The sequence below is a fragment of the Pongo pygmaeus genome, chromosome 5, assembly GCF_028885625.2.
Source record: "Pongo pygmaeus isolate AG05252 chromosome 5, NHGRI_mPonPyg2-v2.0_pri, whole genome shotgun sequence".
Classification (NCBI taxonomy): Eukaryota; Metazoa; Chordata; class Mammalia; order Primates; family Hominidae; genus Pongo; species Pongo pygmaeus.
Window position 1 is genome coordinate 18,510,123 of NC_072378.2, and position 288,358 is coordinate 18,798,480.

Consider the following 288,358-nt stretch of genomic DNA (forward strand, 5'->3'; position numbering starts at 1 on the left):
GCAAAACCTTTTCTTTTTTTATATGGACTTTTTTCTTTTGACTATAATGTAGCACATGTTGTAAAACTTTGGATCATCCAGAGAAACACAAAGGAGAAAATAAACATCACCCAGTTCTGTCACCACAGAGAGCCTTTTAAAATATTTTGAATCTTATACCTCTGGCCTTTTAGAGATGCACATGATACATATTATTTTATATTATCCTGCAGGGATTGTGCCTTTTATTTCTAACGATATCTCAGTGGAGCACTTTCTATGTCATTAAATACTCTTAGTCTTTTAAAACATTAATTTAACGATTTCATATGACATGTAGAATGTATCATACTATATTTAACCATCCTTAGGTTTATTTGCAGTCTCTATTTTAAATGGTGCCACGATGAACATTCTTAGGGAGTAGGTTGGAGGTTTTTTCTCCTTTTCACTCCTTATTTTTCTTCTTTCTCCATCGTTTTTGGAAAGAGGTATTTTGGTAAACTGGAGAACAGTGATAGCTTTGATATGCTAAACGCATCAGACTTATCCCAAGGAAACCTGTTGATATGGTTTGGCTGTGTCTGCACCCAAATCTCATCTTGAATTGTAACTCCAACAATTCCCACGTGTCGTGGGAGGAACCTGATGGGAGGTAATTAAAACACGGGGGTGGGTCTTTCCCGTGCTGTTCTCCTGCTAGTGAATAAGTCTCACGAGATCTGACGGTTTTAAACACGGGAGTTTCCCTACCCAAACCCTTTCTTTGCCTGCCGCCATCCACGTAAAATGCGACTTGCTCCTCTTTGCCTTCTACCATGATTCTGAGGCCTTCCAGCCACGTCGAACTGTAAGTCCATTAAACCTTTTTCTTGTATAAATTATCCAGAGTTCGGTATGTCTTTATCAGCAGCATGAAAATGGACGAATACAGCTCTTAAGAGTAGCAAGGAATGATGCCATGAGTAAAAGATGGAATCAGGCGGGGCGCAGTGGCTCAGCCTGTAATTTCAGCACTTAGGGAGGCCGAGGCGGGCGAATCACCTGAGGTCGGGAGTTCAAGACCAGCCTGACCAACATGCAGAAAGCCCGTCTCTACTAAAAATACAAAATTAGCCGGACGTGGGGGCGCATGCCTGTAATCCCAGCTACTCAGGAGGCTGAGGCAGGAGAATTGCTTGCATCTGGGAGGCAGAGGTTGCAGTGAACCTAGATTGTGCCACAGCATTCCAGCCTGAGCAACAAGAGTGAAACTCCGTCTAAAAAAAAAAATGTGGACTCAGCCGCCGAATGTGGTGGCTCACGCCTGTAATCTGTAATCCCAGGCCTTTGGGAGGCGGAGGTGGGTGGATCACAAGTTCAGGAGTTCAAGACCAGCCTGACCAATATGATGAAACCCTGTCTCTACTAAAAATACAAATATTAGCCAGTGATCAGAAGTTAAAGCATTCATTCCTTAATCTATTCATCAAATGGCTAAGAAGTTTCTAAAATGCTGTCTTCTATGGAATATGAAGATAAATGAGATTTGACCCCTAACTTCAAAGAACCCGTGATCAAAATTTTTGTCTATGTGTGCATGTGTGTGTGTGTGAATTAGAGAGATATACAACAGGTAATTATGATATAACACAATAACTGATATACAGAAACATGAACATTTTGCTTGATCCATAATTAATCAAATCCCTAATCTCAGTCTCTTGTTTTTACCCACTATTCCATTTTCCTAATAAAAATAACATTTGAAAATATCAACAGGGATATCTAAATAGATACACATTCATGTCCTATGTTTTACAGTATGGTGTGCATCCTACATGTACAGGGTTGATTTTTCTACCTCCCTGAGATAAGCTCCCACATTAATCTGCTATGGTGCTAGTTTCCTCCCCTTTTCAATGATTCAAAGGATAACAAGCCAGACATCCTTGGCAACTCGAGTCGTTTCAACGTATTAAAATCAAAAGATGTACTGGTTAGCTATGGACTGCTGTCTCTTAACCCATTCAGAAAGATGAGGGTAGCCGGGTGCGGTGGCTCAGGCCGGTAATCCCAGCACTTTGGGAGGCCAAGGCGGGCAGATCACGAGGTCAGGAGATCGAGACCATCCTGGTTAACACGGTGAAACCCCGTCTCTACTAAAAATACAAAAAATTAGCCGGGCGCCTAAAGTCCCAGCTACTCGGGAGGCTGAGCCAGGAGAATGGCGTGAACCCGGGAGGAGGAGCTTGCGGTGAGCCGAGATAGCGCCACTGCACTCCGGCCTGGGTGAAAGAGCGAGACTCTGTCTCAAAAAAAAAAAAAAAAAAAAAAAAGATGAGGGTCAGCAGCAAAATTTCTTTCATTTTACATTGTTGATATCTCTGTTTTAATCCGTAGTCCTTGTGGAAGGTGGCTGTTGCCTGTTATACCTTGTGAGGGAGCTTAGCTAATCAACCCTTATTAATTAGTCACTAATATGGGCTATGTACCAACAACTGTTTTCACTAAGTGGTGGCAACACTAATTGATGGGGCATAATGAGCCCCTCCCGAATTACAAAGAAACATTGCTCCTTACCCTCTGTAGATGATCCCTTATAGATGAAGGGCTACCAAGGGAAGGCTGGAACAGGCATGGAATGACAGGGTCTAATTTGTTTTTAACCTGCTTTTAAGAAGTTGCTTAATTAATACGGGATTAGCACATTTGAAGGCTTGAACAGGTGCAAACACACACTTGTAACCAGCTGTGTAATTGACCACAGTGCAACAAGCCAGGTCTGAGCATGTAGACCTCACTAATCACCTGCTGACCTCTAAAAAGACCTGTTCTTTTTAGTGCAGGATTCCCTGAATCTATCTGGAAGGCCATGTATGTTGGGATGAATTGAAATTTTTGGTTTTTGAGCAAATCTTTGTAAATGGGTTCATCTCCACATATGATACCCCAGAAACATTGCTGCTCCCCTTTTCTTGGTTTGTTTTTGTGGCCTTACTAACAATCTGGGGAATCTTGTGGATGTTGTACAGATGTTCCTTGCCTTGGAGGGGTTACATCTCAATAAACCCATTGCAAATAGAAAATATTATAAGGAAAAAATGCATTTAATACACCTATAGATTTATCAAATGTCATAGCTTAGCCTAGCTGACTTTCAACATACTCAGAAAACTTACGTTAGCCTGCAGCCGGGCCAAATCATCTAACACAAAGCCGACTTTACAACAAAGTGTTGAACATCTCATGTAATTTATTAAATAACATACTGAAAGTGAAAAACAGAATGGCTGTATGAGTACTCAAAGTATGGTTTTTACTGAATGTGTATTGCTTTTGCACCATTAAAAATGAAAAAAAATTGTAAGCCAAACCATTGTAGTTGGGGATCATCTGTATATGCTGTGATAAATAGGTCTCCAGGCTTAGATCTCAAAGAATTCCAGAGTTCTAGGAGCCTTTAGGAATAGCTACCTAGTCCAGGGGTTGGCAAACTGCAACGTGGAGCCAATTCAGTCTGCGACTTGTGTTTATAAACCAAATTTTATTGGAAAACAGCCATGCTTATCTATTTATTTATCCATGCCGCTTTTGTGTTACAATGGCAGAGGTGAGTAGTTGTGTCATTGAGCATATGATGTGCAAAGCTGAAATTATTGGCTATCTGGCTCTATACAGAAAAACTTTCCTGACCCTTGAGATCAAGGGTCCAATCCATACTATATTTTTCAGCTTTTGTGGTAAAATTAAGTAAATTGCCCTTTATAAAAAGTGTTTTCAAGGAGCTCACTGTCTAGCAGAGGAGATGAAATACCCAAAATATGTGTAAATTCCTTCCAAATTGCTATTTCTTCTTACGTGAAATCTGATTTTTAAAAACTTTACTTCTCATTATTTTTTATTTTCCTGCACAGTAGATTGGGATCTAGGCTTAAATCTAGTTCCTATTCAGTCTGTGTCACCATATCTGGCATCAGTGTATCACATATTTGTTAATTTGTTTATTTGTCTTCCTCTATCACAATGCAAGCTTCACAAAAGAAAAACTTTACATTTCTTATTCACATATCCCTAGGGCCTAAAATAGCAACCTGAAATATACTGGATACACAAAAAAAATGTGTTTTATGGAATCTAAGAAGCCATCAGTTGTAAGCTGTACCATTATTTTATATACCACTAAGAAAGAAAAAGCACTGGCAATTAATCTGTAACACATGCTGAGTCTCCTTGATTGAAAAATACATCCTTGTTCTAGAGTTGTTAAAATGTGAAACAATATGCACCTTAAAACCAATGAAGAAGAATTGTCAAGTAGGTGGGAGAAGTGGCAATCTTATAATGATTTTCAAGGCTTAGCTAACATTTCATCTCAAACCAAATCACAAACATTTATTGAGTAATTGCTTTGTGCAATATTCTGGCCTGGTGCTTCCTCCAAATCATCCCTTACCATAGCACCTTGGGGAACTCCTTAGCTTGCATCCCCCAAGCTATAGAGACTCAGAGTCTGATGAGCCAATTTAGGACTTAATTATGTACTCCTTTTATTGATCACCATTGTTTCTAATGACATAGTCTTTTCTCTACAACTAATTTATAAGCCCCTTGAGCGCAGGAACTGGTTTTTAAAAAAATGATGTATTCTTCACAGTGCTTTCCCTTTTTATTACCCAGGGAGCACATGGCAATATAAGGGCTCGTGGGATTGAATCTTAAGTACAGAGAAAACGTAAGAATGCTTTTAGATAGACAGATAAGACACCAGTAGAGAAGAGCAGATTGAAAGTATGTGTGAGAAACGTTATGTAATGAAAAGATAATTCATGACATACACTTCCAGAGGGTGCTGGTGAGATTGATTCAAAAGCACATGGCTAGGGCACTGAGTAAGGAGAAAGAAGTTGCAGATGAAGGATAAATGGACAGGAATAAGAAAGGCCTTCATCATTTAAGAATCTGAAAGAGACAAAAAGGTAAGGAAGGGACTAAATGGGAAGAAAGGGAGAAAACAAACCTTTTCTAATCTCATTAGCTTCACTCTTCCAATGTCCTCCCCACCTCTTCTCAAGGCTCCAGAGAATTTGTCTCCAAATGAAGCCCATTCTCTCTTTCTTGTTAATACTGCCTCCTCTTCTCCCTGTCTTCTTACTACTTTCCCTCCTTAGGCCTACTTGCATCTTCTTTCCTCATTAATTGGTCTTTCTTAGTAAGACATCTCTTTCTAGATTTAGACATATTTTAGGAATTTTGAGGACAGAAAAGCAATGCAGGGGAATATGAGGAAGAAGAAGCCTGTAATTTATGAATCACTTTTTTTTTTTTTTTTTTTTTACATCTCCTAGGATCTTTACCTAGACCTTTCATTTAATCACAGACACCTTACTTTAAAATTGTGAATACCCATCCAAGGGCTCACTAACAAGACTATCGCATGAATTCCAGTCTCTCTGGTTTCAGAACCCATATACTATGCTGACTTTTTTATTTTTATAACATCATGTTGCCTTTCTATAGAGGTAGTTCCTTCTTCTAATTATGAAAGGTTTGTGCTTATGTGTATTCTTATGTTTAATACCTAGTTTTCATTACTTGAAGAGATTTTGGCAAGATTTAGTACTTTTTAAACATACTTAATTGCACAAGTAATACAGGTCCACAGGAAAAACAATTAAACAATCGTGATAGGCAAAATGAAGAAAATGAAAAATTATCCAGCATCCTTTGTGCCATGGCTTTCAAAATCAGTAAGATGAAAACCAATCCTCCTTCATTACAAAGTATGTTGAATAAGAATATAAGCTTAAGTGCTCATTCAGCAGCAGACAGACATGGACTAATAGCTCAATGGCCTAACATTTCATCCCTGGACCAAAGCATTAGTTTTAGGCCGTCTTGTGTGGGATCTGTGGATTGTTTTATTTTCTTTGCTAATGAGCAATTGGACTAAAGGATCAGGTTTAATTATAACTAGAGTCCCTTTCTGTTTGTACATCACTGCAGACCTAATTGTAGGCTGGCATCCCTGCTGCGGCCTGAGTGGTCATTAGCTTGCTGATAATGAACTATGCTTGTCAACATGGCCTCATTAACCATTGTTTTTTTCCAGCAACATGGTTGTAAGGGTTTGAACTTGTGATTGAGGATGTGCTGGACTCAACGTGCTGAGAGAAACTTGTCCAGTTACGTGGTTAGAACCAAAGACTTTTGGCTCAGACAAGTGATGCCATCCAAGGATAACTGGATCTATGCTGCAGCCTCAGGAATGTGACATGTCAGGAAGAACCCTGACCTGAGAGTTAGAGAGTGAGATTCTTATCCCAGCTCTGTAGCTGTGTAGCCCTGTGACTTTGGGCTAATTGTATCACTTTCTGTCCTCCGGTTTTCTCACCTGAAAATAAGAAGGTTCTACTCAATGATTGGCGAGATAACTTTTTGTCAATAAAAATAATTTTGCATGATGCTTGTGCAAACATTTTTTCCTTTTTTTTTTTATCAGTGATTTTATCTTCTTAGGTTATACACTAGAGGGCAGTGGTACATTAATATTATAAACTATGAATGCACTTGGTACTGCACTCAGCTGAAAGTCATAGACATTTGAATTAGGAAGGGACCTTATCTATTTCTCATTCAAAATATAGGAAGCTGTTCTGTAGTGTCCCCAACAGATATTCTTCATGACCCTGTTGAACACTCCTAGTGGTGGGAACTTTGCTACTTCGCAAGGCAGCTTTTTTTTCTTGTTAGTTCTAGTTATTAGAAAGTTATTTCTTCAATTAGTGAAAAACCTGCTTTCCTATAACTTCTATCGCTGGTCTTGCAACATGGCAGAAAACTGTATCGCCTTGTAATGGCATTTCACATCTTTTATAGAGTCGTATTACTGAATAACTATATTTACCATTTATTGGTAATTAGTAATTGTAAATTGTAATTTATTGAGTATCAACTATGTATCAGCCATCTTATTTACATTATTTTATTTAATTCTAACAATAAGCTCTGAGGGAATTTTCATCTTTATTTATCTGTATTTTACAAAGGCTCAGATCAAAACCACATAACTGGTAAGCCATGTAGGTGGGATTTGAACCTAAGTCTGATGAAAACCCCCTGCCGTTGCTCACAAAACAATACCTCCTTTTATAGAGGTGAAGACATAAGACCCAGAGAAGGGAAGCAACCTGCTTGAGATCACGCAGTAAATAGGAATAGAGTAGGAACCAGATTCTAGATCTTTGGAGAACACATCCAGTTTTTCTTTGCCGTACAGCAAAGACCATTGTCATTTACTTCCCAAATCCTCTTTTCTATATGTTAAATGTTCCTGTTTCCCCTCATTGTTATTCCAGTGGTTTCTTTGCTGTCCTGTCATGTCCTCTGAGTGTGCTCTTAATTTGCTGCATCCTTTCTTTTTTTTTGAGACAGGGTCTCACTCTGTCACCCAAGATGGAGTGCAGTGGTGCGATCTTGGCTTATTGCAGCCTTGACCTCCCAGACTAAGGTGCTTTTCCCACCTCAGCCTCTCAAGTAGCTGGGACCACAGGTGCACTCCACCACGCCTGACTAATTTTTTGTTGTTGTTTGAGACAGAGTCTCGTTCTGTTACCAGGCTGGAGTGCAGTGCCACAATCTTGGCTCACTGCAATCTCTGCCTCCAGAGTTCAAGTGATTCTCCTACCTCAGCCTCCCAAGTAGCTGGGACTACAGGCGTGCCACCATGCCCAGCTAATTTTCGTATTTTTTGTAGAGATGGGGTTTTGCCATGTTGCCCAGGCTGGTTTCGAACTCTTGAGCTCAAGCGATCCACCTACCTCAGCCTCCCAAAGTGCTGGGATTAAAGGCATGAGCCCATTCTTTCTAAATTATAAAACTCAGAATTCAAAACAGTGCTCTGTTTGAGTAGGAGAGAAGTCACTGAGACTGTATTTCCTGTCATTTGGACTTAATTTTCTATTAACATTGTCTAAGGTTGCATTAATATTTTAATATAATGTTGGCTTATTTCAAGTATAAGGTCAAACATACCTTTTGTTCCTTTTAGTTTTATTTTTATGAAATATAAGAACAAGACAGAGTGGTCCTGTTATGTTCCTATTGATAGGAAAAAAATCCTCCCTATCTGATGAAGAGTCTTTCTGAATTGATAGTAACCTAGAATAAATTTCTGGGTTCTTAAGATATTCAAGGCATATGAACATGAAAATACTTGCATTTCTGGGATGATGATTGGATTCATTTTATATGTCAACATCCATGGTTGTTTTTGCTTTCCTATCAGAAATGCATGCTTGCTGTGTGTTGTAGATATTCATTGCTGTTTCCTTCCTGCCTATTATCTTTTGTCATAGCATGACTTTGACATCCTTTTAAAAAAGGCTATGTGCAGCCCAAGAGGAACGGTTGATCAAAGGGGTCCTGCCTTGTCTAGCCAAGAGTTGGGCATACGAAGCAACGCTCTTTGCCCCAGGACTAGAAATCCTGATTCTAGTGGTATGGAATGGAGAATTAGCAGTGACTGATTCATCGTGGTAACACCAATGCCTGTCTTTTCAATATTTCCTTTGATCTGTGAGCCAATAATTTTTAAATATATATATGCATATATTATATATATATATAATTTTAAAAGTTAGAATCAGTTTCTGATGATTGCAGCCGAAGCAATCCTCACTCATACATCAATCTTTGGGATATATTTACTTTTTTTGAAATAGCCTTATCAGAAAGTTCTACCTTTTCATGACAGAGCAGAATAGCTCATCTATCCAACAGAGTTTTGTTAATCTAATATATCTATTATAGAAACTTTTCAAACAATTTTTGGGATGACAGTTTTTAAACTATGTTTTCCACATCTAATACAATAGATGTGTTGTGAAAAACTAGTGAGAAGTGAAATTTCATAAACTGACTTTCCTAAGGGCAATTGCTGGTCAAAAAAAAAATCAATGTTGACATCCAATGTTGAATCATTTTGAATGCTAATCATCCATCTGTTTTATAAATTTAAAATTTGATAAATTTAGCTTTTTTTTTTCCAAGAGGGAAGCAGTCTCATGTTTTTAGTTAAATGCTAATTCATGTTTAAAACCTATTAATATGTAGTTTTGGTGGCAATATTATATCTTTATTTAGGCTGTGTATCATAGGCATTAAACCATCATAGCAATGGGACCTTTTCAATTCTGTTTTTCTTACTGTGTTCTTATCTGCACACTGGGCATCTCTTTCATGTGGGAAAATTCCAAATTCATTTGTAGTTTTATTCCTGACTTTCTGAGCTTCAGACTAACATTCTCAACTTTTTGCAGGAAATATTCATTGGATTTTTATAAAGGCATATACAGTTCCATGTGACATCCTCAAACCAACTTCTTTATCTCAAAGGTCAGTATTGAGAATATCATTTGCTACATTATAAATCACCTCTTTGATGGTCCAAGGTGGAATTTTCTCCCTGTTTTCAGTACAGAGAAGAAATGAGCTTTTCCTAAGTCACTGACTTGCTCTGTTCTCACGGACCCTGTGGCTCTTCCAGAGTTGTGACTATTAATACAAAGACTCTTCGAGCCTCTCTGGCCCACTTGTGGCTTCCACTTACTTTTCTATCCCTGTTTTTCTCTGGCTTCATTGTTTTCTTTCTTTTAAAAATTTTTATCTTGTTATTTTACCTTACTGTATAGTATACATTTTTGGAAGCTTCTGTAAATCTTTCTTTTTCCCCACTGGATAGTAAAAACTAACCACATGGATTGGTGCCTTTTTTCCACCTGTCTTTTTCTGTTGTTTAAAATTCATCTCTTTGTTAAAGGCATCTTTAAGCTGCCTACCTCTGAGGCTTAAAACTTGGAGTCATTTAAAGTGCTCTCTATCCTTAATTCTCTGTGTCTGGTTGTCCTTCTCAGAAGTTGTTCAGTTGTGCTTCCATAATATCTCTTACAAACTGAAGAAAAAATGGAAAGGTGGTCATCTGTCTGGAAAATTAGGGGACAGAATTTGAAGAGATGTAATGATCTCCATCCCTCAGATCACTGATCTTTTGGTAAAATCAGCTGCTTTTCCCCCAGTCTGTTCTATCTTTTACCTTTTTACTATGATTATTCTACCTGGATTAATTAATTCTTCATTACCAGTCATCTGGATGACTAAAATTATTATATAATTGATTTTTTTTTGTCTTTAAACCAGTGATTCTCAAACTGGAGCATGCATCCACATTCCCTGAAGGACTTGTTAAAACACAGATTTCTGGGCCACACTTCCAGAGTTTCTGATTCAGGACATCTGGGGTGGGGCCCAAGGATGCGCATTTCTGGCATGTTCCTCGGTGCTGCTGCTGTCCTGGGGACCACATTTTGAGAACCACTGCTCTAGACTGTCCCCTTCTCCATGCTACACACTGCTCCCAGGGTATAGTTCTTGGAGGAGTGCTACTTTTCTCAAAAGTTTTCATTGCCCCTGCATTGTTTATTGAATTTATTTTCACATGTCAAATCTCCTGCCTTGTATTCAAGACCCTGAATGATCCTAATGCAACTTGTCACTTTCATTTCCTGGTGTTTCTCCCTAGTCTTGTAATACTTTTTCTCTTCCTTTCCTAATCTCTGCTTATTGATGATCCACTCATTCTCTAGGGCTCTACTCAAATCACATCTACTTCATGAAGCCTTGCCTGTTATTGCCAGTTGCCCACTGAAGGTCAGCCTTCTTTTATTCTCTTACAGTGTTTTCAGCATTATGCCTTTAATTATTAGTGTAGTTGTCTTCTCTCTTCTACTGAATTTAACAGACTCCAAAACAAGAAGCAAGGAGCTCATGCCTTATACATGGAAGGTCTTTAATAAATTCACTTGAAAACTACTGTATAGAGGTTTTAAGGTAGGGACATAGAGGATGAATGTTACTATTAAACAGTTGTAGAGTTTTCCTGAGATCACATTTTTGTGCTAAAAATCATATCATTGCCCACTGTCAGTAATACAAATGAAATATTTCACAAAACGTACAATAAGCAATTAAGACTTAAAGACCCCAAATTATCTCATCATACCGTGAGATTTCAACTGAATAGTAATTTTTGTCTCATCTTGATTATTGCCAAAGTTTATTAATTAAATATTATGACCAGTTTATGGACCAAATTATATAGATGAAGGTCTGTCATAGGAGTACACCCTACACTTGCCAATTTGTAAATAATAAAATGTTCTCTTTATATGCAGAAAAGTAAATATATTAAAATAGCCTGGCCACAAAACACTGTTTCTGGTGTATTAATAGGTGCTGTGTGTATAAGGGGGTTTTCTATTATATCAAATACTTTTAGAAAATTCTAGATTAAACTATGTTAAATCTTATTGAAGACTCCTCAGAATCCATATGTGCTATACATTGTAGGAATCTTTAGAAGGGGGCATATAATATTTACCACTTTTTAAAGTTCTTTTTTTTTGGTTCTCATTATTTTATTGTACATGGTTTTTTTTTTTTTTTCTTTTTGAGAGATGAGGTCTTGCTATATTGCCCAGATTGGTCTCAAACTCCTGGCCTCAAGTGATCCTCTCACCTTGGCTTCCCAAAGTGCTGGAATTACAGGTGTGAACCACTGCAACCAGCCTATTTTATTTTATTTTAATTTGCAGAAAAGCTTATCATGATAACTTTCCTTACATCACATTTTGGGAAGTTAAGTACAAAACTGTGTTTGTTTGGAAAAGAGGCAATTGCCATTGCAATGACCTGAAACAGGTAGCACTGAGCCTTAGATGTGTACATGCCTTCACCCATGATGAAAATGAATCTCATGGTAACAACCCTGGGTGCACAGTCAGTAGATTTCTTTACTTTTTTTTTTTTGAGACGTAGTCTCACTCTGTCACCCAGTTTGGAGTGCAGTGGCGTAATCTCGGCTCACTGCAAGTGTGTTGTTCCTGATGTCATTCCCTGCATTCCTTTGGGGGGTGGGGTTGTAGGAAGGTGGGTATGTGGATTGGTGTTAATACAGTAATGCATGTCTTTAGCCATTTCCTACTGGTTTTCTGGATTATCTGCTCTACACCTAGATTCTCTACACCTCATCTCCTTCTATCTCTTTTCTGACTGTCAAAGAGAAGAAAAATGCTTTTGCATACTGTGTAAATCTTTGATTAAGAGGGCAGCAGCAAATTCTAATCTCTTTGATCTCTTTACCTTTAACCAGTCTTTTTGGCAGCATTTTCTGCATCTCGTAGCATCTTCTCCCTTTTAAATCTACAGGTTGAGTATCCCTTATCCAAAATGCTTGGGACCAGAAGTATTTCAGACTTCTGTTTTTTTCAGAGTCTGAATTCTTGCATATGTATAATGTGATAGCTTGCGGATGGAATCCATGTCTAAATACAAAATGTTTCCTGTACACCTTATACACATAGCCTGACAGTAATGTTGTACAACATGTTAAATAATTTTGTGCATGAAACAAAGTTTTGACTGCATTTTGACTGCAACCTATCACATGAGGTGAGGTGTGGAATTAGCCCCTGTGACATCAATGTTGGTGCTCAAAAAGCTTCAGGTTTTGGAGCATTTCGGACTTTCTTTTTCTTTTTCTTTTCTTTTTTTTTTTTTTTTTTGAGATGGAGTCTTGCTCTGTCACCCAGGCTGGGGTGCAGTGGTACGATCTCAGCTCACTGTAACCTCCGCCTCTCGGGTTCAAGCCAGTCTCCTGTCTCAGCCTCCCGAACAGCTGGGATTACAGGTGTGCACCACCACACTTAGCTGATTTTTGTATTTTTAGTAGAGACAGGCTTCACCATGCTGGCCAGGCTGGTCTCGAACTCCTGACCTCAAGTGATCTACCCACTTCGGCCTTTCAAAGTGCTAGGATTACAGGTGTGAGCCACCATGCCTGGCCTGGAGTTTGGATTTTCAAATTAGGGACACTCAACTTGTACCAATGTCTTCTTTGATGTTGACTTGCTTCCAGTTTGGATCTGGAATTTACTTTACCATTGTCTTAAAATAAAATGTAGTGTGGTGAAATATTTTTGAACTATTTGTTGTCTGAGTACCCAGAAATGATACTATATCTCTTTCCAGGAATATTGTCTCACAATTTTGCTAATTTATTATCCTATATCCCCTTGCCATTGCTGTACTTGACTCAGAGATCTTTTTTCTGAATCCTACAATTAATGTCCAGATGACCACTACGATGTATCTGTTTCCCTTAATCACGGGGCTAAGGAGCATTTACGAAAGTCTTATAATTATTTCTTCTGACGTAGACATGAGGTCCTCTTTCATCCATGTTCCAACTGCTTTTATCTCTTGTTGGAGGCACACACACTTGTATTGCTGATTGATATTTGAAGCCCTAGGCATTAAATGTCCATAGTGAACACTTTCTTCCAGTTTGATGAAAAATGACCAAACATTCTTGAGCTCTGCTTGTAAATCCATATCCTAGCCATAGTCTGAGTTTTAAAATTGCTCAACTGGGGATTAAAAACTCCACCAGATTCTCATTTTCCTTTCAGATTTTTGTAAGCTTCAAATGATCTAGTAAATGTGAAGCTACCTTGAGATCTCATATACTTTTCCCCAATATTCTGGGTCTCACTTAGCCTTTATTCTTTGGTCCTTACCTTGGGGTGCCTAACTTTGCAGCCTGACAAACTAACTTCAAAGTAGATCTGCCTCTTGCTCCGTTTCTTAACAATGATAAAATGGTGGATGGGCCTCAAAATGATGGAAGATTTTTCTATTCGAAACTGGAAACAACAGTGAACTTGTCAAAGTGTGGCTAACGTGTCATTGTCTTCATGACATACAGACGGAAGAAGGAGATGCCAGTGACAAGCAAAGTAACTCCCCCCATGGCATGGGAAGAGCCAGCATCTGCTGCTGTCCAGGAACACAGTCCCACCGCTGCAGTCAAGGAAGGCCAAGGAAGCCACCGGGAAAAACCAATCCATCCCAGGGACACTGGAGGCTCACTCCTTCCTTGCTGCATTCTGAGGCTGCTGCTTTGGAGTGAGAGGTAGAGAAACTCTCCTTCTGTCTATAGCTCTTCTAAGAACAACAAAACATGATGCTCCAGGAAAGCTACTTTTGCATCTTGCCTAAGAAAGCCTCCTTGCTCTGTTTTCTCCTAGATTATCCTCTGCTTCTCCTGAAGGAGAAGGTGATAAGCCCAGAACCCTTCCTGAGTAAGATGTGTTCCTCAGAGGTTAAAAAAGAAAAAAAAGCCCCAAACCCCTGAAACCAAGAAATCAAGACAGCTCTGGTGGAGAAGCTTTTGGGAACTTGCTGGGGCAGGTGAGGTCTTTCAAAGCTTAAATCAGCCAAGAGGTGAGACACTTGCTCTCTAGAAACTCGGGTCATAGCCACCCCTCTGAGATATTCTTCCCGCCGCTGATGTCATGTGGTGTGGAAACCCTCTTCTCGTGGCTGAAAACAATCCTAAAGAAAGTCAGCCTCATCTGGGGAGGGGGTGCAGCGGGGGAGAATGGGGGAATGTCCCTGGCCAGGAGGCCGGAGGTGCCCCAGGAAGCTGTTTCCTCTGAATAGTTAAATGGCTGCCTCTCAACTTGCACAATGTCACATTGAATTTGAAACAGGGAACTTTTTATATTTTTCCCCTGATTGTGCTGGCACCTGGCAGATGCCTATTTACCACAGGCATCAATACACATAGTAATCAAAGGAAATCAGAGGCACAGATTAGCAACAGCTGCAAGTCATTAGTGACAGACACGGGAAAGCACAATTCTGCACCCAACTTTGAAATAACCAATATGAGTATTTCAGAGCACGAGGGTTACCGCAGGGCACTCGCTAACATGAGAGCAGCCAAACAATAGCTGGGCTTGTCTCTCCAGAGAGCACTCTTCTCAAAGGCAGCACCACACACTCCGTATTGTAAACCAATCAATCACATGATATTGGTCCATTGAACGTTAGCCCTTTGCAGAGTCCATGTGCTGATCTGATCTTCTGACCAAAGGTTGTTGAACTGAAAAATAACCTCTGGCTGGTGGAAAACTTTGTTATCGCCTGTCATAATTTTAGTGATGGGAGTTTGAGTGTATTTCTGATGACTTAATTATATGATTGACCTAGTTGGAAAGGGGCATATAGAGGGGAAAACAAGACATTCCCCTTTTGCATTTAATCTCATTTTTCCCCAAATTTCTATTTGAAAATCAGCTATGATTGATAGCCCTTCTCTTGGTAGTTACATATTTTCATTGGCAACACTAACCTTAGCCTACTCCAAAAAATACTATTCAATTTTTAGCTTTTCCCCAATCAATTCATTCAGTGCCTCAGTGGAATACAAGTTGGTCATTTAAAAATTTTTAGCTGTTGCCTGATATGTCCCAAAACAAATTTAGCCAGCATGGGTTTCTATTTTAGACCATCTCTGGAAATGCAGATTTACTGTACAACTGGGTAATGGCTTAGAGATAAACAGACACAGTGAGCTGCTGTGTGATTAGCAGGACTGGGCGAAATTTAGCATTATATATATACTGCAATAATTGGACCATTGCACCATAGGATGTAAAGTAAATTGTTCTCAATGCCATACGTGGGCTCTTCTTCTTTTACTTGATACTAAGGTTGGATTATTTCATTCTGTTTTAGAAATTTCTCCTTTTCCCCTGCTCTCCCTACTCAAAAATTATCTTCTGAAGGTTTTTCTAAAAATTATTCTAAGTAAGTTGTTTTGGAGATTAGGATAAGAAGGGAGAAAATGCTGCCTTTTATCTGGTGCGGAGCCAGCCATTAGATATCAGCTCTTTAACAACAAGCAAAAAGCTATTATTTTAGAAGAAAGCTGCCAGAGAACATGGATCCCATAGGGCATCTGCCACATCACAGGCATTCAGATGCATGTTGTAATAGTCATATATGTTGTTTCTTTCCACTTTCAGAGTCGACAGATTATTTTATACTTGACTAAATACCATAATCTCTTAGTTTAGGGAGATCTGATTTCTTCATGTCATTTTGTAAGAAAGAAAAGGTATGATATTCATTCATAATTTTATTTACTAAAGCCAGCATATATTTTCGGGATGTCTACTATGTCTCAGGGAATGTTTTAGGCACTGTGGATAAGGTAGCAATTTTTTTTTTTTTTTAAGACAGTGTCTTGCTTTGTTGCCCAGGCTGGAGTGCAGTGGCTTAACCTTGGCTCATGGCAACATCTGCCTCCTGGGTTCAAGCGATTCTTGTGCCTCAGCCTCCCGAGTAGCTGGGACTATAGGTGTGTGCCACCATGCTCAGCTAATTTTTTGTATTTTTTTTTAGTAGAGATGGGGTTTCGCCGTGTTGGCCAGGCTGGTCTGTAACTCCTGACCTCAAATGATTCACCCACCTCGGCCTCCCAAAGTGCTATAGCAGCACAATTAATGAATAACTTGGTTATAATGTGCTCAACTGATGCTGAGGATATAGGCAACTTACATATGAGGTGATAGTTTGACTATAATTGTTCATTGCTTAAATGTTCTTTCCCTCTCTCCCTCCCTTCCTTCCTTCCTCCCCCCCTCCCTTTTTCCCTCCCTTCCCTCCCTCCCTTTCTTTGCCTTGCCTCTCTCTTTCCTTCCTTTTTTTTTTCCTCCTCCTACTCTCTTTCTTCTCCTTTATTGGTACTTTGTGATTTAGACCTCAGAGGGACAAGGACAACCATTGTTGATTACACAGGATTATTTAATTAAATAAAATATGCAGTTTTGAGAATTAATCTGTATAGTTAGGATAAAGCTTCTGTAACAAATAAAGCCCCAGATTTCGGTGATAACACAGTAGAAGTTTATTCCTTGCTCATATAACTGTCTAATGAGGGTGTCTCCTGCTGAAGGAGGCTTTTGTCCGTGCAGTAACTCAAGGTCTTCGACTCCTTCTGCCTTGTGGCTTTTCCAGGACCTGGAATCCTCTACTTCCCGTTGGTGCAAAGGGAAACCGAGTGTGGAAAAGGAGCCATTCTTAACCAACTTGGCCTGAAAGAGGGAAGCATCACTTCTGTTCTTATTCCATGGGAGAGCTGCCTAGATGGCCCTACCTAGATGATAGAGGGTTTGGGAAATTCTTAGTCTTATGCTGAACAGACACTTTAAGGTGTCTATGCCATGGAAGCAAAGGACAGGTTTGAATGGACACAATTATGAGTCAGACACCATGCTAATTTCTGGAGAAAAAAAAAAGTAGGCAAATCATCATCCTTTAGTGGGGGTGAGAACCACATAACATAGGTACTCAACTAACCAAACATGATATTCAAGTACTAAATTAAGCCATATGTAAGCACAGATGTAGGAGCAAATAATTCACTCAGAAATGAACTCAGGGCAGAAGCTGTTGAAGGAAAGCAAAGAGGAGGAAGGAGAGAGTGTCCTACCTGAGCAAAGGCATGAAGCTCAGAAGATGTCTGATATGTCCAGAGACTGGTGAGCTTCTCGATGTGTCAGATGACCAAAAACCTGGGGATAGATGGGACTAGAATAGAGAGGGCCTTGTGGGCTATGCCTTGTGTGGCAAGAACTAGAATTGAAATGATAATGTGTATTGTGAGCTTGAGGCTGCAAACACAGGTCTCCTGACCCCAGTCCTTTTTTTGGATATTTCATTCCATATGTGGAAGGATACTGATTTGTAAAACTCAAAGTCATATGTGACTTTTTATGATCAAAGGTGTTTGGTCTGTCACTGCATGTTCTCATAAGTAGGAGCTGAACAATGAGAACACATGGACACAGGGAAGGGAACAACACACACTGGAGCCTATCCAGAGGGTAATGGAGGGAAGGGAGAGCATCAGGAAAAATAGCTAATGCATGCTGGGCTTAATACCTAGGTGATGGGTTGATAGGTGCAGCAAACCACCATGGCACACATTTACCTATGTAACAAACCTTCACATCCCACCCTTGTATCCCGGAACTTAAAAAAAAAAAAAGGTATTTGGTTTCTAAGAACAAAAATATATTCCTGGCAGCCATGTTATTTACCGGGTAAGAATGTGTCATCTTATAAAAGAGGCACATTAAAATGTATTAATTCCCTCATCTGATTTCAAGGTTAATATTTCATCACATATTTAAGTTTCCTTTCCTTTCACCCCAATACTTGTAGTAGTGAGTGTGCTTTCTTATCATGTCAGAGAGTTTGAAGTTCCAGGTAGCAAAAGAGGCTGAGATTGTCTCAGTTGTTGCAGATGGAGATCATCTTGCACCATTCTGAGTAAGCCTGGCCTGGGAGATGGACCAAAAACTGTGTCATTAGAGGATGAAGGTGGGTGACCAGTGGCAGGACATACACATTACCTTCCCCCAAAGTTTTAGTAACCAGAATCAGGGGCCTGGTTACAAGGTGTTGATGTTCCTGTATCCATGGCTTATGCTGATCTATAGCATCATTAATTTTGTAATAAATATTTGATATCCTTTTTCTTTAGGTGGTCTCAAGCTAGTTAGCCAATATGATCACTCTTTCCTATAATAATTTATTTATTATAGGAAATAAATAATAATTTATTTATTATTAGAGATAATAATATCTCTAATATTATTATTATTAGAGACGGAGTCTTGCTCTGTCATTCAGGCTGGAGTGCAGGGGTGCGAATGTAGCTCACTGCAGCCTTACCCTCCTGGGCTCAAGCAATCCTCCTGTCTCAGCCTCCCGAGTAGCTGGGACTGTGGCCATGTGCCTTCATGGCCAGCTAAATTTGAATTTCTGGCCTCAAGTGATCCTCCTGCCTCGGACTCCCAAAGTATTGGGATTATGGGCATGAGCCACCACACTGGCCTCTAGTCACTTTATATAAAGAGAGACCAGCATAGTGAAGTAAATTTATATGCTTTATTTGTTAACCTAAGAAATATTTAATGAACATCTATTAAAAATTGAGACTGTATCTGGACCTTGGGGTGGAGATGAGAGAGAGATAGAAATATGAGTAAACTGAGGTTTTTGTGTACATCTGGTAGAGAAGAATACAGCTGTATATAAATCATTCCTAATACCACAAAGAGTGTGAATGTTTCATAAGAAGGAGTGAATAGAAGGGAAAAATTGTAGCTGGAGAAAATCAGGAAAAGCTTAATGGAGTAGGTGCCCTGGGAACTGGGTCTGAACTTCTGGTGGAAGGATGTTAATCTAGAAAGAGAGGCTGGAACTGGGGCACAGAGATGCATACGTACAGGAGGGAATGTTTGTGGATCAGGAGTCAGGGCTGCATTACACGGGGCAGGAGGAGGAGGGAGGAGAGGACAAGGGCTGTCCAGGATGTTGACATTGGGACCAGGCTGTGTAGGGTCTTGAAAACATGGTTAGGAAGCTTGGATCTAAAATGGGAAAGGTCTGCCTCCAAGCTTTCAAGCAGAGAAGGCATTACCCAGATTTTATTGGCAAGGGTTCTGAAGCTTAGAGAAGTTATCAGAGATAGGTCCAAGGTTACCTGGCCAGTTACAGCATAAGGAAGAAGTGGTTCAGAAGAAGTGGCTCATTATGAAATGAATGGGGTTTGTGACACTGGTCATAGAGAAGGTTTGAGGACAAAGGCCAGAGGACATGAGCCCTTGGCTTTGTACAAGGACAGCACATTTTTCCCAGTGTAAGTCAGCCAAGTGTGAGCACATTTAGGGCTCTTTGAAAAAAGAGATGCCCCCACCCCCTCCAGACCCCCAACACAAAGCTTTGGCTTCTGATTTTTGTTTGTTGTGTTTTTCTTCTGTAAATGCAGGTCCAATTATCCTTACTACTTTGAGCATCAGAGAGTTATATGGGTTAGAAGGACTGCTTATAAAATATAAACACAAGTGATGATTATCAGAATAAACCTTTTGAGAGAATGAAGAGGCAAAATTTACTATAGCTTCAAATGGATAAGTGCTGTCCAACTGGCATTTTATTTTTTTAAGCTGAAAAATATAGAATAGGAAATGCTGGAAGATTTCCTTTTTAGAACTTGGTAAAAATTATAGCAGATGAACACTAGGCAAAATCAAGGGGGGATTTTGCTCACATATGAAAGTTTATAAGAAATCTAGTCGAGTCTGGTTTCAGTATTTGCTGAAGTTTGTGGCTGTGTCAACAAAGATGGGTTAAAGTAAGCATATTTTAGATCCTAAACAGAGCAGCCTCATAGTCTGGAATAGAGAGTAGCTTTAAAATGCTTTAAAATGGGTTTCCTTTTCTTTCCTTCCAGCTGTGCCTAGAGCTAGGGGAAGATAAACTGGCATGTTCTTTGTTACATAGCAACATCTATGTTGCTATCTCCACTACGCCAGGCTAGGGAGGTGCATAAGAGCACTAAGTCCTTTCAATCAGTTGTAGTGGAGTTGAGGAAAACAGATTGGGAGAAGCTGTGTAATGGTTCAATATGGCATTTTAATACCCAAAACACTGTAGCCAAATTTTCCAAAATAGAACTGACAGTCTCATTTGTAAAAGTGGACCGATAAAATGGAGCAGTAATTAAAGTACCTTCACTGACATTTGCTCCTGAATCTTTTGGTCTGGGTGGCTACTGCTATTTTCCTAATACTCTGAATATTTTGAATTTATGTGGGCATATGCCTTCATGGCCAGCTAAATTTGAATTTCTGGCCTCAAATTCAATAAATTTGAATTTCTGGCCTCAAGTGATCCTCCTGCCTCGGACTCCCAAAGTATTGGGATTATGGGCATGAGCCACCACACTGGCCTCTAGTCACTTTATATAAAGAGAGACCAGCATAGTGAAGTAAATTTATATGCTTTATTTGTTAACCTAAGAAATATTTAATGAACATCTATTAAAAATTGAGACTGTATCTGGACCTTGGGGTGGAGATGAGAGACTAGTCAAATTTATGTTATTTATTTGACTAGTCTTCTGAGTACCTAGGACCAGGTGACACTTTGATAACCCAATATCCCTTTGTTATGTATCTATTTTCTTCCTGATGCGAATTACATTTTCTAATGACTAGAGAAGAATTTTGATCTTCTCTTTATAAAGTGCTTTGCATTTATTGTGCTTAATAATTATTGTAATATAAATTGTTTATGAGCTTAAATCTAATACTGAAGTTTTCTTGAAATGTTTTGTTTGTTGTCTTCTTCATCCTTATGGTTTGAATTAGAGGAATTTTGTAAAAAATATTTCAGGTCCCATAAGAACAAAGCCTATGCTTTCAAAGCAAAGGATTTCAAATAGTCTTAATAGTAGGAAAACTTATTAACATTAACATAAAAGTTAATTTCACAGAGAGAATTCTGGTAAGATGATGGTGTAGGAAGGACCAGGAATCTGTCCTCGTTTATACAACAACCACCCTAGCAGAATCTGTCTGATGTAACTGTTTTGGAACTCTGGAGTCTTTTAAAGGCTTGCAACTTCCAAGAGAAGGCATGGATAGTAAATTGTGGTTAATTTCAGCCAATTTTATCTCTTAGCACAGTAGCAGCTACCCATTCCGCACACCCAGCCCCATGGCAGGCAGCTATGCACTAGTTCCTGAAGAGGCTTATACACAGCTTATAGGAGTCAGGGTTGGCAAAGAGGACTCTGTCCTCCAAAAATCAAGAATTCGTGCTCTGATTTCTGATTGCTGCTTCTGATTATATAGGTACAGACTAAGAGACAACAGCCGTTGTTTTTACACCTTCCCGCATTGTTGCAAGTCTCTCCCTCGCTAGCTGAAATGACTTCAGAGCCCTTTCTTCCCTACTCATTTTTTTCTCTTTTCTCTGTTTGGAGCCAGACATTCAAGAATAAGACATTTAAAAGTAACTGTATATAAGTCTAGAAAGTGACCATGCATACCCAGGGGAAGGTACAGGCTCAGAAACGACCTGAGACCCGAGAAAACTTTAAATTTACACCTCAGGCTGATCCTTGGCACAGAGACAGCCTACAACAATACAGACAAAACCAAAAATAACAACAGCCAGCAAATCCTAGGAAAGAGGGATACTCTGATTTCCAGAGGTACCACATTATTAGATCCAAATGTCCAGTTTTCAACAAGAAAAATCACAAGGCATGTAAAGGAATAGGAACATACTTTTCATTCAAAGGAAAAAAAAACCAATGGAAGCTGTCCCTGAACTAGACCTAGTGGTGGATCTACTAGACAAAAATTTTAAAATAACTATCTTAAAGATGCTCAAAGAACTAAACAAAGACATGGAGAAAGTAAAATGACAACAACAGCAACAACAAGAAAAACAATGTCTGAACAAAATGAAAATATAAATAAGAGAATGTAAAAAGAAACCAACAAGAAATTCTGGAGCTGAAAAAAACAATAACTGAAATAAAAAATTCACGAGAGGGATTCAAAGTCAGATTTGAACAGGAAGAAGAAAGAATCAGCAAAATTGAAGAGAGGACAAATGAATGATTGTGTCTCAGAAAAGGAAGATTAAAGAAAAGTGAGCAGAGCACAGAAACTGCGAGACACTCTTAAGTGGACCAGCATACACATGAAAGTCTCAGAAGAGGGAGAGAGAAAGGGGAAGAGGGAACAGTTGAAGAAATAATGGCCAAAAACTTCCCAAATTTGATGAAAGCTATGAACATAAACATCCAAGAAGCTCAACAAACTTCAAATAGGGTGAATTCAAAGAGACCTACATTGAGACACATCTTTTTAAAAATCTTTTATTTTGGCCGGGTGCGGTGGCTCACGCCAGTAATCTTAGCACTTTGGAAGGCTGAGGCGGGTGGATCATGAGGTCAGGAGATTGAGACCATCCTGGCTAATATGGTGAAATCCAGTCTCTACTAAAAATAAAAAAAATTAGCCATGCGTGGTGGCAGGCATCTGTAATCCCAGCTATGCAGGAGGCTGCGGCAGGGGAATTGCTTGAACCTGGGAGGTAGAGGTTGCTGTGAGCTGAGATTGTGCCACTGCACCACTGCACTTCAGCCTGGGTGACAGAGTGAGACACTGTCTCAAAAAAAACCATCTTTTATTTTAGGTTTGGGGGTACATGTAAAGCTTTGTTACATAGCTAAACATGTCTCATGGGGGTTTGTTGTACAGATTATTTCATCGCTCAGGTATCAAGACCAGTACTCAATAGTATTGTTCCTGCTCCTTTCACTCCTCCCACCCTCAAGTAGACTCCAGTGTCTGTTGTTTCCTTCTTTACATTCAGAAGTTCTTATCATTTAACTCCTACTTGTAAGTGAGAATATGTGGTATTTGGTTTTCTGTTCCTGTGTTAGTTTGCTAAGGATAACATCCTCCAACTTTATCCAAGTTCCCACAAAGTACATGATCTCATTCTTTTTTTTATGACTCCATAGTATTCCATGGTGTATACGCACTACGCTTTCTTTATCCATTCTGTCATTGATGGGCATTTAGGTTGATTTTAGGTCTTCGCTATTGTGAATAGTGCTGCAGTAAATATTCACGTGTGTATGTCTTTATGGTAGAATGATTTATATATATTCCTCTGGGTACATACCCAGTAATGGGATTGCTGGGTTTAATGGTAGTTCTGCTTTTAGCTCTTTGAGGCATTGCCATACTGCTTTCCACAATGGTTGAATTAATTTACACCTCCATCAACAGTGTGTAAGTGTTCCCTTTTTTCTGCAACCTCACCAGCATCTGTTATTTTTTGACCTTTTAATAATAACCATTCTGACTGGTGTGAGATGGTATCTCATTGTGGTTTTGATTTGCATTTCTCTAATGATCGGTGATATTGAGCCTTTTAAGGTATGCTTGTTGGCTCCATGTATGTCTTCTTTTGAGAAGTGTCTATTCATGTCCTTTGTCCACTTTTTAATGGGGTTGTTTGTTTTTTTCTTGTAAATTTGTTTAAGTTCCTTATAGGTGCTGGATATTAGACCTTTGTCAGATGCATAGGAATAGGCAAAGATTTCACGACAAAGACACCAAAAGCAATTGCAACAAAAGCAAAAATTGACAAGTGGGATCTAATTAAACTTAAGAGCTTCTTCCCAGCAAAAAAAACCCACAAAAAACAAACAACAACAACAACAAAAAGCTATCAACAGAGTGAACAGACAACCTACAGAATGGGAGAAAATATTTGCAAACTATGCATCTGAGACAAATTTTAACTAAACTTTTGAAAGCCAAAGACAAAAAAAGGAGCTTGAAAGCAGCAAGGGAAGTGACTCATCACAAGCGAGGGAACAATAACAAGATTATTAGCATATTCCTCATCAGAAACTTTAAAGGCCAAAATGCAGTGGGCTGATGTATTCAAAGTGCAAAAAGAAAAAACAAGAATCATTTATCTAGCAATATTGTCCTGCAAAACTTAAGGAGAAATTAAGACATTTCCAGATAAACAAAAGTTGGGGGAGTTCATTACCACTAGAACTGCCCTGCAAGAAATGCTAAAGGGAGTCCTGCAGGTTGAAATGGAAGGACATTAGACAGTAACTTGAAGCCATATGAAGAAATAAAAATCTCAGTAAAGGTAAAGAAGGGTGATTATAAAAGCTGGTGTTATTGTAACAATGGTTTGTAACTCTGCTTTTTGTTTCCTCCATGATGTAAGAGACTGATACATTTTTTAAAAGCAATTATTAGTCTAAAACCTAAAAGTGTTATAATTTTGGTTTTTAATTTCACATTTTGTTTATAATTTAAGAAGTTAATGCATTAAAAATTATTAGTTTATGTTTTTGACACACAATGTATAAAGATGTAATTATGTGGCATGAACAATTGAAAGGAGAGTGGACAGAGATGTAAAGGAGCAGTGTTTTTATGTTATTGAAGTTAAGTTGGTATGAATCCCAATTAGAATATATAACTTCAGGATATTAAATACAGTCCCTATGGTGACTACAAAGAGAATAGAATATATACAAAAGGAAATGAAAAAGGAATTGAAACTATACAAAATTTCACTATAAAAAATCAACTATAAGGTGTAAGGAAGGGGTCCAGTTTCAGCTTTCTACATATGGCTAGCTGGTTTTCCCAGCACCATTTATTAAATAGGGAATCCTTTCCCCATTTCTTGTTTTTGTCAGGTTTGTCAAAGATCAGATAGTTGTAGATGTGTGGCATTATTTCTGAGGGCTCTGTTCTGTTCCATTGGACTATATCTCTGTTTTGGTACCAGTACCATGCTGTTTTGGTTACTGTAGCCTTGCAGTATAGTTTGAAGTCAGGTAGCATGATGCCTCCAGCTTTGTTCTTTTGGCTCAGGATTGACTTGGCAATGCAGGCTCTTTTTTGGTTCCATATGAACTTTAAAGTAGTTTTTTCCAATTCTGTGAAGAAAGTCATTGGTAGCTTGATGGGGATGGCATTGAATCTATAAATTACCTTGGGCAGTATGGCCATTTGCACGATATTGATTCTTCCTATCCATGAGCATGGAATGTTCTTCCATTTGTTTGTATCCTCTTCTCTTTCGTTGAGCAGTGGTTTGTAGTTGTCCTTGAAGAGGTCTTTCTCATCCTTTGTAAGTTGGATTCCTAGGTATTTCATTCTCTTTGAAGCAATTGTGAATGGGAGTTCACTCATGATTTGGCTCTCTGTTTGTCTGTTATTGGTGTATAAGAATGCTTGTGATTTTTGCACATTGATTTTGTATCCTGAGACTTTGCTGAAGTTGCTTATCAGCTTAAGGAGATTTTGGGCTGAGACGATGGGGTTTTCTAGATATACAATCATGTCATCTGCAAACAGGGACAATTTGACTTCCTCTTTTCCTAATTGAGTACCCTTTATTTCCTTCTCCTGCCTGATTGCCCTGGCCAGAACTTCCAACACTATGTTGAATAGGAGTGGTGAGAGAGGCCACCCGTGTCTTGTGCCAGTTTTCAAAGGGAATGCTTCCAGTTTTTGCCCATTCAATATGATATTGGCTGTGGGTTTGTCATAAATAGCTCTTATTATTTTGAGATACATCCCATCAATACCTAATTTATTGAGAGTTTTTAGCATGAAGGGCTGTTGAATTTTGTCAAAGGCCTTTTCTGCATCTATTTAGATAATCATTGGTTTTTGTCTTTGGTTCTGTTTATATGCTGGATTATGTTTATTGATTCACGTATGTTGAACCAGCCTTGCATCCCAGGGATGAAGCCCACTTGATCATGGTGGATAAGCTTTTTGATGTGTTGCTGGATTCGGTTTGCCAGTATTTTATTGAGGATTTTTACATCGATGTTCATCAGGGATATTGGTCTAAAATTGGTCTTTTTTTGTTGTGTCTCTCCAGGCTTTGGTATCAGGATGACGCTGGCCTCATAAAATGAGTTAGGGAGGATTCCCTCTTTTCCTATTGATTGGAATAGTTTCAGAAGGAATGGTACCAGCTCCTCCTTGTACCTCTGGTAGGATTCAGCTGTGAATCCATCTGGTCCTGGACTTTTTTTGGTTGGTAAGCTATTAATTATTGCCTCAATTTCAGAGCCTGTTATTGGTCTATTCAGAGATTCAACTTCTTCCTGGTTTAGTCTTGGGAGGGTGTATGTGTCAAGGACTTTATCCATTTCTTCTAGATTTTCTAGTATATTTGTGTAGAGGTGTTTATAGTATTCTCTGATGGTAGTTTGTATTTCTGTGGGATTGATGGTGATAATTCCGTTTGTCATTTTTTATTGTGTCTATTTGATTCTTCTCTCTTTTCTTCTTTATTAGTCTTGCTAGTGGTCTATCAATTTTGTTGATCTTTAAAAAAAAAACAAAAAATTAATTCAAGATGGATTAAAGACTTAAATATTAGACCTAAAACCATAAAAACCCTGGAAGAAAGCCTAGGCAGTACCATTCAGGACATAGGCATGGGCAAGGACTTCATGTCTAAAACACCAAAAACAATGGCAACAAAAGCCAAAATTGACAAATGGGATCTAATTAAACTAAAGAGCTTCTGCACAGCAAAAGAAACCACCATCAGCGTGAACAGGCAACCTACACAATGGGAGAAAATTTTTGCAATCTACTCATCTGACAAACGGCTAATATCCAGAATCTACAAAAAACTCAGACAAATTTACAAGAAAAAAACAAACAACCCCATCAACAAGTGGGCCAAGGATATGAGCAGACACTTCTCAGAAGGACATTTATGCAGCCAAAAGACACATGAAAAAATGCTCATCATCACTGGCCATCAGAGAAATGCAAATCAAAACCACAGTGAGATACCATCTCACACCAGTTAGAATGGCAATCATTAAAAAGTCAGGAAACAACAGGTGCTGGAGAGGATGTGGAGAAATAGGAACACTTTTACACTGTTGGTGGGACTGTAAACTAGTTCAACCATTGTGGAAGTCAGTGTGGTGATTCCTCAGGGATCTAGAACTAGAAATACCATTTCACCCAGCCGTCCCATTACTGAGTATATACCCAAAGGAGTATAAATCATGCTGCTATAAAGACACACGCACATGTATGTTTATTGTGGCACTATTCACAATAGCAAAGACTTGGAACCAACCCAAATGTCCAATAATAATAGACTGGACTAAGAAAATGTGCCACATATACACCATGGAATACTATGCAGCCATTAAAAATGATGAGTTCATGTCCTTTGTAGGGACATGGATGAAGCTGGAAACCATCATTATGGATGAAGCTGGAAACCATCATTTTCAGCAAACTATCACGAGGGCAGAAAACCAAACACCTCATGTTCTCACTCATAGGTGGGAATTAAACAATGAGAACACGTGGACACAGGAAGGGGAACATCACACACTGGGGCCTGTTGTGGGGTAGGGGGAGGGGGGAGGGATAGCATTAGGAGATATACCTAATGTAAATGACAAGTTAATGGGTGCAGCACACCAACATTTCACATGTATACATATGTAACCTGCACATTGTGCACATGTACCCTAAAACTTAAAGTATAATAAAAAAATAAAAAATCAACTAAACACAAAAGATAATAATGCAGGAAATGAAGGTTAAAAAACCTATAAGGTATGTAGAAAACAAACGCAAAATGACACAAGGAAGTGCCCCCTTATCCATGCACCTTAAGAAGGAAGGAAATTTTGACCTGTGCTACAACAGGAATGAACCTTTAGGACATTATGCTAAGTGAAATTTTCCAGTCACAAAAAGACAAATACTGTATGAATTAATTAATATGAGGAATAGAATGGTGGTGGCCTGGAGGTAAAATGCTGGGGCAGGGGAGAAATGGGGAGTTAATGCTTAAAGGGTTTAGAGTTTCAGTTTTGCAAGATAAAAAGAGATCTGAAGATGGATGGTGCTGATGGTTGTACAACAATATGAACATGCTTAATACCACTGAACTGTACTCTTAAAATGGTTAAGACAATAAATTTGATATATGTATTTTACCACAATACAAAAAATTGGAAAAAAGCTAATGTATTAACGTATTGTTTAGGGCTTTAACATTTTCCAAGTGCTTTTCTATCTCTGCCCTATGTGAGGGCAGGAACCTTGTCTAGTGTATCTCGGAGATGTATCCACAGTGCCTGCATAGAGCCAGGTGCTGTGATAGACATAAAAATCATTGTTAAATATTGCTGAATGGGCATATTTTCTTATTTAAGCATTATGCCTGCTTTATGAGACCATATAGAACACAACTAGTTCTATGCTCTATAAAGTCATCGGGAATATTGAATTAGTGAATAGTGAATACCAAACCCTTGCTCTTAGGGTAAATACAGGGTGAGGTTTCTTTGAGCTTCTAGTCACAACATTTTCATCAATTAATAAATAACCTTGTGCATTTCTGTTTACAGATGCCTTATTTAATACATATTATTGATTCATGAAGATCGAACTCACAGCCAACAGCGCTATAACTCATGCCTGAATGAAGCTTATCTAACACAGGCGTTTTCTCTGTAGGGCACATCACAGCCTTCTTGTACTTAGAGACAGTAGACAACACTTCAGTGCTATGGTTGGGGGCCATTTTAAACAGCAAAATCACCACGAAAAAGCACAAAAATGTGAAAAAGGTGGCACTAAATAGACCACAAAAAGTGTACCTCTTTTCAGTATCAGGGCTAAAAACAGAAAGCACAGTGTCACCTTGTTATCCCTCAGCTGAGCACATTCATGTCAGATGACTTCGATTTTTTGCCTCTCTGCATATCTGTGAATGACCATGAAAGCATGGTGAGTATTGATTTTTTTTTCGGGGGGGGGTTATAAATAAATATTAGGGAGCAAGGGAACTTGCAGATACAGAATCTGTGAATGATGAAGATTTGCTGCATTAATATGTCCTTTTTGCATGTTTAGAAAATCCAGAAAGAAAAGTTTTTCAAGTTCAAAAAGATGTGTCTGAGGTCATACGAGTAGAACTGAAACCTAAGCCTTCTGACTTCTGGGTCAACATCCATGCCAATATCCAATGTTGCCTTCTTAAGAAGGGGAGAGGGGCATAGGTCAAACTCATGATCATACAGATAGCACCTATTTTTGAACAGTAGGTAGTATCTGTGCTTAAAGTTATCAAGTTCTATAATTTGAAATTACATTGATACTCCTACAAGTTATCTATTTGGTAACTTATGTTACTCATTTGTAACAAAAACATATATAGTCACTGAATCCTACTATGACTGTAAAAGGAAAAGTAATTGGGGCTTATTTTTCTCAGATGTGCATTGCACGAGTACAATGGGAACACCATGACTCACTGCCTTGTTTGTGGTGGATAGCCAGCCAGTGCTTGTTATATACAAGGTTCCAGTACTAGGAGGAGGCTGGAGAAAGAAGATAAAGAGGAGATGGGCAACTGCCTTCAAAAGTATCTTGGGGTTATTCTGTGTTGTTTTGGTGCTTTCATCTTCTATAGAGGCCAGCTAAGTCAGGCTGCTCAGCTCTAAGTACAAAACCCAAACTGGTTAGATTAAGTACTTAATTTTATTTTATTTTTCATTTTTTCCAGCTTTATTGAGGTATGATTAACAAATAAGAGTTTTATATGTTTATGGTGTACAACATGATGTTTTGATACATGTATATATTGTGAAATGATTACTGTGTGATCAAGCTCATTAATATATCCATCAGCTCACAGTTACCCTTTTTAGTGTGTATGTGGTGAGAACATTTAAGATCTACTTTCTTAGCAAATTACAAGTATACCATATAGTCTTATTAATGATAGTCACTGTGGATGATTTTAGTTTTGGATCCATAACACCAAGGTGGCAAAACACAGCTGTGTATTCTAATGTTGGGAATAAGAAGGCAATAACTATTCCCTGTGGAATATTAATTTTATGATACTCCACATTTTCCAAAAACACTTTCCAAATTGTATTCTGTAGGACATTAGTATTCCATGAGATCTTAAAAGATACACTGTGAAAAAACAAAAAGGTGTTTAAGGTGAAGAGAGTTTGGTAAACATTGGGTTAAGAAGTTTTCTTTTTTTTTCTTTTTTATTATACTTTAAGTTCTAGGGTACATGTGCACAACGTGCAGGTTTGTTACATATGTATACATGTGCCATGTTGGTGTGCTGCACCCATTAACTCGTCATTTACATTAGGTATATCTCCTAATGCTATCCCTCCCCCCTCCCCCAACCCCACAACAGGCCCCGGTGTGTGATGTTCCCCTTCCTGTGTCCAAGTGTTCTCATTGTTCACTTCCCACCTATGAGTGAGAACATGCGGTGTTTGGTTTTTTGCCCTTGTGATAGTTTGCTGAAAATGATGGTTTCCAGCTTAAACAACCCCATCAAAAAGTGAGTAAAGGATATGAACAGACACTTCTCAAAAGAAGACATTTATGCAGCCAACAGACACATGAAAAAATGCTGATCATCACTGGGCATCAGAGAAATGCAAATCAAAACCACAATGAGATACCATCTCACACCAGTTAGAATGGCAATCATTAGAAAGTCAGGAAACAACAGGTGCTGGAGAGGATGTGGAGAAATAGGAACACTTTTACACTGTTGGTGGGACTGTAAACTAGTTCAACCATTGTGGAAGACAGTGTCGGGATTCCTCAGGGATCTAGAACTAGAAATACCATTTGACCCAGCCATCCTATTACTGGGTATGTACCCAAAGGATTATAAATCATGCTGCTATAAAGACACATGCACATGTATGTTTATTGCAGCACTATTCACAATAGCAAAGGCTTGGAACCAACCCAAATGTCCAACAATGATAGACTGGATTAAGAAAATGTAGCAGTTTTCTTTAATGCAGGTTTCTTGGAACCGCTAATAAGCTTGTATGTGTGTTCACTCTCTCAGAGCATGTAATTGTGGGACACCCAGAAATATCACTTGTTCTGCAAATCGTTGTTTGGACAATGCTGTTGTACAGTATTGTATACAAAATTCCAGGGAAAGTGAGAGAAGAGAGTTAAAATTTTCATTCTGCTGAGATGGAAAAGTCAAGTGAGATTGAGTTATATTCTCTACCTTACACTACTGGAGAATCTTAGCATGTGAAACTACATCTCCGGCAGCAATTCTCGTTATGGAGAGACAATCTCTGTCTGCCTCATGCAGTTTATAGTGGGCAAATCCAGTGAATCTCTTTCCTGAACCTAGAGGGTACTGTGGAGGCTGCAGGAAAGATTTCCTCTACAACCAAGAGTCAAGCCAGGGCTCTTAGAAGTGTGGGGCTTGTAGTGGGTTGAATGGTGGTCTCCCTCCACCCCAAATTATTTGTCTAACCAGAACCTGTGAATGCAACCTTATTTGAAAATAGGGTCTTTGCAGATGTATTTAAGTTAAGGATTTGAGATGAGACCATCTTGATCTTGAAACCAAAAAGAGGAAAACAGTGTTCTACATGCCAATCTTCTAGTGTAAGAAAGAGTTTATCTAGATGGACACTAAATCTAAGGATAGACATCTTTATAAAAGAAAAGGCAGAGGGAGATTTGAGACAGAAGAGTGTGTGAAGATAGAGACAGAGATAGAAATTGTGCAGCTACAAACCAAGGAGCTCCTGGAGCCACCAGAAGGTGGAAGAAGCAAGGAATGGATTCTCCTCTAGAGCCTTTAGAGGGAGCACAGTCCTGGTACTGTGGAAGAATTGAAGGAAAAATGAACATTGTCTGGAGAGCAAGGCCACCACGGAGGTGGGAAGGATGCTCTACTGCATGGTAAAGGGTTAGAATAGGGCACCGCTGGGAGAGTACTCCGGCAAGGAAATAAAATACATTTCCCTTGCCTTGGAGAAATCAGTTGGGGGTCTTGGGGACAGGTTTAGAGTGAAGTCAGCAGGAAGCAAGCATAGTCTCTGACTGCTGACTTCTTTCAGCAGTCCTGAAAGAAAGTCCCACATCTTTCAGGACAGTGGCACACTCCCGGGACACTGCAGTGTGAATTTCAGGAAAATGCACCCCAGTAAAAAGACATTCCGCATATGCAGCCATTGCAAATGAAACAGAAAAAAGTTGCTAACAAAAAAAAAATGTGTTACTGTTTCTACCTTCTAGGAGAATGGCATAATATATTATTTCCAAGGTAATGATTCTATTGCTTTCAAATAGCCCTGATGGGACTTTTGATTGAGAAAAACAAAACTTCCTAGGCATATTGAGGATGAGTCAGGATGAGACAGATATAATGTGTTACTGCTCTCATAATAGAGTTAAATAGATAGAGGGGGCTAAGGTCTGTGAATGGAAAGGGAAGGGAGGTGTGAGGAAGATGGAGTAAGAGTGAGAGGTCCTAAGATCATGGAGGGAGGCTATGTGTGATCGATGGAGAAATATGGTCCTGAGAGATTTCTTGTAGTCAAGAATGGCCAATACATGTCTACCTTTAACAGGTATTGGAATGAAGTAGTTTCCTGCTCTGTGCTGTAAATACTCTCTATTACCCTCAAGATGTCAGCAAAATGTGATACATAGCAATTTTGTGTTAGAGATGCTTTAGGAATTGCAGAAAAACCATGCTATCAAGTGGTGGGGAAGTGGGTGGCAAGAGGATGTCTGTCACAGAAACTAGGGATAGAGGGGCTGGCAATGGCAGAGATGCAGGTGGAGTGGACTGATTCAGGGGAGGCAGAGGCAAATCTGAGGAAGGTGCTAGGCCTCTTGCCATGTGTAGCCTGGGAGCTTTATCTAGCTATTAAAAAGAGGGTTCATCACAGAAGAATGGGGGGTCATTCAGACTGAGGGTATCTGGGCTTCTGAGTAAAGTCAGATGTGCTCAGGACTGGGGTGTGGGTGGGTAGAATTTGGGTGTGCTTAATTGAGGCAGATTTGTGAGCTTATTATACAAACCACTGAGTTCATTGCTATAAGTGTTGAATTTAATATAACTCTTTGGTAAAGCACCTGCCCTATATTTAGAACATTCTCACAGGGCTGTGTATGTCTGTGCTTGGAGGGTGGATATTTAGGATGAGGAAAGTGGAAGGAAACTGTGCCAATTACAAAATGCCATGAAACCAATGCCTTGTGGAAAACTATGCGAGAAGACTGATCCTGGTGGTGCAGAAATATAATCTCATTTGAACAAGGAACAGAGAGAAATGGAAAGGCAGAATGACAAAGTTATTGGTTCAGTGGGAACCATTGAAGATGACTGCAGGAGGAACAGAAAGTTATAACTTAGTAATATCCCATTCAGTATTGTATCTGAAGTCATTTCGAGAAGAAAAAAGTGATTGGTTTGAATCTACTTGGTAAAAACTAATCAAAGTGATAATTGATGTTATGTGTGTTCAGTCTGCCATATTGCCATACTTGTTATTCTTAGATGTAAAGGTTTTAAATATCCAATAATAGGTAAGGGTGAAATATCATCTAAGACTGAGATTCCATTTCACCCAAGGCTGTCAAATTTGTGTGAGTAGAAGTTAACACAAAATTAAATATTACTGTTCTAGCGATTATAATGATATGCTGAACAAGGGCTACTTTGGGAAAAAAAGAGCCCGCTTGTATATAGAGTACTTTATTATGTCTTCCCACATGATTAGGTTGATGTCTGGGTTTCCGATTCCTTCTGAGGCCTGAGAGAAGATTAGATCACTCATTCCCAACTGGTCATTTCTCTCTGTGGATGGGAGAATCAGTGCTAATTGATACTTTTTATATTTAATTATACTTAATTACTTCTGTCTGGCTGCCCTGAAACCAAGAAGAGGAAAACAGTATTCTACATGCAAATCTTCTAACATAAACATTTCTTAACCTTATTTGCTTCAAGATTGGTCCAAATATAAAATCTTTAAGATAAAAGCTGTTTAAAGTGGTTTCTTATCTGTATTTTGGTCCTGTCTCTGGAGCCCTCCGTTCTGGAAACCATTTGTGAGATTTCTGTGATAGGGAATTTGCTCATTTTCTACTTCCCTGGCACCCGGCTCTTCTGTATTAGGTCTTAATATATTCATTTCCTAGTCTTTTTGTTAGCTTGCCTAAACTGCATCCATAACCTTTAGGTCCATCTTTCTCCCTTTGAACCATCAGACACAGGTCTTTGGTCACAGTGCTCTTCCCAATGGCTTTGAGAATATCACGCCTCTTTGAAAAGGAAAGTGCTTTCTGTTTTTTTTTTTTTTTTTTTTTTTCTGGATAAAATTCCCTACCTGGTCCCAGTGTACTGTTCCCAGTTTCCTGCTATTCCCCTGTGCCAGTCAAGTTGTTTTATTTGTCCTCTCCTGATGTCCTGCATTTTACCCGTCTGGAACCCACTCTTTCTCTCCTGTCTGTCTGTCTGAATCCTAGCACCTCTCAAGGGGCAGATCCCATCTCTCCTGCTCTGGATGCCTCCCCTGACCACCCCAAGTCTGATGAGATTTTTGCCTTCTTTAGTATCCTAGGAGTTTATTGTCAAGCACATTGATTTGGAAATCTAGAGTCACCTAGGGAGTTCAATAGAAAGGAGGCCTTGGCCGGGCAGGTGGGGTGGGGGAGAATTCCAGTAAAAACTCTGCTTCTTACAGGTATAAAGAGTTCAGGTAAGTTTACTAATCTTTATTGATTCTCCTTTTTTTATTGCTAAAATGGAGACAAACTACTCTGTCTACTCTTTTTGGTTGTCATGAGGATTAATAAATGTCATGTATATGTAAAAGTCCTTGTAATCTGGAAAGGGCTATACGAGTGTAAATTATGATATCTGCTGTTAGAGATCTCTTGTTATTGAACTGACTCACTATCAAAACCTTCCTTTATTATTTAATGCTTCCCATATCTATGTTTAATCAGTATAATCCACTTCACCAGCCAGGGTACAAATATAGTAACACCACATAATATTTTTCTAATTAATTTCTTAACTTATTCTCTACTCACTCCTCTACCGTGCCTACCATGATTAACAGGAAGTCTGTTACCTCCCTCTCAGAATTCCCCAATACCCACCTTCTCCAATTGTTTAAGAACTAAGGGTTTACTCAGCCCCCAAAGGCAAGTCTTGTTTTTAAAAGAAAGGCAGAGAGAGAGGACTAGAAGTTCCAGTGAGTCCACTGTTGAACATTGGTTTCTCCCGGCTTGGTATCCCGGCTTGGTAGATACTTCTGCATTCAGAAATAATCCTCTTGGCTGAGTGCAGTGGCTGATGCCTGTAATCCCAGCACTTTGAAATGCTGGGGCAAGAGGATCACTTGAGGAGTTCGAGACCAGCCTGACCAACATGGTGAAACACCATCTCTACTAAAAATACAAAACTTAGCTGGGCGTGGTGGCATGTGCCTGTAATCCTAGATTCTTGGGAGGCTGAGGCAGGAGAATCACTTGAACCGGGAGGTGGAAGTTGTAGTGAGCCCAGGTCATGCCATTGCACTCCAGCCTGGGTGACGGAGCAAGACTGTCTCAAACAAACAGAAAATAAAGAATTCTCTTGCAGGCCCTGATGTCTATATAGGTGGAAGCCGTGGGTCCCCCAGTATGGTAGCATGGCATTCTGCCAGTGCTCTGGCAGCCATGGAGGTGACAGCTCAGATCTCCTTCCAGGAGAACATGCTGCAGACAGCAGAGCTGACTGAGGGCCTCCACTATCTCACCTTTAGATGGGGTGAAGGTGGGAGTAGGAGGCAGTAATCAGAATCAGGACATTTCTGCCTAATACAGGTGCTTCCAGCAGGCAACTTCGACTCAGACATTTCCCATGAGCCTGGTAGAGACTTCCTCAGAGCTTCTCTGTGCTCTGGGGCTCTTCCCACCTGACCCACCTTGCTTCCCCTCTCCTTTCACAGTGTCTGTCCTGCAGCATGGTCTGAAGACTCTCCACATCATCATCATCATCTTCTTTTTTTTTTTTTTTTTTTATGAGACGGAGTCTTGCTCTGTCTCCCAGCCTGAGTGCAGTGGCACAATCTTGGCTCACTGCAACCTCCACCTCCCAGGTTCAAGCGATTCTTCTGCCTCAGCTTCCTGAGTAGCTGGGATTACAGGCATGCACCACCACACCTGGCTAGTTTTTGTATTTTTAATACAGACGGGATTTCACCATGTTTGTCATGCTGGTCTTGAACTCCTGGCCTCGTGATCTGCCCGCCTCAGCCTCCCAAAGTGCTGGGATTACAGGTGTGAGCCACCGCACCTGGCCTCACATCTTCCTTTTTCCCCCCTCCACTTTTTATTCTATAGGAGCATTTCTTCTGACAAATCTCTTCCATCTCTAATCCTGCCTTGGTATCTATTTTTAGGAAGGTCTGAAATGACACGGAAGGGTCTCCAGCCTCACTCCATATTCACCAGAAAGGGGCTTGGTGCCCCTTCTTTCCAGGACAGCTCCTCTCTGGGACTCCCCTTTCTTGTCAATGGACCTTGGGAATGGCTACTCTGGTTGTTCTTCACAGATGTTCCATTGTGAATCTCAGGGAGCTCAGGCTGAGGTTCCCAAAGAATCCTCAGAAGACTTCAAATTTCTTTCTGCAGATTTTCTCACCCCATTTACAGAGCTGAGCAACACGGGGAGAGACATCTTTTGTGTCTACCTCCAGTACATAGGTCTTGTTATATGCTCTTTCCAGAGCAAGGGGGTGCCCATTACCCCAACATTTTAAAATTCAAGGCAGAAGCAGTTTAAATTACTTTTTCTAAAAATGAACAAACAGAAAACAAAAAGCTGCCCCAGGTGACTTGATATTTCCACACTTAGATTTAATAGAGGCTCACATGGTTTTAGGCATCCCTTGGTCAGCATCCTTTTCATATATTTTGTCTTCACCATATTGCAAGCTTCTTGAGAACTGCTTTTTGGGTTTCAGATTGTTCATTTGTAAAACTGAGGGCTAGATTACATTTAAAGATCCCTTTTAGTTGTGTGATTTCCAAGGAAGATATAATATTAGAAATGAGCTAGTAAGTGATTTTCTTCCTTTAGATACTGTGTTTATTCTGTTTGATAATCTGCCTTACACATAGCATTTTCTAATTTACTCACATACATTGCATTGTTTGATTCACATACCTGCCTTGTGAAATGGCAGAGTAAATATCCGTTGCCTTTTACATGTTAGAAACTTGAGACTTGTTGAAGTTAAAGGACAAGCCCAAGATCCTGGAGGAGGCTCTGGGTTTGGTGCCTGTTGTCTGACTAATCCTCTAATCGAAATGCCTTATGATTTTCTTTTCACGTCCTGCCCTATAACTATAAACACAGCACCCTTCATGCAGCAGCTTTATATTTCTCTTATTCTCAACCATCTATATTTGGAGGCAAGGGGCAAGTAAAGGTATTACAGATTCAAATGCCTGAAAGAGCCAGGCAGGATAAGATAGTGAAGCAGGGTCAGGCTCCTGCAATAAGAGGGCAGGGGACTATGGCCAACTGAAGAGCACAGGTTCTGTCTAAAAGGGACAGTCCCTTTTCAGCACTACCTCATTGTTGACACTAAGGAATGCTGGCCCAAGGTTGCCAAATTTTTAGTGCTTCAGGAAAGCTGGAAGTATATATATCTTAATGTGAAATTTGCATTTTAAGATATCAAAATAATTTTAATTTTTGTTTTTTAATTTTTTATTTTAAAGACAGGGTTGTGCTGTGTTGCCCAGGCTGGAGTGCAGTGGTATGATTATAGCTCATTGTAGCCTGGATCTCCTGGGCTCAAGCAACCCTCCTGCCTCAACCTCCTGAGCAGCTAGGACCACAGACATGCATCACCACATCTGACTAATTTTTCTACCTTTTGAAAAGATGAGGTCTTTCTATGTTGCCCAGGATGGTATCAAACTCCTGGCCTCAGGTGATCCTCCCACCTCAGCCTCCTAAAGTATTGGGATTACAGACGTGAGCCACTGTACTTCAACAAAATAATTTTAAAAATATTTTAAACCCTGTGAGTCTCAACACACACATATATATAGATGGTGTTTGGTTCCATAGATATCCAACTTAGATACTACTGCTTTGGAAGTACGAACTATGTTTAATTGACTTGGGGGGCTGAGGCAGGAGGATTGCTTGGGTCTAGGAATCTGGGACCAGCCTGGACAACACAGGTAGACCCTGTCTCTACAAAGCATAAATTAGCCAGGCATGGTGGTGCACGCCATGATCCCAGCTACCCAGGAAGCTAAGCTGGGAGGATTGCTTGAGCCTAGGTGGTTGAGGCTGCAGTGAGCCAAGATTGCACCGCTACACTCCAGCCAGGGTGACAGAGACCCTGTCTCAAAATCAATAAACAAAAACAAACAAAAAAACTAACTTGGCAAGTTTCCCTCCAAAAAATCCTATGAAATGATTTGATGAATTTTGCTACTTTTATTAAAAGTTTGATATAAATAGTAACAAATAAGAATAGCTACCGATTGTTGGATGCCTGCTATGTTCCAGGGAGTATGCTTGATGCTTGACATGCATCATTCAGAATTCTTCTAGTGACCTTCTGAGATATCTATTATTATCCTTATTTTACAGACAAGGAAGCTGAGGCCCAGAGCTGACTTAATTTGTTAGGTGTACATAGTCAGTAAACCCAGATTTCTGGCTTTTTATTTAGTGTGTTCTTGCTTTTTATTTATTACATCATATTTCCAATATCCTCAGAGAAGAGAGAAAGAATGAAATGAAACGTGTGGTAATTCCCCTATTTTGAAACAAATCAAAGTGATTTCTATATGGACAACTTCAAAGACAGAGTCTTTTTTTTTCTGAAATGGAAGAGATGTCCTTATCTTTGGGAAAGGCGGAGGAAGGGGAAAGAAAAAGAGATATCTCACAATGTGATGAGCTCTTCTTTTCTTTCCAAAACTCTAAGCTAGGAATAGACAAGGCCCCCAATCAGCTCGTGTCTGTTGGGCTGTTGTGTTCAGACTGTCTGTCTGCTTTGACCATAATGTTCTGTGAGATGTCCACTAGCTTACTCCTGCTATCTTTTCCTTCTATTTCCAGAAAGCAAACCTCGGAAGAAAAAAAAAAAAAGATCTCTGTTTAGGGTCTGAAGTCAAGTCCAAATATAACAAGATGCCAATAACTTCCCCCACCCGCTAGGGTTTAAAACCACATTCCCTCTGCCCAGATGGCTGCTGCAGAAAGACGCAGCATTCACCCACTGCTTCCTCCTTTTGTTGGCTGCCCCCTGATTACAGCTAATGACTCCCAGCTGTACTGCCTCCAAAGACTTGGGAAAGATGAATCTTTAAAAAATAATCTAATAACTAGACTCCTCCAGGGATGGGCGGGGTTGATGCCAATCCCGTTGGAGCACTGCCTCATTCAGAATCTAGCTGGGTGGTGTGGTGTGTGCCTTGGAAAGGGAGGAGAGTTGCTATGTGCATTCTGAAGACCTCTTGATGTTCCCTGTAAGAATCTCATTGACTCTATTTTCTCACCTTAGTTGAAAAATAAAATCTTCAAATACTTATAAAAAAATTTAACGTGTGTAACACAGACTTTGGCTCCTATACAGAGAATCTGACGAAGTGTCTTTTAGAGCTATGACTATCCAAACTGGGTGTACTTTAGGATCAGTATCATGGAGAATTTTTCAACATGGTTATATCATATAAATAAGTAGATATCTACGAAATTTTAAAACTTGGCCTTCTGGAGTTTCCATTTGTCTTTGAAATGCCAGGTTCTCTGAAAAGTTGACTTCAAATACAGGGATCCATCAGAAAGAAAAATCAAAACTCAAATGACGTCAGTCATGAAAACTATCTGGAATAGATTGGTAGAGATTGATAGGTCTTTTCTTCTTTCTTCAACTTCCCCTCTTCCTCTTTTTCTTCCTCCTCTTCTTCTTTGTTTTCTTCTTCCTCTTTTTTCCTCTTTCTCTTTCCTCCTTTTCTTTCTTTTTTTCTTTTTCAACAACAAAAATAACCTGAAATGCTGGGTGAGAAAGGCAGGAAATGAAATTTTACCAACCTGAAATTTGATAGTTTTTCTCAAACCATTTTTCTAGAAGTGTTTGATGAAGTTGTCCCCTAAAACTGCAGATATAATTTATTCCATATGCCTGTATTGAACATCTGTGAACTAAGCCAGGTGCTGAGGTTAGGTACATAAATAACTCATTGGTTTCTTCATGTTCTTTCAGAGTACTGATTGAATAAATCACATTATTGAGCAACTTATGACTCTGTTGTCTAATTCTGTAATGATTTCTTTGTGGAACACCTTACCTTCCTGGAAGATAATGTCTAAAAAGAGAGTGAGCTTTGGAGTCAGAGCTAGGCTTGAATTGTGACACTGCCCCTTACTGAAACTTTCTTTCTTTTTTTTTTTTTTTGAGATGGAGTTTTTGTTCTTGCCACCCAGATTGGAGTACAGTGGCACAATCTTGGCTCACTGCAACCTCCAGCTGCCAGGTTCAAGCGATTCTCCTGTTTCAGCCTCCCAAGTAGCTGGGATTACAGGCATGCACCACCACACCCAGCTAATTTTTGTACTTTTAGTAAAGATGGGGTTTCATCATGTTGTCCAGGCTGGTCTCAAACTTCTCAGGTTATCGACCCTTCTCCACCTCCCAAAGTGCTGGGATTATAGATGTGAGCCACCACTTCCGGCCCCTTACTGAAACTTTCTGAGCTTTACTTTCATCATCGGTAAAATGGAACTTGGAAGATTGCTGTGAGGAATAGCATTCTGTTGCGGTCCCGGCAGGCTGTTTAAGTGCATCCTATAGGCCTCTTTTTAAAAACCTCCATGTGTTGCTTAATGACGGGGGTGTGTCCTGAGAAATGCATCTTTAGATTATTTTATCATTGTGCAAACATCATAGAGTGTACTTATGCAGACCTGGATCATATAGTCAGTATACAGCTGGGCTACATGATATAGCCTTTTGCCCCCAGGCTGCAAACCTGTAGAGCAGGTTACTGTACTGCATACTGTAGGCAATGGGAACACAATGGTATTTGTGCATCAAACATACCTAAACACAGAAAAGGTACAGTAAAAATACAGTATTATAATCTTATGGGACCACTTTTGTATACGTGGTTCGTTATTGACAAACATCATTACATGGTCCATAACTGTATTTTTATTATGGTCTTCATTATTATACTCCCTATTCATTCTGGATTTTCTACCACAGCCCCAATTTTAGTTAAAAATTTTTTATAGTGGCAATTTGTTACAAATACTATCTAAAATTAATTATTAATAAATAGGTATGTAAAGAGGAAAAGTAAAATTCACCTGACTTGCATCCTGATTTTTGATTCAGAAAATATGACAGTATTTAGCACAGTTTGTTTTATATTCTATCACAATATAATATGGTATAGTTATTTAATATATTTGTATGCTTATATAACACAGAATACCATAACTCAGATCATGTTCCCTAGTCTATTAGGAAATGTGAGAATATTTCATTGCACTTCAAGATCCCTGTGATCTTCAATGTATTTTACTCAAAGAAGATGCTCAATACATATATGTTAAATTGAATTGAATTTGTGAATTGATTTATCAGCCTATTTCCAGACAGCAATGGGGCACACAGTTTTTGGGACTCTTTAACCTGAGAATTAATTGCCCCCTGGAAGCTAAGCTTCATTTTTATCTAAAACATACACGTACTTGAATTAAGACTTTGTGGCAATGAGCTTTCATTCACCTCTTTTTCAAGGGATTTAAATGACAAACACAGCGTAAACAACTGTCCTAATTTATCCCGAACTTTTCCAGTTTTAGTATGAAAAGTCCTACTTCTCAGGAACCCCCTCAGTTCCAGACAAATTGGGATATTTGGTCATCTCAGTGTAAAGTGAACTTGCTTTTCTTGAAGATATGCTGAGATTGTCAGGGAAAGTGAAGTACCATGTTAGAATTAATTATCCTGCGACTACAGGGGACAGGGATTGTTGTTTCTCATTTGTAACTAACATAGACTTTTTTAAAAAAAACACCAAGGTGAAGCAGAGTCTTGAGACTTATTATATACATATATAAAAACTTTCTACATATATACACATCTCTGTATAAAACACACTTTCTTTGACTGATTTTATATATATCTATAAAATATACATCAACAATAAGAATGTTTCTATATTGGGAGGCTGAGGCGGGCAGATCACAAAGTCAGGAGATCGAGACCATCCTGGCTAAAATGGTGAAACCCTGTCTCTACTAAAAATACAAAAAATTAGCCAGGCGTGGTGGCAGGCACCTGTGGTCCTAGCTACTTGGGAGGCTGAGGCAGCAGAATCGCTTGAACCGGGAGGCAGAGCTTGCAGTGAGCTGAGATCGCACCACTGCACTCCAGCCTGGGTGAGAGAGCAAGACTCTGTCTCAAAAAAAAAAAAAAAAAGAATGTTTCTATAAATATAAGTGCATTAATAGAGACATCTATACTTATATATTATAAATTTATATAAGTGTATATTTATATATATATAATTATACATATAAAATCATTCAAAGGAAGTTTTTATAGTGCTGTCAACTGGCCCTAAGGGAAGAGATAGGGAAATGTGGAATTTCATTATAAAGTGTTTTCAGTTTTAACCTTATTTTAATTTAATTTTTTACTTATTTTTAAAATTTTTATTTTATCTTAATCTTCACAGTAATCATGACAGATAGATACCCTTAGATTATTTTAAAGACAGGAATTAGGGTTTTAAAAGCTGTAGCTTGGAAGGCATAAGTCCTTTCCAAGGATCAATACCTTTGGAGGATTTTCCATTATTTTCATATTATATAAATGATTAGAAGCCTACAAATTTGAAAACTTGGTCTTCCAGAATTTCTATTTCAGCTTTGAAATACCAGATGTTTTGAAAGGTTGGTTTCTAACACTTGACCGATTCAGTGTTCTGCTCTGTTCTAGAATACACTTGAGCATGCATAGTGTAGGCTAATGTACAGGGTCAGCTGAAGAGGCCTGCTGCTTCTTTACAGTTACTACCAAGGCTAAACCCTTAGAATACTGAGAAAATCTTCAGTCTGATTCAAGGGAGGGCTCTCCTGGGAACAAGTTCAATGAAAGCAAAAGAGAACTTACTATGAGAAATTTATTTAAGATTCTGACTTCAATGGAATCTCTTCTTTCTAAATGTGTTATAAAATCCAGAGAAAAATGTTGCATAGTATTATGAATGGCTACTATTTTTGCCAGCTTACTAAAGGGACAGATACAGAATTCAGCAATTCCTTTACATGAGTAGCTTCCTGCCTCCCTTTCTCCCTCCCTCTCTCTCTTCCCTCCCTGATTCCTCCTTTCCCCACTTCCCCATTCCCTCCCTTCCTCCCTTTCTTCCTTTCTCTTTTCCTCCTTCTCTCCCTTCCTTCTTTCCTTTCTCCCTTTCTTCCTTCCTCCTTTTCTTCCTCCCTCCCTCCTCCCTCCCTTTTTTCATTTCTCTCTTTCTTCCTCTCTCCCTCCCTCTCTTTCTTCCTTCCTTCTTTCCTTTCTTCCTTTTTCCTTTTTCCTTTCCTCCCTTTCTTCCTCCCTCCCTTCTTCCTTTTCCTTTCTTCCTTCTTTCCTTCCTTCCTTCCTCCCTCCCTCTCTCCCTCCCTTCCTTCTTCCCTCTATCCCTTTCTTTCTTTTCCCCCCTTCCCTTTCCCTTCTCCTTCCTTCCTTCCTTCTTGCCTTCCTTCCTTCCTCCCTCCCTCCTCCTTCCCTCCCTCCCTCCTTCCCTGCCTTTTTTCATTTCTCTTTCTTCCTCCCTCCCTCACTTCCTTCCTCGTTTCCTTTCTTCCATCTTCCTTTCCTCCCTTTCTTCCTCCTTCCCTTCTTCCTTTTCTTCCTTCCTCCCTCCCTCCCTCCCTCCTTCCCTCCTTCCTTTTCTTCCTTCCTCCCTCCCTCCTTCCCTCCCTCCCTTCCTCCCTCCCTTCCTCCATCATTTTCCTTTCTCCCTCCTTCCCTTCCTTCTTCCCTCCCTCCCTTTCCTCCTTTCTCCCTCCTTCCCTTCCCTTTCCTTTCCTTCCTTCCTTCATTCCTCCCTCCCTCCCTCCTTCTTCTTCCCTCCTTCCCTCCCTTTTTTCATTTCTCTTTCTTCCTCCTTCCCTTCCCTTCCCTTTCCTTCCTTCCTTCATTCCTCCCTCCCTCCCTCCTTCTTCTTCCCTCCTTCCTTCCCTTTTTTCATTTCTCTTTCTTCCTCCTTCCCTCCCTCTCTTCCTTTCTTGTTTCCTTTCTTCCTTCTTCCCTTCCTCCCTTTCTTCCTCCCTCCCTTCTTCCTTTTATTCCTCCCTCCCTCCCTTCCCTCCCTCCCTTTCTTCCTTTCTTCCTTCTTCCCTCCCTGTCTTCCTTCCTTCCTCATTCCCTACTCCCTTGCTCCTTCCAGCCCCTTTTTCTTCCTTTTTTTTTTTTTTTTGTTGTTGTTTGGGAGGGTTGTGTGCCTCACATATCCCTTCTGTAATTAAAATCTACTCTCTGATTTTACGGGGTGTGGGCATGTGATCTAGATTAGGCCAGTCAGATTCTTCAAACAGGAATTTGAATATTGACATCAGGGACAAAAAGCAACCAGTGCTGAGTCGTGGGTGGCTGGGCCGTGGGTGGGTGGTTTATGGAAGAGCTTCTATGCTGACCTTTGGAGCTGCCCATGTTTTTCGCCCTTCCTAAGTTCTAGTGGTCACATCGTCCATAATTTGGTGAGATAGCTCAGTATCTTTCCACTACATTAATTGCTTTGCTTACCATTAGTCAGAGTTAGTTTATGTTGCTTAAACTAACTCAAATAACCTAAACTGACTACACATGCATTATCTATCTTAGCCTCTGCACTAATCCTACATAGTAGGCATTATTTGTCACATTTTACAGATGAGAAACTGAAGCTTTGTGAGGTTAAGTAATAACTGTATGATCTTAATATGGTTAAGATCATATAGTTAGAAAGAGGCAGAGCTGGTTGGTGGTCATGTTCAACTTAACCTGATGCCTCAAAGCAATATTGCATCTACTATGCTTTAATGGCTTAAAATGGAAAGAAAATGAACAGTTGGAAAAACATTCACAATATTTGAGACAATTAACAAAGTTTAATAGCCATAAGATATAAAGAGCCTTTAGGAATCAATAATAAAAAATTTAACACGCTAATGGCAAAAATGGGCAAAGGACATGAATATCTATTTTCAAATAATAACCAATAATTTCTCATACATATGAAAAATGTTTAACCTCACCAATAATACAAAAAAGCAAATTAAAACAATTGCATATCATTTTTGACTATCTTATTCATTAAAAAAATTGTAAAACCAAGTTTTCACAAAAATTTAGTGAAAACTTTTATTATATAGGTCAAAGTAGAAAATGGTGCAAACTTTAGAGGGAAAAATTTGTTCAAATACATTTAGAGTCCCAAATTTGTTCAAAGCCTTTGATTTAGACATTTATTCTAAGAAAATAAGAATATACTGAAAGATTTATGTATAAGGGCACTTACGTTATTTATAATAGCAAAAGTTGGAAGTAAACTAAATGTCTAATGATATACAAATGAGAATAATTTGGAAAAGTTTATGATATGATGTTAAATTTTTAAAAAGCCAATATTTCACTTTCACCTTCCTCCTCCTCCTTTCCTTCCAGCCTCTGGTAACCACCATTCTACTCCCTACTTCTCTGAGTCAGCGTTTTTAGATTCCACATACAAGTAAGATCATGCAGTATTTGTCTTTCTGTGCTGGCTTATTTCACTTAACGTAATGTCCTCCAGGTTCATTTATGTTATTGCAAATGATAGAATGTCCTTCTTTTTAAAGGCTGAATAGGATTTCATTGTATATATACCATGTTTTTTTTTTTTTTGAGACGGAGTCTTACTCTGTCACCCAGGCTGGAGTGCAGTGGTACAATCTAGGCTCGTTGCAACCTCCGCCTCCCAGGTTCAAGTGATTCTCCTGCCTCAGTCTCCCACCCCGCTCAGCTGATTTTTTATATTTTTAGTAGAGACAGCGTTTCGCCATGTTGTCCAGGCTGGTTTCAGACTCCTGACCTCAGGTGATCCGCCTGCCTCAGCCTCCCAAAGTGCTGGGATTACAGGCATGAGCTACTGTGCCCACCCCCATTGTATATATGCCACATTTTATTTATCCACTCATCTGCTGATGGACATTTAGGTTGCAGTGTCCATAGTGTTTAGTTAGAATAGGGAGAAAGTACATGAGAGAAAATCTGGAGATATTTGAACATGGTTGAATCTAACAGAAAAGAAGTTGACCATACAAGAAGACACACTCAATCAACAAAGTCCTTGACCAAACCAGAGGATGGAATCTGGAATGCCAGTGAAAGAAATGTTGATGTAGGTAGGGATGAAAGGCAGGTGTAAGTGGTTTTTTGGGAAGCTGAAGGAGTTACTGTCTGATAGTTTCTACTTCTCCAAGAGGTCATCTGCTAGATGATAGAGGAAAGATTGATGGTAGTGGGATGTTGGGAATACTTGAGAATTTGTGAAATTGAAGTGGAGAATGGGAGAATTTGGTGATAGGGATGATAATGTTTTGGGGCAAATTTCAGGGGCCAGGTGAAGTTATTAACCATAAATTTATGGTGATTCCAGTCAGCCTGTTTGGGCAAATTCCTCTGGTAATACTTAGCAACTTGTGAGACATTCATTGAGATGTAGGATATTGAATTCATAAAGGTTTGGGATTTTGTTAGGCAGGTGCAGCTAGAAGACAATGGAGCAAGAAAGTTCCTGAAGGATGAGCAAGAGAGTGGTTGATATTATTAACCACCGAATTGTAGATAAAAAAGGAAGGAAATGAAGCCTAGAAGGTATGGAAAAGAGAAAGTAAAGTGGGAAGTGCTCCAGAGGTTTCTATAGGACTGATGACATGTGTGTTGAGAATAACTTAGGGCATAGGTGGAACAGTGGTGCTTTGTGGTCAAAGCTGCCTTATGCTTATATTAATAAGTAGCTTCAGAGATGGTGCAGTTCAACAGTTCTGAGTGATGTCAAGTATGGGAGGGTGGCTGGGTGCAGTGGCTTATTACTGTAATCCCAGCTACTCTGGGGCTGAGGAGGGAGGACCACTTGAACCCAGGAGGTCCAAGCTGCAGATCACACCACTGTACTCCAGTCTGAATGACAGAGCCAGACCCCATCTCTTAAAAAAATTTGGGAGGGTGCTATAGACTGAATGTTTGTGTTCCCCCAAAATTTATATTTTGAAATCTTAACCCCCAATATGATGGTATTAGGTGGAGGGATTTTTGGTAGGTAATTAGGTCATGAGGGTGGAGCCCTCATGAGTGGGATTAATGCCCTTATAAGAGATGCCAAGCTAGGTGCAGTGGCTGACACCTGTCATTCCAGCACTTTGGGAGGCCAAGGTGGAAGAATTGCTTGAAACCAGGAATTTGAGACCAGCTTGGGCAACATAGTGAGACCCCATCTCCACACACACACACACACACACACACACACACACACACACACACACACTTAGCCAGATGCAGTGGATTGCGCCTGTAGTCCCAGCTACTCAGGAGGCTAAGGTGGGAGGGTCACCTGAGCCTGGGAGGTTGAGTCTTCAGTGACCTATGACCATGCCACTGCAGTACAGCCTGGGTGATAGAGTGAAACTCTGTCTCTAGGAAAAATAAAAAAATAAAAAATAAAAAAAAAGAAAAAGAAAGATACCCTGGAGAATCCTTTGCTTCTTCTGACATGTGAGGAACACAAGAAGATTGTGAACCAAAGCGGGCTCTCACCAGACATCAAACCTGCTGGTGATTTGATCCCAGACTCCCAACCTCCAAAACTGTGAGAAATATTTTTTTCTTATTTATAAGCCACGCAGATTATAGTATTTTGTTACGGCAGCCAAAATGGACTGAGACAGAGGAGGTAGCCAAAGTGGAGTGGAAGAGGAAGTTTCTGAAGCCATGAAATGAGACCGGCTATAAAGATAATAAAGTCACTCAGAATTTAGGATGAAGAGAAAAACTGCAAGCCAGTTGCCAAAGAAGTCAATGAATACAGCCAATACAGTGAAAAAAGTGTTGAAATTTGAGTCTGGAGTTCTGGACTATAAATTCTCCAACCACACTCAGTACTGCCTTGATCTTCCTATATTTATCACCTTGAATTATATGATAATAATTTTTAGAGTTTCTCCTTTAACTGATTATAAGCTCCTTTAGGTTCAAAGGTGGTGCCTTGTTTATTGTGTATAACTCAGATTACTTGATGCCAGATATGCAATACCATTTTATCTTGGTTAAATGAATAGGAGAACATTAAACAAATAGGTGCCATTTTGGAGAATAGAGAGGACATTCCTATTTCCCTTATTGCAGTTTTAGACTATGACAGACCTCGTTCTCCTCCTCTCCTTAATTCCAGTGTAATCAGTTAGGCACATATGTTTAAAAAACTAGAACATTTACAGACTTTGATGAAATTGAATAAAAGAAAAAAAGGAAAAAAGTCCTTCCTCTTATTTACCTTTGATTCCTTGCTTCTCATTTGCTCTGCCACCTCTCAGCATTGTAACTCAGAGTTTCTTAGTATCAAGTATAAAGCTGTCAAACAGAATTTAGGGCAACTCAGATTTTAAAAGTCTCATCTTGGATTCAGTGTTCATTCCCCTCAAAAGCCAAGAGGTGGCTAAGAAAGAACAAAATCCATAAAGAGAAACATTAAAGTCTGCTTCATCTGAATTTTGTTTTACAATGCATCCATCTTCAAAGTTTGTCCATGTGATGATTAAGCTTTTTAAGGACGAAAATTGTTTTCCATATGTTCTGATTGGTCATTTCCTTAGCATCTTTGCTCATTTAACAAAAGCGATATTAATGCTTTGTACTTAAGAAAATTGTGAAATGGAGAATGACACAGACACACACACACACACACACACACACACACACACACACACACACATATCAGTCATGTGATGTGATCATCAAAAGATGAAGATGGAGTAAACTGAATGAAAAAAAGGCAACACATTGTGGCCTAAAGATACAACCAGGGCTTGATTTCTATTGGATGAATTGTGTTCGTACTTGACATAGTCTCATACTCCTTTCTGGGATAAAAGAGTAAGTTGGCTTTGATAACCGTCACCACATTGGTCTCTGAGGATGACCTTTCTGGACAGGGGAATGTGCCTCTCTTTCTTTGCTATTCATGTGTGTACCTCCTGAAGCTGCATGTTTTATTGAAGAGGATAGCCTTTAATTCAATGTTTAGTTCAGTGCATACAAATAGCTCAACACACCAGTCAATATTTCTCACACCTTCCTCTATCTACTGGTACCTCTGCCCTCCCTTCTCCCAGGTTTTCAGGATTCCTTTGTAAACCTTTGGCTGCCTGAAGTCCAATGTTTTCATGCTTCATGAAGTCTTTCTCTTCTCCAGCAAGATCCATGCTTTGCATGTAATTATCTCCTTCCCTTCCAAGCCCTCCCTTAAAATTTCCCTTTTCTTGTGATCAATGAATTGATATATGTTAAGTACTTGCTCTGGATTATCAGTTTGGCTCCAATGCTTAAAGAACTTATTCTTTTGAGTCAGAGTTTACTTGCATAAACAATCACAAAAAAGCAGTTATAGATCAAATTACATCACCCACAGAAGTAATTTTTTACAGAAAAAAGAAGTCAATATGGGCTAGTGCAGTTAAAGAAAGTTTAATGGAATCCAAATGCACCAGTATCTGGAGATAAAGGGTTAATGTTTTATTTCCCTACTGAATAAGTTATTGGAATAGTTAGAACTTAGTGAAATTAATATTTATGCACTGCAGGGAGGTATTAAGTTGGTGCAAAAGTAATTGTGGTTTTTGCCACTAAAAGTAATGACAAAACTGGCAATTACTTTTGCACCAAACCTGATATTTTTGGTCACAGCTACATATGCCCTTCAAATCACTTAGCTTCTTAAATGGTGCAATTTCCTTCTGTAAGCTGAAGCGCTACAACCCTCAATCTCTTCCGATTTATGGGGGCACTATGCAGAAGCTAAGAGCTAACATGCACACTGGGGTCTCTATGAGGGTTGACTGAAGATGAAGATGATTCTGACGATGCCATCCTGGCCTGAGTCTTTGGATGCCTTGTGTCTATAATTTGGAAAGGGGCTATGGGCTAACGCTTTTCAAATGCTTGAAGCTTCTCTGATTTTAATGGTTTTTCAGTGACATGAAGAAGCAGACTTTCTTTCTACAAACCATTTTCCAAGAATTAGACCGGATACTTCTGTTCCCTCTGGCAGACCAGTTATCCTGCCACTCTCTCTCTCTCTCTCTGTGTTTTTTAACTTAAATTTGATTTTTGAAGGATTTAATCTCATTCCCTATCACAACATTATTTTTCATAACAGCAGGAAGAAATTTGATAAACCATTCTAGTTTCTTACATTTGTGAATTTAATTCCCACTTCGTCAAAATGGGCTCCTGTCGAGAGAGGAAACCAGATGCACGAAGTCGTTGGAGTCTTAAATGTCTCTCCAGCTTGTTGAAGCAATTGCATTAAAAATCTTAATAAATATAGTTGCTGACTTTCTTGCTCCCTCTGTGTTCGTGCTGCAGTTATACTATTTACGCTTGAGTTTATGCCACAGCTGGTTCAAACTCAATGATTGTCTGCTCCACTCTGCCTGTTTTAAGTTATTGTCTCCCTCAAGGTTTCTCTTCCATGCATAGAGCTTCTTGTAATTCCTTTCTTTGATTGAAAAGAGATGAAGTGGTGTAGCAAGAAGAGTATTGGTGTTGGTCCCAGAGATGCTCAGGGTTTGCGTCCTAGTTCTGGCATTTACTTGATGCATGATCTTGAGTATTTTCACTTTTTTGACACTCATTATACTTACCTTGAAGAGTTGTTAGGATTAAATAAAATAACCCATGCAACAGCATCTCCCACAACAACTTGCGTAGAGGAGCATTTACTCTATTTCTTACACTTATCTTCATGAATTTGGCTATAATCAAGAAACAGAAATTTTGTATTCAGAGGTGGACTATTCTAAACCTAGTGTTGTATTCCATTTGCACCATATACAGGCTGTTATTTATTTTTCATTCTGATTTTTTAGTTATCAATATTCCTATAGTATTAATATTAGTACTTTATATCGATATAGTACTTGAGGCTTATAGTGTGCTCTTGTGTTTTTGTGTATCTTCATGTGCTTTTGTATCGTGCAACATATACAGCCTGAAATACATCTTGTTGGTTCATCATTCTCTATGGGGTATTACATACATGGTCTGCTTATTCTGAGCACCATAATCATAACTGCAGAGTTTACTTGGTTAAGAAAGTCAATTATAACAGAAGTGGAACTCTTCAAACTGGAACTCCATGAAGACAACTGAACACATCTCTTGAGCTCCAAGGAAACGTGGTAGTGGCCTAGTCTGAACTGTGCCACTTCTCCTCTTGGAAATTATACAGAGCAATAAATCAAATTTTAAATATCTACAAATTCCATTTTCAGTGAAACTAGGAGACCCAGAATATTCTTGAACTACAAATTGTGTGTACATGCTGCCCCAAACACCTGAGGCCAATGGAAGCTGGCAAAAAGCTGCATGGTAAATGGTGATGGACAATGGAAAGGAGGTGAGGACGCAGCAGATGTGGCGGGAGTCTCAGAAAACACAGCAGTGTTCACTTCCAGAGCAGAGGGCCCCATCTGGGGTGGCAACTCCCGTGAGCAGAGATGAAATCAGAGTGACCAACTCTTCCTAGTTGCCTGGAACTTTACTGGTTTTAGCACTGAAAGTCCTGTGTCCTAGGAACCTCCCCAAACCTGGGCAAACTGGGATGTAGCTCACCCCAGATGAACTGGAACAGAGTGGGCCACCAAAGGGAGATGGCAAAGGCCTGGGACCACACGGGTGGCAGAGTATAAAAAGTACAAGTAAAAATAGATCAACAAAAAGTGAGGATACTCCTGTGGAAGGTAAGAGATGTGTCCCAGGTGGCAGTGGCTTATAAAGATACTGTTATGTCACATGGGAAGAAGCCATTCTGAATCTTTTAAAATTTTTTCTTTCTTTTAAAAAATTTCTAATTTTTAATTCTTATGGGTATATAGTAGGTGTATATATTTATGGGGTACATGAAATATTTTGATACGGGCATGCAATGTGTAATAATCACATCATGGAGAATGGGGTATTCATCTACTGAAGCATTTATGCTTTGTGTTACGAACAATCCAATTATACTCTTTTAGTTATTTTAAAATGTAGTTACTATTGACTATAGTTACCCTGTTGTGCTGTAAAATAGTCTTATTCATTCTTCCTATTTTTTTGTACCCATTAACCATATCTACTTCCCTCTCAACAACCCACTACCCTTACCAGCCTCTGGTAACCATCCTTCTACTTTTTATGTCCATGAGTTCAACTGTTTTGACTGTTAGAGCCCACAAATAAGTGAGAACATGCGATGTTTGTCTTTCTGTGCCTGGCTTATTTCACTTAACATAATGATCTCCAGTTCCATCCATGTTGTGGAAAATGACAGGATCTCATTCTTTTTCATGACTAAATAGTACTCGATTGTGTATATGTACCGTATTTTCTTTATCCATTCATCCATTGACAAACACAGGTTGCTTCCAAATCTTGGCTATTGTGGACAGTACTGCAACAAACATGGGAGTGCAGATATCTCTTCGATATACTGATTTCCTTTCTTTTGGGTATATATTGAGCAATGGGATTGCTAGATTATATGGTAGCTCAATTTTTGGTTTTCTGAAGAACCTCTAAACTGTTCTCCATAGTCTTTTGACCAATTTACGTTCCCGTCAACAGTGTACAAGTGTTTTCTTTCCTTCACATTCCACCAGCACTTTTTATTGTCTGTCTTTTGGATATAAGCCATTTTAACTGGGGTGAGATGACATCTCATTGTAGTTTTGTTTTGCATTTCTCTGATGATCAATGATGTTGAGCACTTTTTCATATGCCTGTTTGCCATTTGTATGTCTTCTTTTGAGGAATGTCTATTCAAATCTTTTGCCTATTTTTGGATGGGATTATTAGATTTGTTTTCCTATAGAGTTTGGGCTCTAAACTATAGAGCAGTTTGCAAATATTTTCTCCCATCCTTTGGGTTGGCTTTTCACTTTGTTGATTGTTTCCTTTGCTGTGCAGAAGCTTTTTAACTTGATGTAATCCCATTTGACCATTTTTGCTTTGGTTGCCTGTGCAACCAAACTAATGTCCTGGAGATTTTCCTCAACTTTTTTTTGTAGTGTTTTCATAGTCTGAGGCCTTAGTTTTAAGTCCTTAATCCATTTTGATTTGATTTTTGTTCATGATGAGAGATAGGGGTCTAGTGTTTATTCTTCTCCATATAGATATTCAGCTTTCTCAGCATCATTTCATGAAGAGACTGTTTTCTCCCCAATGTATATGTTCTTGGCACCTTTGTCCAAAATGAGTTCACTGTAGGTGTGTGGATTTGATTCTGGGTTCTCTATTCTGTTCCATTGGTCTCTGTGTTTTTATGCCAGTATATGCTGTTTTGGTGACTATAGGTGTGTAGTATAATTTGAAGTCAGCTAATGTGATTCCTCCAGCTTTGTTCTTTTGAGCATTAAAGGCAAAGAGAATGTGGTTGCACAGAGGCATCATTTTTAAAGGAAATAGTCTGTTGTAACAGAGGAAGATGCCCATTATCTGTGAAGCTTAGAATACTGGATATCCTCAGTCCTTCCCTTCTGTGCACTAGAATTCTTTGTCTAGCTGGTTAAGGAAAATCAAACTCATTCAAATATGAGTAAACAAAAAAGAGCTGGCATAGCATTTATACAGAGATCTATTAAATTGTGGAAAATAATAGAAAAACTTTCCTATAGAAGAACGAAATGCACCAGAAAGCTATTGCCAAGATGCAGATAAAACTTGTAACTTAACATCCCATGAATTAAAAATAAAAAACTTAATGGAGTAATAACTGTTAATATTATTTTTAAATTAAATTAAATTTAATTTAATTTTAAGTTCCGGGATACATGTGCAGGACATGCAGGTTTGTTACATAGGTAAATGTGTGCCATAGTGGTTTTCTGCGCCTGTCAACCCATCACCTAGGTATTAAGCCCCACATGCATTAACTATTTATCCTGATGCTCTCTCCCCAACCCGCCCCACAGACAGGCCCCATTGTGTGTTGTTCCTCTCCTTGTGTCCATGAGTTCTCATTGTTCGGCTCCCACTTATAAGTGAGAACATGCAGTGTTTGGTTTTCTGTCCCTGTGTTAGTTTGCTGAGGATAATGGCTTTCAGCTCCATCCATGTCCCTGCAAAGAACATGATCTCATTCCTTTTTATGACTGTATAGTATTCCATGGTGTATATGTACCACATTTTCTTGATCCAGTCTGTCATTGATGAGCATTTGGGTTGATTACATGTCTTTGCTATTGTGACTAGTATGGCAGTGAACGTATGCGTGCATGTATAATAAAATGATTTATATTCCTTTGGGTATATACCTAGTAATGGGATTGCTGGGTCAAATAGTATTTTTGGTTCTAGGTCTTTGAGGAATTGCCACACAATAAGTTATTTTAATGAAAGTATACAAAGCAGAAATATGAGGACTCAGGGCTGGACAACAGAAAATGAGGAACAAATTAAAGGAGAAGGTAAAATGGGATTTGGTAGAAATCATGAAAGAAATAAAAGAACAAATCAAAATTATTTCAGAAGTAAAGACTAATAAATTAGATTCAGCACAAGGAAGAGTAGACACCATTGAAAGTACAGTGAGGGACAAAAGAGGTAGACCTGACAACAGCAAATGAAATGAACGAGAAATACAGAGATAAAGAGGATTAGAGTCAAAATTATAGGAATAAAGTACGAGCAAAGGAGATCAAATACATTCACATAGAGTCTACCAAGAGAAAACTGAAACAAAAAAAAAACAGGACAAATATTTGAAAATACAATATTTAAAAATACAATTCAAGAAAACTTTTCAAATATAAAACAAGGCTGAATCTATGTATTTAAAGGGCTTATAATGGACCAGAAAATTGCTCTAGAGAAGTCGAGACAAATTCTAAAATGATTAGAATAAAGAATGAATATTTTGAATGAGGCTGTAAAAATATCAAGTCACTTATGATGGGGTGAAGTTGGGCAGGAGTCGGACTTCTTTAAAGATACAAATCTACCCTCAGAAGATTTTTTTTTTTTGTTAAAGAATGAGCCAAAGATTTTATATGTGGTTAAAGTATCTTTTACATCTGAAAGATTCTAGAAAAACAGATTTCAATGTGCAAGAACACAGGAGACATTATTCATGTCAGCCCATTTTGAGGAAATGATTAGAGGATGAACTCCTGCCAACCAAGCAATGGCTGGGGAAATGTTGTGAAACTGGCAGTGAGCATTAAGGCAGTAGATTTAAGTCCCAAAGCAAAGAAGGGGAAAACCCAAGGGGCAAAGTCTGAAAGCAGTGAAGGGAGTAAGCCCCAGAATATATCTGAAAGGGCCAAACCTTGATTGGCAATGACATGCCTCCTTCATTGGACAAAAGGAAGTAGGAAAAGCTGATTAGATGAAGGAAGACAGTTTCTATTTTCTCTGTGATGTAAAGGTTAAGTCTGTTCACCAAAATAAGGGGCTAGGACTGGGGCAAGGGTCAGCAATGTAAAGAAAAAAAAATGTGTGGAAGAGAGTGAGAGATCAAGCTTCCAGAGAATTATAGTAGAAATATGTATAAGTAGACTTTGTTGCTTAAAGAAAGTCTGCAATGAATCTCTTAGTTATAGCATACTATTTATTATGAGGTATTTGAATTTATTTATCCTTTAAATTGAATGTTGAATAGTGTGCAGAAGTTTAAAGTAGAATTGTATGTTATTTTACATCTGTAGATATATTTCTTTCCATTTTTAAATGCAAATCCATTCACTTAGTTTCATTTTTCTACTGTATTACAATGCACTGAGGATAAGGGATATCTTTTTATGGCACCCAACTCAGTACTCTGGCCACTTCATGTGTTCATTCAATAAATATTTGGTAAATTAATAAATGAAACACACCTATAATATTCCATTCTGCTTAATATTTATTTTCTAACACTCATCCTTAAAGATCCACATGAAATTAGTCTTACTTTTAATAATAATTTAATTTTCAGGCTCTGAGAAAGTAATCTATAGACTTGAAATTCCTGGTGAAGGTTAGAATAAAAATTGCAATGAAATTATAAATGTTAAGCTGCATAAGCTTCTCACTTGATTCATTTAATAGATTAAGGTATATATGTGTCTCAATATCCCTCATCCAGAAAGTCTGTTTTTTTTGTTTGTTTGTTTTGTTTTGTTTTGTTTTGATAGAGTCTCACTCTGTTGCCCAGGCTGGAGTGCAGAGGTGCAATCTCATCTTACTGCAACCTTTGCCTCCCGGATTCAAGTGATTCTCATGCCTCAGCCTCCCGAGTATCTGGGACTACAGGCACACGCTACCATGCTTGGCTAATTTTTGTATTTTTAGTAAAGAGGGGGTTTTGCCATGTTGGCCAGGCTGGACTGGACCTCCTGACCTCAAGTGATCCGCCCACCTCAGCCTCCCTAAGTGCTGGGATTACAGGCATGAGCCAGCACACTTGGCCTGAATTTTTAAATAAAACAAAAAGTCATGTATGGACTTTATATTCAAAAAGTATATGAAGCACTGTGTTCATATAAGAATTGTTCCAGATGAGCCAGCCAGGGAGGGATTCAGTAGCAGCTACGAATTAAAAAAGGCCATTTGCCTGGTGATTTCAGGATGGTTAAACAATCAAGCACCACACAACTGTAGGACTACACTATCCAAGGGTGAGAATAAGAATTATTTTCTCTGGGACCTTTAGATGAACTAAGATGGAATTGTTTGCTTACTGGTGTGGCCAAAGCATTTCCAAGTCTTCTTTTCCAGTTTCCCACGGACCCGAAGAAGATTTTCCAAAGATATTCTCTCAATCCAATTGCAATCAAGCCAATGTATACTAGACGCTGTTTTTCTTACAAAATTTGTAATATACATTTTATTTCGTTGTTAATTTACTTTGAAAATGTCATTATTCAATAAAGCACACTGTTCACAATTTTGTGTGAAACAGAAAACACTTGAGGATTAAGCAACATCAAAGATAATTTATAGCTACCAAATTATTGCTTACATAAGTAAAAGGAAGGCTGAGATGGTGAAAAGTAAGCAATACGGGGAAGAATTGAAGAAAGTGTGGCTGTGCATTGTGTAATTTATGTCTTTAATGAGGAAAATTTCAGAATGATAATTCAGAACATCTGTAACAATAGCTGTGGCTTGGTATGGAAGGATTCCAAAGCTCAAGAGAAAAGGATGGTCTGATTCAACATGAGACAGCCCTTTCACCTTGACATCTTGTTATCTGACTCTTTAAGAGAGCCCCAGATCTACTATCCACAGCTTTAATCACTGCATGTTTTGAGGAACAAGACTGTGCTATAGTTGAAAGAGAATACACTTTGGAACCAAGAAGAACTGGGTCCCAATCTTCACTGCAGTATATACTAACCATGAGCCCAGAATTTGACAATACCTTCTCTGCAGAAGTGTTATTTAATATTACCAATAATGTGAGCAAAGCACTTAGCAGAGTACTGGGCACATAGGAAGTCTGGGATGAGTGGTAACTACTATTATTACTCTTTCATGGAGAGAAATTTTATTAGGGTTAAAAAAATCTCAGAGTAACTAAACATCTACAAATCTCAAACAGCCATCTGTTTTGAGCAATATTCATATTATGAAACTCCAACTCACTGAAATGATTTAGACGCCCTCTTAAAACTCACCATAATGAGATTTGGCCTGCACCAGAGAAAAGTCATTAATGACCTAATTGTCAAATCTGATGGCCTGTTTTCAGTCATCTTTTTATTTATCTCCTCTGTGGCACATAATGCTATTGACTATTCTTAATTCATTCATTTGGATTCCTTAACAATGCTCTCTCCTGGTTTTTCTCTGATTTCAGGCTGCTTTCCTGGGGCTAAGATTTCACAGAGGACTTTTCTCCACTTCCTGATCTCATTTTCTGTGAAGACTTCACTTAAGTTTGCTGGGCAGAGTCAACACAGTTCAACAAACTTTTATTCAGTAGCTACTACATCCTTGCCTTTCTTTTAGGTATTGGAGTAACAATGACAAATGAGACTGGAATGATGGAGACTTCCTATGCTAAGCCATATTGAATTCTTCTCTCCTTCCTGAACACACTGGAAGGTTCTGCCTCTCAGCCCCTTGCAGGAGATGAGGCCATGCAGCCAGTTCTAGCATGAAACGTGAATGCAATGATGTGAATGCAAATCCTGGGCAGAGGTATTAAGAGCCACAGTGCTGCTTTCTCACTCTCTCGCTCATGGCACCGTGACTGCAGAAATGATGTGTTGAGCTGACAGTGTCACAGTGTGGAGGGAGCCTGGACCTAGGCTTGCCAGATGGAGGGAATTCCTACCGACTTGCATCCAATTTTGCATATTGAAAAATCACTTGCACTAAGCTGCTGAAATTCAGTTTATTACCACACTCTATTCTACCCTATCTGCTCCTAAACTGCTAAAATACAACATACTTGGAGGAGATGTGTATATGTGTATAAGCAGATACTACCAAGAAAAAGTGCTGCAGGCTATCACAGAGTGATCACAGGATATTTTTGGAACATTGAGAAGGGGCAGTGAGCTCGTTCTGAGGGAGAGTGTTTAGGGAAGGTGTGACTTCTTGGTTCTAACTCATCTCTTTCTTCTCATTTTCCCATCCCTGAACCCAACTTAGAGCAGGTGTCAGGGGAGGGAGGGCCATTCTGGGCAGCAGTTTGCCTAGATTATTGTGAGCCAGAAACCTAAGCCTGAGCATCCATTTTTTCTCAGTGCAGGTTCCTGATACTTGAGGTTTTCTTACAGCCATGGTGACTGAAAAAACCAGATGAGATAGTGAGGATATGGAGCTTCATGACTTTTTACTTAGCACTGCCCAGACCAAAGTCAGCCAGAGAAACAACATCGAGCTGAATCTGAAAGCTCTCTTGAATACACAATCTTTATGGATGGCTTATTCTTTTAATTTGTTTCTACATTCTTCATTTGTGTTCCTAATACCTCACAAATTTCCTTCCAGATCTTCCCCTGTGGTAGAGCTAATTGGAAAACGTGCAACTTATAGCTATCCTGTGTTCATTTACATGGATTTTTTTCTTGTTGTAATGCCATCACTATAAGGTTTGGATCCTATTGCCAGGGAAAATCTTAGCTTAAGCCCTAACCTAATTTATACCTCATTCTATAGTAATGATTTTTCTGTTTGTTCTCATTCTCTTTTTCTCTCCTCAAGGTGTTTCCTTCCTCCCTCCCTCCCTCCCTTCTCTCTCTCTCTTTCTTTCTTTCTTTTTCTTTTTTCTTTCTTTCTTTTTCTTTTTTCTTTCTTCTTTTTCTTTGTCTCACTCTGTCACCCAGACTGGAGTGCAGTGACACAATCTCGGCTTACCGCAACCTCTGCCTCCCAGGCTTAAGCTATTCTCCTGCCTCAGCCTCCCAAGTAGCTGGGATTACAGATGCATGCCACTACTGCCTGGTTAATTTTTGTATTTTTAGTAGAGATGGGGTTTCACCATATAGGCCAGGTTGGTCTTGAACTCCTGACCTCAAATGATCCACCCACCTCTGCCTCCCAAAGTGTTGGGATTACAGGCATGAGCTACTGTGCCTGGCCTGTTCTTTAGTTTCTACTGAATTTTTAGTGAAACTCTTCAGTGCCTTCCCCACTTCCTAAAGCTGCAGGTTATATAGGTGAGGGGACACTTGAGATGAATATGGAAGACCTAGTATTATTTAGCCAGGTGAGCAAGAGTTAAAATATCAATCCAGACAGAGCACGGGCATGAAATACTATGGAGGTATTAACCCTTTTTTCCACTTAGAAAAAAAAGTGCATCTCATTGCCAGCTCTCATTTAATTTTACATAAACACACTCTTTGAGGCTGAAGCAAATCTGACTGATTTTCAATGTAAAAATAAAATATAAAAACTGTTCTTGGAGTTATTTCTAAACAGAACAAACATCAGAATCGTCTGAATCATCGGGATCGTCTATTTCGGAAAAATCGGATTCATCAAATGAATATTCGGCCAACGACCGTTTGAGAACGATGTTAACATCACGTGTAGGAATGTTACGTTTTCTAGGAGTTGACATTTTCAGCGATTGAGAATTACTATATTTTGTAATGGAAACACTACTACTAAAACCAGAATGCTGTAAATAGAATGATGTCTTTTGTTGCCAAAGTCAATATACTGAGCGATGTGAAAATAATAATAAAGGTGAGATAGTTCATGGCAAAGTTATCTCGGAGTAAATGCTGCAGCTGCTATGCTGCCAGTGACTCTGGGAACATGGGAAGAGTAAGGGAAATACAGGTAATTTGATATGGAGAGAGTGTATTTGGACTGGAGGTGTCTTAAGTCCTCACTCCTGGGTGCTGGGGCTGGTTTTCTTGACTGTTGGTTGAGTTACAACCTGGAATAGAATTGTAAGGGTTTCTAAGAATTAGTGTAGGATGTTCATTCCCAAAGCAAACACAAAATCCAAGAACTGGGGGATTAATCTAAGTCAAAGTCAGTTAGAAGAAAAATCTAGGTTTAACAGAAAGATAGACCTCTAGATACCAGACTCAGAAGGCCTGAAGTGGGATCAGGTTGGAGTCACAGAGCCAGGGGAAAAGGAAATTGGAGCAGAGTCAGGTATGGATCAGGTAAGAGGGCTGGGGTTCATCCAGAGAGAGAGCTCTAGAACCCAGCGGGTATTTGTGGCTTGTCTTTATGAACTGGTTCAAAAAGGGACCATGGTGGTTGGATGTGGTGGTTCACACCTGTAATCCCAGCACTTTGGGAGGCCAAGGCGGGTGGATCACCTGAAGTCAGGAGTTCGAGACCAGGCTGGCCAACATGCTGAAACCCTGTCTCTACTAAAAATATAAAAATTAGCTGGGCATGGTGGCACTCACCTGTAATCCCAGCTACTCGGGAAGCTGAGGCACAAGAATTGCTTGAACCCAGGAGGTGGAGTTGCAGTGAGTCCAGATCGCACCACTGCACTCCAGCCTGGGTGACAAGAGTGAGACTGTGTCTCACCAAAAAAAAAAAAAAGACCATAGTGGGATTAGATTGGGTTACTGGCCTAGGTCAGGGATATAGGAGATAAGACTGGTAAGAGAGCTAAAGATCACACCATGGAGAAATTTTGGCTAAGGGAATTACAACTTATTTTATAGGCCATGCATATAGAGTAAGTAAAGGATCTTAAACAGGAATGAGGAACGGTCTGATTGACATGGATTGTAGCCTTCAAGTGAGAGTAGGGAGACTGGACTGGAGGAGAATGAGACAGGAGGCAGGAGAGTCCACTGGAGAAGAGGCCACTGCAGTTGTGCAGGTGAGAGAAGAGGGAGCCAGCCCAGGGCAGGTGGTGTGATAATGAGCATTGAACATTTACTCGAGGGAGGGGAAATTGAGACGGTAGATTCAAAAGCATCTTTGTCTTGTTGTATGTATGATGTGAAGGGAAAGCCGACTAGTAGATTTCTAGGTGGTTGGTGTTATCAGCAGCAGAGGCAGAGAGGTCCAAGGGGGAGAAGTTTTCCTGAGGAAGATGTTGAGTTTAGCTTTGGACATGATACTTTTGTGGCTCCCACAGGATAGCAAGGTGCAGAGATTGGCAGATCACTGGAACTGCAAGTCAAAAACGACAGTAGGGGACAACATAGAGATACTGATTTGATGATGCTGTCAGAGAAGAGATGCTCTAATCCAGAGAGAACATCAGTAAAAAGCAGGGTAAAGATGAATCCCAAAGAGGAGAGTGTTTAGTGTTATTAACCCTGATTTTAGGTTAAAGATATGAGAGACAACATCTGGAAAGAAGGAGAGGCAATGGCACCAAGGGCCAGAATGGATGAATTGGCCTTGAATGAGAGAGGAAGCACCTTCATCTACTTGGTTTACAGAAACAGGTATATACTTTAATAGGTGCTGGGTCAAAATGTTGAGGGAACTCATCACATAAGTAAGAAATGTTGTTTTTTACCATTCACTAAAATAGGGGTAGGCAAACTATTTTTCTGAAAAGCTGGATAGCCAATAGTTTAGGCTTTTTGGGCCCTAGAGTCTCTGTCACAGCTTACTATTCTCGTTATAGCATAAAAGCAGCCATATACGTTAAACAAATGGTGTGTTCTAATAAAACTTTATTTAAAACAGGTGGTGGGCTGAATTTAGCCTGCAAGCCAAAGTGTGTTGACCCCTGTATAAGAGGGTTGAGACCTGGGCTGAAGGTTTGAAGTGAGTGTCAGAGGTTTGGCTTTGTCTTTGCAAAAAAAAAAATGAGAGAGGGTGAGTGCCAATCAGAGATAAAGAGGATAAGGTGGAACGGCCGAGTGACATTAGAAAGGATGGGTGGGCTGGGACTCCATTTACATTGCTTTGCTAGTCTCCAGTGATCCAGTTACTCCCTCTCTGCGATCCCAGAGCATTGCTTATATTTCTGGCTAATCAGGGGTGTCCCTCCCCCTAAACTGTGGGCATTTTGAGAGCAAGGTCCTTGTTTTATGTATTTTTTAAATAGCCTGATTTTCCTCATTTTCCAGCTTAAAGATCGCTTTCTTTAACTGTAGACATTTGTCCTTCACTTCCCTGGGACACAGTGAGAGCCATTTCCCAAACCTGGACTGCAAATGCCAGGCCTGTCTCCCTTCATGTTGAGTCCACCCAGGCTTGTGTCACCCTTTGAGGGCTGGTGACTAATGTGGTGACTGTTAGCCAGTCAGAGAAGCTGAAGTCATGTAGCAATTACGGCTCTACACACACACACACCCACTGTTTTATCTGTCCCCCTTTATCTCCCCCCATCTTCCTGTCATTGGAACAAAAAAATTTTCTGACTTCACATGGCCAGCACAGCTGTCCAACTGACTGAACACACAGAAGCAAATGAAGTCAGTGGAAGAATGAGTCACTACACAGCAGTGTCTTTTACACTAGCCTCCACCCTCCCCCACCTGCTCCTGACTTGGGATTGACTGCTCCGGAACTAGCACTTCACCCCCTCTCCAAGGGCAATGTGCACGGAAGAGCCCTTTTGAGAGAGGAAGTAACTCACTTGGCAAATTTGTTGTTCATTCCTGGTCCACCTAGTTCAATAACAACATTAAGATCCAATGAGGAGATAGTGGGGCTTAAGGGGCATAGACAATTGAGCAGCCTAGTGGTGTTTAAATATTTTCTAGAAAAAAGACAAACAATATACAATTTAAGAACCACATCCATACATTTAGTTATAGCCTGATAATGTTTCTTGAGTCATGACATGGAGTGATCTATAACCAGGAAAACACATAGGAACCAATGCTAATCTTATTCCTGAAGTTGTCCATATGAATTCATGAGAAGTCCTGAAAGTAAGCATCTTGCAGGGCAAATGACACTGCCTGATCATCTAAGCTGAGGTTGGTAGTTTCATCATGATGGTTTTATTTGGATCAGTGTTGGCATGGATTTAAAATTTGAGTCTAGATCTTCAATAATAATATTAATGATATGATTAACAAGCAGTTTCTTTTCTTGCTGTGATCCCTGTTTTTCTGTTGTGAATTTCTCCTATCTTGAGGATGATGTGATCACAAAATGGGAAGCTTAGACTGGTTGATATTTGTCTTAGTCTCATGTCGACTACATTTTCTGCTTTTTTGTGCCGTTGGTCAACCATCTAATCATAGCCCTTGGATCTTCCTCTTTCAAAGTTCTCTTTCCTCTTCTTTGTAATAGGCCTCCCAGGGGACTGTGCTTGGATTCTCAGGCCAAGGAGGAGAGAAATAGACAAGACTGAAGCTGGAGGAGCAGCTGCTGGTTCACCCGCTGCCAAGACTTGGCAGCAGGTTCCTGGGGAAGCAGTAGGCACCTGGTTCACACAGGACCAGCACAGCTGGTCCAGCTTTTGACTGGCAGAGCGTGGCTTCCTTCGTCACCAAAGTGACTGGCCCTGTGATTTTGCTACAGCCTGCTGAAACTGAGAGGGACACAGTGAAAGCCATACACCTCCGCGAAGCAGGTGCAAGTCACATTTCACTAACGAACAATGGGCACTTTGCACACAGGAGGCTTTGATCTGAGTGCTAAAAAGCCCTTCTGTTGGACAGGCTGTTGGCTGAGGTAGGCAGCAGTGAGAAGCATTGGGAAGGATTCTCTATCCAAGAAAGTTGGTGCAAGAGCTGTCATCAAATAATACTTGCAGAGGCAAGCACTCTCATTCTCAGGAATTTCCTTGGAGGAAAGCAATGTGTTTATGGGGGTAAAATGTTCATGATACCATAAATCCCCATGATTCACAGATGTAGTCCAGACCTCCATTTATGCCCCTACCCATGACCACCATATCAGTACTATCTCTTTGCCTACCCCATGGTTAAATATTTCTGATAAACATGGATCCTGGGAATTCTATTAGTCCATCAATCAATGGATTCTATATTTGGGCCATTCCCCAAATGAATAAAATATTTCTTCCATATTAAACTTAAGTCTGTCTTCTACCTATTAGTTTTAGTTTTGTCTTATGGAGTGATATGGGACAATTCATCTTGAGAAAGAGGGTATCCATTTGGGAGCCTTCAGGTATTTGAAAGCCACTCTCATGTCTTCCAGCAAATGTTAATAGGGTATCTTTTAATAAAAGAACAAAATTAAGTAAATACATTTATAAATTAAAATAAGATAAATGGCTACTTTCATGTACTAAATGGTACCTTTCCCCTCCACAGTGATTTCAAAGGCTCCATCCAAATATATTGTCTTCCCCCCTAAAAAATCAGCATAATTGCAGGCTTTTTATGATGCAAAAGATATTAGAGATCATCTTGTCTAAGCCTTCATTGCACAGATGGGGACACAGAGGCTTATCAAGGCGACAGTAATTTAGAGTTGAGACAAGAGGCCAAGCCAGCATGGGGGTTGTTTCTGTAGGTCTTGTTGCCCTGATGATGTCTGTGATCAAGTGCAAGAGTGACTCTGATTTCATGCAAATTATCCATTCCACTCTTTAAGCACATAGGACTTCCATTGTCTCACTTTACTTTCTCTACAACCTGCTCTCAAAGGATAATCTGATCTGAGGCATCATGTGAATTTCAGCCCATCGGTTTCTATTCTTGTGAATATTTGAATTCTTTCCTCTCACTTTTCATTGAGAAGTGTAGAGTGTTGAGTAAGGGATTTGAGGCCTCATAAAGCAGATGAGGGAGGGGCATTTAGGGAGAGAGTAAGGAGGGTATGTCTGTACGAGGATTAGGTCTTCTTGGGGCAAGGACCAGGGTATTTCCAAGTCTGTAAGGACATATTTGCTATTGCCAATGCCAGATAAACAGGAGCGTATTTTGTCCATGTGAATCCTATGGTCAGTACTGATGAGTCTAGAGGCAAACCCCAAAGAAGGACCAGCACAAGCAAAATATTGTTCAAAAGCTGACTATGGGTCAGGTGCGGTGGCTCATACCTGTAATCCCAGCACTTTGGGAGGCTGAGGCGGGCAGATCACAAGGTCAGGAGATTGAGACCATCCTGGTCAACATGAAGAAACCCTGTCTCTACTAAAAATACAAAAACTAGCCGGGTGTGTTGGCGGTCGCCTGTAGTCCTAGGTACTCAGGAGGCTGAGGCAGGAGAATCACTTGAACCTGGGAGGCGGGTGTTGCAGTGAGCCGGGATCGCACCACTGCACTCCATCCTGGGTGACAGAGACTCCATCTCAAAAAAACAAAACAAAACCAAACACTGACTATGCTGGAGCCAGAGAGGTTCAAGGCAGTGAGAATAGAATCACATGGTCATCGTCCATGGAGCTGTATAACAGAGCAACATGGCTACAGACACTGCACCTGATCCCGGTAAATATTATGCCAGAGGCAGAGGAAAAGGAGGAAAAGGCCTAACTGGACATGTGCAGTTGAGAGAAGGTTATTCAGTATTGAGGCTTACAAGGAGAAGGGTGTGCGTGTGGAGTAGGAAGGGATATATGAAGATCCCCTGAAGGAAAGGTAGAGAGACATGGGTTCAAAGCTTTATGTGGGAAAGCTTTGAGCCATTGTGTGAGCAAGGATCTTTGTGCCTGGGAAAGCTTTCTGTATTTCCATTCTTGGGTAGGCCCAGAACAAGTGGGAATATAACATTTCAGAGAGACAAACATCACTGTTTTCCAATTCTGGATCAAGTCTTGGAAGATAAAGTTGTTTGGGTGGATAGTCTACAGTAGACTGACTGACTCCAGTGGTTACTCTGCCACCTAATGAGCTGCTTCTCCTCTTTGGAGCTGGCTCAGGACCCAAACAGCGTCAAACCCGGGGCTATCAGGCCTTTGAGAATTCAGCTGAACAGGGGCTAGGAAAAGCAGGGAATGATATTACAGGTGTTGACAGCTGCACATTTTCCTATTTTTCTTTTTCTCACCTTATCAAAACAGATCTGTCCTATGCATCATAATCCCTGGACCTAGCTGTTTGTTAAGGAACTAATCAATTAATTTTGCAGGAACATTATGACTAACTAGAGTATAATGTTATTATCAGAACACATTTGGCATAGATGTGGGAATGGAAATGAAAAGTGAATTTACTCAGAGGAATGGGAAAACGGGATCAGGGTGTATGTGAGTGTGCATGTGTGTCTATGAGAGGCAGAGAGAGAGGGAGAGGGAGAATTAATAAACTTAAGAAAATGATTCCTCCATAAGAACTGGAGTTCTGGAGTGCCTCTGGCATGATACTTCCTGGGCTCAGGTGCAGTGTCTGTAGCTATGTTGCTCTGTTATACAGCTCCATGGATGGTGACCATGTGATTCTATTCTCACTGCCTTGAACCTCTCTGGCCCCAGCATAGTCAGTTTTTTTTTGTTTTTTTTGGTTTTGTTTTGTTTTGTTTTTTTGAGATGGAGTCTCTGTCACCCAGGCTGGAGTGCAGTGGCACGATCTCGGCTCACTGCAACATCTGCCTCCCAGGTTCAATGCTGAAGATATATTACAGATCTCTCTCTGTCTCTTCAAGCTCTGCACTCTTCTTTACCCCCCAGATATTATTGCTCTCCAGGGGTTTGCCATGGGAATAGATTTCCCCACTGCTAATAGGTTTAAAGACTGCCCTACCCCCTTAGCAATCTTGTTTTGCCTAATCAATTACATTTGATCGGGGGATTATATTTTTTATTTTTTTTTTGTTTGAAATTGCCATTTTGAATTCAGTTGATATTTGCTGCCATTTAAAAAAGAAGTTTTTGGCCCGGCGTAGTGGCTCACGCCAGTAATCCCAGCACTTTGAGAGCCTGAGGCAGGCGGATCGTTTGAGTCCAGAAGTTCGAGACCAGCCAGGGTGACATGGCGAAACCCTGTCTCTACCAAAAATAGAAAGATTAGTCAGCTGTGGTGGTGCACATCTGTAGTCCCAGCTACTCGAGAGGCTGAGGTGGGAGGATCACTTGATCCCAGGAGCTGAGATCACACCACTGCACTCCAGCCTGGGTGACAGAGTGAGATCCTGTCTTGAAGTAAAAGTAAATAAATAAACAAATACAAAGGAGAAGATTTTCAGGCTGTAAACCTTCCCTTCACTAGTTTTAGCACTTTAAAAATGCATCACTGAGTCGGCAGTGTGCAGTTTTGCTGTTTCCTTTTATTTTTGGAGTGAACTCTGCTCTTCATTCAAAATTATAGTAAATTTGGGCCCATGTACTCCTAAATATCTCTGCTTTTCTACCTCTTGGTGAGTCACATGCACTGCTTTCTTAGACTTTAAGTTGATGAATGCCAATTCTTTTTCTCCTGGTTTTCTCAGAGAGATTGGGAGGGGGTGGGAATGGTGTTTAGATGTACTCACAGATTTTACTTTTACTGCTAAACTTTTCATTTCAAAATTTTCTGCCACTTGACCTTACTTCATTTTTAGGGGGTCTCTTTCTCAATTATTTTTATTTCTGCTTTGCTATTGTTGGAAAGTTTGCAGGGGGATTTTCAACCTTTATCCTGATGTTTTGCAATTTGTATTTTTATATTGTTTTGCAATTTGTAATTCGAGTTTTGTTGCAATCCCAAGTTGCATAAATGGCATCCAGCCCTCAGGATTGAGGCTTACAAATCATTTAGATCCATGTTTTGAGCCGGTTCACCTTCATTTTCATCAGAGAGCTCATGGGTTCAGGTGGGTAAGCAGATGAATGCGCCCAAAAGTCTTCCTCATTCATTTTGGACTCACTGGTCGGTTTCTCATTCTTCCTTCAACGTGGTTCTGCTTGGCTCTGGTGGCCCTGACAGAGAATTTGGGGACAATTAGAGAAGAGCCTTGAAATCCATCCCATGATGAAAGCAAAATTCCAGGAAGAGCCTATTTCATTTTCATGGTAAAGTGGGGAGTGGGTGAAGGGAGTCAGAGTAGAGTGAGGTCTCTTGCCCACCCACTGAGCTCTAGTCTCATGTTGTACATAAAATTATTCTCGGATTTTTGAGCTTTGAGGTGCCTCCCACCCCAGAATCCCTCTAGCATTTATTGCTCATTTCTCTCCTCTGTTAATTGGAATGTATTCTATATTCTAGGCTCCAATCAGCTTAAAGTCCTTGCAAAGAAAGAAATTGTGCCCTGTCTCTCAGCATCGACCATAGCAGAGAGCCTGGGACATGAATGGGTGTCATTATTTATCTGCTGAACAAATAGGTAAATATGTTTCTTTGTTCCCAATGCAATATATGGTAGGCATTCAATAAATGTTTATTAACAATTACGAATAACATATTTAAACCCACTGGCCATTTATACAGCTCCACACTTTTTTGTTCCATGTGAAGCCTGCCCATTTTTCCTTGATTATTCGTAATTCTTGATTTTGTCTTTTGGAAACAAATAAAAAACAACTGGGATTGTTCTTTTTTTTTTTTTTTTTTTTTTTAGCAGAGCTTATGAGAGCTGGACTGACAGGCTTAATACCACATTGGGGATGCATTTACTAACAAACTTGGCTAAGATAAATATTAGCTCTGAGACTGTTAGGAGGAAGATGGAAAGTCATCAGTTTATTGTATGTGTGCCAAGAATCGGCTTACCTTGAAACTTTCTGTGATGTGGTCCCGTTCATTGATCAGTTAATCAGGCAGCTCACTGCTAGAATTTCTGTCTTACTTCATGTAGTGTAGACCCAGAAAAGGTATGTTTTCTTGCCTATCTTGATAGTAGATAATTCAGGCTAACTCAGTGTTATCCTTGAAAATATCATGATCGCTAGAATAGAAAACCATAAGATGAGCACTTTATCTGAGGTTCCCAAGACTTGTTTACTTGAAGCTAGATGGTGTAAAATGCAATGCTTTGGAGAATTCTGTTACGAGGTAATCTCCTTGTGTTTCAAATGGTGGCACAGCTGCTGGTCTTATCTTTTAGTGTACGTGTCTCCCTTTTTCATTTTGTGTCCCCACCTTCCCCAATCAAATCCTCTTTGAAGCAAAACCTGAAACATGGCTGTCATCTTCTTGGATGAATTCGAAATTCAATTGTAAATTACGTCATTAGGCCTATCTGCAGAATTTTGGGTTGTGGGAATAATAAAGAAATAATAAAGAAGTACTCTGAGTACTTGGCACATAGTAGGCATGCAATAGCTGTGAGCTTCGTAAATGAATATTCATGCTGAAAACACAGCTATAGAAACATAGGCAGCAGCCAAGAATCGTTACGTGCAGACCAAATTCAAGTGCCTCCGTGACACGAAGGATTAAAGGTGACAAAATGCTGTGTGTAGGAAGTAATCCCAGATTGATGAAGGCGGCCCTTCTGAAACCCAGAGAGAGTCTTCCAGAATACATGCAGCTAAGTGGACTCCATGTGAACTTTAAGTAAGTAGGGTTATGGCTGGAACCATGCAAAGGACACACTGATCTCAAAGTCTTGTTCATCTTTTTTTGGCCAAGCTTTTATTCTTCTTTATATTAAATGTTTTATAGCCTTGCGGAGTAGAAAAGCAATATTTTTCAGAAAAATGAGCACTGAAACTAAAGCATTAACCAAGGATCTCCTCAATTTTCTAATGGTCTCATTGTGCTCTCACACATTGCATCTATTTGTTGTTGTTGTTGCTATTTTTCTCTAGATTATTTAAAAATCAAGTGAAAAACTAACTTTGCTTTTTTTAGGGGGAGAGGAGTGAATCTCTCATTCTGATGTTATATTTCTTCAGTTGATCAGTGGAAGATGCTCTCACTCCTGCCCACCAGTTTCACTCAAAACCAGTCTTTGCCATTGCTAAATAACAAGTATCTTCATTGTAATCGTAGAGGGCCAGATAGAAAGATTGGTTCTGGACCTTGTGCCCCAAGGACCAATAAAGTTGCAGTCATTCAGAAATAGTTCCAGAGCCAAAGCTTCCCTGTTTAAAGTGCCTACATCCAATTCTTTAGAGTTAAGCTTGGTACCATTAGTTGAGCCTTCCTGTCACCTCTCAAGGGACAGTGGCAAGCTCTTATGTAGCATTTGTCCTAATTTTCTTGCTGGTATCAATGTCCCCAGAACTTTCCCTTCAGTTGTGTGGGAAGGTACTTCTTTCTTTGTTCTGCGTCTAGTTCCTGGAATGATTTGAACGCACAGTATGGGCTTTCTTCTGAATCAGGCTTTTTCACTCTGACTTTGTTCTTCTTTCTTTTCTTTTTTTTTTTTGAGATGGAGTCTTGCTTTGTTGCCCAGACTGTAGTGCAGTGGCATGATCTCGGCTCACTGCAACCTCGACCTCCCAGGTTCAAGTGATTCTCCTGCCTCAGCCTCCTGGGTAGCTAGGATTACAGGCACGTGCCACCAAGCCCGGCTAATTTTTGTATTTTTAGTTGACACGGTGTTTTGCCACGTTGGTCAGGCTGGTCTCAAACTCCTGACCTCAGGTGATCCACCTGCCTCAGCCTCCCAAAGTGCTAGGATTACAGGCATAAGCCACCATGCCCGGCCTGTTCTTTGTTTTAAGCAGTGGCTACAGAACACTATACAAATAGATGGAAACATTCAGCCTGATTCCAAAATTACTTGTCCATTCTCACTTCCCATTATTCCCTTTCAAGCAGGATTATTTTCTCCTGTCTATGCCTCTCAAATTATCTCCTATGAATTGGAGCCTTTGCTCATATGGTTAACTCTATCTGGAAGGTCTTCTTCCAACTTTGCATGTTTAAGTTTCTAAACATTCTACAGTGATCAGCTACTAGCCCACCTTCTCCATGAAATCCTTCTGGATGTTTGTAGCTGGAGATACACTCTCCCTTCTTTGTACCCCCACATCTATTCTATAGTGTGTTGTGTCTTGGTGGACCTAGGCTGTCACATTTTTGGAGGCAGGACTTTGCTTTCTTGAGGTTGGTTTCCAACCAAGAACCCTCTTAGAGAAGTTGCTCAAAAAGGTTTATTCAGGCCAGGTGCAGTGGCTCGTGCCTGTAATCCCAGCACTTTGGGAGGCTGAGGCTGGTGGATCACCTGAGGCCAGGAGTACCAGACCAGCCTGGCCAACATGGTGAAACCCCGTCTCTACTGAAAATACAGAAATTAGCCGGCGTGGTGGCGGGCGCCTGTAGTCCCAGCTACTTGAGAGGCTGAGGCAGGAGAATCTCTTGAACCTGGGAGCTGGAGGTTGCAGTGAGCTGAGATCAGGCCACTGCACTCCAGCCTGGGTGACAGAGCCAGACTCCATCTCGAAAAAAAAAAAAAAAAAAAAAAAAGGTTTATTCAATGAAGACATAAATGCATGTTGGAAAAAAATGATCTGTTTGCTAGACTATTTTCATCTAAATGTTGAAAGTACATGGACACAGCAACAATATAGGGTAAAGTGATTTTCCTCATTCCCAAGGCAGGATGCATAAACCAAAATATAAAGAAACAGGCATGTTTGTAGGTGCATGTCTGTGCTTTGGAGAAAACATAAGTTGAAGTTAAAGTATGAAGAAGCAGGTGTGTGGCCAGCCGCAGTGGCTCACTCCTGTAATCCCAGCACTTTGGGAGGCCGAGGTGGGCAGATCACCTGAGGTCAAGAGTTCAAGACCAGCCTGGCCTACATAGTAAAACCCTGTCTCTACAAAAAATACAAAAATTAGCCGGGCATGATGGCAGGTGCCTGTAATCCCAGCTACTTGGGAGGCTGAGGCAGGAGAATCACTTGAACCCGGGAGGCAGATGTTACAGTGAGCTGAGATTGAGCCACTGCACTCCAGCCTGGGTGACAGAGCGAGACTCTGTCTCAAAAAAAGAAAAAGAAAAAAAAGAAAAAAAAGAAGCAGATGTGTTTGTAGGTGAATGTCTGTGCTTTGGAGAAGACTTAAGTTGAAGTTTTGGAAACTGGTTTAAAAAATAACAGTAACCTCATAGCATATGTAGTCAATTTTTTCATGCAAAGTATTCTATGTCCTGGGAATAGATGTCTTGGTGTTCTCCAAAATCTGAGAGATATGTCGCCCCTCTAAGTTTTGCTTCAATTCAAATTTCCTAGAGTTACAGCTAGGCCCCTCAGGAGCTGACTCATGATTGCTGTTCACCCTTATTAATTTTTCTGGCACTGAAACGTGTACTTTGACTTTTTTTTTTTTTCTAAAAGTACATAGTCACATCAGAGAACTTTCTCCAACTTCTCTCCCTTCAGTATCCTGTATTCAAAAGTATTTTCATAGTGGAAGGTAGCAGTTCTATACCCTCAGAGTTAAATTCAATTGCTATTTCATAAACTTCCAATGCAATTCTCTTTTCTTCTTTGGAAATAGGGGATCTTTACAGCACAAACCTTTCTAGTGATTAGCAAAATTTCAGTAGTAAATTTACATATAAATAAATTTGATTCAGAAAAAGCCATGCACTGCACATAATAAAGTGATTTATAACAGGAAAATCTAAAGAACTAAAACACAGACTCTGCCCTCAAGGAATTCAAGGCAGCAACTATGACAGATACATTTTTAAAAAAGAAACATAGTCCTGTGTCATATTTATACAATATAGCTATTAATAAGGAATATAAAAAATGAAGCATTTAAGAGTCTCACAAGAATATCGTCATAATTAGTGAGATAATGTGGAGATACCTTCCTGAAACTGAAGGTCCATTTTTGTTTAATGGGGATATCAATGGTCATTGCATAGTAGGCCTATTTTATGAAATAAATAAGTTAACAGGGCTAAGGCCTTTAAATACTGGCTAGTACATGTTAAGCTGTCAACATGTGCTAGCTATTTTCAATGGTCATTTCTCGTTGCTATGAGCTATTTCAAAGCTCTTCATAAATAGATGATAATGCCACCATTTCCCAAGTAGGGAGAAAGACTTGGTAATAATAGTTATTCAAAGTATATAGAATATGTTGCAATAAAGGATTATGCCACCTAGAACTGTAGAGTTATCACTATTGAGAAAAAAAATTCTGGGTCTTTTTTTTTCCCCCATTACAACTCAACTAAAAAAAGAGACCGTTAGTGTAAAACATGTAGCCTGCACACAAAAACATGTCTGATTGACTTTCAAAGACTCACATAAATGAAACATCTCCCGGATAACATCAAACCTAACCAGTTAGTTCCCAGGTCTCTATATAAATTGCCACATAACTTTGTGCCGAAATAAATGATGGTGGCTGTGTCTCCTGGATGACCAAAATCAGACTTAAGGAGTGAAAAAATAAACTGAGCACATTCTTTATTGCCACATCAACAAAATGATTATTTTTGGGGGGTTATGTTGATGATAGATATTGTAGGCATATCCACTCACTCTCAATTTATTTTTAATCACCCAGCACAGTCAGGGTTACACAGGAAAAGTCCAGCTGAGTGACCTCGGAACAGTTGCTACCAATGCTGGACATCAATTTCACCCTCTCAGATCAGAATATACCTCTCTTGTTCCTTCCTGAACTAAAAAGCTACCACCTAAAGAATGTAATTATATTATGGATACAATGATTTGGCATCTATTTCAAAGTTTCTTTTAAAGGAATAGTTTAAAGTGTGTGTGTTACAAAGTGCAGAGCATTGCTCAATGTTGATTTGTCAAACGATGACAATTTAGCCCATGAAACAAACGTTTCCCAAAATAACAGCATTTGGGAAACTTTGAGCTCTGTTTCAGTCCTTTCAGAGAAACTAAGAGGTCTTTCACATTCTGAAGGCAGAACACTGAGTAATAGAAGAAACGAGAAGTCCTCTGTCTCCATCCCTCTGCCTGGGGACCCACTGGACTATTATTAGCATGGGATACAAAATAGATTTGGTAAACATTGGAAAAGTCTTGCCAAGCAGCGTCTCAAAGACATATGGTCTTTTGTAAGTGCCATGATCATTATAAATAAGCAAGATGTTCTAATTAAGGAAAAGTCTTTGTAAGGCAACTTGTTCTACAACTTAGCATTGAGGTTCCAAATTAGATAGGCAAAACTTTGGGGGTTGGGTAACCCCTATTCCTTCTTCCAGGAGGACTCTTTAAGACTGAACCAGAGAGCTGCCATCTCTACTTTGACCACTAGAGGGAGGGCAACTACGTGAAATTGCTCAGCGAGGAGGCGGTTTCTCCAATCCATGCAGTCGCCCTTGCCTTCTCTCCTCTGTCTTCCCAACAAATCAACTAGTGGTAGAAACTGATCTTTAGCTTTTTGAGAGAGGGGGAATGTAGGGAATGTGTTTCGTCAATGCATATCAGCCCTCTCTTTCAACTTTAGTTGGGGTTATAGTGCGGGTATTACTTTTTCATTTTTACAAACCTCTCTAAACAAAGTACAGATTTGGTGGAATGAGGGAATAAATGGCCAGTCTTCTAAGTCCTGCCTTGTGGAGTGTGCCTGGATTTTCTACTATAAAATGATTTCTTTTGGGTTGTCATTAATCTTTATAATGATTTCATGGGATAGAGGTTGGACTAGAAGAACTTTGATTACTCTTGCAAGCCCAAAATTCTGATTCTGTATCCTTCAACTGGGGTATGAACTTGTCAAGGGTAAGTAAGGGAGTAGGACTTATTTATAACACCTACTGCCAAGGCCAATCCCGTAGCAGATGCTCACTAAAGAGTCAATGATTGATGAGGCTGGTCGGTTTATATGATTACTTACCATCTAGAAGCACCCATAAAGAATGGGACATAGTTTTTATGCTCAAGATGTATATTGTCTCAAAATTTTTTTTAACTTGTTGAAACTTAGGACAGTAGTGGTTAAACAAAATGCTTATAAATAGTACTCCTTTTCTTCTCTCTGTAACCTCTTCCCCCAATATGTACAAATATATACCCATCACAGGCAATATACCCCACACACCAAATACGCACACATGAGCACACACACATTCAGGTTCTAAGGCAAAAATCTTTCCCAAATGACAGTATGCTAGAAAACAAGCAATTATGGGGATGAAAGTCTTCCTTATCCTCCTAAAGCAATAAGGAGTACAATAAATAAGAAAACAGAACTATTTATGATTCACTACAGAAAGAGGTGTTTGTAAGTCTTTTATAGCACCATATAAGTATAATCATAAAAGGCAGAGACTTAGAAATAATTCAGAGATGACAGTGATGTTAGAAATCAGCCCTCCTTTTTGGGTTCTTGTTTCTTTGAGACAGGGTCTTGCTCTCTCGCTCAGGCTGAAGTGCAGTGGTGTGACCCTAGTTCACTGCAGCCTCGACTTCCCAGGCTCAAGCAATCCTCCCACCTCAGCCTCCCAAGTAGGTGGGACCACAGGTGTGCACCACCATGCCCTGCTAATTTTTGTGTGTTTAGTAGAAACAGGGTCACACCATGTTGTCCAATATGGTATTGAACTCCTGGGCTCAAGTGATCCTCCTGCCTGGGCCTCCCAAAGTGCTGGGATTACAGATATGAACCACCACGCTGGCCTTTTTTTTTTTTTTTTTCTTCGAAGCAGTATACTGATGCTGAGGAGCTACACAGGTAGTTATTGGTGTGTGGGGACCACAATGTAGGTCTTTTTGCTCCAAGTCCATTCTGTTATATCTTGCAATAGAAATATCTGTGCAAGTCCAGGGGCAGTGGCTCATGCCTGTAATCCCAGCATTTTGGGAGGCCAAGGCAGGCGGATCACGAGGTCAAGAGATTGAGACCATCCTGCCCAACATGGTGAAACCCTGTCTCTATTAAAAATACAAAAATTAGCTGAGTGTAGTGGTGCAAGTCTGTAGTCCCAGCTACTCGGGAGGCTGAGGCAAGAGAATTGCTTGAACCCTGGAGGTGGAGGTTGCAGTGAGCTGAGATCGCGCCACTGCACTCCAGCCTGGTGACAGAGTGAGACTCCATCTCAAAAAAAAAAAAAAAAAAAAAAAAAGAAATATCTGTGCAAGCCGTCCCTAGCATTGAGAAGCTGATCTTTCTATTAGGTTCTGAAAGCCAAACTATATAAGTAACAAGAATCTGGAAAGGAAGTTCAGTTGGAAAATATTGCCAAATAAAAAATGAACTAGGACACAAAAAGTAAGCCTTCCCTAAAGAGAAGAATTCTAATAGGAACAAAAAAATGGCTAAAAATAAACTATGAAATGGAAGGCTTTATTGTTACTAATTTAGAGCCATGAGTAACAAACATGTAGACACTAAGTAAATGCATGGTTTATATCTTGCTTTTGATTGAGCCACAGGAAGAACTATGAATGACGACATAGAATAGACTTGAGGCTGCTGTGTCTTTAATTTGCTACTGCGCCTTTAATATAAAGAATGTAAAAATATCAAAACCTACCACAGTAATCTGAATACTAATAATAGAGTTGCTGTCTGTGTTTGGTGAGACTACAAATTCAATTAATTCCAATGCTGGTTCCAATAAGCTCTTTATGAGTCTAAAGGGATTATTAACACTGCAAAGTTTGAAAGATTGAATCACAATAACAATTTCTTGCAAGATTTTTGAAGCTTTGAGCAGGCCTGCTTTCATGGAAATAATCGTCTGTTAACCTAATGCAGTAGACGGAGCAAGCAGGAAGAGAGGGAGCAAAGGAATGAGGGATAGAAGATGGAGAGGGGAATCACGTGTCTCATTCTTATTCATCTGCCAAGTCAAAGTCTGAGCTCAGTGCCAATGTCAGGTTTGTTTGTTTGGTTTTTTTTTGTTTTTTTTTTTGGGCTGACCCCAAAAGGATGAGTTTTGTTTAGGATCCATTCTGTAAGACTGGGATATTTGACAAAGACTGAATAAGGCTGGGATCTTTTTGAAGTCCACGTGTGCAACTGTTAATAAACTGACTTGGTCTCTGTCTAGGCACCTAGACTGGGCAACCTGTCTAATTGGCAGACATGGTGCTGGTGGTGGTGGCGCTAGTGGTAGCAAGGAAGCATCATTCCATAAGCTGGCACTAGAAAAAAAATAACAAATTATTTGAGAACGCCCTTCAAAAGAAGTAGGAGCTAAGTCTCTACTGGTTTGTTAAATGATTAATTTGGGTCTAAATATTACATTATCATGGGCAAAATACTTCCACACAGTCAGGGTTCAACACAGTCTTCACTCATGGATGGCTAGAGGCAAAACTCATCCTTAGGCCGAGTCTGTACTTTTGTTTTATTTAAAATACATTCAAGGTTTTCATAAATTCAAGGCCTGAATTGAATGACTCTTCTATTTCACGAGAAGCTATGGGGGCCCATATTTTTCCAGTATCTTATTACGTGGTGTTAGGGTCGTGCTATGCTTGCTATAAAAATACCTTCTTGGCCTGGCACAGTGGCTCACGCCTGTAATCCCAGCACTTTGGGAGGCTGAGGCGGCTGGATCACCTGAGGTCAGGAGTTTGAGACCAGCCTGGCCAACATGGTGAAACCTCGTCTCTACTAAAAATACAAAATTAGCCAGGTGTGGTGACGTGCACCTGTAATCCCAGCTACTAGGCTGAGGCAGGAGAATCGCTTGAACCCAGGAGATGGAGGTTGCAGTGAGCCGAGATCATGCCATTGCACTATAGCCTGGGCAAAAAGAGCAAAACAAAACAAAACAAAAAAAAAAGAAAAAGAAAGAAAGAAAGAAAATGCCTTCTGCAACCATATTGTCACAGCCTTTGCAAATGTATAGATCACATCGCCCTGGGCTGGGATGGGTTTTCTCCTGCTCTACTTTTATAGGAGTCTGAGCTATTTCTTCAGCCTCCTGGTCCCAAGGACAGGTCTCAGGGCATGCCTCCACCCTGGCTGACTGGCCACGTACTGACGTAGTCGTTGGTCCTGTCTCTGTTTTCTGGACTTGATAACTCTCCAGGCTTCTCTACCAATACTACCAATTTGCCACCAATTAATCTGTGCCCAGGGTTGAGATGACCCCTCATCTGCTGCTCTGTGGACGTCTCGTGTCATCTGTTCTGATCCACAATGTCTGGGAACTGCTCCTCGGTCCACTGGAAACTGCTGGGAGTTTCCTCCCCTAGTGAGGGAAGGGACGGCAGAGCCTGCAGGCAGCAAGCTATTAGAATGACCGTTTCTTAAATACAACAAGCCCTTTCTTTACGCCCTTTCCTGTTTCTCTGCTTCCCAAAGACTCCTTTGCTGTATCTACCCAGGATGAAAGTGTTGCCTCAGGCACCTCAAAGATCATTAAAGTGAAAAGCCAGGGAGGGGAGGGGCCTTTGAAAATCCTATTGCTCCACCCTTCACTCTGGCCAGTACTGTGGGTCACACAGACCTCACTGATGTCCCTGTGTTTTCTCTCCCATCATCTGTCTTTCTTCCTGGTGTGGGGCAGTCATAGAGCTGGGTGGGTTGGCCAGAGGGAGTAGGAAAGCATTGCCCGAATGTGGAACTGCTTTCTTACAATGCCTTTATTTTGAGCCATAGGGAAGGTTATGGGAATTAAAAATACCCCCTATCCCTTGTAATGTAGAAATGTTATATTTGGGCAAGTTTGACAAACGATGAGAAGGGAAAATGGAAGTGGGGATAGTAAGAAAACAGACTTCTTGGCACTAAGATTTCTTGGGTCTTGGGCAGCGCAGTTAGATCAGCCTGCTCTGCTAGGCTGTGGGCCTTCTGGTTTCTCATAGGAGAGTCAGCTTTTGTCACTGCATTTTTATTCTGGTCCCAGGAATCAGAGAATGGAGAAGGAGAATTGCTCACATGCCGGGTGGGCTCCCTCATTTTCATCTGGAAACAGTTGTAGGAGCCATTTCAGCATCTCCTGGCTGTTGTTCGTTCAAAGTCCTAGGAAGAGAAGAGGGAGGAATATGAAACCAGAGGGGGAGACTCTGGGTACCCCCAGAGGCTGCCTGCCCACGGAAGGCTGTCCCATGGGCAATGCCATCCATGAGTGATCTTCTCTGCACCCTGAATTGAAAGATCCTGGAGTTGAAAAGACCCCAGCATCATGATTGTCAGGAGAAGCATGAACATTTAAAGTGTCCAGAAGGCCAGGGGAATATATGAACTATGTGAACAATAAAGTCAAGAAATAGAGAATTGAAGCAAAAACTGCTTAGGCAATCCCTGAAGCCCACCTTCAAAAAAGTGGTTACTTGGAATGACTTGACTACCCATTGCTCTCTACCTGGTCTTGAGCTGGAATTGCTCTCAGCGAGCCAGGAAAAGAAATAACCCTAAATCTGGGGCAGAGCAGAAGTTGTGTGCTTGGTCTCAGCCTGACTGGTGATTCCAGTGGCCAAGAGGACAGGATAGAGTTTGGAAGAGAGGAAGAGTGCCGAGTAGGACGGGGGTGCCAAGGAGATGCTGCTGGCGATGGAGCAGCTGGCATCCTGCTCTCACTGAGATTGGCTGGCCCAGGAGGATCCTAATTACAGCACAACTGCTGCCTCCATAATCACTGTGACAGGAGCAGTGTGGGCCGGAAGGAGATGTGAGATGGAGCTGGTGGCTGCTGAAGAGGATGTTGGAATCATTGTTCTTTGCCGGGGCTTCATAGGGGGCTGCTGCCAGCTGCCTGCTAAGGTTGAAACAGCTGCCACCAAAAAAGGGGCCAGCCCTTCCTGCCTCATCTCCAGAGGATGCACCAGCCCCAGCCTGCAGGTCTGCCTCCAGGCCCTCTGGCTAGAGGGGGATGGCAGGCTTCCAGATAGGCCTTTGAGTAGTTCTGTTTATGGGAGACTAGAGGGAGAATTCAACAGTATGGTGAGGGGGTTCCGAAGAGCTGGCAGGGAAATGAACCCAGGTTAAAAAACAACAAAATAATACACTTCTATGGAATTATCTTCAAATCAAAGAAAAGAACTGTGAAATTAATCATTTGAGGATACTGTTTAGGTGATCTCCTGGAGTTGTGTCATCAAGGAAAAATAAATCCCTTCCTCAGCCCTCATGCTTCATCTGAGAGATTTTTTTGTTTGTTTGTCTGGACAAAGTCCCAGGTTTATTAAGGGTGAAAAGTCTCTTGAATGGTGACACAAACAGTACCCTTGAGGCCACCTTTCCAATGGAGTGTGAGAATTAGCTGGGGGTATCAGAGATAAACCAGGGGTGTCAGAACCAGGGTGAAATGCATGCGAGTGGGAAGGGAGGCAACTGTGGAGAGGGATGTATGCCCTGCTTTGATTTGCCTGTTTTGCTTGGCTCTCAGAAAAATACCAAGACTGGCCCCTTACAGGGACTTCCAATAAGGCAGTGGTGTTCTCTGCAAGCTTTTACCAGGTTTTTTGACTTTTGATACTAAGGAAACTTCTGGAAGAAGAAAAGGCATAATGCATTTGTTGGCCAGTCATGTTCCCCGTGGGAGACAGGCAACTGGTTACAATGGTGCTGACATGTGGAAAGGTGAGCTGCTGATGCTCAGAATGGGCTCACTGGGGGAGAATCCTTGCGCAGTCCTAGAATTTAGTAACTTCTTCCTCCACTTTATTCAGCACAGCACCCATTTTATTGAGCCTCTGGTTTCAATGCATTACATAATCATACTATTTCCTATTGCAGTATGTTGGGCCTTCAGGCTCCTATGTGTCAAGCCAGTCATTCTCATGTAGTCTTTTCAGGATCCAGGATTTACCTCTAGATTATGGCTCCTTTTCAGTAGCTTCACTAGATAATAGAACAAAAGTGGCAAAGCTGGGAGGCTGAGACGTCCACATCCTAATTCTTTGTATAAAAAGCCACTTTATATTTTGAGGGAAGAAACTTTTGTTTCCCAGGCTTTTCTGTTTATTCCTTACAAATCTTTTTCACTTAGTTTATAAGACCAAATGTGACTCTAATAGCCATTCCCCTTGAAAAGCAGCCAGTGACAGCATCTCTCACATGTTGTTATCAGAGACTGCAATTTCACCGTGAACTTTTAGTTGAGTCTTTGGAGAGCATTTGGAAGAAAAGGGGACTCAAGTTTCTTTTCCACACTTCTGGGAGTGTTGTAGACCTTGATTTTTGACATTCGCAGTAGGCATAAGAGAGATTTGGGCTTTGGATAGGGAGGTGGAATTGGAATTTGGAAAGGGGTGGAAGAACCATTTTAATGTGCTGTCACTGCTATAACATTTCATATATCTTCCAGCTTTAAAAATTACAGAATCATTAGAATGATGATATATTAGGCAAATTGGGCATGGTTTAACTGCAACATGTTAGGCTGCATGGCAGCTGGTTTTTCTCTTAAATGATAATCCAAACAGTCTCAAATAAGACAAGAATAGAATGGCTGTTGGCATTTTAATGAGTATCGTTTTGGAAACAATAATTAGAATCATGTATTCAGAGCGCAAAGATTAATTAATTGAGTAAATAACACCATATACATATATGTAGCTTATGGCTGGCCCCAGTGGACCATGAATCAGCTACTAAGTGTTCACACATGGAATCATTTATGGCCCTTCGAGTAGCGGGGATGGAAACCACGCAGCCTGGATGGTGTGCTGTTGACATGAACCGTTGGAAAGTGTTATTTTCTTCCTCTGGGTATTAGAATCTCCCCACCCCCACACTTGCCCAGTATGGTTTTGGCATTGACTACTAGGGATGGGGTTGAGGATAGAGGTGGATGTCTCCCTGTTCCCCAGATTCACATACAGACCACTCAGACTAATTTAGTTTCCCATAACTTCAAAACTTTGTTTTACATCTAGGCTAAATAAATTATGTAAAGAATTATGTGATTACTTACTATGTTGTTCCCTTGTGCTTTAATTGGCTTTGTACATACATCTTAAATGTGTGTATACACATTTTTATCATAGCTGATCAAACAGTAGATTTAGTATGGTGTTAACTTGATATTTAATATAATCAAAGTGTTGAACAACAGGTGAAGTTATGTAAGCTAGTGTATACACATGTGGATTAATATATAGACATTACTACTAATATTTATGAATGCAAAAATGCTCAATATGTGACATTAAGTACCAAGATGAGAATACAAAACTATGTATTACAGTGATCTCATATCTGTCAAAATATTGCAGAGGAAAGAAACATATATAAAATATGCCAAAGTATGGTTTTCTGAATAGTGGTTATCTGTTGGTAGTGAGATTGCAGTTGATTTTTCTTTTCTGAAAAACATTTTCTACAATAAACACAATTTTTAAAATCAGAAAGGTATTTTTATTCTAGAACTTTCTCTTGGACAATTTTTAATAAAAATATTTTTTATAATAAAAATAGTCATAACATGGATTTTTAAAAATTTATGTAGCATTGGATATAAGTATTTCCTTTACACCTGCTCAAAGAGTTGACTGAATATATCTAAATAAAATTTGGGAACCAGGCTCTGATCAGGAACATACAACTATTAGAAAATAGTTTCTAAAAAAAAAATATGGTCTAAGGATATTTTTACTCTCATTGCCTTCTGTAGGCACATAATCTGCCAGGAATTGGAGGCCTGCTGGGGGGCTTAACAAATGAAGTTTATAAGCCTTTCTTCAGTTCATATTGATAGCACTTCCTTACTAAGACGTAAATAGCATGGCTGGTGAAGTGGAGCCATTAGCATTGCGAAGTATATTGGGGGATTTGAAGAAAGGGTCAGGAGAACCATCATGGGCTATGATTGCAGGTCAAAGGCAGGAGATGCTCTTTTCTCCATCCTCTGAAAATATAGGAAGTATTAGCTGGTCATAGGTGGAGAAGAGAAAATCCTCTTGCTTTAAGAGCTGACCACACAATGTCTTTTGTAGGAAAGTGCTATTGTTTGGCTTGACCATTTTGGTCAGGTAAAGAAAGCTGTTATTATGGCCAGGATGATCTGAGCAAGAGAAGTCTTAGCTGAATGACTCTCAGTGAGAATCAGATGGGACATTTGGAGTATAGGAGCAAGTGGAGTAGGGAGGAGAGAGAAGGAGGAGGAGGTTGGGGTGTGGGTATGGTTAACAATGGAGAGTCTTAATAGAAGACAAAAAGTTCTGTAGTCATGATAGAATGATGGTGATATATGACAGCTGCAGGACTTTTAAGAAGAGGAGCAGGAATTTCTTTTCTGCTAGTGTGTGCTACATTGTACAGAACCATCCCACCTTCTCAGCCAATGTGATCTAGAATTTTCAGTAAAGAGTCTGCTATGTGCCATGGCCATGTGTCAGTAGTCGTTTTGCAAAATAAAAAAGAAGGGGTTGCATCCCATGAATGAGTTGACATAAAAAAGAGAGAGGGGAATGACCACAAGAAGAGAGACATTAGGATTTTGGTATAGAATTGGAGCCAAAGACGTCAATATAAAACATAAGCCTCCCAAGTGTCCCCAGAAATACTGAGAGGCTTGCTGGGCTCCCTGCTGCATTTAGAATAAGGTTTGAAACAATTTGATCAGAATCTCAAAGGCAGAATCACCCCAGTTGACATCTGTGTTACATTTGCACTTTTGCAAAAGCAGGTATTTAATAGGGAATACTTTCAGGTTAATAGACTAATTGATTTTGGCTAACCAAATGCCTAGTTCAGGAAAAGCTCAGTCCAAAGTTTGGACATTTGTCAGGTCCAAGTAGGTTTAGTCTTTCACTGCTTGATTTAAGTGATACAATTTGTAGTTGAGACTTGCAATTGTTAATTATCTGTTTTCCTGGCAATATTTTAAAAAGTAGGCATGGGAAGAAAATAACCATAAAGACATTTAATCAGTTAGAAGAATGGGGATTATTTCTCCCTAATGGGTGATATTTTCCAAAAAGTCTTCAGAGAGTTTAAGCTGATTAATATCTGTCACATCAAAACCACATAATTGCAGTTCAGCCTATTAGAATGCCCATATCTTATGGCACAGGGCACAGCAATCAACTTGTCACCAAAATTCCATTTGTTTATTACTCAAACAAATAAGAGAGCAGAATTGGATGTTATGCCTGCTAGTAGTGATTTTTGGGGCTCTTATTTTTCCCTGAGTAATTGAAGTGTTAGATCCGGGATATTTCCAAGTGTAAAAGCCAAATCCATGAGTATGGCAATGGAACACATCCTGGTATCAGCTATTAATCATGGTACTGAAAAGTGATGGCAAGAGACCTCATTTTGGACACTTCAGTTTCTTATTCATGAATTCAGAGGATTTTCTTTTTTTAAATGTCTCTTTTCCCCCCTCTGTCCTCTGTTTTTTATTAGATGATCTCATTTTATTGGGACCAACTAGGAAAAATGAGTACATAGGGATTATCTGTGCTTAAAAATGCACATTTATGGAAGTGTAATTTCAGGTTGAAGTATTATTAGACAAACTAAATATGGCATACTAAAAAAGGAGTAGAGAGTAGGAGGTTTGGCTTTAGTTTATACTTTATTTCTTGCCAGCTCTGGGATGTTGGGCAAGTCACTTAGCTTTTCAGTTCCTCACTTATCTAATCTACTGGATGGGGATAATGATATATGTCCTACCTGCAGACACAGGATTGAACTAAATGACAACCTCCCTGCCCTATGTATACAGCACTTTCCCTCCAGAGCCCCTTACCCCACTTTATTTTTATTCATAGCATTTATCACTACCTGACCTTTTACTATGTATATGCTTGATTTTTTTATTATCTGTTGATCCAAATAGAAAGTCAGCTCCATGAAAACAGAGCTCTCTCTGTGTTGTTGCCAGTACTAGCGCAGTGACTCACATATAGTGTATGATCAATAAATATTTGCTGGAAAGACAAATTCTAGCTCTAAAACCTAGGATTATAAAACAGAAAACAGAATCTGGTATAGTCTGGTGGTTAAGCTCAGTTGTCAAGATGCCATAGTTCAAATCTCAGCTCCATCATTTCTGGTTGTGTGACCTTAGGTAAGTTAATTAGCTCTTTAGGGCTTCAATTTTTGCTTTTGTCACGAGTAATATGGACCTAATAATATGCCTCACAACTCAAAGTTGTTAAATAAATACAATAATTCATGTAAAGTAATCAGCACAGGATCTGAGTTTAGGTCAGTTGTTGCTATGCATGTCCGGGTTCACAAAGCAATGACTCACCTTTTCCAAGCTAGGATGAAAAAATTCAGTGGTGTCCCAGAGAAGACTTACAAATGTTTGTTGTTGTCTTATAGTGATACCATCTCCTAGTAATCCAATTTTTAAGATGTAGTTATGTTTGCATTTTTGAGGTGGGAGAACAGACTGAAAGTTCTTTTACCGGATGACCTCCTGTCACTATCTTATGGTCTTACTGCATGGTTAAAGTGACAATCAGGATGGGGACAGGCCAAGTTGAAGTAGGTTATGAATTATTTTGAGGCCTGTTGGTTGTTCTTGCATTGCTATAAAAAATACCTGAGACTGGGTAATTTATAAAGAAAATAGGTTTACTTGGCTCATGCTTCTGAAGGCTCTACAGGAAGCATAGTGCTGGCATCTGCTTCTGGAGAGGCATCAGGAAGCTTACAATCATGGAAGAAAGTGAAGGGGGAGCAGTCATCTCACATGGCAAGAGAGGGAGCAAGAGAGGAAGAAGGGAGAAGGGGAGGTACCACATACTTATAAACAACCAGATCTTGCAATATCTCACCACCAAGGAGATGGGCTAAGCTATTCATGAAGGATATGCTCCTGTGATTCACTCACCTCCCATCTGGCCCTACCTCCAATACCTGGGATTACAATTCAACATGAGATTGGTGGGGCCAACATCCAGATGATATCATTCTGTCCCTGGTCACACAAATCTCACTTCCTTCTCACATTCCAAAATACCATCATCCTTTTCCAATAGTTCCCCAAAGGTCTCGACTCATTTCAGCATCACTCAAAAGTCCAAAGTCCAAACTCTCATCTGAGACAAGGCAAGTTCCCTTCCACCTACAAGCCTGTAAAATAAAAAAAACAAGTTGTTTACTTCCAAGATACAATGAGAGAACAGGCATTTGGTAAACATTCCCATTTCAAAAGGGAGGAATTTGCTAAAAGAAGGGGTCTACAGTACCCACACAAGTCTAGAACCCAGCAGGGCAGTCGTTAAATTATAAAACTCCAAAGTAATCTCCTTTGATTCCATGTCCCATATCCAGGGCACGCTAGTGTGAGGGGTGGGCTCCCATGGCCTTGAGCAGCTTTGCCTCTGTGGCTTTTCCATGCTGAGCTTGCAAGCTGTTGGTGAATCTACCATTCTGCGGTCTGGAAGGCAGCAGTCCCTTTCCCATAGCTCCACTAAGCGGTGCCCCAGTGAGGGAGTCTATGTGAGGGCTCCAACCCCACACTTCCCCTTGGCACTGCCCTTGTAGAGTTTCTCTGTGAGAGTTCTTCCCCTGCAACAGGCTTCTGCCTGGCCACCCAGGCTTTCTCATACATTCTCTAAAATCTAGTTGGAGACTGCCAAGCCTCCTTCACTCTTGCACTCTGTGCACCTGAAGACTTAACACCACATGGAAGCCATGAAGGCTTATGGCTTGCACCCTTTATAGTGGAGTATAGGCCTGAGCTCCTTTGAGCTGCATCCGGAGCTGGAGCAGCTGGGATATGGGGAGCAGTGTCCTGAGGCTGTGTAGACCAGTGGGGCCCCGGGCCTGCCCTCTGAAATCATTCAGTCCTGCTAGGCCTCTGGGACTGTACTGAGCATGGCTGCCTCTTAGATCTCTGAAATGCCTTCCAGGTCTTTTCCCCATTGTCTTGGATATTAACAGTTGGCTCCCTTTTAGTTATTTAAATCTCTCTTACAAGTGATTGCTTCATGACCTGCTTGAGTTCCCTTGGCAATAATGCTTTTTCTTTTCCACATGGCTAGGCTGCAAGTTTTCCAAATTGTAGGCTCTGCTTCCCCTTTAAATATAACTTCCCACTTTAGATAATTTATTTGATCCCGTATCTGAACATAGGCTGTTAGAAGCAGCCAGACCACATCTTGAATGCTTTGGATTCAAAGATTGATTGAAGATTAAGTCAGATGGCCCTGAGCTTGTATGGGACTTAGCAGGATGAAGTTGTGCTTCTGCTTGGACCCAATTTCATTCCTCTGCTGTCTTGAAACCATGGAAACCTCAATAGCTGAAGGAGATTAGGGAGGAATAAGAAAGACAGGAAAGTAACATTTACTTAGCACCCCCTATTTGTCAGTTACTGTTCATCATTTTAAAAAGTGGTTATCTCATCTAGTCTTTATAATAATTCTTAAAATAAGAATTTTATTTATTTAATAAAGACCTGAGGCTGAGGAGGGTTAAATAACTCACTCAGCATTGATAGCAAGTAAAGGCCTGTACAGAGGTTTGAATTTAGACTTTTCTGACTCAAAAGACTATGCTCTTTCAATGTAATAGTCTGATCTCCATAGAGAGGGACAGGACCAGGTGGGCTCAGCACTTAGATCTAGAAGAACTCATGCAGAGCATCTGCAGCAATGGGGAACACTGAGCCAACCTGCTTTTTAGGTGGCTCTTCCATATTTCCCTCCAGCTTAACATCGGAACTGGACATAGCCTTAAGGTAAAATCATATAGGCTGATGGAGAAGCAGAGTTTACAAACTCTGCTTCGTCCTGGCCCCTCACTCCCCAAGACTATGCAGATTTAGGTACTTTTCCTGTGCGCTCCCATATGGTACTTTGTGAATGCACCCAGCTCTGTACTTGACTCATTGTTTTCTATCTTCTTATGTGTCTGTCATCTGCTCTAGTATGTGATATCCTTGAGTGCAGGGGCAGTAGCTTAGTCATCATTTTGTCCTTTCTGCCTAATACACTGCCTGGCACAGAGTTGGTATTCATGGCTGCTGAAACTTTGAGTGAGGAGAGTGGATGGGAGTCATAGTTGGAGTTGGCCCTGAAAATGTCAGCAGCTGTTGCTTTGCTTCTGTTATGATGACTCTGTTTTAGTATCTTTGGTTCCATGATCTTCCTTCCTGTCTTTACTCTTTCTTCCTGCAGACAGGAATAAAATGGGCAGCAGTGGTTCTAGAAGCAAGGGCACTGTTCTTTCTGTGGGAGAGTGTGGGAAGAAGCTGGTGGTGATGAGCCAAGGCTATTTCATGCACAATTTATCTATCTTGGGCTAGGTCAAGAAGTTATGCCTTGACTAGGAATGGTTTGCCAGAGTTGAAAAATACTGTAGAAGTCACTGATTGGAGAGATGAAGGGTATGTAAAAAACCACAGATGGTACCCATGGGAAGGAAATTATTATGGTGTTGTCTTTGGTCAAGCATCGTATTTTAATTGAATACCAGCAATTTTTATGTGTACAATGTAAACTTCTGACCTGGAGCTAGAGAGGCAGTTTAGTGGAGTAGTTATATGAATGGACTCTGGATCTAGTCTGCATTCGAAACTGGTTCTCATACTTACTGGCTCTGCTTGTGCTAAATGTTGGTAAGACCCATGTTTTAGTTTCCTCATGTGTAAAATGGCAATGTTTAGATGATTACGTACATTAATTTATATGACACCCTTAGAAGTACATCTGCCACTTTGGAAGCATTACTGAGTACATTATTATTATGGGATTTTTCAAAACTTCATAGAAGGATTGTCATACAGATTTCAAAACTTTGAGGATTTGCCTGTCAAACTGGACAGTGTGCGTTGATGCTCATTTTATGCTACAGTTTTCAGTACTAAAAAATCAAAGAAGCAAATGACGGGTAAATAACTAAGTGTAGTGGAACAATCACTAGAATCCACTAGATTCAGAATTGAAAGTCCTGCCACTAATAGCAGCATGATCTTGAAAAAGTCCCTTGATCTTTTGGTCTCAATGTTCTTTTCTTTTATTCGAAATGAAACTTGAATTAGATCTGAGATGGCAGGTAAGTACAAGTCAGTTGCTAGTCCACCCACCTGTGGCCATGAAAGGCATGGCTAATAGATATCAGCTCACTTTCCTGCTGCTTTGTAATGTGGCTCTAGACTGCAGGCCAGGAAACCATTACCAGTTGATTGGTGTGGGCAAATAAAAAGACGGATTTTCCACTCATCATATCATATGTTCTTGAAGGTCCCTTCTTGCCCTATACTTCTGTGATTTAATGACTCAAAAATGAGTGAATATGTTAGAAGTGGATTTTTACAGATTTCGTATAGCTAGCATTGGGAGATTTCCAGAAGGCTGAAGGATTCTGGGAGATTGTAAAGCTTTCTTCAAAGTCAGGATAAGAAAATGTTCTCTGATTGTTTACCATGATTCTTATGTTTAAAGGGGAAATCTTCAGAGGTAAAAGAAGACCCAGTAAGGAGGAAGTCTGGATGTTCAAAATTCTTTCTTTCTGGTATTGCCCAAACCTGCTTTTTGGAAAGGACTGCATATGGTTTCAGGTAGGCAAGGTGCAGGCACTTTGCCCTGCTGACTGAAGATGTTTGAGGGTACTAATGATAGATTTTGATGCATTTAAAATGGAGAACTTCCCATGAAGAGGGCTGGCTTCAGATCTGTGAGTTGAAAACAAACCAACACAGGGGAGTAATCAGAGGCCAACCATCTTTCCTGGTTTCTATGTATGCTTTCTGTAGATATCCTAATCACATTTTTGACAAGCAGCTGATAACCTTGGGTAGAGCCTGGCTTTGTGACAAGGTGCTGTTTATTTGGAATTAAAGTTTGGGACCCTAGCCTATTTGTATAAATATATTTCAAAAAAGTGGTGATGTGGACATCTTTCAGAGAATGGTGTACATTTCAGAAAAGGCTTTGGTGTTGAGTTCCCCTCTGACCCTCATGTTGCTGAAATCTCATTTCTCCTCTGGTTTTGGAGGAAACCTCTGGTGCACGCATTCCTGTTCTTATAATTTCTGAGCTAACAGTTTCTGCATATCTGAGACTGGTAAATAGCAACTGCTGAGAAATCAAGAAATGTAGAACTGAAGAAAGTCACTGTCATCGTGCATTTGGGCTGCTACAACAGAATACCTTAGGCTTCATATTATAAGGGACAGACATTTATTGCTCACAGTTCTTTGATCTGTGAAGTCCAAAATCAAGGTGTCAGTAGATTTGGTGCTTAGTGAAGGTCATTCTCTGCTTCCTAAATGACATTTTCTTACTGTGTCCTTGCATGTTGGAAGGGGCAAGCAAGCTCCTTCAAGCCTCTTTTATAAGGGCACTAATCCTATTCATGAGGGCGCCTCCCAAAGGCCTAAGCTTTTAATACCAACGCATTGGGGATTTGATTTTAACACATGAATTTTGCAGTGACACCCACATTTACACAATAACCACAGTTTTAACAATATTGTACATGAAGAATTTCCATCATCCAGATTACCTCCTTACTAGATCTTATTTTAATTACTTGGAAATTTTCTTCCTTTAAGAGTAAGATTCCTATATACATAAGAAATAGATTGAATTTACTTGCTTTGAACAGGATAAAACACTAATTTCAGCTCCCTGTTGACCCAGAAAGAAATGTTTTATGAGGGATCTGGGTCCACAGTGATGTGTTTGGGAACTTGTGCCTTTGTAGTTTCACATTCATCAAGAATCTACCCAAATAGATAGCTCTTGACTCCTCCATGTGAGAGCAATGAGTGGAAGGCAATTGTTACCTGAGAGCCAAGGTATTCTTTTTTAAGTTTCAGTGTAACTTCATTGCCTCCAAGGAAATTCCTTGTGCTCATATTATTTATACCATTTATGATTTTGTATTTTCTTTGCCAATTCTGAAAAAGACCAATTTTCGCTATACTAACCTGAAGCTGCAAAGAATCCTCTAGTATTGCTGGAGCAGTTTTGGGCTTTCCTGAAATTTACATTTGCGGATTTCTCTCACTTGTGTGTGTTTTTTTAAATAGAAAAGTCTTTTCGAGTTTCTTCGAGATGATTGGTGAAACTAGAGCTGAAAATGGTATAAGGAGAAATAGATAAAGTGAACCAACTATTGGAAGGTGGGGATGGTAGAGTAAGATAAGTGAAGTGTGTTTTGGGGTCTTTCTAGTTCCATCAGTTTTGTTCACAAAACTGAAGGTTAGCATGTTTGTGTGTCCTCGTCACTAACTTTGTCAAAACTTTGCTTTCTTACTAGCTCTAAAATATAAGGGACTGGTTACTCTTAAAGTGTCTCCTTGCTTGGACAACATCCTCTCTATTATTCTGAAATCACTCTGGGAGTGATTAGCAACCACGATAATCACACCCACAGTGAACACTTTCTGATCACTCATTATGTATTAGGTGCTGTTCCAAGCACTTTCCATGCTGTCTCTCACATCATCCCACCACTTCCTTATGTGTTTGGTGTAAACTCTCATCACTGTCTTATAGATGGAGCATGTGAGGGCTATCAGATAACTTTCCTGGGCTCACATAGCTAATATGTGGTGGAGCTAGGATTTCAACCAATGCACTATCAATAATGTTCCAGAAATTTTTTCTCAGGATATCATTTGATCAGGGTTGTTTGATGATACAGTGAAATGTTGCAACTGATAAGGAGAAAATGAAGTTGGCTAAATGTTTTGTTTGGACCATAAATGAATTATAACCTGTGTGCTTGGTCTTCCACTTTCAATGGGTTCTCCTTGCAAATGTGATAAGTCGTCTAAGAACAAAGCAGTCATGGAGAAGAGAGGAAATCGTGATAGGCTGACAGTCATCGTGGAAATAAAACAAATGTTGAGGTGTCCTTAAAGTCTAATCACTAGTCTTATACTCTAAAGGGAAACTTTGATACCAAGCATGAAGAATTTAACCCTTTTCATAATTCCGAATACTGGGCATATAATTTGTGTGGGGATTACAACCTGTATCTTCTTAGGTACCTCCGGTTTCTGACACAGCAGCAGTCTTTGAATCACGGAGTGTTTTTTCCCTGCCGCTTAATCTTTGTAGCAGCCAATTTATAGACGGGAGGAGTTTTTACTTTATCTGTTCCAACCACACTTCCACTTTATACCTTTGTACTGGGAAGCAGCTTTGGCTGTCTGTGGCTCAGTGTAGGTGTGCCAATGTGAGTGCACTTTCATGTGTGTATACCTGGATATTCCTAAAGATGTTGGAAATAATGGTGAACAAGTAAGGAAGGGAGAGGACCTTTATTGTGCAACAAACTGAAGGCACCAAGGAGGCTGCATTTGTTGTGAGTCAAAAGGTTTATACAAAGATTTTCTTAGTAATGTCTAAGATTTTAATAGGGTAATTAATCTTTCTAAATGTTAGTGCCCGATTATGGGATCAGCTATTATCCCTGGCTGCAGAGTGGTCCTTTGTGTGTTGCTATGAACAGGGCTAAGTGAAGAGAATACTCAGGTTGCCAAACAAAGATATGGCTGCAGCTAGCTTGTTTAGGTTTTTAAATGCATTTTCTTGTGCAGTTAAAAGAACTCCTGTTTCTGTGGGGCTATCATTGCCCTTTAATAGCCATTGAGTTGAGGGGAGAGATAGAGAAATAAAATACAGGCTTTGTGCTTTTTACTTCTTAACAACCAATTATTATTATTTTTAAAATAATGATGGGTATATTCATTCGAGACCTTATTTTAAGTCAGGAAACACAATTTAACAGAAAGAAAGCTCTAAAAGAATAGGAGTGAAAGGTTTTCATCTGATTTAAAAGTTCGGCCTGTTTTCTCTTTCCTTAACCTAAGTTTAGTGAAAATTGCCAAGCAATCCAGCAAGCCAACAAAAATCAAAGGGAAAACACAGCAGCTAATGAGACTTGGCTGAGGCCTTTAAGCAAGAGTGATGATTTAACATAGCTTATCAAAATATTGATTAAAAATAGATGGCTTGTTTCTTTCAAGTTTCGATACATATGAAAGAAACAAAGTTCAGAACATAGGGCATCATGTAAAAACCCTGTAGGTATAATGATATTGTTGCAGCCCAGCCATGACCTCTGCTCTGGCTTTGCTTAAACTACCCCTTGGCTTCGACTTGGATTTCTGCTCTGGCTGTCTAAATGAGGCAGTTTGTCAGAACCACATGTCTATTTGTTTGGCAATTGATTGTAGTTGCTGCTTATTTTCCAAACTGTTCCAACTATTTTGTTTACATGAGCTATTGTGATTCTCAGCTGCTAAATACTGCTGTAGACAAGATTTCTCTTTTGAATTGTAGCTCTTCCCCTGTCCATGGGGCCACACCTTTTGTGTTAGCTCCTTTATTGTAACCAGCTGTGTACCATAGGAAAGATTCCTGGGTTTGTTCTTTCTTGCTCCTTTCCTTTCCTTTCCTTTCCCCTTTCCCCTTTCCCCTTTCCCCTTTCCCCTTTCCCCTTTCCCCTTTCCCCTTTCCTTTCTTGGAGTCTCACTCTGTCGCCAGGCTGGAGTGCAGTGGTGCGATCTCAGCTCATTGCAACCTCCGCCTCCTGGGTTCAAGTGATTTTCCTGCCTCAGCCTCCCAAGTAGCTGGGACTACAGGCACGTGCCACCATGCCCAGCTAATTTTTGTATTTTTAGCAGAGATGGGATTTCACCATGTTAGCCAGGATGGTCTCCATCTCTTGACCTAGTGATCCGCCTGCCTCGGGCTCCCAAAGTGCTGGGATTACAGGCATGAGCCACCGCACCTGGCCTATTTGTTCTTTCTTGAATAACATCTATATTTGGGGCATTAAGTTCTACTTATGTTTGAGGTACACCAGAGGTTGCTGGTGGACAGTGGGAAGACATTCTGTAATTTTCTTACCTTTTATATTGAAGTGATATGAGAATGATGACTTACACAAGATGTACCCAAGTATTCTCCTGTGTAGAGCAGAGCGGTGTGTTTTACGGAAAGTTTTGAGGAGTAGGGGAGAACTTGGACTGAATGTTTTGGTTGTCTTAGAGTCATATTAGTGTCTTAAACATATCTCTAAAGCAGCGATCAGTCATCTCTCCCTATCAAACTTACAGTACCTGAGCTGGTGGGAGGAGGGCCAGAGGAAGAGGTAAAGATGCTCATGAGAGTAAGAGGATGGTTGGGATGCATGGGCATGTCACACAGCCTACATGCCAAAAAATGGGTCATGTAGCAGCCTGTGGTGGGGGTACATGCCAGTGTAGCCCATATATATTAGGTGATACTTGCAAGTGATATTCCCAGACTGTTGCTGCTCTTGAGGGAATATTACCCAGAGACTTTCATAATATTATTCAATGATGGTCAAATAAGAAATTATGTTTCTCAGCAAAAGGGGTTTAAAAATGCTCTTCTCATTGTCACACCATGCAGAATGTTGATTATGCTGGACAGGTGAATCTAAATGGTACGTGCAAAAAAGTGTGTGAGTGGCTGCAGCATCTGGCAGTCATTCCTGTTAATAAGTAAAAGTAACTGCCAACATTTTGCACAGCATATTGGTGGGAGAAAAGCATCCTGGATAAATCAATAATACTGATTCAGAATTTAAAGTGAGTATTAGTCTTTGTGGATGAAAAGCCCAAGCTTTTGGGCAATTCTTAGGGATTAGCATGTTGAAGCTATTCAAGAGACAGGAAGAGGGTCAGCACTGCCTGGAAGAATCCCAGGTGGAGAAGAGGAAAGACAATTTGTTAGATGAGGAGGAAGTGGATATTGAAGTTAGGAAACACTGTATACTCCCTATTAGTGGTTTTATATTAGTGTGTGCACGTAGGTTTTATTTCAGTGTATGGCTTGTAACATATCCTTTTGTTTTACTAAAACTCTGAATGTTGTTGAGTATCTGGTTGGGTGGACTGTTCTTGACTTTTCCAGGCAAGATTCTGGGTCCCATGTTGGCTCAAATGGAGAAGTAGGAGCTCAGATAGAAAGCTGCCTTGATAAGCCTTACTTCTGAGTGAGTGTGCTCAATGCCAGCATAAGTGAATAGTCACAGTGGTAAAGTAAATAAGAAAATCCTCATTTAGATTGCATTAAATGTTGCTAAGGACATGCTGTCAATGTGGATAGGTAAAAATCTTTTTATGGCTTTTTTTTTTTTTTTTTTTTTTTTTTTTTTTTTTGCTGGCCATTGTAGAGGTGAAAAAAATTGAGGGGAAGAAGTGATAAGGTGAGATCGAGAGAGAAGGTGAGCATCATTCCCATCGATGGGGAGCAGGTTAGAGTAATACTTTATTCTGTTACGGCCATGTATCTCATTAGGTCAAGTATCCACAGGTTGGAACTCAAACATGTTTTTTCCAGTGCTTTAGTGGGTTCATAACAGTTCCAGCATAAGTCACCAGGAATAGTGAAAAGCAAGCAGAAATTCATCCTGTTGGTGGGAAGAATGACTACACTTTCATGTAGTTTATCATAGTTTCTCATGTTCCAGAAAATTCCAGATACAGAATTATTTTATGGAAGTCAATATATTTATCAACTCAGTTTATGAGAGTCCTAGAGCTTTTTTACACATCAAGCAGAGGGAAATAATAAATCTCTTTTATGTAGAGACTTTGTTTTCTTTTTAATATCTTAAAATTGATTTTTAGGCTATTTCATGGCCATGGCAAAAAAATCAGAATTAACAAAAGCATATAGTTAGATGTAACAAAATACTGAGTTCTTTTTATTTTAATTTTTTTTGGCAGAGAGTTTGTGTTGCCCTCTTGCATTTTCTAAATAAATAGAAATCACAAATATATGCTTTTAATTTGGAAGTTTCTTCTTTTGCTGTGTTTGATTTTTGTTTTAAAGCTCAAGTGTATTGGTTAAATTGATTTACTTCTTAAGTAAATCGAATCTTAGAAACTCTTCTGTGATCTTGGAAAATGTCCATCAGGTGAAGCTGGAGTTGGGGTCTAATGGGAGGTTATGTTAGGCTGTTCCTGGCATTGATATAGAAAAATACCTGAGACTAGGTAATTTATAAGAAAAGAGGTTTAATTGGCTCACAGTTCTGCAGGCTACACAGGAAGCACAACACTGGTATCTGCTTCTGGGGAGGCCTCAGGATGTTTCCAATCAGGGTGGAAGGTGAAGAGAGAGCAGGTGTCTCACATGGTGGGAACAGGAAGGTGCGAGAGAGAGATAGAGGTGCCAAACACTTAAACAACCAGATCTTGCATGAAGTCACTGACTTTTTCAAGGATAGTATCAAGGAGATGTTGCTAAACCATTCATAGAAATCCACCCCCATTATTCAGTCACCTCCCACCAGACCCCACCTCCAATCTTGGGGATTACAATTCAACGTGATATTTGGGTAGGGATAAATATCCAAATCATAATTCTGCCCTGATCCTCCAAAATCTCATGTTTCTCCCATTTTAAAGTACAGTCATCTCTTCCCAACAGTCCTTCCAAGTCTTAATTCATTACAGCATTATCTCAAAAGTCCAAAGTCCAGTGTCTCATCTGAGACAAGGCAAGTCCCTTCCACCTATGAGCCTGTAAAATAAAAAAACAAGTTATTTACCTCCGAGGTACAATGAGGGTCTAGGCACTGGGTAAACATTCCCTTTTCAAAAGGGAAAATCAGCCAAAAGAAAGGGGCTATAGGCCCCACTCAAGTTTAAAACCCAGCAGGGCAATCATTAAGTCTTAAAGCTCCAAAATAATCTCCTTTGCCTCCATGTCCTACATCCAGGGCACATTAGTGTGAAGAGTGGGCTCTCAAGGCCTTAGGCAGCTCTTCTCCTGTGGCTTTGCAGGGTTCAGCCCCTGCCAGCTGCTCTCATGTTGTTGAGTATATGCAGTTTTTCTAGGTGCAGGCTGCAAGCTGTTGGTGGATCTACCATTCTGGGATCTGAAGGATGGTGGCCTTCTCACAGGTCTACTAGGCAGTGCCCAAGTGAGGACTCTGTGTGGGAGTTCCAACCTCACATTTCCATACCACACTGCCCTTATAGAGTTTCTCTGTGAGGGCTCTTCCCTTGCAACAGGCTTCTGCCTGGACACCAAGGCTTTTCCATATATCCTCTGAAATCTAGCCAGAGACTCTGTGGCTGGGATGCAGGGAGCAGTGTCCTGAGGCTGCACAAGACAGCAGGGCCCTGGGTCTGGCCCACAAAACCGTTCTTCCCTCCTAGGCTTCTGGGCCTGTGATGGGAGAGGCTGACATGAAGGTCTCTAAAATGCCTTTGAGACCTTTCTCTGAGTGTCTTGTCTATCAGCATATGGCTTCTTTTTGGTTATGCAAATCTTGCTAGTAAGTGGTTGCTCCACAGCCTGCTTGGATTCCTCTCTGCAAAATCTTTTTGTTCTTTGCCACATGACCAGGCTGCACATTTTCCAAGCTTTCACCAAGCATTTTCCAAATGCTTCCTTTTTAAATACAAGTTCCAACTTCAAGCCATTCCTTTGCTCCCACATCTTCACATAGGCTGTTAGAAGAAGCCAGGCCGCATCTGCTGCTTAGAAATTTCTTCTGCCACATACCCTAGGTTATCACTCTCAAGCTCCAACTTCCACAGATCCCTAAGGCATAGACACAATTCAGCCAAGTTACTTGGTAAGGCAGAACAAAAGTGACTTTTGCTCCAGTTCCCAATAAGTTCCTCATTTCTGTCTGAGATCTCATCAGCCTGGACTTCACTATCTGTATCACTATCAGCATTTTGGTCAAATCACTATCAGCATTTTGGTCACAACCATTTAATCATTCTTTAAGAAGCTTGAAACTTTTTCTCATCTTGTTGTCTTCTGTTGAATTCTCCAAATTCTTCCAACTTCTGCCTGTTACTCAGTTCCAAAGTTGCTTCCACATTTTTAGGTATCTTTATAGCAACGCCCCACTCCTGGTACCAAGTTTTTTGAGTTAGGCCATTCTTGCATTGCTATAAAGAAATACTTGAGAGTGGGTAATTTATAAGAAAAGAGGTTTAATTGGCTCATGGTTCTGTAGGTTGTACAGGAAGCATAACACTGGTATTTGCTTCCTGTGAGGACTCAGAAAGTTTATAATCATAGTGGAAGGCTAAGGGGGAGCAGCTGTCTCACATGGTGGGATTAGGAAGAAGCAAGAGAGAGAGAGAGAAAGTGAGGTACCACACACTTTTAAACAAGCAGATTTTGAAAGAAGTCATTGGCTTTCAAGAAGACAGCAACAAGGGAGTGGTGCTAAACCATTCCCATTCCTGAGAAATCCACCTCCATGATTCTATCACCTCCCACCAAGCCCCACCTCCAATACTGGGGATTATAATTCAACATGAGATTTGGGCAGGGACATATAGTCAAACTATATCAGAGATGTCCGGGTCATGGGGATGGATCCCTCATGAACAGATTAATGCCTTCCCTGAGGGAGGGGAAGTGAGTGAGTTCTCATTCTGTTAGTTCTCATGAGAGCTGGTTGTTAAAAAGAAGCCTGGCATCTCCCTGTGCTTCTTGCTTCTTTTCTTACCATGTGATCTCTGCACACACTGGCTACCCTTCACCTTCTGCCATGAGTGGTAGCTTAAGCCCTAAGAACTTAGGCTGCCTGCCCAGGGTCATCAAAATATGTTTGTCAGAGCCATGTGCAAAACCCAGACTTTGGACACCCTAACCTTTTCCTATTATAACACTGCATTGTGTGTTTGTTTGCATGTCTTTTAGCCAATCTGATTTTGAAAATTAAAAACAGAAAAACAAAGAATGGTACAAACTATGATCACCAATATACCAATATACTCTTGATTAATTGCTAACATTTTGCCACATTTGTCTCTCTCCATGTGTATACATATGTATGCATGTTTCTATATATGTATATACATATGTATATCTTTTCTACACTTTCTTTTTCCTTTTTCTCTAACCTATTTGAAAGGAAGTTGCAGCTGTCACCTTTATATAGTTCAGCATGTGTCTTCTAACAACAAAGGCATTTTTTTCTCCATAAGCACAATAAATGATCACAACCGAAATTTTTAACATTGATACATGATTATTATTATATAATATTTAATTTCTATTCTGATTTTCTAGCTCTTCATATAAATCCTTTATTTTTTCTTCTTCAATTTAGTGATCTGAGTAAGGATCACACCTTACTTTTATTTGTCAGATTTGTTTAGTTTCTGTTAATCTGGAATAATTCTCCTGTCAGCTTTTTAAGGGTCTTTTATAACACATTTTTGAAGAGTTAGGCCCGTTGTCTGGTTGAATTTGGGTTTGTCTGATTGTTTCCCCATGATTAGATTCAAGATAAGCATTTTAAAGGCAAGAACACCCCATAGGTAATGCTATTTTACTTCCCATTGCATTACATTTATACACATATATTGTTGGATTGCCCCATTATTGGTGAGTATAATATTTACATTTCTTTCTAATAAATCTGTACAAAAAAGACATTTTAGGGCATGAAAAACACTGTGAGAAGAAAATAATCTCACCCAGATAATTCTATATGTTTGCAATAGAAAAAGTCACACAATCAACACAGACTTAGAAGTAAATTTTGAGTTATTCAAAGCAGTATGTCTTGCATCTAGGGCATTTAAATCTGATGACTGTTGCTGTAGGCTAAATGTTTGTGAACTCCTCCAAATTTATATGTTGAAACCACAACCCCCCAAGGTGATGGTATTGGGAGATGGGACATTTAGGGGGTGACTAGATGATGAGGGCAGAGGCTTCATGAATGGGATTGGTGCTCTTATAAAAGAGGCCCAAGGGAGCTTTTTTCCCCTTCTACCATGTGAGGACACAATTAGAAGACACCATCTACGAATCAAAAATAGGCCCTCACCAGACATTGAATCTGTTGGCACCTTGATCTTGGATTTCCCAGCCTCCAGGACTGTAAGAAACAAATTTCTGTTGTTTACAAGCTATTCAACCTCTGGTATTTTATTACAGCAGCCTGAGCAGACTAAGACAACTGTGTTCCAAGATACCGATTTATCCAAAATTCTCGAATTAGGCATAATTTGAGAACTACACTAAAACTACACTCTCAGCTGTACTAATTCTGGCATTAGCTAAACCCTTAATTAGAAGTTGTCATTCACAGTGGGAAGCAGAGCGGAGTCTGGGGGCAGGGTCCCATAGGAGAAAGATCATGAAGAATTGGGTAGTGTTGGAGAAGAGAAAGTAGTAAAAATATTTACATTGGCTCAGGCAATTCATAGGTTTAAAGTTCATCCTTTATTCCTTTGATTAAAATGCAAGTTAACAGTCACTTATCACTCAATCACTGGAAGATGAAATGTAATGAATAGGTCTTTAACATGTAAGTCATGCATTTTAGTTATTTCTCCTAAGTCCAGTATGAAGTCTTTATGGAATACAAGAGAAATCCCTCTATATTATGGAAGAAATTGAATGAATGTGCTACCTTTCCTGGAGTCTTCCACATTACCACCTCTAAGCTTTGTGCCTTGCTTTACTTTCCAGACCATGCTGTCCATCAGTCACTTTTTCTTTGACTCATTGGCCAGTTCCATGCAAGTTATCTTTTCCTGTCTTCCATCCTCATTTTACTTCCTTGGCTTGTAGTCCTCTCAGACATCTTTCAGAGAAATCCTCTCTGTGCTAACTTGCCTCTTCTCATATACCTTTTACTCTACAGCCCTTATCTAGCCCTACAGATAGGATCTGGAAAATTGCCTTAGTTTCTAGAAGTGTGGCATCTGGGCATTAGTCATCTCACTGTCAATATATAATACGTTTATTAATAAATATCAGATGTTGTGATCACAGTGCAATCTGAGTTTCTCTTTTCCTTCTATATAGAAATTGCTTTTGTTCTTACCTCATAACATGGATTTCTACATTTAAAAATATTGAACATCTCATGACTTTTTATAATTGGATAACTGTAGGAATACTCAAGGATACCTTGAATGTATTATAAACCCCAAGTCAGAATAGCTTGGCTCATTCCTGCTAAGTGCAGAATGGCATTAGTCCTGAGAGCATGGTTTTCATACAAGGAATACAAAGTGTTAAGGGTGTATTGACATGTACTGCATTCACATGAATCCTGTGTTCAGAACTCACAGGGATGCATTTCAGAAGTGAAGAAGTTGGCTACTTTACAGATGGTACCTTATCTTCTCCTTCTATGTCCTGCCCCCAACAAAATGGATCAGTCTTGCAAGCTGAAGGCTCTGCTATCAGCTAGCTATGGCTTAATCACTAATTCATAACTGAAAATCTTGAGTGCTAACCTTTTGAGGAGTAATTACAATGTCTTTATGTGTGGCCGTAAAGAACTGGTGGTAGAACACAACTAGGAAGGTTTTTTTTGTTGTTGTTTTTTGGTTTTTGGTTTTTTTTTGGTAGGGGAAGTAGACAAGAGGAAGGCTTTCATTTTGTTTTGCTTTGTTTTGATCTTATAGATCATGTCATTATCAAAAAAACTTTTATCTCCCTCCCTCTCATATTTAGAATTGAGTATCTGAAAATGTAATTCATTTCATTATTTTTCTTGACTATCTAGATGGCTATTATAAAAAAGATGCCCAAACTCTGTTGATTTTGAAGAAAAAGAACTGCTCAACCGCATTTCAAAAATAAAACCTATTGCTATTCTTTCATTTATAAAAGTCATTCAGACTTTTTGTAAGAAATTTTTAGAAAATATAGAAAAGCAGAAGGCAGAAGAATTATCATCCAGTCTTTTGCAACCATAATAGTTTTGGTGTATTTGGCCTTTTTTTCAGCAAAGAGTTTTGCTTATTTTATTACATAGTTGTTACTATATAGAATATATATATTTTCTTTTTTAAACAAAAAATTATAACTTAAGAATCTATCATAGCAAATTCATAGTAATTATTATTTTAATGGCTGCATAGCATTCTATTATAATCTTGAGCCATAATTTATTTAATATTCTTGTTTGTAATTATATAGTTGCTATCTAGTCTTAATTATGGGTAAATCTACAATAAAAATCTTTGTAACTAGATATGTTCCTGCATTTTATTTTTTTATTTTTGTTTATTTATTTATTTTATTTTATTATTATTATATTTTAAGTTTTAGGGTACATGTGCACAATGTGCAGGTTAGTTACATATGTATACATGTGCCATGCTGGTGTGCTGCACCCATTAACTCGTCATTTAGCATTAGGTATATCTCCTAAAGCTATCCCTCCCTCCTCCCCCCACCCCACAACAGTCCCCAGAGTGTGACGTTTCCCTTCCTGTGTCCGTGTGTTCTCATTGTTCAATTCCCACCTATGAGTGAGAATATACGGTGTTTGGTTTTTTGTCCTTGCGATAGTTTACTGAGAATGATGGTTTCCAATTTCATTCATGTCCCCACAAAGGACATGAACTCATTATTTTTTATGGCTGCATAGTATTCCATGGTGTATATGTGCCACATTTTCTTAATCCAGTCTATCATTGTTGGACATCTGGGTTGGTTCCAAGTCTTTGCTATTGTGAATAGTGCCGCAATAAACATACATGTGCATGTGTCTTTATAGCAGCATGATTTATACTCCTTTGGGTATATACCCAGTAATGGGATGGCTGGGTCAAATGGTATCTCTAGTTCTAGATCCCTGAGGAATCGCCACACTGACTTCCACAATGCTTGAACTAGTTTACAGTCCCACCAACAGTGTAAAAGTGTTCCTATTTCTCCACATCCTCTCCAGCACCTGTCGTTTCCTGACTTTTTAATGACTGCCATTCTAACTGATGTGAGATGGTATCTCATTGTGGTTTTGATTTGCACTTCTCTGATGGCCAGTGATGGTGAGCATTTTTTCATGTGTTTTTTGGCTGCATAAATGTCTTCTTTTGAGAAGTGTCTGTTCATATCCTTGGCCCACTTTTTGATGGGGTTGTTTGTTTTTTCCTTGTAAATTTGTTTGAGTTCATTGTAGATTCTGGATATTAGCCCTTTGTCAGATGAGTAGGTTGCAAAAATTTTCTTCCATTTTGTAGGTTGCCTGTTCACTCTCATGGTAGTTTCTTTTGCTGTGCAGAAGCTCTTTAGTTTAATGAGATCCCATTTGTCAATTTTGGCTTTTGTTGCCATTGCTTTTGGTGTTTTAGACATGAAGTCCTTGCCCATGCCTATGTCGTGAATGGTAATGCCTAGGTTTTCTTCTAGGGTTTTTATGGTTTTAGGTCTAACGTTTAAGTCTTTAATCCATCTTGAATGAATTTTTGTATAATGTGTAAGGAAGGGATCCAGTTTCAGCTTTCTACATATGGCTAGCCCGTTTTCCCGTCACCATTTAGTAAATAGGGAATCCTTTCCCCATTGCTTGTTTTTCTCAGGTTTGTCAAAGATCAGATAGTTGTAGATATGCGGTGTTATTTCTGAGAGCTCTGTTCTGTTCCATTGATCTGTATCTCTGTTTTGGTACCAGTACTATGCTGTTTTGGTTACTCTAGCCTTGTAGTATAGCTTGAAGTCAGGTAGCGTGATGCCTCCAGCTTTGTTCTTTTGGCTTAGGATTGACTTGGCGATGCAGGCTCTTTTTTGGTTCCATATGAACTTTAAAGTAGTTTTTTCCAATTCTGTGAAGAAAGTCATTGGTAGCTTGATGGGGATGGCATTGAATCTATAAATTACCTTGGGCAATATGGCCATTTTCACAATACTGATTCTTCCTACCCATGAGCATGGAATGTTCTTCCATTTGTTTATATCCTCTTTTATTTCATTGAGCAGTGGTTTGTAGTTCTCCTTGAAGAGGTCCTTCACATCCCTTGTAAGTTGGATTCCTAGGTATTTTATTCTCTTTGAAGCAATTGTGAATGGGAGTTCACTCATGATTTGGCTCTCTGTTGGTCTGTTATTGGTGTATAAGAGTGCTTGTGATTTTTGTACATTGATTTTGTATCCTGAGACTTTGCTGAAGTTGCTTATCAGCTTAAGGAGATTTTGGGCTGAGACAATGGGGTTTTCTAGATATACAATCATGTCATCTGCAAACAGGGACAATTTGACTTCCTCTTTTCCTAATTGAATACCCTTGATTTCCTTCTCCTGCCTAATTGCCCTGGCCAGAACTTCCAACACTATGTTGAATAGGAGTGGTGAGAGGGGGCATCCCTGTCTTGTGCCAGTTTTCAAAGGGAATGCTTCCAGTTTTTGCCCATTCAGTATGATATTGGCTGTGGGTTTCTCTTAGATAGCTCTTATTATTTTGAGATACGTCCCATTAATACCTAATTTATTGAGAGTTTTTAGCATGAAGGGTTGTTGAATTTTATCAAAGGCCTTTTCTGCATCTATTGAGATAATCATGTGGTTTTTGTCTTTGGTTCTGTTTATGTGCTGGATTACATTTATTGATTTGTGTATATTGAACCAGCCTTGCATCCCAGGGATGAAGCCCACTTGATCATGGTGGATAAGCTTTTTGATGTGCTGCTGGATTTGGTTTGCCAGTATTTTACTGAGGATTTTTGCATCAATGTTCATCAAGGGTATTGGTCTAAAATTCCCTTTTTTGGTTGTGTCTCTGTCCGGCTTTGGTATCAGGATGATGTTGGCCTCATAAAATGAGTTAGGGAGGATCCCCTCTTTTTCTATTGATTGGAATAGTTTCAGAAGGAATGGTACCAGTTCCTCCTTGTACCTCTGGTAGAATTCAGCTGTGAAACCATCTGGTCCTGGACTCTTTTTGGTTGGTAAGCTATTGGTTATTGCCACATTTTCAGCTCCTGTTATTGGTCTATTCAGAGATTCAACTTCTTCCTGGTTTAGTCTTGGGAGGGTGTATGTGTCGAGGAATTTATCCATTTCTTCTAGATTTTCTAGTTTATTTGTGTAGAGGTGTTTGTAGTATTCTCTGATGGTAGTTTATATTTCTGTGGGATCGGTGGTGATATCCCCTTTATCATTTTTTATTGCGTTTATTTGATTCTTCTCTCTTTTCTTCTTTATTAGTCTTGCTAGCGTTCTATCAATTTTGTTGATCCTTTCAAAAAACTAGCTCCTGGATTCATTAATTTTTTGAAGGGTTTTTTGTGTCTCTATTTCCTTCAGTTCTGCTCTGATTTTAGTTATTTCTTGCCTTCTGCTAGCTTTTGAATGTGTTTGTTCTTGCTTTTCTAGTTCTTTTAATTGTGATGTTAGGGTGTCAATTTTGGATCTTTCCTGCTTTCTCTTGTGGGCATTTAGTGCTATAAATTTCCCTCTACACTGCTTTGAATGTGTCCCAGAGATTCTGTTATGTTGTGTCTTTGTTCTCGTTGGTTTCAAAGAACATCTTTATTTCTGCCTTCATTTCGTGATGTACCCAGTAGTCATTCAGGAGCAGGTTGTTCAGTTTCCATGTAGTTGAGCGGTTTTGAGTGAGTTTCTTCATCCTGAGTTCTAGTTTGATTGCACTGTGGTCTGAGAGACAGTTTGTTATAATTTCTGTTCTTTTACATTTGCTGAGGAGAGCTTTACTTCCAAGTATGTGGTCAATTTTGGAATAGGTTTGGTGTGGTGCTGAAAAAAATGTATATTCTGTTGATTTGGGTTGGAGAGTTCTGTAGATGTCTATTAGGTCCACTTGGTGCAGAGCTGAGTTCAATTCCTGGGTATCCTTGTTAACTTTCTGTCTCGTTGATCTGTCTAATGTTGACAGTGGGGTGTTAAAGTCTCCCATTATTATTGTGTGGGAATCTAAGTCTCTTTGTAGGTCACTCAGGGCTTGCTTTATGAATCTGGGTGCTCCTGTATTGGGTGCATACATATTTAGGATAGTTAGCTCTTCTTGTTGAATTGATCCCTTGACCATTATGTAATGGCCTTCTTTGTCTCTTTTGATCTTTGTTGGTTTAAAGTCTATTTTATCAGAGACTAGGATTGCAACCCCTGCCTTTTTTTGTTTTCCATTTGCTTGGTAGATCTTCCTCCATCCTTTTATTTTGAGCCTATGTGTGTCTCTGCACGTGAGATGGGTTTCCTGAATACAGCACACTGATGGGTCTTGACTCTTTATCCAATTTGCCAGTCTGTGTCTTTTAATTGGAGCATTTAGTCCATTTACATTTAAAGTTAATATTGTTATGTGTGAATTTGATCCTGTCATTATGATGTTAGCTGGTTATTTAGCTCGTTAGTTGATGCAGTTTCTTCCTAGCCTTGATGGTCTTTACAATTTGGCATGATTTTGTAGTGGCTGGTACCGGTTGTTCCTTTCCATGTTTAGTGCTTCCTTCAGGAGCTCTTTTAGGGCAGGCCTGGTGGTGACAAAATGTCTCAGCATTTGCTTGTCTGTAAAGTATTTTATTTATCCTTCACTTATGAAGCTTTGTCTGTATATGAGATTCTGGGTTGAAAATTCTTTTCTTTAAGAATGTTGAATATTGGCCCCCACTCTCTTCTGGCTTGTAGAGTTTCTGCCAAGAGATCCACTGTTAGTCTGATGGGCTTCCCTTTGTGGGTAACCCGACCTTTCTCTCTGGCTGCTCTTAACATTTTTTCCTTCATTTCAACCTTGGTGAATCTGACAATTATGTGTCTTGGAGTTGCTCTTCTCGAGGAGTATCTTTGTGGCGTTCTCTGTATTTCCTGAATCTGAATGTTGGCCTGCCTTGCTAGATTGGGGAAGTTCTCCTGGATAATATCCTGCAGAGTGTTTTCCAACTTGATTCCATTCTCCCCGTCACTTTCAGGTACACCAATCAGACATAGATTTGGTCTTTTCACGTAGTCCCATGTTTCTTGGAGGCTTTGTTTGTTTCTTCTTATTCTTTTTTCTCTCAACTTCCCTTCTCGCTTCATTTCATTCATTTCATCTTCCATCACTGATACCCTTTCTTCCAGTTGATTGCATCGGCTCCTGAGGCTTCTGCATTCTTCACATAGTTCTCGAGCCTTGGCTTTCAGCTCCATCAGCTCCTTTAAGCACTTCTCTGTACTGGTTATTCTAGTTATACATTTGTCTAAATTTAGGATGTTGTGAATATTGATACACAGCTTTGCAAAACAGTAGGGACAGGTTATATTTCTGTTATCAGTATCTGTCATTACACAATGTATGCATATGTGAATAGATAGGCAATAACTTTACCATCAACATTGTATGTTATGTTTAGAAAAAGGCTTTGCTAATTTGATAGACAAAGCTTACATAATATTGGAATATTATGAAGTTATAGCCTTTCCCATGTTCTGTAATCCAGGTGTATTGCCTTTTTCATGAATTATCTATTCATGTCTTTTTTCATTTATCTTTTGGAAGTTTTGATGGTTTAAATATCAAATTTTATTACTTTTTAATAGAACAAAGACAAAAGTCATTTGTCTATTTTATTTATTATAGGCAATAATTTTGTCTTGTTATTTGCCTTTTTTACTTCACCCAGTTTTATCTCTATCTTCTCTATCAAGCAGAAAAACATTTTCAGTGGAAAGACTGAAACTAACATCAGTGAAAAAAAATCGAAGCTCAGGAAGGTGAGAAGCACTTTGCTTCTTCAAATGAGAGAGACTATTCCTTCTTTGATCAAGTATTTTGTAAGGTAATGAAAAGATATGAAAATAAGTGAAATCAATATGTCGAAGAGATATCTACAAATCCATGTTCATTGCAGCAGAATTCACAATAACCAAGAGAGAGAATCAACCTAAGTGTCCATCAGTGGATGAATGGATAAAAAAATGTGGTATATATACACAATGGAATACTGTCCTGCTATAAAAAGAAGGAAATCCTGTAATTTGTGACAACATGCATAAACCTGGAAGACATTGTGTTAAATGAAATAAGCCAGGCAGAAAAAGACAAATACCTCATGATCTCACTCATATGTGGAATCTAAAAAAGTTGATTTCATAGAAGTAGAGAGTAGAATGGTGATCACCAGAGGCTGGGACAATTGGGAAGAGGTTGGGGAGTTGCAGGTCAAAGGCTACAAAATTACAGTTAGATACGAGGAGTAAATTCAGGAGATCTATTATACAGCATGGTGACTACAGCTAATCGTGATTTATTATATTCTCGAAAAATGCTAAGAGAGTGGGTTTTAGGTGCTCTCACCACAAAAATGATAACTATGTGAGGTATTGAATATGTTTGTAAGCTAGAGTTAACTATTCCACTATGCATATATGTACTTCAAAACATCATATTGTATACAATAAATATGTACAATATTATTGTCAATTTAAAATTAACTAATGTAAAAAAATTTGTAGATGCAATTAAGGAAACAATATTTCTAATCTTTAAGGAAGAACAGATTTTTAAAACCACATAAAAACATGAGATCTAAGCTCAATAAGACAATAACTTGATGGCATTGTGGCAAAATTCTAGGCAAACTGTTTATGAGAACTCTTTACAAGAGCAAACACTGATGAGTTAGGGCCAGAATGCATCTTTAAACAACAATTTATGTTAAAGTAACTATTTTTGCATGGGTTATTAGACTGAAAATAGGAGAAATTTTGTGAACATAAACTATTTTATTTCTGCAAGGCATTCATTGGAAAGTTTTATAATATTCTTGCAGGCAAGACGGAGAAGTATGGGCTGAGTGATAATCCTGTTAGGTGGATTAACAACTGGTTAAAGAACTCACACAATAGCATGCAGATTGATGGGAGCCTCAAATGTGTTCAACAGGGCTCCAATATGAGCTATAGTTTAATGAACATTTTTCTAATTACTAGGATAAAGAGATCAAAGCTTTCTTATCAAATATGTATAAGCCCCAACCTAGAAACCTTAACGAATATACTAGATGAAGAAAACTTGTTCAAAGATATCTCGATTGATGGAAATCATGGTAGTAGGCATGCATGTAAAGTATAACAAGTTTAGTTTAAAACAATGAATTGAGCAAGTATCAGATGGGGGGTCTTCATGAAAGTAAAAGAACTGAGTGCCTCCATTGCCTGAGAGCTCCAAGCAAGGAGCAAAAAAAATGACCTATTTTTATTTGTGTCAGTCAGGATTCTCCAGAGAAAAACAGAACCAATAGGTGACACACATATACGCACACACACATGAATTGGCTCACAGGATTGTCAAGGATGAAATCAGGCTGGCTGAAAATTCTGGCGGGAGTCAATATTGCGGTCTTGAGATTGCAGGCAGTCTGGAGGCAGATATCCTTCCTCTTTTGGACACCTCAGTCTTTTCTTTTAAGGCTTTCAACTGATTGGATGAAACCCACCCACAATATGGAAGGTAATTGGCTTGACTCAAAGTCTACCCTTCACAGCAGCATCTAGGCTGGGATTTGACCAAACAACTGGGCACTGTATCTTAGGCAAGTTGACACGTAAATTAACCGTCATAATATTATTCATGGAATATTGAGCTGCAGTGATATAATTATTTTATCCAGATTAGTAAGGTCAATATTTATTGTACTACTCAGAGGACATTTTATATTTAGTTCTGGATAACATAGTTCATGAAGCTCATTTCCAGTGGAGCAAGTCAAGAGATGAATTGATTGAGATGGTGAATATCTAGGAATACTTGCCACTTAAAGAATAATTGGAGAAACTGTGATGCTCCTTAGGAAGGATAAGACTGAAATAAGCTCTATTTGTCAGAACTCTTTTGGTTGGAAATGATTCATATTGACTTAAGAGAAAAGGGAAATTGATTGACTTATGTAACTGAAAAAAACAAAAGTAGACCTGACATCAGGCTCAAATGATATCTGGTTATCAAACCATGTCTTATCTTTTTCCTCTATCTCTTGGCTTTGACTTATTTGGTTTTATTTTCAGGAAAATACCTCTGCATGAGGTGATGCCTGAAATTCTGAGCTTGTATCATTCTCAAACTTTAACAGTGAATAAGAAGAGAGATTCTCTTGCTGAAGGGCTTCATAAAAACAACCAGAATTGTCACTTTAAAAGGATGACTCACCATGATCAAGTGGGATTTATCCCTGGGATGCAAGGATGGTTCAACATATGCAAGTCAATAAATGTGATACATCACATTAACAGAATGAAGGACAAAAACCATATTATCATCTTAGCAGATATAGAAAAAAAAATTTGATAACATTCAACATCCTTTTGTGAAAAAAATCCTCATCAAATTAGGTGTAGAAGGAATGTATTGCAACACAATAAAGACTATATATCACAAGCTCACAGCTAACATTACACTCAATAGTGAAGAGTCAAAAGCTTTTTCTCCAATATAAAAAATAAGACATAGATGCCCACTGTCACCACTTCTATTCAGCATAGTACTGAAAGTCCTAGACACAGCAATTAGAAAACACACACAAAAAAGGCTTCCAAATCAGAAATGAAGAAGTTAAATTGTCTCTGTTTGCAGATGACTTGATGTTATATATCAAAAGCCCTAAAAATGCCACCAAAAAACTGTTAGAACTAATAAACAAATTCAGTAAAATTGCAGGATACAAAATCAATATATAAAAATCAGTAGTATTTCTATACTACTACTATAGTATTTCTATAGTAACAATGAACTATCCCCAAAAGAACCTAAGAAAACAATACCATTTACCATAGCATAAAAATATTTAGCAATAAATTTAACCAAGGGCATCAAAGACCTATACTCTGAAAACTCTAAAACCAATAAAATATTAATAAAATAAATTAATGAAGACACAAATGAATGGAAAGATATCTTGTGTTCATGGTTTGGAAGAATTGATATTGTTAAAATGTCCAGACCACTCAGAGCAATCAATAGATTCAATGCAGTCCCAACAAGATTACAATGAATTTTTTCACAGTAATAGAAAAAAAATTATTAAATTTGTATGGAAGCACAGAAGACCCTGAATAGTCAATGAAATCTTGAGCAAAAACAACAACAACAACAACAACAACAAAAACAAACAAAAACAAAGCTGGAAGCATCCCAATGCCCTGATCTCAAAATCTACTAGAAAGCTATTGTAATAAAGACAGCATGGTACTGGCACAAAAACAGACATATGGACCAGTGGAACAGAATTAACTGCCCAGAAATAAATCCACTTATTTACAGTTAAATGATCTTTGACAAAAATACTAGGAATACACAATGGGGATACGACCGTTTCTTTAACAAATAGTGTTGAGAAAACTGAGTATACATATGTAGAAGAATGAAATTGGGCACATCTTACCCACATACAAAAGTCAACTCAAAACAGATTAAAGAATGATTTCAGTGTAAGGCCAAAAACTGTAAAACTACTAGAAGAAAACATAGGAAAAATCCTTCTTGATATTGGTCTGGGCAGTGAATTCTTGGATAAGACCCCAACAAAAGTAAAAATTGACGTATGAGATGGTATCAAACTACAAAGCTTCTGCACAACAAAACAATTAACAGAATGAAGAAACAACCTACAGAATGGGATAAAATATTTGCAAACTGTACATATGATAAGGAGTCAATATCCAAAATATGTTTAAAAAAACTCAAACACAAAACCTGATTAAAAATGGGCAAAGGACTTGAATAGATATTTCTCAAAAGAAGACATACAAATGGCCAACAATATATGAAAAAAATGCTTAACATCACCAATCATCAGGGAAATGCAAATTAAAACCACAATGAGATATAATTGCAAAGTTGTTAGAATGGCATTTATTAAAAACAAAACAAAACAAAAGATAACAAGTATTGCTAAGAATATGGAGAAAAAGAAACTCTTGCATACTGTTCATGAAAATGTAAATTAGTACAGCCATTTTGAAAAACAGTATGGAGTTTCCTAAAATATATTAAAAATAAAACTACCATATGATCCAGTAATTCTGCTCTTTGGTATATATCCAAAGGAAGTGAAATTAGTATCTTGAAGAGATGAGGTACCTTACTCCTGTGTTCATTGTAGCATTCTTCACAATAGCTAAGATATGGAATCAACCTAAGTGTCTTTAAATGGATGAATGGATAAAGAAAATGTGGTGCTGTGTACACATGTGTGTGCGTGTGCGCGCGCGCACACACACACACACACACAATGGAATACTAATCAGTTTTTAAAAGAAGGAAATCTGTCATTTGCAACAATACAGATGAACCTAGATGACGTTATGCTAGGTAAAATAACCCAAGTACAGAAAGACAAATTCTGCACTTGTATGTAAAATTTTAAAAAGTGTAACTCAGAAGCAGAGTAGACTGGTGGTTACCACTGTCTGGGTTGGATTAGGGGTGGGTGGGAAGACGGATTGGGAGGCTGTTGCTCAAGGGCACAAAGTTTCAGTTAGACGGGAGGAATAAGTTCCAGAGATCTGTTGTACAGTGTGGTAACTATAGTTAATAATATTGTATTGTATACTTGAAAATTGCTGAAAGAGTAGATTTTAAATGTTCTAACCACAAAATAAAAAATAAGGAATAATATTCTCGTAGGTATGTGGTGTAAGGTAACCAGTGTCCTGCCCTAGAAGAAGAACCCTCAATCCCTGCAAACTACCACATGGATTAAAATGAGAAAAGTGTGGCGCTAAAGGAAAATTTGACATCATTACCAGCAGGGAGATGAACGGGTTCTGACTAGGGAAAAGTGGCATTGTTCACTACAAAGGACTTGGTATCTATTTTCAAACATTTGTGGTGCTATAATGTATGGAAAAGATTAGGATTTTTCTAGGTACCCCCAAAGGGAAGAACTGGCATCAATGGGAAGAAGTTAAGGGGACACAGATTTAGCCTGTACCTAAGGAATAATATTCTCATAGGTATGTGGTGTAAGGTAACCAGTGTCCTGCCCTAGAAGAATTTAAGGAGAAATCTGATGGATATTATAGAGGTTTATTCCTGTTTTGAACTCAAGAATTGCCTAGATACATTAGACAATTCCTTCTGTTTCTACGACTTCTCATTCTGTTCTGCCCACATACATATGTGTCAAGGCATGCACACAGCTTCGTGTTTATTAGATACCCTAAGAAGGATATTTACTCCAGTTGCCTGATAAGGGTATGATCTAATGTCAATTGCTTTTGAATTGTTACTTCTTTGCTTGCTGACTTGTCTCCATATTTTTCAGTTCTTTTTAATATAGCCTTACCCAAGACATAAGTAGCTTCAGATGTGGCATGTGAATTTAGTGCTGATGAGGAGAAATGGAGTGGAAAGATAGATGGGTGGGGTTCACTTTCTCCCTGTGTACAGGTGACTTCCACAAATGAATACAATATTCAATTTCCATTTTATATTTTAGATCTGGTACCGAACATTAAGAGAATGTAGACTGTAAGGAAGAAATAACACTAAAGGGAAGCCCTCAAAGATAATTCCATCATCCATAACACTAGGTGCTTCCTGGCATTATGACTAATAAAACTCAGCTAAAAACATGTTCTAAATATTTTTATGTGCAAAAAATAGAAAATTGTAGTAATATAATGGCTGTTATTTTAAACATGATTATAAAATGCCCCCGGGGCAAAAATGCCTAATTATGAAATAAAACAACTTTTGTATCCCTCAGGCAATGTTTTCAAACTATTGCTGTCTCTACAGTAGTCACTATAATTAGTCCAATTCCCCTGAAGAAATGAAAAGTGTAGGGGATTTCATTTAGGGCTGGGGGCTGTGTCTTGGATTAGGACCAAATGCACTAGTAAAAAGTTAGTGCGAAATAAATGTAACAGTATAAGGGGTCAGAGGAAAACTTCTATGAGGAATTAGCTAATATTTCTTTGAGTTGTGATATTCATATGTTTGCCTTTCAAGCAGGTGAGTGCAGAGTTATGAATTCTAGAAGTTGAATGACCTTTGGTGAAAGTTTATTCCCACACAATTTAGCTGTGCCATCTCTCCATGCCTCAGCTTTCCCATCTCACAAATGGGGTTAAAAATGTCTCTGCCTATTTATAAACGTGCAGGCTTAAAAAAAATCTAAGAGGCAAGAATTGGAGGGAAACCTTCAAGATTGCCTCTGTGTTTCTCCCTGAAATATCTTACTTACAGTGCTATAGTATTAGATGGGGCAAATATTCTAGAATTATGAGCATCATTATTAGGACAAATTTTTTAAATATTGCTACCTGGAATTTACTCCTACTGAATTATTTCTAAAGATGCTTATTTAGAATTATTTTGTGTATTATTTGTTAAAATATATTGTATAATTTTTTTCTACTCTAAAGTCAGGCAGTGGAGTCCCACATTTTAAAATGAGTTGGATACTTTCTAGCTCCCAGAGATCATTGCCGTTTTCTCAAGCTAAGATGCTGTGCCTTCTATGTGGGTTTCCTTTACTTGACTTTGGATCTGTGGCTGTTTCCCTTTTCTTAATTGTTCTCAGAATGGTAGTTGAATACAGTCTATGTGTCAGTTGAGGTCCTGGAAGGAAACTGGGTAATTTGAACAGAATTTCACAAAGGGACAATTTACAACAGTGTGTTCAGATGGTAGAGAAATGACAAGGTATAATCCAGAATGATTGAAAGGAGGAGTTCCCAGAGTCCCGAGAGAGAGACTTGTATGGAGAGGGTTACCTGACAAAAGCTTTGACCTTCAGTCTAGGGACAGGGCCAGCCTGTAGTGACACTGCAGAGAGGGAGCTAGATGAATGAATACTTACCTCCATCTTTTCCTCTCTCTGATTTCCTGTCTACTCTAATGAGCTCTTCTCACTGGAGAATACAACTGGCTGCCTGAGTGGAGGAAGCATGCTGATGTGGAAATCCATACAGGTCAGCCTCCCAAGTACCCAGAGGGGAAGAGTGCACAGTGAATTTGGATGGGGCTAGCAGAAAAGGTCCAGTGCTGTCTATAGTAACAACCACTTTTCAAAAGGAGAAATGGAATAATAGGCTGCTACCATATTTGACTAGGTTTGAAATGAAACCTCAGAGGTGGCTATAGGAGAGTTTCATTATCCTATTAGAGAATAAGACACACATTTAGATCTCTGGTCAAGGGATGTAGCCTGAGAGTTTATCAAGCCATGGCTTGTTGCAACAAGCCCCCCACAAGATCCAGTCCTCAGTTTTCCTGTTTGCTTCCTTCTGGTTCTTATTTTCATCTTCTGCAACATGAAAGAAATTTGCCTGGATTTAGAAATATCACATATTAGAAAGGTTTGAAAGATAGGTGTCTTACACTGGGTCAATCATCAAAACTGGCTCAACCAGTTTTCAAAAGACTGTGGAAAGCACAAGGGAATATTAGACACTGAGAGCACTATAGGTGACAGCTCAGAATATGAGATGATTTAAAAGGTTACCTATGGCAAGAAGGCATATCCAGGGAGATTTTCTCCTACTTTCCCCACCCCTTAGCGGATCCTATGAAAATGAAACATTTTTAAGAGGTTAATACTAAGTCCAGAAAACCAACCATCTTATTCTTTTTCTTTTTCTCTTTAAAATTAGGTAATTCATGTCTTAGAAGGATTTTTTGTACTTGTTAAATATTGGCTTTACATGTTCTCACACTCATAGGTGGGAATTAAACAATGAGAACACATGGACACAAGAAGAGGAACGTCACACTTCGGGGACTGTTGTGGGGTGGGGGGAGGGGGGAGGGAAAGCATTAGGAGATATACCTAATGCTAAATGATGAGTTAATGGGTGCAGCACACCAACATGGCACATGTATACATATGTAACAAACCTGCACATTGTGCACATGTACCCTAAAACTTAAAGTATAATAATAATAAAATTAAAAAAAAAATTGGCTTTACTCAGAAAGGGTAATAATTTCAATAATCATTTTCTTCTTCTTCTTCTTCTTCTTCTTCTTCCTCTTCTTTCTTCTTCTTCTCCTTCTCCTTCTTCCTCTTCTTCCTCTTCCTCCTCCTCCTCTCCCTCTCCCTCTTCTTCTTCCTCTTCCTCTTCTTCCTCTTCCTCCTCTTCCTCTTCTTCCTCTTCTTCCTTTTCTTCTTCTTCTTTCTTCTTTCTTCTTCTTCCTTTCCTTTTTTTTTTGTGAGATGGAGTCTCGCTCTGTTGCCCAGGCTGGAGTGCAGTGGCACGATCTTGGCTCACTGCAACCTCCACCTCCTGGGTTCAAGTGATTCTCATGCCTTAGCCTCCCCAGTAGATGGGATTACAGGCATGTGCCACCACTCCCGACTAATTTTTGTATTTTTAGTAGAGATGGGGTTTTACCTTGTTGGCCAGGCTGGTCTCGAACTCCTGACCTCAAGTGATCCACCCGCCTCAGCTTCCCAAAGTACTGGGATTACAGATATGAGTCACCACACTCGGCCCAATAATCATTTTATAATTATTATCTGATTATATTATGTTAACTATTATATCACTTGTGTTAATTTTACAAGTAACAAATATCTTCAAATAAAATATCTATTTTAAGGGGTCTCCTTAAACACAAAGCTATATCCATTGTTGTTTTCTTCAAAATTTTTATTTCCTCTCTTTCACTTATCTTAAATCTCAAATCTGGGGAACATGGTGTTGACTCACCCATGGTTTCAAAGTTTTCACAATTTACTCTTGAGTCATAGATATGTTTTGAGAATAAATAAAACCATACCTGTAAAAGTATTCTGAGCCTTGATGGAGAGGAGTTATATGAATTCAAGGTGGCATTGTTAACCAAAGGAGCCATTACTCTCCAAATAGGAGTACAGGCAGAGCATAGGAAGATCCCTGGGAGGGTGTCATCTTTCAAAACCTGTAGTTCATTTTACAAATAACAAAGTGAATGAGCACTGTCTGAATTGTAGGGTAGATGCCTGCAGATACGAGAGACATCTTGTGTGTGATGCCTTATTTGACGGAAGGGAACAATATAGAAATGCATCTCTGACTCTGAGATTCTTTCCAAGAAGATAAAATAGGATTTGGTCTACTAGAGTGGACATCTAGTCAGGCTATGATCATGATTTAAATTTTGAGGCTGCCCAGGACTTGTGAATTCAGAGATTAGCCCCTGGATTGCTCATCAGTTATGAGTCATAGAACTGTGACCTTTCTCATGTTGTCATGACCAAGAGGTCACAAGAACCAGAAAAATCTAACTGGAGGTTAGTCTTAGCCAAATGGAGACTGACAAACTCATAAGGGAATTAAGATCAATATTTCTCTTCATGTGTTTAGTTCTAAGAGCTTCAGAGAAAAAAGGCTTATTAAAATCTCAGAGCATAATTGGTCTTATGAAAGCTATCAGTACACTGAAAATCAAATTGTGGAAGAGAAGTTAATTCATTTCCCAAAGTTAGCATTCTCTCTTGCTTAACCTAAGTCAGTAGAAAAGTGTGACATTGGATTGGTATGAAATTTATCTTCCTAATCAGACCAGTGGGTTATTTTGAAAGCTCTTTTGACGTGATGTGGTTGATGTAGCATCATTGGAACAGAATTTTTTTCTGGTTCATTTTCCTTTTTTTTTTTTCTGTATTTGGAGAGAAGATGCTGGAATTATAAGCTTGTGGCTTAAAGTTTTTTGAATTTTATATCTGAAGGTAGAGCTGTATCTGTAAGAAATTTATGTGTTTTAAAAAATAAAAAATAGAATGATTTATAGAGACATGAATGGAGGCCATTATCCTTAGCAAACTGACACAGGAACAGAAAAGGAAATACCACATGTTCTCACTTATAAGTGGAAGCTAAATGATGAGAACACATGGATACATAGAGGGGAACAACAGACACTGGGGTCCATCAGAGGGGAGGGAGTAGGAGAAGGGAGAGGATCAGGAAAAATACCTGATGGGTACTAGGCTTAATACCTGGGTGATGAAATAACCTGCACATCAAACTCCCAAGACACAAGTTTACCTCTGTAACAAACCAGCACTTGCACCCCTGAACTTAAAATAAAAGTTAAAAAAATAAAAAAAATTTAAAGTGTGTGGCTATCTAGTTTTGAGAAGATGTAAACCTGAGTAAAGAGATCAGGAGTAGACATGAAAAGGGAGGGGAAGCAGGACATATTGTAGAAGAGAATTGCCTGAGTGTTCTGGTGGGGAGGCAAATCAGAGATAATTCCAGGGCTTTGTGTCTGTGGGTACCTGAGAGAATCCCATTAACATGAATAGAACAAGGACGTTTGAGGGCAAATTGTTTCTAGAGGGTGAAGGTAAGATGGGGAAAGAATATACAGTAGAATCTTGACATTCACAGATACAACTTTTACAGCATCTATTCCGTAATGACATTACCATGTTTCATGATGTGTTAGTTTGTAACAGTGATGGTAACTCCCTTATTGAGTTGTGAGGATTAACTGAGACAACATATATAAAGTGCTTAGGGATGATGATTATGATCATCATCATGGCAAAATGTTAACCAAGTATTGAACAATGATTATGTGCCCAATATCGCTGTAGGATTGTTGCACATAATAACTAATTTAATTTTCTGATGGCTGTAAGAAGTAGACACTGATAGTATCTCATTTTACAGGTGGGAAGATGGAAGCACAGTGTGAGGTGAAGCAACCTTGCTTGAGATTATATTAAGGAGAAGACCTCAGACTCAATTCAGGTAGTCTGACTCTAGAATTCAGCTCCTAATCGCTCTCTTCTAGAGACTCCTGGGCAGAATTTGAACTGACAATTCTACAAGACTGCAGAGCAGTAGCAAATTTTCAGGAGCAATCTTAGCTAATAGCCCTGCATTTGTATCTCAGTTAGTAAACTCATGAATTTGAGGATGCTCAAATGATCCTGGGGAAGTCAATGGGCCTATGAACATAAAAGAAAAGGCTTCAGCACTTTGGTAAATTTATGAAGACACCTAGTCAATTCTTTAAAATATGCAGAAATAAAAGGGTTCACAGTAGTGTAATCATAATTTCAGCTCTCTTGGTGTTAATTTATTTGACAAATGTTTTTGGAGCAGCACCTATTGCAGTGCTAAACACTGTGGGGCATTTCATGGTAAAGAAGAACATGCTTTCTCTTAGCAAGCTCACTGTGTAGTGGGAGAGACTGATGAATGAAATGCAAATACAATCTTGTGATGTAATGAATAGGTGGAAATAAGTAGTCAACTAACTTGGTCTTAGGAGGGTCAAATGTAAAGCTTTCTTGAAGGAATGATGTAAAAATCTGGAACTTGAGGGATGAATAAGGGATTAGTGCAGGCAAAATGAGAAGGGAAGTAGAGAACTGAGACAGAACAGGCTGTGCTGTGCTTTTGAAACTAAGTAAGTTCACTGTGGCTGAAAGATACAATTTGCTGGGGGTGAGCATCAGATAAAGCTGGAGAAGTGCGCAGCAGCCAGATCACGAAGGCTTTCGAGGATGTGGTGAGGAGTTTGATATCTATCTTGAGAACTAGTAGAAGCTGCTGATGTGATTTAAGCAGAGAAGTGCTATGGTCCAGTAGCATGCTTGCAATATATCTGAAACACACAGATATGCTGGTCTAGTACTAATCTTCCAGGGCCTTTGGAGAGTACATTATTATTTATTCCATACTCACACTGAGAACTCTTAACGTCTATAAAGAGCTTGTAAACTCTATGAAAGAAAGAGAAACCTGCACCTAAATCTTAGCATGCAGCATGCCCTCATTTTCTAATCAGCATATTTTCATTCTGTTGTAAACAGAAGAAAAAATGTGTACAGTCAGATTGTTTCACTGTCAGATTGGTTCACTGAAAAACCACCAGCTGTTTGTCCGGAGAGGTGATCGAACTTGATTTCTAGCCTTGACTGTGCTCTGTGACATTGGGACAAATCAGTTAGCCATCTTAGGCCTTGGTTTTCTTATTTGCAACATGAGAAAGTTGAAGTGAATGACCATGTAAGTTTTCTTTAAATTCTAAAATTCACCTACTGTGGTCTGAAACTTCCCAAACATCACAGTCATGTGCAAAGGGAATATTTTTTTATAACATGCTGCTCTTTTCATTGTTTCTCCCTCTTCCTCTTGGGTGGTTTCAGTGGTGGTTCTTGTTGCAGAAAGGAGCTGAAATGACAATAGGATATTCAAGCTAAACATGAATTTAGAGACTGTCTTGTCCATTATTACATGTGATGTGCGAGGACACTGAGGCTCCTTAATAATGTGACTTATACAAATTTCAGTAGTGGGTCAGCGACAGAGTGAAGTCCAGAACCCCAGAGTCTTCTGACCACTACCCAGTCCTCTTTCGACTCTTGGGGATCACGTTCCTCACCTCTGCCAGTGATGTAGGGTGACATTGCAGGTAATCAATTCGGAATAAAGTTGGGTGCCATGGATGATTTCAGCTGCTCTTAAGTAGAAGTGACTGTATCACTGCCAGTTAGGGCTGCTGTTCATTTTTCTGGCTTCAAGTTGCCTTAAAATTTTTTTTTCTCTCTTAATCTTGATGAATGATTTTTTCTTTTGTGCTGTTATCCTCTCTAGTTTCTCTAAAAGGATTTTTTTTTCTCCTCCCCCCACCCTCAGTTCTCTTACATCAGCAACAGAAGGATCTTCCTCTTAGTTGGGGAAGCTAGAAGCCTCCAATCTGCAGCCTTTAGATAACCAGCTAATTAAGGGAAAGCAGGTGTGGATGAATCTATTCAGCCTGTAAATAAGTGCCAAAAATTAAAGTTATTGGTCTGTGAGTGCTAGCAGGTGGAAGCACTGCTTTATACCTTTAATAGAGGAGGGGAGAAGAGGGGGTTAGAAGGCCTTAAGTGTAGGGAGGAAAAAAATTACTTTTATGACTAAAAGCTCTTCAAAAGAGAATGTGTCTATTTCTAAATCATTGTCATGTTTGGGATTAATCCTAAAGACATATAATTTCCTTCCCTAAGAGTGTAGTGTTCTCTGAGCAGGGCTCCATGAACTGCATGGCTTGAGCAGAAATAATTCATAGTCTCAAGCTGATACTCACTAGCAAAACCCATGATTGACTACAGACCTAAGTGCCTGTGTTCTTTTGTGATTTCTCTTCCCAATTTCTTACATATGCTCAGATGCCAAAGTTCCCTATCTGCAAAACCCCTCACTTAAATGCTGAGAAAAAATGATCTACTGTTGCATTACTTCATGCATTACTTAATAAAGCAATTTGAAAATAAAATTTATATGAGGAATTGAGTTCTTGGGAGCATACTTCTCCCTTTGTCATTTCTTTTCTATTCCTGATTTTTTTCTCTTTCTTTTTATCTTCCTTTGTGTTTAATAATTTATTTCAGCATTTTAAAACCAGAGGACATTTTTCAGTAGGGTGTTATGGCAGAAGACCACAAAAGCATCATATATCACGCATTCAAAATACATTAATATACGGCTGAAATGCTAACCCGCACAATGGAATAATTATAGTGTATCTTCATTGAAATTGTACACATGGCTTTGTGATCATGCTCATTAATTTAGATCCAAATGAAGCAAAATTGTTCTGCATGGCTGCTGAGTTAATTTATGTGATATAAGTATAAAGTTAAATAAAGTGTGATAGAAAATGAGATTGAGGCTCAGCAATTAGGTTCAGAAGAAGAGGTTCACTCATCTCCCCAGGCTCCCTGGTTCCTCTTTCCTGCAAGGATTATTCACGTTACTGCAAAAATTTGTCCGTTTTAATACTGTATCTTAGAATGTCTTGACTGACATTCTGAAGCATCTTCTTCACAGCTAATCTTTTGGGAGGAGGAATAAAGCACCAGTGTGATAGACGCTTTTGCTCGGGACTATTCAAATATCCAGGTAAAAGAACACAATAGATTTTCTGTGAGCCTGAACTCCTGGCAGGATGGGGAAAATGCTGTGCTACTCTGAGTGTTAATTTTAGGGGCCTGAAAAACTTATAAGTGAAGTGCATGTGTGTCTTGTTTCAAATAGACCAAAAAATAGGCCATTTTTTAATTTAAAAAGGAAAACTGTGTCACCATGATTTTCTACTAGTGCAATAATGTATGTAGGACAGGTCTTATAAAATCCTACCCCATTGCTTTCTATCTTATTCCAGCCCATTTCTAGGTATTTGAAAGTGATAACTAGTTTCAATTTTGTAATCAGTGGGAAAATAATTTATCTTACAGGATAGAGGAGTGATTATATTTCTATATATAGAAATGAGACCGATTTTGAATCTGAATACCATTTGAAGGTGGCATCCACAAAAGCCTCTATCCTTCATTTCTCTGAGAGAAAAGCAGATTTAATTCAATTAGAAAAACTTTCATTGGCCCCAATTCTGGAGATGCAAAGATAAATAAGACATGGCCTGTACCCACCTGATTGCTTGACTCTAATAGATCAAAAGAAAAGAAGAGGACATGCAAATAGTGAACAAACTCCTAACATAGCCTGGAGATGGTTCAAACGACAATAGAAATAGTCAAAGAGAAATACTTCAGATCTAAGTGGGGTAAGATAAGGACAGGCTTCACGAAGAAAATGACCTTTGGTGTTGACCTCTAAGGATGGCGTGGGCTCTGATAGGCAGATAGGACACAGAGACTGGGGACAAGGGGGGCACATAGCGAGGCAAAGGAGTCAGGAGTCCTGCAAGTTGTTGGAGTACAGAGTCCGGGGTGGCGAAGCAATCATGAGAGGTGATTCTAGAAAGGTAAACTGGGATAGCACTGTGGTGATTCTGAAGGCTGGGTTGAGGCATTTTTATTTGACTTGGAGGAAAGGAAGAGACAGTGAAAGTTTTTGAGTAGGTAGGTACTGTTAGTAATATGGGGGTGGATTAAAACAGATACTTTGGAAGCTGGGAGGTCATTCGGAAATTATGGCAACTCCTCAGGCAAGTGGTGGTGAAGCTAGGAAGATGTCAGTAGGAATGATACCAGGGAAACTGTGGCAAGGGGATTTGCAGACCCAACTGGTTGGGTGTTGGGGGAGGGGAAATGAGAAGAAAGGGCTAGATGGCGGTACTTTAACAGAAATCCAAAGGAGTTGCAGATTGTGGTGGGAGGGTAAATTCAGTTGAAAACTTACGCTTTTTGAGGTGCTTCTGGAACATTTAGGAATGATGTTTAGGAGTCAGTTGGAAGTTCAAGTTTGAGCTACTTTGAGAACTTGAGCCTAGAGGGACGCTTCGAATGTCAAACACATAATGATAATGGTTGAAGCCATAGGAGTGAACGACATTGCTCTGGAACAAAAAGTAGAGTGAGAGTAAAGCAAGATATAATGACTTCGGAGGGAGATTAATTCACGTGGGACAAGAAGCAGAAATGGAAGGACAGAGAGGAGTCATCAGAGATGCAGGGGACCATAAGGATGTTGTAACTTCACTGAAGTGTGAGAAGAGAGTTTCAAGAAGGACAAGGTGAAACAGGGTGTTGAAGAGGAGGACCACAGAGGCAAGACTATTGAATCTGGTATTCCAAAGGTCATGGTCACTTCAGTGTAATGATGGAGATGGAAAACAGATTGTAAGTTGCTGAGGTGCAGACTGAATGAGGAAGTGGAGCAGTGGCTGCAGGGTGCCACACTTTCAAGGTGAATAAAGAATGCTGAGATCCACCTAGAAAAAGGATTCTTTTGAAAAGACTGGATGTAGATCTTTGAGCCTTCCCTGATAGATTTTCCACTGAAGTCCCCTGCTCCTTTGAGTGTGAAGTCCATCCCATCATTGATTCTGTCATCATTTGCTACGATTATCTGGAGTAGGGAGGTCGTTTCTCAGTAAGAACCCTCTCCTTCATATATTGACCATGAACATCTTTCTTCTATTAAAAGACTTCATTTTCACATCTACATGTTGATTTTCTGCCATGTTTCTGCAGAATCTCCTGCCATTGGTAAAGTTGAGGGTCATGACTCTGGAATATGGCAGCTCATACAGGTAGGAGTGCATTTAACTGCCACACAAAGATAGAGAGCCAGTTAGCCAAGAACCAAATTTCAAACCTACTCCCACTCTTCCTGGAGTCTTTTTCAAGAGTTTGCCTTCCATTCAATGGGGTTTTATGCCTCAGTCTACTTTGGAACTCTTAGATCTGTTCTCTCGCAGGGACCAGTTATAAAGCCTGTACAAAATTTGAGTAATATTTTGATCGGAGGAATAGGAAGGAAAGAGGAAGACAGATAATAAGGAAAATAATTAAATGGAATAGAGTAAGTACAGATTCCAAATTTATTTGACAAGCCTCTCCTTTCTATTTTTACCATGAATGGAGCGATTGTCCATTGCCTCTTTTGCCTTTCATTCTATCACTCTATTGACAATGTTTGTTGTTAATGCTACTTTACTTAATGTGGATACAATGTCAAGGACTAAAAAAAAAAAGTCAAATCTTCGTTCCCAAGAGTCTAAAGATAAATGGCAATACTTTCTGGCACTAACTTTTTACTTTAACCCTTTGGAATATTTTATTTCTCATTCTATTCTGTGCCACATGATTTATTTAATTATTGCCTTGGTTTAAGGCACTTGAAAATAAGGTCCTCTTTTGCATCCCAAGCAGTGTACAAAGTTTCAAGCATTCTCTCAGATGTTATGAGATTACTCAGGGGGAAAGTGCTGTCTCAGCAGAAATGTTGTAGCTGTCACTGATTTGTGGAGACATCAAAAGGCAATGAAGGGAGACCAAAGACTGAATAAAGCAGTCATTTCAAGTATAAGTAATCCCAAGAACAAAGTTTTGTTCATTTATAGTTTCTACAATTTTAGAAAGTTAGTGCCTGGGGATTTTCCTTGGCCCCTTCTGTTTGTGTACAATTATCTTGAGATTGATTTTCTAGCAAATGATATGCTCAAAAATGAGAGTAATTCATGAGAATGTATTTATTCAGTGACTCATTAAAACTACATTCACATTTTTACTAAGCTATACAGTTTTGATTTTCTATGTGAGCTGCTTGGCATAGCAAATATATATATATATATATTTGCTTTGGAATGTTTATATTTAATTTTTATGATACTTTGGCCACTATTTCCTTTAAATTATCAGTCTAATTTTAACTTTTTAAAAAAACCTTAATATAACTCCCTTCCTCTATCTCTGTTCCCTTCTTCAATTAGCTCTAGTTCCCTATCCTCCTCTTAGGAATTTAAATGCCTCCTTTAGCAGCCTAAATTTGCCTACAATTAAAAATTCTGCCTCACAAAGCATGGTTTGTGCCCACTCACAGTTCCCTGTGCTGACTCATCACTCTCTTGCATGACCTCTGTATCACCCTATATCTCTAATGTCTTCCTGTGCTGACCTTCCACCCCTGACTCGGATATACTTTGGCTTTAGGTTTGGGGAGTCCATGATAAGTATTTTTTCTCTGTTGTGAGCTGAATCATGTCTCCTCAAAATGTATATTCAAATCTTAAGTACCTCTAAATGTAGAAATAGGATCTTTGCAGATGCAAGCAAGTTAAGATGGTCATACTGGATTGGGGTGAGTCCTAGTCCAATGATTGGTGTCCTTGTAAGAGAAGCAAGTTTGGACACAGACAGATACACAGGGGGAACACTGTGAAAACAGAAGAAGAGATTAGAATGATGTACCTACAAGCCAAAGAATGCCAAGAATTGCCAGAAAACCACCAGAAATTGTTTCTCCTTTCTCCTAGGGAGAGAGGCATGAAACAGATTCTTCTTTAGAGTCTCCAGAAGGAACCAACCTGGCCAACACCTTAGTTTTATAATTTTAGCCATCCAGAGTTGTGAGAGAATAAATTTCTTTTGTTTTAAGTGATCCAGTTTATACTACTCCTAGGACAGCAGCCCTAGGAAATGAATACACATTTCTTTTATATATTTATAACAAATTATTTAATGTTAACAAAAATAAAGTTAGGCCTCTGGGTATCAAAGAATGGAAACTGATGTTTGCCATTTTAACTAGAAATAGAATGTATTGGGATGATGGCATCAGCTCATGGAATCAACAGGAAAGCTAGAGAACTGGGCTGGAGACCAGGGCACAGAGGCAAGCCATGGATCAGTTTTGAGGCATCATGGCTACTGAACATACCCTATCACTGTGGCTGAACTCCTTTATCTTCACAGTAAAATCCATCTATGATTTTGCTGACTGTGAACTTGAGTTAACCCTTCAGGGGTTCATCTACCAGTGAGAGCGTTACAGGTTGAGCCTCGGCCATGGGTCTGTGCCTTGGCTGGGAAGGGATAGGGACGCATCTCTTGTGACTCCAAGAGTAGGGAGCAGTTCTTTCTGGTGACTCTTATCTGAACTTGTCTAAGAATCTGTGTAAAAAAAACTTCTCACTGGACATTTGTTAAAAATGGCAAGACAGATTTTATTCAAGCTATTGCAGTAGGGGAGAAAGATGTCAGGACTTAACTGAGCTCAACTCTAAATACAGCAAAGACAGCCGGGTACTTATAGCCAACAAGCAAAGTGAAGGGGTCAGTGGATGAAAAATGACAAGGGGAACTTGATCATATATCAAAAGTGGCAGAACTTACTAAACTGACTTTAACAAGGAGTCTTTGCTAAAAGTGAGCTCAACAAGACAAAGTTGAGGCCTGGTTGAGGAGAAAGCTCCAAGGAGCCTGTCTAAAGTTTGGCCAGGGAGAGAGTCTTCCTCACCTGTTCCCACCCAAGGGATGTGAATAAGAAGATAATGGCCTAGTTGTCTTGATAGTGATCTATTAGGAACTTGAAAGAAAGAGGCAAGCAGCACCTTTTAAAGGGAATCTGCCTTGACTTGAAAATGAGTGTTAGTTGTCCATGTATACATATGTAACTAACCTGCACATTGTGCACATGTACTCTAAAACTTAAAGTATAATAATAATAATAAAAAGAAAAGAAAATGAGTGTTAATTGTCACTAGTTGGAGTCTGAAATAATGTTGCTTTGATATTATTTACCCGGCATGATTCAGCCCTTACTTAGACTCTCCTGTGATTTGTCTGGTTGGGGGAAGTTGTGTTCCTTTTTGATGTTCCCTTTTTCTTTTAAAACTTCCAACCTTCTTCAGCACCTAAAGAAGAAAGGATAAACCTGTCCCCTGTGTAGGTTTTTCTCCATTTTCCCAGACCAATTCTCTGCCATCCTCTCCCAACTTGTTTCCTCAGGAGGCTCCTCTGCCTGGACTGGCTTCCCATTGGGGTTGACCAGTGGGAGACACTGGTAAATTGAAGGGCAGAGGAGAGAGAGGTCTTGGCTCTCTACTTTGAGGGCATGGTTCTGGCAGCAGTTACATCTTCTGTGTCCATGGCTCCTGGCGAGGATCCAGCTTTCACTGGAGCCCCATGACAGCTTCTCCCATTTACTCATTCAGTCTAAGTATGGAAATTACTTTTCTCTGGTTCCCTTCATCCTATCCATAACTCTGCAACTAATCTCTTCATTAAAAATCTCTTTTGTTGAGCCATCAGACCTATATCATTTCCTATAAACCCGCTGGGCGCTTGGCCCAATTATCTTCATACTTAGCTATTCTCTTCTCTCAACCATTCTTTCTCAAAAATATTGAGAACTATTCTTTCTCAATAGAAAGAACAGAATATTCTTTCTCAATAGAAAGAACAGAATATTCTTTCTATTCTTCAAAACTCCAGTCAAAACCCATTTTCTCTTTAAAGCCTTCCCAGAAAGCCTTGCTACTTCCAAAACATTTTCAATGGGTATACTTTCTTTTGAGATATTTGTATATCTGTGTACTTTTACTTCCAATTTGCTCAACTCTATAATTAGATTTCAAGTGCTTCAAGGTTGGGAACTGTGTATACTGTTTAATTTAAAATGCTCTTTTTTTAAAAATAACCCGCCCAATAGATCTCTACAAGATCTTGCATATGCTGTATGTGGTAGGATAAATTGACTGAAAAAGTCAAGTCCAAGAGTATAAAAAGTCACATTTTTGAATATTGTAGTTGTGGAATATGTTGCATTTAATATTTATTATAAGAGATGCTTTGAATTTCTAGAAAGCAAAGTATAGGCAATTATATTCTCAAGGTTTTTTTATGATTTAAGGAAGCAGGGAAAAAGTTTGTTTCTTCTTAAGTCAACTACTATGCCCCTTTTAACTAGCTACTGTGAGTGAGAATCATGAAAACCTACAATATAAGGAAAATGCCAGTTCCATGGCAGGCAAGTGTCACACTATTAATAGTAAATTAGAAAAAGAAGCCAGAGCTTTGTACTTCTCTCTTAGTGCAAAGACAACCTAGCATGGTAGAATGTACATAGACCTTGGTATTACATAGACTTGAGTTGGAATCCACTTTCACAGTGTAATACTTAGAAGATTTCCTAACTCTCTGGGTTTCAGTTTCCTTACTGGTAAAGGGAGGAAATCCATCTACTTTTCAAGACTGTTATGAGGAATAATGAATCATAACTTAATGTCCGTAGACATCTGGCTAATGGAAGGGCTGGCAAATATATTTCTTTCTTACCTCCTCTTTCTGTGTATGCAACTAGCCAGTGTAATTTCTCAGCTGTCTGTGTTGGGCCATTGCATTGGGTCAAGTTCTTTGCAGGATGGTTCCTGGTGTCTAATAAGTGATTGCATTATCCACGGGCTGGTGCATGTCAAATGACCCTTTTCACTATGGTAGTGGGAAACTAAAAGAGGGGAATGATTATGTAACAGAGTTTCCTATGAATGTTTGGAGAAGCAATTTTTATGTAGCTTGTTGTACTTCTTCCTTGCTTAGAATCACTGTTGAAGCCTCACTAGAAATGGAAAGTTAGCTTGGGATAATGGGGAGAATAGTACTTTAAGTCTGAAAGTTTATTTTGAAGATCAAATGAGATACACACACACACATACACACACACACACACACACACACACACACACACACACATACAGGTTGAGTATCCCTTATCCAAAATGCTTGGGACCTGAGGTGTTTGGGTTTCAGATTTTTTTTTTTGATTTTGGAATATCTGCATTATACCAGTTCAGCATCCCAAATCCGAAAATCTGAAATCTAAAATGCTCCAGTGAGCATTTCTTTTAAGCCTCTTGCCAGTGCTCAGAAAGTTTTGGGTTTTGGAACTTATGGATTTTGGGTTTTGAGATTATACACACACAAAGAGCCATGTAAGGAACTGAGGAGGGAAACAGCTATGACAGAATGACAAGCTTCCTGCCATATAACATATGAAGATGAAATCCTAAGCTACTAGCAGTGTGACTCTGGGCTAGTCATTTGTCCCCCATGAGACCCTAATGCAGAGTCTTTGCTCATTTGAATTCAACATATATTTACTTAGCACCTGACTCATTTAAGTCACTCAGCTAGAATAGGACTCTACCTTATGTCAAGGCTTTCATCCTACCAGGTGGTCTATTGAGTTAATTAGCCATCTTGAATCCTATGCAAATGCTTTTACTGAACTCTTATAAAACAAACAAACAAACAAAATATCCACTTAGACTGGAACTATGTAACAATAGTTTACTTAAGCGTATTCAGATACTTTCTTTTATTTTTTTATTTTTATTTTATTATTATTATACTTTGAGTTTTAGGGTACATGTGCACAATGTGCAGGTTAGTTACATATGTATACATGTGCCATGCTGGTGTGCTGCACCCATTAACTCGTCATTTAGCATTAGGTATATCTCCTGATACTATCCCTCCCCCCTCCCCCCACCCCACAACAGTCCTCAGAGTGTGATGTTCCCCTTCCTGTGTCCATGTGTTCTCATTGTTCAATTCCCACCTATGAGTGAGAAGATGCGGTGTTTGGTTTTTTGTTCTTGTGATAGTTTACTGAGAATGATGATTTCCAATTTCATCCATGTCCCTACAAAGGACATGAACTCATCATTTTTTGTGGCTGCGTAGTATTCCATGGTGTATATGTGCCACATTTTCTTAATCCAGTCTATCATTTTGGACATTTGGGTTGGTTCCAAGTCTTTGCTATTGTGAATAGTGCTGCAGTAAACATGTGTCTTTATAGCAGCATGATTTATAATCCTTTGGGTATATACCCAATAATGGGATGGCTGGGTCAAATGTTATTTCTAGTTCTAGATCCCTGAGGAATCGCCATACTGACTTCCACAATGGTTGAACTAGTAAAGAACAGAAATTATAACAAACTGTTTCTCAGACCACAGTGCAATCAAACTAGAACTCAGGATGAAGAAACTCACTCAAAACCGCTCAACTACATGGAAACTGAACAACCTGCTCCTGAATGACTACTGGGTACATCACGAAATGAAGGCAGAAATAAAGATGTTCTTTGAAACCAACGAGAACAAAGACACAACATAACAGAATCTCTGGGACACAAAGCATTGTGTAGAGGGAAATTTATAGCACTAAATGCCCACAAGAGAAAGCAGGAAAGATCCAAAATTGACACCCTAACATCACAATTAAAAGAACTAGAAAAGCAAGAACAAACACATTCAAAAGCTAGCAGAAGGCAAGAAATAACTAAAATCAGAGCAGAACTGAAGGAAATAGAGACACAAAAAACCCTTCAAAAAATTAATGAATCCAGGAGCTAGTTTTTTGAAAGGATCAACAAAATTGATAGAACGCTAGCAAGACTAATAAAGAAGAAAAGAGAGAAGAATCAAATAAACGCAATAAAAAATGATAAAGGGGATATCACCACCAATCCCACCGAAATACAAACTACCATCAGAGAATACTATAAACACCTCTATGCAAATAAACTAGAAAATCTAGAAGAAATGGATAAATTCCTCGATACATACACCCTCCCAAGACTAAACCAGGAAGAAGTTGAATCTCTGAATAGACCAACTCTGAAATTTGGCTCTGAAATTGTGGCAATAATCAATAGCTTACCAACCAAAAAGAGTCCAGGACCAGATGGATTCACAGCTGAATTCTACCAGAGGTACAAGGAGGAACTGGTACCATTCCTTCTGAAACTATTCCAATCAATAGAAAAAGAGGGGATCCTCCCTAACTCATTTTATGAGGCCAGCATCATCCTGATACCAAAGCTGGGCAGAGACACAACCAAAAAAGAGAATTTTAGACCAATATCCTTGATGAACATTGATGCAAAAATCCTCAGTAAAATACTGGCAAACCGAATCCAGCAGCACATCAAAAAGCTTATCCACCATGATCAAGTGGGCTTCATCCCTCGGATGCAAGGCTGGTTCAATATACACAAATCAATCAGTGTAATCCAGCATATAAACAGAACCAAAGACAAAAACCACATGATTATCTCAATAGATGCAGAAAAGGCCTTTGACAAAATTCAACAACGCTTCATGCTAAAAACTCTCAATAAATTAGGTATTGATGGGACGTATCTCAAAATAATAAGAGCTATCTATGACAGACCCACAGCCAATATCATACTGAATGGGCAAAAACTGGAAGCATTCCCTTTGAAAACTGGCACAAGACAGGGATGCCCCCTCTCACCACTCCTATTCAACATAGTGTTGGAAGTTCTGGCCAGGGCAATTAGGCAGGAGAAGGAAATCAAGGGTATTCAATTAGGAAAAGAGGAAGTCAAATTGTCCCTGTTTGCAGATGACATGATTGTATATCTCGAAAACCCCATTGTCTCAGCCCAAAATCTCCTTAAGCTGATAAGCAACTTCAGCAAAGTCTCAGTATATAAAATCAATGTACAAAAATCACAAGCATTCTTATACACCAATAACAGACCAACAGAGAGCCAAATCATGAGTGAACTCCCATTCACAATTGCTTCAAAGAGAATAAAATACCTAGGAATCCAACTTACAAGGGACGTGAAGGACCTCTTCAAGGAGAACTACAAACCACTGCTCAGTGAAATAAAAGAGGATACCAAGAAATGGAAGAACATTCCATGCTCATGGGTAGGAAGAATCAATATCGTGAAAATGGCCATACTGCCCAAGGTAATTTACAGATACTTTCTATGAAAGGAAACAGAACTCTAACTATGTCCTTTAGTTGGATTTCCTTAGTTCCCATAATAGTTGAAGAAATAGTCCCAATCTCAGGAAGCATGGCCCAAGAAGCTCTACTCAGAATCAATTATCTTGGTTAGGTGGAATTGGTTAGCACAATCTCCACCTCCTACTACCACGAGTCATGCTATGGGAAAAGGAAGTTGGCAGATAGACTTTAGGATGCCCCTCTCTGCTGATATGCACATCCTTGTATATTTCCTCTTCTTGAGTGTGGGTGGAAGGTGTGACTTGCTTCTGACCAATAGAATAAAACAAAGGTAATGGATGTCACTCCCGCGATTATGTTATAAAAGATCCTGTCTTACTTATAGTCTTTCTCTAGAGACTCTCTCCCCTAGCTGGATTTGAGAAAGTGAGCAACCAAGTTGGGAGGTACATGTGGCAAGAAACTGGGGTAGCCTCTACTTGCTGAGGGTAACCTCCAGCTGACCACCAGCAAGAAGCCAGGACCCTCAGTCCTATGCTAAGGAAACAAATTCTGCCAACAATCTGAGTGAACTTGGAAGTGGATTCTTCTCCAGCTGAGTCTCCAGAGGAAACCTCAGCCCCAGCTAACATCTTGAATAGCTAAGACTTTACAGCCCTGTAAGGCCCAGAGCAGAGGACCTGCTAAGTTGTGCCTAAACTCCTGTTCCACAGAAACCATGAGATATAATAATAAGTATGCATTGCTTTAAACCCCTACATTTGTGGTAATTTGTTACCCAGCAGTAGATAACTAATACAAGAAAGTAGGTAGTCTATATTACGCAATTTGTTATATAGTTATTTATGATCAGAAAAATATATTGGGAATTTAAATTTTTTCAATATTTTAGAGTTACTTTCTTTTCAGTATAAGAAGCCAAGAAGAAAATAATAGCTTCTTTGCAAACATTATAAACCACACCTTTTAAATCTGTTTTAGTCCTTTAATGATACAAAACAGTTGTGAACTAGGAAAAACATGTTTTCTTCTTTATGCATATAGTCTGACACACAAACATTTGGGATTAGGAGGGAAAGAAGATATTATTAAATGTCCATTGATAAGTGTTACATTGATTGCATATGGCAACTTCCTTTCAGCAAAATATAGTGCATCAACCATTTTGAACTTTATTTAATATTTTTTCTCATTATTGATGCTTTTAGTTCGATAACACAGATAAATTGGTAAAAACAGATGGTTTGGCAAAAGTCTGGGTTTTTGAGGCCTTATGAGCAAGGCACTGCCCTCATACAGCATCAAAGAGCTTCCATGGGCAGGAACCTTTCTTTTTAGTGATCCACAACAACCTCCCAGGCTAAGCCCCATAGATGGGAAGCTGGGGCCCAGACACTAAAGTTTAATGAGCCAGTAATGCAGCAACAAGGAGAACTAGCTCCTCAGAGGCTGAGAAAATTCCTACTTCATAGCACAAAGTCACTTAATAAGAATATGTAAAAATTCCCTTTCCTTTTCTTCAAGAGAATGCACAGAATTTGTCAGAATAGGGAATATACACTCAGAGTGTTTTATTTTCAAATAGTATATCAATGAATATAACCATTTGCCAGTAGCCACAGTACATTTTATCAATAACAAATACTAATGAGATATTCAAATCTTGTTAATATGAGATATCATTGCTCTGGGCATTGCCATAGGAAGTCTTTGAGCACTACATATAAACCAGTGATTCTTAGTCTTAGGTGCATATTGGAATCTCTGCAGAGCTTTAAACATCTCAGTGCCCAGGTCACAGAATTACATTGGAATTTCAGGGGGGAGTTGAAGCCATCACAATTTTTTAAAGCTCCCTAGGTGATTTCCAAGGTGATGTAGCATTGAGAACTACAGGGACTTTATAGTTATATTAACACTTTCCCTGTGGTCACACATTTAATGATTTGAACTGAAAGGTAACTCAGGTGAAAATTGGGAAATAAGCAAAAGCACATAAACAAAGCAACAAAATCACAAGAACAAAGCAACAGTAACAACTATAAACTTTTGTTTTTCTACTCCCAAAGGTGCATTTTCTCTTCCATTACATGCTTACTGAACACTTAATTTATACATTCTGCTAAGGGCTGGTAGTCAGAACAATGACCCAGACCCTAACCATGTAGATTTTTTTTTTTTTTGAGACAGAGTCTTGCTTTATTGTCCAGGCTGGAGTGCAGTGGTGTGATCATGGCTCACTGCAACGTCGACCTCCCCAGGCTCAGGTTGATCCTTCCATCTCGGACCACAGGTACGCACCACCACACCTGGCTAATTTTTAATTTTTTAGAGACGGTGATTCACCCTGTTGCTCAGGCTAGTCTCAAACTGCTGGGCTTGAGTGATCTGCCCACCTTGGCCTCCTAAAGTGTTGGGATTACAGGTGTGAGCCACTGCACCCAGCCTCAGGTAGAATTTTTAATCTGCTGACTGATACAGATAAGTTAATAATTATAACTTCAATAGTAGAAACTTTTTTGCATAAAATAAAGGGTGTTGGATAAACGCAAAGGAGAGGAACATAGGCCTAGGGTGTGCAAAAGCTTATTGAATTAGTTGACACTTTGAGTCTGAAAAAAAGGAGATTGATGGAGAAGTGTGGACAAGAACTACAGGCTAAGGGAACAGGATGATACAGACACAAAGGCAAGTAAGAACATGGTCCCTTATAAACAGAACCAAGGACAAAAACCACATGATTATCTCAATAGATGCAGAAAAGGCCTTTGACAAAATACAACAACGCTTCATGCTAAAAAGTCTCAATAAATTAGGTATTGATGGGACATATCTCCAAATAATAAGAGCTATCTATGACAAACCCACAGCCAATATCATACTGAATGGGCAAAAACTGGAAGCATTCCCTTTGAAAACTGGCACAAGACAGGGATGCCCCTTCTCACCACTCCTATTCAACATAGTGTTAGAAATTCTGGCCAGGGCAATTAGGCAGGAGAAGGAAATCAAGGGTATTCAATTAGGAAAAGAGGAAGTCAAATTGTCCCTGTTTGCAGATGACATGATTGTATATCTCGAAAACCCCATTGTCTCAGCCCAAAATCTCCTTAAGCTGATAAGCAACTTCAGCAAAGTCTCAGGATACAAAATCAATGTACAAAAATCACAAGCATTCTTATACAACAATAACAGACCAACAGAGAGCCAAATCATGAGTGAACTCCCATTCACAATTGCTTCAAAGAGAATAAAATACCTAGGAATCCAACTTACAAGGGATGTGAAGACCTCTTCAAGGAGAACTACAAACCACTGCTCAATGAAATAAAAGAGGATACAAAGAAATGGAAGAACATTCCATGCTCATGGGTAGGAAGAATCAATATTGTGAAAATGGCCATACTGCCCAAGGTAATTTATAGATTCAATGCCATCCCCATCAAGCTACCAATGACTTTCTTCACAGAATTGGAAAAAACTACTTTAAAGTTCATATGGAACCAAAAAAGCCTGCATCACCAAGTCAATCCTAAGCCAAAAGAACAAAGCTGGAGGCATCACACTACCTGACTTCAAACTATACTACAAGGCTACAGTAACCAAAACAGCATGGTACTGGTACCAAAACAGAGATATAGATCAATGGAACAGAATAGAGCCCTCATGAATAATGCCACATATCTACAACCATCTGATCTTTGACAAACCTGACAGAAACACAAGCAATGGGGAAAGGATTCCCTATTTAACAAATGGTGCTAGGAAAACTGGCTGGACATATGTAGAAAGCTGAAACTGGATCTCTTCCTTACACCTTATACAAAAATTCATTCAAGATGGATTAAAGACTTAAACGTTAGACCTAAAACCATAAAAACCCTAGAAGAAAACCTAGGCAATACCATTCAGGACATAGGCATGGGCAAGGACTTCATGTCTAAAACACCAAAAGCAATGGCAACAAAAGCCAAAATTGACAAATGCGATCTGATTAAACTAACGAGCTTCTGCACAGCAAAAGAAACTACCGTCAGAGTGAACAGACAACCTACAAAATGGGAGAAAATTTTTGCAACCTACTTATCTGACAAAGGGCTAATATCCAGAATCTACAACGAACTCAAAACAAATTTACAAGAAAAAACAAACAACCCCATCGAAAAGTGGGCCAAGGATATGAACAGAGACTTCTCAAAAGAAGACATTTATGCAGCCAAAAAACACATGAAAAAATGCTCATCATCACTGGCCGTCAGAGAAATGCAAATCAAAACCACAATGAGATACCATCTCACTCCAGTTAGAATTGCGATCATTAAAAAGTCAGGAAAGAACAGGTGCTGGAGAGGATGTGGAGAAATAGGAACACTTTTACACTGTTGGTGGGACTGTAAACTAGTTCAACCATTGTGGAAGTCAGTGTGGCGATTCCTCAGGGATCTAGAACTAGAAATACCATTTGACCCAGCCATCCCATTACTGGGTATATACCCAAAGGATTATAAATCATGCTGCTATAAAGGCACATGCACATGTATGTTTATTGCGGCACTATTCACAATAGCAAAGACTTGGAACCAACCCAAATGTCCAACAATGATAGACTGGGTAAAGAAAATGTGGCACATATACACCATGGAATACTATGCAGCCATTAAAAATCATGAGTTCATGTCCTTTGTAGGGACATGGATGAAACTGGAAACCATCATTCTCAGCAAACTATCGCAAGGACAAAAAAACCAAACACCGCATGTTCTCACTCATAGGTGGGAATTGAACAATGAGAACATGTGGACACAGGAAGGGAACATCACACTCTGGGGACTGTTGTGGGGTGGGGGGAGGGGGGAGGGATAGCATTAGGAGATATACCTAATACTAAATGACGAATTAATGGGTGCAGCACACCAACATGGCACATGTATACATATGTAACAAACCTGCACATTGTGCACATGTACCCTAAAACTTAAAGTATAATAATAATAATAAAAAAAAAAGAAAAAAAAAGTTGAATTAAAAAAAAAAAAAAAAAGAACATGGTCCCTGAGGTAGGCCCCTCCCCTGTCTCCTGCAACATGTCCATGTCCTAATCCCTGGAACCTGTGGATATGTTATGTTACATGACAGAGGAGATTGAGTTTCCTGATCAGTTAACTTTAAAATAGAGAGATTATCCTGGATTATTCAGAGGGACCCAATATAGTCACCAAAGACCCTTTAAAGTGGAGGAGGGAGACAGGGGAAGGTCAAAGTCAGAGAGAGAAGTAAAATGCTATGCTGCTGTCTTAGAAGACAAGGGAGGGGGCCAGGAGCCAAGGAATACAGGCGGCCTTTAGAAGCTGGAGAAGGCAAGGTAATGGATTCTCCTCACGAGCCTGCAGAAGAAACATAGCCCCGCTAACACCTTGGTTATAGACTTCTGACCTCCAGAGCTTTGGGATAATATGGTTGTGTCATTTTAAAACCATTGAGTTCATAGTAAATTGTTATAACAGCAATAGGAAGCGAATACAGTTCTGCTCAGGGAAGTGCAAGTGAGGGTATGTCTGGGATAAAGTGTTAGGAAGCCATTGAACGACTTTTGGCAGGGGAAGAAATGAAGCAGGATCATATTACAGAAAAGCCCTACTTACAGCAATATTGATGATAGTTTGAAATAGGGTCAACTCCAGGCCGGGCACGGTGGCTCAAGCCTGTAATCCCAGCACTTTGGGAGGCCGAGGTGGGTGGATCACAAGGTCAGGAGATGGAGACCATCCTGGCTAACATGGTGAAACCCCGTCTCTACTAAAAATACAAAAAAATTAGACGGGTGTGGTGGTGGGCGCCTGTAGTCCCAGCTACTCGGGAGGCTGAGGCAGGAGAATGGCGTGAACCTGGGAGGCGGAGCCTGCAGTGAGCCGAGATCGCGCCACTGCACTCCAGCCTGGGCGACAGAGTGATACTCCATCTCAAAAAAAAAAAAAAAAATTGGGTCAACTCTAGAAGGCAGCAGAATATGAGGGAGGAAGATGAGAGAGGAGACTGATGTAGTAATTTGAGTAAGAATAATAATAAAAAATGGTAATAGCTGCTTTTTATTGAAGGTTTACGCATAACCCTGTATTTTATAGCTTAAATCTAATCTTTTATTCTTAAAAAATTCTCAAAGGAAGTATTAATACTCATATTTTATAGAAGAGGTAACTGGAGGCTTGGAGAATTTAATGAAGTTCCTGAAGATTATGCAGCTAATTAGTGATGAGCTAGGTTTGGGATCAGGTCTGTTGACCTTAAAGCACGTGTTCTTTCCACTACATCACTGTGCCTGAAAAGAAAGACAGATAGCAGCTCACCGAGGAGTGAATGAGAAAATTTTTTAAAGTGCAAGAAATCAGGGCCATTGGAAACAGTCTTCAGTACCGCAGAAGCATTTGAAGGTTTCAGAATAATAACCAAAGTTCAAGAAAGTGAGCCTAAGTCATGAAGGAAAAAGAAAATGTTAAATATTGACTTTCTTTTTCTGTTAAATTCTCAAACCCTTTATGACTATGCCAATAACTTTTACCAATGTATAAAAGATTTGCTGCCATTTGTATCCACACTGGTGCTGTCTGATGGGTGAGAGCTGAGCTGATACAATCAGTGTAGAGTGAGAGGAACTCTGTGTGATAGGTAATAGGTAGAGTGTAACACCAAATCCAAATCAAGAAAGGTGGCTCACTTTCTGGGAAAATGGAAGAACTTTCTGCAGGATACTAAAGGAGATGTTGTTGTTGTTGTTGTTGTTGTTGTTTGAGACGGAGTCTCGCTCTGTCGCCCAGGATGGGGTTCAGCAGTGGTGTGATCTCGGCTCAATGCAACCTCTGCCTCCCAGGTTCAAGTGATTCCCCTGCCTCAGCCTCCCGAGTAGCTGGGACTACAGGCGCACACCACCATACCTGGCTAATTTTTTTGTATTTTAGTAGAGATGGGGTTTCACCATGTTGGTCAGGATGGTCTCGATCTCCTGACATCATGATCCACCTGCCTTGGCCTCCCAAAGTGCTGGGATTACAGGCATGAGCCACTGTGCCCAGCCCTAAAAGAGATCTCCATCAGGGATGCTTCTAGCTCGCTACTCAAATACCTACCTAATTCTGAAAGACAACTAAGTGTATAGTGGATAAACTCAACTTCCTAAGTGTGTCATCAACATTCAAATATTCAAGAGTGCTCATCAAAACTCAAAAAGGCTGAGAATTACTGGAATATGTTTTGTTCACCTCTGTCTCCTCAGTGCCTAATGGGGGTCATGTTGATATTTATTGACTTGACTAAATGAAACATGTTCAATTTTCATTTTTCTTGTTATTGTTACTGGTTTGGTTATACAGAGTGCCAAGATCTTAGCTCTAATCAATTATAGCTCCTGCCTATTCATTAATGATCTCTAAGGAAAATCCAAATTCTTAGGTTGTGCTATTAATTCATAATGAGTATTGTCTGAAGTAAGGGTGCCTTTGATTAGGTTAAGCTGGAATCTTTTCTTTTATAAACCAAGAAGATTTTCATTAAATGATTGTTTCAGTGTGATATGGTCTGTGTTATTGCTATGATATTTGGGTTGAATGTGATTTGGCTCACAAGACCACAAATGTTTTCTTTTTAGAAAAGATATTTATTTATTTTATTTTGAATGTGCTCTGTTTTTTGAGCAGTTTCAGGTTTAGAAAAAATTGTGCAGGAAGTATAGAGAGTTTCCATATATCCCCTCTGCTTCCACCCTCTAGTTTACAGTATTATTAACATTTTGCATTCCTGTGGTATATTTGTTATAACTGATGAACCAATACATTAATATCAACTGAGTATACAGTTTACATTAGGTTTCACTCTTAGTATTGAACATAATTCAGGTTTGGACAAATGCGTAAAGTCAGGTATCTACCATTACAGTATAATACAGAACAGTTTTGTTGCCCTAAAATTATTCTGCATTCCACCTATTCATTCCCTACTCCCAACGCCAAGCCTCTGGCAACTACTGAACTTTTTACTGTCTTCGTAGTTTATTTTTGTCCAGAATGTCTCACAATTCAAATCATACCAGTATGTAGCCTTTTCAGACTGTCTTCTTTCACTTAGCAATATGCATTTAAGATTCCTCCGCATCTTTTCATGTCTTAATAGCTCATTTCTTTTAAGTCTGAATAATACACAGCTGTATTCTATGGGGTCATACAAAGAATTAATAAGGAACATCTGAAAGGGGAGAAAAAAGCAAACAGGACTTCACCATTGTGGTCTCAAAACTGAACACACACCAATGTGAAGATGGACAGAGACACAAAATCCCCAGAACCGTAGGAGGAGAGTGAAATCAATGAGTAGACTTAGAAAGTGCAGAGCAAAGCAAAACAGTGCAGACTGAAAAATAGAGAAGCCGTCAATAGGTCAGAGGCTGAGAGATGCTGAGTTAAAGAGATATGACAGACTACTGAGATGGAGAAATTCTGCTCACTCATTGCATGGATCAATATGAGAGACGCTGCTAAAATACCTCCTCCATGTCACGTTATCATAAATCTGTCCAAAGAGAGGCTCCCTTCAATCCCCAAGCTGTTCATCTTCATCTTTCAGATACTGATTTTACTATCAAGCTTAGCTTCTGTCATATTTCCAGTGTATATGCTTTTAGTCTCGGGTTTGCATTAAGTATTTATAAAATGTTGAGATTAATTGAATTCTCTATATTTAGGGCAACTGAATACATTATACCAGTTTCTGGAGGTCCTTTAGTTCAGTGGTCCCCAAATGCTGGCTCAGAGATTAGCTGTGCCAGAATCCTCTTGAAGGAATATATGAATGATAGCTTTGTAGCTCTTGCCTCTGGAGAGTCTCATTCACTGTGTCTGATGGTGCCCAAGTATCTGTATTTTTATAAAGTGCCTCAGGGGACTCTAATGCGGGCATTTGTGAGCTGAGCTTCTTCTGTAGAAGGCAAGAAAGTAAGTATTTAAGACATTGGGGCTACATGGTCTTTGTTACCACCACTGAACTCTGCCATCTTAGCATGAAAGCAAACGCAGACAACACATAAACAAATGAGCAGAGCTGTCTTGCAATAAAACTTTATTTATAAAAGCAGGCAGCAGGTTCCTTAAAAAGTTAAACAGGCCAAGCTCTGTGGCTTACAACTGTAATCCCAGTACTTTGAGAGGCTGAGGTGGCAGGATCACTTGAGCTCAGGAGTTTGAGACCATCCTGGGCAACATAGTGAGTCCCTGTCTCTACAAAGAATTAACCAGGCTTGGTGGCACATGCCTGTGTTCCCAGCTATTCGGGAGGCTGAGGTGGGAGGATCACTTGAATCTAGGAGGTTGAGGCTATAGTGAGCCATGTTCGTGCCACTGCACTCCAGCCTGGGTGACAGAGTGAGATCCTTTTAAAAACAACAGCATAAAAAAAAGTTAAACATAGAATTACCATACGGTCTAGAAATTCCACTACTAGATATGTGCCCCAAATGATTGAAAGCAGGAACTTGAACAATATTTGTACACCGATGTTCACAGCAGCACTATTCACAATAGCCAAAAGGTGCAAGCAACACATGTCCATCAGCAGATAAATGGATAAACAAAATATGGTATACACATACAATGGAATATTGTTCAACCTTAAAAAGGAAAGAAATTCTGATGCATATCACAGCATGGATGAACCTTGAGGATAATTCCTAAGAGAAATAAGCCAGACACAAACAGACAAATATTGTATGATTCCACTTATATTAGGCATCTAGAATAGTCAAATTCATAGCAAGAGAAAGTATAATGATAGTTTCTAGCAGTTGGAGGGTGGAGAAGGGGCAGGTGCTTAATGGGTGCAGTTTCAGTTTGGGAGGATGAAAAAGTTCTAGCGATAGATGGTGGCGATGTTTGCACAACAGTGTGAATGTGCTTAATGCCACTGAATTGTACACTTGAGGAAGGCTAAATGGTAATTTTTTTGTTGTGTATATTTTACCACAGTAAAAAATAAACTAAAAAATGTGATTTAGAAGGAGAAAATATAAACGAAAAACAAATGGAAGGAGGCATGAATTTGGCCCATGGATGTAGTTTACTAACCTCTGGTCTAATGAGCAGCCGGGATATGGAATCACCAGCAAGAGTTCATTTCCTCTTGGAGTTAGAATGGCAGCCAAGTCCACCTTTATTTTCTTTTGATTGGGAATTATTTCTGGAGATGCAAATCCCTGGTGTTTAACAGCATGCAATCTTTGCCAACTTGCATGGAAAACAAGGGACTCTTAGTGTCATATTCTGATCAAATGGCATTCCATATGATTATGATCTACTCCAGTCCTCCAAAATCTACCTGCCAGCAAATACCAGATAGGGCTTCTCATGGGGTTGGATTCCAAGTGCATTACTTGCCTTCAGAAGTTTTTTATTCCCTGTCACATCCCTCTCTGTCTCTGTCTCTCTTCCTTGATTCTTGTGTCAGTTAAATTGCTTTTCTTCCACACAGAAAAGCAAGTGAGCACAGAGAGACCTGAAGGGTTTTTCTAAAACTACTCCCTGTTGGCAGTGGAATAGAAGTCCTCATTTGTGGAGACATGAGGAGTTTGGTGACAACCATTCCCCTTCCAAATGCTATTAATTTACTTATCTTTTCCCAATGATAGTTTAACGATCAAACTTCAGCAAAGTGCCTACTCAATTACAAATCTGGAATCAGCGAATTAGTACAAATTAATGAGGCTTTATCATTTATAAAGGGATGACGTTACTTTTATATATAAAACTAGAATGATATTTAAAATGAGGCAACCATAGACATTTTATCTATAGAAGTTTCTTTAATTCAACAAAATTTTGTACTTTCAAGACTGAAGTGAACTAAAACTGGTTTCCTTATTCAGAACAGTTTCCTTTGCCCCCTCAATTTTCTGATCAGACATCTCAGAGAAGTCACAAAATGGCGTGTCCAATCAGGTTGGTAAAATAATGCACGTATTAGCTAGGGCATAGATTAATGCTTAAAGGAGTATACTTTTTAGGTTCACAGCAAAACCTCATTTTAAAACTAAAAACTGCTCTAAAAATGAAGTCTACTGAAAAAAAAAGAGAAAGTTTATTGGCTCAATTGATAAGTTTTTATCTGTATCTCATTGCTTGTTAACATATACTAAAGTAGTTTCTTTTTTCTATTTTTGTCACTGAGGCTTATACACCTCGGGTGCCCTTGAAAAAGTGTAGAAGAACAATTAATGGTGGGAGTAAGGAATTAATGGAAGAAGGTGTGTTTGTGTGTGTGTGTGTGTGTGTGTGTGTGTGCTGAATATGCAGTTGTTGTAAAGCAGCTTAGTGTAAGAGTGGTGGAAGTTTACATATCTTTCCGTGCATTACATGAAGTAAGTTTCTGTACTGCTGTGGTCTGAATGTTTGTGTTTCCCCAAAATTCCTCTGTTGAAAGCTAATGCTCAATGTGGTGGTATTAGGAGGTGGGACTTTTGGGAAGTGGTTAGATCATGGAGGCACAGCCTGCATGGATGGGATTAGTGCCCTTTTAAGTGGCTGGAAAGACCAGAGGTCTTCCCTTTCACCATGTGAGGACCTAGCAAGAAGGCACCATCCGACAGGAAAGTGGGACCTCATCAGATACCAAATCTGCTGGTGCCTTAGTCATAAAATTCTCAGCCTCCAGAACAGTGAGAAATAAATATTTGTTGTTTATAAGCCATCTAGTTTATAGTACTTTGATAGCATTTTGTTATAGCATCCTGAATAGACTAAGACATCTATCTACCTGGCCAAATCATGTTCCCACATCTTATTTCAGTTTCCCTGAGGGATTTTAAAATGGCATACTATTTTACAACTCTCAGGTAGTCCTCCCACAGTTGGCTGTTGTTTCAAAACTCCTTTTCCTGAGGGAAATATCTATGGTGGTAGTCAGGCCATCTGAGTGAGCTGTGGTCTACACAAATTTACATGCTTAAGCACGGGTACTGATGTGCTTCATTCGTTCACATGTTTATGCGACAGCAAGCACTTCCTTTGTCCAAGTAGGCAATGTGGTAGAGCTGCCAGGGATGGGGACACAAAGAAGGCATGATTGCAGCAGTAAGGGCCCTGACCTAGATCAGAGGTGGGGGGAATAAAAAAGAGCAATTGAAATAAGGATTAGAAACACAGCAATGACCTCACAGATAAGGAGCTCATCCTACTGGCCAATCCCATGCAAATTGCTTAACAGACTCACATTCTTTTAGTTCTTAACAACACCATGCAGGTCCTATCATGCCCATTTTACAGGGAGCATGAATGACCATCATTACTGGTAGAACTGGAATTCAAACCCAGTGTTTAATTCCAGAGTCTAAGCTCTTAATCTTATGCTGTTTAGCAAAATGCTGCCATTGTCTTTATATACTTTGGATGGGCAGAAAAATGCCACTACTGGTGGTGCAGGAACTAATGCCTTAAAAAAGTGACAACATAAGGGTATCTAGCATGGCAGTAGAGTGAAGATTGGCTCTATGTTCTAACTCAAGGAAGCTTGAGTTAGGGTCCATGGGAATATTGCTTAACCCCTCATGTTTCTCATTGCCTAACCTCATGCTCCTCAAGTGTGATTGGATGTCAGCTATATAGTTCATAGGATTATCATAAGAATTAAATGAGATAGTGCATGAATAATGCCTTGCTTAGTACTTGGCAGAAAGAATAGGAGTTCAATAGAAACTGCTCTGTTTTGATGATGATTAAGATGAAGTGTGCCTGGCTAACTCCATATTTCAGAGTTACTCTGCCATTGATTCTGTATGAGTAAATGATTGGTAATCATCGTTCATCATTTTTTCTATGGGATACTTATTTGTTTGAATAAGGGCTATGGAATTTGGAAACTGAAATCAAAACCAATACACTTAAAATGAAAGAAAATCAAACAAATAACGATTGAGTAATCTAAGCCATCACTGAGTTTTGTTTGGTAACAATGATAGGACATAAAGAGCGTACTTAAATTGCATTTCAAGTCATGGCAAATAATTCGTGGTGTTTTAGAGAGCAGATCCCCTTCCCAAAGACTTCTGAGCATGTGGCTGAAATATCTTAAACATTCCTCAAATGAGGTTCAAATTATGGCCATCCAATTTCCCATCTAGTGACTGTGTTGTCCTGGCAAGTCTTTAGTCTACATTTGCTATTTCACTTCATCAAATAAAATAAATAATATTGTTAGACTCTAATGAATGAAGAATATACAATGTGGCAGCTACTTAGTGCACATTCAATAGCAGTAAACTTCACCTTTCCTGTCACCTCAAAATAATATCCAATAACAAAAACGTTTTCTTGGATGGGGTCAAGATGGCCGACTACAAACAGTGGTGATCAGAGGCTCCAATTGAAAAGAACCATAGTTAGCATGTGAATCCTTCACCAGCAACCAGGGTATCCAGGTTCTCTCATCAGAACTGACTAGGCAGCTGGCGTGACCCACGGAGAGGAAGGAAGAGCAGTGAGGTGTGGTGGCCCACCTCAGAGCCACAAAAGGCAGGGGAGCCCCCACTCTCTAGCTAAGGGAGGGGGTGAGTGAGCATGCTACCCAGCCAGGGAAACTGTGGTTGTTCCACAGAACTGTGCAACTCACAGATTGGAAGTTCCCACTTGCAAACTCACGCCACCAGGATGTAGGGTCCCAACCCTGGAGCCGTGCAGATTCTTAATAGCCTCTCAGCTGGAATATGCCTAAGCCTGCCAAGCTCCTGGGGGAGGGGCAACTGGCACCATGGCTGTGGCTGCCTGCTGCCTAGGCCATTTGAACTCCTTGGGGGAGGGGCAGCAGCCAACACTGGGACTCATAATAGCCTAACACGCTAAGCTCCCTGGGCAAGGGAAGGGTGGCATCCATCCACCAGGCCATGCTTTTCCCCTCCTGGAGTCAGGGAGGCTGGACGGCTTGGTCCCCAAGAGGTCCCCACAGCCCAACACACTGGCTATGGCAGACTATGGCCAGAGCACCTCTTCAAGCCTGACCCTGACACATCCTTCCTCACTGGGCGGGGCTTCCCTGCAGGAACTCCAACAACTCTAGTCAGAGGCTCAGGGACAGAATCTGGATCTCCTTGGGCCTGAGCCCCTAGGGGTCGGGGTGGCCATAGTCTCTGCGGACCAGCAGACTTAGCCTTTCCTCCTGGTAGTTCTGAGGAATCTGGGCAGCCCAGAAGAGTGGGTTTCCCCCCAGCAAAGCACACTCCCCTCCACCAAGGGACATTCAAAGTGCTTTGTTAAATGGGTCCTGTTCCCTGTGCCATCCAATTGGGTGAGACCCTCCAACAGGGGTTGTCAGACACCCTATACAGGAGTGATACTACTGGCATCAGGTTGGTGCCCCTCAAGGTCAGAGATCCCAGGAGAAGGAGCAGGCAACCATCTTTGCTTCTTTCCAACCTCCTTGAGTGACATCTCCAGGTACGAGAGCAAACCAGATGAATAGGGCCTGAAGTGAACCCCTGGCAAACCGCAGCAGCCCTGCAGAAGAGAGACCTGACCATTGAAAGAAAAAAAACCCAAACAAACAGAAAGCAACAACAATAGCATCAACAATAACAAAAAATCTCCACAAAAACCCCATCCAAGTGTCAGTAGCCTCAAAGATCGAAACTAGACAAACTCAAGAAGATGAGAAAGAATCAACAAAAAAAATGCTGAAAACCCAAAAGGCCAGAGTGCCTCTTCTTCTCCAAATGATAGCAATACCTCTCCAGCAAGGGTGCAGAACTGGATGGAGGATGATATGAATGAATTGGCAGAAGTAGGCTTCAGAAGATGGGTAATAAAAAGCTCTGCTGGGTTAAAGGAGCATGTTCTAAACCCAGTGCAAAGAAGCTAAGAACCTTGATAAAATGTTAGAGGAGCTGCTGACTAGAATAACCAGTTTAGAGAGAAACACAAATGACCTGTTGGAGCTGAAAAACACAACACAAGAACTTCGTGAAGCATAACCAAGTATCAATAGCTGAATCGACCAAGCAGAAGAAAAGATACCAGAGTTTGAAGACAATCTTGCTGAAATAAGCCATGCAGACAAGATTAGAGAAAAAAGAATGAAAAGGAATGAACAAAGCCTTCAAGCAATATGGGATTTGGTAAAAAGATTGAACCTATAATTGATTGGAGTGCTTGAAGGAGACAGGGAGAATGGAAACAAGCCAGAAAACAAACTTAAGGATATTATCCAGGAGAACTTCCCCAACCTAGGAAGACAGGCCAACATGCAAATTCAGGAAATACAGAGAACACCACTAAGATTCTTCATGAGAAGATCAACCCCAAGACACATAATTGTCAGATTCTCCAAGGTCAAAATGAAGGAAAAAAATGTGAAGAGCAGCCAGAGAGAAAGGCCAGGTCACCAACAAAGGGAAGCCCATCAGACTAACAGCAGACCTCTCAGCAGAAACTCTACGATCCAGAGGAGACTAGGGGCCAATATTCAACATTCTTAAATAAAGAATTTTCAACCCAGAGTTTCATATCCATCCAAATTAAGCTTCACAAATGAAGGAGAAATAAAATCCTTTCCAGAGAAGCAAAAGCTGAGGGATTTCGTTACCACCAGGCCTGCCTTGCAAGAGCTCCTGAAAGAAGCACTAAATATGGAAAGGAAAAACCAGCCACTGCAAAAACATGCCAATATAAAAACCAATGACACTACGAAGAAACTGCATCAACTAGTGTGCAAAATAACCAGATAGCATCATGATGACAGGATCAAATTTACACATAACAATATTAACCTTAAATGTAAATGGGCTAAATGCCCCAATTAAAAGACAAGGACTGGCAAATTGGATAAAGAGTCAAGACCCATTGGTGTGCTGTATTCAGGAGACCCATCTCATGTGCAAAGACACACATGGGCTCAGAATAAATGGATGGAGGAAAATTTACCAAGCAAATGGAAAGCAAAAACAAACAAACAAACAAAAAACAAAACAAAACAAACAAAACAAACGGTTTGCAATCCTAGTCTCTGGCAAAACAGACTTTAAACCAACAAAGATCAAAAAAGACAAAGAAGGCATTACATAATGGTAAAGGGAACAATTAAACAAGAACAGCTAACTATTGTAAATATATATGCACCCAATACAAGAGTACCCAGATTCATGAAACAAGTTCTTAGAGACCCACAAAGAGACTTAGACTCCCACACAATAATAGTGGGAGATTTTAACACCCCACTGTCAATATTAGACAGATCAGTGAGACAGAAAATTAACAAGGATATTCAGGACTTGAACTCAGCTTTGCGTCAAGTGGACCTAATAGACATCTACAGAACTCTCCACCCCAAATCAACAGCATATACATTTTTCTCAGTGCCATGTGACACTTATTCTAAAATCGACCATGTAATTGGAAGTAAAACACTCCTCAGCAAATGCAAAAGAACTGAAATAATAACAAATAGTCTCTCAAACCACAGTGCAATCAAATCAGAACTCAGGATTAAGAAACTTACTCAAAACCACACAATTACATAGAAATTGAACAGCCTGCTCCTCAATAACTCCTGGGTAAATAATGAAATTAAGGCAGAAATCAAGTTCTTTGAAACCAATGAGAACAAAGACAAAACGTAGCAGAATCTCTGGCACACAGCTAAAGCAGTATTAACAGGGAAATTTATAGCACTAAATGCCTACATCAGAAAGCTAGAAAGATCTCAAATCAACACCCTAACATCACAATTAAAAGAGCTACAGAGGCAAGAGCAAACTAATCCAAAAGGTAGCAGAAGACAAGAAATTACAAAGATCAGAGCAGAATTGAAGGAGATAGAGACATGAAAAACCAGGAGCTGATTTGTTGAAAAAACTTAACAAAATAGATAGACCATTAGCTAGAGTAATAAAGAAGAAAAGAGAGAAGAATCAAATAGACGCAATAAAAAATGATAAAGGAGATATCACCACTGACCCCAAAGAAATACAAACTACTATCGGAGAATGCTATAAACACCTCTATAATAAACTAGAAAATCTAGAAGAAATGGATAAATTCCTGGACACATACACCCTCCCAAAACTAAACCAGGAAGAAGTCAAATCCCTGAATAGACCAATAACAAGTTCTGAAATTGAGGCAGTAATTAATAGCCTACCAACCAAAAAAAGCCCAGGGCCTGATGGATTCACAGCCAAATTCCACTAGAGGTACAAAGAGGAGCTGATATTATTCATTCAGAAACTATTCCAAACAATTGAAAATGAAGGACTCCTCCATAACTCATTTTATGAAGCCAACATCATCTTGATACAAAAAATGGGCAGAGATACAACAACCACAAAAAACTTCAGGCCAATATCCCTGATGAACATCGATGTGAAAATCCTCACTAAAATACTGGCAAACAGAATCCCGCAGCACATCAAAATCTTATCCGTCATGATCAAGTTGACGTCATCCCTGGGATGCAAGGCCGGTTCAACATATGCAAATCAACAAATGTAATCCATCACATAAACAGAACCAAAGACAAAAGCCATGTGACTATCTCAATAGATGCAGAAAAGGCCTTTGATAAAATTCAATATCCCTTCATGCTAAAAATTCTCAATAAACTAGGTATTGATGGAGCATATCTCAAAATAATAAGAGCTATTTATGACAAACCCACAGCCAATATCATATTGAATGGGCAAAACCTGGAAGCATTCCCTTTGAAAAATGGTACAAGCCAAGAATGCTCTGTCTCACCACTCCTATTCAACATAGTATTGGAAGTTCTGGGCCAGGTCTATCAGGCAAGAGAAAGAAATAAAGGGTATTCAGATAGGAAGAGAGAAAGTCAAATTGTCTCTGTTTGCAGGTGACATGATTTTATATTTAGAAAACCCCATCTTCTCAGCCCCAAAACTCCTTAAGCTGATAAGCAACTTCAGCAAAGTCTCAGGATACAAAATCAATGTGTAAAAATCATAAGCATTCCTTTACACCAGCAACAGACAAACAGAGAGCCAAATCATGAATGAACTCCAATTCACAATCGCTACAAAGAGAATAAAATACCTAAGAATACAGCTAACAAGAGATGTGAAGGAACTACAAACCACTGCTGAAGGAAATAAGAGAGGACACAAGCAAATGGAGAAACATTTCATCCTCATGGATAGGAAGAATCAATATCATGAAAATGGCTATGCTGCCCAAAGTAATTTATAGGTTAAATGCTATTCCCATCAAACTATCATTGACATTTTTCACAGAATTAGAAAAAAACTATTTTAGATTTCATGTGGAATCAAAAAAGACCTTGTATAGCCTAGACAATCCTAGGCAAAAAGAACAAAACAGGAGGCATCTGACCTCGAACTATACTACAAGGCTACAGTAACCAAAACAGCATGATACTGGTACCAAAACAGACATATAGACCAATGGAACAGAACATAGACCTCAGAAATAACACCACACATCTACAACCATCTGATCTTCAACAAACCTACAAAAACAAGCAATGAGGGAAGGATCTTTTGTTCAATAAATGGTTCTGGGAAAACTGGCTAGCCATATGCAGAAAACTGAAACTGGACCCCTTCGTTACACCTTGTATAAAAATTAACTCATGATGGATTAAAGACTTAAATGTAAAACCCCAAACCATAAAAACCCTAGAAGAAAACCTAGGCAATACCATCAGGACATAGGCATGGGCAAAGACTTCATGACGAAAATGCCAAAAGGAATTGCAACAAAAGCCAAAATGGACAAATGGGATCTAATTAAAATAAAGAGCTTCTTCACAGCAAAAGAAACTATCATCAGAGTGAACAGGCAACCTACAGAATGGGAGAAAATTTTTGCAATGTACCCATTTGACAAATGTCTTATATCCAGAATTTGCAAGGAACTTAAATTTACAAGAAGAAAACAACTCCATCAAAAAGTGGGCAAAGGATATGAACAGACACTTCTCAAAAGAAGATATTTACGCAGACAACAAACATTAAAAAAACCCCAACATCATTGATCATTAGAGAAATTCAAATCAAAACCACAATGAGATACCATCTCGTGCCAGTTAGAATGGTGATTATTAAGAAGTCAAGAAACAATAGATGCTGGTCAGGCTGTGGAGAAATAGGAATGCTTTTACACTTTTGGTGGGAATGTAAATTAGTTCAACCATTGTGGAAGATGGTATAGGGATTCCTCAAGGATCTCGAATCAGAAATTCAATTTGACCCAGCAATCCTATTACTGGGTATATACTCAGAGGAATATAAATCATTCTACTATAAAGACACATGCACATGTATGTTTATTGCAGCACTGTTTACAATAGCAAAGTCAAGGATACCCAAATGCCCATCAATGATAGAATGGATCAAGAAAATGTGGTACATATTTACTATAGAATACTACACAGACATAAAAAGGAATGAGATCATGTCCTTTGCAGGGACATGGGTGAAGCTGGAAGCCATCATCCTCAGCAAACTAACAGAGGAACAGAAAACCAAACACTGCATGTTCTCGCTTATAAGTGGGAGTTGAGCAATGAGAACACACGGACACAGGGAGGGGAACATCACACACCAGGGCCTGAGGGTGTTGTGGGGTGGGGGAATTGGGGAGGGAACTTAGAGGATGAGTCAATGGTGCAGCAAACCACCACGGCACACATTTACCTATGTAACAAACCTGCACGTTCTGCACATGGATCCTGGAACTTAAAGTAAAATTAAAATAAATAAATACAATAAAGAAGTTTTCTTTATTCTTTTCACAAAGCAAAAATTGTTATAGAAGCCTCAATGTCTGAGTCTCTTACTTGTCATATTAGTCTTGAAGAGACTCTCAATATACTGCCCAATTGCTTTTTTCAAGATTAGTGGTTCCAGCACCTTAATTAGGAATTTTGCTTATAGATTTCATGATTCTTAGAAAAGGAATGTGTTTTCCAGTTGAGAGGAAATGTGTCTTATAGCTGGTAGCTCAGCTGTACTAGGGAAGGTATTGTTATCTTGCCCAAAGCAGACTTCTAGGGCCATCTTTGTACCTTGGGGATGGGATAGCCAATGACTGGAAGCCAAGAAAGCAGAGGCAAGAGGAGCTACATTCAGCTTTTTCCAACCCTGGAAATTGGTCAACCCAGCCCAAGCATATTGTTGGTGTTTTATTAAAAGGGTTGATTTGGGGAATGTTGTGTTTGCCATGCAATGTCATGCCTCAAAGCCTTGGTTTCCAGCCTTTATTTATGTGCTTAATTGTTGCTATGGAAATTCAATATTTAAAGAGGTAATTATTGCTGATCTTGTTGCATGTGTCCATTTCTGATGTCCAGCTGTTAGCTCTTTAGCTCCAGTCTAGCAGATTAATTACTGCTATTGATTACTTTGAGCTTCTCTCTTCACACCTGCAGTCTGTGTAATTAGCTGGTGGCCTCCTCTGAAAATTAGGAGCAGTTTCATTCTGGCACTTTGCCATTTCCCAGCCATGTGCACTGCACTGATGAACAAAAGCAAATGTATTTTAAATAGAGATATCTGGGTAATGAACTCTTTGTGTTTTTGAACTGTCCGTGGATAATTCAAATTACCCTCTGTTAGCAAATATTGTACCTCATTTGATGACTATCTGCAAAGAAAAAAATTCCAAAACACTGGTTTTTATTCCCATTTCCACCTTGCAGAAATTTGCTCCTGTGTGTGGTTTAAAAAAAATCAAAACAACTTTCTAATTCTGCTGCTGAGGGTATTGGGGTACTGAAATAGGCTTCCTAATGGAGCCCAGTGGAAGCAGCTGAGTTTGCACTCTGAGTATTGCAAACATCCAGGTATTAATGTGCATCCCTTCATTAGATTCATACTCCTAGTTTGAGAGACAAATCGCCATTCTTGGAAGTCACTGATATGCATTGGGAATAAAAAAGTGTCCTATTAAAAATAATTGAGTCAGAGACATGAGAGAGATATTTGATATTCTTCCCAACTTTATTCCAGTTAATAAGATTTTTTTTCCTCCCTGCTCATTGGAAACTGAATCTGGCAATGCCAAACATTCAAATCTAGAGTTCTGTGTCCGATGTCCTGTTATGTTACGTTCTCATCTGTCATGTGTTACTGCCTAAACACTCAGGAAATACAAGTTGGGTGGTAGAACTGGGAGTGGACTTCCCAAGTAATGATATGCAATGATTACTAACATGGCCAGCTGTTCCTTTCCATGCCGACAGGGTCCCACTAATGTTCCCTTTAGCTATTTAACTTGTGTTGAGTTATTATCCTAAGGGTTATTGCTTATTGTAGGAAAAAATAAAGTGTTTTCTTCCTGCCATGGCATCCCTCTGCCAGCTTTCATTTGAAGCTTTAAGTGGGTAAGTATGTCCCCAAGCCCACTCAGCCCATGAAAGGAAAAAAGTTCAGAAACCTACCACTTGTCAGAATGATAAAAGTATCATTCCACTACCACAAGCACAAATGTGTTTAGTTGGATCACAGCAACCTGGGAATGTTCCATCAGCTCCAAGACAGCCTCAATGGAAGCAAAGAAACATGACCTCCTGAGGTTCCGAGCACTCAGGTGGGCGATGGTATGCAGCAGAAAAGAGTAGAGAGAGAAGGGGCACTCACTCATCAACTCAATGAAGCTTTGGGACATCTAATCGGGAGGCTGAACACCGGCCCTCAGACCAGAAGGTCCCCAGCTGGAATCTCATCATTTCCACCGCTTCCAGATTAAAATTTAAATTGTGTGCTGCCATTTGGAGGCCTTCTGGGCAGGGTCTCACAGAGTCACCAGTTATTAGGAATGCCTCCTATTATCACAACCCTAAAAGCTATTTGAACAGCAGCCTAATGTGATTGTGATTTCCAAGGACCATTTACTGTTATTGCAGCTCTGCTCGGATGTGAGTGGGAGTGACTAACCAAAGTTGCCTTCTCATAGTACCAGAGAGGAGAATCAGAGGCACCAGAGAAAGATTTAACTGGCCATAAATGTAAATTCATCCCCAATAAACAATCTTTTGTTCCCCCCATTTGGGCAAGGTCATCTCTCATTCTGGCAAATAGCAATACTCTTTACCGTACAAGAGTGTAAACTTTAGAAATTCATACTAATTATAATTTCAACTCCACTGGAAATATGAAAACATAGTTTTAAAGAGGTACTACAGAAAAATACGAAGGGATAGTTTTACATAATATTCCATACTTATGGGTGATAGACAAGGATTTATACATGTATATAGTTTCTCTTTGAAGCCACTGCAAGAATTAAACACACTAACCTTATGAATATCTGAGGCTGTGCACGGTATATGTGGTATAATGTTAGACATGTCACAGATCTCTGATGTATAGAGTTACTTCAGTCATTGGTTTTTCACCACCAGCAGAAGAAAAATGCAAAATATCTAGTTTAGTTTTTTAAACCTGATGTTTAAAACCAGCTAAGTATTTTTTTTTTTTTTTTTTTTTTTGATATGGAGTCTCACTCTGTTGCCTGGGGTGGAGTGCACTGCTGCGATCTCGGCTCACTTCAACCTCCGCCTCCTGGTTTCAAGCAATTCTCCTGCCTCAGCCTCCCGAGTAGCTGGCATTACAGGCTTGCACCACCACACCTGGCTAATTTTGTTTTTGTTTTTGTTTTTTGAGTTGGAGTTTTGCTCTTGTTGCTCAGGCTGGAGTGCAATGGTGTGATCTCGGTTCACCACAACCTCTGCCTCCCGTGTTCAAGTGATTCTCCTGCCTCAGCCCCCCAAGTAGCTGGGATTACAGGCGCCGGCCACCACTCCCAGCTAATTTTTTGTATTTTTAGTGGAGACGGGGTTTCACCATGTTGGCCAGGCTGGTCTCGAACTCCTGACCTCATGATTTGCCTGCCTCGGCCTCTCAAAGTGCTGGGATTACAGATGTGAGCCACTGCGCCTGGCCAAAACCAGCCAAGTTTTTAAAAACATGATGAAGAATACATGTGTGCATGTGTGTGTGTGTTCAAAGTTACTGGGAGTATATAACCTGTACTCCGTTATACCACCATAGGCTGTAATAAAAAGTTACCTGAAATTACAATTGAGAAATTATCTAGTGAATAATAAAAATAGTGCAGCAGATAGGTATGCAGTACATATTATGTGCCAGGTATTGTGCTAAGTGCTTTGAATAAATCACCTGTTTTAATCATTGCAGCAAATTATCTGGATTTTACAGACGAAGGAGGACATTGAAGATTAGAGGTTGCATAGCCTGACCATGTTTACATCTAGTAAGTGACTCTTTTTCTTCTAAGCCAGACTTTTATCTACTTCTGTTCATTTTATTCCAGTTTTGTAGCCTTGATGATGTTTTGTAGAGCCTTGATTCATTTATGTGAATTCTTTAATATTTTAGTGAAATATCCATTCATAGATGTGGTGTCTTTGGGCCTAACTAATATTATATAAACCTTAGTCTAAAACGTAGTTTTTTCCTTAATTTATTTTTACTTATTGCAAGAAGTTGCATAAGGAGTTCCAAGGTCCTGTTATCTTGTCTATGAGGAAAGAGCCCATTTAACCAAATGGGGAGAGAGCAGAACTGGGCACCTGTGCTACTGTTGCTTGACCAGGCTCAGGAAGAACACTCAGTGACTGTCATTGGTTCTCCCGGGGGAAGCCTTTTTGGTGGAAGAATACAGATTATTATTGATTCCATTACTGGAAATACAGGAAAATCTTCCCCTACAACGTTGCTGCTGTTTCTTTCTTGGTGCATACAATTATTTTTGTTTCACTTGGATGCTTGAAAAATTTATTCCAAGAAAACAACCAAATAATGTCTCTCTATATTTATGTATAACACATATGTACGATATGTTTTACTTTTCTACATACATATGGAAAAACAAAAATAGATATCATTATATATACAAGTATATATGAAATATATTTACATATATCTGTGTGCATTGCTGTTCCATACACCATGGACACACAAGTGCATGCACAACACACATACACACAATTGCAGTTCCATGCAGTGTTTCTAAGATGTTTTCTGGCAAGGGCCTTTGAAAGAATAAAGGGCATAGCCTTCTCAGTGTCAGTACATGTGTAAATATCTTCAGATTCTATGAAAACATCTTCAGTTTTTCAATCATAGATTGTTTGGAGGGCAGTTTTATGATCTATAGTACACATTAGATAGCCTTCAAGGAATTCTTCTGCAAAACCAGAGGAAGTCAGAATTTTTTGATCTTATTTTTTCCCTTTCTATGTCTAAAAATATCCCATCTCCAGAATCAACTCTCGCCTTAATGAGCTGAAACTACATTAGCAAAATCTTAGGCAGATAAATGGACTCAAACCTTGGTTTGATGATCCTACTTAAGACATTCAATTAATTCTGTTTTGCTACAAGCTAATTTATGACTTTGTATTTATTCAAAAAATGTTGAACATACAAAGCAGTGGGAGACAAAGTAATGAATTATTCTACCTTCCTTCATGTGCTCTCCTGTGTTCACTACAGTAAGGGAGGAAGAGAAACAGGAAAGAAATGCTTTTGATGTAAGATATGTGGGTATTTTCTTGTCATACGAGGCAGCCTTTCTCTGATATAAACACATATACAAGCCCTCTAAGAGATGCTAATTAATACATTAAATGTTACTTTATTAATCACTGTTACAATTTTCTTTATTTACCCTGTAAATAGTTTTTTCTCCTTCCTTTCTTACTTTCTTGATTCTTTCATTTTTTCCTTCCTTACTTCCTCCCTCCCTACCTTCCTTCCTTCTTCCCTCTTTCTGTCCCTCCCTGTTTCCTTCTTCCCTCCCTCCCTGCCTCCTTCTCTGTCTTTGTTCCTTTTCTTTGTGATAAGACTTGGTTTAACATGGTCGTAAAACTTGCTTGCTTTGTGGTGGATCATGAGTGGCAGCTTGATAAAACTGTGATATATTAACAGATATTATGATCCACTTTTCTGTGGCAAAGCTTAATAATTGATCTGTATCATTTGAGAGAGAAGAAACATCTGAGAGCTTTAAAGTAATTTACAGCCCCATGCCACACTTGGTGTGTTTTTAATGAGCTTCTCTAGATCTACAGGTAGTGAAAGTTTTCTCTGCTGATGTGCAGGGCAACTTGTCAAGACATCCTGCAGGGAAGTGTGTTCAAAGAAGGTCAGCCAGGGAATGGAACTGCATGAGGTGATGCTGTGGTACATAATTGACTTCCTGTTTCTCTGGAAAGTGATAGAAGGTGAGGTTGAGAGGAAGCTGCACCTTCTCAGTTCCCTCTCCCTCTTTCTCAGTTTATTAAAACTGCTTTTCTTACCTCCCCTTCTACTATTTATCTTTCCTCTTTGCATTCTGCAGCCTAAAACTCTAATTGCAACTCATGTTGCTTTTGTTGCTGAATTAAGAATATTAAATATTTCTTGTAAATGACCCCATATTTCCAGACTGCTTTGTTTTAGAAGGCTTATATTTTTCATCTATTTTTCTGAGGGCAAGCAAAAATCATGTTCGTCTCCCCAGCATGACAGGCAATGTTATTGTGTGAGATGAGTTAATCTTGCTATGCTGCAAAAGAGAGTCATATTCTTCGGGACTCTTTGCTGTGAGATTTTTTGCTGTCTCCAGTCCTGTACTCTGGAGGACTATCTCCACCTATCTTGACAGACTCCTCCTCACCCTGTAATCAATGACCGTGCACAAAATACACATTTGTCAAAGTCATTTGTCAAAGACTTTCTGCTTATACCAATATTTCTACTTATACCAGTTGGAAAAATAAGTGCTTAAAATGAGCATATTTCAGTCAATTTAAAAGAGACTTCATCTTCATGGTGTGAAAGAAAGCAATTGTAGAGTACATTTCTTTTGTTGCATTTTAAAAATGTAGTTCTAAGCATCTATTATGTTAGACAGCATTCCGTGAAACACCTGCTTTCTTCTCTCCAGAGAAGTTCAGAGAGTGAACTTGGATAGAATCAGTCATAAAATCAATTGCCAGCAGGGTGATATAGGACCTTGACAATGCTGGTAAAAAGTACAGACAAGTGAAGATAGTATATGCACAAGGATAGCCAAGGAACTGATATCCCCCCCACCCCTTTACTTTTTGGTGTATGGAGAAGGCTTCCAACATTCTCTTGCCTGGCTGTGTTTAGAGGGGCTGTGTGGTGTTCTTGCTGGTCTGGCTTTCTCTTGCATTTTCTTGTTAGGACTTCTGAAAAAGAGAGCTTTCCTCAGTTGTTCAGAGGAGGGCAGAAACCCAACATTCTTTCAGAGTTGTCCAAGGTGAAAGGGGGGTGGAAGAACAAGAACCTCAGTGCTCAGCATGAATCTGCCCTGTGTCACATTGGAGCTCGCCATGGGAACTGAGTCTCCTGTCATATCCTGGTTTTCCAGTTGATGATACACGGAGTGAATGAGGGGTGCTTCTGATGAGGTCTTAGAAGTCATCAAGACATCAAGGAAGATGTGTCTCAGGTTTTGGCTCAACATTCCTGATTATCTGGATGTTTAAAACGTTGGATGTTTGAAAGATTATTTTATAAAGAAAATTGTGACAAAGGAAAAGAAAACATTTTTTCCCCCAGAGATTCCCTAAGGGATGTGCACGTGGCTCTGCTCCTTCAGGCTGGATTGCTCTGTGTTTAGTAGAGATAGCATGAGATGGAATGGCAGGTGCAATGTGTCCAAGTACTAGGAGGAGCTAGGACACTGGCATCATTTATCTGTACAGCTCACTTCCTCATTTTACCCTTCCGTGATCACACTGAACAACTAGGTACTCACATTTAAGTGCCACCTTAGGACTTGGCCAAATTAAAAAAATATAAATTTCCCATCTAGGAACCAAGACATTAAGTTGCTAATACCAGATGAGGCAAACTTCCATGGGCTTCTATATTGGGTAAGTTTTTATGGATCCTTGACTGACATTCTTCGGCACAGTTGCATTTCATGTGAATCAAGCTGTGATGCCTGTGCTACTCTCCAAGAGTATTCAAACTGCTGTTTCTTGTGTAGCTCTCTCAGGTCCCACTTTTTGGACCCTCTGTCTTGGAGACACTGTTTTTTGCCTGTTGAGTTGAATGATCAAGATGGACTTTTCTGACTTTCTAGATTCACCTTATATGCTGTTTGATCTTTATTACTTGCAATACGAAGCCATACTTTATTTTACCATTTAAAATGTAGCCATAGGAATAGATCATATTTTAGTCCTGATGTTAATCTAGACTTCTCCATAGAGGCAGTATTTTTTCTTCATGGGAACTCCTGCAAATTTTCACAGTTATATTCTTATGCATAATTTTAAAACCTAAAACTTTGAGTTAATGGTTATTCCAGTTATTTCTAGTAAGGAAGATAATGATTATAGTTATAAATTATAGGCTGAAAAAAGTTCATTTTAAGGTGAAACCTTAGATATTACCTGAGTTCTAAAGTGACCTATTTAAGACTTGGTCTTCAAACTGATGTGTCTAAATTTAATGTTATGGTAAACTAGCTATGCTAAAACATGGCCAGGGAATGGATATTTGAGTTAAACAAACTTGGCTCTGGAAAGGGCCATGTGGCACGAATGGTATAATTTTGTGTAGAAGAAAATAATATATACTTCATTCTAAATCTATGTTAAAAATAATTTAAACCTTCTTTAATTTATAAAACTTTTTTGGAATTTTGCAATGCTTCACAGTTATTAGTCACAATAATTACTATATTGAATTATAGGGAATGTATGTGGAATGTATATTGAAAGACTTGAGTATTTCTCTATTTAAATAGTTGGGTATTTGTACAAGGCACTGATGTATAGTGAGAGTCTTCCTTTTGTCCTTCCTTCCTTCCTTCCTTCCTTCCTTCCTTCCTTCTTCACTCCCTTCCTTCCTTCCTCCCTTCCTTCCTCACTCCCTTCCTTCCTCCCTTCCTCCCTTCCTTCCTCCCTCCTTCTCTTCCTCTCTCCCTTTCTTCCTTCCTCTATCCCTCTCCTCTCATACCCTATCCCACTTTCTCTCCCCTCCCCTCCCCTCCCCTCCTCTCCTGTCCTCTCCTCTCCTGTCCTCTCCTCTCCTCTCCTCTCCTCTCCTCTCCTCTCCTCTCCTCTCCTCTCCTCTCCTCTCTTCTCCTCTCTTCTCGTCTCCTCTCCTCTTCTCTCCTCCATTCCTTTCAGAAATAGCAACCAAATGCCCTCTCTGAGCCAAGCATTATGTTGTGGAGATACACAACTAAGACATGTAAGTCAATTACTATCTGCTTTGTCTCTTAAACCTAGAACATAAAAAGTAATTCTTTATTCCTTTTTTTTTTTTTTGCTCAGTTTATACAGCTGTCAGAATGCTTGTTGACTCTACCTCCAAAATATATAACCTGGATCTGTTACACCAATCAACTGCCATACCTACCCACCTTAGGGCCATGCCATCATCACTTTCACCTCATCTATTACAATTGTCACCTAGCTGGTCTCCTGGCATACATGGTTACCTTCCTTATCATTTATCTTCTAGTAGCCAAAGTGCTGTTTAAAAATATAAATCCTATCGTGTCATCTCTCCGCTTTTTGTAACCATCCAGTAACTTCCAATGCTTTGTATTTGATGATGAGTTCCTAATTCTTTCCTTTGTCCTTACATGGCGTGACCCCTTCCTACCTCCTTGGTCCCTTGCTGGTAACTCCCTCTCTTGCACACTACTCTCCAGTGATACTCACGCACTCTTTGATCTTCAGGAAGCTTGTGCCTGCCTCAGAGTCCCTGCCCTTGATTTTTCTTCTGCCCAGAGTGATCTTTTCCTCATTGCTATGGCAGGTTTCATTTTTCATTCATGCCTTAGCTCAGATGCTAGCTTTCTAGAGAGAACTTCCATCACCTGGCTCCAGTCTTCATCACTCTCTATCACATGACACTACTGCTAACCAAAATTACTTTATTAATTTATTTGTTTGCACAGTTATTATTTATGTTTCCCACTAGAATGCAATCTCTATGACAGCTGGTCATTTTCTGTTTTGTTCGTGACTGCATCCTTATTCATGACTGTATCCCCAATGCTGTGACCAGAGTTTAGCATATTCCAGCAGCTAGTTTCTTACTTTTCTTTCATAAATCTGATGAAGGCTGATGGCTTCTATTTAAAAAACTTATATTAGTCCTTTTACAAAATTTAAGTCTAATATAACAAGGATGTATCAGTCTGCTTGGGCTGCCATAACAAAATGTCACAGACTGGGAGGCTAGAAGTTCAAGATCAAGGTGCTGTCAGGGTTGGTTTTTCATGAGGCATCTCTTTCTGGCTTGTAGATAATTGCCTTCTCCCTTTGTTTTCATGTGGTTTCTCTTCTCCGTGTACACTCAGGGGGACAGAGAGAGAGAGGGAGAGGGATGGATCTATCTGATATCTTTCTCTTCTTACAAGAACACTAATCCTATTGGATTGGGGCCCCTTCCTTATGACCTTATTTAACCTCAGTTACCTCCTAAAGGCCCTATCTCCAAACACAATCACATTGGGGGTTAGGACTTCAAAATATAAATTGGGAGATGAGGACACAATTCAGTGCATAACAAAGGATGAGGAGAAAAGTCCTTTTATTTTGGTTGTCTAAACTATAATGAATTTGTGCAATTCTACACAGGAACAATCTGAGAATTTGGCTTGTATATTTTGGCCAAAGTATTGCTTGACTTGTAGTTAGTATATCTCAGTGCATGTTAGGTCACAAATTGTATATTTTAATGGGATATTTTAGTGAGCTTCTCCTTGATATGCACAGTGGGGCATAAACATGCTGATAATTTAAATTGTGATTCTTTTTTTTTTTTTTTTTTTTTTTTTTGCAGAAGGGGTTGGCTAGGTAGCATGCTTAATTGTATGGAGCTCTTCTTCTCAGAAGTTTGCCTTCCAAAACTCATTGAAGCTTCATGCATTCAATGAGCATTAATATTATGATGTGCAAAAATTTACCATGGGTCAAGCTTAATTCCATAAAAGCCAGATAGAAGGCTTCAAAGAAAGATAGAAAACAAATTATGAAAAAACTCTTTTTCTTGTCTTCTTTCTTTCTTCTCACCATGTTTTGTCTTTCTCCTCATGCTTTCTTCTTTAGAAGGAAATCTTGGGTGAGATATGATTTCCTTAATTCACTTTATTGCCTATTTCCCTAGGCATGAATATTTAGGAGATACCTAAGGATGGTTTCTAGGCAGTGACAGAAATGGAAATTATTTACCCTGGGAACTCTGCATGTATCCTTGTTAACTCATTTGCATACTGTTAAATGAATAACATATTGGTGGGACCAGAAGACTTGGAACCTCTCCATCATCCACACTCCATTTTTATACTCTGTTTTTAGGGTGACGATCTTGTTTATTTACCTAAGTTGCAGGATACCCCATATCTTATACAAATGGGAAAATTAACTGGGCAGATTCATGCATGAATTAAGTTGTTGCCTTGTTTTGTATTTTCAGGAATCTCAGGTGAAATAAATGGGCTTGCATCGATAATGAGGAGTTTTCAGTGGCTGAAATTTAAATTTCTTATTGAATGATTCAGTTTTCAGTGGCTACATCATTCAATAATAAATTTAAAACATTACATAAACATGGTGTGATTATTTTATGCATACGATAAAACCCAGTACATTTTTAGAATAAGTCAAATTCAGATAAAATTGGAGGGGGGTTGCTTAACCACTGAGAAGCTGCTAGAGCATTTGATTGTAGATTGGAAATTTCGAAAACCTTCACATAGACTGTGATAAACTGGCTGCTCTACTGTAAATGAGATAATGTGGGGCAAACACTTGATGTTATTTTCAAATCTAACCTAAGAAGCTATACAAATATTGGGGTATATAGAGGAATTATCATATGCATATCTCCGAGGCATATAAAACTAAATTTGGTACTGAAAGTGATTTGGCTGGGATGTGGTGAAAATGTTCACCAGGTTTGAATTTTTTTAGGAACCTAAAGAAAGAGAAACCTCATGTTTTATGAGATCTAATCCATTTATTTGGGGGTGCATCTGAATGAATGAGCATCTTATTTAACTGGGCAATCCTGTGTATTCCAGCTGCAGATGAAGAGATTGCTTCACTTCAAACCTCCTGACTGCCATGGAACCATCTGGCACATGCACGTGTGTGGGTAGGTGAGACTCCAGCTAACACTAAAGTCTTCAGCTGGCATAAGTTGTTTCTTATTTACCACTTCATACCACATCTGAGTACAGAGGCAGAATTAAACTCATCTTGAGTCCCTTCCAGCCACCTTAAAGCTCATTCTTTTCTACTATTTAACTTACAGGAAGCTATCTATTCTTAGATAAAATAGTTGGAATAGAAAAAAATAGCAATTACAGTTGAGGACATCTAAACTGGGCAAGATTTTATTTCATTTCATTCACACTTAGAGGTTTATCCCATTATTGCTTTTAATCAAGGGGAAAAAGGTTTGCATGTTTTTCCCCTATGTGCTACTTTGAGCAATATTCATATGTTATGTGAAATGATTATGCTAAATGTATGTGAGAACTTGAGTCTTGGTGTGGATATATATTGAGTCTATGGGACCCAAAAGAGAACAACAGGATGAAGGTAGCAAAGTCAAGGGATTGTGAAAAAATGAAGAACTAGTAAGCAATGGGCAAGTGGGGACTTGAATGAGAAATTGGGTGGTTTGAACAGATTGTGTATATGTTTTCCTCTCTGAGACCCATAAGATTCCTTATATATTGCATGGGGAAAAATAATCTTTGCCTTCTTTTTAGCCTCTTAACGATGTACTTTCATCATTGCTGTACATTCTTTTAAGCTTAGCTCAGAAAAGAAGGGGTAATATAATACAGGAGCTCAACTGAAAACTGGCTTTAGATCTCTCCCTAGCCAGGTAAGACACAAAGGAGGTCATTAGTAACACATGTTTTCTTGTTAAACTGGATGTATTACTACAGTTGAAAAGAGTGGTTTAATGCCTAGCACATCATTTTTCCTCTTTTTTATAAATCATTCCACAAAGTGAAACAGCATCTTTAAGAACCAGACTGTCTGGACATGTGTCTTATGGTGTAAAATGCAGACAAGCATGGCCTAGGGGCTTCCTCTGTCTGGTTGCTCTTCACTGGAATGCTGGTAGTGCCTGATTCAATTAGTAATCAGAGATGTAGTCATTGCTATTTTGTGACTTTAAGAGACTTGATTGTGAATTATATTCACAGATTGCAAATTTATTTCTAAATATGGCCCTTTGTATTTGAGGACCTCAAGAGTCTTACAGTCTGTGATAAAATCTAGTTTCCTCCATATAATAATACATCAGACATCATTGTATTCATCAAGATTTTGGTCAACAGATCCAGGCAAAATCCATGTGTGTGAGTAATTAATTTGCCAAGATTTTGTTTGTGAGAATAATTTTGTTAGCTATCCTCCTCCTGCCCTATCCCAGCTGAGATATCTAATGACTAACACATATAATTCCAAAATGGGAACATATCAGGTTTTAATGTCTGAAGCTAATTAGTCCACAAAAGTTGAGCCTGCCTTACTGATGACACTGTGTTGTATCTGATGGGGCAACCAAAAAGATAAGGCATGTTATTAGTCCTGAAGGAATTTTCAGTGTTTGGGAGGTCAAGCCGTATACAGATTTTAAAAATAACTAATTTTGAAAGTTTTGTTACTAAAGTGCCAAGTGCATGGTACCTATTAAGTAGTTTTTCTACGCAGGCTTTTTTCTTCACTGCAGAGTTTAGAATGAACTTATCTTAAGGTGGATCTAAGTGTTTTTACCATGTAGTTTGAGAGCCATTCTATCTATGAACTCGTATATAAACCATTCTATCTGTAAACCAGACAACTATGGCAGGTTATTAAAAGCAAATACCATATTTTAGATGGACACTGTGCTGAAAGTTAAAGAGTTATTAAAGACACCATGAGAAAAGTGGATATTTAAGTCTTCCTGTCTAAAAAGACCCAAGTAACAAACATTTAGGCATTTCCACACTCACGGCATCATTGGCATATGGTCTCATCAAGTGATTTATATTGATAAACACATCAGAAGTTGGAGAAAAGCTGGCAATTTAACCCTTTTTTAAAGTCACTGATTTTGTTCTATCCCGTAAGAGAACTTTGCCCATCAGAAAAACAGATAAGACAGCTTTTTCCTATTTCTCTCCTCCCAGAAAATTTAGTACATAATTCCCATGCTTAAAAAAATGCATCAAAGAGAGAAACACCAGCTTGCTGACACCCTCATAATGGAGTATGGCCAATGCAATTGTTGATCTCTTACAGCTTTTTGAAGCAGTTAAGCTCTGAATAGGTCCACCCTTCTGTTGTTTAGCCAGCAATCTGCTCCCTTCCAATGAATGAAATAAAAGCTGAGAGGCAGGATTTCATTTCTGTTCGAATTAGAAACCTGTCTCTTTAGGACCTGAGTCCTTTCCTTCTCCATTAAATCTTCTACTACCAAGGAGAGAGAGAGAGAGAGAGAGAGAGAGAAAAAGATTTTGGATATGCAGCATAATGATCATTCCATCAGCTGGTAACTTCACTTTGTGAGGGTTTTTTTTTCTTTAATTGAGTACTAGGAGAGCCAAAATGTGAATGCTATAAGCAAATCCATTATTCTTAGTACTGCTACCTATAATTAACACCGCCCAATGGAATTTAAAAAATATTTATAAAAAAGGCAACAGAGTAACAATTACCATTATCCCCAACTAAACTCCTCCTCCTCTATGTTTTTATCAAGAGAGTGGTGTTGTTACTTCAACAGGCACAGTGTTGTGGTGACTTTTGTGATACAAATAAAGCAAGACTAAAATTTTAATTGTGAAATTTAAAAGGAAAGTAATTGCTTAGTGTTGGCTAATTCCATCTTTGTGCAATGACAGCAGCTGCGTTTCCCTGCCTTGTGTATTTTAACAGATGGCATTATTTCTTATGGAGTGTTACAGTAGCGACCGAGGTGACACTGAAGGAAAATTCTGTGACAGTATGTTAAGTAAGATATTACTGACAGCCCTGCTGAGCGGCGATGCAGAACTGCATGTCGTGGATCTATTCTCACCTCTTCAGCCCCCACCAAATGGTCTCCATTTGTGGCATGTGGATGCAGAATGGAAAGATGAATGGAAAATCATGTTCTTTTTTTTCAAATTCACTTGTTTGCATTCCATTAATAGGGCTGGGATGGAGGCTCAAATCTGGCATAAAAGATGCATTTATTAATCACGTATCATGCCGTTGTACCTTTCTACCAGAGGTAGGAAAATGGAGAGGAACCAATAGGCCCAAGTTCTAGGCCAAGATCTGCCACAAGTCACTTTTCTCTAGGATTTGTTTCCTTTGCATAAAATGCTGGGATTGGACTATGGCAACACAGTCCCTAGGGCCCTTTTCAGCTCCAACTTTCTGTGATGCTGAAAGTCCTGTGCTTTGTATTTTACTGGCACAGAAGACAAAGCAAAATGCAGGATGGAAACTAGATTTTGCAGCATAGAGAAAAGATCAGTGGGTAATAGGTCAGGATCTCTGGTCATGGTTCAGCCACGAAACAAGTCCCTGAGCCACTTGGTGTCAGCTTCTCCACTTCCTTCACAAGGCTGCAGTCAAGAGCTAATGGGATGCTGCTGCTGAAAGATGCTCATGAATCCAAGAAACATTGCACAGCTGACCTGTGCTAGACACTGTGCCAAGGACTGGGGATTCAAGGGTGGGTAAAGTGGGCTTCTGATTTTGGAGGAGTCTATCTGATGAAGGAGACAGATATGTACATGGACAATTACAGTTAGTGTAGTAGAGGCTTTGATGGTCACAAATACAGGGTGATAGAAAAAAATATGTAGGAGGTGCAGCTCACCTGGTAGGGGCCATAGAAAGCTTCCAGAAAGAAATAGGTTCTAATTTAAGGCAAAGCATAGGTAGAGGCAGGAAGAACACATGACATAACCATAAGATTCTTGAGTCAGGGTTCAGAAATCATTATGGTTTGCTTTTCCTTCTCCCCTGGTCTTAAAAGTAGGAGCCTGCCAGCATCTTGGGTCTTGAAGATCAAGGAGTGCTGTTATTTAAATATTCTGCCTCATTTCTAAAACAAATGGGTTTGAATGTCTGAGAAATGATATTTAAGGAAATACCACCTGTGACTCTCAGACTCTAAATGTGAACTTGAAACATCCTCTCCAGATCTTTCTCTTCACAAATGCTTGTGTGAGGCCCCAAGAGTAGTAGAGTGTGCCTTGAAGGCAGGTAGGATGGAGCTACTTTGATTGGTAGATGGAGAAATGATGGTGGCTTTATACAATATGAAGTTTTGCCTTTTTAAAACAACTTTTTCTAAGAGAAGGGCTACCAACTTTCTGCTCAGTGACAAATAAACCTGACTCATATCCTCTCCCTATAGGCTGTCCCTCCTCCATACTAACGTTTGACATTCTACAGTTTAATTAAGATCACCCTCTAAGCAGCACACCGGTAAGAGAATGATGGATTTTCTTCCTGCAATATGATAGGAAGGGCAATTCACCAAGTCTGCCACTGTCCGTGCCACTTTCTGTGGAGCTACCTGAAGACGTAAGAGTGACATCCTTGGTGAGAACGTGGTCAAGTGGGTGATGATATGATTTGGATGTTTGTCCCTTCTAAACTTCATGTTGAAATGTGATCCCAGTGTTGGAGGTGGGGCCTGGTGGGAGGTGTTGGATCATGGAGATGAATCTCTCATGAATGTCTTGGTGCTGTCCTTGCAGTAATGAGTGAGTTCTTACTCTATTAGTTCATGTGAGATCTGGCTGTTTAAAAGAGCCTGGCACCTCCTCCTCTCCTTCTTGCTCCCTGTCTTGCCATGTGACACTCCTGCTCCCCCTTTGCCTTCCACCATGATTGTAAACTTCCTGAGGTCTCACCAGAGGCTGAGCAGATGTTGGTGCCATGCTTGTACAGACTGCAGGACTATGAGCCAAATCAACCTCTTTTCTTTAGAAATTACCCAGATTTTTTGCGGGGGAGTAAAAACTCACTGTGGGATAATTCTACAACAACTCACTATACCATGTAACTACTAATGATGAGGTGGAATCAAAAGGAGCACAATGACTGCACTATAGCATCTCTAGAAGACATGACTGTGGTGGATGCAAGTGGATGTGGTGGATGTAAAGTGGCTGCAAGTTCTTTATTGCAGCTCTTGTCAAGTGCTGATGTGTAGTTCCCTGTTCCGTGAATCTGAGCTGCCCCTGTAACTGATTTTAATCAGTAGATCATGGAACAAGAGTTGTTGCAAAATATCTGAGGCTGGGCTTTGACGGACTTGCAGTTCCCGTTTAGACTATTTCCTCTTGGAAGCAAGTGGCTTCAGAGCTACTACTGTTCCCTACGGTAGCTTTCTGGTCTTTCTGAGGCCATAATGCTGCAAGTAATCTCAAGCTAGTTACTTGGAGAGAAAGAAAGGCATATAGAGGTGCACTGGGGCACTAGACATGTGAGTGAGGACTTCTTGGACTTTTAGCATAATCCATTCACCAACTGAATATACCCAAGGGAATGATATCAGTCAACATTACCTGGAGTACAAGAACCACCCACCTGAGCCCTGTTTAAAATATTGACCCATAAAATTATGAGCAAATAAAATGTTTGCTGGTTAAGTCACTAAATTTTGTGGTAATTTTTATGACGATATGAAGGTGAAAGGACTAAGCCACATGGTTCTAGAAAAGATGTTTTCAATAGTTCTGCTGACATTTGACCATCAATGACATAACTACCCAAAGGTATGATGGACTTTACATGATGCAGACTTCATCACTTCTTTTTCTATTATTATTATTATACTTTATGTTTTAGGGTACATGTGCACAATGTGCAGGTTAGTTACATATGTATACATGTGCCATGCTGGTGTGCTGCACCCATTAACTCGTCATTTAGCATTAGGTATATCTTCTAATGCTATCCCTCCCCCCTCCCCCCACCCCACAACAGTCCCCAGAGTGTGATATTCCCCTTCTTGTGTCCATGTGTTCTCATTGTTCAATTCCCACCTATGAGTGAGAACATGCGGTGTTTGTTTTTTTGTCCTTGTGATAGTTTGCTGAGAATGATGGTTTCCAGTTTCATCCATGTCCCTACAAAGGACATGAACTCATCATTTTTTATGGCTGTATAGTATTCCATGGTGTATATGTGCCACATTTTCTTAATCCAGTCTATCATTGTTGGACATTTGGGTTGGTTCCAAGTCTTTGCTATTGTGAATAGTGCCGCAATAAACATACATGTGCATGTGTCTTTATAGCAGCATGATTTATACTCCTTTGGGTATATACTCAGTAATGGGATGGCTGGGTCAAATGTTATTTCTAGTTCTAGATCCCTGAGGAATCGCCATACTGACTTCCACAATGGTTGAACTAGTTTACAGTCCCACCAACAGTGTAAAAGTGTTCCTATTTCTCCACATCCTCTCCAGCACCTGTTGTTTCCTGACTTTTTAATGATCGCCATTCTAACTGGTGTGAGATGGTATCTCATTGTGGTTTTGATTTGCATTTCTCTGATGGCCAGTGATGATGAGCATTTTTTCATGTGTCTTTTGGCTGCATAAATGTCTTCTTTTGAGAAGTGTCTGTTCATATCCTTGGCCCACTTTTTGATGGGGTTGTTTGTTTTTTTCTTGTAAATTTGTTTGAGTTCATTGTAGATTCTGGATATTAGCCCTTTGTCAGATGAGTAGGTTGTGAAAATTTTCTCCCATTTTGTAGGTTGCCTGTTCACTCTCATGGTAGTTTCTTTTGCTGTGCAGAAGCTCTTTAGTTTAATGAGATCCCATTTGTCAATTTTGGCTTTTGTTGCCATTGCTTTTGGTGTTTTAGACATGAAGTCCTTGCCCATGCCTATGTCCTGAATGGTAATGCCTAGGTTTTCTTCTAGGGTTTTTATGGTTTTAGGTCTAACATGTAAGTCTTTAATCCATCTTGAATGAATTTTTGTATAAGGTGTAAGGAAGGGATCCAGTTTCAGCTTTCTACATATGGCTAGCCCGTTTTCCCAGCACCATTTATTAAATAGGGAATCCTTTCCCCATTGCTCAGGTTTGTCAAAGATCAGATGGTTGTAGATATGTGGCATTATTTCTGAGAGCTCTGTTCTGTTCCATTGATCTATATCTCTGTTTTGGTACCAGTACCATGCTGTTTTGGTTACTGTAGCCTTGTAGTATAGTTTGAAGTCAGGTGGCGTTATGCCTCCAGCTTTGTTCTTTTGGCTTAGGATTGACTTGGTGATGCAGGCTCTTTTTTGGTTCCATATGAACTTTAAAGTAGTTTTTTCCAATTCTGTGAAGAAAGTCATTGGTAGCTTGATGGGGATGGCATTGAATCTATAAATTACCTTGGGCAGTATGGCCATTTTCACGATATTGATTCTTCCTACCCATGAGCATGGAATGTTCTTCCATTTGTTTGTATCCTCTTTTATTTCATTGAGCAGTGGTTTGTAGTTCTCCTTGAAGAGGTCCTTCACATCCCTTGTAAGTTGGATTCCTAAGTATTTTATTCTCTTTGAAGCAATTGTGAATGGGAGTTCACTCATGTTTTGGCTCTCTGTTTGTCTGTTATTGGTGTATAAGAGTGCTTGTGATTTTTGTACATTGATTTTATATCCTGAGACTTTGCTGAAGTTGCTTATCAGCTTAAGGAGATTTTGGGCTGAGACAATGGGGTTTTCTAGATATACAATCATATCATCTGCAAAAAGGGACAATTTGACTTCCTCTTTTCCTAATTGAATACCCTTTATTTCCTTCTCCTGCCTAATTGCCCTGGCCAGAACTTCATTACTTCTATGATCACTCCATAATTTTTAGTAAAAATTAACTGTTGTAATGAAAAAGAGAAAAAAGTCACTGTATCAAGACTTAATATAAAGCTATCATAATCATGGCAGTGTGGCATGGGGATAAGAATAGACAAATAGATCGATGGAACAGAATAGAAGACCCAGAAATAGATCCACATAAGTTTAATCAACTGTTCTTTAACAAAAAGTGAAGATAATATAATGGAAAAAGATAGTCTTTTCAACAAATGTTGCTGGAACAACTGAACATCCACATGCAAAAAAAAAAAAAAAAACCAGAAAAAGAATCTAGACACACCTTTCAGAAAAATTAACTCAAAATGGATCATAGACCTAAATATAAAACACAAAATCATAAAACTTCTACAAGAAAATATAGGAAAAATCCTAGATTACCTTAGGTGTGATGATGACATCAGATAAAACATCAAAGCGTGATCCATAAAAACATAATTGATAAGCTGGGCTTATTAAAATTAAAAATTTCTGCTCTGCAAAAGACAGTATCAAGAGAATGAGAAGACAAGCTACAGACTGGGATTAAATATTTGCAAAAGACGTATCAGAAAAACAAATGTAATGCAAAATATACAAAGAACCGTAAAAATTCAACAATAAGGAAACAAGCAATCTGGCTGAAAATATGGGCCAAATTAACAGACACTTCACCAAAGAAGACATACAAATGGCAAATAAGAATATGAAAAGATTCTCCATATCATATACCATTAGAGAATGCAAATTAAAATACAGTGGCCTACTACTACACATCTATTAGAATGGCCCAAATCTAGAACATTGACAACAGCAAATGCTCATCAGAATGTGTAGCAAAAGGAACTCTTGTTCATTGCTGGTGGAAATGCAAAACGGCATGTCCACTTTACAAGAAAATTTGGCAGTTTCTTACAAGCTAAACATACTCTTACCCTATGATCCAGCAATTACACTCCTTGGTATTTACACAAAGGAATTGAAAATTTATATTCACCCAAAAATATGCATGCAGATATTTATGGCAGCTTCATTCGTGATTGCCAAAACTTAAAAGCAGCCAAGATATCCTTCAGCAGGCGAATGGATAAATAAACTGTGGAACATCCAGAAAATGAAATATTAATTAGTGCTAAGAGAAATGACTGAGCAAGCCATGAAAAGACAGGGATGAAACTTAAATGCATCTTGCTAAGTGAAAGAAGCCAGTCTGAAAGGGCTACATCCTGTATGATCCCAACTACATGACATTTCTTTAAAGGCAAAATTATGAAGATAGTAAAAAAGATCAGTTGTTACCAGGGGTTGGATGGTAGAGAAGAGGAATGAATAAGTGCTGCATAGAGGATTTTTAAGACAGTGAAAATACTCTGTATGGTACTGTAACTGTAGACACATATCACTATATATTTTTCTAAACCTAGAGAATGCACAGCACCAAGAGTGAACCTTAATGTGAACTATGGACTTTGTATGAAATGTGTCAATGTAGGTTCATCAATTGCCACAGACATGCCCTCTGGTGGGGATGCTGATTGTTGGGGAGGCAATGCATGTATGGGAGTTGTGGGTATATAGGGAATCTCTATACCACCCTCTCAATTTTGCTGTGAACCTAAAGGTACCCTAAGAAATAAACTGTTAAAAACAACAAACAACAACAACAACAACAAAAGTAAACATTATAGTAAAAACTATAGTCCTGATATTAAGAAGCTATATGACAAAGTGGAAAAAATAATGAATATTAATGTAGTCTTTAGGGTTTACTCAGCACATTTGATTTAATTCTTCTGACAGTTCTCTGAAGTAGACCTTATTTCCGTTTCATAGATGGGAAAACGGATTCTCAAGGGCCACATAGACTCTATATTCAAAGCCATGTATTCTTCTTTTATTTGTTGCTTCCTAAGTAAGTCTGAAATCAGTCAAGGCAAGTCTTGAAATATCTCCCTATTAGTAATTTAACAGTTGTTGAACATGGAGTGGCAGGAACTAGGCAAATCTCTCTCAATACTTCACCGAAGCATATCCCCTAGTCTATGCTATTGTAATCTGACCAGTTGCTTGAACGAGAAATGGCACAGGTAAAATTGAATCCTTGAATCTAACTAAGTAAATTCAAAACTACTGCCAGTATCTAGCTTGTCTGAAATTTGTGTTCCAAATAATTGGCTCAAAAATTCACAACAGAGGTTTATGATGGAATTAGTTCTTTAAAAAGAAGCCAGTCATAATCAACAAAATCATCCTCTGAATTTGGAAGAAATTATGATTTCTTAACTAAGGCTTCTTAGTTACTTTTCATGTTAGAGAAAAACATATCTTTTTTGGATCATGCTCAATAATGTGGCATGTACAATTCTACTTTATTATTATGATCAATTTCAGATCAAAATATCTTCCCTATCCTAAACTTTGGGATGAACAATTTCTAAGTACATTGCTTGTAGTGTGACCTAGATAATGTGATGACAGCCCTTTGGAATGATATCAAGACTGCTCCATGCGTGTGCCCTTTATGAGCAGGCATTGCAAAATGACAGATTGAATTACACACAGAGTTTTTCTTAGTTTACTATATACCCAAACATCTCCCAAACCCACTTCAAAACATGGATCAATCTGAGATGCTTCCTGCTTAATTATACAATTTGACCAACTGGGAAAGGCAGTAGTCTTAGATCAAATCTCTGAATGAAGGAGACAAGGCAATAGTACTTCAGAAGTCAAGTAAGTCGAGGCATTATGTGCAGTAGATATGAAGACAGCACTCAATAGCCATTATAAATATGGCATGCAATTCAGTCTTCCTTGTGTGCAGCATACAAGAGGTGTTGACTTGTGATTATCAAACATTTTAGTGGCATATCCATAAAGAGCCCTGTGGAACTTCTTCACTCTAGTGATGCCACTATTTCTATGCAGTTTGGTTCTGAAAATTGTCATTTTAATGAAAGTTAACATTAATAGATTTTAATGAGAAGCATGTAATGTCTATATTCAAATGTATTTATCTGGCTTCTTATTGTTTGGACATGTAACATACATTCATGATTTTAAAAATATCTTTTCTGTTGAAAACAGTGTGATACTAGCATTTGTAAATAAATTTTTATGTCTACCCAAGAATTTCTTTAGTGGAAATTTCTAGAATTAGAATGGCTGGGTGAAAGTGTTAGGCATTTGAAATGCATTGTCATAAAGAGTATATATTTAAACAATATCAGGATAGTTTAAATTATTGTTTAGGATATTGTTTAGGATAGTCATTATCTTCCATATTGGTTAAATTTACCTGGTAAAGAAAATAATCCAGATTACCATCAATATTTAAGGGCAGAGTTATGGCCCAGACACTAATGTAAAAGACAGCTGACCTCCTTGAACTGACATTAGAAATGAAAATAAGACCTCTAGGATATTTCTTAAATCTTAGAGAGATCAGGATTAAGCATCATTCAGTGCTTCCTGAGGGAAACAAACCTGGGTCAGTGTTGGAACAAGTCTCCGACAATATTAAGGCACCAATAAATATTTAACTTTAATGCTCATCTCAGTGCCAAATATTGCACCTGGAGGTAATATCGGACTGGATTTGGACCAAAAGGATAAATGAATGAGCACTGGCTATGAACATTTGATTTACTTAAATTGTTCTTTTGGATGGCTCTTCCAAATTCATCCTATCCTGTAATTCTTGATTTTGAATTTTCAATTGTTTTCTGTTTTCACCCTTCCACTTAGTATCTCTCATGGTTTCCATTCCACCTCCTCATGCTCAGTGCTTGTTATCTTGCTTCCTTTTGCCTCTTTCCCTTCCTTTGCATGCCACACTAATGCTTTGCTTGAACACTAGTGATCCTTAAAACATATTGATGGCATATTACTTTTACCTTCTATTTTGTCTCTTTGTAAATATCCAAAAGGATGCTGACCTAAAATGAAATTCAGTTACTAAAACCATTAAAAAGAAAATGAAATAATGGTTTTATATTTGGATTATTATCAAATTCTTCCTGCTTTCTGCTTCTCCTCTGTCTCTTCCAAAGTGAAGAGGGAAAGGAGTAAAGACATTGATCTTAATAGAAAGACAGCTCCAAGAAGACATGTTTTTATGTGATCACTCACATACTATTAAATTCTCATCTCATTGGATGACTCACATTTAAAAAGTAGCTTTATTGCTTTAAAACTGAGACATGCTCATTATTTTAAAAATTCAAACTATTAGAGAAGTATAAAGGTTAATGTAATAATAATCACATAGAATTTTTTCACCAAGAAATAACCACTGTTAATACACTGGTGAAAACTCTTCTAGATACCTCTTCACGCATGCACACATGCACACAGGTGCCTACACACTCAATGTTGTATAATTAGGATCACAATATTCAAACTGTCATATATATACACACACATACATATACTTATAAATAATGATGTACATATTTATACAGATTTTGAACATTCATTCATGACAAAATATTTTACATGATCATTTTAATGGAGGCACAGCATTGCCTTGTTTATTTCACAATTTACTCAACATTTAAGAGAAAGAATATTTATTTTTTATATTTTCTTCCTCTCTCTCTGCCCTCCCTCTCTCCTTCACTCACTTTCTTCTCCCTTTCTTTTCTCCTTCTCTCTTCACTCCTGCTAGGCGCCTACCGAAATGATCTCTAGAATGGGCATGTTAATTGAAATTCTCATCAATAAATCACATGTGTCTGATTTTCTGTTCCCTTTTTAATACAGATTTTGATATTATTCACCTTTGCCAATCTACTAGTATAGATATGGTTGCTTTTATTTGCATTTCTTTGATTATAAGAAAGAACATCTTTTTGTGATTGCTGACTATTTTGAAGTTTTTCCTTTGGGTAATTGCCTGCTCTTGTCCTATTACATGTTTAAAAATCCCATATAATTTGTTTGAACTCTTTAAATATTAAGGCTAATAATCCTTTGTCATATGTTTTACAAATGTCATTTCCCAGTATGCATTTTTATTTTAAAAATATGTTGAATATACTTTATTTTCCTCTTATAATGATGTTTGAAGTTTATAGGGTCAATTTATTAGTGTTTTTGCTTTATGCTTCTAAGGTTTTATGATATTCTAAAAGATATTGCACATTGTATGATTTTTTTTTTTTTTTTAGAGTCAGGGTCTCATTTTGTTGTCCAGGTTGGAGTGCAGTGGCGTGATCACAGCTCATTGTAGCCTCTAACTCCTGGGATCAAACATTCTCCCCCTTCAGCCTCTGAAGTAGTGAGAACTATAGGTGCATGGTGCTGTGCCTGGCTAATTTTTAAGTATTTTGTAGAGACAGGGGTCTCACTATGTTGCCTAGGCTGGTCTCAATCTCCTGGGCTCAAGTGATCGCTTATGACCCTAATGACTTTGAACAATAATTGGAAATAGTTTTAAACTCCATTTTGCCAAGTTTTCAAAATTATTAATTTGAAATTTTGAATGGGCATTTGAATACATCCCTAAAAAGTTTTAATTGAATTCAATATAAATTAATTTAGAAATATTTATGTTTTTATAATGTAATATCTATTCACGAGAACATTAATTCATTTATTTATTTACATATTTTTCTGTTGTGTCCTTTAGTGGAATGTTACAGGCTTGCTGGTAATTTTGTCAATTTATTGAGATGATATCTAGTTGCTTGTTTATTTCTTTGATAATAAATGAGAAAGAGCATTGTTGATATTATTGTTGATCATTTTCTTTTTTCTTTGTGGACTCGCTGGTTTATGTCCTTTTGAATTAAAAAATAATTTGTAAGAATTATTTGCATATTAAGGTTGGTAACTCATTGGTGTATGCCTTGTAAATATTATTTTCCATTTTAATTTTTGTTTTTAAAATATGTTTACAATGCTTTTAGTTTCCCACTATATGGAAGTGCTTAATTTTATATACTCAATTTATCAGTCTTTTTGTTTAATGTTTCTTGATTCTTATGACAAAAGAACATTAAGTTTATTCTGTATGGTGAGACCTTTGAATTTCAGCCATCCTAGTGGATATGCAGTGGTATTTTATTGTGACTTTAATTTACAAGTCTCTAATGAATAAAAATGTTAAGCATCTGTTTATATGTTTATTCCCATCTGCATATCTTCTCGGTGAAGAGTGTGTTCAAATATTTTGCTCAATTTTTACTGGGTTGTTTGTCTTCTTATGATTGTGTTGTACAGCATTATTATACATTCTAGGTTACTAGCCTCTTTGATGGGTATGTATTTTGCAAAGTTTTTTCTCAGTCTGTGCCATGCCTTTTCATTTTCATTGTATTATTATTTGAAGAACAAAAGACTTTAAACTAAATTTATCAGTTTTTTTCTTCCATGGATTGTGATTTTTGGTGTACTACTTAAAAAAAACCTTTGCCGAGCTGAAGGTCTCTAACACTGTCTATGTTTTATTCTATATGTTTTATAGTTTTAAGTCTTGCATTTGGTCCTAAGTTCTTATTTGAGTTAATTTTAAGTATTTTGAGAGTTAAGAATGACATTTCATTTTTGCACATAGCTATCTAATTAATTGTTCTAGCACCATTTGCTGAGAAGATTATCCTTTCCCCCGTTACATGTTCTTGACATGTTGTCAAAAATCAATTGACCATTCGTATGTGGGTCTATTTCTGGGTTCTATTGATCTTTGTGTCTATGTTTACACCAACACCATACTGTCTGGATTACTATAGCTTTTATAGTACGTCTTGAAATTAGGTAGTGTAAGTCTTCTAGCTTTGTTCATCTTCTTAAAAATTATTCTAAGACCTTTGCATTGCCATATAAATTTTAGAATCAGCATGTCTGTTTCTCTAAAAAGTCCTGCTAGAATTATACCAGTTCACATATTGTATAACAGTCCTACAACCATATGCTTCTATTCCCTTCTTCTAGCCTTTGTGCTACTTTTGTTACACACTTACTTTTACATAGGTGATGAACTCATAATATATTTTACAATTTTTGATTTAAACAATTATCTTTTAAGCTGATTTAGAAAAACACAAAACATCTTTTGTATCCACTTTTATATTTACTATTTCTGGTGTTCTTCACTCCTTTGCTTAGGTCCAGATTTCCTTATCATTTTGCTTGAGCTATTTTGACATTGCACCTTTTGCTTGAAGAATTTCCTTCAATATTTTTTATAGTGTTGATCTGGTAGCTATGCACTTTTTCAGCTTTCGTATATGTAAAAATGTCTTTATTTTGCCAATGACTTTGAAAAATATTTTCCCTGGGTATACATAGGATTCTAGGTTGACAGATGTTTTCTTTCAGTACCTTAAAGTTGTTGTTCCACTGTGTTTTGGCTTGCATTGCTTCTGATAAGTCTGATGGCATTCTTTTCCCTCCACAAATAATATAATTTTTTTTTCTCTGTATGCCTTTAAGATTTTCTTTGTTCCACTTTTTTGAAGCAATTTGATTATAATAATCTTTGATGTCATTTTCTTCACCTTCCACGTGCTTCGGGTTTGTTGAGATTCTGGAAACTGTGGATTTGTAGTTTTCATCAAATTTAGAGAATATTTGACCATCATTTTTTTGAATATTTTGTTTCCTTCCTCTTATCTTTCTGGAACTTCATTTAAATGTAAATTGAAATAATTGAGGTTGTCTTACATTTTTCTCATGTTCTCACAATTTTTTCCCTATCTTTTTTTTTATTTTTCATTTCATATAGTTTCTTTTGTTATGTACTCAAGCTCACTAATGTTTTCTTCTGGAATATCTAATCTGCTGTTTATCCCATTTGAAATATTTTTAAATCTTGTACATTATATTTTTTCACTTTTAGAAGTTTGTTTTGTTTCTTTTTTATATTTTCTGTATTTCTGCTTAGAGCACTTATGCTCTCCTCTCCCTTATCGAACATATGCGGTATATTTATAATTGTAGTTTTATTATATTTTCTATTCATTCTGTTATCTGTGTCATTTCTGGGTCTGTTTATATTGCTTATTTTTTTCTCACCATTATGTGTTGTATTTTCCTACTTCTTTGCATTCCTGATAATTTTTTTAAAAGCTTTTATTTTTTATCCTTTAAAAAATTGCATTGACTAGGATCTTTTTTTTCTCTTCTTTTTTATCTTTTTCTTTTCTTTTATTTTTAAGACAGGGTCTTGCTCTGTCACCCAGGCTGGAGTGCAGTGGGGCGATCTCAGCTCACAGCAACCTCTGCCTCCCCATTTCAAGCGATTCTCCCACCTCAGCCTCCTGAGTAGCTGGGATTAGATGTCATTAGATTTTATTAGATGTCATATATTGTGAATTTTATGTTATGGGTTCTGATTCTTTCATATTTCTTTAAATATTTTTGGGTTCTTGGACTTATTTAAGTTACTTGCAAGGAGGTTTTGAGGTTTACTTTTAAGCTTTGTTGATCAAGACCTACATTTTGACATGAATTCTTTGACACCAAGGGGTTGTCCTACAGTTCAATCCAATTCAGTTCAATCCAATTACATTACTATGTAATGCAGCGTCACACTGTGGCTACACATGAGGTCCACAGGCTACCTGAACTTCTTCCTGACTTGGCTACAAATTCAGGGACTCCCACACCTCCAACCCCCCTCATTCCCAGGATCGATAATTAGGTAGAAAGACAAAATTCAGGATACTGCTATACTTACTATTACAATGTTATTAAAAGGGCTACAACGCAGAAATAGCCAAACAGAAGAGACACATAGGGCAAGATTGTGAGGTGGCTTCCATGCCCTTTCCTCAGGGAATCAGAGGCGTCATCTTGCCAGCATATCAATTTGTTAACCAGGAAGCACTCTAGAGCCTTAGTGTCCAAGAATTTTCATCAAGGTTTCATTGCTTAGTTTGTATCTTAGGTAGCTAGGGCTGCTATAACAACATGCTGTGGATTGGGTGGCTTAAGCAACATACATTACTTTCTGACAGTTCTGGGGGCTGGAACATCCAAGATCAATGCGCCAGCAGATTTGGTTTCTTGTGAGAACTTTTTCTTGGCTTTTTGACAACTGCTTTCTTGCTAGGTGTACCTATTCTACTTTACCTTTCACATAACCTTTCCAGGTATGTGTGCCTGGGGAGAGGGAAAAATTTATGTTTTTTGTTTCTTCTCATAGGGATACTAATCACAAGGGTCCCACTGTTATGATATGATCTAAAGCTAATCACTTCCCAAAGGCACCACCCCCAAACACCATTTCATTGGGGTAACCAATAAATATATCCCATACATTAAATAAGGTAGAGGAAAGCATAAGTGCTCTATGTAAAATTATGAAAAATATAAAAAAGAAACAAACTTCTAAAAATGAAAAAACACAATGTTTGAGATGACATGATCATCATTTAGTAATGATTCATTAGTTATTATTTTGGTGTGCTGCTGGATTTAACTTGCTAATATTTTATTTACATTGCTTTTGCATCAATCTACGAATAGGATAGGTCTTTGTCAAATGCTTGATGTATACGCACATAAAAATTTTATACACAGTACTTTATTGTTAGATAAATTAGCACTCTTCATTCTGTTTCTCTCCCAACCCCAGACCACTGTATTTCAGGCACTGTGTTGAGCAAGAGGCATTCAAAAACAAATACCCTGGTTTCTCTCTTGGAGGAACACACAGTCTAGTAGGAGAGAGAAAAAAGGAAATACATATTTACAAAATCATGTGAAAGTGCAGTAATAAAGGCCTATTCCAGGTGATCTGGGAGTACAGGGAAGGATGTTTTTGGCACAGAAGTTGTTCAATAAATATTTGTTGAACTGAATTCACCTTGTTTAGAAGAGGATTTTTAGGAGACATTTCATAGAGCTGTTGACTTTTGATATTATTGATAAATAAAGAAATAGAAGCCAAGTTTTCTCCTCTGAGAAAAGTGAAATACTTGGAGAAACAGGAGGTAGAGGGACCTGATTTTAATGTATCTTTCTTTATTGTAAGCAGTATCTGCAATTTCAAATAGACTGATTGTTTTTCTTTCATGAATTTGTCATGAGTCATATTAAGTCAGTTAAGCATCTGAATTGTCTCCCAACCCTTTACTAAAATCAACTACACATGGCTATGCCATAAGTTAAGCAGAATATTTTGGAAAATCATTTAGTCTTTAAGTAATTTGAATGCCAGAGAAATTTAGCTTCAAGATTCTTCTTACCCATTGATTATTGGAAATGGTTTAGATTGAAAGAAAATGATTCGCATGTTCTTGATATCATATGCTCATATTTCCTAGGATGTCAGCCTTTATTTCTACTTTACCTATTTCTTTTATTCTTTTTTTCACTGGTCGTATTTCACAGGGTAGGAAGGGGGAGAAAAGAATGAACATGTCTTGATGTCTGTCTTGTGCTCTACATTGCTGGGCAGGTCACAGCATCCCTATGAAGGACATATTCTTGTTATCCTTATTTTTTTAGCTGCATAGAGGCTTTGGGTAGCTTACCCATGGTCATATGACTTAGTTTTGATGAAGCTGGACTTCTAATGCCCATGTGTCAGAGTCCAAAGGTTACAGCCTTCCTCCTATACCATAGAAAGATTTTTTTCAGACTGAAATATGCATTTCCATACATTTGTGACGTACTTAGCCTTTTTAAAATCCATGCAGATCTAACAACTATTTAGCTGAAATGTAAGACTCACTTGGGGGAGTTTGATAGAAATGCATATTACAAGACTTCATCCTTAGAGACTCTGATTCAGTTAATCATCTGTGATGCCCTGAAATCTGCATTTTTAAGAAGTTCTTCTCCTAAAAATCCTCTTCTAAAGTTCCTCAGTTGATTCTGATATCAGGCCAGCTTTAGAAATGAGAAATTTATGCCACTGCCCCCCGTGGCTGAAATTACATTGTGAATCTGAATTCATTAGTGCCTTGCAGCATGATTGCTGCCCTGAGAATGATCTATAGAGTTCATCCATGTGAAGCACTGAAATAGAGAAGGTAAATGTCTCTATGAAGGAAGATGTTGACTACTTATGGCACTTGAGGATCTTTGTGGGAGAACCCAATGTAAAGGTGTTATTCCATAGTTGGGACTCCCGTTCACCATCTTCTCGGACAGGGCTCTCAACCCAGGCTGCGCATTAGAATGACAATGCCTGGGCCCCAACCCAGTTCAATTAAATTGGAATCACCGCAGTGGGGCCTGAACAGCAACAGATTTTAAAGCACTCCAAATGATTCTAATATACAGTCAGGGCTGAGGACACTCTTCTCTCAAGTAGGGTAAAGTGAGTAAGTACGAACTCTTTTCTCTGCTGGAAATTGGAAAAATTCCTTCTTAAAAATGCTGACTACTTTCTTCTATTTATTTATATTATTGAAATTTTCAATATTAAAGGAGTCAAGGATAAAAGAATGACCAGTAAAGTAGTATGCTTGACCTGAGCATTTATTCTATCAACTTTACTCCTCTGCAATGAACACAAAACCACTCCCATACTTTTATACGTTCTGAGATATGTCTTAGGTTTTTTAAAAGGCAGATTATAGGTAATCTAAAAGTAATTTGAATGGCTCTATAAGGAAAATGAAGTTTATATCTGCCAATTTAGGCTTAAATTGATCGACTCAGTTTTCCCCCACTTGTGTATTCAACAAATAGCTCATGCTAACCATGAGATAGACACTACTGGGTCTTGGGAATGACTGGACACACTGTACAGTTCCTGCCTTCATTGCTATCTGATGGAACAGACAGAGACAAATGAGATAAATGTCACAGGAAGGTAACTAGAGGATGCTATGAGAAAACTCGGGAGGAGAACCTCACATGAAGACATTTCAGAAATCTCCAAAAATCTATTATCGTGCATCTTCTGTGCAAAGGCTAGAGAAGGAAGAGAAAAATAAAGTGAGCATTTCTCTGTAACAAAGGAATAACACACACATACACATACACAGATACAAATAGAACTCTCAATGTATGTGTGTGTACATTCTTTTTTTTGTGTTGAAGTTAATTTTTTTTTTATTATTATTATACTTTAAGTTTTAGGGTACATGTGCACAATGTGCAGGTTAGTTACATATTTATACATGTGCCATGCTGGTGTGTTGCACCCGTTAACTCGTCATTTAGCATTAGGTATATCTCCTAATGCTATCCTTCCCCCCTCCCCCCACCCCACAACAGTCCCCAGAGTGTGATGTTCCCCTTCCTGTGTCCATGTGTTCTCATCGTTCAGTTCCCATCTATGAGTGAGAATATGCGGTGTTTGGTTGTTTGTCCTTGCGATAGTTTACTGAGAATGATGATTTCCAATTTCATCCATGTCCCTACAAAGGACATGAACTCATCATTTTTTATGGCTGCATAGTATTCCATGGTGTATATGTGCCACATTTTCTTAATCCAGTCTATCATTGTTGGACATTTGGATTGGTTCCAAGTCTTTGCTATTGTGAATAGTGCCGCAATAAACATACGTGTGCATGTGTCTTTATAGCAGCATGATTTATAATCCTTTGGGTATATACCCAATAATGGGATGGCTGGGTCAAATGTTATTTCTAGTTCTAGATCCCTGAGGAATTGCCACGCTGACTTCCACAATGGTTGAACTAGTTTACAGTCCCACCAACAGTGTAAAAGTGTTCCTATTTCTCCACATCCTCGCCAGCACCTGTCAAAAGAAGACATTTATGCAGCCAAAAAACACATGAAAAAATGCTCACCATCACTGGCCATCAGAGAAATGCAAATCAAAACCACAATGAGATACCGTCTCACACCAGTTAGAATGGCAATCATTAAAAAGTGTGTACATTCTTGAAAAGTGTCCTGATAATTAATTTCTCTTTGCTGTGGTAGGAATCTTTGTAATGATTTTTAGAAACTATTTTTTCGTCTACCTGTACCATGGTTTAATATGATATGATTATCATTATTCCTTGTGTACAGATAAGGCAAATAAGATGCTAAAATTTGCACTTATTTTCCTTTCTTTCTCCCCCTTAATCATCTCAAGGGTTGGCAGGTTGGAACTAGAATTCTCATTCTCTGAGTTTCAGAGTTGGGACAAAGCTCACTGTGTTATATTGACTCACAAAATGCAGTGTTAGGGCCCCATTATTATGTGAATAAATGTCATATATTTATTTTTATGGTGTGTTCTCTTTTATTTCACATCTGCTGACTATCTATACATCAAAGATACATTGGATCACTTATATTTTAAGTGCTATTTGAAGATAGCTCTACTAAATGATATTTTCTAAGCATTCCAAGTATCCTCCCTTTTCTTTCCATGTAAAGCAATTGCCCTTTGTAACACAAAATTCTCATTAATAACCATTGAAATGTCATTTTTTCTCTAATTATTTTTCTTGGAATTTTGAGTTCTGCTTATTGACTTAATTTTTTTTAATGCCCTGAAGATTTCCCTTTATAATAAAAAAAAGAAGACCACATAACAAAGATGGCATTGTCTCTATGAATACCTGTGGCAAAAGAATAAAGTCAGTGCCAGGGTTATCATTCTTGCCAATATCCTTTCAGGTATATTTTGAAGGATAAATTGAGAATGAAGGACAAACAAAGGCTGGAAGTCATAAGCCCATGTATTCCTTTTTGGCTCAAGATATTTCAAACTAACTAGAGCAGAATTTTATCCTAAAAAAAGGTTTTTTCTGATAATCTCTTTGGGCAGAGATAACCTACCAAATGATACCAAAAAGCTTTTTATACTAGATGGGAGTGGAGTTCTAACCAATGCAAAATGAAAGAAAGTATTTTCTCTGAAAAGGCCTTCATATGCATACTCTTTGGAAGTCTATTTGGGTATCCAGGTAAATCTGTATTAATTTTCTTTCCTTTTTATCAATAAATATATCATTAAAAATTAAACTGAGAATTTCTATGGGGGGAATATTTTGTTGAGTTATGAAAAGTAAAGCCTCTCCTACTCTTCTGATAGGTTTGAGGTAGATGCTTCTAAAATAAAGCATTTTGAACACACACAAGATGCTTAATTGGTTTTGTTACATTGGCTTTAAGGATAAAAGGATATTTATTGGACTGTGTTGAAGAAGAAATAACTGTTAGAAATGTTTGCACCTCCATCCAAAATTATATTTTCAAAAATTATTCGACCCCCAATCACGTTTGTTTGTTAAAAATTTATCAAATCAATTTGTCTGCTGGCTTAAATCTCCACACATCTTTTACTTTCACAGCACGATTTTTAAAAAGTACAAAGGGATTTTTTGTGATGCTACAATTATGAAATGTTCTACAGTAAGGAGTTATCGATTGTGGTGAGTCATACAGGGACCACTAGGTTATGACTCTTTTCCAGCCTTCCTTGAGACTTCCTTTGATCAGTCCTCATTTAATGGAATGATACCGTCTCAGCATAGACACTGCAGATCGACAGAGGTGGCTACCTTTCCAACCTCTCCGCCTGATTCACACCCTGAAGGGGAACAGAAATGTTGTATAAATAGATTGAACCTCAGAGTTTGCTCTGAGAGAGCAAAAGTTTACAATTGTCAGAGCAAAATGAAAAAGTATGGGAGATAGCGAATGCTGGGTGCTTGAAGGTAAGTGCCACCGCCCCCAGTCTAATGGGTAATAGAGTCATTAATTCTGCTGATTAACTTGGCCTTGGGCTTCATGGAAATGACATTCATCTCTTTTTTTTGTTATAAGCGCACACTGTGGAACGAGGAAGCATAAAAAAACAAGCTAATTAGGGAGAAATCAGGAGAAAAGAAGCAGAGAGAAAAGAAAGACAGTTTGAGCATTAATGAGACTTGTTTGGGGAGAGACTGTGACAGGCTCTTCAAAAGTATTATTGTCAAATGTGTCACTGTTTCATAGATGGCTAGAGCTACCTTTGAGCTTCATGCTGATAGTTAATGATTTGAAACTATAAAAAGATTGAAAAGGTAAAAGGGAAAATGTCAGACTCAACTGGATTTTAATGAGCTTATTATTATTTTTTCCTAAGAAAAACAGTGCTGGAAAGTAGAGAAGGTCCGCATTCTTTCTGTCCTTTGCTCTCTGGATTTCCATTTCTTTCTTAGAGGTACAGTTGGCAAAGGAACAGTAGGAGAGGAATATCAAAAGTCTAAACTCAAAGACCTGGGATGTTTCACTCTTCTGTGGGGATGGGTGATGATGAGGGCAGCGGCGGGGTTTGGATGACAACAATAAGGAAAGATTGATGGAGAGGACAGCAATAGTGCTTGTTTGTTTTTTGGTGATGTGCTGAGCAGAAGCCATCTTCACACTGTGAGATGTAACAAAGAAATCCAAAGTGATTACGCAGGTTCATTTGTCAGTATCACTGCTCCAGCTATTGCTGTGTGCAACAATGAGATGACAAGGCATTTATGGCTGATGGTTGGTTATTAGTGGCATTATAAGAAACATTAGAGCAGAGTAGGATCCATAGACCAGGGAGACAATAGCTTTCTGGGCTCTGAACTCAGCAGGGTAGCCTTGTCATTAAATTTGGTAGTGCCAATTTAATTTTTTTTTTTAAATAAACCTAGAAGAAACTTTGAAAATGAATTCTGTAGCCCCATTTTTACCTTAATAGGAACTGTCAGGATTTCAGTCCCTGGGCTCTTAGTTATGTGTTAGTAGGCTGAGCACATAGAGAAGACTCACATATTTTCAAAAGAATTGAATGCTAGTGGAAAAATCAGGACCAAATTTCAATTCTTTTCCAGATGATTTTCTTGTAGTCCTTGAAACATTAAATTCTGATTATAGTACAGTACCTGGGAACAAATTACTAAGCAGGTGTTGGGGTCAGACCAACAGTCTTACTAATGAGTTTCTGATGAATTCTTTTCAGAAATAAGACACCTAGTTTACAGACTTAAAAGTGGGTAGCCGAGTTCATTGCGAAGCAAGGGGGCCGCATATAAAATAGAGACCTGAATTCCTTTGTGTTCATTCAGAGTTTGTCAGCCGGATTCCACTGATGCAAATAACCCTGAATTCACTGTGCACATATATCTGGGCTTGGTATATGCAAAGGTGTATTTTTTTGATCCTTGTACTTGTAGAAAGACTGTAAACAGAATAGAAATGAAAATACCCATCTGAAGATCTTGGGTTACCCTAAGCCATTGAGAATATGCAGGAGAGATTTTTTTTTTTCAAAAAGATACTTCTTTTATTGACATTTATATTCTATAGCACTGTTAAAGCACTAATTAATTGTCAGACCAATTTCATTTAGTTGAAATTAATAAGATAATTCTGCTGTTGGGCAAAGAAGGCATGGTGGTTTAAATAAATGTGGACAAGTTTGTAGTCATTAGCTAACTTACGACTCAAAGCTTGGAAATATATTTCAGAACTTCTCTTATTTTTGCTCAAGACATTAGGTGTACACTCTTACTAGTTTTCAATGGCTTTCGTTTATACTACTGTGGACCGTGAAAATAAAATTTCTGCAATTACAAGCAAGATGGAGGCACATTAGGCCTCTCCTTTGAGAAGAAGATGGTCCCTAGAAGAACTAGAAGCCCTGAAAAAGTAACGAGGAAGGAAGAGAAGATCAGATAAGTGTACTGGGGGGTTTGCTTCCATTTGTTTCACACCACAGTGTGCTGTCTTCACTGGCGTATACCTTGTTACTTGCTAGAATCCAGGGTTCTGTCTTTTTATCTATCTTTAGGCAGGAGGCTGTAGATTGACTAGGCTGGTAGAGTGACGTCGCATGGAACAAATTACCTTCATTTTGAGATATTCTTATCCTAACGACTCGAGTGTGAGATGACACCGAAGTTTCACTTCTCTTGCACCAGCAGCATTCTTAACTTGTTGTGTTATTCCCAGATTACACAAATCTTAAAAGTCAAATGTTCTCCTGATGGCAGAAAGCTTGATCTCTGACTTCCAGAAAAAAAGAGCAAAGGATTTTTTTCCTGTTTGCTATAAGAGAGATGTGCAAATACCCAAATATTTTGATTACCTTAAAAGAGTTAGCACCAGGAACTGAACCATTTGTGTTCACCGAGGCTGGGCATAGAGAAAGGTCTACATGAAGTATAGAAGATATTTTTACAAAGTTTATTGGAGGAAATAAGAGATGGATCTAACTGGAAAGTGGACTCTTTCTTGGAGAGTGCCATTTCCCTGAGGGCTCAGTTTAGGAATTTCCTCTTTTGGAAGCCCTTCCTGATTCCTATGAGCTGGATTATAACTCTTTGCACTTTTCTGTGATTGCACGTAGTACATTTTATTATAATTATTTGTTTATATGGCTGTGCCCTTCTATTTGAGGACACAATAATAAGAAAAGAAAATAGGTACAAGTGCTTAAAATGGTTGTTCTTGTGAGCACGGCTTTAAAATAAGAAAATGATTTAGATAAATCAATTTCAATCTTTCTATTATATTTTTCTTGTTCATCTTTTTAAGCTTCCTTCATTTTCTCCAGTTTTTCTCTGGTCTTTTTTTTTTGAAATGGAGTCTCATTCTATCACTCAGGCTGGAGTGCAGTGGCTCTGCTCACTGTAACCTCAACATTCTGAGCTCGAGCGATCCTCCCACCTCAGCCTCGAGAGTAGGTGGGACTACAGGCATGTGCCACTAGTCCTGGCTAATTTTTGTATTTTTTGTAGAGATGGAGTCTTGCTATATTGCCGAGGCTGGTCTGGAACTCCTGAGCTCAAGTGATCCACCAGCCTTGGGCTCCCAAAGTGTGGGATTACAGGCATAAGCCACCGCACCTAGCCTCCTCTGGTCTTATTCACAGAAAGTCTTAGAGAGCTCCTCCACCTGTCATTGACCTTTAAGTGATTGATATCTAAAGGATACCAAAGAAAAGGTTTGTAGGGACAAAATTTAATCTTTCATCGGTCTTTTGTGTTTCAAAGTCATGCCTTAGAATATTATGAGAACGTTTTTTGGGAACAGAAAATACTTGATTTTAGAAGTGACCAAGATAAGTCCCTATAAGGAAGGAAAATGGAGACCCACACATTGCCACTTTTTGGAATTGCTTTCATGGGGTTTAAAATAAGATCCTGTTTTAGTTAAACAACTTGGATGGCATATGTGAGGTGCTGTGTAATTTACAACCCCCTCCATATGTATTTCATTAGATTTTGTTTTTTCCCACAGCAATTCTATGAGCTAGACAGGGTAGGGACTATATTCCTATTGTGCAGAAGTGTAACCTGAGGTATAGAGTGTCTTGTCTATGGTCAAGCAGGCAAGCAGTTGCTAAGTGACTGGGCCAATGCTTAACCTCTAGTCTTCCTTCTCTAGTACTTCCATTCCAGATGCCAAAATGAGCTCTTCTATTTGCAGAAAGTTTACTAAATGTTATGGCATTATTATTATTGCCACATTTTGCATTAGGAATTCCTCAGAAAAGGGAACTACATTATTCCATGAATGAATCTCAAACCTTGCCTTTTTAGGGCCTATTTCTAAAAGTAGACAAACTTTTCTAGAGATGTACAGATGTTAAATGGAAGAAATAAAGGCACATTCATAATACAGATGACACTGGATTCAGGAGGAGCTCAATAGGCTGGATATAAACCTGCATGTAATTTCAAGTCAGAGAATCAAATAAAAATATTTCTAAAAGTAGTTATAAAAGAGAAATACTACCTTGACCATTCTGAAGAGAGTGAGTTAGTGGTCTTAAGGATACAAGTGCAAAGCAAGTTGCCTCTGTGTGTGTGTGCGTGTGTGTGTGTAAGCTTTGCCAAATTTTTGCCAGTGGTTCTAAATAGGAGAGTTATTGAGCAATCACAGTGAGGGTTCCAGCGTCCTACAGCTGGAATCCGTGCAGGTGCAGCTTTCTGGTTGCAGGCCAGCATTATTTTGCAATACTGCTGGCAGTAACCATTTTTAAATAGAAACATGATTGTACTTTATTTTAATATTTCTCCCTTCTATTTTTTCCCCTACTGTAAATCATTTCTGCTCTGAGCATAATGTCCTTGCCAAGGTTTCGGGTAACAGGTTAAGCCCACTGGCTGAGGCTCTTTTCAGTGGTTGGAAACACAGTGAGTAAGTATACTGCCAGTTGGTATAGTACACGTGACTGAATGAGAAAATGTTAACCACACAAAGCAAACTTTTCTTAGGCTTTTGTGACATTCGGAGATGAACTATTTCACTACTCCCAACACCATGGCAGGTAGCAGGTATATGTTAACTACATGATCATAGTTCTCCTGGTTTGCTGTCTTACCCTATGGGTTCTGGGAAGATTGTAATATATATGAAGTCATTGGCTGTCAAACAGATCTCTCTGCAGAATCATAATTAAAGAAGCTTACACTTACGTAGCACTTATCTGTTCCAGACACTATTCTAAAATCTTTACATGTATTAACTCATTAAATCCTCGCACCAACTCTAAGAGAGAAGGTACTATTCTTATGTGATTTTTATGAATGGGGAAACTGAGGCACAAAGAAATCAAGTAACTTGCCCAAGGTCCTATAGATAATAAGGACCGGGTGAGCCAGGATTTGAATTTAGGGAGTCTCGGGTTAGAGTCTGTGCTGCTTACCACGTGGCTACATAGCATTCCGTTTTGGAATTTTAAGGCTATCTAATTTCACAACAAGCCAAGGTCAACTTCCCCACTCCCTTCAGGTGCTGTTTGTGTACGTGTCTATCTCCTCGAGTAAACTGTGAGCTGTGTAAAGGTAAAGGCTGGGCTTTTAATCTTTATATCTGCTCTTGCCATCTAGAACTAGACTTTTCTATAATAAGTATTCAACAAGATACCTGAAGCAGACATTTCAGGGATTTGAAAAGAATATGTGCCAGAATGTTTGATCATAGTGCAGAAGATCAAAATAATTAGGAGATTTGTTTAAAAGTTCAAATACAGTAATTTCAGCATCAAGTGAGCGTCAATTTGTAGCACATTTTCCCACAGGACCAGGCCTCATGTAGTTTCCTACCTGATCTTAAAAAGACACAACCACATTTTCTGTTGTTTGTAACATACATACAAGCAAATTGTTTCTATGCGGGAGTAAGCATCCTTAGCGGTGTTTTTTTCCTGTTGGATGACATGGTCCTTGCTTTTGAAATAACCCTGTCTTCAGTTAGTCTCCTTAGAGCCTGGCTTTGTCCAATAAGGACATCTTGACTTAGTTCTTTGGAATACTTACAATAAACCCCAGTTACCCATAACTGAAATAGTTTTCCAAAACAGCTAGTTTTTGCTCCTGGTTCTGTGACCTTAGGTATCAGTAGAAATGACTGACCCTGAATGTTCCTAGAAGAGGTCACCAGGTCTGCCCTTTTCTGGTAAGCCATTAGAGATGCCAGATCTCTATTAGAACCCATGTATTTCATTTTTCTGTTAAGTTTTATAATTGGAGAATACTCATTGAAAACTAAAGGTTGTAAATGGAAAGTCTTGCTTAATATTGTAGAAGACAGACAAAGCAGTGAATTGGGAGCTTAGAGTTTGTGATTTTAGTTCCAGATTTCTGGCTAAGTGGCTAGCCAGGGGACCCTGAGCAATCAAAATGAGATAAGTTTCCTCATTACACTAGAGAGTGAAATTAGATAGCACCTTTTCAATTCTCTTCTTCTAATCTAGTCTGTATAAGAAATCCCCTCTTCTCTGTATCCTGATCACCATAACTTTCCACCAAAGATCTTGACGGAAAGAGAACTTTAATAGGAAGTGTAAGTTTGTTTTGGTAAGTAAAATCCTTACCATTGACAAGTTGAACCATGACAAGTGTTGAAACTTTCAGGAAGCTGTTGATGGATTTCCCATGAACAAATTTAGATTTTGGATTTTACTATTAGGTTGGTGCAAAAGTAATTGCAGCTTTCACCATTACAGTATTTAGAGTACCATAAATTAAATTAATTTTAGAATTAGAAATTAAAGGAAGGTTTCTTCCTCTACTGGTAACTTTTTGAATGATCTTAAGAATGTGTGCATGCTTATGGTTGCTAAGGAAGCTTCTGATTCTGTTTATTTGAAGCAGTACTAATATTACTGTGACTCTACTTGGAAGTGGACACCATCTAACTTCACATGTTTGTTCTCCAAATCTTTGCTACTCAAAGTGTGATTATAGACCACCAGCATCAGCATCACCTGGGCGTGTGTTAGAACTGCAGAGCTACTGAATCAGAAATGGAATTTTAACAAGATCCCTAGGTGATTTGTGCTCACATTAGTGTTTGAGATGTACTGCTCTAAATCACTCAGATTGCTGAAAGTTTTTTCTCTGAAAATCTCACAATGTTCTGTTTAATGTGGGGCTACCTGAATCAAAATTTATTAGTATGCAAGAAACTCCGATCTTGAGCTTGATTTCATTACTAAAAGTGTGCGTGCGTGCATGCGTGTGTGTGTGTGTGTAGTAGGAGTAGGAGTAGTAGTAGTGGAGAAGAATATAGCGTTATCTTCAACCCATAGAAGGATGATGGTTTCTCAGGTTGGCACAGGCCCACAGGAACATTTGGGTTTAGGGTGTGTTATCACTCAGTCTATTCAAGTTGCACGTAGAGTGGCATAGCCAAGAAAGTAGAACTGTGGAGGAAAGCTGTGTATATGAGGGGTCATATGTGATCCAATGCTCTGCATAGGGTTAGAGTTGAAGAACTATTCAAAAGGTAAGGAGCAATTAAAAGCCATGGTCACCCCTCCTCTGATGTTGTAAACCTTTCATTGTTAATCAGCTAGCCTGATAGGACATTATTTCACTCTCTTAATTTTTGTAGTTAAGGCTTTTACAAAGGCAGTATACTCTCCTGAGCCATGGGGTGTGTTCTGACTCCTCTGCTAAGTGAGGAAAGAACAATGGGAAGGCTGCCCATTAGCACACTGGGTCCCTTTTTTGATGACCTCCTCACTCCAGTTTCAGATTTATCTTTTTTTGTTTCTTTTTTGTCACTGCTTTGACAGATATTCAGTCTCTCTTGGTGCTTCTGAGACCTGGCCTTACCTGTCAGGTGCCTGCTGCTTGTTCTCTCTTTCGCTCCTCACCATTCTTCCACCCTTAAAGCTCACTCTCCATTTTCTCTCAAATTGTGATATGCAAAGTGACTTGCAAGGCTTGAGCATCTCTTTCTGTCTCTGTAATATCTGAATTTGGACAACAACAATTAAAAATCCTGACTTTCTCCAAGTAATTGCCTCTGCTGGGGTCTTTCAGGCGTTAATACAGGTGAGTGGAAGAGATAATATTGAGGGAGAAGGGTAGCAGCCTGTTCTCAGTGCCTCTCAAACCCTCTGCCTGGATGTTACCCTCTTTGTACCGGGCCCAGTTGTCTGATATAGCCAAACAGAGAGTGGGAAGCTTGCTTCATGAAAGTTAAAATGTAAGGTCTTAAGAGCATAAGAAACACTAAGTTTACATTGAAGACGGTCTCTGTAGACTACGGATATATATATCTTTGATCACACTTCTTATTGGAACACTAAGATAGAAGAGCGTTAAGTGGAGTAGGCTATGGACCTAGGGCAAGTTGGCCTCCCAGGATGGTGATGAATGAGAGGCTGAGAAGCAATTCAGTGACTCCTGGGGATGGACTCTGCTCCGCCTCTGGTGCTCAGTCGGGCTTGAGGATCAGAAGTAAGATGTATGTTCATTATTTCCATTAATAACCTAGCGATGGTTTGTGTATGTCAATGTATGTTTTCTTCCTTTGTCCAAAGCAGGAAAAGGCTTACACAATCTGGCAAAACCCTTCCCTGAGCAGGCAGTGAATTGATGTGAGTCATTTGCCACTAAGGACTCTGGAGTCCAGGGAAATGGGCTGTGTCTGCCTTTTCCCCCTTTGGCTATGTTACCCCAATACATTTCTAAACTTGAGTAGATAAATTGGGGTCTTAATCTGATCTTGCAGTGAAGTTGTGTGTGTGGCTTCTGCCTGACATTCATGGCCCATCTGAGATGCTGAACTCCTCAGTCTTGAAGAGAATTATTTGGCTATGTACATTTAGAAAATATCCACATAGTTAAAAGATAGCTGACACGTATTGAATGTTTACCAGGTTGAATAATATCTGAATTATTCGGCACAGCTTCCATATGAGGCAAATACTACTTTCCCCATTTTACAACTAAAGAAGCTGAAAGAAAGGTTCAAACTTGCCTAGAAATCACCAGGCACAATAAGGTTGTTTTACTTAGCCAGATTGTTCGTTTTACTCCAAAGCCTATGCCTTAAACATCTATGCTACTCAAATCAGAGAATGATTTTGTGTAACTTTCCTCTGTTGGTATAGAATATTTTTCTCCTTATTATATGGATTACATTTAGACACTTGCAACAAAAATTCTTAGCCCTCATTATTTCAGTTCACTCTAGGGTCACTTCTCATTTAATTCTTCATATGTCCATCTCTAGGCATCTCTATGTCTGAAAAGTTTTCAAGAAGGTGACCTATGCTGTCAGGAAACCTCCCCCTGCTCTTTCTTTTCATTTTTGGAAGCAATTATACCTTTCACTCAAGGCTAACAAAGTTAATGTAATTTATTTTAAATGTTCATTTGGCTTGGAAACCACTTGGATATTTCTATTGAATACATTTCAGAATAAACATATTTGGAGAAAAAAATCTACATTCAACAAGTATTTGAGTTTCTACTTTTTTTTTTTTTTTTTTTTTTTTTGGTAAGACCCTGAGTTGAGAACTATGGAGCATGCAACATTCAGTACAAAGTTCTGTGACCAGAGGTGTGATGATAAATTTTGTGTGTCAACTTGCCTGACCCACAGGATGCCCAGACATTTGGTCAAGCATCATTTTGGGTGTGTCTGTGAGGCTATTTCTGGATGAGATTAACATTTGAATCAGTAGACTGAATAAAGAAGATTGCCCTCCCTAAGTCAGTTGAAGATCTGAATAGAATGAAAAGTCTGAGGAAGAATCTCAAATTGGGCATCTAAGTAATTGATGCCCAATTACTTTGAACTGGAACATTGATCTTTTTCTGCCTTCAGACTGGAACTACAGTTTTGACTCTTCTTGGGTCTCAAGTCTGTAGACTTTTTGACTGGGATGACACAATTGGCTCTCCTGATCTCCCATCTGCCCATTACAGATCTTGAGATTTCTCAGCTTCTATAATTGCATGAGCCAATTCCTTATAATGAATCTTTGTTTACATTATACTATGATGATTAAATTTATTTATCAACCTGACTAGGTTGAGGGATGCCCAGATAGCTGATAAGACATTATTTCTGAGTGTGATTGTGAGAGTGTTACTGGAAGAGATTTTCATTTGAATCAGTGGACTGAGTTAAATAGATCTGCCCTCACCAATGTGAGTGGGCATCAATCAATCCATTGATGGTCCAAATACAGCAAAAAAGCAACAGAATGATGAATTCTCTCTCTTTGTAAGCCAGGACATCCATTTTCTCTTGCCTTCAGACATCAAAGCTTCTGGTTCTTGGGCTTTCAGACTCCAGGACTACCAGGCTTTTGGCCTTGAACTGGGAGTTACAATATTGGCTTGCCTTGTTGTTAGGCCTTTGGACTCTGAATTACAGCATGGACTTTCCTGGTTTTCTAGCTCGCCAATGATGTATGGTGGGACTTCTTGGCCTCCATAATCATGTGAACCAATTCCCATAACACATTTCCATATATATATATATGTATAATGTATGCATATGTATATATATGTATATTTATTTCCTATAGGTTTTCTTTCTGCAGAGAATCCTGACTAATACACCAAGTGGTGCCAAACACACCCTCCAAACACATCCTTTTCTATGGAAATTGTCTGTGCTTAGAAGTCAACTTATCCAAGATGGATTAGATGAATTTCAAATAGGTTTTGTTTAATGAGTTTTGTAGGTATAAATCATATAATAAGTCAGTCTGGGGAAATATACAATATCAATAATAATTGGACATACTTCAGTTGGTACATTGGACAAAAACCTCTTCATAGGGATCTTTCTGTAAGAGTTGTGACAAGTCTGAAAATCGAAGACAGTATTTCTATTGTTTTCTGAGCTTCAAAAGGAAGGAAGATGTTAAATGCCAAGTGTCAGGCCCCAGAGGAGAAATCACTGTTGACTAACTGATTGCAGGCCAAAGCTTCTCTGGTTTGGGAAGATGATTTTTTTAATGTCTCTGAGTATGACTGTGATAGAGTTTCCACATAAGAAGTATAGAAAAGAAAATGTGTTTTCCTATGGACTTGGAGATTGATTTTTCTAATGAACATAAGCCTTTCCTTTTCAGAATTATCAATTTCATTCTAATATAACTTTGGTTTGAATTCAGTGGAATTCATACAACATAAAGTTAACCATTTTAAAGTAAACAATTCAGCAGCATTTAGTGTATTCATCTCTATCTAGTTCCAAACATTTTCATCACCCCAAAAGGAAACTCCATACTTCTTAGAGTTGCTCCTGGTTCCTACCTCTTCATACCCCAACGCCTAGAAACTCTATGGATTTATCTATTCTAATCTGCTTTTAAAATAATACTCTGGTAGTGTGATGCCTCCAGCTTTGTTCTTTTGGCTTAGGATTGACTTGGCGATGCGGGCTCTTTTTTGGTTCCATATGAACTTTAAAGTAGTTTTTTCCAATTCTGTGAAGAAAGTCATTGGTAGCTTGATGGGGATGGCATTGAATCTGTAAATTACCTTGGGAAGGATGGCCATTTTCATGATATTGATTCTTCCTACCCATGAGCATGGAATATTCTTCCATTTGTTTGTATCCTCTTTTATTTCCTTGAGCAGTGGTTTGTAGTTCTCCTTGAAGAGGTCTTTCACATCCCTTGTAAGTTGGATTCCTAGGTATTTTATTCTCTTTGAAGCAATTGTGAATGGGAGTTCACTCATGATTTGGCTCTCTGTTTGTCTGTTATTGATGTATAAGAATGCTTGTGATTTTTGCACATTGATTTTGTATCCTGAGACTTTGCTGAAGTTGCTTATCAGCTTAAGGAGATTTTGGGCTGAGACAATGGGGTTTTCTAGATATACTATCATGTCATCTGCAAACAGGGACAATTTGACTTCCTCTTTTCCTAATTGAATACCCTTGATTTCCTTCTCCTGCCTAATTGCCCTGGCCAGAACTTCCAACACTATGTTGAACAGAAGTGGTGAGAGAGGGCATCCCTGTCTTGTGCCAGTTTTCAAAGGGAATGCTTCCAGTTTTTGCCCATTCAGTATGATATTGGCTGTGGTACTGGTACCAAAACAGAGATATAGATCAATGGAACAGAACAGAGCCGTCAGAAATAATGCCACATATCTACAAGTATCTGATCTTTGACAAACCTGACAAAAACAAGAAATGGGGAAAGGATTCCCTATTTAATAAATGGTGCTGGGAAAACTGGCTAGCCATATGTAGAAAGCTGAAACTGGATCCCTTCCTTACACCTTATACAAAAATCAATTCAAGATGGATTAAAGACTTAAATGTTAGACCTAAAACCATAAAAACCCTAGAAGAAAACCTAGGCATTACCATTCAGGACATAGGCATGGGCAAGGACTTCATGTCTAAAACACCAAAAGCAATGGCAACAAAAGCCAAAATTGACAAATGGGATCTCATTAAACTAAAGAGCTTCTGCACAGCAAAAGAAACTACCATCAGAGTGAACAGGCAACCTACAAAATGGGAGAAAATTTTCGCAACCTACTCATCTGACAAAGGGCTAATATCCAGAATCTACAATGAACTCCAACAAATTTACAAGAAAAAAACAAACAACCCCATCAAAAAGTGGGCGAAGGACATGAATAGACACTTCTCAAAAGAAGACATTTATGCAGCCAAAAAACACATGAAAAAATGCTCACCATCACTGGCCATCAGAGAAATGCAAATCAAAACCACAATGAGATACCATCTCACACCAGTTAGAATGGCAATCATTAAAAAGTCAGGAAACAACAGGTGCTGGAGAGGATGTGGAGAAATAGGAACACTTTTACACTGTTGGTGGGACTGTAAACTTGTTCAACCCTTGTGGAAGTCAGTGTCGGGATTCCTCAGGGATCTAGAACTAGAAATTCCATTCGACCCAGCCATCCCATTACTGGGTATATACCCAAAGGACTATAAATCATGCTGCTATAAAGACACATGCACACGTATGTTTATTGCGGCATTATTCACAATAGCAAAGACTTGGAACCAACCCAAATGTCCAACAATGATAGACTGGATTAAGAAAATGTGGCATATATACACCATGGAATACTATGCAGCCATAAAAAATGATGAGTTCACGTCCTTTGTAGGGACATGGATGAAATTGGAAATCATCATTCTCAGTAAACTATCGCAAGAACAAAAAACCAAACACCGCATATTCTCACTCATAGGTGGGAATTGAACAATGAGAACACATGGACACAGGAAGGGGAACATCACACTCTGGGGACTGTTGTGGGGTGGGGGGAGGGGGGAGGGATAGCATTGGGAGATATACCTAATGCTAGATGACGAGTTGGTGGGTGCAGCGCACCAGCATGGCACATGTATACATATGTAACTTACCTGCACATTGCGCACATGTACCATAAAACCTAAAGTATAATAATAATAATAATAATAATAATAAAAGAAAAAAAAAAAAATAATACTCTGTACAAAGAAAAGCTCACAGCATAGAACATAAGTTATGTCATGGAAGGAGTATATTAAACTTATAGATAGGTTTAATATTTGTTGCAAGTACTTATAGAATTTTTATTTTTTATTGTTTAGTTTCCTTTTTAAATATATGATTGACATGAAGTAATTGTACAGGTTTATGGCATACAAAGTGATGTGATATTTTAATACATGTATAAATTGTATAATGATCACATCAGGGTAATTAGCATATTTGTCATCTTAACCATTTATCTTTTCTTTGTGATGAGAACATTTAAAAAGCTCATTTCTAGCTATTTCGAAATATACAACATATTGTTAACTCTAGTCACCTTACTGTGCAATAGACCCCCAGAACTTATTCCTGCTATCTAACTGTAGTTTTGTACCTATTGACTAATTTCTCACCTTCCTGCTTTCTCCCCTCCATCCTCCCCTCCACCATTCTACTCTCTACTTCTATAAGAACAACTTATTAGATTCCACATATAAAGGAGATCATGCAGTGTTTGTCTTTCTCTGTCTGGTTTATTTCACTTAAAATAATGTCCTGGAGGTTCATCCATATTGCTGCAAATAACAGAATTTCATTCATTTTTATGGCCGAATAGTATTCCATTATGTGTATGTACTGTATATGTACCACACTTTCTTTATCCATTCTCTGTTAATGAACATTTGGGTTGATTCGGTATCTTGACTATTGTGAATACTGCTGCAGTAAACATGAGATGCAGATATCTCTTCAACAAACTGATTTCATTTCCTTTGGATGTGTACCCAGTAGTGGGATAGCTGGATCCTATGTTAGTTCTATTTTGAGTGTTTTGAGGAATCTTCATACTGTTTTCCATAATGGGTGTACTAGTTTACGTTTCTACCATAAGTCCATAAGTGTAGACTTCTATCTACACCCTCATCAATGCTTGTTATCTTTTGATTTTTTTGATTGTGGCCATTCTAACTGGAGTGAGGTGATATCTCATTGTGGTTTTGATTTGCATCTCCCTGATTAGTAATGTTGGGCACTTTTTCATAAAACAACTGTTGGCCATTTGTATGTCTTCTTTTGAGAAATGTCTATTCAGGTTTTTTGCCCATTTTAAAATTGAGTTAGTTAAATTTTTGTTGTTCAGCTGTTTGAATTCCTTGTATGTTTTGGATATTAGCACTTAGTTAGATGTATAGTTTGCAAATATAATCGCCCATTCTGTAGGTTATTTTTGCTCTGTTGATGGTTTCCTTTGCCATACAGAAGCATTTTAATTTGATGTAATCCTACTTGTCTACATTTGCTTTTGTTGCCTGTACTTTTGAGGTTTTATAAAAAAAAAACATTGCCTATACCAATGTCATGGAGTTTTCCCCTAGTATTTTCTTCTAATAGTTTCAGCTTTTACATTTAGGTTTTCAATCTTATTATGAGTTTTGTTGTTTGTTGTCATAAGTAAGGGCCTAGTTTCACTCTTCTGCAAGTAATATCCAGTTTTCTCAGCACCATTTATTGGAGGCCATTCTTTCCTCATTGTGTATACTTGGCACCTTTGTAAAAAATCAGTTGGCTGTAGATGTGAAGATTTATTTCTGGGCGCTCTGTTCTGTTCCATTGGTCTGTGTGTCTGCTTTTATGCCAGTACCGTGCTGTTTTGGTTACTATATAGCTTTGTAGTATGTTTTGAAGTCAGATAGTGTGATGCTTCCAGTTTTGTTCTTTTTGGTCAAAATTTGCTTTGGCTATTTGGAGCCTTTTGGGATTCCATATAAATTTGTGGATTTTTTTTTCTATTTCTGTGAAAAATGTCATTGGTCTTTTGATAGGAATTGAATCTGTACGTCATTTTGGGTAGTATGGACATTTTAACAACATTAATTCTTTCAATCCATGAGCAAGGGATGCTTTTCTATTTTTGTGTGTGTGTTCTATTTCTTTCATCAACATTTTAGTCTTAATTGTAGAGATCTTTAGCTTCCTTGATTAAATTTACTTTGAGATATTTTTGTGGTTTTTGTAAAAAAGATTGCTTTTTCGGATAAATTTGCTATTGGCATATAGAAATACTACTGATTTTTGTATGTTGATTTTGTATCATGCATCTTTGCTGAATTTGTTTATTAGTTCTAACAGTTTTTTTTGTCAGAGTCTTTGAGGTTTTCTTTACATAAGGTTATGTCATCTACAAACAGAGGCAACCTCTTTTCCAATTTGGATACATTTATTTCTCTTGCCTGGTTGCTTCGACTTCCAGCACTATGTTGCATATAAGTGGTGAAAGTGAGCATCTTTATCTTTTTCCAGATCTTAGCCAGAAAGCTTCCAGCTTTTCCCCGTTCAGCATGATGTTAGATTTGGGTTTGTTATATATAACCTTTATTATGTTCCTTCTATACCTAATTTGTTGAGAGTTTTTGTCATGAAGGGGTGTTGAATTTTATCATGTTTTTCCTGCATCTATTGAGATGATAATATGGTTTTGTCCTTCGTTCTTTTAATGTGATGTACTATGTTTATTGATTTGTATATGTTAAACCATCCTTGCATCCCAGGGATGAATCCCACTTGATCATGGTGAATAATCTTTTCGATGTGCTGTTATATTTGATTTGTTAGTATTTTGTTGAGGATTTTTGACTTTATGTTCATTAGAGATATTGGCCTGTAGTTTTCTTTTTTGTCATGTCCTTGTCGGGTTTTGGTATTATAGTAATGCTAACTTCTTCAGATGAGTTTGGAAGAATACTTTCCCCTTCAAATTTTTGGAGTAATTTGAGCAGAATTGGTATTAGTTCCTCTTTAAAAGTCTGGTAGAATGCAATAATGAAGCCATCAGGATCTGGGCTTTTTTTTGATAGGAGACTTTTTATTACTGATTCAGTTTTGATACTCGTTATTGCTCTGTTCGGATTTTCTCTTTCTTTGTGGTTCAATCTTGTTAGGTTGTATGTGTCTGGGAATTTATCAGTTTCTTCTAAGTTTTCCAATTAGTTTGCATCTAGTTGTTCATAATAGTCTTTAATTATCTTTTGTATTTCTGTGATGTCAGTTTTAATTATTTCTTTTTTTGTCTCTTATTTTATTTATTTGTGTATTTTTTTCTTAGTCTGCTTAAAGGTTTTTAAATTTTGTTTATCTTTTCAAAAAATCAGCTCTTTATTCTGTTGATTGTTTTTGTATTTTTTAGTCTCTATTTCATTTATTTCTGCTCTGAGCTGTATTACTTCTTTCCTTCTACTTGTTTTGGGTTTGGTTTGTTCTTGTTTTTCTAGTTCCTTGGGTTGTAATGTTAAGTTGTTTATTTGAGATCTATTTTTTTGTAGGCATTAATTGCTATAAACTTCCATATTCATACTGCTTTTGCTGTATCTCATAAGTTTTGGTATGTTGTTTCCATTATCATTTATCTCAAGAAATTTTAAGTTGTGTTGCTTAATTTCTTCATTGATCCATTGGTCATTCAGGAGCACGTGATTTAATTTCCATGTATTTGTATAGTTTCCTAAGTTCTTCTTGTTATTGATTTCTAGTTCTATTGCATTGTGGTCAGAAGATACTTGATATGATTTCAATTTTTGAAAATGTATTGAGACTTGTTTTTTGATCTACCATGTGGTGTAGACTGGAGAATGTTCCATGTGTGATTGAAAAGAATGTTCCTTGTGCTGTGTCTCCTGCAGTTGTTTGGTGAAATGTTCTGTAGAGGTCTGCTAGGCTGATTTGCTCTAGGGTGCAGTTTCAATTCCATTGTTTCTGTTTGTTTTTGTGTTGGATGATATGTTATTGCTGAAAGTGAGGTGTTATAGTTTCCTAATACTGTTGGATTAGAGTCTGTTATCTTCCTTTAGGTCTATTAATATTTGCTTTGTATGTTTAAGTGCTTTGATGTCAGGTGCATAGATAAAAGACTAACTTCATATGTGAACCCAGCGATCTCCACACTACGGCACAATGTGAGTTTGTAAGGATTTCTCAACAACCCCTGGCAAGACAGGGAGGCTGCAGTTGGAGCAACTCTGGCAGGTCCTCTCAAGAAGAAAATACAGGGAAGAATGCCCTTTTGGCATCCTTCTTGGCCACATTTTGGCTGCCAGACACGTCAACATACTGCACACAAGCTTCAGGATGGATGGGATCCACTGCTTTCCAACCATTTCAATTTTGATTAGTACAGAACTGAGAAAGTCTGTGCAAGGACTGTTTTCTATTTCTGACAGACTCTTCTCATGGTCTCTTTTCTCTTTAGCCATCAGTTATCATAGTTGTGGTTTTGGCCCATTATCTGTGTACCTTTCTTTTCTCACTTTAAAATATTCTATTCAAAACAACTAGAAATTTGACTATAAAAATCACTGATATTTTAATATATGTGGATTCTTGGCTGTGATAAGCTCGTTGCTCTATTTTCCAAGCTGAGGTGGTTGTGTATAGATGAGGGATGTCCACTTATTTACCTCATTTCACACCCTAAGTGTGAGGGGCCATTTGTAGTTGGTGGCAATTTTCCTAGAACCAGAGAAAAAAGTTGTTGAAAAGTGGAAATTGCCCACTCTGGAAAATTATTTCTTGAAGATTAGGAAGGGAAAGCAAGTATGCTTCACAGGCTGTTGGATGGCCATTTAAAGGGTGACATTTGTAACTCTTGACCCTCTCTACAGATTCATGTACAGGAAAAACTGCCTTACTCAAATAGGGAGAAGGATATTATGCTGTGTAGGGCTGTGCATGGTGTACTCTCTGCATCTCTAATATGGGCCTTTAAACAGAGAATTGATATCAAGGGCTTCCTCCCAAGATTACCAACTCTCTTCTTTCCTTTTCTGTACTTAAACCTATAATATATTGTATTTGAAAAACCACCAGAGATGTTTATAGTCAGTTTCCTAACCAGTTGAAATTTCCCTCCATGTAGGGAGGGAGACAACCACCTGTCTGGTTGTCTTGGTTCTTTGTTCTGCATGGAAAGAAGCAAATGATCTGTCCTAATTAATTTGGGCTGCTGTAATAAACTCCCATAGACTGGGTGGCTTATAACCAGCAGACATTTATTTCTCCCAGTTCTGGTGGCTGGGAAATCCAAGATTAAGACACTGGCAGATTCAGTGTCTAGTGAGGGCCCACTTTCTGGTTCATAAAGGACCATCTTGTTGCATCCTCACATGGCAGGATAGAAAAAAGGCGTGCTCCCAGGCCTCTCTTATAAAAGCACTAATCCTATTCATGAAGACTCCATCTCTATAACCTAGTCACCTCCTAAAGTCATCACCTCCTAATAACATCACCTTGGCTATTAGGATTTTGATATAAGCACTTTGGGAAGACACAATCATTTAGTCCATAGCATGATGCTTCTTCATTGCCAGTTTTCCAGACACACGAATATAAAAATCATGTCCTCTAAGGTCCTCTGCAGGTGTTGCCTAACCAGTGAGGATGAAAAAATAATCACTTCTCATTGGTATTCACTCAGGCGGCATGGCTTTTGCACTAGTGACATCAGGTATTGATTCCCTCCTATTGGGTAGTTTACTGAAACCTTAAAGGTCTTGTTTCAATTGATAATACTATCTCCTGACTTTTCCTTGATGCTTTACAGTTTACAAAGTATTTTCACATGTCTCATTTGGCATCAAAAATAATTCTGATGCAAGCAGTGAAGATGTTAGTGTATGCATCTTATTGACAGGGAACCTAAGCATCAGAGAACTTCAGCGGCCAGGGCCATATCACCACCACATCCAGTGCTCAAAGAACAGGTGGTTTCTAAACTTCTGTATTATTTTTTATCAGGAATCCACTTTGGGCAACTGTTGTCCAAGTCAGGTCCCCCTAACTTGTACTTGTGCAGTTGATTTGCTGGAACTAAATGCATCCTGTTAGATTTTAATGACAATTTTGTAATGCAATAAAATCAAGGAAACAAGTCTGTGTTTTCCAGAACCAAACTTAAAATTTACTTTAGAGAACAACATTTGTCCTTCTTCAGTCTTCTTTCTTATACTCTTTCTTGAGATCACAACTACATAGATTTGTCCTTTCCTCTTTTTAAAAAAAATCTGGACACATTAATTAATTAGCTAATTAATTATTAAATTATTATTATTTTTGAGACAAGGTCTCTCTCTGTGGCCCAGGCTGGTGTGCATTGGTGTGACCATGGCTCACTGCAGCCTCAGCCTCCAGAGTAGCTGGGACTACAGGCACACACCACCATGCTAATTTTTAAATTTTATTTTTGTAGAGATGGGATCTCGCTATTTTGTCGGGGCTGGTCTCAAACACTTGGCATCAAAGTATCCTCTTGCTTCAGTCTCCCAAGCTGCTGGGATTACAGGCGTGAGCCACTGTGCCCGGCCCACATTAATCTATTCAAATAACTGATTTATTCATTTCAATTTCCTTACTTCTTTTGAATTCCTATTTTTTCCTACTTCTGTTTGTTCTACCTTTCAGAGTTTAAAGGCATAATCTGCATTAAAATGCATCAACCTTGATTCATCTTTTTCCAGATGCCTTGTACACCCACAGAGATTTTCGCTCTTGTTTCTCTAGTTTCCCCCCTCATTCCAATCCCCCTCCCCATGTTTCCAATATCAAATTCATGGCTTTTTATACATGCATGTATCTTCTTTCCATAGAGTGTACAACTTATAACAATGAACTCTATTCATATCTGATAGCATGCAAGCTAGATTAAAATAAAAACATACGTTCACATGAAGAGGCCACAGCCTTGAGGATTTTAGAGTGATTATTATGGGATTGCAGACTTCTGTTATTAGATGAAATGTTAGGTAAGTTAATTGTATATTTTAAGTCTCATTTTGAGAATAATTTATTTGATGTCATTTGAAAAAACTTGAACACAAAAAAATGATCTGAGAAGATAAATGACACGTTTACAAGTTGATTTGTAGGAAAAATATCTATTTGCTGTGGATCTTAAAGGCCAAAAGTATGTAGTTTCAGACATTTGGATTTAAATTCTGGTTTCAAAAGTTGGGGCAAAACTGAAAGCCTTTGAAGTTTGTATGGTTTTGGCTCCAGAAATGTTAAGTTTTGCAAAGTCTATGGTTTTGCTCTTATTTCCGCTAATGTCCACACTTATTACAATGAGAGGAGAGAAGAATTTTATCTTCTTACCTAGGCTGCCAAATACTTTTTAAGAAAGATATAAATTTCTCAGGAAATAATGTTTTCAAGTTAAGGGAAAATATTTTGCAAATAGCTTTACCAAAAGTTGATGATACCAAAATTTACATAGATGAATGTCTTCATACCAATACTCAAGATGTGTGGTTCCATAAAATACCTTGACTAAGTTCTCATGTAGATTATTGTATTCCTTTTCATCTGAGCCGTTTCTTGCTTAATGTATTGTTTAATATGTCTGATAAATGGCGAAAAGGTCTTAAAGTATGTACCATTGAAAATTGTCATTTTGTTATAAATATAGTCTATTATATATAAACTTTACAAGGTAGGTGTCATTCGATTAACCAACTTAAATGCTTAGGTCATTCCCTAGAGTAATCGGAGTAAGTGTTGGGCCAGGGCTTCAATCTGTGCCCTTTATCATTGTTAAGGAGTCTGCATTTTCACACTGCAAAGGATTTAATTCTCTGAAGTATTTGTGTTGGGCATCTCTACTTTGAGCTTACAACAGACTTGATATCTCTATTAAGAAAGGAAGTCAAAATACAGCACATGGGAAACAATTGATGATGGAGAATAGCAAGTGAAGAAAAAAAGGCCACACTCTGAGTTCTTATGAACAAAATGCCTTCTTATCAAACACATTTGCAGAATGTCCATGACTCAATTTTTGGACGTTTGGTTGCTATCTTTGCCTCCCTTGCCCCAGGTGGAGACTGTAGGCTCTTCTAAGCTAAGGGAGAAGGGAGAATGTGGGTGCAGACAGCCCCGAAGCCAGCAAGCAGCCTTTATATTCAGGTGTACAGCATGAACTCTGAGTTCTTCTTAGAGGACATATCTAATATGTATTTTTTTCTCTCAGAAATTTATATTTTCCTTTCCAGGAGAAAAGCAAAACTGCCACAGTGATGTGCAGATGGAAGAAAAACATTGTTTGAATAAAAACTGAGTTTTTCTGGTGGAGGCTGTTGCTCATTCATTTTGACTTTAGACACTTGACTAGCTTGCAAGCCTCTGCTTTTTTGTAATTCGATTAATGATTCAGGTTCCCTCCAGACCTTCTCTCTCCTTCACCTCCTGCTTCTGATTGCTATTGATTGCTTTCTCCCTAATGCATTGGAACAGTATCCAATAGGACTTTCCAATTTGATGTGGAGCCTGAGCAAGCATGCTTCAAGAACTTCCCTCTGTGTGTCCCCGACTCTCTCTGGTTCCTCTCTCCCACCCTAACTCTCTTCTTTAGTATCACCCAGATTTGTATTTACTGGAGCTCACAGGCTGTTCTGCAAGCTGTCTGTCTGCTGCCTCACCCCTTTATCATAGCAACTACCGCCACACTATTTCGTTAAAACGATGCTTGGAAGCCAGGCCACTCGAGTGTGCAGTAAGTTGAATTGCAGCTGCTTCCTGCTGTTCCTGTGATAGATAGTACCATAAAATGGAAGTGATGTGGTTATTAGGCTGTGATTCGGTTCATACTGAGCTGTATTGATTGGTGTTGGTTCAGTGCTTGCTATACATTTTATCAATTGACCTTCTAGATTGTATCCTGCCTTTGCTTCTTTTACCTCTAATTCTACTTTATCTCCAGTTTTGTGGCTCCTAATTTTCTTTTGGCTGATTTCTTGTAGTATTTCTTTAGTTTTATATTACTCAGAAAGACTTTTCTAATGAAACCATATTTTCCCTCTCACCATGCTTATTTACTTATTTATTTATGTAGCTGGGTCGGCCTTTGTTATTCTGGGATACCATTTCTGTCCTTTGAGTTTCCAAGTTTTAAAATATTTCTGACTGCACACAGGACTTTTCCTGAAACTTTCCAGTCCCTCAGACTAGCTGGCAGAGCTCAGCAGAGGATGATTTGATTGCATAGGCTCAAAGTCCTATTTGCAGTTATTCTCCATAACAAGCAGTCAGTCAGCCTTCTTTTGCCCTAGTGCCATCTTTTCATTTTGAAGTTCTTTCTTTCTTACATTTTTTTTTTCTTAGTGAGGGTTCTGGGAATTTCTTCAAGTGTTTGTATAAAAATATTAGATAATTAAGCAAAGATAGATATGGAACATAGGAACTTTGTCTGCAGAGAGGGGAGACACGAGGAGAAAGGGGGTAGAAGATGGAAAATGGAGGAGAAAAAGGAGGGGAAATGTCAAAGGAAGAGGAGCAAGCAAAGCTGTTTGAGAGAGTAGGGAACAAGACAGATGTGACCCCTGTGTAGGAGGCTGGATAGAGTTATTTTTGGAATAGAAATATATACATGAAAATAAAGGGACAAGAATGAAGGTAAAGAGGGGAGGGGTTGATGAAGTCAGTGTTGGGAAAGTGAGATTAACATATTTTTATAGATTGTAAACCCATCAGGGAAATTACATATTTAGAATACTGCTGAGCACCTTGTCAGGTACCTTATAATTAATAATAATTACAGCCATTATTTTAAAAAATCACGGAGAAAAATTTGTGTACCTTGAGGAACAGTGTTGTGACACTGCATTACCTACAATCAGTAATTTTTCAAACACTTGATTCTTATGTTTATTGCTTTTATTTTTCATGGAGGCAGGAATTAAATAAAATATATGACAACTTGTTGCCTCTGACACCAAGCAAATATTATTTGACCATTTTGTTTTAAAGGAACTGAGATTTTTATGGCTAGTTTTGTTTACGATGAACCAGGTTGGTTGTGCAAAGTAATTTCCATCTGAATAGTTCTTAGTGGCCCAAGTGGAATTAATACATCTCTTTGAAGACCAACACCTGCTTACCTGAAATTAATTTCTAAATAATAATTTACTAGTCCCTTGTATAATTTACTAGATACTAGTTCCCTGTATCAACCACAACAAAGTGGGTAAGGAGTGATGTCCTGAAGCCAAAGGGTTTTCTGTTCCCAAGGAAGGACTTAAAAAAAAAAAAAACTCATTAGTATTTATTTATTTATTTATTTTTAAATTTCCAACTTTTGTTTTAAGTTCAGGGTACATCTGCAGGATGGGCAGGTTTGTTGCATAGGTAAACATGTGCCATGGTGGTTTGCTGCACAGATCATCCAATCACTTGTTAAGTGATTGGTGTTAAGCCCAGCATCCATTAGCTATTCTTCCTGATCCTCTCCCTCCTCCCACTCCCCGTCCTCCAACAGACCCCAGTGTGTGTTGTTTCCCTCCATGTGTTCTCATCATTTAGCTCCCACTTATAAGTGAGAACATGTGGCATTTGATTTTCTGTGCCTACACTAGCTTGCTAAAGATAATGGCCTCCAGTTCCACCCCTGCAAAGGACATGGTCTTGTTCCTTTTTATGGCTGCATAGTATTCCATGGTGTATATGTACCACATTTTCTTTATCCAGTCTATCAAGGATGTGCACTTATGTTGATTCCATGTCTTTGCTATTGTGAATAGTGCTGCAATGGACATATGCGAGAAGCACTTAAAAAAAAAAGACTAAAATAGTCCAGAAATAAGGCAACATCTCCTGTGTCTTTATCATAACACATGTATGCACAAAGCTTCTTTGCAATGATCAACCCACTCCATGTGTGAAAACATGTGTAACTTTATGTTCTTTCATAATGTGCCTGTGAAACGGTTAAGGAAGAGTCTCTGCTTTATCAATTGAGAGACATTTTAACCTCCTGTTTCATTGACTGTTCCATATCGAGGGACTCAAATGGGAAGCTGGGACACCAGTGGATGGCCCAGATATTTCTAGTGTTTTTTTGAAATTGGAGCTATCCTTGGGCTTTGCAAGCACAGGCCACCTCAGTGCACTCCTGCTTGGTTTAAGGTCAGCTACAAGGGGCTTTCTTTACCTGGGCCTTTGACCAGCCATTCATTTGACACTCTCCTTTTCATTCCATGAGCATGGAGGTAATGACTTTCTCTGTCTTCTTCCAATTAACACCCCATGAAAAGAATGGGGTGGCATCAACTTTCTTCCCATTCTCCTCCGAGTTTGCTTATAATTGGACTGGATCATTGTATATTTTTGTCAAATTGAAGAACTTGTTTATGCTTTTAAAATAATCCCCTTTTATTATTTACCACAATGACTTCTTTTGCCCTTGAAACTGAAGGCAAACAGCCTTTCTTAATGTGTGAGAACATAGATGTCATCTTGGTGAACTTGACAATTTGTCATCAGGTCTGGCTTGTGGAGGACTGAGGCCTAGCAAAAAAAAAATAGTTTGAAGCATCTAAGTTGTGCTTCCTCCAGCAAAAGTCCCTGGAAAGGACCAGATTACAGAACCGCTGGACTTCGGGGAGGTACCAAGGGATTTATTATAACACTCAACGAGGGACTGCAAGCTTAGAAAAGGGCCTTGTTTTTACCCTGTCTGGGGAGGGGGGATTTGTAGACTACTGTGGAGGGTTGGAGGACATTTATTCATAAAACCCACCATGGTTTTCATTCCTCAAATTGTTGTCGAAACTCCATGTTCAGCAAATAGAGTCATTCCCGCTAATAACCCTTGGGGTGCAGCTCAAGCCTAAACTCCATTGTCTTCATTCAAACCTATCTGAGGATGTACAGGCAAAGAAATCTTCTGGTCACTCATTTTAACTACATGCAAGTTAATCTTGCTGAGAATTCTGGAACTAGCCCACCACATGACTTCTTTCTTGCCTTTATGGCTGAAGTCCTCAGGTTCATGTGTGAGTGAAAAACTAAGAAATATACAGACCAGGGTGTATTATATTCTCAAATTGCTTCTTTATATTTCACTTAGATTTTCTAGTTGGGCACCATGGTAATTGAAATGGGGTTTGTTCAAAGTTATTTTGTGATAATGAGGGAATGCTAGTGAAGGCCTGATTGTTGCTTTTTTTTTATAGTTGGTTCCACATCCCATAATGTTAGAATCCTTGGAAGAAAAATAGTCGAAACACAAATAAAAGAGATTTATACTTTAGTAGTATGAATATAATGCTGCTGGTACACTTTTACTTCTCAAAACTATCTGTTTATTTTTAAATAAGTGATAACATTATTACTAGTTAATGCAGTTTATTGCAGAGATAAATAATTCCTTAAAATGTGATGGGAGTACTGCTATGAGTTATTCTCACGCCAAATATGATATCACAATACTGACATGATAAGCTGGAATCCCTACTAAGGAAGTCGATACAATTTTGTAAGGAAAAGACACAGACAATGGGCCTCTGCATCCTTTCCAGATCTGCATTCTGAGGCTCAGGCCAGAACCATCATTTGTATGTCTGAGACAGAGTCGATAGTAGGATTCAGTATCATTCCTTGAAGTCAGTGTATACTGACATTGCATAAGATGTCCTATTGGTAGCTGAAATTGCTGTTTAAGATCTGATTTCACTCCATGTCATAACGGCTTAAACATTCATAGAGAAGAACCTCAGTTGTTTAAAAATAACAGTTTTCCCGGGACTCGTGGTGGAGTTTCTTAGGCTTTTCTGTAGAAAAAGTGTAACAATGCCTCTCACACTGTTTTTGATTTTAAGAAATTATCACTATAATATAAAATATTGAGATGATTAATTTTGTTTTAACTTAGCTAGGCCACAGTGCCTAGATATTTGGTTAAACATTATTCTGGAACTTACTGTGAAGGTGCTTTTTTGGATGGAATTAACATTTAAATTAATAGACTTTGAGTGAAGCAGATTGCCCTCAAAATGTGGGTAGGTCTCATCCAATCAAATTGAAGGCCTCATTAGAAAAATATTTACTTCCCTGGAAGAAGAGAGAGTTCTGCCAGCAGACTGTCTTTGGACTTGGACTGAGTACTTCTCTGGGTCTCCAGCCTACTGGCCCACTCTGCAGATTTTGGACTTGCATCTCTGCAATTGTGTGATCCAGTTTTAAAAATACCCCTTCTCTCCATACACATATATGTGTACACATATATACACATATACATCTTGTTGATTCTGTTTATCTGAAGAACTCTGACTACTAATACAGGTATTATCAGAATTAAAAAGGAGCTTGAAGTCATCTAGCCTAATGCTCTTCTTTTTAATGATGAGGAAAAGAGATATTCAGAGAAACAAGTGAATTTACCTAAAATACCCAGCTAAGGAGTTACACTTCCCATATATGTCATATTTATTGCATGTATAAGTAAGCAACAACTTATCTTCTTTAAGCAACAATACTCAAAGCAGAGAGAATATATGAGTATAGGTGACTGTCTAAAGTTTTTATATAAAGATTGCTGTTAGTGGGTAGATTTGATGAGTGATCAAATACGGCTTACTCTAGTGCTGTTTGTCCACCATTGAATTTAGCACAGTTATCATTGGTTGTCCTTGAAGAAAAGCAAAAAATTAGAAAAAGTTAACCTGCACTAAACTTTGACCTAGTTCAGAAATGCCTTCGATAAAACTTAACAAAACAATTACTTCAAGCATGTTGTATCTGAGGGAACTGGCTTCATTTCAATTTATTTATGGTTCTTGAAGCACTTTAAAAATATGCCTTAAAATCCCATTTCAATTATCTTTAATAAGATCAACTTGTCTGATATAGGTGCAATATGAGAGGCAGAGCAAAAAATACTTCCCTTTTCAAATAATTCTTTCTAAAACGATTACGGTCCATTTTCTTAAAACCACCTCAGGGTGGTGAGTCATGTTTGTCATTTTAACTTTCTTCTGTCTTAGGAAGAACTCAGATGGAATATCTCTTGGCTCCAAAATGATTTCTTTAATGAATATCTGATGGTGGGAACTTGCTAATAACACTATGATAAAAAGGCAGTATTTTTGTCCCAATCTGAAGGATATATTCCTGGGAGTAACTTGAGAGCATCTTTGTACACGATTATTATTATTATTACTTTTTATTTCATAATAACTTTAGATGCACAAAAAGGTTGGAAATATAGTGCAAAGAATTCCCTTAAACCCTCCATTCAGGAGGGATACCAATGTTACAATATTTTTCCATATTTGCTTTATTTCTCTCTGTCTCTCTCTGTCTCTGTCTCTCTCTCTCTCTGTGTGTGTGTGTGTGATTTTTTTCTGAACTGATTAAGAGTAAGTTGCAGACATAAAGCTCCTTTTATCACTAAACATTTCAGTGCATATTTCCTAAAATAAAGGCATTCTCTTAAATAACAATAGTATAATGATCAAAATCAGGAAATTAAGCTTGATGTAGTAATATTATCTGACATACAGAGCTTATTCAATGTCATCAGTTGTCCCACTAATGTCCTTTACGGCAAAAGAAAAATAATTTTGGCCCAGGAGGCAGATTGAGTTTTAAACTTTAACAATGATAAAAGTCAATGGTTAAAGATTTGGGTGGAAATTAACCATCTTCCTTCTCCCCCCACTCCAATTCTACTCCCCCCATATAAATCAGGATCAACATTTATGAATTCTTCAGTGTTATCTATAGTCATACTCCTACACACATGTAAAGTGTATTTGTTTCTTTTTGAATTTACTGCAAACATTAATGCATTATGGCTTTTTCATTTAATTGCACATTAGGAACATCCTACGAGAGAAACAGATCTATGTAACCCTGTTTTATTTGTTTTTAAAGATCTTTTAAGTCAAAGTAATATACACATATTGTTAAAGACAAATGTCATTAAAGGCTTATAATTAAGAACACTGGTATCTTTCTCCACCAGCCTCACTTCTAATAGAAAAATAGTTTCAATTATTTTGTTTATATCAATTTTGCTTCTACTTTTGATATATATTTATATCAATTTTGCTTTTTTTGTATTTTGATATATATTTATATCAATTTTCTTTATATTTTGTTTATATCAAAATAATTGAAACTTTATTATAAATGATATTCTTGTACTATTGCTTGGATCATCATTTTTAGAGGTATTTTATCCACTTCTTTCTATAGTACATGAGAATTTGGTCTTTCTCTCTCCCCTGTCCCTCACCCTATTTGCTGCCCTTCCTTTCCAATGTAATTATATTTCAAGTTTTTTTATTAATAATATTTTTAAGTTTACATTTTATGATTATAAAATAGCATAATATTTCATGAAATATAACTCACTCTGAGTCACATATTAAAACCCATGTCTGCAGATTTTGTCTTCTAAAACGTTTGTTTTCTTGCTGTTAAAAATTGTCTCAAATTTTTCGTTTGCTCAGTTCATATGAAACTGATTCTAATTCTCCTCTTATTCCCAACAACTTCAATACAATTATCAGGCGAATGGTTAGATCCTTATTTTTCCTCTTTTGGGCTCAATTTGCTTGCTTCAACCTGGACAGCTTTCTTTCAGGCATCCTGCACAACTGCTGTCCTGGGACTTCCTTTTGCCTTCATTCAGGAGATTCTCTTATCCTTTCTCCCATATTGAATATGCTCTTACCTGGGCCCAATCTTCCTCTTTATTGATTTACTCTCTCATTTTGTTGATGCACAACTTTCAATAGCTTTCTTTGTAGAGAAGCTTGGTGTATACTTTTTGAAATACTTCTTGTTTCATGTCTAAAATTCTTTTTAGATAAGCAAATGTTAAGGGAATTCATTATCACCAGACCTGCCTCACCAGAGGTCCTTAATGGAATGTAAACATGGAAAGAAAAGACCATTGTTAGGTCAAGTTTAGCCTAAAGCTGCCTCCTTACATACTTTAATTTTGGGCTAAGAGTTTCTCTGTACATAGTGAACTATAACAAGCAGAAGTATAAACAGACTAGCCTACACTTGTGCCAATCACTGAGTTTTGGCCAATCAAATGTAGCCAACTGTTCAAACCATGTTCAAATAAGCAAACGAGGAGCTGTAACCAATCCAGTTGTTTCTGTACCTCACTTCCATTTCCTGTATGTCACTTTCCTTTTTCTGTCCATAAATCTTCCACCATGTGACTGCACTGGAGTCTCCAAGCCTACGCTGGCTGGGAAAGCTGCTTGATTTGTGAATTGTTCATTGCTCAATTAAACTCCTTTAAATTTAATTTGGCTGAAGTTTTTTTTGTTGTTTTTTTTTTTTTTTTTCAGATGGTGTCAGAAGTGGGATCTGAAGTAGAGCTTCTAATGACCTCTAGGAGTGCTGAGTGACCAAGTGAGGTACCTGCAGGACCCTTTTGTGTTCAGTGATCTCTTGGAGCAGCTGGGGATCATGGTAAGTTCTCTCTCAGATTTTGGAGCTCCACAGGTTTGTGTTTTGAGCTCTCCAAGTTTCTTTGAGCAAATTTCTGATCCAAACTGGGTTTGGAAGTCACAGTAGAAACTAAACTGGATCCAGGATTGGACTTAATCTGGCAATTAACTGGCTTGGATTCAGTTAGAGGCTGCTTACATCTGACTGGGTCAGAAAGAAGCTGGTAGTAAATGGTAATATTGCAGGGGATATAAAATTTAGCTTTTGGAAATTCACAGGGATTTTGTGTTCTACTCCTTTGTTTCATTTTTCTTGCGTGCTTAGGTAGGAAAAAAAAATCATTGGCTAAGTTAATCAAGGGAACTTGAGAGCAAAGCCAGTATCTTAAGTAAAAATGGGATTCTTAATTTCTGAAGAGCTGAGTTCCTTCTGGCTTATACATGTGTAAGTGTTAGGCCCCAGAAGCAGTGAAGTCTTACAGAAATGGTAAAATCTTACTAAGGATAACTTATAGTGGAATGTTCCAAATGAACAACAACACACTGAAGTACATTTGAAAACGAGGGCTCCCAGATTAGTTTCATCTAGGGGTGCCTATTGATATGCAGAAGCTTCTAAAAGTATTTCAGTATTTTTATTTAAAGACTTTACGAAAGGCAAGTAAAAAGCTTAAGCGACAAATTGATTACAAAAATTAAATCTGCTAACCTTTTAGCTTAGTTACATCTAAAGGAAGTAGACTGCAGCAGCAATTGGCTGACTTTGGGTAAGTAATATGGTACATTTTACCTGGGTAAAGGATGGGATTGGGTTACTGGACTGCCCCTAGGTAAAGTCCCTTTTGGTTAAAAATGGATTTGGCACTATGGGATGTTAACCACTATTCTGTTTGAATTAATCTGCCTTGCCATCTTGATAGGATTAGGCATGTACAGGATCATGGGACATAAGGAACCTTTTTTTTCCCTAAAGGGGGAAGCTTAAGAACTGGTAGGACTGGTGGAAAAGATCCCTGCATGACTGACAAGTGACAAACAGCTGCCTGGAGTTTTGATTCAGTATCACTGCAATGAGTGGGTCTTTCTCTGGCCACCCTGAGTTTCTTACCTTCCCCACCTTGCCACAGGCAATGCCTTTTTCCCTTTCTCTCTTTTCCTTTTCTTATCTTTTCTGTTACCCAGGGCAACCGTCTTGCCCAGAGTCCACATGTTGAAACTCTTTTATCCACTTTGAATGGATTAAAGATGACAGGACCCATCTGGGGGCAAGTTTGAGTCTGACCAGTTTGATATTGGGCACTAAGCAGAGTGGCTAATGTCCATGTTTTGTCACACATATTTTGCTCTGGCTGGAATGGAAAATGGGAATTTGCTTACCCCATGCACCCCCTTGGACAGCATCTTACAAAACTGAGAGACTGTTGCCTGTGGTTCCGTGAAACAAACAAACAACAAAGATTTTCTTTTGTCTTGCAGCTTGACCTCCACGGCTATAGTGTGGTGAACAGGCTCAGTAGGGCTGCTCAGGGAAAGGGAATCCAGAAGCCTGGCATGCTAGCAAAAGGGTAAGAATTTCTTACCAGTCAGACTTCTCACCTCTCTCTTTCTGTGCAAAATGGTTGGATGAATGGTAAAAATCACTGTTTATCTCTTCTGTAAAATTCTAATTAATGTGAAAAAGGCTTCTGAGGCTAGACCTAAGCTGTAGCAAATGTGGTGTGCTTTGTGTGTCTTCTGTATGGTTTTGTCATAAAGAGGAGTACGTTAGGATAGAACATGGGCTTAGGACCCCATAAGCTCACTATTCAAGATGGCCCAGCAAGCTGGTCAGTAACAAACTTTGTTGCGGGTACCTGAAACAAACAAAAAACTGGATGAGGTTTCCATCTTGTTTTATGTCCTTGGGAATTTGACCTTGTAACCATGTGGCAATACTTTCTCTTGGTCTCTGCCATGGAGGGAACAGGAATTGGGGGGTTCATGTCATAGTTAGCTCTGAAAATTATTGAACAGTAAAAGCCTTCGTGACCACATCACTGTACTCCAGCCTGTGCAACAGAGCAAGATCTTGTCTCTATTAAAAAGAAAGAGGCCAGGTATGGTGACTCACACCCGTAATCCCAGCACTTTGGGAGGCTGAGGCGGGCACATCACTTGAGGTCAGGAATTCAAGACCAGCCTGGCTAATATGGTGAAACCCCATCTCTACTAAAAATACAAAAATTAGTTGGGCATGGTGGCTCATGCCTGTAATCCCAGCTACTCTAGTGGCTGAGGCAGGAGAGAATCACTTGAACCCAGGAGGCGGAGGTTGCAGCAGTGAGCCAAGATCGCTCCACTGCACCCCTGCCTGGGTGACAGAGCGAGACTCCATCTCAAAAAAAAAAAAAAAAAAAGAAAAGAAAAGAAAAGAAAAAGCTTTTGTGAGCTCAAAATTAACTGCTCTACTCTAGGCTCCTTCTGGGAAGAGCAATGGAAACTGCCCAATGTTGTAATTTAGTAGCTAAGCCTTTGCCTTTCCACAGTGGTAGCCCAGGTTCAGTCTTGGCTTAGGGAATGAGTCTTTTTTGGTGATATCTGCATGACTTTTACCATTTGTTGAATCTCTTCCCCTCCATGAACTGTCTTGGATTTTCCTTTCAGCACCTAGAAGGTTACCTTTGGTAAAATTCAAAAGCCAGAAATATTGGCCATTTGGCTTGGCTAAAGTCAGGTAATAAGGACTTCTAGAGTGCTATGGTTAAAAGCAGATAGATCCCTCTCAAAATTTAAGGCTCTGTTTTGTTTTACATTGCATTATCTGACAATTTTTGACTTTTGGGGGTATCAGAAATTACTTTGCATTATGAGAAAGCTTTGGTGTATAATATATACTTTTGGGAATAGCTAATGGCAGTTAGGGGGGAATACTCAACTCTTTGCACCTTTAAATTAGAGAAGCATGCTCTTGGCCACCTAGAAAGTGTGGAAATGTCCCTACCCCCACTGAGATAAGACTCCCACGGGGGATGGGTTGATCACAGAATGGGCTGATTGGCTTTGGGTTGCTCTGTAATAAAATGCACAATAAAAGCATTGCATTGTCTTCTCCCGTAGCATTTCCCTCTTTTTGGGGATCCAGGATGTGATATAAAAGTGGGACCCTTAATTTTGGAGATCTGTTTTTGCCTTCCAGCTGTGCCCGCTTATTAGGTTATAGAAACTGCATGATTTCCTGGTTCTGTTCCTCCAAGGGCACCACCCTAAAGCCAGTAATCCAATTAAGAAACTGGCAAATTAAAAATCTTACAACTACTGGAGCTTCTGTCTGTCTGTGTATTTATATGTATGTGCTGTGTGTGTGATGTTTATATATAAAAAAGCTCTGATTAATTGGCTTAAAAATAATAGGTGCTTAAATATTGTCAGAAAAGTAAAAAGTATAATGCCTTTCAGTTTATGTGACTTTAGTAATCTTTGGAAAATAAAAACAGTTTTAAAGATTATTGGTAAAATAAAGATATTTGGTCTAAATTACGCAGCTCAGATATTAGGTTTACTCACTGCTTTAATGTCATAAACTGCTTCTTTGGCTTTTGAAAATCGTTCAGCTTGTCTGCTTTACAGCTAGGTAAGACCTGGGGACATGTGGCATTAGCCGTTAGCCATACCCCTAGCTATACTGGAAAGAGTCAGGCCTTACCTGCGCTTCTGTCTGGTGTCCTAGGCTCCAAACCTAGTACTTAATTAAAATTGCTTACTAACCATTTTTTTCACCAAAAATTGCTAAGAGCTAATAGTGTAGCATGTAATTGAGACTACTGAAGAAACAGTTTTACATGGAAGGTGTGTAAGGGAAGTGAAATGTGTTTTTGGTGAAAGAGTGTAAGAAGATATGTTAATGTGGATTTTTTTTGACCTAGATTAAAGGATTAAAGGATTGCTTTTAGTTGGGATAAAGCTGAAGATTTGAGCTAGTTATGGAAGGTTTGTGAAAATTGATCTTGTAAAAGAAATTCTGTGTGTAAACATGTTGGATAATGTTAAATGAGTGTTATTCAGTATTTTCCATAAATTGAACATTGGAACAAAAACACAACAGGGTTTTCTTAGGGCACTGACTTGCTCTTTAACAAGAATTTGTAAAGGGTTGTAAAAAGTTTATGAGAATCTCACCTTTCAATCAAACTGATTAAGGCTGAATAGATTTGTCTATGAGGTTTTATTAAAAATTGAGATTGACATTAATAGTACCCTAATGCAAGGGTGAAATTTGACTTTCTCTCTTGAATAAGATTTTCATGTGATGTTAAGTGATAATAAGAAATTTTTGTTTGCCTTTTAAATAAACTACCAAAATTAAGAAGGAAAAGACAAGAGACAGATTGTTTGGAAAACTAAGTCTTCCTTCTATCAATGAGTAAAGGTTTTTGCCTTTTTAAAATTTTTGAGTCATCACTTTGGCTACAGAAATGGTGACCTGGAATTCTGTTTCATAATATCAAGTGTTTTAAACCTTTAACATATTTAATAGGCTTCCAAAAATCAAATTTCAGCTTCAAAATTGTCTTTTCTAACATCTAACCTTGAGATGCTACAAAGGGCCCCTGAAGCATTCAAAAGAGAGGTCAACAGGATTATTTGACTTGTTAAATTACATGAAAAGCATTGCCAAAATAAAAAATAATGTCTAACTTTTTCAGGTTATGTTTTAGTGAATGATATTAATGTATGTTCCAAAATTATATGGGATTTCTAAAATTCTAACATGTCTGAGCATATGCTATCAATCATAATTATGATTATTATGTTAAGTTATTGTAGACCACAGAAATGACCATAGTTTTTGTCAATTGGGTTTTTAACTATGACTATTTAAAGTCATTTCCACAGTTAGATGTTTAGTGCTGATGCAGTTTCTGCAAACTTCACAAGCGTGTAAAATCCTAGAATGTGGTATCTTCTAGGAGGTTCATGGAAGGATGGAAAGGAAACCTGTATTCAAAGCACTCTTGAATACAGGTTTCTGGTAACTTTAAAATAATCATTTGGACTATGTAAGAATGCCAGTCTCAGACTGACTGGTTTATAAAACTGCTAACCCAAGTAGAACAAAAATTAAGTGAATACCAAGAAAATACTTAATCAGATTTTTATGCTAAGTCAGCTGATACTGAAATTGTTTAGCTATACAGTTTGAATGAACTCCATGGTCTAAGTCAAATTACCTATGATAACCTATCAGTTATCAGTGCTATGCATCTAAATTGGAGAAATGACTGGTATTCAAGAGAACGTAGATCCAATGTTAAGCATAGCCTCGTGGAGAACCAGGATGGCTGCCTTGTCCTTTCTGAGTCCTTAAAGCTTTTGTATTAAAGGTTCTGCATTCCATGACTCATCATGGAATAGATAAAATGATCCAAATTAAATATATATTGGTTTGGTGACTTGTAAATTGCTAAAATAGTTTAAGACCAATGCTTAGTTGGTTAAACCCATATTCCTGGAAAGACAATCAAAGCTTCAGTACATTTGGCTACCTGATGGGCCATTTAAAAATTTATAGAGGGATTTCATTCAATTGTCATTTTCAATATGTTTTCTGCTTGTATAAAAGCTTTCCCATGCAAGAGGGCTGATGTTATAACAGTAGATTATTATGCCATAGAGTATTTTCACCAGGTAAAGAAAGCTTTTTATGGTTCACTGACTGAAGACAATCAGCTCCTTCACAGTCTAGAACCCGAAGATTGGATCTTCTGAGAACATCAGAGAAAGACTGTTCTTACCATCCACACTGCAACAAAACTTTGGGACCTTGAACTTTGGGTTCATAATCTCACAACTGAAGAGGGTCCCTCCACATTCTTGGAACTGTACGCTCATTGGAACCCTTAAGGTAAAACTAACCAGATAAATTTCTCCCCAGAAAAGACAGCATCCCTGCTGTGAACAGCTTTTCCCAAGGTCATGGATCAAGACTTCTCTACTATCACGAGACTCTTATCTTTGAATATTTTCCCCTTGCTTATTCCTCTATGAACAATAGAAGTGAAATGGGGGTCTGTTGTTTGCACTTACAGAGTATACTTTTATCTGTGAAGGGTTTTACAGCCAGCCTTATACATAGATAACCTTATACCTCGATAAATAAAAGACGAAGGCCCAGTGTAGGTGAGAAACTTTAATGGTACATGCATTGCCTCATAGTTGCCAGGAACAGAACACTGGTTCACTCCTCTTAGCCTACATCGTGGGTTAAAGAGAACCCTGCCAGAAGGCCTTCATTCTTCTAGAAGGGCCTCATTTGTTAGGTCCTTTTTCTATGGTTTGGAATTAAAGAGGCAATGATTAAAAATGTATCCCTCATGACAGACTCTATAGCAGATTCTACTGTAAAGGCCATGATTACACAACACACTTCACATTCTGTCGTGAAAGTTATGCTAAATAATAGAATTGCTTTAGATTACTTACTACTAAATAGAAGTATCTGTGCAGGTGCTGGCACTTGTGGCCTATGTAGAAAACATTGAATAGTAAAGAGATTCAGTTGTAGGAGATTAGCCAAGAGACTGCTTAGTTAAGTGAGTAGACCCTTTATCTAGCTCATTCTTTGATCTACTGATTTTAGGTGGTTTGGTCATAGGAACCCTGCGTAAGGAGCATACTTCAAGCTCTTGGTATTATCCTCCCAATAGTCAAAATAGTAGTCTCCCTGGTGCATTGTGTTCTCTCAGAAGTTTTAAATGTTTGCATACAGCCATCGCTAGAATGTCAAATATTTTTTCTTCAACTGGAATGACTAAAGCTGAAATAAATGTGCAACCATGAGGACACTGTAATTTATGAATGACATGCTGAGACCAGAAACCCAAAATGATGGTAACAGAGTGGCACTGAGGCTCCAAGTTTTGGTCACGCTCTCACTTAAGTGAGAGCGTGATCAAAAAACTGGGGATTTTTTAAAACAAAATTTTGAGAGGCCATTGTTTTGGACTGAGCTCATGCACTAGGCCCCAACAGACCAGACCAAAACAAAATGGAGTAGCTCGTGCCAAATGTGACATGATCAAAGTAAGACTTTAAGGAATCACATAGATTCTAGAACAGACCAGGTTTTGTTTTTCTCCAGGAAAAACAAAGAGGACATTCCAGCATAAGGAAGTACCCTTTACTCAATCCTTGTTCCAGCCTTGCAAAACCCACTGTTCTACTGTTTCCCCATGGGTTTTAAAACCAAATAGATACATTTACAATGGTGATAGTGACACCAATGACTAAAGTTTTGGTCAATCTCTCAAAGTTGAGAAGATGGCCAAAGGGGCAATTGTTAAATCAAGTTTAGCTTAAAGCTGCCTCCTTACATATTTTATGTTTGGCCTAAAGATTTCTCTGTACATCATGAACTATAACAAGTGGAGGTGTGAACAGACAGTAGCCTACACTTGTGCCAATCACTGAGTTTTGGCCAATCAAATGTAGCTAACTGTTTGAACTGTGTCCAAATAAGGCAAACACCAAACTGTAATCAATCCAGTTGTGTCTGTACCTCACTTCCATTTTCTGTACATCACTTTCCTTTTTCTGTCCATAAATCTTCTTCCACCCCTTGTCTGCATTGGAGTCTCCAAGCCTACTCTGACTGGAAAAGCTGCCTGATTTGCAAATCATTCATTGTTCAATTTAACTCCTTTATATTTAATTTGGCTGAAGCTTTTCTTTTATCACCATTATTGGCCACTACAAAAACACAATGAAGTACATAGACCATTGACACTCTAAAGTAACTACACAATCAAGTCTAGATAACAACCATTTAACAACATGATGACAGGATCAAATCCACACATATAAATATTAATCTTGAATGTAAACAGGCTAAATGCCCCACTGAAATGGCACAGAGTGGCAGGCTGGATAAAGAAGCAAGACCAAATTGTGTGCTGTCTTCATTCCTATCTCACATGCAATGACACCTATAGGCTCAAAGTGCAAGGATGGAGAAAAATCTGTCAAGCAAACAGAAAACAAAAAAGAGACAGGATCACTGTTCTTATTTCAGCCAAAACAGACTGTAAACAAACAAAGATAAAAAAGACAAAGAAGGGCATTACGTAATGATAAAGGGTTCAATTCAACAAGAAGGCAAAACTATCCTAAATATGAATTCACCCAAAACTGGAGTACCCAGATTTATAAAACAAGTTCTTAGAGATGTATAAAGAGACTTAGATAACCACACAATAATAGTAGGAGAATTCAACACTCCACTGACAGTGTTTGACAGACCATTGAGGCAGAATCTAATAAAGATATTCAGGATCTATACTTGACACTAGGACAAATGGAACTAACAAACATCTACAAAATGCTCCACCTAATAACAACGGAATGTACATTCTTCTCATTTGTACATGGCACATCCTTTAAAATTGATGACATGCTCAGCCATAAAGCAATTCTCAACAAATTAAAAAAATCTGAAATTACACCAGCCAAAATCTTGGACCACAGAGCAAAAAAATAGAAATCAAGACTAAGAAGATCTCTCAAAACCATACAATTACATGGAAAGTATACAACCTGCCACTGAATGACTTCTGAGTAAATAATGAAATTAAGGCAGAAATCAAGAAATTCTTTGAAACTAATGAGAACAAAGATACAACTTACCAGAATCTCTGTGACACAGCTAAAGCAGCATTAAGAAGAAAGGATATAATGCTAAATGCCCACATCAAAAAATTATAAATATCTCAAATTAATAACCAAACATCACACCTAGAGGAACTAAAATAAACAAGAACAAACCAATTCCAAAGCTAGGCAAAAAAAAAATAAAAAATAAAATAACCAAAATCAGACCTGAACTGCACAAAATTGAGACATGAATGACAATACAAAAGACTAACAAAACCAGAAGTTGGCTTTTTGAAAGAATATATGAGACTGATAGACCACTGGCTAGACTAATACAGAAAAAAGAGAGAAGATCCAAATAAACACAGTCAGAAATGACAAAGGGAATATTACTACCAATCCTACAGAAATAAAAAAAAAAACCCAAACCCAGAGACTATTATCAACACCTCTATGCACACAAACCAGAAAACCTAGAAGAAATGGATAAATTCCTGGAAATGTACAACCATCTAAGATTGAACCAGGAAGAAACTGAAACTCTGAAAAGACCAATAACAAGTTCCTAAATTGAATCAGTAATAAAAAAACGACCAACCAGAAAAATCCCTGGGCCAGATGTATTTGTAGCCAAAATCCCCAGATGTATTTATAGCCAAATTCTACCAGACATATAAAGTAGTTAGGCCAATCCTACTGAAACTGTTCCAAAAAATTGAGAAGTAGGGACTCTTTTCTAACTCATCCTATGAGGGCAGCATCATTCTGTTACCAAACCCTGACATGGACACAATAAACAAAAATTCAGGCCTGTAATCTTAGCACTTTGGGAGGCCAAGGTGGGCAGATCACCTGAGGTCAGGAGTTCGAGACTAGCCTGACCAACATGGAGAAAACCCATCTCTACTAAAAATACAAAATTAGCCAGGCATGGTGGCACATGCCTGTAATCTCAGCTACTGGAGAGGTTGAGGCAGGAGAATCGCTTGAACCAGGGAGGTGGAGGTTGTGGTGAACCAAGATCGCACCATTGAACTCCAGCCTGGGCAACAAGAGTGAAACTCTGTCTCAAAAAAAAAAAAAAAAAAAAAAAAAAAAAAAAAAAAATTTCAGGCCAATATCCTTAATGAACATAGATTTAAAAATTTTCAACAAAATATTAGCAGATCAATTCCAGCAGCATATCACAAAGCTAATCCACCACAATCAAGTAGGGTTTATTCCTGGAATGCAAGGTTGATTCAACATATGTAAATCAATAAATGTGATTTCATCACATAAACAGAACCAAAAACATAAACCAATGATCATCTCAATAGATACACAAAAGGCTTTTGATAAAATTCAACATCTCTTTATGTTAAAAACCCTCAACAAACTAGGCATCAAAGGAACATATCTCAAAGTCATAAGAATTATCTATGACAAACCCCCAGCCAACATCATACTGAATGGGAAAAAGCTGGAAGCATTCCCCTTGAGAACTGGAGTAAGACAAGGACACCCTCTCTCACCACTGCTTTCAACATAGTACTGAAAGTCCTAGCTAGAGCAATTAGGCCAGAGAAAGAAATAAATGGCATCCAAACAGGAGAGAGTAAGTCAAGCTATTTTTTCTTTGTAGATGATATGATTCTATACCTAGAAAACACCATAGTTGCTGTCCAAAGGCTCCTAGTTCTGTTAAGCAACTTCAGCAAAGTTTCAGGATACAAAATCAATGTATAAAAATCAGTGGCATTTCTATACCCAATAATAACAAGCTGAGAGCCAAAACAATACTATGATCCCATTCATAATAGCCACAAAGAGAACAAAATATCTAGGAATACAGCTAACCAGGGAAGTGAGTGATCTCTACAATGAGAATTACAAAACACTGCTGAAAGAATTCAGAGATGACACAAATAAATGGCAAAACATTCTATGCTCCTAGACAGGAAGAATCAATATTGTTAAAGTGGACACATTGCTCAAAACAATTTACAGATTCAAAGCCATTTCCATCGAACTACCAAGAACATTTTTCATTGAATTAGAAAAAACTATTATAAAGTTCATATGGAATAAAAAAAAAGCCTGAATAGCCAAGGCAATCCTAAGCAAAAAGAACAAAGCTAGAGGCATCACACTACCTGGCTTTAAGTCCAGAGTAACCACAACAGCATGGTATGAGTGCAAAAACATGTACACAAACCAACGGAACAGGTTAGAAATCCCAGAGATAAAGCTGCACACTTACAACCATCTGATTTTTGATAAAGTTGACAATAAAAAGTAATGAGGAAAGGAATCCCTATTTAATAAATGGTCTGGGATAACAGGCTAGTCATATGCAGAAGATTGAAAGTGGACTCCTTCCTTTCACCATATACAAAAATCAATTGAAGCTGTATTAGAGACCCAAATGTAAAACCTAAAACTATAAAAGTCCTAGAAAAATCTAAGAAATACTATTTGGACATAGGCCCTGGCAAAGATTTTATGATAAGGACTCTAAAAACAATTGCAACAAAAACTAAAATAGACAAGTGGGACCTAATTAAACTAAAGAGCTTCTGCACAGCAAAAGAAACTACCAACAGAGTAAACAGGGAACCTACAGAATGGGAGAAAATATTTGCAAACTATGCATCTAACAAAGGTCTTATATCCAAAATCTATAAGGACCTTAAAGAAATCAACAAGCAAACAAATAATCACATTAAAAATGGGCAAAGTCCATGAACAGACACTTCTCAAAAGAAGACATGCATGTGGCTAACAAGCATATGAAAAAATGTTCAACATCACTAATCTTCAGGGAAATCAAAACCATAATGAGATACCATCTCACAACAGTCAGAATGGCTATTATTAAAAAGTCAAAAAATAATGGATGCTGGTGAGGTTGTGGAGAAAAGGAAACACTTATATACTGTTGGTGGGAATGTGCTGGTGAGGTTGTGGAGAAAAGGGGACGCTGAAAAACTGTTGGCAGGAATGCAAATTAGTTCAGCTACTGTGGAAAACAGTTTGGAGATTTCTGAAGGAACTTGAAACAGAACTAATATTCGATCCAGCAATAACATTACTGAGTATATACCCAAAGGAATACAAATCATTCTACCATAAAGACATATGCATATGTATGTTTATCATAGCTCTATTCACAATAGCAAAGACATGGAATCAAAGTAGGTGCCCATCAACAGTGGACTGGGTAAAGGAAATGTGGTACATATATGCCATGGGATATTGCTACTATGCAGCTATGAAAAGAAAGAAGATAATGTCCTTTGCAGCAACATAGATGCAACTGGAAGCCATTATCCTAAGTGAACTAATGCAGGAACAGAAAACCAAATACCACATGTTCTCATTTATAAGTGGGAGCTAAACCTTTAATACACAGGGACCCTAAGAAGAGAACAATAGACACTGGTACCTACTTGAGGGTAGAGGTGGTAAGAGGGTGAGCATCAAAAAAACTGCCTGTTGGATACTATGCTCATTACCTGGGTGATGAAATAATTTGTACACCAAACCCCCAAGACACACGATTTACTCACATAACAAACATGCACCTGTGCCCCCTAAACCTCAAAATAAAAGTTGATAGGAAAAAAAATCATAAAATGTTACATGTATCTCCAAGAAAGTCTTAGGCAGCAACCAGATGTGCTACTACTGTGCCAATATTGGTTTCTATCGCAAGGTTGGGAACACTGGCCCAAGGCAAAATTACAAAGCAGGTGAATTTGTTTTTTGTGATTGACACCTATCTTTGTAGTACCGTCATGATCCAATTCCTCCTTATTCCTAGCAGCCCATGGACTTTATGTCACATCTCACAACATTCTCTTGATTTGCCTACTTTTTCTCAAAGTTCTCTTCATTTGTTTCCTCTTCTTCCTTGCTGCAAATCAAGTGTCTGAATTACTTAAGTAGTTACTGGAAAGAGAAGGCTCATTGGCACATCAGAGTAATTCAATTTAAAATGTTAATATGAGCACTTAAGAACTTCAAATCTTAGCCTAGCCATTGATAGTAATATGAACATTTAAAAATCCTTTAACCTCTTTATAATCATTAGTTTCTTTATCTTTGAAATAGGAAAAATTGTTATGGAAAACTGATAAACTTCTTGGCACAGTGCCTGGAAGATTGGACTCATCCAAATACCATTAACAGCTGTTGCCATTATTATTATTATCATCATTATTATTAAAGATAGGTGAGGCACACTTGCCAGAATACTTTGTATTAAGAAATATGTTAATACCAATAACAATTTGCTGGGGAGAGACTCCTACATGAAATGTTCTATACTGTCTAACAGAAAATCAGGTGTCAGAAAGCTAGTTTCTGAGCATCTGTTCAAAATACTTTTTGAAGTTATGTTACTTGGTGCACTCATATCATGGATTGTTATGTTCTCCTGACTTTAACATGTTCCGTGTGTTGAAGTCTCCTTTTCTGGTAATAATATAACCATACTTTTTGATTTCCAATTGTTTGGTATAACATTTTCTATTGTCTTACTGTCAGTATATGTGTCTCATATCTGTGATATGTACTTACTAATGTGTTTCCTGTACAAAGCATATACATTTGGGGGCCTTTTTTTTGTAATTTAGTCTGAGAAACTCTGGCTTTTTATGGACTGTTTATTTCATTTACATTTAATGCAAATATTGTTGAGTTAAGTCTACCATTTTTCTATTTATACTATCTACTCTTTGGTACATTGTTTCTCCTTTTTTGCTTTTTTTTTCTGGTTTCTGTGGCAGAAGCAATTGTGCTTCATGACTTTCTATATGTCGTAGTTAGATTCCTGGCACTGGAATGAGTATTTTGATTTAGAAAAAACTTGATTTTTTTCTCAGTGATATGTAAGGCTTTTAACATCATTCAATGAATTCCTTGTTTCAAGCACTATTACGTCTTAAGAAGAAAAGTTATTATTGATTTTTGACCGGATTTTTCATAGTTGTTGACTAGAGAAAAATTCTCCTGTTTCTCCCAGTGTCCACTTAAAACCAATTTATCTCTTTGGAGACCCCAACTTCAAGTTATTTCCTAGGTTTTATGCTGCAACTATTTCCTTCCTTCCTTCCTTCCTTCCTTCCTTCCTTCCTTCCTTCCTTCCTTCCTTCCTTCCTTCCTTCCTTCCTTCCTTCCTTCCTTCCTTCCTTCCTTCCTTCCTTCCTTCCTTCCTTCCTTCCTTCCTTCCTTCCTTCCTTCCTTCCTTCCTTCCTTCCTTCCTTCCTTCCTTCCTTTCCCTCCCTCCCTCCCTCCCTTCCTTCCTTCCTTTCTTTTTTGGAGCAAAGTAGTGTTAAGAGACCATGTCTTTACTTAATGGGCATCTATTGGAGTCTACCCAAAACTAAAAAGATTGTGAAAGTATATTATAATATTCCTGTGGACCAGATGATGAAATGTGAGATGTATAGTAATGAAGCGAGGTGGTTTCATGGGCAATTCAGCAGCTTCATCTATTGTGTTGCCATACAGATTGAGGTCAATCTGGACAGAGTCCTCTAGCTAAATGCCACTGAGTTTCTGTCTGGGTGTGTCCCATTCATTATATTTTGAATTCAATAAATTAAATCAATACTTTAAAAAACATGTTTTTTTTTTTTTTTTTCTAACCTATGGGAAATCTACCTGCATTTTAGGGGCATAACATGCTAGTTTAAAGAAATATTTTTTGTAGGTACTTTGTGTAGCATTAAACCTGATACTAAAAAAAGCAAATGCGAGTACTTTTCCCCTAATCATGTTCATCTTCACTCCCATTGGCACCCTTGGTTTTTGGGCTCAAGATTCAAAATTATTTTAATAGGTAAGAGGAATTGACATTGACCAGGTAAAATTTAAGTAGAAAAAAATAAAATTTGATATTTAAGAAATTATCTATGTAAATATTTTTAGCAAATGTATAGAGGTATAGATATACAGAGAAATATGTAGATATACTTGCATACGCATACACACATATGTGCACGTGCACACACACAGAGAAATGCTTATCAGAAATACCTGGGATTTGTAGCTTTATCCAAATAAAAATAATTGGTTTGCAATCAAAACCAAACATGGGATTCAAGAGTTAAAAAAATCTTAATAAAGTGTTAGAGTGCACACATAAAAGCATACATAGTTCAGATCATGCAAGAATATCTGGGAATACCTGGAGTATTATAGCTGCCCTATTACTTTTATTTTATTGCAAAATGGAAAGTAAATAAAAAAGTAAGACTTGGATAGTTAAGACCAAAAACTATGTCATATATAGAATAATTGGGGAAAATAAAAATACTTATTGTGACAATCAGAAAACTTACAGGGAACATGAAAACATTGGAAGGCATATACACAGTTTTATATGGACCATGCAGGCATGTTTTTTCCTGCTACTTTAGATGAGAAGTGATTTTTAGATTTTTCCCAAAGTATTCTTAGTGATACTGTCAAATTTCTTTGAGAAGTCATATTTCATTAAAATATTATCCAAATGTTTCATTCTATACCATAATGTGTTTGTGTTGGTATAATGTAAAGAAATGATTTCTCTTCCTTCTCTTCATATCTTCAGGGCAGGGCATTTATATTTATTCTGTGCCATCAGGCATAGTCTCTGAAATGCACAAGCAAGTGCACCTAGGTATTCATACTATAGGGTGAGATGTGACCATGGGCATGCATTCCCAAGAGTTGTATTTTTTCATTTATTATTTTAAAAGATGGTTCAAAACAAAAACCAAAATATAATTTTCTAAATATTGATTGTGTTTCCTTGAAAATTTGAAAATGAGAGACCAGAGCCTGAATAGCCATTTTCACATTTTCTACACATTCAAAAAAATGTGTAGAAAAGATTCCTACAGTAGATTTAACTTGTAATAGATAATTCATGAGTTCTTTGAGTCTATAATAGCTTTAAGCTTGGAGATTACATATGGTACTCAGAGAAAGAAAAGAAGATGGGAGAAACAAGAAACCTGAAAGATATTCAATTCAATTAAATGTCAAGTATTAAAATTTTAGCCTGAAGGAATGAAAATTTCAGGTTATAGACAATGACGGAGACCTCCAGGTAGCCCAGGAAAATGACTGTTACTGAATTTGGATCTCTCCACACATCCTCCAGAAAACTTTACAGACCAATAAGAAACATAAATGCAACCCACATAACCCACAATGTCAACCAAACCAGAAGAAAAATAATTCCCCAACTTCGAATTACTTGTTAGTAGAAAAATATAAGCTGAATTTCAGCAGAACATTCAACTTAAGCTCTAGCCACAAGTCTTTGTGGAGAGGGAGCAGTATCCCAATTGCCCCACCCCATCTTGTCAAAGTACGTAAGAGAGGAAGAGCTGAAGGGCCAATATTAAATCTGCACATAATAAAACCATCTGTTAAACTCTTGAGTGAAATGGCAAAGGCAAAGAGAAATATAGAATTCTTAAGACATAATAATAATGAAAATATTACATATCAGAACTTACAGAACACTTTTAGAGTAGATATCAGAGAAAAATTCATAGAACTAAACACTTTTATTAGTAAAAGTAAAATAGTGAAAATAAAGTAAATTCTCAGCTGAAAAGAACCTCCCCCCAGCAAAGTAAAGACAATTAAAAAAACAGAGAAAGAAATAGTAAAGATAAAAGTAGAAATTAATGAGCTATAGAAAAATAGTAGATCTAAGATACAATTAACTTGTTAAAATTCTATTTCTTGAAAACAATTGGTACATAGAAAAAACACCGGCTAACTTAGTCAAGGGAAGAAAAGGAGAAAGAATACACATACATAAACACAAATAAAGATATGGTAAGGGTGAAATAAACATTGAAATCAGAGGAAATAAAAAAATCAAGAGATATTATCAAATGTGACTTTTTCACACTTCTAAGCCAATAAATTTGAAAACTTAGATGGATAATTTTCAAGGAAAATTTTATTTACCGAAATTGGACTCAAAGAAGACAGCTTAGAAAGACGCTAGGAAAATGCAATAGGCTGATAGGCTGAATGTCCAGGGGAAAAAAAGAATAAAAAATTTTTTAAATTATGTAACAAGATAGTTGACCTCACAGAAAAAATAACAAATAAAATTTTAAAATGGAAAAAAATGTATAAACCATGAGGTTACCAACCATACTGACTGTCCTAGTAATGGCACTAAATATATATTTGCTAATATAAAATGCTCATATTAGGTTTTAAACTAAGCTCCATTTGTAAGATATAGTTAAAACAAAATAACCAAAATTACTTTAATAGAAAAATGAGGCCGGGGGCGGTGGCTCACCTCTCTAATCCCAGCACTTTGGGAGGCCGAGGTGGGCAGATCACTTGAGGTCAGGAGTTCCAGACCAGCCTGGCCAACATGGTGAAACCACGTCTGTACTAAAAATACAAAAATTAGCCGGGCATGGTGGCGTGTGCCTGTAATCCCAGCTACCCAGGAGGCTGAGGCAGGAGAATCACTGGAACCTGGAAGGCGGAGGCTGCAGTGAGCCAAGATCGTGCCACTGCACTCCAGCCTGGGTGACAGAGCAAGACTCCATCTGAAAAAAACAAAACAAAACAAACAAACAAAAAAACAAAAAACGGAGAAAATATATATCAGGGAAATACAAACAAAAAGAAATTATGTGTGCCTCTACTGACTGTTAACTGGCAAGCCACCCTTCGTGTTTCTCTCCTCTTTCTTTAATTCTTACATTGATATCCAATAAAATTGATATTAGCTAAGTTGTATTTAAGGGATGCAAGAATGATTTAGCATTTTTAAGTATTAATGCTCAAATTAACTGATTAGAAGGGAGAAACAAAAAAGCTTACAAACACATTCTGAAAAGGTATTTATTAAAAGTCAATATATAATCCTCATCTTTAAAAAATTTTAGCAAATTAGATACCTTGACATTGAGAGTATGTCCATTTTAAGCAGAAGCAAATATAATTCATAATAATGATATGCTCCCAGAGAGTTCAGTAACCGAGATAAGGATAACTACTATTATTATCATTATTTTACATTATTCTGAAAGTTCTCATTAATGCACTGAGGTAAAAAATCATAGAATTAAAATATCTATGGGAAAGGAAAATGCAGAATTCTTACAATTATAGGTGGTAGAGCTAGAAATTCCAAGGAAATAAAGTGCTAATCAAATAGAAAGACAGCTCAGATATTTGACCAGATTGAAAACCACACAGATATCAGAAACCTTTCTATAAGCCAGAAATAACTGTTTAGAAAATATAATAAAAATCTTATTCTGAATAGTAGCAAATATATAAAACATATGCAGGAGTGAATTTCTAAAAAGGTAGTAAAGCCAAAAGTTTGCTAAATGACACAAAACAAAATTTTAATAGATAGAGTAAAATGGTGTGGTAAGGACTGATAAAAAAGTGGACTTTTCCAAATTTATTTATTCAGTGAATACAATTCCAATAATAATTGAAGCCTGAATTTTTAAATAGGCAAAGGACTTAAATTGACCTTCTCCAAAGAAAAGATACAAATGGCCAACAAGTATTTGAAGAGATGCTGAACATCACTAACCATCAGGGAAGTGGAAATCAAAACAGTGAGATATCATTTCATACCTTTTAGGATGGTTATTATAAAATAAAAGATAATAAGTATTGGCAAAGATCTGGAGAAACTGGAACCCTTGTACATTGTTGGTGGGAATGTAAAATCGTACAGCCTCTATGGAAAACAGTATGGAGTTTCCACAAAAAGAATTAAAAATAGAATTACCACATGATCCAGCAATCTCACTTCTGGGTGAGGGAGGGAAATGGGGAATATTTCAATAGGTATAAAGTTTCAGTTGTACAAGATGTAAGTTCCGGAGATCTCTACAGCATAGGGATTAGAGTTAATACGGTATTGTGCACTTAACCATTTGTTAACAGTGTAGATCTCTTGTTTTGTTTTTACTACAAAAACAAAGTGGCACACACACAAAAAAACCTTTTGAAGGTGGTGGATATGCTTATTATCTTGATTGTGGTGATCGTTTCACAGCCATATGCATATGTTCAAACTCATCAAATTGTATACATTAAATATGTGCAGTTTTTAGTATATCAATTATACCTCAATAAAGCCATTAAAAATCTAAGCATGTTTTTCAAACAAAATACTTTCTATGTATGTATGATGTATGTATGTGTGTATCTCTCTCTCTATATGTATATATATGTGTGTGTGTGTGTGTGTGTGTGTGTGTGTGTGTATAATTTATTTATCTTTTTGAGAGTCTCACTCTGTCACCCAGACTGGAGTGCAGTGGCATGACTGCTCACTGCAGCCTTGACCTCCTGGGTTCAACTGATCTTCCCACCTCAGCCTCCTGAGTAGCTGGGACTATAGGTGCATGCCACCATGCCCAACTAATGTTTGATTTTTTTTGTAGAAACAAGATCTTGTTATATTGCCCAGGCTGGTCTTGAACTCCTGGTCTCAAGTGATCCTCCTGCCTTGACCTTCCGAAATGCTGGGACTATAGGCATAAGCCATCATGCCCAGCCCCAGACTATATTTTGAATAATAAATTGGAAAGAATATTTGGGAAATTCCTAGGAAAAGGCATAATAAGGATAGATTTTTCCTATAAGATATTGACATTTTATATAAAGCTAAAATATTGAAAACATGGGATTCTATGATGTTATAATAAAATAAACATCAAATTTACTAAAAATTAAAATAACGTTCAATCCTTTTTCCTGGACTTCAGAAGGAAAAAATGCTTTTTCAGGAGTTACTGCAGCCATCCATATCAAGCGTGGTAAGTTACCTTCTAGAATGATTCTGTCCATGGTACACAACAGCAAACACCAGGGTACCAACCATTAGGAGTATCTCCTACATTTTACATACCAAAACATGCAGGTCAAATGACAAAAAGGGAAACGTATTTGCAACATGAAAAATGGATAATATCATTGACTTATTTGTGTTTATATATATAACTAATATACAAAGATTTCTCACAAAGCAATAAGAAGAACTTCCTTTAATAAAAAAGAATGGTCATTTTATCCTCACAATAATAAGTGGTTAAAAAGTTCATTTTTACTAGTAATATAAAATAAAGTATGTTTACAATTTCTTTTCATTATTTGAAACATTAATGTTCAGTATTGGCAGTTATGGGGGAAATAGACACCTGCTTTTGTACACTGCTGATAGGAGCACATGTTTTGTATATAATACATATATACACAATCTCCTTAAAATATTCATACTTTTTAAATTAATACATTCTCTCTAAGAGTTTATTAAAAGGAAATAATAAGAAAAGCCAAAATGTTTTTATCTTTTTAAAAAATGTATTTATTGAATGTCTTCAAATTATACTAATACATTTCTGTTGTAATACATTAAATGGTACAATATGAAAAAGTAGAAAAACAGAGTTAATTATCTCTCCCTGCCTGCCTTCTATCTATGCTTCTCATTCCTCGGTGGAAACCAGTTTTAGTGGTCTGCTATGTACCTTCATACCTATCTCCTTGTTCAAATGAATATATATAGCATATTATCTAAAGGGGTTTGGCTGGTTGATTGTTAGTGCTGAAATGAACTTTAAATACATGCATTATTCTGTAGTATGCTTCTTTCACATGTCAATATATTGTGGGCATTTCTAGAAGTCAGTAAATACAGATCTAAGCTTGCTTTACTAACTTCCTGAGGTAGACAAAAGCAAACAAATATTATATATCATTATAATGGTATAATCATTTCTGTATTCAGTTGTATTATAACCATATGATTATGTTACATTTTACATACATATTATATATTGTATCATACATAATTATGCATAATATTACACATATTTATATATAACAGTTAAAGTAAATTCATAAATTCTCTTTTTTATCTTTTTTCCTCTCTGTCCATTCATTGAGGAATTATGTAGAATATCAAACATCTACAAAGAGATATCTATCCAATAAAAGCAGAACTACTGTGTCATTTGTGGAATACATTTCTATACATTTTTGTGTAATTTGTGATGGATTATTAGGCAGCCACGAAGAAGCCATGTCTTTTGCTCCACGTTTTCTTAGATTCTGTATTTGACATCTGCTCATCACAGGGCAGATTGTATTAACTATATTTTCTTATTTTGTGTACTTTTGATGCTCTGGCGTTTCTCACTGAGTAGGGAGAGACTGCCCCTCCCAGGGCTAGCCTTTTCCTAGAAATAACACAGGGCTGGCCGGGTGTGGTGGCTCTCGCCTGTAATCCCAGCACTTTGGGAGGCTGAGGTGGGCAGATCATGAGGTCAGGAGTTTAAGACCAGTCTGGCCAACATAGTGAAACCCCATCTCTACTAAAAATACAATAAATTAGCTGGGCATGGTGGCAGGCACCTGTAATCCCAGCTACTCGGGAGTCTGAGGCAGGAGAATCGCTTGAACCCGGGAGGTGGAGGTTGTAGTGAGTCGAGATCGTGCCATTGCACTCCAGCCTGGGCCACAGAGCCAGATGCCTGAAAAAAAAAAAAAAGAAATAACACAGGGCTCAGTCTGGGAGCGTGTTTTTTATATGCAATTCAACCAATCCCCAACCATTTCCCCAGCCATCACCTTATCTAATTATCAGATACCAAGCCATGTCCCTGGCCCTAAATTATTACAGGGCTAGGTACCAGCAACTAGACATCACCCCAATGCCCCAAAGCCTGGTAGAATTCTTTAAACTAGCCATTCCAAAGATTTTTCCTCTGTCCTGCCTTGCTAAACCCCAGTCAATGCTCTGGCCTAGACCTTCCTCTCACTCCTGCTTCTACCTCCTGACTACCCCAGTGTTTTCTCCTGGGCCTTGTGTGGCATGCGGTAACCTCCGCCTCTGGAACCTGTAAGGATAATAAACTTCTTCCTTCCAAGACTCATTCTCATCTTCTCCTGTGGACACACTGACTTCACCATATCAAAGCCAATGCTTACATTCTTAGGACACTTTTCAATGATATTTGCGTAACAGGCAAATTACACAAAACAGTATAAAACGCAACACTCCAATTTCTAATGAATACATGTGTTTGCATACTTAAGAAAAATGTGTTAGAAGGAATTACACCCAAATGTTAATAGAGACGATCAGGGGTGGTGTGATACAAGATAACTTCAATGTCTTCCTTTACATTTTAACCTATTTTCCAAAGTTTTAACAAGTTTCATTATAAATGTAAATATGTCCATGTATATGTGTCTCTATCTCCATCTATCTATTATTTTACATTCACAACACTGAATTAAAACCAGCTTTCTAAGTTCTGGAATCTATTTCATATAACAAAATTTCAAAGTGAAGACTTTTAGAATGGCTTATATGCCATGCCATTGTCTTATCCATCCTAGATTCAATTTTTTTTTTTGTATTATGACTCTGACTTCCCAAATAAATAAAAGGGCAAAGAATGACACATATCTCCTGGCCTCTTTGATGGAGAAAATATACCATTGTGAGTATGGTTTTTGTCCAATGAACTCAGTTAGTTTCCAAAACAAAAACTGAGTAACAGCAGAAAACATTACAAGCTCCAACGCAAGGGTTATGACTCAGTCTTTGCCCTCTCTGCAAAATAAACTCTTTGTAAACTACTACCCATGAATGTTGAAGTACTTGGGAAATATTTTCATATGACTTCTGATTTAATTTTGACTCACGCTTAGTGACTTTTCAGTCCACAATGAGGTAGAGTCCAGTGGCGAGTGGATGCCTACTGTGGAAAAGGGCTTTATCATTGTAATTGCAACCAACTGAAATAGAAACTTTAATGGACTCTCAAACTATTTGCTATCTCATGCCTAAAATGAACATAATCAAGAATTTTATAGATGAACATAATAAATAATTTTATGCCACATTCATAATATAAATAGAAATTTTTAAAAAATGAACTAACAAATTGTGCCAAACTAAGGAATCTGGAACAGGGTGTACAGGGGATGTCTTTGTAGTCTCCCTGGTCATAGGAGCTCACTTCTTGAAAATCAGAGGCCAGGATATTATTTCTGTCATTTAAAATATTCATTGAATATGAGTCAGTGAGAAATAAATGTATACAAAAATGTCAAATACATGCCAATATCAGTCTAAATGTGAGATTCTATTTTAGTGAATTCCCAAAAGATATATATACTCCTTAATAAATTTGCTTTTTTATAAAAGAATCTAGGGATGTATGTATTTGTACATATTTATTGCAATATACAGTAGTAGAACTAATAAATAGAAGTGGGAAAAATAATCTTTGGTGATAAGTCAAACTCTTATAAAAATTTCTTTAATTTTTTTGTAAAAACTCCTATCAAAAAATAATGTTTATCTACCTCAGGTAGTTTGTAATCTCTGGTCATAGTGGTTGGTTTTCTATACATAAAGTTATGTTTCCTTAAAAGAAAGATCTGTGATTACAAGTGTTCTGTGTTTGTGAAAGAAATTGGAAATAATTTATAACATTTATAGAATTATAAGCCAATTATCTGTAGAGATGACCTGATTAAAGAAAAACCTGTTTTAAAAATTATCTTATAGAAATATAGATATGCTTTATATTAACAGTATAGGAGAAAAGTAAACATATATTGAAAACATTCATTTAAGATTCATATGATTTTCTGCTATAATAACCTAAATCTATCAATCTAGATATTTTAAAGTGCATCCTTCTAGGATATTTATAACCTAAGTAAAAAATAAGTATATGTAATTCTTTACAATGAAAACAGTTAGCTTTTTTCTTCTGAGTACATTTTTTTTTCCACCATGCAGTCCTTCTAGTCTCTCTTTTAATACCTTGAATCTTGTCAAGAACTATGAAAGGTCTAAGATTTTAAGTCTACTTGCAAGGTAAGGAAGTAGATTAAGTAAGCTTGTTAGTTTGTCACAGTTTTATGGATGCTGGTGGAAGACATGAAACTCCTGGATCCAAGACAAAGGATAGTTCATTACTCATAGCAATAATAGTAGCCAGTCTCTCACCATGTTTGGTCATTTTCCCCTTGCTTCCATGTTCCATAGGGATGAAGTGAATGGACCCAGGTAGATGTCTCATTCACAGTGAGCTTTATTCCAGGAGAGGAATCCTGACTTGAGAAATCTGAATCTTTTATAATGGCAGGAAGTATGCTTGCCCTTTGCTTTGGAAAGAGGTATAATTGCTTACAGACTAGTAAGCAAATTTGTTCTTTGCTCTGGAGGAAGACACAGTATCTGTCTTTCAAGGTTGTGTGTGCTACAATTGTCCTTGAAAAGATAGTCTAGAACAAAGGGTACCTCTACTTATAAGGTGCAGAAATGCAACAAAGCAGTAGGTACCTATGCTTATAAGGTGCAGAAATGAGAGACACGTGGAGAATTGCCTTCCAACAAATATGTGATGATTTCCCTAAGGAGTGGGTTTCCCAGTCCTAGGAATTCTAGGCTAGTTGGGATTAAGAATTGTGTGTTAAATACCACAGATGGCTCCTATGCACTACCTCTGTGAATCATTGTCATAAAATACATTGTTGCCTTCAGCATGGAAAAGCTGTGAAGAGACGTGGTAGGCAGACTTCTCAGATGATTGCCAATGATTCTCTCCATCATATGATCCTCCAGTTTAATGTGGGTGGGACTTCTGAATACTATGAAATTTCACTCTAATGATTGCTATATTTTTTAAAAAAGAGGCTGAGCTAATCAGGTGATCTCTTTAAAAGCTTAGAGTGTTTTCTAGGGCTATTCATAGAGGATGTAGTCTGAGAGAAGGAATACCTCCTGGCTTGGAAGAAAGCAAACAACCATATTGTGATTGTCTTTGGGGGCCATGTGGCAAGGAACTGTGGATGAACTCTAGGAGCTGAGAGGAGTTCCTGACCAATAGCCAGCAAGGAACGGGCACATCAGTCACATACTGGAAGGAGCTGAATGCTGTAGTGAGGACATAACACTGGAAGAAGAACCCAGCTCCAGATGAGAATGCAGCCTGGTCAACACTTTGATTTCAGCCTGTGAGAAACTGATCAGAAAACTGAGCCCTGCTTGGACTTCCACCCTACAGAACTGTAAGCTAATACACAGGAATTGTTTTAAGCCAGTACGTTTATGGTAATTTGTTATGCAGCTTTAAAAAGCTAATATAAGTGAGAAACTAGGAAAAGAATCCCTGGTTTATTGCACATTAACTATAATTTCCTGCTTCACTGAATATTTTGTTATATAACCTATGGTGATGACTCCAATCAACTACAATCCTTTTTGTAGACTGCTCTTTTACTAAATTGCAAATTCTTGATCAATTCCAAATAAAGCCACCATTTGTTGGACTTCTACTATGTCATAAGCACTAAGCTTTTATACATAATCTCATTTAAACCTCACAACAATCTCGAAAGGGAATGTCTCTATATTTAAGAAAAAGAAACTGCAATTTTGAGGGCTAAGAACCATAATCAGAATCACACAGACTAATGAGTTGTGAAGTTGGGATTCTCACCTCATTGTGTCTGACTTCAAATCGTATTTTTATGTGCTACATGGTATTACCTTTCAATACTGAAGACGATAACTTATGGTATGCAGTTACTAATATCAAGTACTGCTCAAATTCAAAGTACAAGTACAGGGATTGTACTTCCCTGCCCTCTTGAAGTTAGGTGTCATCATGTAACTAGTGTTGGACAATGAAATGTGAGCAATTGTGACACACATCACTTCTGGGCCAAAGCATTTAACTGCAGGTGCTTGATTCTGTAATTCTCTCTTTTGCTGCCAGAACAATCCTGGAAGCCAAGAGTTAAGATATGGCACACATTAGCCTTGGTTTCTAAGTGGGTCTGAGGAGCAGAACTTTCCATATTGGATGTGTCATATGAGCAAGAAATAAACATTTGTTGTTTTAAGCCACTGAAATTTTGAAGTTGTGTTGCTATTGCAGCACAACTTTGTCTTTCTGACCAGTGTACGTGAATCAAGTTATAACCAACAGTGTCTGCAATTCTTACTGATAAATTTACACTTATTTTTGGCACTGATTACTCATACACTATGCTTTAACTTTATTGACCTGCTTGTAGGTCCCTGAATGCTTGGTGTTTTCTCATATCTCAGCACATGAACACCTTCTTTCCGCTGCTTGAAATAGAAAAGATTTTAGCATAGTGGGTGGTTAAAAAAGGGCTATGGATTCAGGCTAGACTAGATTTATATCTTGACACTTCCACTCTCTGTCTGTTCTGACTTGGGCAAGTAACTTAACCCCTTTTTGCCTCCACCTGCTTATCTGTAAAATGGATAATAATAGTACATTGATCATGGGGCTGCTGCGAATATTAAATAAAAAATAAATATGAACCATTTAGAATAACAAGGTTGTTATTATTACTACTATTATCAAAAACTCCACTTAGATATCACCTTTTCCAGGAAGCCTTCTTGATACTTCCAGGTTCAATTAGGTGGCCCTTTGTTGCGCTGCTGTGACAGGTTGTCGAGACATTTATCCAATTATGTCATATTCTTGTCTGTCTCTTCTCTAATGTAGACACCTGAAAAATATGGATTAAAAATAGAACAACATTGTATTCCTAGCACCTAGTAGTCAATAAATGTTTTCTGAATGAATAATGAAATTTAGAGTCAATAGCTGTGGGCCTAAGCTAGTAATTACTAAGGAAATAATTATGAGCCTCAAGTAAAATTAATCTTATAAATGATAATTGCATGAGTTAATCTAGTTACAGAAATGTTCTTTTAACTAACTTGATTGATTGAAGCTTCGTTTTTCTAGAGTTAGGTTAAATGGGATGTTATTTTCAAAAATTGAGATCATTTTTGATTTTCTCAAATTGCTGAAAGCACAAAGTTTGTATTACAAACAGTTTGAAATATAGCTGATCATTCTGTCATTAGCACCCTGGATTATGTTTAGAGAGGTACTCTACCCATCACACTTGATAATAAATGCCAACAGTTAGCATTACTGTTTGTGAGCACCCCAAATTGCTGCAAAGCAGAAATAAGGCTTAAATGTATCATCTTTATCATCTGAAATAATTGACGTTTTTGCTATTGTCCTACTTACAGTCATGGATTGATTTAGACATTTGGGAAAACTGACCCCGTTAGCTTAGTAAGAAAGAAAACCCCCACATTTTTGGTCTTGGTAAGTTTGTAATTTCTCAAAAGAAAATTGCCAACTTTTTTTCTTTTGGTATCCAGTTCTAAAGTTGATGACTTACCTTCTAGTATCATCAAACTCCATGTAGTCAGTGATGCCTCCCCCCACAAAGCTAACTGTTCTAACAATGATCTTCCAAGTTAAAACTTTTGAAACATGGGAAATACATTTTATCCTGGGTATGAAACCTTTATCACATTAAAGTTGGGAGACATTTTTCATTAATGATATTTAGAATTTCTACCCCCACCATTGCAGAGCTATGTTTCCTATTGTCTGAACCCTGCGTGCAGAGCAGGAAGCTCATTTTCTTGTGGTTGAACAAAAATGAAGGTTCTTAGTGGTGATAAGTAGGTTTTCCTTTTCAAATAGAAAGAAATAATAGTAGCAAATAAATTGAGAGGAGGAAGGGAAGCCAAGAATGAACTCAGGAGATGCCACTGTGCCCAGGTATGCCCATGAGGAGGAGGAACAAGGGGTCATAGCCTCAAGGCATCTTACCTGTAGGCAGGGAGGGATGCTCATGTGGCTTCATTAACTGTTCTTTCTTGGGTAGAAGGAACGGATCTGTGTATGGGAAAAAGAACTTTAGAATTTGTTTTTTTTCCCCCGCTGTTACATCTGTGCCTGTGATTTCTGCCACAACCGATGTGTATGCATTCCCTTTCTCCATCAGTTTGGTTGTATGCTCCAAGATTGCTTAAAAGACTTTTAATGAACCTAATTCTATTCTCTCCTAAAGCATCTCTTTGAATAACCGTTTAAAGGAGCTTACAATCTTATTATAGCAGAAAGCCATTGTTGGTGAATTCAACAAGGTGGGAGACCACTGTGTTTGTTTCAGTAGTGCGGGGCGGTGATATTAAGCCCCTGGAAGGCACTGAGCTCTACACTGGTGCAGGCCAAGGAGAAAAGATTAGGAGCTGGGCTTGAGAGCTGCTCTTCTGGGTCCTTGAAGCATGCGCTCACAGTAGGCAGTGAAAGCGTTATGTCTATTCCTGGGCAGAGGTGCCATGGCTCTGGCTGCAGGTATTTCTGGTAAATGCAGGTTTGAGGGCATGAGGATGATGCTTTGAGCTTCCTCTGAATGTTTCTTTCCACTTAGCTAACATAAATGATACACATTCCAAACTTTTATAATAGAATGAGTGGGAGACATTGGCAGTTGTCAATAAAACAATTGTCTATGGTACTCCTTATGTAACAAACTGGATTTTTAAAACTTATTTATCTTAAATTTTATAATATTTTAACCTGAGTTTTTTCCCTCTGAAGACATCCAAATGGCTAAAAAAACTATGAGCAAATTATTCGGTCAATAAAGTTTAAAAAATTATACATTTTAAACCCCTTTTTATGGTAAATATGTAAAATGCCAAAGCACATTGTGTCTTGACTTGTATGGTCGGTTGGGATTTATATGCAACTTTAAAAAAGTGTAAAGAAAAGCAGTTTTTCTTTTCTAAACTTTCTTCTCAGTTAGGTTCTGCAAAATGCTCTCCCAATTCTCATTAAGTCTAACAGCTGCTATTAAAACTTACTTTAGATGCATATAGTTAGCAGATATGTTGAAAAAGTTTAAAAAGTTAAAATGCCAGATATAGTTAGCATTTATAATTACAAGTATTTTATTTCTCCATAAATAATTCCAGGATTGATTAAGTATAAGGTGACACTAGCCAGTTTTTGGTCTTTGTTTTTTTTTCTCACGATCCTCAACCTTCTTTCCTTTTCCTTGATTTTCTTATTGTCTTTCTCCAGTATTTCCTAGTTCCATTCCTTTTTCTTTGACTTTGTTCTTTTCTATATTCTTTCCTTTCCCAATTTTTCCTCTGGTTTTTAATTTTCTAGTTTCCTTTTTCCCTGTTTTTTTATTGTTACTTTTCTTTCTCCTTTGTTGTATCTTAAAAGAAGGAAGAAATAAACTGTCCACCAGAGGGCAATCTGATCCTACACACACACACACACACACACACACACACACACACACACACACACACACACACACACTCTCTCTCTCTCTCTCTCTCTGTCTCTCTCTTTCTCTCTCTGCCTCTCATACACACACACACACACACACACACACACACACACACACACAGCCATTTTCTCTCATTTTTTTCCTTTAAAACTTCCTCCCAGAGGAATATGATGGTTCAGAGAGTAGGTGGTAAAAAACCCTTTTATTTATAAACTCCTTTCATTATATCTTCTGTGTGGGTGTGTAGTCTCAATGATTTGATTTGTGAAGACTCAAACTGTCGTAGGTTTGTATAAGGAGTATATAGACCCTTATTCTAACAGCCCTAAGAAAACAGTGTAATTATTTGGGGTTATCTTAGAAGCTGCCAAAATACATGGTGAAAATGAAAACTTGAGCTGTGACATTTTGGATGTATAAGACATGGAAAATCAGCAGACTAATTGCTCGGGTCCCTTTAAATATATGTCACTCTAGCATTCAAGAATTTTACACTCTCATTTTAAAAAAATGTGAAAGTCATTATTTTTCTATATTTAGCCATGAAAATGTATAATAGGAATTAATACAACATTGAACAACCAATTTGTGATGATCCTTATGAATAGTGGAGCTACAGGTAGAGTTGAATTCTGGTTAATAAAATACGTTTTAAAAATATGATTCCTAAGTAGTTGCAGAGTGGCTTAATACAAAGTGATTTTCAACATCTTCCAGGGCCACCTCTGCCTCTTGAGCTCGGTCCTGCCTCTGTTCTCAGGTAAGCTGCTGCAATTCTGTGAGCCTCAGTTTACTTCCTTATAAATGGAAGTATTTTCAACTCAGGTCCTCATAAGCTCTTTATATGTTAATGTGTAGTGGCAGGTCAGTGTCAAGAAGAAACGGTTTGAGTCAGCTCTCTTCCTGACCTCCCTGACCTGCACATGTCCATGTCACCTGAAAATGCCATTCTGGATCCCTTAGAGGTTTGAGTAAAGAAAAAAGATTTTCTGCATAGAAGCTTGGTGATTTTTCATCCCAAATGTGAAAGAGAGTCTGTTTTAACTTCATTATCTAATGCAATGAGAGGCAAAATGAGGGGCTATATAAAGTCTCTGAAGAAGCACAGGTGGCTGGGAGACCCACTCAAACGCTGAAATGCTGCAGGCAGAAAGGAGAAGAGAGTTTCATGGTTTGAGTTTTAGTTTCTCAAAACCTGGGCTATACTGTGTGTTCACAAAGACAAATGCTGAATTATCCGGGTGAGTGGGCTTAAACATTTACTGGCCTGTCAATACTCTTTGTCTATCAGCTCACCAAGTTCTCAGTTTTCCATATGCCAACATCATAAGCAACTTGGAATTACAGCTGTGTGGTGTGATAAGAAGCCTGAAACTATTATAAAAGCTCTGAATGAGGGCTTCAACTTTTACTAAAGCTTTTACTTCTCATTGTCTAATTTCATATGCATTAGCTGAGTCTAAAGGAGAAAAAAATGTGTTTGGAGATACCCCTATTACCTCTGAAGAAACATTTCCAGAAATAGTGTTAGACCTAAACAAATCAGTAGACCTAAACCATGTGGATGGAACCATTTCTCTACATGCTCCGTTTTGCCAGTCCTGATTCAAGATATCTTCTAAGAACACTTCATGTCCCCATGCTTCTAAAAAATTGGATTGGACTCAGTAATCCAAGGCTTGACTAGCAGTCTTTCTTATGTAATCAGCATAAACTTTGAAAGGTATTGAAAGCTCCCAGCGAATTTGTTGGGACAGAGTATATTTAGAATTCACTAGTTTGAGATTACTAGGCTGTTAATAAATTTGGCCATTCCAATATTACATCTAAATAAAGTAAATGGGAAAAGTATCTATGAAAGTAAATTTTCAGTTGTATTTGAATGTAATACCCTCCTAGCATTCTTTCCAAGAATTTCAATGGATAATTTCTGCCATTGGTTTAATTTGTCAGTAGATTTGATCTTTATGCCAGGTAGAATGTGACCTTTTTCCACTGCATGACTTATTCTGGAAGTTTCTGGGAAGGTAAACATTTTGGAATGTGAAATGTGGTTGTGAACTTCTGCCTGCAGAAACACCGAGTAGATAACAAGTTAAAAAGTATTTTCAATTTGGTGCTGATCCAGATTATAAAATGTGCTAAAGGGACTGAGCTCAGAATTTAAAGAGTTTACTTCTAATCTGAGTGTCACACCAGGTGCTAAACATGTTGACTCAAGTAGAAAATAGGGATCCATGTCATGAAATTTTAAAGCTAGAAGGAACCAGGATTTTTAAGTGTATTTCCACATCTCACAGATGAGTAACTGAAGTCTACATAGATTAAAGCAAGCTATTCAATAATCGTAGTGATCATGCATAACATTTGGTCCTGAAAACTTTTTAGATAAATCAAGAGCTAAGATACCTAACTAATCTGTAACATAACCACACATGCATAGTCAACTACTTCAAATATGTCTTAGGTCACTCTTTAATGGTTCAGCTGATGGCTAGTTATCCTTCATTCTATATAAATTAAGATTAAGTTTCTTCAAGTAACAGGGTGGCATTAAATAGGTATGTCCTTAGTAAAGAGAGTGCTTTTTACTTGGCAATGAACTCCTTAAATATTCTTACACTAAAGAATTTACTACAAACCCCCACATATTATTGTGATTAAATAAGACATTGATGTTAATGTATATAAGGTTTCACGCTCATGTTTCAATGACTGACTTAGGTGATCATAGGTAACATATCTTTGTTTTAAATGGCAAGGGGTAATTATTTCTTTCGGGCACTCTACCTGCAATTTGGGTAGCTGCCTCTAGGAAGGCGATTATGTAAATATAGTTGTCTCCCATTCATTAACAGCATCAGCATCACCTGGGAACTTGTTAGAAATGCAAAATCATCCAGTCCTACCTCAGACCTAATGAATCAGAAACTTGGGGAGAAATGGTGCGAGCCCAGCAATCTGTGTTTTAACCACCCTCTATATGACGGTGATACTTACTCCATTTAAAAATCACTGCCCTGGGAGAATCGTGGTGGTGGTTTATGAGAATAAAAGTCTTCTGACTTTGATCTTTTAGGCTCTTTTCTGCTAAATGAGTGATTTTTGCAAAGGCTCAAACAGTTTCTTTTTGTAAGAGAAAAGTGTGAAAACTATGAAGACAGTTCCCTTTTCAGATTTTTAAATTCCTTCCCTTTGTTCCTTTATTTGTGGATTCAAAGACTGCTTGCTCATTGCATTCTTCTTCATATGGATATGCACAGACCCCTATGCAGACAGGCCAGGCTGTGGGGTTGCCATCCCGCATTTATTTTGCTGCTCTCCTAGCTGCTGTCTATGGCTTTCTTACGGGAAACTGTCCCTCTCCTCTTCTGCTTCTGTGGCTGGTTCTGCTACACACAGCTCTCAGCAAGTCAAGATTGTCCTGTTCTAAGAAGCCTGCAAAGCCTTTACCCAGTGACTGGTGTCATCAAACTCCATTACTAGAATGTTCAACATTTCTTCCAATTAGTGATGTGAAATGTAAAAAGCCTTACTTGAGTTTCTTGAAGCTCAATAATGAAGCTCTGAAGATATAGTCGAGGGATTGCGCTAATTAAAATGCAGCTGGGTACAGAAGTAGAGGTAACTGTGGCTGGCTATGCCATGTTCCTGGTAATCAGCGGTCCCCGGTCTCCCCACAATAATTGACAGGAGATGCAGTGCTCCTGAGTGCACACACAGCGCACATTAATGGAGCTGACACACGCTGCTCTTCCTGCCTGACTCCTCTCATTATCGACCTTGAACTGGCAAAGGTCAGAGGACGGTGCTGCTTTCATCAACATGACAGGTGTCTGAGGAGCTTCCCTCTGTAGTCTAATAATTTGGCGGTTGTCTTATCCTGTACATGAATTAGTGATCTGATGCTTGAGGTATAATGGATAAAAAGAATCTGTCAGCTCTGGGCAGGGGATATAGCTCTGGGCATCTGTATTAGTGCCATCACTAACACAGACTGGAAGGTGTATGTTGTAAGGGTGCCTTTTTGTCCTCTGCAGAGAAAGAATAAGTCTGTTTGTGGCCATTACATCAAAAGAGCATTTTTCCAGAAAATTGTTATCTATGGAAAAATGTTCCACCAAGGTATTAGCATTCACAAGTCAATTTCTTTCTACCAAGTACACATTGACATCTGACAATTTTCCAGTGTGGGCATAATGATAATGATAATGAATGTTCTTTGAGAAGACTTAAAATCAATTAGTAGTATCTCCTGAGCATCCCCATGTGCTGGAGATGACTGCAGAAACTATGTGAGGGTACAAAAGAGACAAAAGGTGGTAGATGCAGTGAATATATGTGTACCGTGTTATATACACACCACACACCAAGATATGCCAAACATAAACATATTACAAAAAATAAAGACTGTACTCAAAGAAATAGATGTGTATCTATTTATGTAAAGGGGATAATGAAACACAGCATCTTCACTTGGCAAAATCTAACAACATTTATAAGCAACATTCCAGTGAAATACCTTCTTGCGGGTGAGCTGCAGACCAGAGGAGTGAATTGGAAGGGCAAATGAATGAATAAAGACATGGGTTTTCACGCGCGTCCGTGTGAAGAGACCACCAAACAGGCTATGTGTGAGCAACATGGCTGTTTATTTCACCTGGGTGCAGGCGGGCTGAGTCCGAAAAGAGAGTCAGCAAAGGGAGATAAGGCAGGAACCGGCCATCTGGATGTGTACGTGCAGGTCACAGGGGATATGATGGCTTAGCTTGGGCTCAGAGGCCTGACATTCCTGTCTTCTTATATTAATAAGAAAAATAAAATGAAATAGTGGTAAAGTGTTGGGATGGCGAAAATTTTGGGGGATGGTATGGAGAGATAAAGGGCGATGTTTCTCGGGGTGCTTCGAGCGGGATTAGGGGCGGCGTGGGAACCTAGAGTGGGAGAGATTAAGCTGAAGGAAGATTTTGTGGTAAGGGGTGATATTGTGGGACTGTTAGAAGAAACATTTGTCATTTAGAATTATTGGTGATGGCCTGGATACAGTTTTGTATGAATTGAAAAACTAAATGGAATAAGAGAAGGAGAAAAACAGGTATTAAAGGTCTAAGAATTGGGAGGACCTAGGACATCTAATTAGAGAGTGCCTAAGGAGATTCAGCGTAGTCCTGTCAGCAAAGATTATTTATTTACTTCAAGAGTTAAGAGTGGCAGTTTGGGGATAGCACCAGGAGATATCAGCTGTGATGGCTTGGAGAAACAGTGTAAACCAGCAGTGTAAACAAGAGCAGGGCATGTATGAGTAGTTGAGAACGGTGAATAGGAGTATGACTAGACAGAAGATAGTAGGGATGACAAGTTTTTTGGGGCACATTCCAAGTTGGTCTGGTGTCTGGAATGAGACTGGGGCTTAATAAAAAGGAGCGTCTATACAGGAGCTCAAATGGGCTGTACCTTGTAGCATTCCAAGGACAGGCCTGAATTCTGAGAAGTGTAAGTGGTAAAAGTGTTGTCCAGTCTTTTTTAAGTTGGTGGCTGAGCTTGGTGAGGTGTGTTTTTAAAAGACCATTAGTCCGTTCTACCTTTCCTGAAAAGGTTTCACTGAATACCAAGAGCCTGAAAAAATGCTTGGCTGATTTGACTAATAAAGGCTTGTCTGTTATCAGACTGTATAGAGGTGAGAAGGCCAAACTGAGGAATTATGTCTGACAGAAGGGAAGAAATGACCGTGGTGGCCTTCTCAGACCCTGTAGGAAAGGACTCTACCTATCCAGTGAAAGTGTCTACCTAGACTAAGAGGTATTTAAGTCAATTTGCCAGTCCTGGGCAGGGACAAATCTTCGAGCTTGATGTGTAGGGAAGGGAGGGGACCTGAACAATCCCTGAGGGGTAGTAGAATAGCAGATGGAACACTGAGAAGTCATCTCCTTGAGGATAGATTTCCATGATGGAAAGGAAATGAGAGGTTCTAAGAGACGGGCTAGTGGCTTGTACTATAGCGTAGCCTGCCTTTGCTGGTGTGTGGCAATTAGGCCTGGTGGAACTGCCATCAATAAGCCAAGTGTGATCACAGTGAGAAACAGGGAAGAAGGAAATGTGGGGAAATGGGGTGAACGTCAGGTGGATCAGAGAGATACCGTCATGGGGGTCAGGTGTGTGGTATCAGGAATAATGTGGGAGGCCGGATTGAAGTCTGGGCCAGGAACAATGGTAATTGTGGGACTTAACAAAGAGTGAGTACAGCTGAAGGAGCCGGGGAGCAGAAAGTATATGCATTAGGTATGAGGAAGAAAATAGATTTTGGAAGTTATGAGAAATGTAGAGAGTAAGTCGAGCATAGTTTGTGATTTTGAGGGCCTCTAAAAGTATTAGGGCGGCAGCAGCCGCTGCACGGAGACCTGATGGCTAGGCTAAAACAGTAAGGTCGAGTTGTTTGGACAGAAAGTCTACAGGGTGCGGTCCTGGCTCTGTAAGAATTCTGACCGCACTAACCTTGCCTAGGAAGGAAAGGAGTTGTTGTTTTGTAAGAGATTGAGGTTTGGGAGATTAATCAGACACGATCAGCAGGGAGAGCACGTGTGCTTTTATGAGAATTATGCTTAGATAGGTAACAGATAAGGAAGAAATTTAGGCTTGACTGAAGTAATGGGGGCTGTCTGTGAAGCCTTGCGGCAGTACAGCCCAGGTAATTTGCTGAGCCTGATGGGTGTCAGGGTCAGTCCAAGTGAAAGCGAAGAGAGGCTGGGATGATGAGTGCAAAGGAATAGTAAAGAAAGCATGTTTGAGATCCAGAACAGAATAATGGACTGTGGAGGGAGGTATTGAGGATAGGAGAGTATATGGGTTTGGCACCATGGGGTGGATAGGCAAAACAATTTGGTTGATAAGGCATAGATCCTGAACTAACTTGTAAGGCTTGTCTGGTCTTAGGACAGGTAAAATGGGGGAATGATAAGGAGAGTTGATAGGCTTTAAAAGGCCATGCTGTAGCAGGCGAGTGATAACAGGCTTTAATCCTTTCAAAGCATGCTGTGGGATGGGATATTGGCGTGGAGCGGGTAAGGGTGATTAGGTTTTAGTGAGATGGTAAGGGGTGCATGATCGGTCACCAAGGAGGGAGCAGAGGTATCTAATACTTGTGGGTTAAGGTGGGGGAATACAAGAGGAGGATGCAAAGGAGGCTTTGGATTGGGAAGAAGGGCAGCAATGAGATGTAGCTGTAATCCAGGAATAGTCAGGGAAGCAGATAATTTAGTTAAAGTGTCTCGGCCTAATGAGGGAACTGGGCAGGTGGGGATAACTAAAAGGAGTGCTTAAAAGAGTATTGTCTAAATTGGCACCAGAGTTGGGGAGTTTTAAGAGGTTTAGAAGCCTGGCTGTCAATACCCACAACAGTTATGGAGGCAAGGGAAACAGGCCCTTGAAAAGAAGGTAATGTGGAGTGGGTAGCTCCGTATTGATTAAGAAGGGGACAGACTTACCCTCCACTGTGAGAGTTACCCGAAGCTCGGCATCCGTGATGGTCTAGGGGGCTTCCAAGGCGATCAGGCAGCGTCAGTCTTCAGCCACTAAGCCAAGAAGATCTGGGAAGGAGTCAGAGAGCCTTGGGCCAGAGTTCCAGGGGCTCTGGGAGTGGCTGCCAGGTGAGTTGGACAGTCCGATTTCCAGTGGGGTCCTGCACAGATGGGACTCGGCTTAGGAGGAATCCTGGGCTGCAGGCATTCCTTGGCCTGGTGGCCAGATTTCTGGCACTTGTAGCAAGCTCCTGGGGGAGGAGGTTCTGGAGGAACGCCTGGCTGCTGCGGTTCAGGCATTTGGAAGTTCTTGCGTGCTGGAGATGTGGCTGGGGGTTTGTCTCACAGTGGAGGCAAGGAATTGCAACTTTTTCTATTATTGTACACCTTGAAGGTGAGGTTAATTAAATCCTGTTGTGGGGTTTGAGAGCTGGAATTTAATTTTTGGAGTTTTATATAATGTCGGGAGCAGATTGGGTAATAAAATGTATTTTGAGAATAAGACGGCCTTTTGACCTTTTAGGGTCTAGGGCTGTAAAGTGTCTCAGGGTTGCTGCCAAACGAGTCATGAACTGGGCTGGATTTTTATATTTGATGAAAAAGAGCCTAAATGCTATCTGATTTGGGATAAAGAAAAAGGAGCATTAACCTTGACTATGCCTTTAGCTCCAGCCACCTTTTTAAGAGTAAATTGCTGGGCAGGTGGGGGAGGGCTAGTCATGGAACAAAACTGTAAGCCGGACCTGGTGCGAGGAGGGGAGGTGATAAAAGGATTATAGGGTGGAGGAGTGGAGGCTGAGGAAGAATTGGGACCTAGCTCGGCCTGACGAGGAGCAGCCTGGGGAGGAAGGGAGAGGTCAGATGGGTCTGTAGAAAAGGAAGATTAGAAAGACTCAGTGATGCTTGGGGTTGGGACTGAGGGGACAGGTGGGAGGGAAAGAAGATTTGGGACGAGTTGCACTGGGCACAGAGACTAGGGAGGGACCGATATGTAAAAAGAATGCCTGGACGTCAGGCACCTCAGACCGTTTGCCCATTTTACAACAAGAATTATTTAGATCTTGCAGGATGGAAAAACTGAAAGTGCTGTTTTCCAGCTATTTGAAACTACTGTCAAGTTTGTATTCGGGTCAAGCAGCATTGCAGAAGAAAATAAGACGCTTAGATTTTAGGTCAGGTGAGAGCTGAAGAGGTTTTAAGTTCTTAAGAACACAGGCTAAGGGAGAAGAAGGAGGAATGGAGGATGGAAGGTTGCCCATAGTGAAGGAGGCAAGTTTAAAGAAAAGGGAGAGTAGAGACATGGAGGGAAGCGGTTTGGGGGTTCTTACTCTCCAGAAAAGCGGGAAAAAGGTTGGGATGCAGAGATACGAGGTCGGGACACAGAAATAAGGGATCAGGGAACAGAGATAGAAGAGGTTGGGGCACGGAAATAAGGGATTGGGGCGCAGAGATAAGAGGTCGGTGCGCAGAAATAAGGGATTGGGTTGCAGAGATATAAGAGGTTGAGGCGTGGAAATAAGGGATTGGGGCACAGAGATACGAGGTTGGGGTAGTTGCCCCTCCTCTAGAAAAGCGGGACTTGCCACTAAGAGTGAAGGAGAAGGGGTTGGGGGTTTCTTGCCCCCCAGAAAGGCAGAGAAGGGGTAGAGACACGGAGAGAAAGGGTTGGGGTACTTGCCTCTACCCCAGAAAAGCGGGACTTGCCGCTAAGGATGAAGAACCAAGGCAGGCATCCCTGCGTGGTCTGACACCTCTGAAACCTGGGTGAATAATCAGAGAGGTGTCCCTGCAATGATTAAACACCAAGGGAAGTCTGCCTTCTCTAGTCCGTGACCGGCAACAGAGTTTTGGGTCCACGGATAAAACGTGTCTCCTTTGCCTCTACCAGAAAAGGAAAGGAATTGAAATTAAAAGAAGGGAGAGATTGAAGAGTGGAAAGGAGAAAGTGGTTGAGGGACAGTGAGAGAGGTTGGAGAAGAGAGTAAAAAGAGGCCGCTTACCGGATTTGAAATTGGTGAGATGTTTCTTGGGCTGGTTGGTCTGAGGACCTGAGGTCGTAGGTGGATCTTTCTCACGGAGCAAAGAGCAGGAGGACAGGGGATTGATCTCCCAAGGGAGGCCCCCGATCCAAGTCATGGCACCAAATTTCATGCGCGTCTGTGTGAAGAGACCACCAAACAGGCTTTGTGTGAGCAACATGGCTGTTTATTTCACCTGGGTGCAGGCGGGCTGAGTCCGAAAAGAGAGTCAGCAAAGGGAGATAGGGATGGGGCCGTTTTACAGGATTTGGGTAAGTAAAGGAAAAGGGGGGTTGTTTTCTGGTGGGCAGGAGTGGGGGTCACAAGGTGCTCAGTAGGGGAGCTTTTGAGCCAGGATGAGCCAGGAGAAGGAATTTCATAAGATAATGCCATCCGTTAAGGCAGGAACAGGCCACTTTCACTTCTTTTGTGGTGGAATATCATCAGTTAAGGCAGGAACCGGCCATCTGGATGTGTACGTGCAAGTCACAGGGGATATGATGGCTTAGCTTGGGCTCAGAGGCCTGACATGGGTAAAGAAAGTATTTTGCATGTTTCCATTGAGTATTTTTTCCTCCTTTGTCAACTTGTAAAATTTCTATCTAATATCAAATTCTACTGCAGAATTAACCACCCAATTTAAATTTTTCTGAGCCTATTCCGAAGAACAAAGTTGACCATGGCTTCTTCTTTGACATTCGTCTATGTGGCGGATATTTTTCGTATCACCTGTATTGTAGTTGGTTGTAATTATTTGTTCCCTTGCCTATTTTTATTGTGTAATACAGTGTAGTATAATTCAATATATCATGGTAAGATTGGAGACAGAGTGTGGACTTTGGAATCAGATGAACAGGGGGAAAATTAGATCTCTGCTTTTTGTGAATTGTTTGTCTCATGGTGCTTTACTTAATCTCTCTAAATCTCAGTTCTCTCATCTAAAAAATGGGGATAACAACAACTAACTCACAGAGAGATTGCGAGACTCACATAAAATGATGTATTCAGGTTTTCAGTAATGCCGGTTCCTCTCTTGGCTCCGTCTTATTCCAACTACAGTATTTACAACCCTAGAGGATAGAAATAGTGTTTTGAGAAATAGTGTTTTGCTCCTCTCTATAGCCTCATTACTTAATATTGTATCTGGCATAAACAGGTGTTCAATGAAAGTTTGCTGAATTAAACCAAGTGGCCTAAAATATTCATGTAGACTGATTGCATTATTCAAATTTGACTCCAATTTGTTTCATGGACTTGGAAGAATTTATTCACAGCATTATCTGTTGTTCTTTTTACCTCTATTTTACTATATGTATGGTTGAGGGAGTTTTGTGCACATTTCAGACTTGTGGTTAGCCAAGTCTGAAAATAATTTATTTTGAAAAACAAATGTTTCTTCCAAAAATATGGATAAATGGAATTTGTTTTAACTTATTTGAGACAAGAATAAAAAACTTACCGCAAGGTTTCTGCTCTTATATTTAAAGGTCATTAAGTATCATGTTTAATTAAATATGTGGGTATCTGAGAAAATATATGAAATAATATAGCAGTATAAGCATTGTTTTATTAATGTAGTCATCATATAGGAACTATATACTTGTTCCATTTATGTTTGCACATTTGAAAACTTTCTAAAACAAGTCTTTTGAAATAATATTCACAAATCGTGTAATATTTTAACTTTTTTATTGTGGTACATTACACATAACATAAAATTTATCATTTTAACCATTTTTAAGCATACACTTCAGTGGCATTAATTACATTCACATTGTTTTGGAACCATCACCATTATCTATGTCTAGAACTCTTTTCATCTTTCAAACTGAAACTCTGTACCCTTAAACAATAACTTTCCATTCCCTTTTCTCTGTAATCCTTAGTAATCTCTAATGTACTTTATGCCTCTCTGAATTTGACCACTCTAGGTGTCTCATATGGGTGGAATCATGCTGTATTTGTCCCTTTGCGACTGGCTAATTTTACTTAGCACGAAATCCTCAAGGTTGTTCAGCATGTCCTCAACATGTTTATCCATATTGTAGCATGTGTCCAAATCATCTTCCTTATAAGACTGAATAATAATATTCCATTGTATGTTTATACCACATTTTGTTTATTCATTTATTCATTAAAGGATACTTGGGATCCTTCCAACTTTTTGGCTATTGTGAATAGTATTGCTATGAACATGAATGGGCAAATATCTCTTTGTGTCCCTGCTTTGACTTACTTTGATTATATACTGGGGATGCAATTGCTAGATCATATGATAACTCTCTGTCTAATTTTGAACAACTTCCCTACTATTTCCCATAGTAATTGCCCATTTTACATCCCCACCAATAATGCACAAGGGTTCAGTTTATCCATGTCTTTACCAACACTCGTTATTATTATTTTCCCTTTGATAGTTAGCTATTCTAATGGGTGTGACAGAGCTTGTATAATATTGATTATCTTCAGTGGTCTTTAACCCCTGAACTAATTGTATTAGATGGTACAGTCTTTTAGGAAGTGATTAGTTCATGAGGGCTCTTCCCTTATTAATGGAGTTAGTATCCTTATAAAGGAGGCCCCAGAAAGCTGCCTTGTGTCTTCCACTATGTGAGGATGCAGCAAGAATATACATTCTATGAAACAGAAGACAATGAATCTGCTAATGCCTTGCTCTTGGACTCCCCAGCCTCCAGAACTATAAGAAATAAATTTGTGTTGTGTATAAACCATTCAGTCTATGGCGTTTTCTTATAGCAACCTGAGTGGACTAAGATATACTTCATATACCCTTGACAAGAGTCCAAACTATTTCAGATTATGCTTCCTTCCTGCCTCCCTTCCTGCCTTCTCTCCTGCTTTCCTTCCTGATTAATCCAGTTCAAAAGCGATTAGGTGAGGCTAAGCAAGGCAGTCATCCAGGTCTGGGGGCAGTGTGCAGAGCACTTCAGCATGCTTGTCAGTGCCTGAATATGGCGAGGAGGCACCATGCTATGAGTGTGGTAGTGGGGGAGGCTCACTTGTCTTCTGAGCAGAGTGGGATGGCATCTACATGGCATTGGACCAGAGTGCAGTGTCCAAGGTCAAGAAGGTAAGGAGGATGCATGTCTGCATGAGTTGACAGTGGTGGTGGTGATGAAAATTGTCCACGTTTAAAGGGATTGATCAAATAAGTAAATATGTTGAGCATAATCGGAGCCAGTTGCTCACCATTAGAGAAAGGAGTTACAAATTTGGAATGGGAGAAAAAGATCATGAATAATTTAAGGTTGGATTGTAATTGATGGTATCCGTGTGAACTTGTGTAGTATCTTGGGAACATGAACAGCCTAATAGCAATGGGCACACCCAGCATCTTCATCATGGCTTGTAAATCCCTTTTACCACTCTGCAGCTCTTTGGAGCAGTGACTGATTTCAAGGCAGGGACAGGAAAAGTATAAGATGAGCCTGGAATATTTTGTTGTACTAGGAAGTAAGAAAGTATTCAAAGAATGTTATAGACATATCAAAATGTCACAGAAGCCAGCTTGAAAGGGCTCCACTGGTCAAGGCTGGGATGATCTGAGCAACAACAACAACAAATTGTGACAGATTATAACCAATTGGGTAAAATAAAAATCTATGCATCTGTACTGATATAAACAAATAAAAAAATAGGATATGGGGAGAAGAAAAGCTTTTTTATGGTAGAATGCCAATGAATAAATGTAGGAAAAAATGATGGAGTTAGAAAATAGCCACTTGATAAGTAACAGAGTGATAATTAAATCAACCAAGAAACACCAGTGGATGCTAAGACTAATGGGTAAAAGTTTGATGAAGAACTAGATAATTCACAGACTCAGAGTGCCTCTCCTAACATACTTTTTCCTCACAGGAGACACATAGAAACTTTAAAATGGAGAAACCTGACAGATAAGGTTAACAGCCCCGGTTACATAGCATAGCAACTTCAGGTGTCACAGGTCAAGAAGCAACCAGAAGAATCCAGCATTACTTTCATACTATTCTTGACAAAAATGCATAACCTGAATTGAAGCAGGAAGAAAGGTCTGGTAAACTTAAACTAAGGAACCTTCTGCCAATTAACTGGCCTGTAATGTTCCAAAGTGTCAAGGACTCAAAAGTCAAGGAAAAACTGAGGAACCATTCCAGATTAGGTGACTAAGCAGACACAGCAATGAAATATGCTTTATTTACCTGGGTGGATCTTCTGTTTGGAAAGGATCTCTTTGGCTAACCTGATTAGAGTCTGTGAATTATTATTATTATTATTTTGAGACAGAGTCTTGCTCTGTCGCCCAGGCTGGAGTGCGATGGCTCCGTCTAGGCTCACTGCAACCTCTGCGTCCTGGGTTCAAACGATTCTCCTGCCTCTGCCTCCTGAGTAGCCGGGATTACAGGCATCCACCATCACGCCTGGATAATTTTTGTATTTTTAGTAGAGATGGGATTTCACCATGTTGGCCAAGCTGGTCTTGAACTCCTGACCTCAGGTGATCCACCCTCCTTGGCCTCCCAAAGTGCTGGGGTTACAGGTGTGAGCCACCGCGCCTAGCCACTATTATTATTATTTTTTATTTTTGAGGTGGAGTTTACTCCCATTGCCCAGGCTGGAATTCAGTGGTATAATCACAGCTCATTGCAGCCTTGAACTTCCAGGCTTAGGTAATCCTCTCACCTCAGCCTCCCAAGTAGCTGGACTACAAGTGTGTGCTTCCATGCCTGGCTTGCTTATTTATTTATTTATTTATTTTTGAGACAGAGTCCTGCTCTGTCACCCTGGCTGGAGTGCAGTGGCGGGATCTCAGCTCACTGAAACCTCCGCCTCCCAGGTTCAAGCGATTCTCCTGCCTCAGCCTCCCATGTAGCTGGGATTACAAGTGCCTGCCACCATGCCTAGCTAATTGTATTTTTAGTAGAGACGGGGTTTCACCATGTTGGCCGGGCTCATCTCAAACTCCTAACCTCAGGTGATCCACCCGCCTCAGCCTCCCAAAGTGTTGGGATCACAGGCATGAGCCACTGCGCCCAGCCTAATTTTTTTTGTATTTTAGGAGACTGGGTTTTACCACATTGCCCAGGCTGATCTCGAATTCTTGGGCTCCAGCGATCTGCCTGCCTTAGAAACTGTGAATTATTAATAGGTGGTCACAATGAAGCAATGTCAACTGCATGGTTGTAGTATGCTTATGTTGCAGAAAGTCCTCATTGGTAGGAATTACACACTAATATATTCAGCAGTGATGGAGCCTTATATCGGCAACTTACTGTTAAGTAGTTCAGGAAAGAGTTATTTCTGCAATTCTTGCGACTTTTTTTTTAAATTAAAAGTAGATATGTAAAACTGTGAAAATGAAATGATGGTAGCTTCATTGGAAAATGAAGTCTCTAATGGAGACTAGTTTGAAGACAGTAGCGTTTAAAATGTAACTGCTCAGATGTTTTAAAAATGTTATTTGTATTCAAATGTCGCTATTCTCTTCCTTTGTCATTTTTGAAAGATCAATAGCTAAGGAGAAAAACCATGATAAAACAAACCAAGAGCAGTCTAAATAAAAATGTAATGAAGACCATCAATAATAAGTCATGTTGTTAAGAAGTACCCTCTGCTAGGATGCAGTGAGAATGCCACTTCATCTCTGTAGTATTCTTCCCCTAAAACTCTAACTCCAGTCTAATCATGAGGAAACATTAGAAAATACAAATTGAAGGACACTCTGCAAAATGCCTGACTAGAATGCTCTTTGGAAGTGTAAAGGACATGGAAGACAAAGACTGAGAAACTCACAGGTGAGAGGAACCTAAGGAGGAAGGTCGCTAGAAGTGATTGTTACCCTGGCTTAGATCCTGGGATAGAAAGAGAGCGTTAGTAGAAGAATTGGTATAATCTGAATAAAGTTGGTAGTTTTGTTCATAGTACTGGATGAATGTTAAATACTTAGTTTTGGTAAGTTTACTTTGGTTTTGTAAAATGTGAAGTTTAGGGAAGCTGGGTATTGGAATTATCTTACTGTCTTTGCAACTCTTCTGTAAATCTAAAATTATTTCAGAATAAAAAGTTAAAAAGCATGTATGCCCCAAAATGCAAATATCCTCTCAAAAATGCAAATATACCAATGGGGTATATTCATGTCATGAATTAGCCAAATGTATGTGTTGGCTCTACTATTTTGAACCTACAATGCCAAGAAAAGTGCACAGACTCAATTCATCACCGGAAATAACACAAGCTTAGGTTTCCCTTATTTCTTGGAAGCCAGATGATAATATAAACATTTCTGTGAAAGAAATATTTATAGGAGGCAGGAGGTAGGATCAGTAAAACTGATCTTAGTTGGTCTCCTATGTAGGGTTGAGTCCACCTACCCTGGAATTTGGCCTCCCATGTCCATTGTTCTCTATCCTCCTTCCTTGGGATCTCTGCTTCATCCTGCTGCAGCCTCTTGCCTTCAAACAAACAGGCCCAATTACTCTGAGTGCTCACATTGTTTAGACTCATAGAACAAATAAGCCTCCTAAATAGATCTTTCACTGATTAAGTTTTTGTCTCTCATAGCATAACCTTGAAGCATATTCCCATTCAGGAAAATCTTCTCTTAGGAATGAGAATGAGGAAAAACAAAGGTGGTGAAAGTAATAGAAAATGTCATCCTGCCATGAGTTTGAATTTCCTTGTTGGGTAGGTGCTGGCTCAGTATTAAAAGGAAATACTGTGAATAGAGGGAAATTAGAATTGGAATTTCATTTTCGAACATAAAAACACTACCATTAGCAATGTATACCCTAAATCAAAAAATGCAAACAGAACAGCAAAACAAAAAGCCTCAAAGAAACAAATAAACAAACACCAAAATAACAACAAAATAACTCTGGAAAGCTAATGCCCAGGAAGCCAGACAACAAGTTGGGAAGGATGGAGATTTGTACGGCCGGCACTGGGGTATACTCAGTGAAACTGGCTCACACACATTGCTGGAGGCAGGGTAAAATCATTCAACGGTTTTGGAAAGCAACTTGAAAATGTGTACCAAAACTCATTACTGTGTTTGAACCTTTTACCTCAAGCATTCCACATCTGTGAGAGTAGTCTAATTAAATACTAATTCAAAATATGGTAAAATACATCCATTGCTGTATCATTTATAATTGTGAAAAAATGGAGTTAATTGGATGTTCAATAAAGACTGAACAACTAAATAAACCCAATAGCATATTATGAAAGTATGAAAGATAATAATTGCAAAGCTGAAAACTCTTAGAAACATAGAAAGGTACCCTCGCAGACTGCATTGTCCAGGATGGTGGCTACTGGTACCATGTGGCTTTGAGCACTGGAAATGGGTCTTGTCCAAATCGAGGTATGCTGTAAAAGCAAAAGACATTGGACACTGGATTTCAAAGACTTGGTACAAAAAATGTTAAATATTTCATTAACAATTTTTTATTGATTACATGTTGAAATGATAATATTTTAGATATATTGGGTTAAATAAAATATAGTAGCAAAATTAATTTCAATCATTTCTTTAAAAATTTGAACTTGCATATTTGGCTTGCACTATATTTCTATTGAAAAGTGCTTGTCTAGACTACGAGCCCTTTGAAGACAGGGTTAACTCTTGGTCCATGGCTCCCAGTTTGTTCTCATCAATTGTTTTGTTAACCACCTGATAAATGAATGATTATAACACTGATTTTAAAATGTATGCAATTACATGTGCAGTAAGCTTACACCTATGTAAAATATTCATATTATAAAAGACAAGGTGATCTACAAAATTGAAGGTGTTGGTTGTCTTAGGATTGTGTGATTATGGGTCACTTTATTATTTTTCAAACTTTCTGTGGAATAATTTTCTTCTCATAATGTAAAGGATTGTTTTAAAAAAAAATGAAGCCAGGGCTTGTGAGGTTTTTTTTGTTTGCTTGTTTATTTGTTTGTTGTGGGGATGGAAGGATACACATATGAATCACCTTCAAAGACTCCTGGCTGTGGCTGATTCCAGTGGTCTCTCTAATGTGGGGGAGGACATACCTCATATAGGGCCTGGAGGGCTGATTCTTGAGTGTTGTAGCACACCATGGCTAACAGCAGCCTGCTCTTGGTGCTGGACAGAAATCTCTTTGGCCCAGAGCAAGCAATGAAGATTTTATATTCGTCATCTTCTGCTAGGAGCTGCAGTTGTTTCTCAAGGTCAGGTCAGAGAGCATCCCGAGGATGAGGAATAAAAGTCCTCGAAGGGCTTTCCATCTTGGCAACGGTTCATAACCATGTAAAGCTGATAACAAAATAATTCCAAAATAAACAAACAGTGGGTGCCTAAATGCCCTCAGAGATCAGTAAATCTGAGCACATGTAAGCTGCCAGTGTGAGAAGCAGATGAAACCTCCTTCTAACATCCCAATGCATTAAAGCAGATGGAAACACCGTATCAGGGTGCCTAGACAAACAAAACAAGACAAAAACTTTCTTTGCCTAGAAAAGGAAACTAGCTCTTACACCAAGGCAGAGTGAAAGTCCTGACCATTTAACAAATTCTAGACTGTGACAAATTTAATTGATTCAACAGAGATTTATTGACCCCCTATTTGTGTTCTAGGTATGGTTTTCAAAGCTGCAGATACAGCAGTAAGCAATGCTTGCAAAATTCCATGCCTTCCCATTATTTATGTTCTTGAGGGATAAATCAAGTCAATAAACAAATGTGTAATTTAATATATAGCATGTAAGATGACTATAAATACTAAGGAAAAAATAAAGCAGAGAATGAGGGTGCAGGACAGTTGTGGAAGAGTAATCTGCAATTTTAGAGTGGGTGGCCAGGAAAGGCTTCTGAGGTGGTGGTATTTGAGTGAAGAAAACTTGAAGGAGGTGAGGAAATAAAACATGTAGATTTTTGATAGAAAAACATTTCAAGAAAGGAAACAGCAATTGTAAGAGCCTTGAAGTAGGAGCTTGCCTGGCATGTTTGAAGAACAACAAAAAATCACTGAAACTTAAGGAAAAGTTGGGTGCAGTGGCTCACGTCAGTAATCCCAGCACTTTGGGAGGCCGAGGTGGGTGGATCACCTTAGCTTAGGAGCTGAAGATCAGCCTGGGCAACGTGGTGAGATCCCCGTCTCTACAAAAAAATACAAAAATTAGCCAGGTGTGATAGTATGCACTTGCAGTCTCAGCTACTGGGGAGGCTGAGGTGGGAGGATCACTTGAGCCCAGGAGGTGTAGGTTGCATTGAGCTGAGGTTGCACCAACTCACTCTAGCCTGGGCAATGGAGCAAGGCCCTGTCAAAAAAAAAAGAAAGAAGGAAGGAAGGAAGGAAAAGAAAGAAAGAGAGAGAGAAAGAAAAGAAAGCAAGAAGGAAAGGAAAGAAAGAGAAAGAGAAAGAAGGAAGGAAAGAAAGAAAGAAAAAAGAAAGAAAGAAAAAGAAAAAGAGAAAGAGAGCAAGAGAAAAAGAAAAAGGCTGGGCACAGTGGCTCACGCCTGTAATCTCAGCACTTTTGGAGGCCGGGGTGGGCGGATTGCCTGAGCTCAGGAGTTCGTGACCAGCCTGAGCAACATGGTGAAACCCTGTCTCTACTAAAATACAAAAAATTAGCCAGGCGTGGTGGCGTGTGCCTGTGGACCCAGCTACTTAGGAGGCTGAGGCAGGAGAATTGCTTGAACTGGGGAGGAGAAGGTTGCAGTGAGCCGAGATCGTGTCACTGCACTCCTGCCTGGGCAACAGAGCGAGACTCCATCTCAAAAAAAAAAAAAAAAAAAAAAAAAAAGAAAAGAAAGAAAGGGAAAAAAGGGGCAGGTAGGCGAAGGGGAAGTCAGACTTGTGGGGCCTGATTGTGCAGAGTGTTTTAGGGGATTTACCAGGACTTTTGGCTTTTACTGAGTGAAATGGGAGGATTACAGGATTTTGAGCATGAAAATGAGATGATTAACCAACACTTTAAGCATCTGAGTTCAGAATATTAATCTTGAAAATCAGTTTGGAAGTTTTTGCAATAAGAAAGTTATGAAGATCTAATGGCAAATGTAATCAGCGGTTTAGGTTCTGGGCGTGATTTAATGGTAGATCTGATTGGCTTTTTGGGCTGGCTGGATATAGGGTATGAACAAAGTAGAGGAACTGATGATGATGCCAGATACTTTCACCCAACTTACTGGGAGGATGGATTTTACCATTTACTGGTCATACAAAGTGCTGGCGAGGATGTGGAAGAACTGGAACTCACACACTTCTCGTGGGAATGTAAAATGGCACAACCACTATGAAAACCACTTTGGTAATTTCTTCTACATTTAAAACATATGTTTACTATATGACCAATCATTTCATGCCTAAATATTTACCAAGGTGAAATGAAAACTTATGTTCACACAAAAACCTGCACGTTAACATTTATGGTCATATTATATTTAATCACAAAAACTTGGAAATACCCCAAAAGTCCCTCTCCCCAGGGATGAATTAACAAACTGTATTACATCAACACATTGAAATACTGTTAAGCAATAAAAAGGAGCAAATTACTGATTAACATAAAAACATGGATGGTCAGTGAAGTAAGCCAGATTCAAGAAGGCTGTATGCCATATAATTCCATTTATTTGATATTCTGAAAAAGGCAAGACCATAGAGGTAGAACACAAACCAGTCGTTGCCAGAGATGGTGGTGAGAGGGGGAAATTTGACTATAAAGGGGTGAAGGGGAATATTTTACCGATGATGGAAGCATTCTATAGCTTGATTGTGGTGATGGTTACAAATCTGTATGCACTTGTCAAAACTTGCAGATGTATACAACAAAAAGGGCAACTTATATAGTACATAAATTATGGCTTAATTTTTTTTTTTTTTTTTGAGACAGAGTCTCACTCTGTAGCCCAGGCTAGAGTGCAGTGGCTCGATCTCAGCTCACTGGAAGCTCTGCCTCCCGGGTTCACGCCATTCTCCTGCCTCAGCCTCCCAAGTAGCTGGGACTACAGGTGCCCGCCACCACGCCTGGCTAATTTTTTGTATTTTTAGTAGAGACGGGGTTTCACTGTGTTAGCCAGGATGGTCTCGATCTCCTGACCTTGTGATCCACCCGCCTCTGCCTCCCAATGTGCTGGGATTACAGGCGTGAGCCACCGCGCCCGGCCGGCTTAATTTAAAAATAGTAAAAAAGGGAAGTAAAATTATGAGGAATATTTTTAGGTGAGAGAAATAATATCAAGGTGGAGTTTGGATGGGAAAGAAGTGGTAGAATGGGAAAAATTAATGTTGCAAGAGGAAGAAGATGAGATTGAGCAGTGACCTGGAACAGGTTAGAAAGGATAGGAGCTCATAAACAGGTGGAGGGGTTGGCCTCTGTGGGGACTGGCCAGGGGTACTTCACCCAGTATAGTGAGACAGAAGGCAGTTGGTATGGGTAGAGAGGATAAAGGCAGAGGTACGATTTTATAGTAGATGTGATAGTGCTGGGGGCTTTCCTGTGTTTTCCTTGAACTTTGATTTTTGTAGTGAAGTAGAAAGTGAGCACATCAGCTGAGACTGATGATATAAAAGAAGTGTTGGATGTTTGAAGACACAGGAGAAGATATGAAGTAATTGTTTAGGAAAGGGGTCCCCAACCCCCAGGACATGGACTTGTACCTGTCTGTGGTCTGTTAGGAACTGGGCAGCACGCAAAGCTTCATCTGTATTTATAGCCACTCCGCATCACTCACATTACTGCCTGAGCTCTGCCTCCTGTCAGATCAGTGGCGGCATTAGATCTCATAGAAGCACAAACTCTACTGTGAACTGTGCATGTGAGTGATCTAGGTTGTGTGCTCCTTATGAGAATCTAATGCCTGATGATCTGAGGTGGAGCTGAGGTGGTGATGCTCGCTCTGGGGAGCAGCTGCAAATACAGATTAACAGCAGAGACATTTGACCACACAGAGACCATGATATTAAATCAATTGCCTGCAGACTCATATCAAGACCCTATCAGTGAGTGGCAAGTGACAATGAAGCTGCATCTGGTGGCAGGCTTTACAGTGGCAAGTGAGTTGATGTACTTCAGTTGTACAGCTGCATCTGGTGGCCTTAAAAGTATGTTTGAGGCAACTTCAAATCTCCATACGTTCTGGATTAGAGTCAAGGCAGAATATCCCGAGATTGCCAAGAAAGCACTGAAAATCCTGCTTCCATTACCAACATCCTAACTTTGTGAAGCAGGGTATTCTACAGTGACAGCAACCAAAACAAGGTTATAGAGTAAACTGGACATAAGCAACACACTTTGGGTGTCACTGTCTCCCATCACCCCCAGAAGGGACCTTCCAGTTGCAGGAAAACAAGATCAGGGCTCCCACTGATTCTACATTATGGTGAGTTGTATAATTATTTCACTGTACATTACAATGTAATAATAATAGAAATAAAGTACACAATAAATGCAATGTGCTTGAATCATCCTGAAACCATGCCCCTCCTTGGTTCCTGGAAAAATTGCCTTCCACAAAACTGGTCCCTGGTGCCAAAAAGGTTGGGGATCACTGGTTTAGGAGAGAGAGGAATGAATAACTAGGAAAGCACAGTGGGCTTTCCAGGGGCGTTGAGGACCTCCTTGAAGTTTATCATGAATTTATAGCAATATTAGAACTGTGGTTGTGTGCTCTCTTCCAGCTATGGGGATGGAGTAGGCAAAGAGTTGGATTTAGCCAGGGTTGGGATTTAGCCAAATTAATATGTTGATAATTGGTGCAATTAATAAAAAGTAAGCCCCTTGTCCAATTTTAGGTTAAGGCAAAGCAGGAGGTGGTGGTACTGTGACATTTTTTTCCCCCAGACTGATTTCTTTTTTTTTTTTTTCATTTGAAGTCTGAATCTCTATTCAGAAAAAGCCTTGGGCAAACTTGAGAAATTAAGCAGATTTCTCAGCATTCTCTTTGCGCCAACTTCACCCACACACAGGGGTGTGCTGCAGCCTGCCCGTTCTTGATTAAGGTAGCTGATTGCTAAATTATCAGGAATTTTGCAAGCTAGTTGTTAAGGACAGTTTAAATTTGGTTATGGTGGGAGTATTTACACCATGGAAATCAGTAAATGCTACAAATCTTCAGGGAGTCGGTTGTTAACCATTTATCTCGCACACACTCCTGCCTTTCAGGGCCATCTATCTTAATCTACTGGCCTTAAGGTTATTGTTTCATTACCTGTGCTGGTTTGGCATCCACAGGTAGAAACTGCTAAGCCTTCCTCGATGTGGACATTCATTTGTCTCAAATATCTTTCAGTCCCTACTTGCTCATTCTACCTGGCTGAGCTCATTAATTTATACTATCGTGCTAAAGGTAGAGGAGGGTAGAGGTGTCTCTCAAGTAATTTGTAACCTTTAAATGAGGACTTTCTGGAGACTTCACCAGTCTGACTTTCAGCATTGGTAAATCATAAAGAGGTAGGCAGACATAGAGTGAGACTAGTAGGGAAGAACGCTGGGACTGAAGGAATCTTTCACCATATATCAAAACTCTTTCTCTGCTAATCTGATTCTTGCAACACAGGGCTACTTTGCACACTGATCAATTCCACTAACAGAAATTGTTCTATTTCCACTCACTTCCTCTGTGCTCTTTGTTTTTTCTGCTCACTTATAATCAATCACAGATCAAGCAAATATTGGTTTGCTGGGTCGTGACCACATTCAGGGAGCTAGCAAAAGGCTCATGGTGGTCCTGATATTTTGAATTACATAGGTGCTGCGTGGCTTCGCAACAAGATGTATCATAGGGGCCTCACACTGAGCTTGTGCAAAACTCTTTTCTTGATTCTCCCATTCATACCTAATTCTCCTTCAGTAGCCCACACCTTAAGGAATGGCTCCCCTAACATTCCAGGTGCTCGTACCATAAACTGGAGCCATTCTTAATTTCCCTTCTCCTCTACCTATTACCTTCAATGGCTACTGGCATTCTAGCTCCTGAACTGTGAAGTGAACTGTGTCCACTCTCTCCATCTCTATGGTCATCATGTTAACTGAAGCCATGGTTGTCTTTCTCCTGAATTGCTGGCTAAGCCTTCTAATTGTTTTCCTGTCATTCCTTTGTATGCTCTTCTGTTATCTAATTCTAACAGCAAAGAGTATATTTTAGGAAGCATGTAAGTTTTATCCATGCTGTACCTTTAAACTCTACTTATTGCATTTCAAGTTGTCCCTTTGTGACTGCCCAGCCACCTCTCAAGCCACTGTAGTCTCACTGAAGATGCATCATCCCTGATGACTTTCTTTTGTTTCCTCTCAATGCCAATCTCTTTCCTGAATCAACCTTCACAGTTGATGATCTCTCTACCAGGGATGCTTTTCCCCATCCTCTTCATCTGCCAAATTCTCCTCTCCTTTCAAGTTTAAATTTACATGTTAATTTCCTCAGGGAAGTTTTCCTTGACCCCAGAGACTTAATTTAAACTGTTAACTAGTTTCTCAGGACTCTATAATCCTCCTTCAAAACATTTATTTAAATTGTAATTATATATGTATTATTTTAAGGTCTTTTGACAATGGCATCTACCTTTATATTGCTGCCCATTCTAATTATTCTTTTTTTCCCTTCTGTAATCTTAATAAAAGTAAGGACCTTGTCTCTCTTGTTTATCACTCATATCCCCAGCGCTTTGCATGGTGCATGACATTGAGTAGGAGATCAATTAATTGAATAAATGAATGAAGTACAAAGACATAAAGAGAAGAGACATTCCGTTTAATCCATGGGGGAAACAGTACACCAGTTAAAAAGCATTGGTATAATTAGAAAATAAAAGCAGCATATAATAGGCCCTTAAATGTATGCTGAAGAGGAATTTAGAAATTAGCCCATTATTTTCAAAGGAGGAAACTGAGCCAAGATTGCTTGTGACTTATTCTGCTGTCACACAACGAATAGGTAACAGAATAATAGGCAGCCTGAGATATCCTGATTACAAGCCCTGTGCTCTTTTCAGTACACAATCCAGCTTTTGTAGCACCTGAGAATGCTAAATGAGAATAAAATAACTGGATTTTTTTTTTATGAAGTCCTTCATTTCCACAGGAATGTGGAGCGGGGCATCCTGAAGTAGACCCTATGTCAATTTAGCTAGGTGTTTTGGAAGCTCTAGTAGTATCTGACGCAATTTCAAAGGTGAGTTCCATGTGAATCCTCTTCCACTGATGGTTTTTTCCTCATACATTTTCCATCACTTAATATTTGCTGCTGGGCTACTATTTGCATCAAGGGCTTTTTAAATACACATTATCTATTAGGTGAATATGTTCTTCCTTTAATTGTTCTTAATTGGCACTGCTCAGGAAACAAAGGCTTAGAGAGTTAGTCTAGGAGTGTGGAAGGAGCATAGATGTTGGATCCTGAGTTTGAATCCTGGCTGTGCCCTCCAAACACCAGTTCTTTCATCTCTAAATTGCAGGGACATTCGTGCATACCTCCTAACTCAATTGTTGTAAGGTAAAATAAATTAATGTAGGAAAAAGCCTGACACATAGAAGCATAATCAATTAATATTAATTCTATTTCCAGCCTAGTATTCTAGATTTGGGACACAAATTATTTTACTAATGTGTCTGATATTATTCTAGATTTTGATCACAAATCTTTGAGTTCAACCTTTTCAAATGGCAGGGTCCCAATCTCTTTAGGTTCTGTCTTGACAATGGCATCTGCCTTTATATTTCTGACCATTATAGTTGGTTTTTTTTTTTTTTGGTATTATCTATGATTGATGCACCCTTATAATATATTACTCAGTATTCCAGGAGCAGGCCACTAAAGTTTCATAGGAGGTAGGTTAAAGTTTTCAGTGTCTTTGTGGATGATTAATTACTATAAATATCAAGAAGGAAAATTTCATAAAATTGATGAACTAGGGATTCATCCATTTATTTCTTAAGTTTTTATTCATCATCTATTTTGTACATAAATTAGGGCTGCCAGATTAGCAAATAAAAATACAGATGCCCAGTTAACTGAATGCCTTACATTTTATTTGACAACTCTAACATAGATTTCATAGGGCTGATCTTTGTGGCGCAGTGGCTCACGCCTGTAATCCCAGCACTTTGTGGGGCCGAAGTGGGCAGATCATGAGGTTAGGAGATCGAGACCACCCTGGCCAATATGGTGAAACCCCGTCTCTACTAAAAATACAAAAATTAGCTAGGCATGGTGGTGCGCACCTGTAGTCCCAGCTACTCGGGAGGCTGAGGCAGGAGAATCACTTGAACCCGGGAGGCAGAGGTTGCAGTGAGCTGAGATCATGCCACTGCGCTCCAGCCTGGTGACAGAGTGAGACTCTGTCTCAAAAAATAAAATAAAATGAACTAAAAATAAAAAAAAAAGATAAAGATAAAAAAGAAAAAAATAAGATGTGGTCTATACCCCAAAGGAATTTTTATGGAAGGTGAGAACATCAGCATAAAGTTAGAGATAGGTGGTAGAAAATGCATTGAAAGGGAGGGTTATATGTGGATGGCATGTTAGTTTCCCAGGGCTGCTATAACAAAATACCACAAATTGAGTGACAACACAACAGAAACCTATTCTCTCACAGGTCCAGAGGTTAGAAGTCTAAAATCAAGGTGTGGGCAGGGTTGATTTTTTCTGAGATTGCTGAGAGAGAATCTGTACCATACCTCTCTCCTAGTTTCTGTCAATGGCCAGCAATCCTTGGCTTGTAGATGCACCACTCTAATTTCAGCCTCTGCCTTCATATGGCATTCTTTCTTCATGTCTCTTCTCCTCTCTTTACAAAGCCAGCAATCAAATTGAAGTAGTGCCTACTGTAATGACTTCATCTTAACTTGATTACATCTGTAAAACCCTGTTTCCAAATATAGTCACGTTAGAAGGTCCCAGGAGTTAGGACTTCAACATATCTTTCTGGAGGAATCAAGCCAATCTATAACAGATGGTATGCGTATTTAATACCATAGAGCTGAGAGACAGGGCAATTTGTCGTGAGGTGGAATGATTAAAAAGGCCCACAGCAGTGTCAAGAATGAACAGAGGTGGATTTCAAAGGGTAGGCAGACATTGTTGGAGAGGAGGAGAAGGGCTTGAAGTAGATGATGAACAAGAGACTAGGGGAGAAACTCACCTTCTGGGGTTGAAGATACTTGCTGTAATTTACTAAGATCAGTAACAAGCATCCTGAAAACTCTGAGAAAAGCAATAATAATCAAACTTCCTCAGCTCAGAAAAGCAACAGTACCATTTTAAGGCAGATTTTATTGGTATCCAAGATTCCTTTCATCTCTAAAGTTCAGGTTGTTCAGTGTTAATTTGGTTTTGGCACAGCCCCAGAGATACTAAAGGAACAAGCCTGGGAAATTATTACCGGCAATGTCTGGATTCCTGATGCACTGAGCCTGTTATACTAGAACCCAACTTGGGGGTTATATTTAAAATCAAACACTTGTATAAAATAAAGTGTGAATTATAAGCAATCAGTACAGTTAGAATGTTATTATTATTTTGAGAGAGGGTCTTGAATCAAACATTTATGTAAAATAAAGCATAAATTGCAAGCAATTATTACAGTTAAAATGTTATTATTATTTTTTATTTTTTGAGACACAGTTTTGCTTTGTCACCTAGGCTGAACTGCAGTAGTACAACCATAGCTCACTGCAGTCTTGACCTCCTGAGACCAAGTGATCTTCCCACCTCAGCCCCGTGAGTAGCTGGGACTATGGGCCTGGATAAGTTTTAAAATTTTTGTAGAGGCTGGGTTTCACTATGTTGCCCAGGCTGGTCTCAAACTCCTGGGCGCAGGTGGTCCTCCCAGCTCAGTCTCCCAAATTGTTGAGATTACAGGCGTGAGCCACCACATCCAGCCAGAATGTTATTTATTCTATAGGGATTGATTAAGCTTTCCAACTTTTTAGGATGTATCCATTTCATAAAACTGATCTGAATGAAACAAAGACCAGAGAAGAGTTCTAAGCTTTGTTTATTGTGTGAGAAACCAGTGCAGAAGGCATGTTAAGCTGGATCTACAATGTTGTGAGTGTGTACCATGCTACAGAACACCATAGTCTATACCATATTTTCATACGGATGAACAATTTTCCTTTCCTTCTTGTTAAAGGAACCAAGTGAATTTCAATTTAAATAGCAACCCACAGAAGAAAAAGCCTAAAAGTAAAGGTACGAGCCACAAGGACCACAGTGGTTTTTTGTTCCGTTGCTGAATATGAGTGTAACTTCTTGCATTGTCATCGTTATTAGTCAATTAAATAAACTTTATGTGAAGTTCATTTTATGTTGGTTTACCTTAGAATTGAGTACATTACTGAACTGCTACAGTGCTATAGTTTTCTTCTAGTTGATGTTTCAAAAAATTATTTGGGCCAGGTGCAGTGGCTCACACCTGTAATCCTAGCCCTTTGGGAGTCTGAGGTGGGCAGATGGCTTGAGCCCAGGAGTTCGAGATCAATCTGGGTAATATGGCGAAACCCCGTCTCTACAAAAAAATACAAAAATTACCTGGGCATGGTGGTGTGAACCTGTAATCCTATTCGGGAAGCTGAGGTGGGAAGATCCCTTGAGCCCAGGAGGTCGAGGCTGCAGTGAGGTGTGATCACGCCACTGTACTCTAGCCTGGGAAACAGAGCAAGACCCTGTCTCAAACAAAAACAAAAACAAAAATCATTGGAAAAGGAAGAGGAAATCTAACAGTTGGGATGAACTCTTTTTGATTTACCATCTAGTTACCCCGTTCCCTGGTTGTTGCCCACTTGTAATCACCGAACAAGGAAGCTGGGCAAGTACAGGGAAGCATCATGCAGGGAAGCTCTCACTTCCACTTCATTCTCACTTACAGCTCTGTGACATTTGCTGCCAGCAAAGATTTGGGTTTTTCAGGCTAATATCCACAGACCTATTTATTTCTTCCTAGTTACCTTCAGATTCAGATAAACTGCCACAAGGCTGGGGTCTGGGAGACTAAAAAGGTCAGATTTACTCAGTGAAAAAATAAAGACTTGCCTGCTTTCTACTCAATATGCCTTTTCTTAGAAAGTAAGTTTTTATTAAAGTGGTGAACATTAATATTTTAATCAATTACATTGTTGAAAATTATGAATAGCATAGGGTAAATGTTAATCAAGCAAACAATCACACAATTGCAAAGAAATCTAGGGCTGGTTACATACCTTGTTTGTAATCTGCAACTGAGACCAGAAAAGCTTCTGCTGCCTTGGTTCTTTCAGGGCATTAGTAAATCCGACTCAGTCGGACTCTCGGAGTTCTGGGACTCCCTTTGCACTGTAACCATTGGCAAAGCTCCTGGAGTCTTTTTTTTCTGCCAGACACCTTTATTTAAACCATCTTCCTTTTGGAAAGAATGATTTTCCTGCTTACTGCTTATCATGTGAAAAGTGTTATTTGTCTTTCTAACTCTTCAGGACATCCTCAGGTTCCTTTCTTAGCCACAACCTTACTAGCTCATGTGAAGATGTCACATCCCCAGGTTATTTGTGATAGATATGCACATAGCTGGCCTTCTTATCTGCAGAAAAAGAAATAGCTGCTCAGGATTGAAAAATAATTCTCTTTTCCTTACAGGACTGAAAAAACTTGTTTATTTTAGAATGTCTTAAAAACATACAAAGGAGAAGGGAAAAATGACCCAGAGTACCATTACCTAAAGGCAATCATTATGAGTATTTTAGTTTATATCCTTCCAATCTGATTGCTTTCTGTGTATTTTATTTTGTAAAATAGTTGCACTTGCATTCTTTCTAAAATTGTGTGTGTGTGTGTGTGTGTGTGTGTGCATGCACGTGTATTGGCTGTTTGCTTTTACTTAGTGCTATTCATCAAAAGAGATATAGCAAAATGGTCATAAATGCATAAATATGAAGGCAGTGTGTGGGTTCAAATCCTGATTTCCCTGTCTTTGCAAACTTGGGAATGTGATTCAGCTTTTTAAAATCTCTTTTCTTTCAGGGAGCTATTAGAAAAATCCAATGAGTAAGTATGTTAAGCAATCATGTATTATGTATACCTGACGTATAGCAGGTGTTCAATAAATGTTAACTCTTAACTTTCTCCTATCATTATAAAATATTCAGGAATATAATTTTACATGACTGCATAAAATTTTGTCTTTTGTACCTATTATTGTTTGGTTATCTGCTCTCCTATCTTTGGACATTTATGTTGCTTACAGTTTTTTACCTCTATATATAATCTTGGAATAAATATCTTTGTATGAAAAGATTTTTCTGTAGTTCAGCTTATTTTCTGAATTATCTTAATTCCAAAAATAGAATGTCTGAGTCAAGCAAGATGAATATATTGTCAATTTCTTCATAAAGAGGTTGTGGTTATTTATATTTCCATCAGCCTGGTATGAATAGGATCGTTTCACCATAGTCTTGCCAGGAGTTTGTGTGTGTGTGTGTGTGTGTGTGTGTGTATCTATATTATTTGATAGAAAAATTGATATCTCATTGTTTGATTGCTAGAGAGTTGTGGTGGTGTAGATATTTTTTAAAGAACTTGAACTCATCAGGAGTTTATTTGAGTACTGTGGAGTTAGAGTCTAAATTGGTTTGCTTCAACCTAATGAGGCTGGAGTAATCTGTAGGCTCAACCAAACCGGAAGTTGCTCAGTCACATTAAAATTTTTTATAATAGCAACTTCAGTGATGTTGTCACTACCTTATACCTCGCTGTATCACATTTCCTAGCTCATACACCTTGCTTTGTCATATGTTTGATGAGTTAGATAACGTATTAGATGAGTGTGGCCCATCGATTTATCCAAATACAATCCTCTGAGGAACCACATCTCCTGACACTTCCACACTTTTGTAGCATCTCCCTGTGTAACTCCTGGAATATGCTGGAAGTGATGCCACATTGCATGCCTTTTGAGGCTAGGCATGAGAAGACTGGTAGCTTTCACCTTGGCATCTTGGAGTGTGTACGCATTCTGGTGAGGAGCTAGTTGTCACTCTGAAATTGCCATGCGCTGAGAGATCCCAAGACAGTTGTGTAGGGAGGTCATGTGGAGAGAGGTGTCAGCTCCCAATTTGTCCAACTCCTCCAGCTGAGGCCCCAGAAATGGGAATGTAGGCTGGGTGCCATGGCTCACACCTGTAATCCCAGCACTTTGGGAGGCTGAGGCAAGTGGATCACTTTGAAGTCAGGAGTTCAAGACCAGCCTGGCGAACATGGTGAAACCCCGTCTCTACTAAAAATACAAAAATTACCTGGGCATAGTGGTGGGCACCTGTAATCCCAGCTACTAGGAAGGCTGAGGCAGGAGAATCACTTGAACCCAGGAGGCAGAGGTTGCAGTAAGCCTAGATTGTGCCACTGCACTCTAGCCTGGGTGACAGAGTGAGACTCTGTCTCAAAAATAAAATAGTAAAATAAAATAAAATAAAATAAAATAAATAAAAAACAGAAAGAGATGTGAGTGCAGAAGCCATGTTGGACATTCCAGTCTAGTCATATCTTCGGATAACTCCAGCCCTAGACACTATCTAACCATGACCACATGAAAGACCAGAAGCAATAAATATCCAGTGAGCCCGTGGGAGATAATAATAAATTGTTGCTTAAGCCACTAAGTTTTAGGATGGTTTGTTATGCAGTGATAGAAAACCAGCACAATGAATTAATACAGAGGAAGCACAGTTCTTTGGTTTGAAATATTTCTTCTTTGAAAATTAGCAGGAAGTAAACATTGGAGTTAATAATGATAGCTTTTACCAAAATAGAAAGATAGTCATAGAAGATAGCATTCCAAATTAATTGATGATGGGAGTGGAAAAGCAATATTAATTGAGAAATATACAGACATAGGTTTTACATGGGGTTGGTGGCAAAGAGAATTGAAAGAAGCCTGATAATGTGGCCAATGAGAGTCAATTGAGTATAGCATACAAGTCAAGGGCTGGGGTGACTTGGGGATTTGCAGGTCTAAGAGAAAAGATATTCTGACAAAGGGCAAATGAATGGCTAAAGACTTTTTGCCTGTAAGTGTCTCTCTCTTGTTAGATTGATAGATTTTTCTTTCTGTCATACAAAGTATTAGAAGGGCCGACTTTCACATTACACATTTCATAGTTTGGTGATTAGTAACATGATGCCTTTGTATTTTACTGCCTATGGATTTTTAAAAAGTATTATCTTTATGAGTTTTGGGGTGCATACTAACTCCAAATTTTATTATTTAAATTGCTTGAATTCTACTCTGCAAATCCACCATATGTAATTGGTAGTTAAGTTTGGGCTACATAGGTTGTGGCAGAATTTAATAGACTTAAAATATATGAAATGACAATATAAAGAGCTTTCATTTTATTTAGTGTCTTAGTCACCTTTTATCTTCTTTGTTGGCTTCCAAACCATATTGATTTTATGCGTGTCTCTGAGGAAGGTAGAATATGAAGTTTACGAAGAGGAAATTCTCTTGCAGTAGTACTAATAAAATCATATGTAGGCCAAGGTTCTGGACGATTGAGGGGCCAGATCCACCTCCCTGGAGCTTTCCTTGAGGGATGCAATCCCAATATAAAAATTGGTGTTGAGACACCTTTGTTCTTGACACTGAATATATTGCCAATTTTGTTCCACTTCTAATTTGCAATCAAAGTCATCTGTTGTCCCAGTGCAGGCTGTTTATTTTTTTTAAAGAGTTTTGTTAAGATTTTTACTACATGGACTTAATTATGTAATTACATAACAGATCTGGTAACTGCTTCAGAGGAACCATTCTAATCTATGAGATACCTAAGATAGTCTTCTAATTACATAATTACAATGCCTAATAGACCAGAATAACAGGTAGGAAGAATATCTTTGGAGCCATAAGAGAAGCTCTGTGGCCTTTAGGGTATATAATATCGGTTATGAAAATAACCCCATCACTATGTCATTATGTAACAGCACATAATGGCAAAGAAGGTATTAATGCTGGATATAATAAATAGATGCATTTTGCTATAAATGACTTTCTTTAATTTTCAAAAAATGTGTAGAAGCAATTGAAAATATCTTAAACCATGAGACAGAAAAAACTATGACATTTTAGATACAGGATGGCAGTGACTTTTGAAAGCAAAATTTAAAGAGACTGAAGACATATTGAAATAGTTATGAAAGTAGGCATATTAATGTCAAAACCACAAAATGCATTTAAGGTGTAAAAGACAGAAAATTCAAAATATTATATTCATATGTTTGAAACTGGCATACTATGTTTTCTAAGAAATAGTGAAAAAATCAAGAATGAAACTAAAACATGTTAGAGTCTTGAAATACTATGAATACTGGGTGTTAAAGGCTCTGTTAAAATCTGAGGAGTGAATCAGAAAAAAGAGCGAATTTTAATCAAGGCCCGTGTTCAAATACTTTGATGTTGGCAATATTATTCTGTGATATCTATTGGGAAATACACAAGAAAAACTAAATTTTATGAGTTTATAAAACTCATAAAAATCTGTCTTCGTTTTATGAGCAAGAGGCTTTATTATTGTTGTGTGTTTTAAAGGATACATTTTACAAAAAAAGCCCCAAATATGTAAAAGTATTACATATTGAGTATTCATTACCCACTAAAATTTTATACCAAAGTTCACGATTCTGAGACCACTGGTATGTAGAAAAATACTTGGCTTCTGTAAACGAACATTTCAAATGTTTCACCGACCAAGAGCCAACAATTTTGGGAAAATTTTAAAGCCAATTTTATGATAAAAATTATGTGAGTTTTAGTCGTGACAAATATTTAAACAACGCACATTTAAACAATACATTCTTTATTCACCTAGGAACAGTTATGATAATATAGTTAAAGTGTCTACATGCTTTTGCATTGTATCTTGTTAAAAAAAGCCAAGTTTTGCTTGAGATATATAAACTTACCGTCCTTACATATCTTTCTTCCCCAACAGAATTTGAGTGGCACTCAAAACTCACAGTGTTGCAATGAGCTCTGCACTTGGGAATATTCATATTTATAATCTGTATATTTTAGCCAATATGGTTTTTTGTTTTATGAGGCCTGGAATATTTTTTCAATTCAATACCAATCTATTCTTCAAGATGGACATGAGATATAATATTTTATATATGCTAGCCCTACATTGTGAGATAATACTTAATGGTCTTCTCCTCCATCAATCTCTCCAAATGCAACACAACCACCACTATAAGCATAAGAAAATATCCTGTATACAGTTCAAAATCATTCCTTTTCAAAATTCAAGGTAAGAGATTTCTAAATATGGCCATGAAGAAATAACAGGATTTACTCTCTCACCTTAGCCAATTAGGAAACTAGACAAAATATATAAGGAAATTGTTTTTAGACATTACGTGACAGACAGCACAGGTTTATTAGCCCTGATTACAAGGTAAACTATATAATTACTCCAGTTTTCTACCTAAAGGCTGTATTCCCTCTGCTGTGCAGGGAGAGAAGAAACAAATTAAAAACAAGGAATCTCACTGAGTTTTAGAGCATTGATTGTAGTTCAGGGAGACATTGGTGGAGCACAGGGAGCTTTACAAAGACAGAGCTTGGAAGATATGCAGAGGTGTCCCTTTGAGTCTTTGGTGGAGTACTGATTTGCTCATGCATGAGAATAAATGATCAAAGGCTGGATATACGTAGGCTGGACATTGGAACTGAGTAGGCTGAACAATTCCTGAAGCTAATCACAGGCTGGAAATATATTCTGTTCCCGTCAGCAAGAGAGGAGGGATTTCATAATAAATGAGGCATTAAGTAGACTATTCAGAAGGCTAAATTATCCCTAGAATAAAGGCTGCTCTGGACATGACCTAACACAGCTTAAAAGCAATGCTATGCAGAAACAAAGCAATCCCAAATATCCCAAATAGTCTGACTGCTTCCCAGACAAAAAAGTCAATACCATTTAAAGGAATGCAACAAAATCTCATACCCAACAACATAAAATTTACAGTGTCCAGTATCCAAAAGAGTACTTCCAGACATACAAAGAATTAGGAAATTATGACACATAACTCAGAAAAATTAATTGATAGACTTAGACCCAGAAATAAGTGAAACTATGAGATAGCAGCAAAGATGTTAAAATAACTATTATAAATATACTCTATATTCCCGAAGGTTTGAGAACAGCATGAGTATAATGAGGAGAGATATAGAAGATATAAAATGACAAATAAAACTTCTAAAAATTAAAACTAAAATGCTTGGAATAAAAAAATACACTGGCTTGGATTCATGGCAGATTAAACCTTGCAGGGGAAAAATCAATGACTTTGAAAACATAGCACTAGAAAATCTCCAAAATAAAGCAGAGAGGAAAAAAGAATTAAAGAAAAATGAACAAAGCATTAGTAACCTTTGAGGAAATATCAGAAAGTCTGACATAGGAGTAATTGATATACTAGAAGTAAAAAAACAAAAAAGGGGGACAGAAAAAATATTGAAGAAATAATAGACAGACTGTTTTCAAATTTGATAAAAATTAGAAGACCACAGATTGAAGAAGCTCATTGCACTCAGAGTAGAGGAAGCAAAGAAAAACAGGCAGGACACGTAATAATCAAACTGCTGAAAACTAATGATGAAAAGGAAATCTTAAAAGCAGCCAGAGAAGAAGACATAAAGAACTAAAGATAAGGAAGACAGCCAACTTATCACTAGATGCTACAAAAGCCAGAAGACAATGGAGCACTTTAACCTTGATTGGCTAAAGCCACATAATAATTATCTTGCCTCAGTTTTTAATCATTATTGTTTTGAGTATAGGTGGGTTTTTCACTTCTTAATCAATGTGTTTAACGAGTATGGCTTTATTCCTTTTTTTATTTTTTTATTTTTTATTTTTTTGAGATGGAGTCTTGCTCTGTTGCCCAGGCTGGAGTGCAGTGGTGCAATCTTGGCTCACTGCAAGCTCCGCCTCCCAGGTTCACACCATTCTCCTGCCTCAGCCTCCCGAGTAGCTGGGACTACAGGCACCTGCCACCACGCCTGGCTGATTTTTTGTGTTTTTAGTAGAGACAGGGTTTCACCGTGTTAGCCAGCAGGGTCTCGATCTCCTGACCTCCCGATCTGCTCGCCTCGGCCTCCCAAAGTGCTGGGATTACAGGTGTGAGCCACTGCGACTGGCATATTTCTTTTTTTAAAAATAAACTTTATTAATTAGGGCAGTTTTAGATTCACAAGAAAATTGAGCAGAAGGTACAGAAAGTTCCCATCTGTCCCCCATACCTACATACACACAGCATCCCCCATTATCAAAATCCTTAACTGAAGTGGTACATTTGTTACAATCACCCTACATTGTCACCTGAAGACCATAGGTTACATTATGGTTCGCTCTTGGTGTTGTACATTCTGTGAGTTTGGAAAAACAAAATTACATGTATACACTATTATAGTATCAAACAGAATTGTTTCACTGCCCTGAAAATCCTCTGTGCAGGGTCTATTCATCCCTCCTTCCTTAACCCCTGACAATCACTGATGCTTTTACTGTCTCCATAATTTTGCCTTTTCCAGAATGTCATACAGTAGAAATGATATAGTAGAAATGATGCATCCTTTTCAGATTGGCTTCTTTCATTTAGTAATATACATTCTGGTTCCTCCATGCCTTTTAATGGCTTGACGGCTCATTTCTTTCTTTTTTAATGTACAAATACTTTAAATTAGCACACATGTAATTTCCATGTCCAATAAGTTCTGTCCTGATTCTTTTCACAAGATTTTTAAAATAGGTTTTCCCTCCTCTCCCCTCCCCTCCCCTCCCCTCCCCTCCCCTCCCCTCCCCTCCCCTCCCCTCCCCTCCCCTCCCCTCCCCTTCCCTTCCCTTCCCTTCCCTTCCGTTCCTTCCCTTCCTTTCCTTTCCTTCTTTTTTGGAGCAGTTTTAGATTCACAGCAAAATTGAGTGGATGGTACAGAGTTTTCTCATGTATTTACTGCCACCAAATATGCACAGCCTCTCCCATGGCTAACATCCCTTCAGAATGATACATTTGTTACAATTGATAAACCTACCCTGACACATCATTATTACCCAGACTCAAATTATTTACTGTATTTCTGCTAAAATATGCCTTTAATTGTTACATAGTGATTATTTGTCCCTAATACTATATTTATAATAAAGTTATCTATTTTAATATCACCAACTTCTATTTTGAATAGTATTTGTCTTACTTTTTAGTATTTTATTTCTATCCTTTCTATATGGTTATGCTTTAGGTGTGTCTCCTTTAATAACAAAGAGCTGAATTTTGTGTTTTTAAATCTATTCAGACAATTCCAGTTTTTTTTAAATTTAGTGGGTTTAGTCTATTTTTATTTATGTGATTAATGATATATTTGGATTATCACTATCACCTTGCATTTTTTCCTATGCTTTTCCTACTCCTTTAATTTGGACTCATGAAACACACCCTCTCTACTTTCATCTACTGGTTTAGAAGTAATACATTCTATTTCTAATGTTCAATGCTTATATTACATTTTTAATTTAGATATTTGTCTTAAAAACAACCCACCCTGGTCACCTTCTCCTGTTTTAAGTGTCTTTATTTTTCATTATTTTAGTTCTGATTACCCTTTATCCCAAGTGTAGTCATTGTTACGCTTATTTCTTAAATGTACAGTTGATGTTTGTTGAGATTTAGGTACATGTTACTGATTTTTTTGCCACCTTGTACTTACGTCTATGAAAATTCTGTGAGGTTGCACAGTGGCAGGCAGCAGCATTCACACTGCATACTTTCTGAAGGGTGGCACCCAGAGCTGTGCCTCGCAGCAGCACAGACATCAATATTCCCTTCTAGGTTCTATTTCCTTGTTTCTGATGTGGAGATTTTAGAAATTTCTTAAGTGAGGATGTGTGATGGTACATTTTCTGTTATTTTTCTTTATTTTGTTATCTTTCTTAAGTAAGAGTTTAGCTTGGTATGTAATTTTAGATTGAGATCGATTGACATGCTGAAAATTATTCTACTGTCTCTGGCTTTTATTGTTACTTCTTGAAAAGTGTGTCACTAGGTTTTAATCATTGGTTTGAAAGTAAACTCCAATTCTCTTTCATTGCTACCAAGACTCCTTCTGTTCTATGTTTTACAGATTCTCTGTGATGTTTGTAGGTATGAATTCATTCTTACATATCTTGTTCAAGATCTGTTATGTTTCTAAATATGAGAATATCTGCCTTTTGTCAATTCTTCAAAAATTTTAGTGATTATCTCTGTATTTTCCTCATTTTTTGTATACTCTCTTTCTACAACATTTAATGTACATGGGCGCCATCTTGTTCTATTCACCATATTTATTATATTGTTCATCTCTTTATCTCTCTAAATTGCTATTTGACCAATTTCTTCCTCTGCATTTTCCAATTTGCAAGTGATTTCTTCAGCTGAATCTATTGTGCTAACTCATCTATTCAACTATTTCAAAATGTAATTAACTTAATTCTAGTTCTGTTTGATACATTTTCAAATCTCTTTTTAGGTACTCACTTGCCTCTTCTTTTTAAATTCATGTTTTAATTTTAATAATGTTAATGGTAAATATCAATATTAGTAATTCCACATTTGAAGTTTTAGGAGATCCCATACTACTGTTGTTTCTATTCTTTTTTGTACATGGTGGTCTGTATGTTTTCTAATTTTGAATAGGGAGCTTATATCCATAAGTTATCCATGAGAATTCTCTGAACTTGGGTTAGAGGGTACGTCTCTCCAGAGAGGATACACATTTGCCTTTGCCAGACCCTGGGGTGCTACAAATCTAGGACTACTAAATTAATTCCTTGCCTTAGGGTTTTTAAGATCATGCTGACAGTCTGTACTTTAGCCCCAAACATGCATGTTTCAAATGATTGAGAAGATTATTTTTATCTTACATTGATTCCATGATGAGACAGAACAGTTATTTTTACCTTTTTTTTTCCTAGTAGGAAAATATTTCTCCAGCTAAATTTTGACTAAGGGTGTGGCCTCCTGAAGTTTTGGATTTATTCTGGTAGTAGGTAGTTTCAAGTCACTAAGTTGTATGAGCCCAAGCATTACTATCACATGTCATTACAACTCAAGTCTCCTGACTACTGAGATTAACAAATAGCCCCAAGAAAGTAAATGTTTTACAGCCTGCTAAATACTCTGGTTTTAGCATCCTGGTTCCTTATGCTTAGTTGCACATTTATTTGTAAGGATGTTTGTTATGTTTATCCCCTAGCAAGTTTAGTTTCTTTGTTTGTTTATTTGGCATAGAAAAATATCTAGTCTGTCAAAAATCTGAAAATAAAAATGCTGCTGAAGGTTTTGAAAACTTTAGAGATCAAATAAAATCTAATAATGGGAATGATTTATTTATGAAAATTAATAAACAAAGAAAAAGCATTCTCTAGGTTTCTAATAGATTAACCTGTGTCAGTTCTAAAGAGTATTATCAACAAACTGTCAAAAGATTAGTAGGAAATAAGCAGAAATTATTAGGGTTCAGAATGAACTTATTAAAATTAAGTTATAAGATAAATATCATTTTTGGACAAGGTCACTCATTTAATAGAGCACTGGATAATAGCGTTGTATCTACAATATTTAGCAACAAAGAGAATTGAAAAATGTAATTGAATGAATAAATATGGGTAATGGGATTGATATTATGTATCTCAATTTAAGCAAGACTTTCGAAAAGAAGTCTCATGCAGTCTTAGTGGATGAGCTGCAGTGTAGCAGATGTTGGTCCCCTGTCCATATCCCCTCAGCACTCAGCATTCTGATAGCTCATTACTCCAAGCACCTGCCACTTTCTGCCTGAGGACTTCTCTGTCCCCAGAAATGTTCTTGGCCCATGTACAGACCTGGGAGTTAACACCCCTGTGAACAGCACTCAATCATTGAGAGGAGAATCAGTGAGTCATACCTCAGCTTCCTCCTCATCACTCCACAGAGCATCCCATGTTGGTTTCCTTCTTTCCTTTCCCTGACTAACTTCCCATTCTCCTCACCAGCACTTTCTGAGAAAAAACCTCCTAAGCAAACGATCTTTCTTCAAATCCTAGTCTTACAGCATGCTTCTTGGGGAGCCCAGTGTAACACATGGAGAATTACGGACTAGATTCTAAAACAAACAAAATTGTTTCATAAACCAAGTAAAATAGTTTCATAACCCAGTGATTGCTACTTGGTTTATGTAAGTCAGAAGGAATGTTTCTAATGTTACACTGGGAGGGTATTTTTTCCTTATCTTTCTCAGTCTTATCAACACTTGAATAAAGATGTAGAAAGTTTTGTAATGAATTTGGAGATGACATAGTATTGGTGTAGTGGGTGATGTAGTGAATATATTAGATGACGGAATCAGGACTCACACAATTTTTAATAAGCTAGAAAATGGATAAGTGTAACAAAATTATATTAGTGGATTAAGATATTGCAATTGAGTATTCTCAAATGTGAAACATTATTTTGTGATAATGTTTTAGAGGTATTAATTAACAATAAACCAGGTCAGTTAACGTGATGCATGGCTGATAAAAAAGCAGATGTGATTTGGGGTTAGATTAATAAAGTAGTAACTAGACCAAAGAAAGTGATAATTATGTTTAATGATAATAAACCGACAATAGCGTCTAAACATTATGCTTTTTCTAAAAAAAAATTCAACTTTTATTTTAGACACAAGGAGTACGTATGTAGGTTTGTTCCATGGGTATATTGCATCCAGGAAGTGCGCATGGTACCCAATAGTAGTTTTTCAACCCTTGTCCCCATTCCTACCTTCCCCATCTGGTAGTCTGAAGTGTCTGTTTTTCCCATGTTTACGTCCACGTGTGCTCAATGTTTAGCTCCCACTTGTAAGTGAGAACATGCGGTATTTGATTTTCTGTTCCCGCATTAATTCACTTAGGATTATTCCCTCCATGTGCATCCATGTTGCTGAAGAGGATACATTTTTATTCTGTTTTATGGCTGCATAGTATTCCACAATGTATATGTACCACATTTTCTATGTCTGATCCGTTATTTATGGGAACCTAAGTTGATTCCATGTCTTTGCTATAGTAAATGGCATAGCAATAAACATACAAGTGCATATGTCTTTTTTGTATAATGTTCTATTTTCCTTTGAATATATACACCCAGTAATGGGTTAGCTGGGTCAAATGGTAGCTCTGTTTTAAGTTCTTTGAGAAATCTCCAAACTGCTTTCCACAGTAGCTGAACTAATTTGCATTCTTACAAAAAGTGTATAAGCATTTGCTTTTCTTTGCAATCTCACCAGCATCTGTTTTTTTTTTTTTTTGACATTTTAATAATAGCCATTCTGACTGGTACAAGATGATATCTCATTGTGGTTTTAATTTTCATTTCTCTGATGATTAGTGATGTTGAGCATTTTTTCATATGTTTGTTGGCTGCTTGTATGTCTTCTTTTGAAAAATATGTCTGTTCATGTCCTTTGCCCATTTTTTAATGGCGTTATTTGTTTTTTGCTTGTTGATTTGTTTAAGTTCCTTATAGATTCTGGATATTAGATCTTTGATGGATGCATAGTGTGTGAATATTTCCTCTCATTCTGTAGGTTGTCTGTTGATGGATAGTTTCTTTTGCTGTACAGAAGCTCTCTAGCTTAGTTAGGTCCCACTTGTGACTTTTTGTACATCATGCTTTTGATAGGATAGAAACAATCTCCTGAAGACTAGAGAAAGGAGGTTGGAGATATTTGGAAATATTATGTGAAAAAAGATGAACTAAATATGGTCATTTAGCATTAGGAAAAGAAGAATTAGAGAAGCGTGTCTTCTGTGGTTCAAAGATCTGACCTGTGGGAGAGAAATCAGACATACCAGAATCATCTTTAAAGTCGTTCATGTCTATATGCCCAGGGTCTAATCCAATGCTTTACATATACTATGAGCTCCATAAATGTCTGTTGGATGAACGAATGATTAATGACACTACATATTCATCTCATTTAGCTGAGAGAGGACAGCTACTTTTTTCATTTTCCTGTGTCTATCCGTCTTTTTTATCTGTCTCATATTTGAAACCATTCTGTGGATGGTGAAGTCATATGCAAGACCAATTTTCTGTCCTATGCAGAATCTCCACGTAATCATAATTCTATACATGCAAACTATGAAGATAATGATATTGATACCTCTTCGTAAATATAGCCCCTAGTTTCTCAGTCCCTTTCATATGAACTGTCCTTGTGTTCATTATCTATAGCAGTGACAAACATTTGTGGTAGTATTTGCTTCAGTCTCTTGTCCTGGCTGTTTTTTCCCCCCTCTGTATTCTATTTGGGTTATCTCATACTTTAATCTGCTTAAATCTTCTTAATATATCAGCCAAATTTATGATAGAAAGGGATAAGTCTACTGACTTCTGTTAGCCCCTGCTCCAAGATTTTCCCTTTATCCCAATTACTTTATTCTTTTTAAAGAACATATGTCAGGTTGTAAATTAGATGAAATGAGATAACGAAAACTATATAAAGAGCTTCTTTGTGTTTGAGCGTTTGGGGGTCCTCTTATCTAGTCCAGTGGGATAACTAGTTTTTTGAATTTTCTTTTTGCAGATATGACTGTCTTGAGCACATAGGTGCTTGCTTGCTGTGGACGTGGGAGAGAGCTGGCTTCTCTTGGGCATGCTTCATATTCTGCTTTGATGGCCCTTCCTCTCAAAAGCTTGTCCCCTTGTGACTTTCTCCATGAGCTTAGCAGCATCTCTGGAGGGCTTCTCAGCACTGTCTCCTGTTGCATCAAGGTTTACATCCCATTGTTGTGTAATGTCTTTTTACTTGTCTGCACATCTACCAAACAGCAAAAGTTATATTCTTAGGTTTAATCCTGTGCCTCCTATATAATAGGCACTCATTCACTACATGATGAGTGTTTCTTTAGAGTTTATCAAAAGGTACCTTTGGCTGTATGAAGGTGTTATTATCCTATTTGTAATATTATTTCTCATTTTTTAATGTCTCATCATAGTTGGACTCCAAATTATAACCAGTCGTATCCCTAAATTATCATGTATGTTTTGCAAATGGTTTCACAGTTCTTTGTATTTTTAAGGAGTTGACCCACTCAAAATATTTCAATTTTTTTTTAAAGGAATTGATCCACTCAAAATATTTCAAAAACAATTTTCTTAAAGAAAACTAGACTTGGAAATGTCCCCTGTCCCTTTTAATAGCTATGTTTAGATGTGATGTGTGACCTGGGACAAATTAGCGAACCTCTGTGGACCTCAGTCTCCTTACCTGCAAAAGAAGAAAGGACTGGATCATCTCTAAGGAATTTTCAAAAGAAAACATTAATTCTGTGATGGAGAAAAGTCTCAAGTAAAACCTTTGTATTTCCTCACCCTCTCCTTTCCACTCCCTGCAAAGACATCCTGATCCTTTCTCCTTTTCTTTGGGCCTGATTGTCTCTTCTTGTTTATAGCTGCCACTAATTTGCTCATTTGCTTGCTGGAAAATAGCTAATTAAAACCCACTTCAGCTAACAAGCTGACTGGGACCATGCAAATGTCACTCTCTGCTGTCTGCTATTTCCGTTTATACTTTACATTATTAGTGTTGTTTTTCCTCTCTCTGTTATAATGAATGCAAGGATAGATTTAGCGCCCTCTTCACAGGTGTGCACTGGTACAACAGCCTCCATCCCAGGGAAGTGCGGCTGCTTTACTGCACTTCAGCACTTTGAGTGTTATTACCCCTGACAGTTAATGGTTTCAGACTACATTGCTTGTTAGCTAGATTTTTGAACAGCTTCATCTATCTTTTTGTTTTTACAGTGACTGGCCACATTAAGTGTATGTGTCTGAGCTATTAGTCCCGTCTGTTCGTCGCATGCATTTCATTTGGTTTAGGGTTCTTTTCTTCTCTCTAAAATTAGTACATATTGTCATCCATATACTTCAACACATCGACTTTTGTTATAATTACGCTGTCATCATTGTGCTTCCACACATTTGCTAATTTATTGTCGCTAAATTAGACCTAATATTAGCAATTTTGCAGCTGTTCCTTTAGAACATACATGGCCATATATTTGTATGCTAGTTGGTAATTATATTTCTCAGCAGAAGAATGGACCACATTTTCAGGAAGGAAAGAATGGGAAAATGGGAAAAAGGGGATTACGTCAAAACAAACTCACCTGAGAGTGGAAAAGAGAGCAAGGAAATAGAGAGAAAAATGCGTTACAGAAAAGAGTTAAGGGCAGATTCCAGAGTAAATTAACAGCAGCAAATGCTTATGCAGGGTTGCACAATTCAAAGAGCTTGTGCAGTAGGTCTGACACTGGCAAAGAAGAAAGCATCTCTGGGCAGAGACTTTCTCTGCTATATTCTGTTACTGTGAATGTGCTACCACAAAAAGTTGATGGTAGGCTCTTAAGTGAACTGCAAAGAAAAGGAGAGGAGTACAGGCTGTATGGGTACTTCCACAAAAATGTGGTATACAGTCTATTGACGTACAAAGCTTAAATGCTTTGGTTTAAATATGTGCCCGAATAGGAGAATGTGAGGATAAGGAAACGAGAATTTTTTTAGATTTTTATTTTGTTTAGAATGATGCAGTTTCCTGCTTTGTTTATGTCTGGAGATGATATTTGAAGGAATATGAAAAAGGTGTTTTCAATATGTGCCTACTGTGTTGTATGTGTATGTGTGAGTAGGTGTGAATATTTTGTATTTTAGTTTGGTTATGAGACTTTAACGTAATACAAGCATCTAAAATTATGCAATGCCAGTTTTGGTATAATGTATGACACAAGGTGAGTGATCAACAAGACATTGTCCTAGGACAATAAACTGCCTTGTATGAGTGGTTGAGTATTTTGTAAAGCCACCTGGGTACTGTTTAATATATTGAGTTGGAAATTCATCTAATGAGACCCTCATGGTCTAAAAGAATTAATGAGAATTCTCAGAGTACATGGATCTATTCCTAGAAGGTAACTTACTAGAAGAACCTAGCTCAGTAAGTATTTGTTGTTATGGATACTGTTCTGTTGTAGTGGGTCCAAAACATTGTGTACAGTGATTTGAAACAAAATAAAACAAAACTTATAATGGTATTCATGACTTGACCTTGAGAATATATCTTAGGCATGTTCTGTTTTCTTGGGAGTAATATCCTGCATGGTATATTAGAAGTTTGGTTGTACCAACCCTCTTAGATATATATATTTTCATTCTCTTTGGGTCATAAGAGATAGATTTTCGTCACTGATTATCCACCACTCTGACTGCCCTCTTCTTCTTCCTC

At 38.5% G+C, this 288,358-nt stretch overlaps 1 long non-coding RNA gene across 1 annotated transcript; it reads left to right on the plus strand.

The window, feature by feature from the left end:
* Window positions 1-740: 740 nt before the first annotated feature.
* LOC129038750 (uncharacterized) lies at window positions 741-217,115 on the plus strand. The gene is made up of 8 exons (XR_008503223.2): window positions 741-829; window positions 13,781-13,987; window positions 14,103-14,265; window positions 68,905-69,022; window positions 155,214-155,289; window positions 163,102-163,175; window positions 214,637-214,760; window positions 216,215-217,115. It is a non-coding gene; the product is annotated as an uncharacterized LOC129038750 (long non-coding RNA).
* The last annotated feature ends 71,243 nt before the right edge of the window (window positions 217,116-288,358 follow it).